Source organism: Caretta caretta, chromosome 12 (assembly GCF_965140235.1).
Source record: "Caretta caretta isolate rCarCar2 chromosome 12, rCarCar1.hap1, whole genome shotgun sequence".
Lineage (NCBI taxonomy): Eukaryota > Metazoa > Chordata > Testudines > Cheloniidae > Caretta > Caretta caretta.
In genome coordinates, this window is record NC_134217.1 from 16670054 (window position 1) to 16946361 (window position 276308).

The 276308-nt window shown below is 41.6% G+C and overlaps 4 protein-coding genes and 1 long non-coding RNA gene across 11 annotated transcripts; 2 read left to right on the top strand and 3 right to left on the bottom strand.

Annotated features, from left to right (window-relative positions):
* Nucleotides 1–8301: 8301 nt before the first annotated feature.
* BRD7 (bromodomain containing 7) lies at nt 8302–82024 on the top strand. 3 transcript variants are annotated; one of them, XM_048870752.2, is made up of 18 exons: nt 8302–8439; nt 10415–10623; nt 13770–13899; nt 14328–14385; nt 15430–15574; nt 18259–18369; nt 20754–20938; nt 22303–22426; nt 23491–23566; nt 24698–24805; nt 26046–26178; nt 28528–28639; nt 32236–32292; nt 33528–33636; nt 33830–33973; nt 35465–35608; nt 70024–70107; nt 80546–82024. In XM_048870752.2, exons 1-17 carry the CDS (start codon nt 8391–8393, stop codon nt 70056–70058), a joined length of 1929 nt encoding a protein of 642 aa, XP_048726709.1. In that variant the 5' UTR covers nt 8302–8390; the 3' UTR covers nt 70059–70107; nt 80546–82024. The 3 variants fall into 3 exon arrangements, with proteins under 3 accessions (XP_048726709.1, XP_048726707.1, XP_048726708.1); XM_048870750.2 differs by lacking the exons at nt 70024–70107; nt 80546–82024 and adding an exon at nt 65803–65888; XM_048870751.2 differs by lacking the exons at nt 70024–70107; nt 80546–82024 and adding an exon at nt 36808–37024.
* On the bottom strand, nt 38485–160119 carry ADCY7 (adenylate cyclase 7). 4 transcript variants are annotated; one of them, XM_048870748.2, is made up of 27 exons: nt 160011–160119; nt 95475–96024; nt 94097–94303; nt 91392–91556; nt 83709–83858; nt 78811–78959; nt 78185–78296; nt 75219–75346; nt 73305–73463; nt 68272–68404; nt 63287–63472; nt 62105–62148; nt 60213–60293; nt 59060–59132; nt 57468–57565; nt 55860–55944; nt 53661–53798; nt 52628–52690; nt 51585–51647; nt 49033–49205; nt 47401–47482; nt 45981–46136; nt 44884–45030; nt 44245–44352; nt 42879–42993; nt 42072–42196; nt 38485–41953 (listed from the first exon to the last, which is right to left on the bottom strand). In XM_048870748.2, exons 2-27 carry the CDS (start codon nt 95643–95645, stop codon nt 41807–41809), a joined length of 3258 nt encoding a protein of 1085 aa, XP_048726705.2. In that variant the 5' UTR covers nt 95646–96024; nt 160011–160119; the 3' UTR covers nt 38485–41806. The 4 variants fall into 4 exon arrangements, with proteins under 4 accessions (XP_048726705.2, XP_048726704.2, XP_074974469.1 ...); XM_048870747.2 differs by having other exon boundaries at nt 94097–94306; XM_075118368.1 differs by lacking the exon at nt 160011–160119 and adding an exon at nt 120892–120927 and having other exon boundaries at nt 94097–94306.
* A 15514-nt stretch (nt 160120–175633) lies between these two features.
* LOC142068674 (uncharacterized) lies at nt 175634–177143 on the bottom strand. Its single transcript, XM_075118440.1, has 2 exons — nt 176564–177143; nt 175634–176175 (listed from the first exon to the last, which is right to left on the bottom strand). Exons 1-2 carry the CDS (start codon nt 177141–177143, stop codon nt 175634–175636), a joined length of 1122 nt encoding a protein of 373 aa, XP_074974541.1.
* A 14541-nt stretch (nt 177144–191684) lies between these two features.
* TENT4B (terminal nucleotidyltransferase 4B) lies at nt 191685–244195 on the bottom strand. Of its 2 annotated transcripts, XM_048816545.2 has the most exons (12): nt 243551–244195; nt 219097–219220; nt 215831–215877; nt 211796–211916; nt 210643–210750; nt 201902–202030; nt 198402–198615; nt 197454–197580; nt 197252–197355; nt 196279–196466; nt 195528–195692; nt 191685–194283 (listed from the first exon to the last, which is right to left on the bottom strand). In XM_048816545.2, exons 1-12 carry the CDS (start codon nt 244060–244062, stop codon nt 194104–194106), a joined length of 2019 nt encoding a protein of 672 aa, XP_048672502.2. In that variant the 5' UTR covers nt 244063–244195; the 3' UTR covers nt 191685–194103. The 2 variants fall into 2 exon arrangements, with proteins under 2 accessions (XP_048672502.2, XP_074974470.1); XM_075118369.1 differs by lacking the exon at nt 195528–195692.
* Nucleotides 244196–244241: 46 nt separating this feature from the next.
* Nucleotides 244242–249600, top strand: LOC142068657 (uncharacterized). Its single transcript, XR_012664560.1, has 2 exons — nt 244242–244747; nt 248915–249600. It is a non-coding gene; the product is annotated as an uncharacterized LOC142068657 (long non-coding RNA).
* The last annotated feature ends 26708 nt before the right edge of the window (nt 249601–276308 follow it).

A 276308-nucleotide genomic window follows, 5' to 3' on the forward strand; every position in this document is an offset into this window, starting at 1 on the left:
AAGCTTGGTGTTTGCCAGTATATTGCACAAATTATATAAAAAATCTTAAAGTAATTAATAACTAATTGGTAACAGGAGATTACTAGAAGAATCCATGCCATTTGGCCAAGCAGAAATTAATGACTTAGCAAATTACAGAATGGTATTTCTACTAGTAATAGAGAAGTGGCATGAGACAATATTACAATACAGATTGATTGCACTCAATATTGATTAACGACAGTAGATTCGAAAACTTCTCAGCACTAAGTCTTACTGAATTTGGAGTCAAAGCATGCTTCTCATGAAACAGAGTTGTTTTTCACTGTTAAAAAACTGTACACTACAAATGCCCTCAGCCTCTCTCAGGTTTGTCAGTTTCAGTGCAAGTACAGATCAATAAATGTTTCTTTTTGAAAAAAAAAAAATCAATGTGCAAACTCAAACACCTTGCCTGCCAAGCAAAGTTTGCTAGGAAAAATGAAAGTCCTTCAGCACTTGAACATGGATCTGCATCTGATCAAAACCAAGATTTTGAATCAAACCCTTGCATGCTGACATAACTTAAATCGCAAAGCTAGGAGAACAAAGACTTGTGTTATGATTATCAGCAGAGATGTGCTGCAGAGATTAACACATTTTCCCTTTTGTGATTTAAGCTTTTTAACAAAAAAGATTCAGAGCAATGTGCAGGGGAGGGAATGTTTTTTTTTAAATCAAAGTTCAGTTTGGACCAATACCCCAATATTCAAACATTTTCTAAAACTTTTAAACCTGCAAGGTTAGGGCTCACTTTCTCTAGGGCACAGCCACATGACAAGGGGAGTCCAGAGGAAGACCACCACAAAAGACGATGTCAGAGGTTTTGTACCTTTGTATATTTTTAACCCATCTATTCTTGGCATGTGGGGATCTACTCAAGACCATCAAGCAAAGAATAAAAATGGAGTGCCCCATATTCTGAACCAATACAATCTTTAAATGATTTTACTAGCTGTGTGAATTTGAAGAAGCAGGATGGCGGGACACTTCAAGGACTATTGCTACATAAAGGAAATTTTTAAACATACATTGTCTGTACAGGTGGGCCCAAGTCACAAGGCGCGGATTGTGAACAGTATTACCAATCCATGTAACGAAAACTCATGAGTCAGTCCCCCCAAATCATTAGATTGGCTTAAAAAGCATGAGATTTAATAAAATAAAACCTGGATTAATTTTATTTGACATCTGAGCCTTTAGGATGCAGTTGGCTCATGTTTTCAAGCTTTCCCCCACAACTATAAGGACTACACACATTTTTGTTTGTTTGTTTGTTCTTTAAATGAAAACTGAAATTCCTATGCAATCACATGAATGCAGCTGGGGCTTTAAGAAAAAATACCAGATAATGTGTTGGCATCCTTTCATCTGCAAGAGACTGTGGGAATTGCAGCCTATGATGTAGATGGTTGGCAATGTCTCATGTGACTGAAGAGGCCAATCTGAGATTTACATGCTCTTTGGCAGTTATTGCAAATGTCTGTGTCTTGGTTGCTTCCTACGGGCTCTTTTCTCCTCAAGCTGTAGGAGCCAGCTCCTGTCATGGACTTTGATACCCTGATGGAGACGATAGCACCACTTGTTACAGTCACTTGCCAAGATTTCCCATTGATCAGGATCAATTCCAAATTCCTTCATATCTCGCTTGCACGTGTCTTTATAGCAAAGCTTGGGACGTCCTGTTGTTCTTGTTCCCTCCGATAGCTCCCCGTATAGCATGTCCTTGGGTATGGGTCCGTCTTCCAACTCACACAGACAGCCCAGCCAGCGCAGTCACCTTTGCTTGAGCAGGGCTATCATAGTTGGTAAATTTTCCCTTTGAAGAACTTCTGTGTTGGTGACTTTATCTTGCCATTTGGTGCTGAGTATGTGGTGTAAACAACGTAGGTGGAAACTGTTCAACCTTTTCTCCGGATGAGCATAAGTTGTCCATGTTTCCCCACCATACGTGAGAGTGCTGAGGACACAAGCTTGGTACACTAGCATTCTGGTGTTGATGGTAAGCTTAGAGTTGTTCCATGCTCTTTTAGTTAGTCTGCTAAAGGTGGTGGCAGCCTTTCCAATGTGAACATTTAGTTCTTCATCCAGTGAGAGGCTGATGGTCACTGTAGAACCTAAATAGCTGAACTTCTGGACTACTTCTAGCTGATTTGCATTTAAGGTAATTTAAGGATCTTGTAGAACCCCCTGGCCTAATATAACCGTTTCCTTGATGCTGATGGTGAGAGCAAATACCTGACAGGTACTTGAAAGGCAGTCCATGAGTTCTTGTAATAGATCGTCATTGTGGGCTATGAGGGCAGCATCATCAGCAAATAGAAGTTCCCTGATTAGCACCTTTTTGACTTTGGTCTTTGACTTAAATCGGGTCAGGTTGAAGAGTTTGCCATCTGATCTTGTGTGGAGATATACTCCATCTTTCATGTCCTTAAACGCACAGTTCAAGAGTACTCAGAAGAAGATTTCAAAGAGTGTATGGGCAAGAACACATCCTTGCTTCACTCTGCTTTTCATCTCAAAGCTGACTGAAGTGGACCCATCAAACTGGACAGTTGCTCTCATGTTGTTGTGGAATGAACGTATAAGACTTAAAAGGGTTGTTGGACATCCTATCTTTTCTAGTATCTGCTGACTGTGTTGAATGCTTTGGTTAGGTCCACAAATGTGATGTAAAATGGTCGGTTTTGCTCTCTGCACTTTTCTTGGAGTTGACGCAGAGAAAATATCATGTTTATAGTTGATCTTCCAGCCCTGAATCTGCACTGTGATTCAGGGTAGATATGATTCGCCAGCTGTTGTAGGGGCACTAAGATGACTTTTGCGAAAGCTTTTCCTGCTACACTTAGTAGCAAGATACCCTTGTAGTTGTTGCAGTCGCTCTTTTTGCCTTTATTTTTATACAAAGTGATGATGTTTGTGTCACGTATCTCTTGTGGTACCCCACCATCTTTCCAGCATTTAAGTAGCAGCTGATGAAGATATGGCAACAGGCTGCCTTTCCCACACTTGAGGATTTCCACTGGGATGCCATCTTTTCCAGGAGCCTGGCCACTTGATAGCAAATCAATGGCCTTGCTTCGCTCTTCTACAGTGGGCTCCACATCTAGCTCTGGCATGACCTGTAGAGTTGGTATTTGGTCCAGTGATTCGCTGGTGACGTTTCTTTCTTGTGTGTATAGCTCTGAATAGCGGTCAACCCAACAAGACAACTGCTTGCTTTTATCTGTAATGATTTCACCACTGTGCGATTTGAGAGGGGCAACAGCAGGATCTAGAGCTTTCTTCAGGACATCATACATGACTTTGAGGTTTCCTGTGTCTGAGGCTGTCTGGATCTCTTCACAGAGATTGATCCAGTAATGATTTGCACAGCGTCTGCTTGCTTGCTGTATCTCGGTTTTTGTATGTCAAAGTCTTACTTTGCTACTCTCTGTTGGCTTCTTGTTGCATTCCAGATAGGCTGTGTTCTTAATGTTGATGAGAGGTAAAAATCCCACTTCATTTTCAGTCCTTTTTTGATGGTCTCTTTCCCCCAAATATAACTAAAGTTGTTTCATGGATTATTGTTCTTAAATCTTCCCAAAATTCCTCTGCCTTCTCTGGTAATGACTTCCCATGCATGCTAAGTCCAAAAGCCTGCACAAACTCCTGGCATTTCCTCTGTTTTTTTGTGTTAATAGCATTGATTTTGGACTTGCTCCTAGGTTTTGCTCTATGTAGTTTCTTGGCTGGAATTTTCACTTTACTAATAATCAAGAAGTGGTCAGTGTCACAATCAGTGCTGTGGAACATGTTAGTGTTCTGCACTAAGGTTAGGTCTTTCCTCCTGATGATAACAAGGTCTAATTGGTGCCAGTGGCCTGATCGTGGATGTTGCCATGACACGTTGTGACGATCTTTTCCTGTAAAATATTAATTGGTAATGCACATTTGGTTTTAGGCACAGAATTCAAGAAGTCGTTGGCCGTTCTCATTCATCTTGCCAATGCCAAAATGTCCTAGGCAATCTAGCCATGAGTTGTTGTCTGCACCAACTCTTGCATTAAAGTCACCAAGGAGGAAAAGTAGCTCAGTTGATGGTATTCTTTTGATGACTTGGTGCAAAGAGTTGTAAAATGTATCTTTTTCCGCAGGGCTAGATTTGAGTGTTGATGCATAGGCACTAATGATGTTCACAGAGCCGATGGTCGTCTGAAGTTTAAGTGAGATGTTTTTCTGTGACTTCCCAATGGATATTTATAGGAGCTTTACCCACTTGTTTCTCACAGCAAAACCGAAACCGTGCAGACAATTTTCTTCACTGCTTCACAAAAGAAGGTGTAATTAGCCTCTTGGATAGAACCAACATCTGCAAGTCTTGTTTCCTGAAGTGCTGCAATGTCAACATTGAGTTTGTACACCTCACAGTCTATCAAAGCTGACTTCTGTATGCTGCTTGTGGACTGTAGATCGTCATCGTCTGTCAATCCCGGACACATGGTCTTGACATTCCAGCTGCCAAGCCAGAAAGTTCTTGGTTTCTTATTTTTACCAGGTGCAAGGTTTCCATCTGCCATTCAACTTTTAGTCTAGCCCCATGCACCCCATGAGGCAGGCAGACTGTGACGGGTCAGGACCTACCGTCCGGGGGCTGCCTGGCTTTGTGGCGGGTGGTAGCTGACCAATGGAACACAGTGATTCCTCCCACCGTCAAAGGTGACCTATGGTGCCCTCCTCTCTGCCAATCAAGTGAGAGCTTATAATCCATAACTGCCACCTTCTGTGTTGTGTCCATGTTGCCAGCAAGGATGGAGTGTCCTCTCCATGTGATGTGGCTGCAATAGCCTGGGAAGTTGATATGGAGGCGCTGCTTTGCCCATGTGTTAGCGTCCCCTTCTTGACATCACTGGTTTGGACCAAAGAAAAGATGGGAGTTAATACATTTGGAACCAGCTATGCTGCAGGAGTTGCCAGAGCAGCAGACATCTTCCATCTGCCTGCCTTTCATGGTTCCACTCCTAGACTGGTTATCAGCCACAGCTGGAAGACCCAATTTGTCCTGCGTGGATGTCGTTGTGAAAAACACTGAGTGAATTTGCTCATCTGCCTTTTGATGGCATTTCCTTCATCAAGGGTTCCACTATCCTCCTCAGGTGCTCATCAGCCCAAAGCTGTTGGCACTTCCTGAGGTTTCTGCGTTAATTAACCACTGCCGAGCACCCAGATAATGTGAGACTTGCAATAAAACTGCAAGAGCTAGCAAAACTGTGAATACTCCAGAGTTTTAAATAGTGCTGAGTTTAGGCCTGACTCTCCATTACCCAGCATCTTATGTAGTCACTTACACCTGTGTAAGGTGCATGTAACACTATCAAAACAGAACTTAGCATTGTGTACCCACTTTGCACTGGTGTGGTGGATACATAAGGAGCAGGTCAACAGAAAAGCAGACTCCCAGAGTTTTGGATCTGTCTAGTATAAAGATAGAAATCCAGATCTGAATTTCCTATATGGACTCTTAACACACCCAGAGTTTGGGGGATTCAGATCCAGAGTTTTTATTTGGGGACCAATCCTAATCACCTAATTCAGTGCGTTATGCTGGGCTATTAAACCTTGCCGTCAATTTCAAAAGATCCTTTCAGATTTGTAGAAATCATTCCTCAAGTTGCTGCTCCATTTGTCCAACAAAACCACCACAAAGAGTATTCTAAGAAAGCTATATCAGAACGCAGGCAACTGTCCTGTAATGTCATGGCTTTTCAAAGGACGAGATGTTGAAGATTGAGTCGAAGAAAACATGTCCCTTGAGGCCCATTGATATAACAACCGTACTACTATGAGGGACTTTCCAATGAAACCCAAGGCTACATTTACCCTTTCCTGTCCCCAAAACAAGAAGTAATATAGATCCCTTCATTCTTTTAAGTGTAAGAGATCTTTAGTCAGTCTCCTAACCATCTCCAACTGTCAAGTTGACCACCTAGCCTTCATTTCTCATTAGGGAAACCAAACATACTTTTACCAATTATGTGATGGAACTGGAGTTGCTCAGCATCTTACAGCTTTGGGCATTTAATCTGACAAGACTTCGGTTGGACAGAGTCTATATTCAGCAGGATAGATGCCAATTCAATGAGAAAAGGCACATAACATGAATCTCTTGTGTGGACTTGAAGTGTTCAGGTAGTGCCCTACTTCTCAAATACTTATAATGCCACCCTCTTAGCATTTTGTTGAATGCTTTGTTCCAGATCATGCCCAGCCTCTGTGCTGGCATGCAGGGGTCACGGATCCTCTCCCCTTTCTCTCTGCAACAAAACATACCAGCCAAGCACAACCATTCTCAGCAGAAGGCAAAGACGGCAAAGACTACTCTCTAGCTAGCACTGCTAGCATTACTAGCCACCTGAAAAGGCATAGTGTGTGGGAAGGATGCTGGACCATAACTCCTTTCCTTCACTCCCCACTGCTTCCACACAACAAACACGCAGTGAGTTATGAAGGGGAGCACATTCTGCTTCCTGTAAATGGTTGGCACAAGGGATTTCTGACACACACGCTCCATCCTGGAGCTCTTCCACATCCCCCCAAAGTGGGACTGTGCTTTAAAGGCACCACTGAGCTCTCAGTGTTTTGGAGAGGAAAGGGAATGTTACGCTGAGAGTGTGAAGGAGACCTGGAGATAAAGGGAAGCAAAGGTTTATTCGGGCTGTGAGTGTCTGTGCCAACAGATAAAATTTCTACTTGTAAGATGCAGGATGTGGCAATAAAACTGACAACTAAAAGGGTATATTGCACTCTCAAAGGCTGGCAACAAGTCAGACTTACTTGGCTATGCTATAATTCTCTCAAATTTCAGTAGATTCAGGACAGGGTTAGTCAGTAAAATTCAGAAGAACAATTGTACAAATGTTCTTGCCATGTAACATGAAAAAAACTTTGGAAAGTTTACCAGTCCCCTAGGGGGAACAGAGGATACAGACACATTTTTGTTTGCATTTTATGAAACATGTCCTTTAAACATTTACTAGACTTGTATTTTTACATATGGCCTTATACCCAGACAAAAACTCTCTGCCTCCCACAGAAATATACTTAGGAACATATTGTTGTGTTTGTAATAAGAGTATTAAAAAGTCCAGATGTGAATTAGAAAAACAACTGCCTTTATTGGAGCTAAATTTCAAACTACTGGAATAAGATCAAGCAGGGAAGTTGTGGTTTATTCCAGGCCCCCACCCACACAATTCTCCTGGTAGAATATTGAATAACAACAAATTTAGCCAGTGAAACACAAAAGTATCACATCATCCAACCAAATTCTCATTGCCTCTGGCCAGGATTGTTACCTTATAACTCCTCAGAGCTGCAGGCTTTAAAAATTAACCATTTGCTGGTGCTCTGTCACCCACCCACAGATGTCTAATTAAAATCAAAATAAATAATCCTTTCGTCTATAAAACGTGGTATATGATCTAACAAATCTGACGAGCATTAATAGGACCAGTTTGTAATGTTCAGAATGAAAGGTTTTTCCTGGTGGAACAGAATCGATTTCTTAGCAACACCTTTATGATCACCTCCCTGTAGCTTGCCTAACTCAAATTCCAGGTGGCACTGGAGAGTAGATCCAGCAACACAGCTATGGTGGCAGCATGTGCGGGATCAATGAGAGGGTGAAATGCCAACAGCAATAAAAGCAAGTACTGTAGAAGGGAAAAGCACAGAATAGAACCTTATAATATTTTGGGGGAGAGGAATAGCAAAAAGCGAAAAAAAAAATTAGCAAAAAAAAAAATTAGGAATCACTGAAGACATAGACACTGTTGAACTCCGATGGGCAGCAAGACCTGTCTGCTGATGGCCTGGAGCTCACTGGGAATACTCACCTGTGTAATTTCAGCACATAGATAAATGTTGACAGGAGCCAAGCCACATTTCGGGCTTGTTTACTACAGTGGCGCAGCTGCAGTGTAGACGGCACCAGTGCCAACAGCAGGGGTTCTCTCCCCTCGGCAGCGGTCCCTGGGGTGCAGGGCCTGGGCCATTAGAAATTTGGCACCTATCTGCGAATAGTACCATCTACTCTAGGGGTACTCAGCCGACGCCAGGGCCCGCCTACTACCCCAAGGGGAGTGCACCCCGCAGCCGGCGGGATCCGCTGCCTCGCACCCACGGCAGCCGCTGGGCCGGCGGAGCATACAGAGCACGGGGAGGGCGCTGCGCCCTGCGGACGCCAGGGGGCGCCGCTCACGGTTGCTCTCCGCTGCCGGCTACCCTCTTGCCGCGCGCGCGGGTGGGCGGATGGGCGGGCGCGCTCGGCGGCGTCCCCGGGGTGACGGAGGGAGCTGGCTGGGGAGCGGGCGCTGGGCCGGCCGCGGGGCGCCATGGGCAAGAAGCACAAGAAGCACAAGTCCGACAAGCACCCGTATGAAGGTGACGCGCCGCCTGGGGCCGGGGAGCGAGACCGGCGGCGTCTAAGGGAGACGGGAGCGTTCCGGGTGGGGACGGGGACACGGGTGGGGGACTGTTTGGGGGAGTAGTGGGGGATGGAAACGAGGGGAGGGATAGAAAGACATGGGGAAGGGAAATAAGGAGTGTGTTTGGGGGGGAGATGGTGAAATTGGGGGGGTAGTAAGTGGAGGGGAAGGGGGAGTGTGTGGGGGGGGTAGTAAGTGGGGGTGGGGAAATGGGGAGTGTGTTTGGGGGAAAATTGGTCGGAGTAGTAAGAGGGGAGGTGGGGGAGTGTGTTTGTCAAGGGGGAAGTGGGGAGTAGGGGTGGGGTAGTAAGGGGGGGAATGGGGAGTGTGGGGGTGGGGGGAGTAAGGGGGGAAGTGGGGAGTAGGGGTGGGGGGGTGAAATTGGTGGGGGTAGTAAGAGGGGAGGTGGGGGAGTGTGTTTGTGATGGGGGGAGATACTGGGGTGGCTGGTCTGTTCTCTATGGTTCGTGGATTCATTCAGACTCCACGTTGCAGATACATGTAATATCCTGGGTTCAGCGCATCTTCCCTCGGGAGCTCTGGGTGCCTGGGCTGGGTTGAAAAGGTCTGGATTTCTGTTAAAAAGCCTTGAAGAAATACCACAGGGAACAGATTTTCCATGTGTTGTGTATTAGGTTAGACAGCTCAAAAATGTAGATGTCCTGGTTTTGTTACAGAGCAGCCTGTTTATGCCACCAACTTGTTCTGAGACATAGGAAGTTAGTTACCTGCTCAGGTTGATAGCAAGTACATCGTAACCTTTTTGGAGGGTCGCAAACAGTGGGCATTGAATAGGGACAATACAAACATTTTCTTCCATTGATCTAGCTAGTGCTGCTTGGGGAGGTGGATTACATACACCAGTGAGAGAACCCTCTACCTCCCCCCCTCCATACCCCATTGGTGTAGGCAGTGTCTGTGCCGAAGCGCTACAGTGGTAGGTAATGTCTCTGCTGAAGCAGCTGCACCACTGTAGCATTGTAAGGCTACACCTACACCACACTTTCATCAGTAAAATTTTTGTCAGTCAGGGATATGAAAAAACCCACCCCCGACCAACGAAAGTTTTACCAATGAAAAGACGCTCTCCCGCCGACAAAGGTACTAACCCTTGTTGCGGGTGGTTTATTTTGTTGTCAGGAGAGCTCTCTTCTGCTGACAAAGAGCGGCTACAATGCGTACCTTAGAGCAGTACTGCTGTAGCGGCACAGCTATGCCGCTGTAGGGTATGCAGTGTAGACATAACTGTAGTTGTAAAGACTCTCACTGAAGAGATAGAAAAGAGAGGGGGGAAAAAAACCACTTGGAAATAAGGTGTGAGAGGTGCCTGACTACTTTTGATCTGGGCCTGTGTACCTTCACTCCAGTTGAATTTGATGGGAGGTCTGCCCTTGGACTTCAGTGGACTTAGACTCAGGAAAAATGCATTTTTGTTTTGGAATGTGTTATCTGAAAATGATTCTACTGTAAAACACTCTAGTAAGTTTTATCTGGAACTATTTTTGGTTTGGCCTAATATGTATGAAATGTAACAATTTTAATAAAGACCGATAGGAGTGCCAGTTTTACCAAACTGTTCTCCGGGATCTAGTTTGCCTTTGTCAGTAGCCAACGCCTTGTGAGTATGAGAAAAGGGAAAACATCCACAATGTGAGACAACTGTGCAATACTTGGCAGGAGGAGCGGGTCATTCCTGGTGTAAACTGATTCTCATAGAAGCCATTGGACATGAGCTTTGATTAGCCTTGGTCCATATACTGAATTTGACAGATTCTAATTGTAATTTCCTGTTGATTAATTATAGACCTGTTCAGGAGTAGTTTTGTAATGTCAGAAATAAATATTGGAACACTATCCAAATTGACTAAATAAGAGTATGTTCTCTGTTTTCTATGCTTTAATCATATTTCTCATTTCATTGATGCTTTAAGAATATGTAGAAAAACCCTTAAAGCTGGTACTAAAAGTGGGTGGAAATGAAGTCACTGAACTCTCTACTGGAAGCTCAGGACATGATTCAAGCCTCTATGAAGACAAAACTGAACATGAAAAACACAAAGACAGGAAAAGGAAAAAGAGAAAGAAAGGAGAAAAACAGGTTCCTGGAGAGGAAAAAGAAAAAAGAAAGAGAAAAGTAAAGGTAGCTAATGTTACATTATGTACTTTAGTGCTAAAAGCTTCACCTTGCCCAAATATCTAAGTCAGTAAGGTGTAAGAACAGTTAAATCATGAAATGACTTGCCACTTTTGGGAGATTTTTAGGATCAGGGCCTCTAGATTATTAGTAATTTGGACAAAGGTGGATGCCATGTGTGCTTCAATCTGAGTAATTTAAATTTCAAAACATGAACGTTTTGCTGATTTGTCCTCCAATTCCCAAACTAATTAGATCAGAAGAATATGGGTCTTGGATATATGAAATTATTTTTCTCATCTGCATTAAAATATTGTCCGGCATAACAATGAAACAAAGCATGATTTCTTGTTCATTTTCATTTAATGAGTAAATCCAAAGCAATATAAAGACCTTATTAAACTATACATTTAGTAAACAAGGGAAAATACCATCTGCTCTAGGGGTACTCAGCCTGAAAGGTCATGTCTTTACACCTTTCATTTAAAAAAATTTTTTAGCCCTTATAGTTGTGGACAATATAGAAAATATGAACAGTGTGTAAACTGATGAATTTATGCCTGTCTGAATCTGCTGACAGCCTGAAACAGTCACTCTAAGGGCAGGTCTTCACTACCTGCCGGCTTGGCGGGTAGTGATCAATCTATCGGGGATCAATTTATTGCGTCTTGTCTAGATGCGATAAATCAATCCCTGAACACGCTCCCCATCGACTCCGGAACTCCAGCTCGTAAGATGCAGAAGCGGAGTTGACGGGGGAGTGGCAGCGGTCAACTCGCTACTGTCCTCATGGCCAGGTAAGTCGACCTAAGATACATCGACTTCAACTACGCTATTCACGTAGCTAAAGTTGCGTATCTTAGGTCGAGACACCCACCCCCCCACCCCCGTGTAGACCAGGGCCAGGAGAAGTGAACTGCATCATTCATCTTAATCAACACCCTGTCAACTGCAGTTCTGTGGCCACAGAATTTGCCATTTTGTTGCAGCCAGGGACACAATATTTTGTTTTGTCTCATTGCTCTGCTGGGATCTCTTTATACTTTCCTCTTGCTCTCTAGCTTCCCACTACAGGGGTCAGCTGCCCTATCTGTCATGGTATAGGGCAAGCTGCAATGCTATCCCCTCTCTGGGTCAGTGGTCCATCACAGGTGACATGCCTCAAGTTTGCATCTCTCTTGGGGTGAAATCATGAGATTCCCCCATTCTTGGATCTGAATTCTAGACCTCTGCATATTAACCATGATTACCTCAGCAGGCCCAGCTTAGGTTCAGGACCTGCAGTTCTGCCCTCCAGGGCCTGTGGTCAGTGGTTTTTACAGAGTGACCATACAGCCTTTTCAAAACACAGTATTATTTAATCTTCCCAGTAGGATCATTTCACAGTATAAGAGAACAAGGATTTTAAAACAATAAAATAATCTATATACAAGTCTCTATACCTAGAGTTTAACATCCCCCGATGTTAGCCACATAGATCCAACTTCTTCATACTCCCTCTGCATCTTCTCTTTGTGTCCCTGTTGACATCCCCGGACAACTTACCCCCTCCCTGTCTAGAGAACTTTTTAGCTGTTTGGTGTCCTTTTGATCTTAGTCTCCCACCCTGGCAAAATAAACCTTTTAATCTTGTGGGAGCCAGCTAGGCAATTAATAGTCAATTCATAGTCCAGCCTTTGTTGCCTTGAGGACCTTTAGGTAGGTTTCCTCTTAGGTTTCTTTTCTTTAGTCACTGGTTCATTTCCTGCTTGTTTTTCCTACTAACCCCTTTTTTTTACTTAACTCCTTAGACCAAAAAAACAACTCCCTTACAGCAATCTGGCAGTCATGTAGCATAGCATATTTAGTGTTCATAAATTAATACAGAGCCCCACATCCTCTGTGTTGTCAAGCATCCTGCCATGCCCTTTTTGTTAAGTTGGTGGGAGGGATCCTGGTTATAAGGGCAAGGGGCAGTCCACATCTTAGCCCTATTGTTTTGGGTACCAGTAGAGAAACACTTGAGACCCACTGATCTACCTAAATTCTTGAATTATAGAACTTGAGATCAAAATCATTTCAACAGAATGAGCTGCAGATACTGATGAACTAATATAAATTGAAGGTACTTTGCCTCACTGAAGTCCATTTCTTTGGCATGATGCAAAGGTGTTCCTTGGTCCGTCATATTAGAGCCCTGTGGGTGGACTATTCTTTTAATCCTACTCCTGTCCTACCCTGCAATACCCACTCCCACATTGTTTCTTGCATTTTTATTCCACTCCCACCCACAAAAATCTTAGATCCCACAAAAGAGAGAAATTTCCCCTATGCTACTAAAAAAATAAAAAGCCTATGGTTTAATATAAACAGAATTCAAACACAATTTTTATGTGGTAAACTGATGAGAGATTTATGGTTTTCTCTCAAATTACCGCAATCTGTGGGTTTTGTTTTGTGTTTTTCCCCCACCCCATTCCACCCGCAACAAATTACGTTTTACCCACTCATGCTATTATGGCAGCAAGTCCTATGGAACCCACGGAATCCCAGTACGGCTGAAGGGCTCTACTCCATATCCAAAAGTTACTCCAGTTTCACTTTACCCTTACCTTGCACAAGTGATCAGAGGAATGGATTCATAGTATTATAAAATGTTTGTTGCCAGACTGTGGAATTCAAATAGACAAGTAACTTTACATCCCAGATATGCATGATTGCACAGGTGATATTGAAACGGAAGCAGATTTAAGGTTGCCGGGGGATTTGAGTATAACTAATACTCAATTTTCTGGCTTTCTAATGGCTTGTAATAAACTAGTGTGTTCTTTCCCAAAAGTTTCTGTATTCTTAACATTAATCTTAGCTTTAAAGGTTTGGTTGTTTTTTTGTGAGGGGGGAGAGGGGGACATTTTGATGAGGGTACCCTGGGGAGAATTCTCTGTGTAGGAAGTTGCTCCTGTCACTCAGTAAAAAGACTCTTTAAATGACAGAGTAATTCAGATAGCAGAATAACTATCTTCCAGCAGGTGGAGACAGTGCCTTTAGAAATGTGAAGTCTTGGCATTCCTGTCCTTTGTTTCCTGTCTTAAGTAATCTGAACAAAGCATTAGTCAGTCAACAATAATGCAGTTTCTACAGCATCACTGAAATTGCTTACTTTCTCTTTTTAGGAAGATAAAAAGAAGCGAGATCGGGAACATGCTGAAAGCGAGGGAGAAAGAGAACTGAAATGTCAGACTCCTGTGAGACTGGAATTGCCACCAGAGAAACCACTGGCGAGTAGTTTAGCAAAACAAGAAGGTAGAAATCATTAAGAATTAATTGGTTTTGTTGAGATGCTTTAAAAGCTGAAATTGGTTCGTTAAATACAATGTCCTGTAAATGGTGGCTAGTATTCAGCTTTAGTAAAGTCTAATTTTCTTGAATTTTTTACTTGTTCTCATCTTCATATCAAATGATTTGACCTTTGAAATACTGCTACTGTGTTGGCACTTTCAAAAAGAGGCTCGTTGCTTGTATACAGGCATCACTATAATGCTTAATAAAAGCTAATTAGAAAGGTAACCCCTACTCTGTTTGCTGCAGTGCATTTAGGGTAGTAAAGTTAATATTTGACAGAATGCTCTAATGTACAGCAGTTTTGTAAAATCAGATCTTGGGGTGTGGGGGTTTCAGTTTTTTTTTGTAGTTGTTTCCTTTTTTCCCCATCTTACTTTTTTTCCCCCCAGAAGTGGAACAGTCACCACTTCAAGAAGCTTTGAATCAACTCGTTAGACAGTTGCAGAGGTGAGTACTTGCTCTAGCAGGACTGTGAAAAGGAAATTGATAACATTAGTTACTAAAGGGTATAGCAGTAGCTTTGAACATTTTTAAGCTATGTGGCCTGTTAACAAGCTTGGTCAATTTTAAAGTGCTTGATAAATATTTTGCCTGGCAGCAGCAGAACTACAAACTATCAAGCATTCAAATGTCAGCATTTTATTTGGTTTCGCTGGCAATTTGAAGGATATTTTATAAAGATGACATAAATTGACAGTGAACCTCTTTTTGTTGGTAATATTACTTATGCATTCTAGGGTTACAGCTGCATACAAATAATCAAAAGTGAGGGGAATTTTCAGGGCTATTTTATAAACTTAACTACCAATAGCAGAATGTCACAGTGCTTGGTAATTTCTCCTCAGACTTACACTTCCTTTTAATACCTCCAATTATTAAGTTTTAAAGACTATTAAAAAGGAAACAGCATGGCAAATATACTGAACTCAACACAAATGTGTCTTTTGTATGTCATAAAATATTTGCTTTCGGAGAAATGCAACAATTTTTAATTAGCATTCTGTCAAATTTGCAACCTCATTTAACCGAATATGAATTTGTGTAGTCTCTCTTAATCTTTAAAGTAAAAAGGTAAATGCACATACAAAGTAATTACTTTCTAAAGCATACAGTGAGCATCTTTTGAATAAGAAATTCAGATTTCCAGATGACAGTGGGTTTGGGGGTTTTTTTTGGTTACAGTTTTGCAGGAAGGACCAAATCAAGCATAAATCATCTTAATTTAAGCCTTCTCCATCTAACTCTGAATTTGGGAGAGAGGTTCACTGTCTGCCTGGCATACAAATAGCAGATGATGGGGAATCAGGTTAAGAGAGAGCTTTGTTAACCACCCTAAATTCTCAGGTTTTCTCCCACTCTTCCAAACTCAGATTTAGATATGCAGTATATCTAATTTAGTCTTCTCTCTTCTATTTAATTCTAAGCTCTATGTTCTATGTTCTTTGTTATAAATATAAAATATAAAGAGTGCATCTTTTCATATCTTAACAGAAAGGATCCAAATGCTTTCTTTTCATTTCCTGTGACTGACTTTATTGCTCCTGGCTACTCCATGATCATTAAACACCCAATGGATTTTAGTACCATGAAAGAGAAGATCAAGAACAATGGTTACCAGTCCATAGAAGAATTAAAGGTGCTTATAAATTATATTTTTGCTACAGAGAGGGATTAAATGATGACACTTGGAGGAACGAGCAATTGCATTGTACAGGGTTATTCCCTCTTTTATTCAGTTTTCCTTAAATGTTCATATTCTATGAATATATGAAATTGGCAGAAATCACCACATGCGCCTTTAGCAATATTTTCTGTTGAGCAAACAAGTTCTGAAAATAAAAAATAAATTACTTCCTGTTTTCAAAAAATAATCTGGATGACAAAAACAAATATGTATAGTATTGGTTAGAATACAATATAGAAACAAGTTATATGTATTTTAATATGGTATAACTGGAATCCAGTTTCATGAATGATTGCCCATTGGTCTGAGTGGACTTTTTTTCCCTTTCTGATGTTTACTGCTTGCTTGTAGGGTGTAACCCAATGAATTTTCAGAATTGTACTAATTGGGTTAAATATTTACAGCTCCTCTAGAACCCAAAATATGTAATGTAGTTATAGCCATGTTCGTCCCAGGATATTAGAGAGAGGATGTGGGTGAGGTAATATCTTTTATTGGGAAAGGTACTTCGAGTATCAAAACTGAAGAACTCTGTGTGGCTCAAGTTTTTTTCTCTCTCTCTCTCTCTCCAACAGAAGTTGCTCCAATAAAAGATATTAAATCACCCACCTTGTCTCAGCCCAAAATATAGTCCTATAAACAAAAAATGTGCAAGTCAGAAGAAAACCATTCCATTTGACGTCTTTATTTCAGAATAAAACTGCAACATTTACAATGGACTGAATAGAAACAGAAAATGTAACGATTGAGATGAATGAACTTGTCATCCTTGCCTACCTGTTACTACTCCATCAGATTTCCCACTCCCCTCCCCACCCCCCGAAATGGCAAGTCTTTAAAAGAAAAACATAATACACATATGGCCCTTTTACTGCTGTTTTCTGTCTGACAAGTATAACCGTGTGATCTCCAGGGAAAGCTGTCTATGCCTGGCATTGCCTTTACCTTTCCATTAATATTAAAGAGGTAGTCAAATGTCTGTCAAAGTGCTTTGGCCTCAAGAGCAAACCTGTCATCTCAAGAAGAGATGAGCTCCAATCTGCAGGTCTTGGTGTCTTTGAAGTTATCTAGTGAGTTAGGGAAGAACCTGCCCTTTTACTGGTATATCTGGGGAACTCTCGTGCTCAGTGGAATTCACAATTATCAAGAAATTGGTTAAAGATGCTACTTCTGATAGTCCATGTTAAATTCAGGGGCCTCATTGACATACTGATATTTCATGGCTTCTCAGAGTAAATATGGCGTTCGTAAATGTCCCAGAATAATTGCTTGTGGGACATAGGATCACCCCCAAAGAATATCAGTGATCCAAAACACCTGGGACAGATAGCCATAAATCTGACATAACTGGGGTGAGCAAAGTTGAACCCACCTCTAGAGAAGGGGTTATAGTGCTATGATGTCTCTTCAGGTCTCCTGTTACTGCCAAAGAGGATTTCCTCTGAGGAATTGTAATTAGTTTCCAGGAGCCAGCAGTCACTGAAGCTAAATTTGACAAAATTGAGCCCTCAGGGCATGATTGTGTATTCCGTGCACACCAAAACTCCCAGCAGTTTAGGGCAAATGAGGAATGCCAGTTTGGGTTCCAAAACTCTAAGCTACGTATCACCTTTAAGATCTGCTAACTTTCCAGTTTGTGCCCCTTTCCTGGAAAATTTTGAGGATATAAAACATCTTTTATTCATCAAGATGTGAAAACAATATAGGCAAAATCAGAGTTTTTTTGCTCATTGGTAAGAAGAAATACTCTGTAGCCCTTCACCTGCCTGATTGGGTTTAAATGCAGCCCTCAGTTGCAATTTCTGGCTATAACATGTTTGCAATTTGTGCAGCTAATATCTGGATTACTGTTAACTTTTAATTTTTTTTCCAAATATATGTTCTCACTCAGAGCTTTGAAGCTGAAGAAAACATTCCTTTGTTGTTTCAGCTGCTTCAGATTAGTCTGGCACACAGATCTACAGAATCTATTTCTCCCTGCCTTTTTGGGTTCTTCGCCTTTCACACATAACTGCACTGATTAATAGTGGAAGATATTTTGTGCCAAAACTTCAGTTTTCATTTCAGCTTTGACATTCTGTGTAGATGGTTGAATGGGAGGTCTAGCACATCTATGTAGAGAAAGTCTGACATAGTTCATCCTTTCTGTTAAACAGTCTTTGGGATACCCTTTCCTAAGTTTAGGATTCTGTAGTTCTTTTTCTCATTGAAATACTAAGACACAACTGACACCTCAATGACTAAGTGCAATTCAGTTGAGTATTTATATATTTTAAAAGTTTGTTTTAAGGATTTGAACCAAGATTTTTAAAAATGGAGACCTACATCAGTAAGTAAGTACTTAAATAAATGGCCTGATTTTTTCTGAGAAGTCCTGAGCACCCAACAAATCTCATATCAGACTGCTTATGTGGGTGCCAACATATGGATCTAGACCATTTATCCATATGTTCTGAAAAGTTTGACCTTAATATTTAATTACTTAAACATCTTTGAAATTGCTACAGGCTTTTTTTGAAGCTGTTCGTTACCTTCAGCTCAAGACACCACTTGTATTACAGCCAGTTATTTTAATATAGCATCCTGTATGGTCTAACTTAACTCTCATTCAAAATTCATTAATTTTTTTTGTACAGGATAACTTCAGATTGATGTGCACTAATGCCATGATCTACAACAAACCAGAGACTATTTATTACAAAGCTGCAAAGAAACTATTGCACTCAGGGATGAAAATACTTAGCCAGGTAATGAAAAATTTAAATACATTTTGTTTGGCCTGGGTTTTTTTGGCTTTAATTGGGAAACAGAACAGGTTACACTCCATCTGATTTATTTGGTTTTTGGAACAGTAAACATGGTAACATTAAGGAGTAGTGGATAGGGCTCTGGACTTGTACTTAAAACCTGGGTTCTATTTCTGGTTTATTACTGTTCTGTCTTCACATATGTAAAGTGGTGAAACTATTCTTACCATCTTTTGTAAAGCACATTGAGATATATGGATGTTAAGTGTATTGAAAGAGTAAAGTTTTTTTTTGTACTTTAATAATTGCATGAAGATCCTCAAACTTTCTTTTCAAGATGGACAGGAATAATATTGTAAAAGGGTGTAAGATTTGTCATTTGGGGCCTGATACAGTGAGGAAGGAACCATAGTATTTCTTTGACATAATTTCTCCGTTATTACTTTTTGGTGAAAAGGCACTCTCATAAGGCACTCCAATTGTAGGGAATTTGTATATGGAACACAAATACTAAATCCTGGATAAATGTTGGTTTCAGTGGTCAGAACTTAGTGAGAAGTCTTGCTTTTGCTGTGAAATATGTGGGATCCATTTTTTTTTTTTAAATATGGGATCCATTTTCTTAGAGTTTAAGGTCTATATCATTTAATCTGATCTTCTGTATATCACAGGCCATTACATTTCACCTGGTTATCCCTGTATTGAGCCCAATAACTTATGTTTGACTGAAGCATAACTTCCAGAAAGGCATCCAATCTTGATTTGAAGACTCAAAGAGGTGGAGAATCCACCACTTTCCTGGGTAGTTTGTTCCAGTAGTCAATCACCCTCACTATTAAAAAAAAAATATATATATATATATATATAAATTGTGCCTTATTTCCAATTTAAATTTGTCTGGCTTCAGCTTCCTACCACTGGCTTTTGTTGTGCTTTCTCCACTAGACTATTGAGCCCTTAGTACTCAGTGTTTTCTCCCTGGGAAAGTGCTTATACACTATAATCAAGTCACACACACACACCCCTTTTTTTTTAATAAGGTAAACAGATTGAGCTTTTCAGGTCTCACCATTAGACATTTTCTCCAGCTCTAGAATCATTTTTGTGGCTCTCTTCTTTACCTTCTCCATTTTTTTCAACATTCTTTTAAAAATGGGGAAACCAGAAGTGTATAGTATTTTAGTATCAATCTCAGCAGTACCAATACAGAGGTAAAGTTACCTCCCGACTCCCCTATTTGTACTTCTGTATTTCATATAATAAAGGACAAAGTGCATTGCATATAGAATAGTTAGGAAAAGCTATTTTGCTTTGTATCTACTTCACTTTTATATTTAGAAGAATACAAAGTTCCCAAAGCCACCAAAAGCTATTTACCACTGTAAAAGATGGATGAAAAATTTTAAACACTCTGAAACCATTTGTGCTGAAATAGTGCTTGTCCGTTTTAATTTACAACAGGCATTAATTTGACAAGTACAGTATCTTTCATACAAAAAAATCAATCCATTCACTTGAACTTGATACATGTTAAAGGAGAGAATTCCTTATTTACAGCAGGGGGCACTCTACATGTATTTGATTTTAACTATTGATAATATCTCATACTCAGTTTTCTAGAGTGTACATGAGATCTTGCAGTTACTCTAGCTACAGTGTTGCCCCTCCTCCCTCAGATCTCATGTGAGCGTTCAAAATAGCACTTTGGTACATTTGCTGTTTACATATAAAGGTGACCACAAAAGGAAATCCGTTAGAATCATGCAGGTTTTCCTCTGTAGCCTTTCAACGTAAAATGCTATTTGCTCCTTTCAAAAAAAGGAGGAATAAAGAGCAAAAGTGAGATAAGACAGGAACACGACTTAACAAGCAGCATGAAAGGAGAGAAATTCAGACACTACTGGGTAGGATATGGAAGGGAGGAAAGGATGTCAAACAGTGTCATTAGTGATGGTAACACATATCCCTTTTAATCAATAATTTTGTGGAAGACAAGATGAGAGAGCTAGAAGTAATGTTTTTCACAGGATCCAGTGAAACAATTTGATATCTCTGCAGATTGCTCTAAAGCAGGGGTCCTCAAACTTCATTGCACTGCGACCTTCTTCTGACAACAAAAATTACTACATGACCCCGGGAGAGAGGACCGAAGCCTGACCCTGCCTGAGTCTCACTCCATTATTTTAAGTGTCATGCTTCAGTATTGGTGCCAGATCACCTCTTAAACACAGTGTCCATATTAAACTATTAACCATCTAATGATCCAAGTTGTCCTTTCTAGTTGATAGTGTTGAAAGAAAAGCATTTAACTTAAATCTTTGTGAACAAGTTATGAAAGGGTTAATTGGAGATGTGAAATGAAAACATGCCTTGTATATTTTTAGGAGAGAATACAGAGCCTAAAACAGAGTATAGATTTCATGGCAGACCTGCAGCAGAGCAGAAAGCAAAAAGATAAGATGGAATTACAGCCAAATGGGGAGGATGACAATGTTCTCGGGAAAGACAAAGAAGAATCTATGGAAGCTGACATCAAAGCATTCAAAACCCCCAACAAGGAACATAAAAAGTAAAGTATTGTTTAAGTAATGATTTAAAGTTACCCACTCTAATTCCATTGAAAGAAAGTGCTTTTAGACATCCGTAGACATGGCCTGTTGCATTTCTGGCACTGTTTATGCACCAAGAAACTCTGATTCCTAGACTCCTGGAAATTACTTTTGCTTTTTAACTCCATTCCTTTTTCTTCTAGCCCTTTCCTTTGGCCAGAATAATCATGAATATGTTTTTTTCTTTTTATAGAAGGTCTTCATTTTGCATTATCAAGGTAATTCTGCACCAAGACTAACTTATTTCAAGATTTTGTGGGCTTTCTTGTGTCTAATTGTTCTCACTCAAGTAATGCCAGTTTGGTGCAAGCTGGCAAGCATGACTTTTCAACGTTTTGATGCACTTAACAATATGTAGTCTATTGAGAATTTCAGCTGGCAACTACTAGCTATTTTTGCTGTCAGATAGGTCTTAAATGCTGCAGAGAGTGCGTGTAACAGCAGCAGTTCTGCTACATTGAAATATCTTCAAATACTTCAAAATATTTGCCAATCAGCGGCTTCATTCTTATGAATGTTGGTACTCAAGATATGACAACATAGCTCCAGGAAATCAGAGTTTAGACTGTTGTAATAAATGTACCAAAACGATTCTTTTTAGTTTATGGGAATGCAGCTGCAAAGCATGGCAGTGCTCCAAACTGGCAAATCTCTAACTGGAGAAACCCATGTGTGAAGACAGCTGTAGAGAGACTAGCACACAGAGAACCAAATTATTTGTATAAGTCCACTCTGGCCTATAGATCGAGCAGGCGGGAAAAAGTATTCCCATCCAGCAAGAATTTGAGGTTTCAAACATTTTCCGTCCTGGATCATGACAAAGTTAATTTCAACATTTTTTTACAATCCAACAACCTGAAAAAAATTCCATTTTGGATCAATCAGAACATTTTGTTTCAATTCTGACTTTTAACTTTTTTAGTATAAATTCAATCCAAACCAAACTCCTAAGATTTCTTGTTTTGAAAATGTCAAAATGGGCCCCTTTGACAATTTTGAAACTTTTTTCAACTTTTTCGAGTCGGAAAATGTGTCAAAATGGACCCTTTCCCGCAAATAGTTTATTTTGATGTACTGGCATTTTTCAGTGAAAAAACATTTTGGCGAAAAGTTACCAACCAGCTTTATAGATAGCTTTCTAATGCATATTTTCTCCTGTTTAAACCTGCTCATACTGAATTCCTTTGTATGTACCAGGTACTTGACATTCTACTGTAATAGTCTGACGCAGACTGTTTCTCCATTGAACCTTTGCCAATACTTGTGATTCAGTGACTTCACTCGTTTTGAGGCAGATAATGTGAGGAACTGTATTTATTTGCAGGAAAGACAAAGATCTACTCGAAGAAAAATTAAGGAATAATAACTTAGAAAGGGAGCAGGAGCAGATTGATCGTATCGTTAGAGAATCTGGAGGAAAGTTAACAAGAAGACTTGCGAACAGTCAGGTGAATAGTTCGGTGGATTTCGAAACCAATTTGTTTACTCTTTGGGAAATGCCCATTTAACATTGTGTAGCATTTGAAATTCTGGGTATAACAATGCTATAATTTACATTGAGTTTTACTCATGTCTAATCTTGATTTAAATCTAACATTTTAAACACAGGAAGTTTAAAAAAAAGTACTTTTTAGCTGAACATTTCCTGAACTTGTTGAACTAAATAAGATCTCTACTGTGGGCCATTACACTTCTTGACTTCAGTTGAAATAAAATTTTGAATGAATTTTAGAGCTCAGTCATGCAAGACTGCTAGAAACAGTTTTAATCAAAGATTAAACTTTGAGTCACTTGATGTTTATAGTAAATGATACAGTGCAGAACCACTAAACATTTTAACCCTAGCGTGCAAAAACCATTGTTTCAGAATAGTCCATTCTAAGCAAAGACTGCTAACTGCATCCAATGATACAGGGATCTTGTGCTGAAGACTGGTGTTAAAGACACTAGACTAACACAAACAGCCCATTTCATTTGTGACCAAATATTTGAATGCAGCCTCGTAGATATATTATTCCCTTGTACCTTGTTGATGAAGGAGAAAAACATTTGAGCCATACAGAGCTCTTTTTCAAGTGAATATTAGTCATATCTAACGCAATAAATCTGTTCAGTCTTTCACAACAATAATTTCTATTTGCCCTATTAATAATGAAATTAGAAATTTTCACAAATTGGTAACTGGAGGAGTTACAAATTGTAGACAATTTTTTTTAAAAAAAAGCCTGAATTTTGACATTTACCATTTAAATGATTGAATACCCTGGGTTTAGGCCATCTGTGAAGGTATGAACTGAGGAGTAAGTGTAAGCATAGCAAAGCTACTGTAACATTTAAGTTTGTGGGTCAAATCTGATCTCTTAATACTCCTCACTACAAATATGCATCACTGAAATTTTTCTCTATAATACCATCTAAAACTCTTAAAAGCTCAGTTCCTATCAGTTCAAATATTATGAATCCAAAGTTGTTTGTAAAATCAAATATTTTTAATAATTTAATTTGATTTCAGTGTGAGTTTGAAAGAAGAAAACCAGATGGTACAACAACACTGGGACTTCTTAATCCATTTGACCCTAATGCAGGAGGTATGTTTGTCTGTTGAGCATGTTAATTATCAATGGCTAGACCTAGTCTTGGTGTGTGCTTCAGTTACCACCAATTTTATATGTCTCCATTGGTGTAGAGGAGCTGCAAACCTGCTGGAACAAGCCATTAGGGAATCCTTAGATAACTTAGGCTGTGTCTACACTAACGTGGTAAGTCGACCTATACTACGCAACTCCAACTACGTGAATAACATAGCTGGAGTCGATGTACCTTAGGTCGAGTTACTGTGGGTTCTATACCACGGAGTGTTTCCTGTCCACTTAGCTTACTCTTCTCGTCAGGGTAGAGTACAGGGATTGACTGGAGAGCGATCTGCAGTCGATTGGGCAGGTCTTTACTAGACCTGCTTAGTTGACCATCGTGGATTGATCTCAGAGTGTCAGTCCCCGCTATAGTGTAGATCTGCGCTTAGATGGGCAGTGCCATTTCCCTCCCTGCCATGTGGTTTAGGGAACATTTCCAGCTAAAAGGGGGCATGGCAAGAGTTTTTGGCTATTTCTATCTTGTGCCAGTGCTGCACTAGTCCCCAACTACCCCAGAATGGGAGGAAGTATAAAGGTGACACAACGCTGTCCCTTCCCCTCCCCGGTTTCTGCACCAAGCAGAACTTGGCAAGGATGAAGAATTGGGATCCAAGTTATGTTACATTCTATGTGAATTCTTTTTTTATGCTATCTCAGATAGTGTAGCATGGGGAGGAGGGAAAGAACTTTATATTAGCAGCGAATTTTCTATGGAAGGTGGTGGTAATTGTTTACCCAGCAACTCTTTCTAGTATTACTTGTAAATATATAAATGTTTGTTTAAACATATTTAACGTTAAATACATAATCAGAGACGTATTATTTGGGTCTGTCGTACTTAAATTTTTGCAGATGTGCATCTGTTCACAATGGCCTCACTCAAACAGGGAGTTAATGCAATTTTGAGAACACCTGATTTTTTTTTTATTTTTTTGGTATCTGTATAGTTTGATCTTAAATCTTTGGAAATTGCAGACTGACAGAATTTGTGCTCTGAACTCCCATATTAAGTTGGACATTTTGCATCTGTTTAATGTTGTTAACTATTCCTTGGCCACTTCTGTTTTGTGATGTGCTGTATTGTAGAACCAGGTTACAGCCCTGTGAAGTTAGGTATGACAGCTGGAAGACTACAGTCAGGAGTTAATACATTACAGGGGTTCAAAGAAGACAAAAGGAACAAAGTTACTCCAGGTGAATGCTACATATTTTCTTTAAACCTTTATTCTCTTAACAGCAGTAGCTCATCTAAGCTAGGTATTTAAACTTCACGACAGCCAGCCAAACAGCTTGGAACTGGGTTTTATGCAGCTGTTAAAGCAAAATCGTAGTATTCTCAATTGTTCTTTGAAGCAGAATATTACATATCCTCTTTATATATTATCTATCAAACAACTACTTAAGCAGATCTAAAATATTTTCAAAACTGCACGTGCAAAAATGTACATACTTACATGCACAGATGCAAATGATTAGGTCGGCACAGTTGTTCCTTTTCATGTGTACTGGGTGTATTGGTTGATCACGGGACTATGAGCTGGAATGTGATGTGGCCGTGAAAAAAGTCTAATGCAGTCCTACCATGCATCAGGCAAGGTATTTCCCATTAGAGATAGAAAAGTGTTAGGGCTCTGAGTTACAACAACAAATTCTTTCCCAGGTGTCTGGCTGGTGGGTTTTGCCCACATGCTCAGAGTCTAACTGATCACCATATTTGAGGATTGGAAGAGACCCTGAGGTCTCTGGATCAGATTGGAAGAGACCCTGGGGTTTTTCATCTTCCTCTGCAGCATGGGGCATGCATCACTTGCGAGTGTAAATGGTAGATTCTCTTTAACTTGAAGTCTTTAAACCATGATTTGAGGACTTCAGTAACTCAGCCAGATGTTACGGGTCTATTACTGGAGTGGGTGGGAGAGGTTCTGTGGTCTCCAGTGTACACAAGGACAGACTAGATGCTCATGATGGTCCCTTCTGGCCTTAAAGTCTATGTGGAAATACAGATTTGTACATACTCAGTGATGGCATGCATTTTTTACATCATGCTTTTTAGAAAATCATGCCCTTAATGTTTGGAGAATTCAGCTTTATGTAGGGACTGTATCACGTAGAAGCCAAATAACTTCTACACAATGAAGAAATGGGATGGAAAATCCCTTTTAAGTCATTTGGTCTGTATACCTGCCAGTGCAGGACTGTACTTCTGTATGTATTCTAGTGCTTTAACCAGATATAGTTGATAAAATGTTTGTATGTAAGAAACTCTTGGAATTAAATTGATGCAACAAATTAGTAAAAACTTGTAAGAAATGCATTGCTTAAAGGTTCCCTGTTTGGGACAACTTTAGAACACTGAATGTTACTCCTAATGTTAGAATCTGATATTGTGCACATGTAAGATAAGACTAATTAGTGATATTGTATTATTCAACAGTGGTATACTTGAATTATGGGCCCTACAGTTCCTATGCTCCAGCCTATGACTCCACATTTGCAAACATCAGCAAGGATGATTCTGACTTAATCTATTCAACGTACGGGGAAGATTCTAATCCAGAATGTTTCAGGTAAGTAAGAAAGATCTGTATTCCAGTTTGACAATTACTGAAGTTATCTTGAGAGTAAGTAGAGTTTGTACAGACTTCGTTAAATATTGTTTATCGTAACCTATGCATATCTAGGAAAAAGTAAATATACCTGTTTCCAGGGGTGAAAGTAATAATAAATTCTTACCGGTTCTGGGGGCCGGTGCCTCAGGCGAGGCTGAGGGGTCAGTCTCCCCCAGCCAGCCCATCCGTGCTGCCTGGCCCCTGTCGCCCAGGGCTCCAGCAGCGCTTTAAAAGGGCCCGAGGCTCCAACAGCTGCCCTTTTGGCCCCCTGCATCTGTGGCCCGGGGGGTGGAGGGGACAAAAGGGGCAATGATGTTAAAACACTGCAGCAGTGCTTTAATGTTCCTGCCTTCCCTGTGGGCGACCCTGCTGCTACAGACCCCCCCAGATGCTGTCGGGGGAGGTGAAAGGCAGCGCTTTAACGTGGGCTGCATATGGGCTGGTACTGGCTCAGTTTCACCCCTGCCTGTTTCCCTATCAGTAGCAGTTACAGCATCTAATTCTCCTTTGTGATGAAGAGATCCCATTTCATCTAGTATGCTTACCTTTAGCAGTAAAACAAACTAATCTTAAGTTAAAGTTTCTGAAGTAATTTCAATAAAACAGTTGTGGTTGTCAAATATTGATGGTTAAGGCTGTGTCTTGCATATTGAATGCAACCAAACAAGATTCTGGTACTTACTCATAATTCACCTACTCTACCTTTTAAAATTGGTGCTATTTTAACACACAGCTCCTTTAATAACAATGCACCTGTGACATTAGCAAGGGAAGAGCAATCTTAGGGAGTTTGATACTCTTGATCCATGAAGTGCATGAAATCAAAAACTCCATTGCAAAGATAACACTGACTGATACTGGAAAACTGTATTTTTCAGGCTCTTAATGACTGCCATAAATTATGATAGGTTTTCACATGTTTTAACCAGTTTGATTGCTCTGTGCAAATAAATGAGTCATCTTTGTACTGACTTGCTTAGTTGCCGTTGCCATAATCCAACACTGTGTAATTCCACAACTGCTTTAAAATAAGACTGCAAGTGTGGTTTACTGGGGAAAAAAAATTTCTTTTCTAAGAGCTAATCTTTAAAGCTATCTATCCAAAGTATATGAATATGCAGAAGATCTGAGGGGGATCTGCATGTTTAATTTTAAAATACTACTTAATTTCACACACACACAATTGTATATATAAAATAGTTAATGAGTGACTTCAAAAATAATCTGGGTTTCACTTTCATCAGAACTTAATAGCTTTCTTTCAGTTAACTATAGAATCATAGAATATCAGGGTTGGAAGGGACCCCAGAAGGTCATCTAGTCCAACCCCCTGCTCAAAGCAGGACCAATTCCCAGTTAAATCATCTATATTTCTGTATGCTTATATTGTTAAATACTTAAAGGTATTTTTGCACTCAGATGCAATGGTGATATGCTTAGTCCCTAGATAGTTGCTTAGTGTACAAAGATGTTCATAAAAAATGAAAATACACTCCCCTGCAGTTATTTCCCTGGTGAAACCATTGCGTTTTTGAAATCTTAGAAAGTGTGCCATCCTGCTTTAATACAGTTCAGAAACTGAAGACTAGTGTTGATGGCTAGGGATGTTTAGATAGAGTACTTTTTAGTACTTCTAAGGAACCTGATTTTATTGTGTTAGACATGAGGCACCTTTACTACTGGTGTCAAATGTCAGTTCATGAACCATGGTGGTAGCTATGGGACATCTCAGTGCTACACAAACTTCAGTTTCAAATATAATGTATAGTGCTTGAAATGATGATCAGATTTATTATACTGAGCAAAATTACTGTAATTGTCTCACGTCTTTTATAACCACCCTCGATTCTAATGCCTCTACTCCATGAGCATTTATTTGATACAGTTATGAATACACCTTTGTCTTGATGTGCTTTAGAAGCATCTCCTGAAAGAAAATTAGAAAACTTTCTAGTGTTGTTAATACTCCATGTTATAGCTCATTTCAAATACCTGAATTGTTTAAACAAGAGCAACAGCAATAATGAATATCAAACATGCAAAACTAATTGCAGTTTGAGAACTTGCTGCTTAAAGCACTATTCAGTTGCATTGTAGGCTACATTGGGACTCTAAGTTAGTCCACAGGCCACAAAAGCCTTGGCTATTTAAACAAAAAGTAAACCTATTAGACTGAATCCCTTGCCAATCTTCTAATATCAGCATTTTCAAAGTTCAATATGTTGGTTTGACATACTAACCATTTACAGGGTTTTTTCTGTCATCCATGCTTGATGTGAAATTGATTTCTTTGTAATTATCTTTCAGTATTCAGAATTTTTTGGCAAAGTCTCAAGACTACCCATGTGTAATGGCTGATGGTTTGCTGGATGTTTTAACTAAAGGGGGATATTCTAGATCTCTGAAAGAACTAGAAACGGTAAGAATTGTGATTTGGGAACTTTCTGGTGCTTGGTTTATCTCTAGAAGAGAACGAAAATTAAAAGTTCTGAAGCCAGTTGGGCTGATGTGATTTAGAAACTGGCATTTCTAACTCTTAGCTAATATGTTTTTGAACATGACCCATTTTCCTAGTCTAGCTAGATCCTATCACGTTTTAATTAACATGCGTCCACCCTCAAGTCGATGATTGACAAATGAATGGGTTTTGAAATGTGTTAAACCCTGTATGTCCTAACTGTTAAAACATGTTTGTTAACCCATTGTTAAATATGATCTATTGTCCTAGGCTAGATAAGGCCTTAAAGTAGTTCTGCCAGGATATGGTGCAGATTTTTTTTGCGGTTGGATGTTGCTGTTGCAATTGTCAAACTGTTTGATTTAAGGATTAAATAAAGGACTTCACCTCGAGTAGCTTCAAGTTTTCTGCCTTTCAAGCTCAAAAAGGATATTTTCTCATACATTCATACACAAGTCCTTGGAATAAAACTCTACATATTCAGGACTTGGGAGTTTCCCATTGGTCCCCACAACACATCCCATTATAGGCAATGAGTTACAATTATTAAAAGATTTAATCTTTTCAAAAACAATTCATAGACTGAATGAAATGTTTTAATCTGGTTTTCATTCTCCACTGAAAGTGAAGCCGAGAATATAATTTGATGTAAGAAATTCACTTTCAGATCATTTCATATACCTCTAGTTATGCTTTTGCATTTTTAAACTCTTTGTTATAGAGAATACTGGGAGGGAAAAACAGTCAACGTGTAATAGTTGGGGGTATTGTCCAGCAAAGTCACTTAAGTAGATTGAAGCAGAAAGTTGACTGACTGTGCAATTAGACTCATGTTCTGAAGCAAATCTCATAAATTTGACAACTGGTATGGTTTTCCAGAAGATAGTTGTAGCAAAAAAAGCTGGAAAGAGATAGTAGCAAACACTGACTGCTTTCCAAAGGCAAAAATGCAGTTATGCCAGCTTGATTTGCAAAAATTGATTCAGCTTTATGTATTGTTGTACGCAGTAACTTTTATAACCTTATAGTATGTAACTATTACCCAACTTTATATAAAACCACATGATGGACTCCTAAAACATGGCTTCATAGCATAAATTGACACAAGACTTGTCAATTACTTTTTTAAATAAATAATTCCACAGTGAACAGTTGAAACTCTGCAGGTGAGCATTTTCAAACTTAATTTTTATAAGTAGTAGTAACTTACCATAAGCAGAATAGTTCCTGAGTGCAGAAGATGGGCACCAAGCAGAGGTGTAGTCTGTTCTGTATGCATAACAACTTTTGAAGAACTGAGCCTGCTAGCTGATGATTAAATATACAATATGGTTCTCGTCTCTTCCCATGATGTTTAGAACTTTAAAATTTGATCATTAGGACATATAGAAAAGGCATTAGAGGAGTTCTAGATGCTTTGACAACTTACCGGTTCTAGTTTTATTCGTCCCTCTGTCTGTGTGGTTCAATTCATGATACTAAGGTGAACCTGGCTTTACAGAGAGAAAGTACAAAAAGCCAATGATTTAAACTAAACTTGCTCTTCTGTGAACTATAGCACAAGCAAAACACACTGTGTATTTTGCCACTTGTATGCAGTCATTCCAAACACAATTTTTATACAACAAGATCTAATGCAGCATTAAGTCAGACAGTTAAAATAAAAGCCAGGAAATGCAGAAGGGAAGGCTCCTGTAACAATGTTAACTTAGGCCATGTTTGAAATAGTACAGATGTGCAACTGTTGCTTTGCAAATGGGCAGTTGAATGTATTTAATGTATGTCATAACATGCAGGAAGTGCATTCTCGTTTTGTAACTTTGAGCCCTAATGTTGCATTGATGTAACTATTAATGAATTTAAATTCTACTTTTCTAAAGAAAAAGATTGTCCTTTCCTTATAATATTTAAATAGTCACAGTTAAGCACAAACCTCTGAGATGAATGGGAGGGGAGGATTCTTGCCTTTGCTGTTGGTGAATGGCTGGAAACAGTTTTTTGCAGGGTTTAACTAGCCATTATCACAGCTTTATATTATGACAACTTTGTCTTTAGAATAGGAAAATATAGGACTAAATCACTGTCACTTCCATTTCCATAAGCAGGATAATGGATCTGATTGTGGTGCATCCCCAGATCTAGTGAAGCTCTTCTGGGGGTATTCAGCTCTGCAGACAGGAAAGACTCTGAGACTGCTGTTCATTCTGGCATTGTGCCCTAGAACCAATGATATTAGCAGAGTCAGGAATTGACCCCACTGATAGGTTCACCTTCTCTTGATAAAAGGTTGAGGTGGAAATTGAGTGGCATGTCTTTTGTTCCTTGTGCTTTTTTTTCTTCTTCTTTCCAACCTAGGAGACAATCTGGCCCTCAAGTTCTGTAACAAAGTGAAAACTTGCAAAATGAACCATGTCCTTGCCCCCTCCTTACTGTAATGGTCTCTGTAGAGTCGGCCCACAATTTTCTTTTGTTTTTACTGGTAAGGGAGTAAAGTTTTTCATTTTTGGGAGCAGGAGGTTTTTGCTCAATTTTCATTAAAAGTTTAGTGTACCCTTAGCAGCAGCCCATCTGATTAGCCTAGGAGAATGAGTCTTTCCTGAGGTAGGGTAGGGTATTATTATTCTGCTAATTAAATACTTAATTATTTACCCATCTAATCCTCCTTGATCCCTGTGAAGTTTTAGCAAGTGCTCATGCTGAATGTTCTCACCAAGCAGAAGGGCTGATTTGGCAGGAAGGAAGTGTGGTAACAAAATGCTGCCCACAGTCCCAGAGTGAGCTTAAAGCCATTTTAAATAAAATAAAAAAATTGGTCTAGTTAACTATGTTCCCATTTTTAAAGTATTAGGTTTTAGAGTTTCACACCATTGAAAGGAATGGGGAGTTCATGGCTCTGAGATATTAACAAATTGATCAACATTTGAAAAATTGTTGGCTGCCCTTATAACTGAAGATAATTTTTGGCTGCAAATTAGTCAGTTTCATACTCATGGACACTGGGCAGTGAACCTCTGCCCAGAAGTACTATTTATTTAGTTTTAATTTTTTCTTTAACCCCAGAGACATTATCTTAAGACCACTTACAGGATTCAGTCACTTTTGCTTTAGACTTAAAGAAAAATATGATTAGAACATGTGTTTCAGTCTCTAACTTAGAAAGGAATTTTCCACAAAAAACCCCCCAAAACAAAAAACTTTCATGCATGCAAAGAAAATTTGAAAATTTTGGTTCAAAAAGGAAACATTTGCAAAAAGGATAATGGAAGGCATTTTGCAATATTTACTGAAGTGATTGTCATTATGGTGATTACACTAGCCTGCTCCAAACAACTTAATAGAAGGAAAACCCCTTACTGCTAATTTCTTGTACAAGACAAATAAGGAATGTTCTCTCCGTTAAAAACTGCTGTGTAGTTTTTGTTACCAATGAAAACCCATAACACTGTTTTGTCTCCCTCCATTTATGAATATCCCACTGTAAGGTTCTGGTTTTGCTTTGTACTTTAAAATAGGAACTCATTTTAAATGTCATACTAAATACTTTCTCATAATTTCAGCCAATGGTGGATGCAGAAGGTCAGCATGGGAGAAGCGATGCAACAAAAGATGTGGAGGTGATATTTTCTCTCTTTTTCCAAGCAGCTACTCCAAAAGGCATTTTTAACCCCTAACCCCTGTTCCCTCTAAGCTGTGCGTGTGAACCTAAACCCTGCGTACACAAAAATTTGCTCCGAAGAAATTTTTTGCGCACACAGCCTGTCAAAAATTAGAGGGAACATTGCTCCTAACTGCAAAATAGCTTAAAGCTGGAGAAATGTGTGCAGTTATATAAACAGATGTTGTGTACCACCATTCAAAACTGCATGCTTTTTTTGTAACTGTTTTGTATTTCAAGTTGTGAGGATAAAGTCCAAAAGGTAAATCTCACATCAGAATGTAGATCTGATTGGTTTTGATATCAATCTGTGTGACAGAAAAACCTGAAGCATTTATTCTTAAGTAAAATCTTCCACGTTTACAATGCACAGAATGAGACATGTACAAGTTTATATTTGTTACTGTGTGTCATTCAGAACTTTGATTACAGGAGTCAATATTTTCTGGTACCTGCAACATACTACAGTAATTTTGTACAACGTGTGTCATTTAAGATACAGATTTTAAACCTCCAGTGCCCCAAATTGCTTAGGGCCTGGTTATCTCAAATTGCCTGTTGTCTTGCATTACTGAACCAATTAACTCAACACCCGATGTTCAGTTGGGAGGGGGCTGGAGCCAGTATTTTCAGCGAATGGACTGTACTTTGGAATTTCATCATCTGTTGGTGCTCCAGAGCCCAAATTGTTTGATCTTCAGCTTATTTGCTTAATGGCTTTTGGGGGGGAATGCGGGTTGTGGGAGAGTCCTGGTTTGAGATGGGTTCAGGAGGAGTTTATATTTGGAGGCTGGTCATAATTTGTATGTTTGTTACATTACTTTTATTTGTGTGCCCAGAGCTCTGGATACTTGCAACTCTGAAAATACATAAATGGGATGGAATAGTTAACTATAGAACAGTAAAAGATTATTGTTGCTTTGAAGTGAAGAACAAATGAGGTAAATCTAAATTAGTCAGTCCCCCAATATCTGACAGTTTTCTAATTTACACACTGCAAAAGCGGTGGCATGCATCAGCGTTTGCGTTGCACTCCCAGTCAGTACCCAGCCCAATCCAGGAAAGCTACTGATACAACCAGCAGACCAAATTAGGTGATGAATCCTGGTCACGTGCCAACTGAGGCACTTGTGCATACACGAAGACGACTGCAAAAGCATTTTTTAAAATCTTCATTTAAACACTTATTTGCAGATTATAGAAACAGATGCGGCCAACAAGTTGGACTCTAGTAATGATAGGCTTACAGCACTGAAAGCAGTAACAAATTTTGGAATTCATGTAGAGGAATTTGACTCTGAAGGTGAGTAATCTATTGCAATTAGGAATGCAAGTGCTATTTTTGGGCACATTGTATTTTGTATTATCCTGTAATTGGTTTGCTGTAGCATGTGAATGAGTGTGTGTGTGTCTCTCTCTCTCTCTCTATGTGTGTATATATATATATATATATAAAATCTCCTCCTTTCACTGACACGGGCTTTTCTATCAATCAGAGGCTGAAATCTTCCAGAAGAAACTTGATGAAACCACAAAGTTACTCAGAGAGCTCCAAGATGCTCAAAATGAACGACTGAGTACAAAACCACCTCCCAATATGATTTGTCTTTTGGGTCCATCTTACAAAGAAATGCATCTGGGTGAGTATAACATTTAATTGATGTTTAGAAAACAATTAGGTCAGTTGGAATTTGTATAAAGTTATTACTGGTTAAGAACTTCCTAGTAAATTTGTACATTGGGTGAAGGTTGTTAAAGAGTGACTTTTTGGTTAAACTGTTATCTTTAGTGTGAAACTGGAGGTGAATTTGTTGAGTGTTGTGTTAAAATAGGACAGTCAGAACACCTGGAGGGCCCACTTGTCAATTCTGGCCAAGGAGCACATGAATCAGGTGGCTTCTGTTTGATTTTCTTTCTGAATAACTGTCTCAGACAGTGGCATTCCAGCTCCTTCAGCTGAGATAGTAATTGATATGCAGTGCACCACCTTGGATTGTTGGATGTTAACAAGTTATGATAGAACTAACTTTTAGTTGCTTATGGTGACTATTAAAGACTTGTACATCTGAGGATTGAGTTATTTTAGTATGAAATTCTCAGTGTGCTATAAGCACAAAATAGAGGGCCTGGGTACTAATCCAAACTCTGATATTGCCTTAAAGCAAGCTTTCTCTCTGCTTCATTTCCCTATTTGGAAATTACTAATCTGTAAAAGTAACTCCCTTCTTGAGTGATTGTGTGCGATGTATCTAAACAGTTGAACAATGTGAAGCGTTCTGTTTGTCAGCTAAGGTCAAGTAAATATTTGAGAATTATAGCTTAATTCTAAAACGTCATGTCAGTTTGAGAGGCTTTTAGCTCTTGTACATTCTCGTAGTGCATTTCCTCTTCCATTAGCCACATACATCTTACCAATTCCATGCAAGTCTAAAGTAGACCAAATCCTCCCTTTCCTGAGGGGGAAAAAATAGCTGATGTGATGTACTTTACAGCTGTGGGATCTGAGAACTACTGCATTTAAAGTGAAAAGGGGCAATAGCTATGGCCTCTTGTTCACATGCAGGATTGAGAACCAAAGGCAAAATACTCAAACCCAAAGATCAGTGCCCTGAGCGCCACATGGTCATTCGTCATTGGTTTTCCACCAGCTGTTTACATTGTGACCCTTATGATATGGAGCAAGTTAATGATGCTTGCAGCAGCATTACCGTATGCTTTAAATCTGTCTAGCTTCTGTTGCTTCTCAAAGGGGTCTTAGTAAGGAGCTGTTTCATCTCCTCCTCCTTTCTCCAGCTCACCCCACTCTCTGCTGGTAAGTAACAGTTTTGGAATGTGCAAGGAAAATGCTGCATTTTCTCTCCCTCTGGTTCCTAGTGCCTTTACTGTGTGATTAATGCCCATCTGCTCCCCTGCAATGCCAAGTGCAACACAGGAGAAGCAAAGAGCCACTAGATTTAACTGTCTGAGTGACAGTAAGATGTCTCTGCTATTATAGGAGCTTATTTAGTTTTTATATAACTACAAATTCACCAAAGCTAAATATTATTTACAGCTGTGCTGAAAGTCAGACTTCAACTCTTCTGGGCAATTTGTAAAAACACAAATTAATTTACAGTATTCTAACTTTCTAGCGGAGAGAGTGACCAATAATTTAAAAGAACTTGCGCAACAAGTGACTCCAGGCGACATTGTAAGCACGTATGGAATCCGAAAAGCAATGGGAATTTCAGTTCCTGTACCTGACACTGAAGCCAGCTTTGTGGATTTAACAGATGGTGAGTATAGAGTGTATTTAGCATTGCAGTAGAGCAAAACTACATCTGCAAGTCATCGTAGTATTGTTGGTAGCAACTGCAGAAGTTAAGGTGGAGTCCCAACTGCTGGTCTCTCTCCCTTTTTTAAATACTTTTTGGGTGGAAATTTGACATGGTTATTCTCAGCCCAAAGGTAACTTTGTTGTTTAGAGAAGTGTGTAGAATTGGTACAACCACTTAAATTAGTAGAGTAAAAAAAAGTTTTCCCTGTCTGTGTATGTTGTAATTTTTGCATTTGCACATCTGACTGAAGATGAAAACAACACATGTAGAAAAAAATGCATTGACTCTCTTAAGCATTTTTAATATTAATTTGGCATCTATGCATTAGAATTTTTCCTTTTTTAAGCTTTCCATTTAAGGGTGCTCAGTTATGAAGCCGCCACATATTGAAAATAGTGAAAAGAACGGGAATTAAGGATTTAAGCCTCAGTAATGTCATTTTATGGTTGGCAAGTCAGTCATGAAATGACTAAGTTTTCTACTGCAATGTTTATATTTATACTATTTTTCATTTGTTTGCCTTAAATACATACCTCCCTTTTTATGGCCTAGGCTATACAAGGTAACATGGATATTGACACTGCAACAGAAACTGACTCTTTTGAATTAGCAGATGTTTCAACATGAACACTGCATTAAATGCTAGCTTTTCAATTTCATTTAGTATTTTTAGGTCAGTCTTGTTTAAAAAACAGTGACTAGCATAAAGTATTATAGCGTACAATACCGTACACGCCATCCCTCTCGTTTGTAACAGGTTTTAGTTAAGCTGTGCTACTGACAGAGTAAAACCATTTCTTGATAGTTTTTATTCTGAAGCAAACTTTTCAAGCAGTTTTGCATATTTCTTAAATGAAAAACTGACATCAATTAATCATACTACTGAGATCAGTACATTTATAAAAGATATTTATGGTGATGTACACTGCAAGAGTAATGCCCTATCTGGTTAATTAACAGAAATAGAGCAAGAAATATGTCCTAGTATAATTACTAGCTCCTTAATACAAGTGGATTCACTGCATAAATTGATTCATGCTGACATAGGAAATTGACTTCAGGAGTAGTAAGGGAATTAAATTGTATATATATTACTTTAAGGGAAGTTGAATGGGATAACTGGACTGACCAATCTGTGTGGAATAACTTTTTTTCAGATGGTCAAGAATCTAAAAAGGCTGCCATGTTCAGTGGAAATGAATCTGGTCCAATTGGAATTTGAAACTTCAGTTTTAAGTTATATATTTGTATTTGGTCCTATTAAAGAACTAGATTTAAATTTTGTTCAGGATGTATTCACTGAACATCTGTACATTGTGAGTTAGAGGAAATATTTTGTCTATTAAATTTTGGAACTTGTTAAACTAAATCAAAGGTCATGATGGTTTCATGTTAGAGGTCAGTTACTTCTAATGCATACACATCTAATCGTGAATTTGGATGGACTAACTCATCATTTTCAAGGGATATGTCAGGCTATCTACAGCCTCAGGCCCAACATAATTGTGGCTACATAATCTGTCTGTACCGCTATTTATCCAGCAGTATTCCAAAGCCATTTACTAACTTTCAGATCTGGTGCACTTGAATGCATGCAGACTTTCTTTTAAATAAGTATATAGCCTTTATGGATGCAAAGGAAAAACAGCTTTCTAAATAGAAGCCGATAAAATTTGATAAATTAGTGGAAGATGCTATATTGAGGCTGTATAAATGTAGCCTAGGCTTCTTTCATGACCTTGCTCTGTTTATCACTTTCAACCAACTAGAGTTTTTATAATGTTGCTGCTAATTATTGCAGCTATCAGGACAATTGGTTAAGAATGCCTAGCCAAGATGCATTACTCTTCTGAGTAAGGTAATTAAACAGTGACATTAACAAATCTCTTGCCTAAAGGTTCCATAAACCTTTAAGAGGGCTTGACCACTCGAAGTTTCAAACTCCCCGACTGTGGACCCAGCTCAGATAGTCACCTAGGAAATACCTGCTAATTAAGCTGGAGAGCTTTAACTCAGTTGGAATAGCTGAGCTGGTGTAGGAGAGACAAGAAAAGTACTGTTTTAATGGCTGCCATTCTCTACTGATCCTTAGTCTACTTTGCTTCTGTCTTTGGTGACTAAGTTGAGGATGAGTGAGACCTGCAAGCCCCCCAGCATCACTTTGATTAAGCATGTCCCATTTCCTTTCCCAAGGTAGGTTTGCACTGTCACCACATATCATGGACCTACTCCTTCTCACAGCCACCAGATTTTTTCCCAAGCCCCTTTCTTCCATAGCTTCTCTTGAATGTAACGAGGCTCGTTTCTCTTATTTCCACTATCCACTCCCCTTTACTTTGGGAATACAATTTGTCCTCTCAGATTCCCAGCAGCCCCTACCATGTTGACAAGGAAATGCTTGAACTGCACCTAATCAGCAATTATGCAGTTAGTGGAGATGGGCTGCATATGGTTGAAGTTAAGTGGTTGTGTGAATTTACTTTGGTATGTTCAAGTGCTCTACTCTGACAGCTCTACCAGAAATGCTGTATGGCTAGACATGCAGTTACTACATGTTCTATTGCACTATGCAAATACTCTAAATTAGGAGATGATAGAGGCATCAGCCCATTCTGGATAAATTAGAGAAATTACTCTCCAGTTCTCAAAAGATCAACCATGATTACATACTTTCAAGTGAAGATTTCTATCTTGAACTCTGTGCATTTAAGAGAAGAGTCTAGTTGTAATTAGGCTTAAGTTGCATAACAGTTTAATGAAATATGGAAGGAAGAAATGAAGGCTTATGTACAAATCTGCTTTAGATGTTATATTCTAAATAATTACAAAGCAAGTTTCAGAAAAGTCTTTATTTTAAAGTAAAAAAAGTTTTGTTTCTGTGCAGTAGATAACTTACTCCATCATTAAAAGTTACAGTATATAATCAATTGTAAATTAGATAAATTGACATTTTGTATTTAAAGACTTGACTGTTTGTTTTTAAAGTCCTAATAGGTAAGTTTCACAGTTCTGGTAAAAGCATTCTGTATGGCTAAGGCTCCATTTAAGACTTTAGCCAAAGAAATGACCCTTCGTGCACGCAATCTAATCATTTAAAAAAGTATTTAAGTCGCTCAAGGTGTCGCACGCCCCCCCGCCAATATTCATGGCCTTACACTCACTTTTCAATGTTTCTGTGGGTGAGTCTTTCATATAACAAGGTGAACTGAGGATACAAAGTGCTGTTAAATACTCTACAAAATTTCAAAGAGTTTAAACTGATAATGTCCCTTTAAGATCATATAGCAAATACAACTGGTAGCAGAAAGACAACCCTACTTCATCCAGCCCAAGAGCTACAAGCTACTGAAAAATACTTTACACCACTTCCATAATTGAGACCAAGCAGCATATTAGCTTTAATGGCAATACAAAGCAGTTCAGAATGTTGTTAGATATGGTTTAGTTCCACAATCCTAATTACATCTAAATCTCTAGCACTATTGTGGACAGTGCCATAATTTCAGAACTGGCTCTGTCCATAAGCAAACTTCATGATTCAAAATACTGAGGCAGTATGGTCTGTCAAACTGAAGTACTGTAGCAAAGGCCACTGAATGAAGCCTTCTATTCAGAAGAATTCAAGCTTCTTATAAAAACAAAATAAATTAACATCTCAAAACTCATGCTTGTTAAATGTCTCCTATCACAAACAATATAAAAGCGATAGGGAACTGAAAACTATTTGACAGAAATATACAAAAGGATACTAAATTACACTGACCTTTTTTTATTAGCACAAAGTTTAAGTATTAAATATATTATGAATCTGTTGACAGAAAGGAAACAGCCAACCTCAAACTAAAGTTGTCTAATATACTATTTTTTGTAGGAGACTGCAGCAAAAGCAGTTTTGACCAACCACCCTCAGTAAGGCTTTAAAAATTAAGTTTTTAATCCACAGTAGGACATTACTCAGATTTGTTCCTGTCATGAAGCACAGGCACTTTCCAAGAAATTACACAGTAATTAGAAAACAGCAGTGGTGCAGGCAACAACGATTGTTAAAGAGACAATTTGGAGTCATATACCCTCATACTAAAATTGAAATATTAGCAAATGCTGCTTTGTGTGTGGTGTAATAAATTATCTGAACATAGCACTTTATACTGAACAAAATAAATACTTGAATTTATTTTAACCACTTCACTTTCTAGTCACAATATATACAGGGAATGGAGGAAAAAAAGCCTTTCCTGATAAATGTTTATACTTGAACACCAGGTGATATCCTTCTGAGACACTATCTTCCTCATAACCAAAATTTTGTAGTAGTTTGTCTTGACATGATTATGTATGGTAGAAAGTTGTTAGTTAAAATTTAAAGCTAATTACACTCACCTGAATAAACTTTAAAGGAAACATTTGAACATTGATAACATTGACAAACTTCTGAAAATATCAGACATGTCAAATGTTTAGAAACATGCACAGCTCTGAGAACACAGGCATAGGTGATTCGTTCGGAAGGGTTGTCAAAGGGGGAAGTGCCACCTAGGTTCAAGTTTGCCTCAGGTCACAAATTCGGGGGGTGGGGAGAGAATTGGTCTTGTATTTGCCTTTATCACAGAAACACTACACAATTTGAGTGGCTGTTTCTTGTCAAGAGAAGGTCTGAGCAGGAGAATAGCTGGCAGGCCAGAATTAAGGTGCATTGAAAGATCTGTTAAGGGAAGTTTGCATATCAGCCGTTGGTATCCTGCCTGACTGGCTAATGCTTATGCACCTTCATAAGCACCAGATCCTGACTAATATATTAAATGCAAATGTTGTTAATGACAAGAAGAAAGTTGGGATAGCAATTCTGTATGCCTCAGAAACAAGTCAGCAGTTTGAGGGACTGGCCTCATCCAGGCAATGGAAACCAAATGAGAGAACCGCAAGTACTCCTTTTCTTTTTGCGAATACAGACTAACACGGCTGCTACTCAGAAACGAGTCATCGCAAAACACAGTATAAATATACACAGTCAAAGGGCATGATTGCAGTGAATGCAATACTCACATTTACTGCCTCACTGCTACATGCACATCCCTAAATGGGCTTTCACTCTCTGGAAATAGTCTGGATTTCTTCAAAGTCAAAAGACTAATTCTGAAGGTCAAAGTGGCTTACTTCCAGTACATACTAAAACAGTTGTTTTCATCTCATCTAAGAAATGAAATATGGTTTGTCCCTTGGTATAGTGAAAAGCAGGGTAAAGAGAACAACATGGGTTGTATCCATAATAGCAGTATTTTGAACCAACTTCAGACAAAAATCATTGCCTGTACAACTGCTGATCAAGAAAGGCTTTACATAATGTAGGGGGAGGCATGAGTTTGTGGAAAAGTCATCAAGGGACAGGGGAATGTGAATTATTGCACAGTTACTCTTTCCAAAAGGAGCTAGAGTATAATCACCATATATTAAACCGTAGTTTGCTTGTCTCTCTCCCCCCCCGCCCCTTATTCAGCGGTCTTTTGTCATGAAAACAGCTTTGCACTGAAGACCATGTATATATCAATGTTCCAAATGTACTGTCACTTTTTCTTAAGGTCTCTGACAAGTGCAACACTGCTAGCAGATCTAACAAAGAATGAGGCAGTGGAATCATAAGTATAGGATTGGAAGAGACCTCAAGAGGTCATCCAGTCTAATCCCCTGCACTCAAGGCAGGACCACATAATAACTAGCCCATTCCTGACAGGTGTTTGTCTAACCTGTTCTTAACCTCCAATGACGGAGATTCCACAACCTTCCTAGGCAATTTATTCCAATGCTTCGCTACCCTGACAGTCAGGAAGTTTTTCCTAATGTCTGTTCTAACTGGGAAATTAGTTCAGCAGTGCATCTGCATGTGCTATTAAGACCTTTAATCTCCCTGAATGTAGGCAAGGAAATACTAGGAAATGCTGCAAGACAGTTCCAGAAAAATCCTGAAATTATCCCAGAAACAGGCAGTCCACAATTGCTTCTAGGCATTTTCAGGTCACTCTCCTACCTTGAGATGCAGAGATACCATTAGTAGTACACATACATTTGGAATAATCTCCTTTACATAAGGAAGGAAATTTTAAGACTTCACAGAAGGGAAGTGGTGGCTCAAAATACATTTTGACAAACTTCGTTACAGACTCAGTTCAGTCCAATACCTTGGGATTTGGCTGTATCTGTACACACAAAGTAAGTCCTTAGTTCTCCCTTTCCTTTGACATTAATGAGTCCCCTACATTCACAGGAATATCCCAGTTCCTGTAATATTTTGCTCGTCTCTTCTGTAACCTGAGTGAAACAGAAATAGTGAAATTCTTGTAAAACACCACGGAAATTAACTTTGAGCATTAATCAATAAAAATGTAAAAGTAGTTTTCTACAAACATCTGAATGCCCGTCTTTGTACCTGGATTTTTCCAAGTTCACCAGTACTCTCCATCCTGCTAGCGACATTGACAGTGTTGCCCCAGATATCATACTGGGGTTTACGAGCACCAATCACACCTGCTATTACAGGCCCATGGTTTATCCCTACAGAAATAAAAGTACATGCCTTTAGAGTTAATATAATTTTGCACTTTAGTGATATATAACCAGCAATGAATATAGCCTCACTGCACCCTTTGGGGATAAGGAAGCACAGAGAGGAAGTGACTTGCCTAGGGTAACAGGAAGTTTGTGGCAGAGTTGGCATGTCGTCCAGATCTCCTATCTCACCGACCTGTGCTTTAAGCAAAAGTCCACCCTTCCTGCACTTCGTGTAGAACATTAACAGTCTAACAACAATCTTAGAATTGCCATGTAACGAGCCAACAGCAGCACACTATCCAGCTCTCTCATCACCCTCATATCCAACCAGCATACATACCATACTCTCCCTCTCCTCCCTGTTTGCAGCTGCAGCATTATTTCCCCTTTTCCCACACCCAGCACCAGAAACATCCCTGAATATTGCAGGAATATCAGGATGATGAGACTACAGCCACAGTCCAAGGTTAGATGTGGAACCTCACGGCTTGGCGCATTTAAAAGCTAGACCAGACAGTGTTCTGTCTCTTAGTATTTATATTATGCTTATTACCATAATATTCATAATGTTCAGTGTCAAGAATAATTCAGCACTGACTGGTGGCTTGACCATCTAATAATCCTTTTGCAGCTCTAGTTTTTGCAAAGCTTGTGGCATTCACATCCTGTATGAAACTGAACTTACCAACCCGTAGGCGGAAATTGTTAAAGGAATGTCTGTTGATGCCATCTAGTTTACTCATCAAGGCAATTCCATACTCCACCATGATCCCAATTTGAGCATGCTGTCTCTCCTGGTCCTAGGTAATTTATAATGGATATTAATGCCTTAATATGTAAGACCATGTCAAGTTCTCAGTGTAATGAATGGCAACTGTCCGTCTCAAAGAACAATGATGTAAGCACCAAAGCAGTTCAGTTATTGTGTGTTGTTCTACTGCAGCATGAGTGGTCACTGTAATGCTGCTTTCTGATGAAGTCCAGTACTATCAATTAATTACATATCCATTTATAAAGACTGGAGGCCAAATCCATGTCAAGCCCCAGGTGAAATAAGATACCATGGCACAATCACAGCTCAGTTCAGATGTACATGCACAATAATTAAAATGATTATTAAAGTAAATTGGGTCTGGCTGGCAAAAGGAGAGCCTGCTCTGCTTAGTATTCATAAACCTGGCTCTTTACATCTCTTTCCAGACTTTAGTGCAGATTTAAAATTAAGTGCCCTGTACGTACAGCACATGTATTCTCACTCCTCACACCAAAACCTCCTGGTGATGGGCCTGAACCAAAAGCCTGGGTTTAAACAGCTCTTAGCTAGAGAGTGTTTGAAATTTAGATCTGATTTTTGCTACCTGAGTTTGTTATATCATGTTCTCTACATAGATAACAATTATATTAGTCAATTTGCCATCAAATCCTGAATCCAAATCAGACATGGCTGAGGTTGTTAGTTCTTTGGTATCAATAGCCCCTCGATACTCCCACCATTCAAGCTATTCTGTTGCGTCCCCAGGAATGTTCAAGTGCAAAGATTCTTGAGAATTTAAAGAAAAACTATGTTTGTTTTGGATTTAATATCTGCTGTCTAGGACCAGAACCACAGATAAATGAAAGTTAGTCAAAATAACAAGTTTCCCAGTGCTTTGAATCACAGACTAATGTAGAAGCAGTTGTAAACAAGAAAACAGCAAATTGATTTTAAAGGAAATAAGCTGACACCAGCTTCACTGGTCTGGCATTAAGGGCTGTAATTCCATCACATATGACATCTTGGTGACATTTTAAATCACAGTATTTGTTCTCGACACCAGAACCCAAATATTGGAATTATAGCCTTAATTTTGGAACATTTTAGAAATATTATTTATAATGTGATACAAAATAAATACAGCCTCAGAATATATTTCCCATCCTCCTCTTCCATACCTGAGATTATGACTGCTGATAACTTTCATCTTCCTTTCCATCCCACTACACTCTGTCCCCTACATAGATATGGACAATTAGAATTCTAAATGTGTTTATATTTCCAAAGGGTATCATACCTGGTTGTTCTCTTGGCCTGGTACAACACTAAGGCCTGCTGCTGCCATGTAAGTGCTTCCAATTGTTTTGATTTTTTCAACACCACTAAATTTAGGTTTTAACAATAGCTGTTTGGAAGAAAGAAACTAAATTATAATTTGAGACCTTAATGCCTTATATCCCCATGTGTTCTCACCAGCGATCTTGTGTTCCCTACCACATTCATAAGATTTATCTCTGGATACACTATGTCACTATTGCAGAAAACATACTTTTTAAATAACAAAGCGTGGAAGATTTCTTTTACTGCTGTTTCCCTCCACCCATCCCCTTTTTTGGGCATACATTATAGAAATGTAGTAAATCCTGCAAACCAGTAATAAAATCTGTGACAGATCGGTATTTGCATCATGAGGAAAAACACTAAGTCTTGTTTATACTGTACTATTAAAGGGTTAGATGGTCTAACTACATGAGTACATCAGATGCAAATGATTAGAATTTCACTCTCCAAGACTAAGGCTGAACTGAGAATCCTGGTTCATCTTACTAAATTTTTTTCACTTTTCATGGTTCCTACATTGAAACACCGCTCTAGAAAGACATTGTATATTGTAATCATGTAAATCCAAGCTAGGTTTGCCTGAAACTTGAAATACCTCATCAAAATCAGCAATGATTTCGTTCAGCAGCCGCAAGCACTCCAGTCCCTCTTTATTGACATCACATTCGGTATAAAACACCTTAAAATCAGGTACTGATGCAAACATGACACACACACAGTCATAAGACTGATGGTACCAATCCTGTTGGAAAGCAATAGTAATTTCACAGGTTTCAGAGTAGCAGCCATGTTAGTCTATATCCACAAAAAGAAAAGGAGGACTTGTGGCACCTTAGAGACTAAAATTTATTTGAGCATAAGCTTTTGTGAGCTACAGCTCACGTCATCAGATGCAGCTGTAGCTCACGAAGTTTATGCTCAAATAAATTTGTTAGTCTCTAAGGTGTCACAAGTAATTTCACAGTTACCCTGTAACCCCACAGTGTGTAACCAAAATTGCATTCAGATTTTAGTACCTTTAAATACAACTATGACTAGAAATGAACCAAGCTAAGCCACTGGAACTCAGCAAAATTAACAGGAGGACCATATTTTCCTATTTTTAGAAAAATCAGAATTTTAAGTGCTGAGAATTGAAATCCAGTCAGATACCCCCAACTGCATTCTGCACAGTGATTGCCCTCTCTGCTACAATAGCCCCCATCCTGCCAGCTCAGTCAATCCAGTGACTCACTATGGAGGTGTTGGCAGCGTGAGGTGCAGGGTCTAAGAAGCGTCGCTATCATTTGCCATCAGGGTGCTGCCAAGTGGATACTGTCTGCCCCTCAGCTAGCTCCTTATAGGAATTAAATGAATCAGCTCTGTCAAATGGGGTCTTTGGGAGTCCTAACGTCACTTCTGAACCAATTATCAGTGCCAAAGCCAATGATAATTTCTGATGTGGATTTCCATGCCCCACTCCTGCCAGTGCTAAAAGCAAAGCATTCATTTAAACTGAAGTCCTCTTAATGCCATGGGGGTAGCAGCTCCTTGGGCTTGGGAAGGCCATGGGATTCTCGTATTGTGAGCCAAGAGGAGGGAGGAACAGAGGAAGCAAGCAGTAGCTTGTAACCCATTCATGGGCGGTGAGGTGCCATTCTCACAGGAGTCTCATTTATCATCCTTCCTACGAGTACAGTAGATTAAATATACCTCATTTAATTTGTCACCAATGAAATGAGCAGCAACATGTGCCGGAAGAACATTTTCCAGCAAGAGCCTGTTTACGTTCTCCATGGTTTCAAATTGTTCATGTTCTTTTTTAAATTTATTCTTCCACAAGCAATCTAGTCGACAGCAATACTCAATCTGCAAACAAGAATTTATACAGTAAAATAAACCCGCAGAGCTCTGAGGTAAGAGTTTACAGGTTTCAAATCAAGTGCAAAAGTGACAGCCAAGTTTTGTCAGGACACTTCGGACCCAAATGGCCACTGAAATTGTCACTAAAACCTGCACAAGCAGCTGTTTGTGAAAACAGAAGTCACATCTTCACAAGCCAACAGCCATTTGTGCATGCAACTCAACTGGCATCAGATGTACACTAGTCCAATTTGCACATAGAATCAGAGGACTGGAAGGGACCTCGAGAGGTCACCTAGTCCAGTCCCCTGTGCTCATGGCAGGATTAAATCTTATCTAGACCATCCCTGACAGGTGTTTGTCCAACCTGCACTTAAAAATCTCCAATGATGGAGATTCCATAACTTCCCTAAGCAATTTATTCTAGTGCTTTACCACCAGATGGGAAGATTTTCCTAATGTTCAACCTAAACCTCCCTTGCTGCAATTTAAGCCCACTGCTTCTTGTCCTTGTGACGTTACACTCAATAGCCTTTACGCAAATATCCTTATGATACATCTCCGTTATGTCATATCTGTATTTTATGCAAGATGACTCATGTAAGATATCATTGGAAAGGTTATGATTTACTGAATGGGATTATCCAATTTGTATGCATGTACCATTTCTGTATCTAAAGTTAGGAATATGGACTAGGTAACAATTACAACTGGGTGTGTATTTGGAAGACACCACCAGATGATGGGCCACCAGATTTGATGGGCCATTAGGAAGGAACAACAAGACTTTGAAGATACTAATCTCTCCCCCTCCTGGGAGGCATCCTGGGACATAACTGTGACACTACTAGGTCAGGTGGTCTTGTCACCTGATACTAAACATTATCTAAATCATTGTAAAGCACATCTGAATTTTTTTCATTATAATTCAATTTAATAATTATAGTTTAATTAGTTTAAGAAATATATTTATTTTGAATATTGCAGAGTCCCAAACCACCCTGCCAGAAGGGTGGAAGATGATTTATAAATACAATTAAAAGTGACTAGACAATGTGCCACTTTTAAAAGTTTGTCTCTTCAGAGTTAGAATCCAAAATATTGAAAAATGTGTAAAAATCTTTCCCTCCTTTCCCAAACACTATAAAAATGATTTTTTGGTGTCTATAACTAACTACAGAGATAGAAAAGAGATGTCTTTTATTTAACTCAATTATCATTGAGTGAAAAGGACTGTGGGGTTTTTGTTTTGTTTTTTTTTTATCCATACCTGTCTTGAAAATAGGATCAGAGTTATGTAAAACAGAGCCAGGTATAAGTTAGTCATCAGTATTGGATTTTTCATGAAAAGCCTGGAATACAGAAAAGCAACATACAATTGGCGTTTTGAGTATTTTGGAATCTCTGGATGTTTCGAAACAGAACCCCCTTGTGTTCCAAAGTACTCTTGTACAACACAAGTGACAGTCCCCCAATTTTAACATAGCCCCTCTGCTTATGGGTCCTGTCTACATAGCTATTCGCCTGCATCTTAATGGGGCTTTTCAATCATATTGAGCTAACACATTTGAAAATCACACCCGTTTTTCCCAGCAAGACCTAACCACAGAGGCTTAAAGTAGGAAACAGCTTCCTTGCTTGTGATGGGCAAAGAGACTAAGAGCTTGTCTACAAGAAAACTGGAACTGAAATCAATCAATCAATCAATCAATCTGCTGTAGTTCACACCTTTAGATATTTCAGTGCAGGTCTGAGTGGACACACTTATTTTGGAATAAGAGTATTCCATGTCACACTTCCCATCCACTCACAGATTCTCACTGAAATAACTAAGTGTGAATTCGCAAAAAGAAAAGGAGTACTTGTGGCACCTTAGAGACTAACCAATTTATTTGAGCATGAGCTTTCGTGAGCTACAGCTCACTTCATCGGATGTGAATTACAAGTGGTTTAGTTATTTTGGTTCCAGTTTGTGTGTTAGACCAGCCTGAAGTCTCAGCACACTCAAGCTATCTTTTGGCTTGATCCCACAGCTCAGATAACTGCCACGCTATGAAACAACTGTGAGATTGTACCCAGAAGATTTGCAAATGAGCACACCAGTGGTACCCACAATTTATGATACACGCAATTCATTTTATGGCTTTGCCCTGTTCAGTTAGACTGGAGGAGTTAAATGTTTGGTTTTTAAAAGTATTTGGAATCAGGAAAGTAATTTAACAACAGTTAACTGATAAAAGTGGTACGATTAGCGTTGCTTTGGCAAACGCACGTTCTCCACAAATACTCATTCCCCATCAGCTCCGGACGAATGTTGAATATTCCGTGAATATAAATGTCCTACCATTTTCATGTACAATGTAGACAAAGTGCCCTAGACTTTGCCACGCCATTCTTTCCCTATGGAAAGTGGAGTACAAAGTAACACACATCTTAGGATTATTACATTGTGAAGTTTATTTTTAAAGACTATTTTAAAATGTGTGAAATGAGCAGCTATAGTAAGCTCACTTAAAAACCAGCTAAAGCAGATCTATTGGCTGAATAACTCAGTATTATGGAGAATACCGCAGTTTTATGGAGGAGAACAGTCTTCTTCATAGTTATAGGTTGAGGCCAGCTTCCCTTTATAAGCTCAGTTTTCAAACTCCCCTCTAAAATCTCCAAAATGAAACCAGTCTCCCAGAGATTTCACGTCCCACATCTCAACTCATGCATGGTACAATTTGTATGGGAAGTCTGGTAAAATAATTTTTTTCTAAGATTATGATGTATAAAAAAATGTCCTAATGGCTTCTGGCTCAAAGTGTTGCAGTACCTCAAAATTCCAATGAAAGTGAAGAAATCTACCAACCCTTTTCCCAGAGATTTATTGTCCATTACTGGGGACTTCGGAGTATACCTTTGAGTGGGATCGCTGTAATTGGAGGAGCCTGCACTCAAGCTGTGATGGGTATTAAAGATGATGATGTACACAGTAACAGCGATGGACAGAAGGAGAACTTTGAGTTCGAAGCTCATCCGAAGGAATACAGAGCAAGCAATAAACCCTAATATGCAGCAATAAGTATAATACTGTAACAGAAGAAGTTAATGAGATGCTGAATAATTCACACTCTTAGGACAAAGTATATTTTACTGCTTGTAAGGCTAGGAATTTCATGGCTATCATAATTTAGATCAAGTAAAGAATTAAAGCAGTTGTCAGATATAATCTGTTTTTTAGAAAAATCTACTAAAACACAGAATTTAGGCTTTTATCAATTTACCCTTTGATTTATCCAACATAAAACATCATTATATAAAAACCAGTTAAGCAATACCTGGTACAAATGAAAACGAAGTGCTTTTGACAAGAGGCTTTGTTTTCTATAACTTATTAGTTTTAAAAATGGATTTCTATTAATGTTTTGAATATCAAGACTAATTTAGACAGACAATGTAGTCTAGTGACTTAAGCACAAGGCTGGGAACCAGGAACTTCAGGATACAACTACACTATAAAAAACACCCCACAGCAGTGAGTCTCAGAGCCTGGGTCAACTGACTCTATCTTGTGCTTTGGAGCTAAAAGTAGCATTTTAGACATTGCCATTTGGGCAGAAGCCTGGGCTCCAAAACTGAGCAAGGCGTTGGGTGTCAGAGCACAGGCTCCAGCCTGAGCAAGTACATCTCCACTGCTATTGCTAGCCCCATAGCAGGAGCCTCACAAACCTGATTCAGCTGACCCAGGTTCTGAGACTCACTGCGGTGTGGGTTTTGTGCAATGCAGATGTACTCTCAGCGCTCTAATCTGATTTTTGACAGTGACTCCCTTTGCTACCTTGGGCAAGTCACAGTCTCTCAGTGTCTCAGTTTCCTCATCTGTGAAATAAAGATACTACCTCTACTTATTTACCTACTTGCTGGGTGGCTTAATTAACGTTCTAAAGAATTTTGATGACTTGATCCAAAACCCAGTGAAGTCAATAGAAAAACTCCCATTCACTGCAGTGGGCCTTAGATCAGACTTTAGGCAAATCCTAAGTATTCTTTCACTTTCAAAATATTTACCAGTTTTACAATCACATTCTTTGTTTCTTTTGAGTATAAAAGAAAAAAATATGTACAAGGCACTGAACAAATTACTAAGAGCTTTGTACCGTAACGGTGATAACAGTGCAGGTATAATAAAGATACAGGGGCAGATCAATAGAGCTATCACAATTTACACCAACTGAGGATCTGCTCACTAGCATGTGATTACTGATTGGGCCAAACGTGTCCCCTTAAAAGACCTTGGGCCTGATTTTCGTAGATTCAGAAGCCAGAAGGGACCATTGTGATCATCTTGTCTGACCGTCTGTATAACACAGGCCACGGAACTAACTCAAAATAATTCCTAAAGCAGATCGTTTTTAGAGCAACATCCCATCTTGATTTTAAAACGGTCAGTGATAGAGAATCCACCACAATGCTTGGTAAATTGTTACAGTGGAGAATTACCCTAACTGACAATAATGTACACCTTATTTCCAGTCTGGATTTGTCCAGCTTCAATTTCCAGCCTTTGGACTGTGTTATACCTTTCTCTCCTAGATTGAAGACCATTCGTAAATTCCCCGGGTAGATACTTACAGACTTTAATCAAGTCACCTTTCTTTTTGTTCAGCTAAACAGATTGAGCTCTTTGAGAATACCGCGTTCCAGCAGCATTCGCATCAGTGCCAATACAGAAGTAAAATAACCTTTCTACTCCTACTTGAGATTCCCCTGTTTATGCATCCCAAGATCACATTTTCAAAGGTGCTGAGCGCTCAAAGTTTCCATTAGGCCTTTAAGAGTGAAATTCACTATAGGTATGTCAACATGGCAGCACGGAAAGTACTTCTCCGTGCAGGAAGACAGACACATGCCAGCTCTGCTTGAGCCAGCATGCGAAGAGTAGCAGCGTAGCTGGGGGTAAGCTAGGTGCCCAGTATGTACCAGGGGCTCTTGACGGGTTTGTACTCTGGCTGCACCTTCCCAGCTGCAGTGTAGACACACCATATATGCAAGAGGTCAGTGCATATCCATGTACCATTTAAACCCTTTCCCAGGATGCTACCAGGATACCCAAATACACTTTGCAGTGCAATAAATGAGCCTAAATCAATATTTCAGTCATACCCACCATTTGTGTTCTTACTACTTTTCTCAAATGCCAGCTTTGCTTTTCTAAAGTCTGAAATTTCCAGAAAGAGAAGCTATAAAAGCATCTTCTTTAGATTCTACCTAATGCAGGCAAAAAGTATGATCGATCATAGACAGGACAGCTGGATTTGCAGAGGTGAAGCTTTGTACACTCAATAATTAAAAAGCTATATTCTTAAAGAGCAAGGGGAAGATACCAAGCACCTGCTAGCTGTCAATATTAAACCCAGCATTTGAGAGGTGTGTGTTTTAATCTTGGAAGAAAACAGGTGTTCTACTCACCGGCAAGGTGACATTCGTAATACAGGATCCAGTAGAGTTCACAGTTGTACTTTTTTCAGTAGCCTGATTCACAGGCAAGAAAGAATGGAAAAGTTGATAAGCAGCAGAATGGGATGTGCCCCGTACACAAACAGCACATCATTAGAGCGATGAGGGCTTGCACAAAAAGGTCATGTCAGAACTTGCAGCATATGTTTCAAAAATGGACCTAGCTCAGAGCTGGGCCACCAAATGATAAAACTTATTCATGACCATTTTGGTGACTCTTCAATAGACTTTCATTTCTGAACAATAAGTGCCAAAAGCTGAATACAATGCCCCTGAAATCAATAAACAGACTCCGTTTGGAGGTCAATGGGAATTGGGTCAGTTCTTAAGTAAGTGCTAACTATTCTTTAAAATATTTCCCACCTTTAAAGCACATTCTTGTCTGTTTGGACTATAAATTGAAAAAATCTACAAGACTAAACAAAAGTCCCTCGGGGGGAGGGATAGTTCAGTAGGTTGTGAGTTCGATCCTTGAGGGGGCCATTTAGGGATCTGGGGCAAAAATTTGGGATTGGTCCTGCTTCGAGCAGGGGGTTGGACTAGATGACCTCCTGAGGTCCCTTCCAACCCTGATATTCTCTGATTCTGTGAAAAAACTAAATTGCCCAATAGGATTCTATGTAAAGTTTAACAGATAGTAATAGTACACTCTGTTGTACTGTATCAAACTGGTCCCCTAAGAACACCTGAATTTCAAAAGGTGGTGAATGCCCACAACTAACGACTTCAACTGGCGTCAGGAGTACTCTACACTTCTGGTAGTTCCAGAAAGATGAACTACAAAACCGTCCCTTGTAATGCAGGGAATTACATCTGTCAGAGCGAGCAGCTAGAAATGCTTACTGACAGGAGTTAACCTTTGTGTTGTCAATCATTAAAAGCTCTATTTTCATAAAGGGAAGGGAAGTTACAGAGAACCTGCTAGCTGTCAATATTACACAGAGCATTCCAGGTCTCTGTTTTTATCTAGGAAATGGAAGTGGTGCTCTACTCACCATGAAGGTGACAACCTCATCACTTGATCCAGTTGCGTTTATGGATCTACTTTTTTCAGCAGGCTGATTCATTGCCAAGAAAGAATATAAAAGCTGATTAGTGGGCGGAGGCGGGAAAGTGGGGAGACGGTCATTTGTTACAAATAATAGCACCAGCACCCCGGGGCCCTGGTCTGATTGCCCTCTGGGCCCTACTGTACCATAAATGTTACATATCAAATATCAATGAGGATGGCCTGTACACACGTGGCACACCGTCAAAGTGATCTGGGGTTGCAAGAAAAGGTCATGTCAAAACTTGACACATATTTTTCAAAAGTGAACCTGTTTTCAGAGCTGGGTGACCAAGCGAGAAAAGTTATTAATGAATATTTTGGTGACTTCTAAACAGGTTTTTGCTTTTCAGTTTTATGGGCCGAAAGTCCAATTCAACGTGTGCACTGAAGTCAATAAAAAGACTCGCTTCGGATTTCAATGAGAATTGAATCAGACCCTAAATCCTGTAGTCCTTACTTAAGCTGAACTCCCACAATGGGAGTAACGACTGAGTAAACACTCCTGAATAGGACCATCAGTATACCATAATGGCTTTTTTTAAAACAGGCTCCAATTCATATGTTCCTTGAGTTTCCCCCTCAATGACCTTAGCTAGTAAAATGAAGATGTGCTGTATTGCCTCTACTTCATAAAACCACTACCCACTCATGCCAAATAATTTAGTGTTATAAAAAAGCTGCAGTTCTCTTACAACAATAGTAATTATAACCAGCCGATACTATAAACTGGCAGCCTGAAACAAAGAGAATGTGATGTGATATATGGATTTCTGGTTCTACAAATTGTTTGGGTGTCTTTCCTCAGCATGCTGCTCTGCTCAACATACATCAGTTCAATGTTAAAAGCAAGTAGTGAAGAGTTAAACATCAGAAAACAGGGCCGAGAACATGGTAGATAGGAGAGGTGGGGTGGTCAAGTCTGCAAAGGTTATAAAAGGAAAGAAATGCATAGAATGAAGAAAAATGCAAGTACTTACCAAATTAAAAATGGCTATCATCAGCAACGCACCTATAGTGATGACTGCTAAAGGGAGTCTCACTAGAGGCATTGTTTCTACCTTATCCGAAATAGCACAAAGGTGGCGCATAGAAGGCCATTGTTCTGAGCAGCATTTCTGTAAAGGAAACAAGTTTGTTTTAACAAGATGCATTACATATAGGCTTTAGTGTGCCAAGAGTCGTAATTCTAGATACAAGAAAAAACATTTTGTCCATTGCACACACAAAAGTCTCATTACAGTATTAAACAATCACCAGAGCACAACAAGAAAATATTATCTCTGTTTTAAACAGAGAAGTGTTGTTCTCTAATGGTTAGAGCAAGAGACAGAGAGCCAAGACACTAGGGTTGTATTCCCAGCTCTAGAACTGACTCTGAAAGACACTGGACAAAAATCACCACTGTGCCTCAGTTTCCCCATTAATAAAATGGAGATAAATACTTCCTTATTCCACTTTGGATGTTTTCTGTGACTCAGTTAATTTATGTTTTCAAAACAGTCTGATGTCACCTAATGAAACATGCTAGAGAAATTATTATTAAAATGTTTACACTAAAATTTGCTAGTTTTAAGTATAAAAGAAAAATTAACAAAGGAGACCAAATAAAATAAACCAATCATACACCAAACACACCCCAAACCGGCACTTCCTATCATGGAAAAAAAATCTCTTTGCTAACACATACATCTATGCAGAATGCAAACATTATGCCAATGTAGCAAAAGCTTCTTATTCTGGGATACTGAATCCAAACTGTCCTTTTGTAGTACTCGGCTGCCAAAATCAAGCTTAATGCAATGTTGGTTATGGATTTCTTCCTTTTTCTTCCCTTCTGTGGCTCAGCAGAATATATAATACATGTGCAATTCAAGAAGGGTCTGCTACTTAATCCTGTAACAAAATTACCATTCATGTATCAGGGTGCAGTGAATGCAGTATTTTGGCCTAAGGGTTTGTCTACACTGAAATTAGACACTCGTGGCTGGCCTGTGCTAGCTGACTGGGGCTCGCAGGGCTCAGCTAAGTGGCTGATTAACTGTGATGCAGACGTTCAGGCTCAGGCAGCAGTCCAAGCTCTGGGACTCTCCCACATCGCAGGGTCCTAGATCCCAGACTCCAGCCTGAGCTCAAAGGTCTATACACTGTAATTAAGCAGCCCTATAGCCCAAGCCCTGCAAACCTGAGTCAACTGGGACTGGCCAGCCACAGGTTTTAGTTGCAGTGTAGACATACCCTAACTGGCTTAGGCCCTGGGTACCTAAGAGACCCATCTCTTTCCACATCTGTTTTCATGGTAGCTGAGATCTGCTATGCTGGGAGTGGCTGATGGCAGGAAATTCTCAACAAAGTTTTAAAAATTCACTCCCTCCTTGGTCCACCACAGCCAAGTTTAGTGACCTTATGGACACACAGTAATGCTCCCCTGTTCTCCCAGGCATTTCCAAATCAGAGGGCTGATTTGGGGGTGGGTGATGGGGAGGCTGGACTGGAGGATGTTGTCTCTTTTTGTACATCATAGGACTTGCACTCTGTTTTTGTGCAGCCAGTTTTAATTTTATTAAAAACACTGTTTGCATACATTTGGTAATGTACCTGTGCACCACAACACAGTCAATTCAAATACTAGTCATTTTACTTTCTAGAATTCTTGGTTTACTTAGGTCCAACTTTAAGAGCGTTACCCTTCAGCCAGCTATGGAATCACCACCTTTACAACATGCATGAATTTGCATTTTTCTTATTTGCTTATGAATTCTTATAGTCAATCAAGTCCTAAAATCAATATGCACTCAAAACTCCCTTTCACTTGAATGTCAGTTTCAGCACAGAAAACTACAGGATCCATACCCAGGATTACCACTACATAGGGTAAAAACCCCAGAAAATATGACTGCAAGAACAGAAAGGACTTTTTAAAAATCCAGTTAAAAGTGTGTTTACAGCTGTATAACAGCATGTAAGAATTATGATCAGAATTTTCAAATGCGGGTGCTGGACATTGAGTCCCTAAATCTATATTTTAGGCACCTAATATGAATGTCCTCACTGTGGGAAGTGCTGAGTATCTGTAACCCTTACGAAAGTTCAGCACCTCTGAAAAACAGGTAATTTATATTTAGATGCCAAACTTTAGCCATCCACTTTTGAAAATGTTGGCTTATGTTTTTACTTACCAGGCATTTATCAGCAAAACACACACACAAAATAAGCACAATTATGACTGCTACAACTCCAAATGAAAGTCCTAGTTTTGCGGTTCTAAAACAGAGAGAGGAGAACAAAGTTAAACGGAAGTGTTATGCATATTGTCATAGTCAAATTGCAACTAACCAAGCAACACTCACTAATGCAGTTTCCCATAACTAAAATAAATATCGTTGCTGTTCTTTTGGCATTACATGATCATGAGAAAGGGCCTTCCGTGGACGTTTATTGCCCTCTCTTGGCAAAGATTCACTTTCAGGTGTTCCACTCTCTCATTCAAATCATGTGCTATTACCCCATGGATAAACCACACCACCATCATTAGTGTCACAGCAGAGAAAAACAGATACTGCAGAAAATTTAAAATACCAGGGAAAGTCAGCTGTCTCCAAGCTGTGACAAAGAGCCATTTAACAAATCTCTGGCCTTAGAATCAGATTAAGCAACTATATTATAATGGTATCCACGATCGGATAGGAATACTAGAGCTAATATTACTAACCTAATTCATAATCCTGACATTATCATTACAAGAAATATTTGTGGTGAGAGTTTCCTTAGTGCTCCACAGCCAATTACACGTGTCTTGCCCTTCTCCCCCATCATCCAGACTCTCACCAAATCTGGTCTTCCTCCTCCAGGCATCTCTGAAGGTGTCTCCATCCTGACTGCTTAAATCTTTGTCAAAATTTGGGCCATCTCTACTGATCTATTGCGTCTTCTCTAGCCTCTGCAAATCTTATCACCAGTCTACACAAGATGCCACTGCTACAACTAATTTCTTCTAATGAATACAACAATAAGAACGTCTAGTAGTTTCCCAGTGTGAATGTACAGTAGTCCCCGAAGATTACACTGTATCATTGAGCTAGTCACTTACATAATCAAACGCCTTCATTGATTTTCTCTTTCCTTCCACATCAGATTCAGGCTTCAAACCCTCCTAAACTGCCTAACCCTACTCTCCTTTGTTCATCTTCAGTCATTAAGGTGATGATCAGAAAAACAATCTAAAATGCACTTCCTTACTTAATAGATCTTCTCCCTCTGTATACTGAGCACAGCTAAAACACACTGCTAAGGAAACACTGTGCACTTAGGTTAATGCAGCTGTCCTGGCTCAGGTGCAAAACTACCTATGAATGCACTATACTAACAAAGAGCATGTCACAATTAAGAATGAATATGTATTTGTGTATGTAACTTATTAGGCCAAGTCTACACTAAAAAGTTAGATCAACCCAGCCACGTCATGCAGGGATATGAGAAATCCACATCCTGAGAGACGTACGTAAACCTATCAAACCCGCGGCATAGACAGCTCCAGGTTTATGGAAGAATTCTTTCATTGACCTAGCTCAGGGAGGCAGATTAACTACAGTAACAGTAGAACCCCTCCCGTCACAGTAGTGCATGTCTACACTGAAGCACTACTATAGCGGTTTAAGTGCAGACAGCCTTAGCTTCAGCCCTTCAGGATGATCTGTAAGAGCTAAAGGTGTTGCTCACATGCAAGCAATGTTTTATCCAGAAAATCCATTTAAAATGTAAAGAAATGCAAAACACCACACACTTACGTTGGCATGACAAACATCTGTATCACAAATATACAGAGCAACACAATACCGGCACAGACAAAGTAACTCCTCAGTCTGGGGATGGGGATGGTGCGATACTGAAACAAAGATTGTAATCATTTAATAAGGATAATTCTAGAGTTAGTTTTTGTAATCTACTACTTGTATTTTTTAATTCTACCACAAAAGTATCTTTGCACCATACTATTAAGCCAAGAATGTGAAGAGAAACCAATCAACCAGATAAAACGTACAGTTAGGCATCACTGAAGAAAAAGACCCCAGTCCAAAAGAATCAGTTTCTAACCAGCTGGGGACACCTAACAAGGTGCAGTAACTGCACAACGGATCTGTACACAACATGTAAGTCAGCACAGCTTCCAAACTAACACTTACTATAAGAGTTGATTATATGACTATTTATATTATCATAGTGATTGGGGGCCCCGTCCTATGTGAGTAGATTAATACACACACAGTGAAATCTGTTTTGAACTACCACACAAGATACCAGAATAAAAACTTTTAGGAGAAGTTCATTTAACTGAATGTTACCCAAAACTGAACTGAAACCTTGAGGACACTGACAGCAGCCTCAAACTGAGAAGGCTCTTGATGCAAGTTTTACTATATATACACATATGCCTCATGAATGTGTCCATATGCGTGAATCACTCTGGGTTTAACCAGGGCTCTCCTCGGACTGGAGTGGTTCAGTGAAGGCTCTTCTTTTTCGGGGGGTACGGGGATGGGTTGTGGGTCCCCCTGAGTTTGGGAAAGGGCGAGGACTAGAATGGTAAAATACCGTATACATAAGGGTATTTGAAATTTAATCCTGCCTCCATTTAAGCTATGACTCAGGATGTTTTAAGGATCAAGGATAATGTTACCATTCATATAGGGTATATACGGTACCTACCAAATATCATACTGATGCATAAAGAAATGATCATGGAAAGCAGAGTCCTATTTGCTACAATGTATGTAAAGACACTTTTTAAATACCTCATTGCTTTTTTATAATGAAGATGTTCAGACTAATGCTGGACCCACTGCCAAAACGTCCATTGACTTTAAAGGGCCAAGGTTTAACCCTAGATTATTTACTAATTCATTTAGTCCATATTAACAACATTACCAAGAAGGAGGGAATAAGCCAAGTGAACCAAGAGATCTCCATTACATCACGTCACCTAAGATGTATTTGGGGCTGCAGTCACCTCAGGAATCCCAATATAGGAACGAACATACTTTCAGTTTCAATTGTCCTTTCATGTTTCTATGAAGGTACGTCTACACTGCAGCTCCCAGTCCCCGCAGATAGACACGCGTGTGATAAAAATAGCCATGTGGACATGGCAGCCCAGGCTAGCTACCCAAGTTCAGACCCAGAGCTTGGGCTCGGACATGAGTAGCTAGCCCAATCCAGCACCTGTGCCCCAACATCCACACTGCTATTTTTAGCACACTCAAGCAGAGCTAGTGCATGTCTGTCTGCCCAGACTGGGAAGCATGCTCCCAGCTCCTATGTAGGCATAGTTCTTTAATGGTAACTTAGGATAACAAAAAAGATTACTTAATCTCTTACGAACCTCTTTTTCCAATCCAGATTCTACAAAAAACAGTGAGAATCCACAGAAGTCATCTGAGTTAGTACACCATGGTCTGCATTAAAATAGAAATAGGTTTTACAAAATGTATGCAATAAACTAACATAACAGAATGCAAAAATCGTATGTTTCAGGTTGGATTCCATTGTTCACATAGCTAATGACTTGTTTAGCATGGCATAATGTTTTTCTGAACAGCTGGCAAAGCACTCTTAAGAGCCTTTACATTTCGACTAATAGTGGTTTTGCACTAGTGGTTTTGCACCAGTTTAGTTATCTCATGGTTGCAGCTCATGGATTTGCACCAGTTTAGTTATCCCTTTGGTAGTATAGTCATCAGTACAAAAGGAATCCAGTCTGAAACCTTCTTGGCTGGGTACCCTGTCATAAATACGACAGGGTAAAGAGAGGTGTTAGAGATGGATTAGAGATACTCGGTCACCCATGCCTTCACCCTGCAAATACCTGCCATTTATTGGGGATGGTTTGAGTACAAGTATATCAGCCTTGCCATAACCCAGAGGAAGGGATGGATGGCTCCCTCCCAATTGAAATCATTCTATGTTTGTATAGCTCATAGGGATTTCTATGCTAAAATTCATTTTAAAAGATATAAAATGCAGCCCTCATATGCTTTTTACAGATATATTGTGCCAACTGCTGGGCCTGCTATTAGCACTGATACTCCATGTACCCTCAGTGAGCCAGCCATGGGAGTCATATCTGCAGTGCTCCCAGCAGTTACCCATGTGCTCCTGACCTCTGCCTACATGTGTGCCCCAGCTGCCTCACCCCTCTGACCTTCCCACATTTCCTGTGACCTGTATTCAGCCCACTATTGTGTAATGTGCTGGGACAGTTAAAATGTTACAATTTCTTGTTTTCTCACAAACGAACATTTTTCTGTAACCTGGCTGAGAATTTCACAATGGAACTATATTATTAAGCTGTACTTTAATGCAAAAGAATTCCCACTGTACTCAAGTTAAAAACAAGCAAACGGCACACAAGCAAACAAAAAAAATTTTGAAAGGTGATGTTTACATGTAGCTTTAAAATTGGCAATGCAGGTTCTCTCTGGAGAAAAGGAGAGCTGCTTTTAAAACCTAGAAAAACAATTTTAAAAAGTACATACTTAGTCGAACTGAGACCCTCAATGGTCGACATCATTTCATCATAAATATCTTCTTCCATCCTTCCCTTCTGGGACGTATTTCTAAATAGAGAGAGAGAGAGAGAGAGAGACAGAAGATATTAAGCATCAAATCAATTTCTGGCTTATGAATGTGATGTATCTTTACTCAGACTTCCAAAACATGCTGTAGAATATATGCACAGTGTAGCTGTCACATACTGCAAAGGTTATTCATCATTGTCACTTAATTACAAATATCCTCAAAAATATATCAGAACAACAACATGATCTCCAAAATAAACCCAAGAAACTATTAAAACAAATATAAATAATTCCAATACTTTATTACACACTGAAGCCAAACTCAGGGCTTATCAAAGCAAAAATACAATTACCATATGTCAATTTTCTGAAAATTTTCAAACAAAACTTCTTAAAAACTACTGGGAATATTCTCAATTACTGTGAATACGAAAATCAAAAAGGAACGGCACACAAAAGTATAAATTTCTCTAAAGTTACCCTCCCTCCTTACACAAACAGCATCTCACTTACTTTCCTGTAAAAAGAAGGATATGGAGTCAGTGAGGAAATATGGGCATCCAGAGTGACAGAACAAGTACAGAAGTAAAAGGAGAAAGAAGGAACTCACTTATAGTTTACAAGTGAAGAGGTACATAACTGTTCTTGTCTAGATCCATGCAGACTAACACAGAGAGTAACACACATAATGTAATACAACAGCTCTAGCAGATTAACAATAATCAAATTAATCATTCAAGACAAAAATTATTTTGAAGGCAGCCTTTTGTCAAGGTGAAAAATCTCTTCCTAAAGAAGTTTTCATGAGAAGTCTCAAAGGCCAAATTTGGTGTGGTTGGTTATTCATGAGAGACATTAGCTGCAATATCCATCATTCAAAAAGAGTCAGCTCTAACCTAATAAAGCATAAGTGCAGCTAAGAAGCATCTTGTGATTAAATGCAACATTTAAAAATTGTACTTTATGAATTGTTCTACTAAAGATGAATATGCGGCCTGTATATGCAACCATGAGATATTTTAAATGTCTCAGACACCAGTTCATCTTGATATGATGTACCCTGCAAGCTGGATAACCATACAATAACTTCATCTAACAGAGTATGTATAAAGAAATGGCCAAAGCTTGCTATTGTGAATGAGAATGAAGAGGGGTATAGAATGACTGCCTGGAAAAATTCTGTCACTGACAAGTTTGTGGGATGACTAGGTCACACCAGAACACAAGTAGGGCAACCAGTCGGGAACAAGTAAACCATGCAGAGCTCAAAACTAGTTTTAGGATTTTCAGGCTCATATAACCACTGTATTAGAGGGAGGATAGTCCAGCGGTTAGATATTTAGCCTAGGACCTGAGTTCAGTTCCCAGAGACCCCCTCCCGTGTCACTTTTGGGGGGAGGGATAGATCAGCGGTTTGAGCATTGGCCTGCTAAACCCAGAGTTGTGAGTTCAATCCTTGAGGGGGCCACTGAGGAATCTGGGGCAAAAATTGGGGATTGGTCTTGCTTTGAACAGGGGGTTGGACAAGATGATCTCCTGAGGTCCCTTCCAACCCTGATATTCCATGATTCTATGATTAAACACGTCTAATTTACAACCAAGTTATTCTTCAACCAAGATCCAATATTCTTCTTGCTAAACAGAAGCAGGTGCAGTGTATCTGAAATTGATCTAGAGTGAAAGAGTGGGGCAGGTACTGTTTTATTACTTCTTTGTACAGTGCCTACCACAATAGGTCTTCCTGCCAATCTAGGGTTTTTTGGTTTTTTTTGTTTTAATAAAGTCACATAATTACAGTATGTCAAATTGTAATGGGACCACACAGTACATAATAACAGTGCTGGACTTACCTATCTGAAGTCTTTTGACGACCTGTAGAATGCAAAGGTATCTCCTAAACAAGAGGATTTGTGAGTGAGTTATACATTTCATAAACTGGAAAAAATATTTTACATGGCTGATAAGAGAAAGCTAGTTTGACACAGTGATACAGCACAAGTGGGAGGAACTCAACTGACAACTCATACTGCAGCACTTTGTTCCCCAGAAGGCAAGCAGACACAGAGGAGCTGCAGAGGTGTTGTGTACAACATTACATGGTATTTGATTAGCATATAAGTATGGGTTAGCTGAGAGCAAGATGCATCTCTTTCATTTACTTTTCAGCACCAGAAGACCAAAGATTCAAACACCATACCGTAACTTGGTGTTATGTAAGCAGTGAGGGGGAAAGGAGATGCTGCAGAGTTAGAGATGCTATCCTTCAGAGGAGACATTAAAGTGAGATCTCTTTTGGGTCTAGTGGGTCCTCAGGTGAAAGTTAAGATACAAAAAGGACAGAGGATAACTGTGATGCACTGGAGACAATATCACCTCTCTCAGTAAGATGAGCTTAATGATTGGTTGATTTATTTACTTACAGTCATTGCACTCCCATGGCCCGGATTCAGCAAAGCACTTAATTAAAATAAAGCCGGACATCAATAGAATTTACATGTGCACTAAAGTTAAGCATGGGCTTAATTACTTGGCAGAATCAGGGCCTAAATTGCTACCTTTAAAATCCTCTCTGAAATTCCAGGAGTATGAAAAGGAGAATAAATCCTGTTTTATTCTTTCACGTTAGCACTGTCAAGATAATTAAGGTTCCCATTGGGAAAAGCAGTCGTGGCCCCCTCCAGACTGGGGCTACGCTTTAAACTGATCCAGAAACTGAAGCTGGTGCAGGATGCAGCAATCCTCTTGTTACATGAATAACCGTTCCATTCATCCTGTGCTCAGTTATCTGCACTGGCCCATTCATTTCTGGGTTGATTCCACGGTGTGGTTATATGATCACATGTGTGTGTGTATGTTGCCTTCCTGCTTCCTACTCCCTATCCCTGTTTTGTTTTCTGGTGCCCTCTCCCTGAACTCAGTGTTTCTATTCCTGCTTAAGGCTGTGGGTGTGTATGCATTGCACTGGGCGTCACACGCCCCTCCCACCCACCCACCCACCCACCCACACCATGCAGTGCCAATCCAACCATCACCTTTCTTCGTCTCCCACTTGGAGCTGAGGAGTCACTGCTGACACTTTCTCTGTGGTTCAGGTGGGCAAAGGGCCTGGCTGCTCCCCAGGACTCCAAATAACGTGTCATACGGACAGAGGCGCGCATCTTCAGCCCATCGTTCACTCGTGTTTTAGGGAGATGATTATTCAACGTCTGCTGTTTTGACTAAAAGTAAGAGACACACACATTTACATACCAAAAAAAAAGTACACAGCACTCTGAAACTCTGTTGGATTGTACCTGAGAGCCACACAACTACGTAGGACCTTGGTTTCCAGGGACATGGCACTACATACATCAGCCAGAGTGCCATCCTTGATTCCCCATCCCCGGTCTCGTTTAACTCTAGTTTAAGCAAATCATAACAAACTGAATTGCCTGATTTCAGAGTAACAGCCGTGTTAGTCTGTATTCGCAAAAAGAAAAGGAATACTTGTGGCACCTTAGAGACTAACCAATTTATTTGAGCATAAGCTTTCGTGAGCTGAAGTGAGCTGTAGCTCACGAAAGCTTATGCTCAAATAAATTGGTTAGTCTCTGAATTGCCTGAGGTTCCCTGCTTTGAAAACTGCTCTGATTCAACCTTCTCGCTTTCTGGACCATGTGTAGCATCATCAGAGATCACAGAGCCTTGCAGACAGATGAAGGGGTTTCCTCACTGTCAGAGGAAAGTCAAGGTAGAATGAGACCATAAGCACGAAGTCTTGGGTACATGACACAGAGGGACCCACACAATGGTTGGGAGGAAGCTGGACAGAGTTCTATGAAGCTCAGCCCTGGATTGCAACAGAGATTATGTCCTTCTGCCATGGATGTGTAGCAAAGGAACATATAAAGCCTCATAACGTCCTTTCATGTGACCAAAAGCAGCTAACACATTAGGAATAACTGGTGTAATAACAGCATCAGATCTCAGATAGTGCACTGATGAATAAGCATATCCTCACATTTTAGGCATCTCCAGGAGTGCAAGACCCATTTTAATGGAGGTATATCAGATCCCGCTGAGTATACACACAGCATAGTGTGCCAGTAAAAATCTAATCACAGAATAGCGTAAAGCACCCGATCACCTGCATGTCTTTGTAGTATCCAGTCTGTAATTTAAAATAGCTAAAGAAGATCATTTGATTTGTTTTCTGCTAATTCTTTTTCTTTCCAATCTTTGGATACTTGGATTTAAAGGGAATTACGTGGCCCCATAGTTACTAATTACAGGGAGATAAAAATTTGCATACTGCTTCAAGCTATTATTAATCAATGAGATTGTACAGGGATCACTTGATGATTGCCCTGTTCTGTTCATTCGCTTTGAAGCATCTGGCATTGGCCACTGTCGGAAGACAGGATACTAGACTAGATGGACCTTTGGTCTGACCCAGTGTGGCCATTCTTATGTGATTATCTTGTGATTATTTGGAAGTTGTAAAATAAGTACCACACAAACAACTTCACCTCCCCATAAAGCTGGGGGGGGGGTGGCGGGGGGGAAGAGAAAGAGATTACATTACCTTAGAAATGTTATGTACCTTTTAAAAAAATAGCACATCTGACAACTGCATTGTATTTGTATACAACATGTCTGTCGGGAGGTGTATCTAGGTATGGTAATAAGTACTAGACACCAAGCATGCAAGAGAAAAAGCAGGTTGTTATTTATTCAACATTTCATAGAATTTCGAACTCTCAATTGTTCGCTGAACACACACTGATATTTTGGTCTCCGTAAAAAAGCATGATTATGGTCAGAAATGTGATCTGTGAAAAAGGCACCTTTCTTACCCAATAGAGCAGTCATCCAGCTCTGTATATTCACAGTCCTATCTGTTTGCCTTACTGACCAAGATAAAATTCTGCTCTCAGTACCACCTTCAGAGAAATTAATGGCACTTAAACAAGCAGAACTAAGGATATAATTTAGAGCTATGGAAGAGGGAGTTCAATTCTATTCTGGCTGAGGTATTAACTGTAAACTAAATTTTAACTACAGACTCTTTACTACTGATGACGCATAAGGGTGAAAGGACCCAGCTTGGTTTTAGATCTCAAGTGGATTTTTCAGGACTAGCAGTTTAGGGACAAAAAACAAAAATATACTTTCACTTGGGGCTTGTCTAGACTGAGAAAATTTAACCTGGAACATTCTATGGTGCGTTTTTATTTTCCCCCAAAACGCTTTTCAGAATACCAGTTTAACTGCACGGTGGGTGGCAAAGATCATATTCTTTAAATTACAAACAGTTTGAATGGCCTGTTCTGGCAGTATCGCTGAAGAGACAAATTTGAAAAATGGCCCGTGACAGTTCATATCCCCACATTCACCATTTTTACAAAACTCTTTTGTAAAATGATTTTGTACAAAATGCCTTATGAGAGATCATTTGAAAACTCAATCTGTTGATTATTGTCCTGGTAAAATGTGTATGACAATGTTGTATGTAAAATTGCATGTCTACTGTATGACATTCCTGAGACACGTTCCCATTTCAAGAAAGCAGGCACAAACCAGTTCCTCAGAGACAAAAGGCAAACTGACGCCTCAGCCAACAAAATGTCAACAAAATGAAATGGACTATCATCCAGCTAAGCAGCCATTCTTTGGCAGGAAAAAGGGTGTGAGCAAGAAATATACAACTTGGCAAAGGAACAGCTGGAAGTTCCCGTGCAATCAGACTTTGTCTCCTGAGCCGCAGCTGGAGAGGATTTTCAGAGAAGAGAATTGCTATAAGAAAGGGGAGCAAACTCCCCAGATCTCTCTCTTCATTTCTACTCACAGCATCGACGACAACACTTGAAAGATAAAGGAAACATCATCGGACTGGGGAGAGATCCTGGCTGAAAGATGCAGCCAGTAAGACTGATAGAACATACGGTGAGAGAGCTCCACCAGACCCACCCTTCCCACACTCTCTGCAAACACATTCTGCAGTAAGAGGAGCTCCTTAAAGCTGCCCACATTCCCTCCCTGCTCCAGTAGTAATGCCTAATGTAGCTAGCCACAGTCGTAGCTCATGGGACCTGGCTGGGGACTCGGGCAGCTGCTTCACTCACCAGCATAAATTTCTTGCTCCCAAGGTACTCAGCTCAACCACAAGATACACCAAGTGGTAACTCCACCCCAAGGTGCATGTAGATTTCAGCTGAGTTAGAGGAATGAGGGGGAGAAAAGAGGGGAAGTAACCAGAGCAGGAGGACCTAAAAACAAACAACAGCTGGGGGAAGGGCAGGGGAGGGGGGTGGAGGGGAGAAAGGTGGCTCCTAGCAGATTTAGAAAGTTTCTGACGGATGCTCTAAGTGTCTGCATGCTCTGGTCTGGCTATTCATTTTTCTTACTTCTATCTGTTAAATGGGAATTTAATAGCAAACTGCAGCACTTCAGTATGATCAGTGTTTAAAGAATGGCTTCCAGGGCTATTGACCCAGAATACAGAAATGAGTGAGTTACTCATGGAGGTTATATAAAAGCATCCTAGATAGAAAGCCTAATCAAAACAACAAAGATAACAAAATCTTCTTCAGAGTCTCTACTACCTGAGCCACAGAACTCCTATCGGGGGAACATAAGAACAGCAAGAGCTGGGTTTCAACAGGAACAAAACTTTTATATTTCCGAGGGCATAACAAAGAAGGATCAGTAGTACCAGTCAACAGGGTCTGTGTACAAGGAAAAGCTACAGAAGCCAAGCTCTAGGCATATTACTTCCATAAGCAAAATGGCAAATGTTCACTCACAGTCATCCAGTTAATTAACAGTTTTGCTATCAACAGTTAATTAACGTTTTGCTACTCTAGATGGATGTCTGTTCTGTCTGCAGTGCTGAGCCAGCCCCGACTGCACTAGCATACTCAGGGAAGCTCAGGATTGACTGCAAGGGCACGTAATCCACGCTCGGGGATCCCAATGAAATACAGGAACTGTTGGGTTTCATTGCAATAAACTTCACAAGCCAAGCTCTGGATGTGACATAGCAGAGCCCAGTCTCAGCTGGTATTACAGGAGTGCCCCAGATTCTCTTCTTTTGATTCTTTATTCGCTTTTCATCATAAAACTCTCAAAACTGTTAAATACCCAAGTGGCTTATTTTGCTTGTTTACAGATAGCCAGAGAAAAGCATGAACTATAGGAGGAGAATTAGATGCATCCTTTTGTCTCATTTGTAACGCTAGCACTTCATCCGGCAATGGAGTGTATTGGGGTAATAATGAAAGATAGTGAATAGCGTGAACTATTGAGGAAGGGCTAATGGTGATGAAGCCCCAGCTTGGCACTAATTCAGAGATCAATCACACTAGAGAACCCTTGTAGATATGGATTATTTTCCACTTCTGGCACACAAGAGGAGGACTGAGGAAGGCTTTAAGGAACAAAGAGGATCTCTGTTGGGCAGACAGTCTCAGTAGTTAACAAGTATTCATGTGTGACCATCACCCTTGAACATCCCTTTCTGGGGACAGCAGTAATAAATGAATGGTTAACATTTGGCTACTGAGACATCTATGGTGAAGCTACTTGTATGTCCTACACTGAACGCTATTTAAAACAAGCTTTCCTTCAAAGAGAACAGGCAGATCAATTTCATAATTATTTGCTTTCGGAGCTTCAGACATTTTTGAGATGGACTTTATGGCAGAGTTTTTCCTTTGAAATTCAGGATTATTATATAGTTTAGCCTTATGCAAAGCCTTTATCCTGAAACTGCTTTGCATGACACACACACATCAAATAATAGATACGCATGCATTTTTGTCCCTCTCTAGTAGCTGGCCCACGTAAGACATTTGTAAGTCAGCTATTGCCTTCAAGCTACTGGACCTTTAACTCAAACAGTACAGGTACATGCTTTTAGATCCAGAGGTCCTACATTCAAACCACACAGATGACCCATATTCTCTCTCTCACACACACACACAAATAATATTCCTGAACTAAAACACACACACATATTTTAAATGTAGACACATACCCTTGGGTCAATCACCAAGTAGGTTTTGATGTTCATTGCTTTAAGGTATGGGTCTCTCAGGTGTCCATTCCCTTCTTCCACTTCGTAAGCTTTGCCTAGGTGATTTAGCGTTGCTTCAGTGATGTGTACACGACTAGAGTGGGGAAAAAGAACAAAAGGCCTAAACATTCACGGAAAGGTCAGTTTAAGCAACTCATTTACATTTCAACAGCTTTGGCAGATGACTCCAGGATCCTGACAGCAGTTCAAACAGTATTGCTTATTTATGATCCTTCATGGTACATTATACAATGCAACTTTATTTGTGTTGCGTCTTTCATACCATGTGTATCCCAAAACACGTCCTGGTACTAAGTAATACATGAAAGTAAATAGCAGAGGGATAGAGAAATTAAGAGGTGCAGGCAAGGTAGAAGAAATATCATCAATGAAGATTTGATGACTGACAAGGCAAAGAGACAAAGGAAGGTTGTTCCAGATGACAGGAGCTTCAGAGAATGCGCTCTCTCTCTCTCTCTCTCTCTCTCTCTCTCTCACACACACACAAAACAATAGTTAAAACTGTGTGGAGGGATGAGTCCTGTGCTAGACAGGCAGAAGGAATATCAGCAAAGTGGACTGAAGTAAATCCATGGAAGGTTTAACAACAAGGAGGGCAATTCTGAACATGTATTTTTTTCCTGGAGAGAGAAATCAGAAGCACAGCAGCAACAGTGCAGGTCTCTGAACAGGATCTGCTAATACTCCCATGCATTCATTCTGATCACAGGAGCCTTGTCTTGAATATTTCGTTGCACCAGGTAATCACATGGAATCAGGTGTTTGTGCAACCCCCTTCTATAGAATTGCACAATAAAAGACATTCCAAATAATTAAATGTATTAATATAATAAAATAACAATTATGATCCTTTCACTTATATGCTTCTCCGTAGCTACAGATTTACCCTATTTTATAGATGGAGTAATTTAGGCAGAGAGAGGTTAAATAGTCTGTCCAAGGTCACACAATGAATCAAATACAGAGCTGGGAAGAGAACCCAGTCACTGACTTTAAAATGGAGTTTGTGAGAGGGTTCTGATGGCTTACCCAATTACAGCAAGGAGGAGGTTAAGGGCAGTTCCCCACTCCCTTTCCCTGCACATGTGCTCAATGGAAGGGTTGGAGACTGCTGACCAATCAGATTTCCCAGGAGGAAAGGTAGCTCTTTGGGAGTCAATAGGTGAGAATGCCTTGGAGCAGGGAGGGCTAAACCCAGTCCTGACTGCACCTAGGGTGACCAGATGTCCCAATTTTATAGGGACAGTCCCAGTTTTGGGGTCTTTTTCTTATATAGGCTCTTATTACGCCCCACCCCCGTCCCGATTTTTCACATTTGCTGTCTGGTCACCCTAACTGCACCTGACCCCACAGCGACTAGAGATGTTTCTGTTTTATTTACTGGTAACTGGCCTATGAGACTATTTTGCTGCAATTCTTACCTCAGCTTTAACCAGCCTAAGAGGACTTTCTAAAATGAAATTTTATAAGATGCCCTAAATCATTATGTGTGTCCAGTAGCAATTGTAAAATGCTAGGTGACACCCCAAAATTAACCAGGGCTTATTTAGATTCAGTCTCCCATTCAGCAAATTCTTTAGGGATTTCCAATAGATTGGAAGCATTCAAATGCAACATCTGTTAGACAGTATCTTGACTGAAGAGTTTGCTCAGCTGCATATGACGATTAACAACATCAGATGTTTTTTTAAGCCTACAGAATAAATGCAGCACACTTCAGACCTTGATGCAAGCATGTCTTCTGTCCTTCACTTAAACTCCCATTGTAAAGTAAAGGTCAGTATCATACGGACTATATTGTTTATAAGATTACAATCATCAGGTCACAACAAGAGCTGGTCATAAAAGTTTTTCTATATATTTAGAAACAAGAAAGGAAATATTTAGACAATTTCTGAAATGATTAAGGGAGCTTTATTTGCTCATGGACATTACTTGAGCCTCACTGAAAAAGGGACAGGCATATAATGCCAACTGCAGCCTCAATGCCGTTTTTGGTCACTTCCACAAAAGGGTAAATATACTCTCCCCTCCTCACCCAGCCTTGAAGACAAAGAGGCTACTCGCAGTAAGGATTGCAGGGCTGGGCCTAAACTAGTCAATGTTTTTTAAGTCAGCCTGGTCTTCAGATGAACAAAAAAAGCTATTAAGCTAAATTACAACAAGAGTGACGTTTCAAAGGTTACGGTAAAACACGTTCTGATCTTTCAGACACCTGCAGAAATGGCCATCAGTAACCAGCTCAGCAACACCAAAAGCTTTCAAAAAATCATTCAGAAGCACAGAAAAGAAATGAGGTCACATTACTATGATACAAATAACTCTGCTCTAGGTCAGAAGCTCATGTTTCCATAGAAAAATGGCTATTTGGGTACACCTCAAAGTATTTTTGGCTGCATTTGTACAGGGACACTGAAAATTGAGAACTTTAAAAAAAAAAAATTCACCAGTAAACTAATAACCAAATACACCTGCAGATCATTTGCAATAGCTATTACATTGTACAGAGAAAAAAATCAGATAGCCAAACAAAAAAGAAACTCCACACCCTACAGTAAAATGAACAAACATAGTCAATTTGGCATATAATTCTGTTATAGTGTGGGGTTTTCCATAGTGCTCAGTGTCTGCCTAGCTACTCCCCATGAAATAAAACTTCCATTGACTGCAGTGACAGCAAACTTAGCCAACACTGTGTGCTTATGGGAATCTCACTCACGCTGTATTTTCTTCACAGGAGCTGTGTAACAAGCAGCCTCCCTGTGAGGCTACGCCATAACCCCTGTGACACAAAATGTCCCCTTTTGTCAAGTAGTGTAAATTTTGAACCCCATGACGACCCAGTGCTACGCACACGTAGAAAGTGCAGTATTACACGGTGCTATTTCAGCACCAGCGGGCCAACCCAAACCAGTCGTAATATTAAACAGAGAATTAAACATACGCTTGTAGAAGGGAACAGAGCCATCAAAGCTTTATGATGTGGTTATGGTCCTAAAATGGACTGTAAAAATGCACCTTCTGACTCCCTCACTGTATTTGGAGTCATGCTAGCTTGCTTTACAGGCAAAAAAAAAAAATCTTTACAATTCTGTACTCCTGTTAGCATTGCAGAGTCAACAGAGCACACAAGCAGTGTGCTCGATTCTACTGCGGCTGGCACATCACAGCCACAACTGGTAACTAAGCAATTACTTTACATTCTGGCTCAGCCACCTTCACCAGTAGACAACTCAACTTTCAGATTCCCTGTTGAGTCTGCAGGGCTCTTTCTCCATTAGTAAACCCATTTTACTACTCTAAGCTGAGCAATCTGTAGTCACTCAGGCAGGTGGTAACAAGGAACCACCCCTCAAGACTGAGCTATGCTTTAAGGGTTTTTTAATGGCAATCGTAGATTTATATAATTGTCATTCCACAAAACATTGATAGATTTGCACAGGCTATGAAAGCCCCCAGAAAATTACAGAATCATTTGGGGTGGAAGAGGGAAGGGACAGAATCAACTTCCTTGGTCCTGTACAGGCTGGAGAAAAAAAACAGAAAAAAAAAAAAAACAGGTTTCTTTGATAAATCCTGTCCATAGTGCATGCTCTATCTCTCACTCTCTCTTGAAAGCAGCAGCTATAAAGTATCATCTTGTCAGATAATGCTGTAAATTACAAAACTAAAACCCCATAAGTGTATCTCTAGATTACACAAGCATCTGACTCAAGGTAATAAAATTGCTTTTCTAATCCATTTTAGACAGAAGTAGCATGGTTCAATGGCTAGGACGCTGGCTGAGGGCCAGGAGACTGGGCTTTCATTTCTAGCCCTCCCACACACCTGCTGTGTAGTTTGGACAGCTCACTGCACTTCCTCATGCCTTTGTTCCCTCTTCAATATTGGTTTCTCTTGTCTGTTTAGACTTTAAACTCTTTTGGGCAGGGCATGTCTCTTACTACATGTACGTACAGAGCCCAGCACAAAGGGGCCCAGCCCTCAGTTGGGGCATTTAGGTCCTACTGTAATTCAAACAGTTAATAATACGAGCGTGTGCAAGCCCAGGACATCTTTATTTGTTTTGTTTTTTAAAAACAGAATTTGGGGTATTTTATAATCACAATTTCAAATATTACATACACTGCAACACAGAAAAACACTAAGTTGGTATTCTTTCTGAATAAGGGAAATACTAAATGGTTGTGTTTTAAAGAATATTTACATTTCATGTTATTTTTAGTAAGTATCTCAGATAGGCAGCTTGAACTAATTGATAGACCACTGCACTGGGAGTCTGGAGACTTACGTTCTATTCCCAAATTCCACACTGCCGAGCTGGGTGATGTCAGGCAGGTCACTTTACACCTCTGCCTCAGTTCCCCCAACTATAAAAATATATAAACATGCTTACTACCTTCTTTTGTAAAGTGCTTTGTGATCTATAGATCAAAAGTGCTATTAATTATTATTAATTATTATAGACAAACAACACACAAACCTACTGTTTATACATCATGAGGCTGCATTATCATCTCGGTTTTCTGGATCTCTCTCTAGATAAATGTATCACTCACACTTGATTTAAATCATCAGTAGAAACACTAAGTAAATATACAGCCTTGTATTGCCTACAGAAGCTGTGTATGTGTTTTCATCTCAATTCACAAATACAGATATAATATATCTTAATGTACAACTTGAATCAGGTCAGTTAGCATATAATAAAACACAGTTTCAGGGATTCAAGAAAGGTCAAGAGCTATATAAGAGCATTATATCTCACATAAGATCAGAGTTCTATGGATTAGGTGAGAAATTATTTAGAGACAAACATTTTTCACAGTAGAACTGGACAGACATTTTTGCCGATTTCAAACCTTCATTATTTAAAATAAGTGTAGCAGCCCAACACAATATAATGAAATATTGAAATAATATAAAAATGATCACTGTAGAACTGAAGAAACAGCCAAAACAAATATTCTTACCCAGGTATTCCTGAGGATTCCATACGATTAGCTAAGGAAACATCGTGAGACCACACATCATACTGCCATTTCCGGAGTCCAATCACGCCACAAAGCACATTCCCAGAATGGATACCAACTCTCATACTGATGTCCACTCCAGTGGCTTCTTTCACTTGTCTTGGGGGAAAGGGGCAGAGGGGAGAAAAATCAGAATATAAGCTATCTGCCCCACGTATATACATTACTTACTCGGGTTTGATTTCCTCCACTCACTAAAAAGCAGGTGTGAAACTTAGAATTGCTGAAGACAGGAGGGGGGGAAAATGTGGTGATTTATTAAAAGTATCCAAAGATTTTATGGAGACTTCCTCTGATTTGTGCATCTGAAGCTTTTCTAATTTTATTGTATAGAATAATACCATTACTATGGTCTCCCGAATACAGGGTAGACAAATAGATTGATTCTCAGCTCACAGCACAGCGATTCAGAACAGCAATTAAGATTAGAATACACACAAGGCTCATTTTCATAATGAAAAGAAACATGCACTTAGGATGGGATTGTCAAAGCCCTAGGAAGTGGTCTAACTCTGCTCCTACTGAAGTCAATGGGTACAAAGTTAAGCCAACTTTTGGCTACCCCTTGGCACTGTCACAGCTAAAATATACAAGAAAGGAGAATTAAATCCTAGGAACTTAAATGTAATTTACACCCAAAAAAACCATTTTGTGTTATGTGGATGTTAGGCTGCTGCTAGAGTTTAAATGTTGTGAAGTGTTCTTAAACACATGTCCTTTCTATTCATGCTGGGGTTAATAGAGGTTGTAGGTGGTCTCATGGCAGTATTTGAAAGAGTTGGCAGTAACTTCAGTTGTCCTAGCCAACTTTCTTCTCTTTAATATAAGCAACAACATAGTTTAATTACCTTCACCGCTGAAATTTAAGCCTGAACATAAGATGGTGCTGGAACGTAATAACTAGTCAATCCATTCTCACTGTGTAACCTTAGAATGAAACGTTACAGAATCCCACATTATTGTGGGAAGGGAACCATACCTTTGCATTACCACCTTGACACCTGACCTTGCACTCTTTGTACATCCAAATCTGCATTCCTTCTGCACACAAGGAATGCAAGACCAGGCCTGGTACACTACCCTTTTCTCCTCCTCAATACATTTTATGTGCTAAGCAATAGAAATAATAAAAGGTATGGTGACTGCTCTAGATATGTGGAAACAACTATTTTTAAACCAAAAATAAAGGGGGCTTGTCTATATAGCACTGTCAAAGTGCATTAGACGAGTGTGATTTGTAGAGCACAACACATCAGAGTGCTTTAACTGCACTGCATAGATCCTGCTGGCATGCTCTAAAAGGTGTCTAGTTCATGCTAATGTAGACCCTCCAGCAGGGTCTACATGGGGCAGTTTAAGCACCACACGTCAAAGTGCTTTATAAATTACACCCCTCTGATTGCACCAGGCAGGCAAGCCCAAAGGAATACTATCATCATCAAGCAGACTTTGCTATTTTTGGTCTTATGGATTTATGATAAATCATGTATAACTAAAAATAATAAATTGGCCTTAAAGTATTTCATTCAGCATTTTATTCTCTTCTGATTTCATCTCCTTCCTATATAAGCCATGGAGACCCATGATGTTCTTCTCTCATAATACATACTTTGTTTATAGAAAAGAGGCTGGAGCCATTCGAACTTGACACATGCAAAATGAAATAGCGTAAGTGATACAATAGTTAGTGAATCCACTCTAGACTGTCCACACAAAAGACTAAGAACGATCTTACCCAATGGCTTCATGACCTTTTTTTAAAAAAAAAAAAAAATCCCAGCCCTACATTTCTAAGGTGCTTGTCTATTTTCTGAGTGTCTATAGGTTAAAAAGTCCTTTTTACAGAATACATACTTTATAGCTTCACACATGTCGAGTCCCATTTTCACACAGTTCCGGGCATGAACTGGTAAGGACACAGGTAGGCCTGAGACACAGTAATAACAGTCTCCCAGAATTTTTATTCTCATGCATTCATTTTCCTGAAAAATAAGGAGAAAGAAACATAACAGGAAAAAAGCACTGCTTATATGCATCAGTACATACCCAGAGTACGTAACAGGAGACATCACTTGTTAATGTCACTTTGAGAAAAGTTAGGCAGGAGATGGTAATAGCTCATCTTAATTAATTAGCCTCTTACAGTTTGTATGGCAACTTCCACCTTCTCTGTGTGTATGTATAAATATATCTTCTTACTATATGTTCCATTCTATGCAGCCGATGAAGTGGGCTGTAGCCCACAAAAGGTTATGCTCAAATAAATTGGTTAGTCTCTAAGGTGCCACAAGTCCTCCTGTTCTTTTTGCGGAGACAGACTAACACAGCTACTACTCTGAAACCTGTCTTTATGAAATTAAAATCACTCCTATTTTCCTGACATTTCTGCACCATTTTGTAAGAAAATAGGTTTTGCTTCAAAAATTGATTTGGGAATGTTTATGCATCCATATTACTGCTCTCACAAAATATCACAAAAACTTCAGGCAATGTTTGAATGCAATCAGGCAAAACAACACTGGAGAAAGTTTAATTGAAACATTTCCACAATTTTGTGAAGTCCAAAATACATATGTATTCAGCTGAGCCTTCATATCAACAGATGCGAATCACAGGACATAAGGTAACCTATAAAATATATTAATAAATCAGCTGTAGAGTATTTTGAGATGTTTATCAACTATTATACAAAAATAAATTATTCTGTTTTATAAAGGCAATTCAGCTGTTACTTTTTCTGAACCTAAAGAACCATTACAAACAATGCCCATAGTTATCCTTTCAATTCATTTTAATTTTTAAAAAAATCTATGCTTATTTTACTGATTTTATATATTTTTATCCTGTGGCATAAAAAACCCACGCAACTGAAGTAACAGTTGTATCAAGCCATGTGTTCATAAGGGTTGTCATACAAAAATATAGCTCTAATAAGAAGGTTAGTATTCTCCAGAGCTTGCAAAGCTGTAATTACAACTCAACTCCTGGAAATACTATATGAAAAATTAGAAGTGTGGGGAAAAGATCATTTATTGTTTACAAGGCTCTAATGTGTGCTATTTTAGCACAAGGGATACAGTACATTCAACAATCTAATTTACCCACATCCATCAAGATTTAATTTAATTACTTTGTTAAGGATTCTTCTCTTTCAATTATTTATAGCATAATTACACAATACTTTAACATCAGCATAATCCCCTATTCTAGAATTTACAGCTTCTCCTGTTTACTTCCTGGAAAGCTTTAGAACTTTACAAACTAAATGAGGTTTTTCCAACCCCATTAAATTCTTCTAACTATGCTTCAGTTTGTTACATATACCCAAATATGCTCAGTTTGTAAATCAAACCACAATCTTTAAAAAAATCAAGGATTGGAAGTTCTAAAAGCCAGGCTTTGGTCTTTCCTTATTCTTCATCAAAAATAAATTTCTAACACCCGTGGCTGGCATTTACTTCTTGTACATTACAGGACAAAATAAAATGCAGCTTTACTCTTTTGAAGCTATATTAGCTCCATAACACGGACAGTTGGAAAATCATTAGATAGGACTCTCAACAGCCTTCCACCCAGTCCAGGACAAGGAGATGCAAGTGGAACAGTTTTAAAGGAGTAGCCGAGTTAGCTGAATAGCAAACCAGGGAGATGCCAGAGCTAGCCAGGAACATAGCAGTTCCTAAACATGTAAAGCTCATTCTATGCTACAGTCTTAAGTTCTGGTCATCAGGACGTTTGAGATCACGTCTGTATATAAAGAGTTGTTTATCAACTATGCAAGTTAGGGCAAGAAGTCATTTGCATACATTCTCCAGATTTCTGAGCCTTCAGTTTTAATAGGCATGTTCTTGCTGGACACTGCAATCCACATTTTATAATTTGTTCCATATTTATCATAGGTACAGACAAAAGTAATTCTGAGAACATTGGCAAACAGCCCATGCCATCACAAGCAGTATTTTTACCAACATAGTTTCCCCTTTAGCTATATTAATTTGACGTTTTTGGCACAATAGTCAAAGGTAGATTGGTCTGAAATTCTTTACCCATTTGCTTCATAAAAGTATATCAAAAGCAGATGTTAAAATGATTCATTCTGCCAGCCTAAGGTCAAATAGTATATACGCAAATGACTAATTACAGGGAAAACAGGACAAAATATTCTATAATGTGACTCAATCACTACATTATACTGCAAATATAATTCCACTCTAAAAAAAAATTAATCAAATAGCACAAACCCCTTTTTCATGCTACATGGTCTCTGACATTGTTTTATATTGTACAGTTCCCAATGTTCAAATTTTATTACTATATTACATAACTAAAATATCCCAATATTTGCACTTCATACAGTGCTCTTTAGAGGACTTCAAAGCATTTTAGAAATGTGAAGGAATTCAGCATTGCAACCCCCTGTGAGGTTTTGCAGATAAGTATTACTGTTCCCATTTTCCCGGTGGGTAAACCAAAACACGAAGAGTTAGGGAACTCACCCAGAAATCCACAGTGATTCAGCAGAAGAGCTGAAAAGTAGAATCCCAGAGAACTATCCTGGTTTCATACCACAAACCCTCCTCCTGGCACTCAAATAGCTTTCCTGGTTCTTTTAGAGATTTTTAAATCAATTTTGCCTTTTGCTGGGATTTTTATTAGCTTGAAAGTCAGGCCAAGCAGAATCTCCAGCGAATACTTCCTATCCTGTGTTTTGCATCACCCAGACTTCCCAGCGCAGGAGGACTCACTCCCAGGAGCTTGGAACTAGTAGTTTTCTAAGAGTAGCATTTACCCCCATTCACATAATGAAGAGCAACACTTACCTTTGCAATTTGATCAAACTTCCCAAAGAGCTCATTCAGCATCACTACCAGCTCCTTTGGAGAGCAGTCGCTAGCCAGACGAGTGAATCCCACAATGTCTGCATACAGGATGCTGGACAAGGACACACTATTTAGTCACATTTTAATGATCTTTGTTTTCTCATAATAATATGGAGATTTAATTGCACTGTGGTTCAATACTCAAGATCTCTAACAGAGCACCTCTCTCTCTGGCTTTGTTTTTATTTAAGTTTAAAATACAGCATGCTAGTCTAGGGCCCACAGTCTTCAAACAAGCTCACTTTGGCATGAAAACACATTAAAAAAAAAAACACCTGACTTTACCCAGTCCAGGATGTGGATTTGGACAACTAAAGAGGGTAGGTAATTGGGGTTTTTTTACCATTACAATGAAAAAAAGAAATCCCAAATCTGGCAAAATAACTTCAAACCAGTTCTCTTCCCTCCTCTCACCTTGGCAGATGTGTTCAGAGCATCTGAACATAAACTCTTCATTCAGCCTGTCTGATCCCAACCATGACACTCCTCACCATCAGTAAATAGACCAAGTATTAAAAAGCAGAAGCATGTCTTAATGCAGCCATTTGTCAAGTTTCTTTACTTACCTAACATTCTGATGCCTTTTCACATACAGACTATGGAAGTTGTTATCATGCATTTGCCTATCATCATTGGTTTCCTTCAGTCGCTCTATGATGGCTAGTTTCATTCCCATTGAGATATGAGCTGGCAGTATAGATAAAAGCAAGCTTTCCTGAGAAGAAAAAAGATTTAATAATGTAAAGTTATTTGAAATGCCATGTTAGGAATCTCAGTGTGTTAGAAAATTATTGGGGGAAGATTAAAAAAGAAGTCTCCTTAATTTAGCAGTTTCTGAGTGTTGCAGCTCAGGCTTTCAATAAAGGATTCTTTTTTCTGCTCTCGAGAGGTATGAGTGTATGCATTTTTTTTTTAAATATTACATGCACCTCAGTTTACCCGTTTGACATTATCCTGCCTGAAGGCAACAGAGGCGGCTGTACGGGGGAAGCAAACAGCAACTGAAACAATGACAAAGGGAACAACGTGGGCAGCTATTAATTGGAGAATGCCCCTGCTTGGCTCCCTCCAGGTTAGCAAAAGTTTACTCTTCCACCAACGAGTATACTAAACCCTTAAAGATGATGGCCTACGCAGAAAGGGGGTTTCAGTGAGCCGTCAACATACTGACAGAGACCCATACTGACAGAAAGAGACACAAACAGCATCAAGCTGTCTGTTTTTCCAGACTTGGAGATGGAGGTAACTGGGCTGAGTGGAGCCTACCAAAGCTTGCAAGGAAAAATTCAGGGTAAGTAAGGGGATATGCATGTATAGGCCTTTTTTGTTTTAGACATTTGTTTTGTTTTATACATTTGCTCTGTGTGCTTTGTACCTTTGGGTGAACAAATGCTTTGTTTGAGGAAGCTGCTTCTGTGTCACTGCAACGTTATTTCAGAGTAACAGCCGTGTTAGTCTGTATTCGCAAAAAGAAAAGGAGGACTTGTGGCACCTTAGAGACTAACCAATTTATTTGAGCATAAGCTTTCATGAGCTACAGCTCACTTCATCGGATGCAGCTGTAGCTCACGAAAGCTTATGCTCAAATAAATTGGTTAGTCTCTAAGGTGCCACAAGTCCTCCTTTTCTTTTTGCAACCGTATTCTGTCACAGGCTTCTGGAGGGAAATTTCTTACAGATACCGCTCACAGTTGGGCTTGTTTGGTGGCTGGCCCAGTAGTGTCCACTGGGCCAGGGTTGAAGGCAAGCTAGTTACCAAGCTGAGTCAGGTACTAAGGTCAAGCTGGGCCAGGGTAAAAGGCAGGAGTTGGGAGCACAATCAGGCAAAAAGGAGAGATCTTTAGCAGTAGGAAGCCAGAGTCTGCATTGTTGCTCAGATGGTTCCCTAGGGCAGATTTCTTGTTTAAATAGTTGGTGTTGACCAATCAGGCAGCTGCAGGGTTCTGTCGCTCATCTCTTCAGGCAGAGCTTCCTGCTGTGCCTAACCTTGCAGTAATTTTGGGATGCTGCTCTGCCTGGCTCTCCAGTAGAGTCATCAGTTGCCCAGGACCCCACAAACCTGGAGTCTAGACTCGCAAATCCTTATACTGTTAGCTTAATACAGTTGGGAAGTGGGGGCATAGGGGCTGCAGTCCAGAGATCCAGTCCCAGAGTGGTTGAACCACATGGCTCCGCCCAGAGTGAGATGCAGGAAGCCAGACCTATCACCTGAGGTATGCACTCAAGACGGACTAAACAGGGTCTCTAGCACAGCTTGCCCAGTCAGTGTGAAACAAACATTCTTCTCTCAATTTTTTGCAGTCTCCCTCTCCTCAGCAGGCTTCCAGCATCTTTCGATAGACGTTCGGACTCAAAATCTCACTCTGTAGAAGTAAGACTATAAAATATTCAAACCATCAAATTCTTCACATCATGTGCTAAGAGTTCAAACTGCCTTCCTTGCTGGAGGAAGCACCTGATTAATTCAAATCCTGGATAGGAGACTTTAAATAGAAAAGTCTACTGCCAAAATGCTAACACAACTGAGTTACTCAAGGCTATTGAGGTAGAGCCTTTTAATGGAATCCTTTCCTCAGAAATTACTAATGTTGCTCAGCTAATCGGAGATCAATAAAGCTTTGTCCCATGTGCCCAAACAAACACACGTTAATGAAATTACACCTCTGACCGGGGAACAAGTGTCAGTGGACAAGAATAAAAGAAAAGCAGGTGTATCACTGCTTTCAAGTCATCTGCTGCTCCCTGCAGAGGAATGAAACCAACAATACTCTGAAGAGCTTACCTGGAATAAAAAGGATCATAAGATCCTTCAAAGAATGAGCACACTCAGAACTGATCCAACATTCTTCTCCACAGACTGCAGAAATCCCTTTGCTGAAGCAATTAAAGGGTGGATTTAAGTTAGCCTCCTTGGCCTGGTAGACCAAGGTCGATGACCAGGAATTCTTACTGCACCCCATCACTTTGAAAATATAGTCGAATTTCACTAAAATATTGTTTTCATTTTTAAAATGAGAAAATACAGCAGAAGATGGAAAGCCACAGCAGTGGGAGTTTAGGAGGCTGACAAATGGTTCTGGGTACCAATCTGTAGCCTGTGCAGGGAGAAGGATTCTCTCTCACGTACAACACTGCATAAATAGTTATGTGTATGTGATGAATATGGGTGGTGGGGAAAATGTCACCTTATTTCTGAAGCATCAAGAACTCCTCTTCCTTCTGCTGTGCAGAAGGATTAAACAGAAATATAGTTTGATCTTGTTACGGAGAAACCTACATTCCACTGCCTCCCCAAGGAAAAAGAAGCCCAAGTCTCCCTTCCCTGGTATTTTGGGAGACTTGAGGTTAGTGAACAATTAGGGTGACAACAGAACCATACTGAACATGACAGAACAGTTCTTTAATGTGAGATAATGTTACTTTACCGGTCGATGTCATTTGTTCAGAAATTAAATTGCCCTTCTCACATCTTCCTGGTTGGTGGGGCAAGGAAAATGGAAAGTGGGGAATCTGACAAACAATGTAGGTGGCAAGGAAAACTACATGTAGGCTGCAAAACCACAAGTAGGGCACCAGGACAAAAAAAAGAAAAGAAAAGGGCAAGTTACCACAGCAGGTTCAGTCAAGTGGGTTACAGAAAGCTTGATACTAGTGCAAGCTGATTAGATGCTTCCCTAGCTATCTGTGAAAAAAAATTAGCATTTATAGCGAGATTTTTTTTTTTTAGGGCTTTGTCATCTCATCTGGTAAGATAGGCAATAAAGGGCAGACTGGACATTAGTAATGTGGTGTCTTCTTTCCAATTCAGCCAACCCTGTCTTTTCAGCCTTCTCCTTTTAGCTCACAGTTTATGAGCTGAGATCACCATACACATGCAGCACTCTAGATCAGTGGTCTCCAAACTTTTTGGCTCGCGCTCCCCTGGGGTGAAGACCGGAAGACCTGCTGCAGGCGCGCCGCTGATGGAAGAAGACCGGAAGACCTGCCCCAGGCACGCTGCCAGAGGGGAACACCAGCCGTGGACGTGCAGAGCTGCCGCCGAAGAAAAAGAACGGCAGAGTGCCGTCCAGTGGCACTCCTGCTGCCGCGCACCCCGGTTTGGAGACCACTGCTCTAGATCAGCAGTTCTCAACCTTTTCCATACTGGGACCTTTCCTTCCACTTAGCAATATGGGAAAGGCAGGATAGTTGTGACCTCAAGATAACGGTTGCAACCCCCAAGGGGAAAACCCGTGTTTCTAGATCATTTGTTCCCACACACATTTAAAGAAACACCCCAACAATCCAACCATTGCTATAAAATTTCAAAAGGTTTTCTTCTTCTTTCCCCATCTGCAATTTCGAAACCCTCATTTTATCCTGAAACACTGTTTGCAAAAAAAACCACTTGGGTGTGTTTGTTAAAAACGAGTCAGCAGTGAGCCCTCCTTGGATCAATGTTTTCAGGATTGGCCTCACTGTATATGCAACAAACACAAAAACATTGTTAAGCAGCCTACAAGAGGGGAAAAGAAAGCGTGCTGTGTATAAGACTAACGGTCTGGCAATAATGGTCTTTGCTTGGTGAAGTAGCCAGAGGAGACTGCAACAGCTGAGTCTGGGTAAGTAAAATGGGCACACAGAGGTAGGAACGAAAGAGCCTTTAGAGCAGCTGATCAAGGTAGAAAAACACCAAACCCAGATAGAAAAAAAAATTCTCTGCCTATCATAAGGGGTTGCTCCTGCTGTTAGAGCTTTACAGTAACTAGCCATCAATGCTAGTTTACGACTGAATTATACAAAATTACATCTTACATCAGTATGAATGTCAAAGTTTCATAGTGTTTAATGTTATTCACTTCTATCAATGCAAAGCAAGTAATTATTTGGCACTCACAAGATGTTTTCAGTGTATTTATTTTACATAATACTGCAAAATTTTTGTTTACTTGGTTGGCTACTTTAAAAATAGATTTCTATCGTCTCTGCATTAGCAGAAGAAGAAGAAGATCTTCAAGTGCTCTTCCAAGAAAGAATAAGACTACAGAATTTCAAACATCCAACATCTGCATAAAGAAGGCAGGATCGTTGCTGAATTTAATTAAAAAGGTTTCTCTTCAATACAAATCTGAAGACTAAGAATTACTTTTCTTCTGAATTGTCTGAGATTATTTTACATTTTATTATTTTAGGAAAATAGGTAAATGATTGATAATCAACTTCTGGTTTCAAATACTACATCTAGTATGTACAGATTTGTCATTTTTTCTACGTTTTTGGACTAAGACAAACCACACACAAAGCAGCTTTCTCCCTTTAATTTCCCCCTCTCTATTGTCAGTGGCATGGTTGTTTTTGACATTAGGTGGTTTTCATAGAGATTGGACCACGCCTTTCAGTATGCATCAGTCACAAACTTAGAAAAAAAAGACACACATCACCCAAAAGAAAACACATAACTCGTGTCATAGAGGCTTTTACTCACTTGTTGCCTCTTTTCAATCTTCAGTTTCATTCGGACTTGAATGCACTTTAAAGTGTATCTGTACAAATCCCATGAAGCATCTTGCATCCGATGCTTGTGAAATGCACCCATCAGGTTACCACAAAGAAAAATTACAGCATTGGCAAGTAACTGCAAGAGAAGAAAAGTGCCGCAGAAGAATTTGATTCGTATTCTATACTGAAGAAACTTAAAATGTTTTTGTCCAGAACATAAGAAAAAGCTCAAGTTTTTCCCATCCTTTCACACAAGCTTTTTCAAACCACCACCAAACTTTGTGTTAGCCAACTTGCGTGTGTTAAATACACGCTAACTCAATAACATGAGTACTTCTATTTAACTCATTCATGTTAGTCCGTTAAAACACAAGAGGGATTCAGTCACATAAGTTAAGGCCCATGTTTGCAGACATGTGCCTGCCACTGGGGCATGTGTTCCCAATATGATGCAGCTGTGAAAAAGGCATCTCTGATCCTAGGATGTATCAGGCGAGGCATTTCCAGTAGAGAGAGCGGTATTAATGCCATTGTACGAGGCACTGATAAGACTTCATTTAGAATACTAGAATGTGTACAATTCTGGTCACCCATGTAAAAGGCTGGACAAATGCAGAGAAGAGCTCCTAGGATGGTCAGGGGAATGGAGGGCCTATTTTATGAGAGGAGACTGAAAGAGTATATCTTCTTTAACCTCACAAAAAGATGGCTGACACGGGGATGTGATTACTCTCTCTAAGTACATCACAGGGGTAAACACCAGGGAGGGTGAAGAGCTATTTAAGCCAAAGGGCAAAGTTAGCAGAGAAGCAAACTAGTATGAACAAATTCAGGCTGGAAATTAGAAGAAGGTTTCTAATCATCAGAGGTCAGAGGTTCTGGAACAGCTTGGGGGCTAACTTCATTAGTTGTAAGAGAGCTGGACAAATTTATGAGTTCAATTGTATGACAAGGTTGCTCAGAATAGTAGGGGGCAGGCAGCCCTAGGGATCACTTCCAGTTTATATCTTATATTCCTAAAAGCTCATGCTTCAAGTTTTCAGCTAACTACTGCAAGGATCAGGCAGGGATTTCCCTATACCCACAATGCACTTGGTGGGGGGGCGGGAGGGTGGTCTCTTTCTTCTAAAGCATCAACAATGGCCCTGACTGGGGATGGGATATCAGGCAGAATGAGCCCGGGCTCCAAGGTGGCACCAAGCATTCTCTCTCTTGGCTGCATGGCCGGCTCTTGCTCACACGCTCAGGTTCTTGCTCACATGCTCAGGGTTTAACTGTTCCCCATATGTGGGGTTGGGAAGGAATTTACCCGAGATCAGACGGGCAGTAGTAACCTTGCAGTGTCTTGGTCTTCCCTTTGTATGTGGGTGCAGGTCACTTGCCAGCATGATCTGGGTGTATCTCAATCATTTTCGTGACATTGCAGCGGCCTCAGCACATCTCAGTCACTCCTATTCTCTCCCTGTGGCACATACTAGCCTAGTCTCCTGCGGGCTGTAATACTTTGGTCTCATTTCCGTTGCTGGGTTTAGCGTGCAAGTGCTGGGTAGTGCTTTGACCTGTGATATATAGGAGGTCAGACTAGATGATCTGATGGTCCCTTCTGGCTGTCAACTATGACTCTGTTTTAGGCACAGCAAACTCCATGGGCACATACCTCTGCCAAAAGTACATGCATGTATGCACATGCAAGTTACCATCCTGATGTGTGTGTTCATCAGACATGGACACACCAGAAACTGTTCAGACTAGCTGCGTTCTTCTGTGAATGCACCCTGGTAAGCATTCAAACAAGGAGAGACTAATGCTGCTGACTCCTTGTAACAGCCGTGGCTCATTAACTCCAGCGTGGATTGATGAGAAGTGGAAGTCGCCCTTTTGAGAGATGAATCTAGGGTCTGGGTCTGAAAGGAACCCTTGGAACAACAGCCAAGTCTGGGGGCAGGGATTGGGCTACAGTTTGTTTTTATATTTTGAGTTACCCCAGGAGTGGCGTCAGCCACTTCCCGGTGGGGGGGTGGCGCTCAGGTGGATCAGAAAATTGAGTGGTCTGCTCCCCCCTTGCCATGAGGCCCCTCCCTTCTCCATGGCTCTGCCCCCTCTGTGGTCCCACCCCATGGCCATGGCCGAGCAGTGTGGGGCACTGGCTGCTCGCAGCCAGCAAGAGCCACCCAGGCAGGGGGACCCAGTTCTGGGGCCACAGAGCCCTCAGGGAGCAGCGACCGCTGGGGGCAGGGCCCAGGAGTCCGAGCTGGAGCAGGTCAGTCTGGGCCATTGTGGGGAACACTAGACCCTCCGCCTGCCCAGTGGACAGAGACATGGGCCGGGGGTGCTTTCAGGCATCCCAGCCTCCCGCCCAGGCTTTCTTCTCCTCTGCTGCTGGAGCTGGGCGCCAGGCCAGCAGCCACCTCTCTCTGCTCTGCCTTCAGAGATGGGCAGCGGGAGAGCGGCAGCTGCTACAGGGTGGCTACAGAAGATCTAAGGGACATTTTGAGGTGACTATAGCCCTCACAACACCCCCCAAAACCCCCGGAGCTACCTGGTTAATAAAGCCAAACGTCAGGAAGCAGGCAAGTTTTGATCCAACACAGCATGTTTGTTCATGGTGTTTAGGAGGGAGAGATATGGGGGGAAGGGCACAAAGGTGCTACTGGCTCTCTGTCCAGTCATACACTTAGGTGTACAAGTCTGAAAATGCGTGCCTTGATTTCTTCATCTCAAATGAATCAGTCTCACAATACGAGAATATGCCTTCACCTAGGTCTACACTCCAACTTATGTCAGCATAATTTATGTCGCTATGGGGGGAGAATAAATCACCCCCCTGAGCGACATAAGTTACGACGACATCAGCACTGGTGTGGACAGCACTATGCCAGCAGGAGAGCTTCTCCCACCAGCAGCTACTGGCGCTTGTGGGGGCTGGAGTAGCTAAGCCGACGGGAAAGCTCTCTCCTGTCAGTTTAGAGCAGCTACATCAGAGAGCTTACAGCAGCACAGCTGCATCGGTAAACTCTCTAGTGTAACTGTGCCCTAAGTAACCAAAGCTCATGTGACAGCTTATAGCAGGTTTAATCCTTTCAGTATATGTACTTATCTAATTTTGTATCCTATTCCAATCTATAAACTAAGAACTCTTCACGGTCTCCCAGCATGGACTTTATTTGCATGTGAACAAGCCCTTTCTGGGACAGGTGTTACCTGAACTCATTTAGCAATACCAGAGCAGTAGTAATTTAAAATTACGTGTTTACCTGAACAGAAGGTACCAGGAAAAAATAAAGGAAATCATAGGTAAGTTTATTTTGGCAAAATATCTGAAGGTCAAGAGACCCTGTTTGACAGGGGCATGATTTAATAACTAATAAAAGAAAATTAACCATGTCAAGAGGATGCATTTTGATGAAGAATTAATAGGTATCATGACTCAAGAAAAAGGCAATTACACTTTTAATTGTAACATCTAAAGATCAAAGAGCAACTGGCCTATCTAGGAGGATACTGAACCAACAATAGGAGCTAACAGACAAATCCTCTTGATGGCAAGCTATAAGGTTGAAACTGGACCACACTTGCCTCTTGGACAGGTACAATCCAACCGATTGGACTTGAAAAAAATCCATTAACCAATGACAAGTGGGAAACGTTCCCCCCAAACTCCATGCTTGCAACAGAAGCATAGGGCTAAACCAATAATTTTTGCAGAGCGCAAGCATCTTGGTTTGTTTTTTTTAAATTGTCTAGCCTTTAAGGGTTGTGAAATTAACAAAAGTTTGGTAAATTTTCACTGCTGCTATTCAGAAAAGTGTGGGCAGAAGCCACAGGATCAATCATGTCTATTTTATTTTGCTACAACATGGGAAAGCTACAAGGCTTGCAGCAGATGCTGGCCAGGGAATTATTCAAGGGTGAGATCCTCTCTCTCCCTATGAACATTGCCACAGTTGCAGTTTGCAGGGCCACTAAACTCCCCTTGAAATAATAGAGAAGAGGCAGCTGGCAGGCTGAGTTCTGGGCCTCTCCAATGCCCTTCGATCCTTGCTCTGAAATAGCCTGGATTTACGGAGTTCCAGGAAGCACTGCAGTGATGCTGCAGCATTTCAAGTGTAGACAGGGCCTGAGCCACCTGAAATCACTACCACTTCTGAAAACATATGCCAAGTACAGTTAGTGAAGTCATTTAGATTAGACTCTGATTCCATTACTGTGGGAGCTTTTAATACACAGGGGCTGCTCTGGACTGTGATTAGTGTATTGAAAACAGATCTGCTGCTAACAATGGAATGAGTATCAAATGTTAGAAAGAGCAGTGACCTCACTCTACCACAAGCATTTGTCCAGGAAGGAAATAAGGTTGTCATGAGTTACCTCATTTACTGAGACATGACATGCATGTATAAAATATTCAGAGAGCCTGAATCACAGCGCTTGCCCTCCTTATTCTCGCTATTTATCTTTTTTTCAAAGTGGAAGGATAGATTGGAGGTGGCGCCTGCCAAATGATTGTGGAAACTCACCGACAAGGTGGGGCTGGTACATACCATATGCTGTTAGGAACTGTCAGATTGTTACCTCTTCCACCCCACCAACCCAGCAGTTTAGGGAACACACATCTTTTCCCTCACTTTCCAAAACAGACACATGCACACACCCACTTTTATTCTGGCACTTAATCAAAAATACACTATAAAAGATTTCTGCTCCTCCTGGCGAGGGAAAGGAGCGGTGCTAAGCGCTGGCTTGTTTCTGAGTATGTTGAAACAAATTCAGGTTTGTGTTTTACATTCTCTTTAATTACAGTAGAGTGATCATGTGCAGCTGCAGGGCTGCATTTCAGTACCTTTGTTCCAAAACTGTGACAGGACAGTAGATTCCTGGCTTTGGAATAGAAAGAAAGTGGCCGGGAAGGAGTGCACTAATAGGGGTTTTCACTGTTTGATAAGGGTGCCCCCAAATTAGTTATATTCACTTCAAGTCCTTGAATGAAGGCCACTAGTATTACTGACATAGTGATTTAACTGTATAAAGTACAAATGGAAAGAAATATATTTTTAATAATCAATTCAGTTTAACAATATGTGACGCATGTTCTTGTAAACAAGCCTGATATCTAAAGCACACGTCATCCACAAGGCAAATAAATTGAAGGAAACTGTAGTAAGTGTTTTCCCATATAGTTCCCTAAGACATGTAAAATGACTGTTGGCTCTAAGCGAAAAGAGCTTGTCAATTTCCAAAATGCCTTTTTGTCTGAACTACACTCCCCCTCACTCGTGCAAAATCCCCACCAGGCTCACGTGTTTCATGAATGGGGGGGACGGGGGAAATACAATAAATACCAATCAAAAAACTTTTCCTTTAGAAGGAACAGACCATCCCTTCCCTTAGTAACTGAAAATATCCTAAATGGCAGCCCCGTAAAGACTTAATTTATCTTTCAATAGAGGATGACTGTGCTAAACTCAAATGGTATGTCCCCCTGACAATGAAATAGCCAAAAGGTTACAGCAGTAGGACATTCTGCCAATAATTAATGTTTCCCCCTGCTGTGAGAGGCAATAGAAAATCTAATTATTTTTAAATGCAATAATGAAACAAGGATGATGTGCTTAGAATCCTAACAAAGCTGCTAGCATTGGACTGTGCTAATCAAGTTTAAATTAAATTAAAAGGGGCAAAAAGGAAAATATGCATAAAGTAGCAATGGAGGTGGGGGGGAGGGACTATAACAATGTTTGTTTGTGAAAATTAAAACATAATCAAAACACAGGATGCATGAAAACATATTGCAGCTGTAAGAGATAAGATCACAGGGAAAAACTGATAAGCATAGCCAAGGCAGACTGCAAACAAAAAGATTGTTCTTAAAAGAAGATCTACAAAAGGACAGCTGCAAATCACAGATGTCCATGTTATAACTACATTAGATTACTTGAGGATAATCTGATATCTTGTTTATATTTACTACTACATACTTATTTCATCTGCTAATATACTGCTTCTCATATTAATTTGTTATATGGGTTAGCTCTCTCATGGAAAATATCTCGGGAAATTCTAGAATTTCACGAGTTATCTTTATAAAAAACACAAAAAGTAATTTGCAGAATGAAACTTACCAAAATTTTCTTCAGTTTTTGACATCACAGTTCTGCCTAGTACAGGTCTATCTTGTGTCTTTTAGTCAAATGGTGCCACTTACTATACTATTGTATTCTATACTATACAGCCAATCACATGTAGTATTGAGTGCTAATATTCTATTCTACTGTTCTTATACTGTGTTCATCACCATGGTATCAGAGTGACTTCCAGTAGTATATTAAGCAATGTGACTAATATATGTCACACGTTTATTCAACAAATTGCTATTTCCTTTTGGAGAAGTGTGCAACATGAGGACATGAATACAGTGATTCTAGAACTCCACATTTTTTCAGAGTGATCTAGATCGGGGGTTCTCAAACTTCATTGCTCCACGACCCCCTTCTGACAACAAAAATTACTACATGACCCCAGGAGTGGCCTGCCACCCAGGGAACAGCGCCAAAGCCCAAGCCCCACCACCTCGGGCATGGGGGACAAAGCCAACACCCAAGAGCTTCAGTCCCAGGTAACCTGTAACCTGGGCTTCAGCCCTAAGCAGTGGGGCTCAGGCTTCAGCTTCCGACCCAGCAAGTCTAAAGCCACCCCGGCAACCCCATTAAAACAGGGTTGTGACCCACTTTGGGGTCCTGACCCACAGTTTGAGAACCACTGATCTAGATACAATTTTATCACAAAAAAGGTACAGCATTCAGTTTTAGGGGACGCCAGTGCATTTGTTCCAGTCACTAATAAAAATATTTCATTCATTCAAAAAGGGATTTCATTTGATAGACTTGATCTGCTACTAAATACACTCAAGTACCTTGAGTGATTTTTTTTTCAAATGTAAAATCCTCCCTGAAGGCTGCAGCATACTTTCTAAAACCATGGAATGAAAGCAACTAAACTACACGTAAAGTTGTACTTTTCCTATCTCCCGAGGGTCTATGATCAAAGACACCTTAAACATGATGCTGTTTCATAATAGTCTGGAAATCATAATGCTAACAGAAATACCTTTCATTATTTTTTAAAATGTTGTTCTTAATGTTGTCCCAAGATTATTTTTTAAAATTGGTCATCCTTTTCGTTTTCTGTCTCCTCATTTGTGTTGAAAAAATAGATATGCATAGTACATAAAAAGTAAGTATTTACCAATGGGTATCATTTGCCATTTCTTTTAGTGAAGCGTGCAAAGGAAGGCATGTCTACATTCAAAATGATACAGCGCCGCTGCTGTACCACTTCAGTGTAGACACTACCTACGTCAACGGGCGGGCTTCTCCCAGTGCCGTAGATGATTCACCGCCCTGACAGGTGATAGCTAGGTAATGGAAGAATTCTTCTGTCAACCTAGCGCTGTCTACGCCGGGGCTTACATCAGTATAGCTATGGCTCTGAGGGGTGTGGATTTTTTCACGTAGCTATACCGAAGTTAAGTTTTCCTTGTGTACGAGGTGGACCCAAACCCTTGAACTAAGTAGAAGCTTGCAACCATAGCTGAACTTTGCGGTTTGTGCCCAGTTCTACTGGAAATGCTGCCTATGACATTTGAATATTCTAACAAATAGCATTTCCTTACCTGAAATGTAATGGGTTGTTGGCCTGAGTCAGGATTTCGTGTCACTGTAATGCTTAGGGCTACAATATGGGACACTGCAGAAAGGATGCTGATGATGACAGCATCTCTCATCCCAAAGGGTAACATGGTGTAAACTGTGAAGATTATGAACAGGAAGAATGGCACCTTTAAAGAGAAAAAGGGCAAATCTGTTATTAGGTGCCAGAGCAAGGGGGAAAACATAAGCATTCTGACTTTTCTTCAGGCTGCATCCTCTAGCACTGGCATTTCAATGGAACAGTTAAAATCACAAGGAATGTAGTGTTCATAAAAGCTTTGAGAAAACTGGATAAAGTTATAATACAAATGTAGCCAAACCAGTTGCTTAAAGAGGACACTTGACCCTTAATTTGTCTTATTCTCCTTTGGTAAAGCTGCAGATATACTGCAGACATCATATGACATAACTTACATCTGAATTATATATCAAGAACAGTACAAAGCAAGGATGGAGCCACCTCCTTCAATTTCAAACTTCCCAAGTGCTTTAAGTTCTTATTATAATGTTAATACCAAAACAGCTTGCGTGTGTTTATTTGCTTGATATTTTATTGACCCGAAAATCAAATAATCCTTCATGGAGCTGATACAACAGAGTAATCACTACTGCATATAAACATACATTTGAAGGCACAGTTAAAGAGTTTACAAATGTCCATTGGCCTGCTAAAGCATAATGGCTCAGAAGGCACTATTAAAGTCTATCATTATATCCATATTTATGGATTTCTGTTGTAGCCTGTGGTACCTATATATGGGGCCTCATAATACTTGAGTCAAGTACTGTGACAGACACACTGCAAGACTACCCACTCAGCTCTCCTGCTTCACTTCAACCCCAGCTTCCTGTGGTTTCCAGACATCAGCCTCCTTTGGGGAGATTCTCACTCATGGCAAATTCTAAATACCATATGATGGTTTTGTAACATGGACAAACGAAGACCAGATAAGGAAACACACAAGCTTCACTTGTGACCAAAGATACTACTTAAAGTCACATCGGAAGGTGAAAGGCAGAAAATTCCTGTTCCAGCTGACCTCTTATAATATGGTCTTCACATTGAAAAAAGAAAAAAAAAAAGTCAAAGATATCAACCCACATTATGTCTTGCAGCATTTAAAGAAGCAAAGCCAGACCCTTTTTTAGTTACAGGAGCAAAAAAACCCAACAACCCTGAACAATTAAAATAATTTCCCCCATGTCTAAGATGAGATTGCCCCTCCCCCCACAAATTTTGTATTAAAATTTCACTACTAAGTAGAATGATTTTGAAGGCCAAGTCTCACCAGAGGCAATTTAAGCAATAAACCTGAGGATCTACGGCTTTATAGTATACATCAGAGGTGGGCAAACTACGGCCCGCAGGCCACATCCAGCCCGCCGGACTGTCCTGCCCGGCCCCGAGCTCCCAGCTGGGGAGGCTACCCCTGGCCCCTCCCCTGCTGTTCCCCCCTCCACCACAGCATCACCACACCTCGCCACACCGCCAGAGCTCTAGCTCGCCGGTCCTGGATAGGGGTCAGGGCAGTCAGGGGACTGGGAGCAGGGGGATTGGATAGGGGGTAGGGTCCCGGGAGGGGGCGGTCAGGAGACAAGGAGTGGGAGCGTGGGGGGTTGGATGGGTCGGGGGTCCTGAGGGGGGCAGTCAGGAGGCGGGAAGTGGGAGGGGGCGGATAGGGGGTGGGGTCCAGGCTGTTTGGGGGGCACAGCCTTCCCTACCCGACCTTCCGTAAAGTTTTGCAACCCCGACATGGCCCTCAGGCCAAAAAGTTTGCCCACCCCTGGTATACATGCTGCTACCTTTAACTCTTGTACAGCTGCAGTAGCTGAAGTCTGCAGTCAACATATCATTGGGCTGGACATCAGTCATAATGGAAATCACATTCTGATGGTCTAGTAGATCATTTCTACTATTCAGAAAAGGACGGGCAGGTGGGAAGGGTCAGTATCATTAGATAAAAAGTCATTTTTCATTTCTTAAAAAAAAAAAACCTGCTCTGCTTATGTTATCAGAGCTTAGGAGGAGTTTCCTACAGGTTATGACTTTTTGGCTTCATAAAATTGTCAGTTTTCTGGTCGCAGACACCAAGTCATCAACTCCAGCCGCACCCCGCAATGCCCGGATGGGTCATTAGTTCTTATTGTTCACTTCACCCTCTCTACTGGATTTTAAAACACTTTCATTCAGCACACCCAGCTAGAAAGGGGTTGTTTTTTTTTAAATTACTTGAACACCACTTTGTAGTCAGGACCCCAATCAGCACCCTGAGAATCAAAACACTGAGAATTATGGAAGAAATAATTTACTTTTAAGGTACATTCATGACAAGTAAAACATTTTTATTTGGGTAATTTAAATTAAAAGCATAAGGCCAAGAGCTTACAAAGACTTCAGCATATGCTTAATTTTACACACACTGTGTGAAGTAGTCCCAGTGAAGCCAATGTGAATACACATAAGTCTTTGCAGGATCAGGGACTTTAGCAAAAAGACTTTAGCATCAGACTTTAACAAAAAGTGTTATCCTGTAATCCAATATAACTGGTTTGGGGAAGAAGTAAACTTAAAACGAATTGAATAAATATTATAGAATTGCAATTTTAAGAACAAATATATACTGATTACCACTTCTAAATGTAAGTGCATCAAACTGGAAGTACATACCTGTTCCCATGCATAGACTGAAGAGCTATCTCCCCTTCCAAAAACTGACACATATCCTATGGTCAGGAAGCAGATCCAAATCAAAATCCCAAATAATTTCAGCCATCTCCGAAATAAGGATTCAATGCATACAAGCAAGTACATGACTGCAAATATTACAAGAGCAGTACATACTGTAATAATGAAAGCAAGATGATGACGTGGGCCCTGCTAAAAGCAGAACAAAAGTGTTATATTAGTACTGTACTTTCCTTTTAATAAGTGCAAAACCGAATTGTGTGTCTAATGTCACCCATGCCACTATGATGTCACCATATTACATTAGAGATGAAAAGCTATTCCTACAGCAATGTTTATGCAGATGTCCTTTCTGTCATGTTATATGTGGGACCATGCAGGTTTTCAAATCCTAGGAACAGAAAAATCCCTATTAAAACTAAAGGAAAAAACACCCCAATTTATTTCTGTACTTTCACCTGCTAATATTGGGGAATGCCATCCATTACACCAACATTTTTTATTAATATCTAATACTTACAGAGCATAGTTTTTCTATTAAATTATGTTAAAATTAAAGAAAATTGTTAAGTCATTACTACTGTTATTTGTAAGAACAAGAAGGGAGGGAGAGTATGATTGGAAAAATTCAACAAACTTCCCTCTAGAAGAACAACAAATCATGGGTACGCTGTCTAGGTCCTCAGTTCTGAAGACCTGATTCAACCTGCACTTGAAGAGGAGTGTTAAAAAGTGACAGGGAGATTTACCAGCCCTTTTATCACCCATCTTTTCCTTTTTACTACCTGTGAATTTGACTCTTTGGTTCTATTTAAGAAAAGCAGACACTCTTTCCAAACCCTACATCTATTTAGTTAATTAGCCAGCAAATGATTCTGGTAGCCTGTTCACATATAGATTTTGGCACAATGTATTTTTCCTAACCCCCCACAAGCAGTAATTCCATAAACTTGGATCTATCACATAGCAAAGTGATCTCACTCCCAGCTAACTTAACAATTTTACTGTTTCCATCCCAAAAGAATTTCCATAATAGTTTTTTTCCAAACAATTAAACTCTAAAAACTGCCACCTACAAAATCAATCACTAGAAATCATAACCAGGGAACCCATCTGTTATTTCACATTTTAGTTTGCTGTACTTTTAAAAACATTCATATTCTTGAATCTGAAGTTAGAATTTACACACACACAAAATGCTGGTACTCCCATGGACACAGCTACCACTAACCTGAAGTAAGGGTTACACTATTCTAGCCCAATGAAACATGTGCCCAGTGAGTTTCTGTGAAGTTTGATACAAGTTCCTTCTGACCTCACACAATGTACAGTACAAACTAAGAACCCTGGTTATACTCACATGAATGACAAAGAATATTATAATTAGCGTAATACAGAAAGTAATTGCAATGAAGAGCAGCAGGAGAAGAATCGGATGCTGCTGGCTCGTGTAGCGATACTTCTCATAAAGTGGATCTGTTATCTTGCAGTCTTCATTTTCATTAAAGTAGTATTTGCCCTTAGCTGGCATTTTATTCCAGTTTGGCTTTGACTTCTCTCTCAGTTCCCAGTGATGACAACAAAGCAAAGATAGATCTATCCTTCTTTCAAGAGCACTTCTGTATTCTAAGGTAGCCCTTGGTTCTGACTTGCTTGACCACACTGAGTGACTCACATTCTGCACTTGCGCGTCTCCTCATGAGCATAAAGTTCAGATCTCAATATAAACAAAAGGGAAGAGTCCTCCTCTGCAGAGCCACATCCTACTCTTCAACAGCTCCATGCAAGTTTTTCTAGCTAGATTGATACTTGTGCTGCTGCTGTCGAGGTTTTATTTTGCTACAATCACTGTAACTCCCTTCCACAAGCTGTCAGCAATTCCCTTCGGGTGCTTTTTCATGGGATAAACTCTGTGGAGAGAAAGCATGATTAAAAATAAGGCTTCAGTTAAGTGGATGGATTTTTTTTCTGAGAAAGCCTCACTGTAAATGACCTTTAACAAGGGGATAAAAAATATTCCTTGGCCATGAGAATTAGGCATAACAGTCCTGCAACATTTATTACTTTCTATTTAACATAACATACAAACTCTAAAGCAGTGGGTCTCAAACGATCCATGGAGCACTTGCTAAAGCTGGACATATGGTGCTGGCTCACCTTTTTCTAGCCATTGAAACACTTAAAAGAAGCTAAAAATATATTTAATACTTTTCTAATGTTACATTCCCACATGAGCAATTGCTGCAGATTCCACAGGCACATTATGCAATTGCGAATGGTAGGGGAAGATGGTCCAAGCAATCAAAAATGGCAAGAGAAGTGACCAACGCTATGTAGAAGTTTGCTCCCCCCGCCCCGCCCACCTCTAATAAAAGCTTAATTTTGAAACTGACTGCACATACAGACATGCAGAATTCTTCTGAGATTGAAATAGGCAGAATAAATTGAACAGTGCAGTAGAATACTACTCTTGCATATTTAATATTTGATAGGCTAATATATTTGACTTTGATATTCAGTTACAAAAGGATATTAACTATATAACAGAATCATGTATTGGTCATACTAAAAAATGAGGAACATAATCTATTCATGTTTAAAAACTGGCTGTTTAAAGCCAAAACAATGTCTGAAATTCGCCTCTGTACCCCAAATTATTTCTTCCCACACAAAACTAACAAAATGGGTCTTTCCAAGGATCAGATTACTTACTTTCCAAAACACTACCATGATTTCTTTGCAGAGAGTTTCCCCATTTTACAAGTCTGCATAACATGGATTTAAAGATGTGTGCATAAATCACAGTACCTTCACTTAAATAGCAGAAAGAGCACAAATAAGTAAAACGCACAGTCCCTTTGGGCTGGATTTTGCCACGCTTACAAGTGATATCTTACTCCTCTCGCAGTCCCATTAGAATAGATTTAACAGCTCGTAGAGGAAGCAACTACTCAATATAAGAGTGGTGGTCATTTGAAATCAGTACTTTAAAATATTCCTGATCAGTGCTAAGAACTGATTTCAGTTCTTGCTAATTGAAGGACCCAATCCTGCATTCCTATTCAGGAAAAATTCCCTGGAACCTTAAATATGTAATAGTTTACTCAGACTGAAGCAGCTTTGTTTCTTCTTGTTAAAAGCTACAGGACATACTAGATTATCAGTTTTTAAGGAGAGCTCCCTGAATCAATGGAAATTTCTGCCTAAAACTGACAGTATGATATGGCCCAACACGTACAGACAATTTCACTTTTATTCACACTATCTTGTTGGTAACCCATTGATTTTTGCAACCTAATAAAAAAACCCTAACTTAAATTTTCTTTAAATTAAATTTACCTCCTTAAAAATATGAAACAAAAAATAAAATAGGAACAAAGTATAGCTGTCAAAACCAAAACCTACTACACTAATATTTAAAGCACAGATTTGTTTAAAAACAGAAACCAAAAAAAAGGTCTTTCACATCTAATTTATACTATTTCTATGGCAACAGCCATGTTAAGGTAACAATGAACATTAAGGGATAAGTTACACTGTTAACTAGTAATGACTGATGATTTTCAAATAGCTGCTTGAATATAGTTCATTCTATGACAGGGAAGACTTTTTTAAAAAGAGCCAGTGAAGTGTGAGAAACAGGATTTCAAAAAATGTTTTATTAGGACTTGATAAAATAATTACAGCTTTCTTACTGTTAGATTACCATCACCCTGGTGTTCTAATCTTGGCTTTTCTCCCAAAAGGTATGGCCTGATGCAAGAAAACTTGCTGAAAAGCCAACTTAACTCAGTTACTTTCAAGTGACAAACTGTTTAACCACACGCAGACCCAGTGGACACATTACAACTGGAGATGGTGCTGGGGCTTTTTTCTATTTTTAAACCATACCAAAAGATTTAGACTACACCAATATAACGAAATTCTAGAACGTTCCCCATTAACAAGTGAATTTTCCAGACATTAGCCTCAGGTGAAAGCAGAAGGCTCAATCCTGCAACTGTAGCAAGTATGAAACTCCCATTGGCAAACACGTTGAGCACTTGCCCACAATGTTCTGTAAATCTGCATTACTTACAAAACAAGAGGACAAGGTAGAAGAACAGAATATATTGGATTGTGAATGGTTGTGAATAATAAAAAAAGTGATTCCTATCAAACATCATAAAACAACAACATTTATACACACACTTTGCAAATGAAAGGAAGTCATTTTACGAAAAAACAAATTACATTTATTAACTGTAATTGTCAAAACCTGGTTTACTATAAGGGACAAGTTTTAAAAAGCCTCTAAATTAGTAAGCTCACAGATACCTATTTGCATATACACATTGGTCCATTTGCAAATTCTGTGGATGTAGTTTTGAAGGCATCTTTCAAAATCAAACTGAAGGGGGGCAGGGAAGTGATTTTTTTATATATGCACACGATGCCACATTTCACTCTCTCACAGTCGTAATCTATAAATATAAATCTGTAAATGCACATCTACTTTTTCTTGAGCTACCAAATAAATAATGACAGCACAACTGGTTTTGAGAATAAACTGATAATGGGTAATTCAGCCCTGAGTCTTGTGCCTTGCCCCTGCCCTCCTTTGGTATTGTCAAAGAACGACAATTTATCAGGCCAAATATTTTGAAATATGGTAACAGATTTTTCTCAACACAAGAGAGTAGATAAGTGCATTTGTGAGTCTCGCAATTGTTAGAAGAGATGCAATATACAATTACTCCAATATGCCTTCTCCAACTATAGCTTATACTGTATTTCTCAGTGAAGGTGACAATTCCTATAATGGAACTGACAGAAATTTCCCACACAATGTGTTCTGAACTGCTAGTGATCAGTTTATGATCTGAAGCTTGAGTACAGATAGCCCTGGTTGTTTTTAATGCCTGCTAGCATACAGCAGATACTATTTTTATTCATGTGCATCGAAACCCCACCCTACCCCCTTTTTAAAAAAAATTCTGTTAGGTTACATGCTTTGATAAAATGTGCTCTGTAACAGCAAACGTGACAGAGATTGTACACACTGTGAAAAAGTTCTATCATTTTTACATTTTTCTCTCTCTCTCTGCTAATGGTAAGCAGCTTATGTCAACTTTTCTACAAACAGAGATCTGTTAAAATTTCCAGTATAAGTTTGATGATTCAGAACACTATAGCTGGCATGGAATGAATAACATTATTAATACACACTCGCTACAGGTACAGGTGATTGTCAAGGTTCCTCCCCCACTCTGAACTCTAGGGTACAGATGTGGGGACCTGCATGAAAAACCTCCTAAGCTTATCTTTACCAGCTTAGGTCAAACTTCCCCAAGGTACAAAATATTACACCCGTTATCCTTGGAATGGCCGCTACCACCACCAAACTAATACTGGTTACTGGGGAAGAGCTGTTTGGACGCGTCTTTCCCCCCAAAATACTTCCCAAAACCTTGCACCCCACTTCCTGGACAAGGTTTGGTAAAAAGCCTCACCAATTTGCCTAGGTGACTACAGACCCAGACCCTTGGATCTTAAGAACAATGAACAATCCTCCCAACACTTGCACCCCCCCCTCTCCTGGGAAATGTTGGATAAAAAGCCTCACCAATTTGCATAGGTGACCACAGACCCAAACCCTTGGATCTGAGAACAATGAAAAAGCATTCAGTTTTTTACAAGAAGACTTTTAATAAAAAATAGCAGTAAATAGAAATAAAGAAATCCCCCCTGTAAAATCAGGATGGTAGATATCTTACAGGGTAATTAGATTCAAAAACATAGAGAACCCTTCTAGGCAAAACCTTAAGTTACAAAAAAGATATACAGACAGAAATAGTTATTCTATTCAGCACAATTCTTTTCTCAGCCATTTAAAGAAATCATAATCTAACACATACCTAGCTAGATTACTTACTAAAAGTTCTAAGACTCCATTCCTGTTCTGTCCCTGGCAAGAGCAGCATACAGAGAGACCCAGACCCTTTGTTCCTCTCCCTCCTCCCAGCTTTTGAAAGTATCTTGTCTCCTCATTGGTCATTTTGGTCAGGTGCCAGCGAGGTTACCTTTAGCTTCTTAACCCTTTACAGGTGAGAGGAGCTTTCCCCTGGCCAGGAGGGATTTCAAAGGGGTTTACCCTTCCCTTTATATTTATGACAGTGATAAATTAGTTTTACTGAACAGCCAGATTGTGGAATGAGGCTGTAAAGCACTATCAAAATAAACAGGTTTATTGTACAATAATTTCAGTAATTACTCTAGTGTCTGAGGAAATACAACACAAACTCTGCTGTAATGACTCATACATAATCCTTTATAGGTACCACTCTAGTTAGAGTGGTTTGTATTTCACACTAAATTTTGAGGGAGGTTTCTCCCATTCAGAAATATGGAATTTGCGCAGATAATTACAGTAAACACTAGATTCCACTCAACAAAATTAAAAGTAATGAGTTGTTGACCTAGCATTATTCATCCCAATTTCAGCCCTGACACTAGGAAATTACCTATATATCATGTCATGGCTACTTACAATAATCCCTCTTAAAGCCCAATGGAAAGTATTAAAAAAATCCACCTGGATGCTCCACATTTTCAAAGTTCTGGTTATGTTTCTTTGCTGGGCAATTCATCAGTCCTCCTATATTTTCAGTTTATGATTCTTTTCTCGAACTTACTGAACCAGGAAATAACAAACAAACAAACAGCTTTTCCCACTCAATGGGACTTCAGCATAAGCTTGAAATTAAGCAGATGCTTAAGTGCTTTGCTGATCAAAGGCCTAATTGCCTCCTTTGCGCATCCTCCTATCACATATGCACATATACACACACAGTTGTCTAGTAAATTACACCTATAGTTTCATAGACTTTAAAGGACAGAAGGGACCATAAGATCATCTCGTCTGACCTCCTGTATATCACAGGTCATTAAATCTCACCCCATTACCACTCTATTGAGCCCAATAACTAGGGTTTGGCTAAAGTATAACTTCTAGAAATGCATCCGGTCTCTATTTGAAAGCATCCAGGTCAATTATCCAACACTTCCCTGGATAGTTTGTTCCAATGGTTCAACACCTTCACTATTAAAAATCTGTGCCTTACTTATTTCCCTGGCTTCAGCTTCCAGCTAGTCATTCTTGTTCGGTCTTTCTCCACTAGTTTAAAGAGCCATATAGTACCCGGAATTTTCTCCCTGTGAAAGTTCTTATACACGGTCATCAAGTCACCTCTCGATCTGCTGTTTGATAACCTAAACTGTTTGAACTCTTTAAGCCCCACACCGTAAGGCATTTTCTCCAGTCCTTGAATCATTTTTGAGGCTCTTTTCTTTATCCTCTCCAGTTTTTCAACACCTTTTTAAAAACTGTGCATGCAGTATTCCTTTATTGGTCTCACCAATGGCACACGAAAAGGTAAAATCACCTCCCCACACCCACTCACTACACCCTTGTTTATACATCCAAGGATGTTTGTATATCAGCATCAATTTGAGAGCTCATGTTACAAACTTTCGTTTTTCCAGCCATGGTTCTGCAGACTTGAACCTGGGACCTGTGTCACAGTAAAATATTCACAAATAACCAACCTCCCAGCAGCACCACTGGCTGTTTGATGGTAAATCAAACCCAAGCTCCACTGCAGCTGACGTGCCAAATCCTGACCACCAGGCCACTGAGAAGAAGCCACGTTGCTGAGCGTGTCCCATTCCTCCATCACAAGAGTAGCAGCTGATAGAAAAGCTGTATTTAAATGGGTTGGACTGGAGCAGGAATAATTTGTTACTAACCTCTAGGTTAATACATATGTATAAAAAAAACAAAACAGTAGGGAGGGTTAGGAGTCACACCACAGAACAGTGCAAGAGAGTCTTTACAGTACCAGTGACAGCGACTTGGCCAAGACCTGTGTGTGCTCTATAGTCAGCTGTATACACCAGTTAGTGTGGTGATAATTTAGGCCAAGTAAAGAAACTAGGCCACTGAGATTATAGCACATAATGGATGCACAGATAATGAAAGGAAAAGAAAGACTCCCTTTACAAGGCTACAAGATTCTTTCCAATCCAGAACAGAAGAGTAAAGCTTGCTACATCCATAGAACCTGCTCCCTAAGTTAGTGGGGGAAGGATTAATAGAATCATAGACTTTAAGGTCAGAAGGGACCATTATGAGCATCTAGTCTGACCTCCTGCACAATGCAGGCCACAGAATCTCACCCACCCACTCCTGTAACAAACCCGTAACCTATGTCTGAGCTACTGAAGTCCTTAAATAGTGGTTTAAAGACTTCAAGGTGCAGAGAATCCTCCAGCAAGTGACTAGTGCCCCACGCTGCAGAGGAAGGTGAAAAAAACCCAGGGCCTCTGCCAATCTGCCCTGGAGAAAAATTCCTTCCCAACCCCAAATATGGTGATCAGCTAAACTCTGAGCATGTGGGCAAGACTCACCAGCCAGACACCCAGGAAAGAATTCTCTGTAGTAACTCAGATCCCACCCCATCTAACATCCCATCACAGGCCATTGGGCCTATTTACCACTCATAGTCAAAGATCAATTAATTGTCAAAATTAGGCTATCCCATCATACCACCCCTCCATAAATTTATCAAGCTTAGTCTTGAAGCCAGATATGTCTTTTGCCCCCACTGTTCCCCTTGGAAGGCTGTTCCAGAACTTCACTCCTCTGATGGTGAGAAACCTTCGTCTAATTTCAAGTCTAAACTTCCTGATGGAACTTCCATTTGTTCTTGTGTCTACATTGGTACTGAGCGTAAATAATTCCCCTCCCTCCCTGGTATTTATCCCTCTGGTATATTCATAGAGAGCAATCATGTCTCCCCTCAGCCTTCTTTTGGTTAGGCTAAACAAGCCAAGCTCTTTGAGTCTCCTTTCATAAGACAGGTATTCCATTCCTCAGATCATCCTAGTAGCCCTTCTCTGTACCTGTTCTAGTTTGAATTCATCCTTCTTAAACATGGGAGACTAGAATTGCACACAGTATTCCAGATGAGGTCTCACCGGTGCCTTGTACAACGGTACTAACACCTCCTTAGCTCTACTGGAAATACCTCGCCTGATGAATCCCAAGACCGTATTCGCTTTTTTCACGGCCACATCACATTGGCGGCTCCGAGTCTACAATGGGAACCAATACAAGTAGCATCAGACTAAATTTTTAATGGAAACCAGTTTGCTTCAACTAGAGCCATACTACAGAGTCAAGGGAGATGAGGTTATATCTTTTATTAGACCAACTTCTGATGGTGAGAGAGACAAGTTTTCGAGCCATACAGAACTCTTCTTTGAGTCTGGGAAAGGTACTCCGGGAGTCACAGCCAACATGCAAAATAGAACGATTGTTTAGCGTAAGTAGGCAGCACATAGTCTAAGGGTTCTGTGCGGCTCAAAAGCTTGTCTCTCTCACCAACAGAAGTGTGTCCAATAAAAGAGGTCACCTCACCCACCTTGTCTCTCTAATATCCTGGGATTGACACAGCAACAAGTACACTAAATAGAGCCACAGTAAACACATGCAGGAGGAACCTTGTGTGTGTGTAGTTCTCCTGATTTTTTTAAGGTTCCATTTGTAGGATGCTCACCTAAGTTCTTAAAAGGAAATTCTTTTAGTCTCTTTTCATATTTTAAAACATCAGTCTCGGTAATCTGCAATCTTTGTATCTCACTCAGTATGGAGGTTTGATTATTCCTGACTGGCCTACATTTTCACTCACAGGGCAGGTCTACACTATCACGTTGATCTAACTTACGTCATTCAGGGTGGGAAAAGCCACCTCCATGAGCAAGGCAAGTGGCAGCAACCTAAGAACTGTCCACACCAGCGCTACATCGGTGGGAGACGCTTTCCCACCAACATCACTTGGACAGGTGGAGTAATTATCCCGCTCTCCCATCAGCATAGAGCGTCTTCACCAGATGCACTATAGCTGCGCCACTGTAACACTTCTAGCGTAGGCAAAGTCCGAATAGCCAACGCTGAAACTCTGGAGCGTCTCCACGTTACAAAGACGGAGGGGTCTGTTGCAACAAATGGAAAGGTAAAACTATAATCAGGCTGCTGGGTACAGATTCAATCCCATTTGTTCTCAGACTTATTAAAACCATCTATAGTGCTTCATGTCACCACAAAATTTTTCTTAAGACTGGGCCTGGACTCACCAGTCACAGAATAGACTGACTACACTGCAGAGCATGGGTAGCAAAAGTTATGGACAGACCAACAGAAACGTGAAATTGAGGACAATACTCAGCAAGTCATTTTCTGAAATGAAAAGAGGCCTCTTTACTCATCTTAAATGAGCTGCAAGAAATATAGGAAAATGTGAGCCACTTCACAGGGAAAATTGGTATGGAACACATACCATGCAGATCAATTCGTTTATCAATGCAAAAGCAGAAAGTTTGGCTGAGACAATTTATGGTGTGATAACATGATTCAGGAGTTTAACTGATGTTCCTCCAAAGCAGCAAGAATTCTTACCCCTTGTCTCTCTTCAGCCTTGTGAAAATCAAAAGTGAACAAAATGCTCAGTATATAACCAATTAACAGCTAACAATTTTCAGAGTAACAGCCGTGTTAGCTAACAATTTATTACTGAACGATACTTATATTGCAGGTAGCAGCCACCTTTCATAATATTGCTGAGCTACTGAACAGAGTGCTTCTTCCCCCCTGAAGCCTTATTTTCCAAGACAGTCTAATATTTCATTAAGTGGATCCATACAGCGTTTCAGATAGATTCAGATGTGTGCTGATCAATTTGTTGCACCAAATTTTGCACACCAAACATTCTTCCCAGCTAGCGTGACTAACCTTGAAAGGACTCATGTGGCTCTTGACCCTCTCTGCCCCCTTATTCATTTCTAGCAAGAAAACGTTTGGGGGGACGGGGGGTGGGTTCAGCCACCTCCAACTATGAAATGCACTGCCTTGCGTGTATATAATATGGCCGGCATAAATGAAGCAGTCTATACAAAGTGGATGTAATCCTGGCCTTACTGAAATCAATGAGATTAGAATTATATTCAGTGCCTTAAAATATCAATTTGTGTGTCTGGTCAGCCATCCTGAGCTATCTCTAGTTTCCTTTGACCCTGGAATTATTACCTCCCTCACACAACGTCAAGGGTGAACTCCCTGGGATTTGAGGTTTCTCAAGCAGCCTCTCATGATATTGTTTTGAAACTAACAAAGATGAGTTCACATTTTGTGCAAGCCAGTATTCTAAAACAATAATTGAATAGGCTCCATCCAAGTCCCCTAGCTATTTCCACAAGGGGACAGGTGAGGATGTCCATCCACCAATTTCCCCTTCATCCTTTTCTGCTCCCTAGATGCCTTCCAGACCCCAAAAGGGCTTGGGCTCCCCACCTTATCGGACATATCTGAGGTCAAAAGCAGTGGCTGGTGGTCTACTCTCACCAGCCTCCATTATCTTCTGGGGGCAGGCAAGCTACCCACTTCTCACTCACATCTTGTTTGGGAGTGAGTGGGAGGCCCACCATTCCCCCACACACACACCCTTCCCCCCAAATCCAGCAACAGAAGGCCCATTGAAAACCTTCTTCCCAGTCTCCCTGCACTGTCACTTTAAGCACTATATACATATACACTCCACACGGCACTGTGCTAAGGGAAAACTCCAGAATCTCTGCCTTCACATAGTGCCCAAAAAGGAACAGCAGGAATGGAAGGAGTATTTAAGGTGCTGTCACACCAGGAGATGGGTGGCTGCCTACCCCAGAAGAGCCTACTCTTGGATTGTGGCAGCAATGAGGATCCTCACAAGCTTCTCCCAAAACAAAACATGCAGGGCAAGGCAAGACAGAGAGCGAGGGTTGGTGGGGTGGAAAATCAGAGTAAGATCAGGCAAGAGCAGAATGCTCTTAGGGACAGGGTCTCTGACTTCCTTCCTTGTGTCTGTAGAGCATGTGGCATTTTCCAGGTGCTACCTCCAACTCCATAATAAAGGATAGTGAAGAGACCTGGTGGTCAGGGGCACCACCACATTACCTCTGCTCCCCTGGCGATGAAGCACAACGTGCAGGTGGGTCAAGAATCCCATCCGCCCCTTCTGAGAGGAGCTGGGCATGAGGTGGTATTTCTTCTCTCCCTCCCTGAGGCAGTTCTCTGCAGACAAGGGGAGGGCTAAGAGCTCCCTACCTGAGCTATACACACAGGACAGGTACTGGCCAAACTAACTCTCTTCAGAATGGGAGCCTGAAAAGGCTTCAGTTTGGTTCTTTGTTTTGAAGTCACTGAACGGTTTGTGTGCATACTCACAGTAACTGCCTGGGTAATCACACATGTACTTCTGTGCACACATTGTTTCATCTGGGTCTGGGCCTTTACCCGCTGAGAATTTGTTCCCACTCACCCAAAACTATTCTGTTTGTGTTCTAAAAGCTAATCTGTGAAATCTCATCTTTGAAAGATGAAAACAAGAACCAAAGTAAAGCAGGATTTGCTGACCTATTTTTTTCAATAGCTACAACACAAAAGAAAGCAGAACCAGTTTGTCCATTTTTAGCTGCCATAGTTTCAAAAGGTAGACAGTATGGTTTTAAATTTCCATTCCTCCTTTCTTTTGTTTTGTCCAAATGTAATGACTACAGTGTTTCTGAAACGTCTTTAGTAATTTCTATTTATTTCCATAATAAAGATTATCTACTATAATTACTCACAAGCAGATGTTAAAGCAAAAGAAATCCAGGAACCCATACAGGCAGTAATAAAATTAATTGAAAAGGAACATCAATACATGAACTGTGAACCTCAGGAAAAAGTAACCATCTACAAGCTATTAAAACCCACAACTGAATCAGTTTATGAAAATTTATTTTTGCAATACAGAATTTGTTTTAGTAGCAGCTCATCACAGAAAGCAACAATTGTGTTAAAAAGACTTCACAACAGGCTGTGCTCCTCCTTTTAGAGTTATCATTTGCACCTCAACCCTAAGTAATCATATCCGAAATTGCGTAGTGAGGAATACCTATTTTGTATTTAGTGGCTACCTGCTATCAGTAGTGCAGACAAGAAGCTTTGTTAAAAAAAGTTAACCTGTTTCATTCCTTCAGAATGGCTACCTACGTGACACTTCACAATCACATATGAAGCAAACCTAATTACTCATTAAAGAAGGCATTCCTAGGGAACTCAAAAACAACGAGGAGTCCTTGTGGCACTTTAGAGACTAACAAATTTATTTGGGCATAAGCTTTCATGGGCACACACTTCATCAGGTGGGGGTTTTAGCCCACGAAAGCTTATGCCCAAATAAATTTGTTAGTCTCTGAAGTGCCACAAGGACTCCTCATTGTTTTTGCTGATACAGACTAACACAGCTACCACTCTGAAACCTAGGGAACTCAGTATTTATTTCTATTTTCCTACACATTAAGAGCATATTCATCTCCTCGTACCACCTTTTAAAACAAATACCTTTCAAAAGTCCAAGTACTACAAAATATTTGTGTCTCTTATAATTAAACTTAATATTTCACAAGTAGGCAGAAGTGTAGACAAAACAAGTGTAGTTGAGACCACCATTGCCTGTGAACTCAAGGACAGGATGAAACATCATGGGACATTTTCAAGATTCTTAGGATATGTGTTTAAATTTTAAGAACCACAACTGTGAGACTACTAAACGCGTTACAAGGAAACATTCACATGTAATATAACTTGGTTTTGTGGATATTCACAGTTGTAATTCGAAAAAATTGTTTAACTCGAGACCCTTGTCACCATATACCTCTTAAAATCGGAAGTATTCAAATTATATATAGTTTTAATTGAAAATTGCTCCATTAGCAACTAGCAGAAGCAGATGACTACAGGCTTGTAGAAATAAAATTAAAAATACCTAAGAAAAAAAAGACTGTACTCTGTCCTATGCAGTTTTTGTAAGCATTCACACAGCAAATCTAAAGCATTCATGAGTTTGTAGTACTCAAATAGATAAAAGATATTTGTTTTTATTCTCTTCCTTACCGTGTTAGGTGCTATTAACATCTATTGTTTTACATACCAGAGTGATAATGAGTGAAATGATTTTTTTGTATTCTTACGTACAGTAGTTTATACAAAACGTTCTGATCATTCCAGATGACAGTAGTTACATAAATATATATTATGGTCATTAACCCAAAAATGGTCAGTTTCTCTATTGCATATGATCTTTACTTAAAAACCACTTCCTAATTTTTGTATTTACCATCATAGGCTTTAAGTAAACTGATAATTATGAATAAGGGACAAAAATAGAGTATGGGGGTTCCTCGGTGGAAGTAGATATAAATTATTATCAGACAGGCGAAAGGGAAGAGATTTCTAGGAAGCAACCACAATATTGAAGTCAATGGACTTTTCACCCCTGAGCAACGTAGTTATACCAACGTAAGTTGCTAGTGTAAACCAAGCTAATAAGACCCACTGCTCTGACTCAGTTTTTACACAGTGATCCTGGGAAATGTTACATCCAATGCCTCACAAGGATTTTCCAGGACATCACAAATCCAAGTTTGTGTGTTCTAGTGTTCCCCTCCTCACACCCACAAAGGGGAAGGGGAGGAGAAGGGACTATGCGCCTGTACTGGACCTACACTTGATCATCTGCTTAGGGTCAGCAGTGGAGGCAGGGGGGTGGGGGGGACAGGAAGGGGGGAGAAACAGTGCCTTTATGTGGCAAATGTTTTCCAATGAGAGAAGAAAAATAGGGACATTTTAGTTAAGGAAAGCAGAACTCAATCTCAATTTCAACAGGAATCTGCCACCAAGGGCCTCAGTCGCAATTCCCTCATTACTACCATGTTGGGGAAAGCTTCTTAAGAAATATAGAGGGGAACCATGGCACAGCTTCATTACAGACAAAGCTGGTGATGTGCTTGGGTGGGAGGTGAACCAAACAGTCATGAGAACGCTTCTAAAGTGTAAGCAGGACGGAATACTAGTTAGACGGTGGGTCAGGAAACTGCCAAGAAAACCTGTAATCTACAACTAGTTTACAAACCGAACTGGAATGGATTACTGGAAGAATCCATGTAATATAAAGCAAGTTGTTGGGCATAAACTTCACAATTCAAATGATAAAGTCTGTTCAGCCTTACAATTAACTTCAATTTTTATCCCAGCAGAAAAATACCCGTTTCATAATACTGATTTTGATAAGAAGCAAACTCTAGGCTGCCATGAAACTTCATACCAAAGGGGAAATTCAGCTATGCTTTTTGTCTTTCAAAGCCCAAGGGGTGAGATTATTTCATGATTACCAGACTTCCCATCATGCCTTATGGATAGATTTTTCTGTCCACAGCCAGTTTGAAACTGATCTTACCACTGTACAAATCAATATCCCATTTATTCTTTTAAGCTTTCAGTGACCTATTTAAAATTCTCTTCTTCAAACACAGTGTCCTGAATAGTTAGCCAACTTTTCATTGTATAGATTTTTCCAAATCTAGTCATAGTTTAATTTATCCCAAGCAGAATGCCTGAGAGAGAATTGCTGGATTTGTTTGACTAGCTGGGAGTAAAGAGAGCAATTAAGGAAGATAAGGATATCACAGAGAAGGCAAACGAGTTTTTACATCAGTTCACACAACAGAGGATGTTGGGGAAATATCCACCTCAGTTCCATTTTTTTCAGGTAATGAAGATGAGATGCTGTCAGAAACTGAGGTCAACTCACAAAGCCCCTTCCTGCTTACTCTCCCATTGGTCCAATATTCCAGAATGCTTGGGCCCAAAGACGCAAGTCGAACACTGTGCCCTCAATCACTGCCTATAAAAGTTAATAGTTACTGCTGTCAGAGACTCTCTTCACAAGTTTGCTTGCTGGTTTTAATGCCACTTTGGCCAATTACAGTGATCAACCAGTCTAATAAAAAAAACAATTACTCCCTTCATTGAACTCTGAAATACAGAACTCACTGAAGTGGAAAGATGTGAGAAAAAAATCTCTTACTTCCGCGGGGGGGGGGGGGAGAGAAATGTGCACTGTGGCGCCAAGATTCAATTAGAAAATTCTTGGTTTAAAAAAAAAAAAAACCACCACCACCTACCACCTGATAATCCCCGATATGAAAAACTGCATTTATTAGGAGAGAACTGACATAATTTCCCCCTAAATTAGAAACATTAATTAGTAAAAATTACTTTGGGACAGGAATATTCAACAAGACAAAAAAATGGTGGTTTTGCACATTGTACACTTAGGGTTTGTCTATATTTAGAAGGTACAGCTGCACTTCAGTGAAGATGCTACCTATGCCGACAGAGGGGCTTCTGCCATCCGCGTAGGCACTCCACCTCCCCGAAGGCAGTCGTTAGGTTGGGGGAGAAGCCCTCCTGTCAACGTAGCACTCTCTACACTGGGAGTTAGGTCCAAATAACTGCATTGCTCCGGATGACATAGTTATACTGACATAAGTTGCTAGCATAGACCAAGCCTTAGGCTATGTCTACACCGCACTTTCGTCAGTAAAACTTTTGTCGCTCAAGGGTGTGAAAAAACACTCCCCTGACCAACAAAAGTTTTACTAATGAAAAGCACTGGTGTGGACAGCGCTATGTCGGCGGGAGACGCTCTCCCGCCGACAAAGGTACCACCCCACATCGGGGGTGGTTTTATTTTGCCAGCGGCAGCTCTCTCCGGCCGACAAAGAGCAGCTATACTGCGTGCCTTACAGTGGCAAGGCTTTAGAGGCACAGCTGTGTACACACAGCCTGAGTGTTAGGGGTACAGCAAACCAGAAAATTATTAAGACTAATGTAATACAATGTCCCAAAATGCATCTGGAATAAATCTCTCTCTCTTTCTCTCTCATGTGATACTGCTCCAGTAAATCCCAACCCCATCCTGATTTCTAAGCAGGCTTTAGGATTCCCTCTCTCAGCAATGAAAACAGGAAGCACAACCTTCTACCTCAGAGGTCCCCAATCTGTGGGGCGCACCCCCCTAGGGGGGCACGGAGGAAGGTTGTGGGGGGCAGGGAGGGAACGCCTCCCAGCTCCGCTACTGGCCTGGGTCCTGGCTGCCGGCTCCACACCTGGGACCCCACCCCCAGCTACGGCCCATGCCTCAGCCCCCTTACCCCTGTCCACATTCCCCCCTCCCAGAGCCATGGCCCCCGGTCCTGGCTAGGTTTGCCAATTTGGGTTGGCTGTATTCCTGGAGGTTTCATCACATTATATAATCTTTAATTAAATATTACTCTTTAATTCCTGGAGACTCCAGGACAATCCTGGAGGGTTGGCAACCCTACTACTGGCCCTGGCTTCTGGGGGCAAGGGGGGGGAGCGGACAGGAGTCGGGGGGACATGAGAAAAGGTTTGGGGACCACTGTTCTACCATAAGAGACCCGGACAAACTGGAAATAACCTGACTCTTCCTCCTGTGACGAGAGGATGAGAGCATGGCTGAGAAGTTAAAAGTCTCCATGAGCCAGAGTGCAGCGCATACCACACACAACTCTCTCATTACATTTCAGCTATTTTTGGAGAACCACTGCAGCTTCAGGTGGGACTAGGTATTTACTAGGTATTTAGTCAGTGAAGTGTGGTTGTAATGTGGGAGAGGAATAGGGGTACATACAGCGGAGTGAGAAGATAAATCTTATCCTGAGGCAAATTAGAGATCATTTATTGTTGGCCTGATTGAAAAGAGCAAGAGAACAGGGAAGTGCTCCAATGCAAAACCTCCTCTCTCTGTCTACAATACCTCCAGGCTATCAAAATAAATAGCAATATAGTCCACAACTGACCACCCACATCTCACAATGACTTCGGAGGGCAGTTGCTTGGCACCTCAACATCTGTCCCCAAATTTCCGCAGGTGGACTTTCATTATTATTAACGACCAAGTTTATTAGAGGAGAAATACCGTAGCATTGGCCTAAGGACCAACCAAAAATGGGGCCCCATTGTGCTAGACATGATACAAACACAGAGTAGTTGATAGTCCCTGCCCTGAATAACTTACAAGTGAAAACAGACAAGACAGACAGAGAGCAGAGGTAGAACACACAGGCCCAGCGAACAATGGGATGGAAGCAAACGTCGTGTTAGTGCCACGTTTCTTTTTTAAAAGGTGGCTTTAGTTAGGAGGGGATAAGACAGAGGTGAAAAGAAGCTGGTATGGTCCGGTACAGCGTGCCGGTAAGAGCCAGTACGCTGTGCCGGACCGGACCGGCTTCCCCAGGCTGGTGCTTTAAAGGGCCCCGGGCTCCATGCAGCGGCCGGAACCCTGGGCCCTTTAAAGCACCCCCCGAGCCCTGCTGCTGGAGCCCCAGGGTAGCGGCAGCAGGGCTCCAGCGCTGATTTAAAGGGCCAGGGGCTCTGGCCACTGCGAGAAGCCCTGCGCCCTTTAAAGCACCCCCCGAACCTCTGGGGCTCCCCACAGTGGCCAGAGCCCCCAGGCCCTTGAAAGCACCCCCTGAGCCCCGCTGCTGGAGCCCCAGGGTAGCGGTAGCAGGGTTCCAGTGCTGATTTAAAGGGCCAGGGGCTCCGGCCGCTGCAGGGAGCCCTGCACCCTTTAAAGCACCCCCCGAACCCCTGGGACTCCCCGCAGGGGCAAGAGCCCCCGAGTCCTTTAAAGCACCACCCGAGCCCCGCTGCTGGAGCCCCGGGGTAGCGGCGGCAGGGCTCCAGCGATAATGTAAAGGGCCCGGAGCTCCGCTGTGGTAGCGGCGGCCAGAGCCCGGGGCCCTTTAAATCACCCCTGAGCCCCGAGGCTCCGAGCTGCCTCTGCAGCTGGTAGCTCTGGGCGTGATTTAAAGGTCCCAGGGCTCCCAGCCACAGCCGGAGTCCTGGGGCCTTTAAATCTAGATTTAAAGGACCAGGATTGTTAAAGGCCACACCCCTTCCGGTCGAGGCCACGCCCCCTGCCCAGGACTCTGGAATACCGGTAAGTCCTTTAAGTTACTTTCACCCCTGGGATAAGATAATTGGAAAGCAAAATGAAGGGAGAAGGCACACTGAAAGGAAGGAGACTCAGGGGAAGGGGAGGTGATACAGACATTGAAAAGCAGGCGTTTGATCACTGAGGCTGCAATACAAAGGGCATGTTAACATGGGGATGCTCAGGAAAGTTAAGGTGAATCAACTAAAGATGTGAAGTCAATGCACCACCTCCCTGCCCACATGGACCCTCTCATTCAGGAGTAAAGTGGCCTAATCTGGCCACTACTCCAGGGTGTAAAACAGCAACATATCTCATCTCTGTAGCTGCACCAACTGCTACAGCAGAACCAAGCATTTTTAAAAGTCATTTTTCAGGCACAATAAATTAAATTTAACGAGCAAAACAAAACAGAACGAAGCTGAACAATAAGCCATAATGCAATAGCAACAGCGTTCAAGCCTACTGCCAAAGGCAAAAATTGTTCTTTCCATTTAAATGTCTGTTTAGGCTACACTATCACCGTATCTGTACTACAGCAAAGCACCCTCTTTCACCAGCCGCTGAGCTAGAGGAACCTGATGAGACAAGTTATGCTGGCAGTTTCACGAATGGAAATCAGCCATAGCCAAGAGTCAATACAGTAGACAACAGAAAAGGGACAGTCATTTGCTGCTGCAATGTCTACATGAGCTATTTTTTACCCAAGAGAGCCAATTTCTGGGTTGTCCAGATCCTGGCCTCTTGTACTGAAAAACTGTTGCCAATTCTCACTCTTTAATCACAAGTATCATGATATTTGGTGTTTTTCATAAAGCCTCAGCTCCCGGACCAATGTGAATGCATGACAACCTTTTTTTCAAATGAAAAATAAGGTGAATTTCATGGTTGCAAAGAAAATCATGACCACGTGCACCCTGAAGTTTCAAAAACGAGTAGATAAATAAAAAGAACCCAAAATGTATTTATTTTTTAAATTCCATGGTTTTCCTATTTGTGGAGGCCTGACCCCACAATTTGATTTTTGAGTGTTTTTATGTAGCACGAATCGTGAGTCAGCCGTGAGATGAATCAACAACTCCCATAAACTATAAAGGGTATGTCCTGCACTGAAGCGGAGAGCAAGTCTCCCAGGGCAGGTAGACAGATTCGCATTAGCAGGACTCAAGCTAGTGCACTAAAAATAGCAGTGTGGACATTGAAGCTTGAGCGGAGGATCAGGCTGTCAAGTCCATCCAACCCCATAGCTTGAGAGCCCAAGCTCCAGCCCCAACCGGAACAGCCACATTGCTATTTTTAACATGCTAGCTCCAGCCCCACGGGCGCTATTCTGTTTACCGGGGCTGGGAGGCTTGCTCCCTGCTGCAGTGAAGACATCCCCAAAAGAGAGACATCATGGTAAATCAATATAACATGGTTTTACTGTGTCTGCAAGGAAGTGCCACTTTGCTGAGAAAGGAGACTGACTGGGATTACTTCTCATCTTTAAAAGTAGTTTTGAATTATCTGAAGCCACCACATTGTGTAGTGAATAACCATAAGCACATCAGCAGCATCCTACTTCCAGTCACACTCACTTGCTGCATCCAGGCCCTCTCAGCGGTCCAGAGAGGCCAGAGCCTCTTCCAGCTTTTGAGGCCCCTAGCCATAATAAAAATAAAAAATGACGACACATGAAAATAAAATAAGGCACCAAAAAAAGAGTGAGACATAATTTGAATATTTTTTTGTTTAACAAATGCTTTTCTGGTCCAATAGGGATGCGCATAAAAACAAGTTGCAAAGCTTATCAAATACCAAAAGATTAACGAGTGTCTAAATTTGAAGCCCCCTTTGAGCTTGAGGCCCAGGCCAAATGGCCCTCCTGCCGCCCCTCCTCTCCACCACCACCACCCCCACCTCCTCAATTGGCCCTAGTTGCATCTTATCTCAAATCAGATTGTAAGCTTTTGCAGGCAGGGACCCAAAAGCTTCCTAGCATAAGGAAGCCCTCAGATACATATTTTGTATCATCAAGGTATTAAATACCTTCCAATTCCAGATAGAAAAAGCCTGCTCACTGTTTATACAGTCCTAAAACAAGAAAGAAAATGATACTCCAATATACTAAAAGAATCCTTCCATCAGCATGGAACACATTCACCTCTGAGGTGAACTGTTACAAAGGCCAAAAAATGAAGTAAATGTTTTTCAAGTGTGGTTTTAACATGCTTTGTAATGGAGTAGCGTTTATTTAGAGGGACATTTTAATTTTTCCCCCCTCAAGCTCCTTTGTCAAAGCACAACCATGCAATATATGTTACACCACAACATCTGTACTCTATAGTCAAAACTAAAGTAAAAGTAAAACTACAACCTCCGCTTAAGCAAGTATTTCTCTCTCTTCTGAGGTGAAAAATCAAGTGGCACAAGAGCGCGCTTTCCTGCATGAGCCATTCTGCTAAGGAGCAGAAGTTTTGCAGTTAGACATGATTTCACAGCATAACACAACAGACAAACCAGCATGATCGATTTTAAAATTTTACAACATGTGATTTTGGAGGGCTATTTTCCCCACAATAGGTGAAACAGGACACAAAGCTCTGTGCACTTCCTATTTTCTCAGGAAAACTTAATAGCTGTGAAGATTTACAGTAAAACGTTAACTTTAGTGTTATTTCAAAATACTTCCTCACTTTACAAACTAATGTTAATTTGGGAACTGGAAGAACTTTCTATTGACAACACTTAGTCTTTCTGGCAACAACACTATTCTCGCTGAAGGATTAGATTCCCAAGTTTAGTTACTCTGAAGGTAGTAGAAATATAGCGTGTAAGTCTTCAAAAGTATTTACCAACAGTTACCAGGAGGGGTATCTAAGAGACTACATTTCCTATACTTAAAGAAAGAAAGAAACAAACAGTGGTATCTCACTGTAGCCAAGCACTAGCTTTGTATATGACTTATTTTCTGGTCATATCGCTATTTTTACATGGCGGCACATCACTAGTGTTAGTTTAATGCAGAGGTGTACATAAGTGCCAGTTAAAGTGAGAAATGCTAGAATTAGCAACAAAGAGACATTAAAAGTACATATAATTGCTAAGGGTGGGTATTCACACATCCACCACAACATAATCCATGCGCCTGCTCTCTTCTTTTCTAATTCTAGCTTTTCTTCATTTTAAATGACATTGTTTCAACGAGACACCGAGTGTTATAACTTGCCCTGCACCCATCCCAATTCCACAATAACTGAATACACTCTCTCTTTGGCATCATTCTTTTAATGGCACTGTTGTTTTAGGCTCAGTGGCCATAACAAAACTACCTTCTGCCTCTCCTTGCTCCTTCTTCCTGTAACTGTGTAGTAAACCCAGTATATGGCCACCTCTCCTTGCATAGTGGAGAGGTGCACTCTCCTTTACTGTATGCAAAATGATGAGGTGTCCTTACATCTTTTAGATTTATTTAAACATCCAGGCAGCTCAAGAATCTCTGGAGCCCTCACTGTATCCATTGGGTTGGGCCAGTCACTACGAGATCTGGATTTAATATACAATTTGCTTTGCCCCACTGCAGCTACAAACTCCTATGCCAGCTGGGCAAGCACAACTGAAGAGGCAACAAAGAACGTGCCTAGAACTGGCAGGTATATTTACAAAGAGAGCTAGTGAAACTGAAGATGGAGCCCCAGTTTCTTCTTCAATAGGAGAGAGACAGCAACATGCTCAGGCAAGGCCAAGATTAAGGTGGAGAGATCCTCACCGAGAAGTTGTCAGTCCCCAGTTCCAGAGCAGCGTCTCACCCTAAACTCCACGTAGCACTGGAACACATGCACCACATAGGACACCAACATTTCCGTTTCCCCTTTTGGGTTGTGGTCCCCGTGGCCCCTCCAGCTACAGTTTAGTAGGATCAGTCAAGGCAATGCTGCCAAACATCGTCCCTGCAATTTTACACTTAACACTGAACAAGTTAGACAGACCCTTCTACCAAACACTAACTCTCACCATTCCCCACTTCTGGCTTTTTCCCATAGGGATTTATTCTAAATCTCAAAATACTGTGCTGCTAAGCTACTTGATAGTGTGTAAAAGCCAATTCCATCTATGCAGCCAAAGAACGCAAATGCTAATTATACCCATAGACTAGATCCTTGGCTCTCAGACTTCGATTAGCTATTCAGACACTTTGAATATGCATCTGAATGGTAACTATTGTTGTATGCAGTGTTGTTGCAGCTGTTTGGTTTCCAAGATATTAGAGCGACAAGGCGGATGAGGTAAAACTTTTACTGGACCAATTTCTGTGGGTGGGAGAGAAGCTTTCAAGTTTACACCTGTGTAAACTCAAAAAGTTTCTGTCTCCCACCCACAGAAGTTGGCCCAATAAAAGATATTACTTCAACCCCCCCTTGTCTCTCTAACAACTATTGTGGCTCCCCCATGTTTCCAGTAACTCATAATATCGAGTCCCATGATACACAAAAGCACGGTGCTCTGCCAGCAAAGCACGGATCAGCTGATAAGCATAATGGAGCGCCAAGCTGACTCGATCCAGGCACTTGTAGCCAGGCACTACCGCCTCCGACCCCACCCTGCAGCCCTTGTCCCAAAACTCTTTCCCTTGTGCCCCCATGTCGCCTCCAACCCACTTTCTCCAACATTCAGAGGCAGCTGGTGGCAGTAAGAACCCAACACCTGTAGCTTCACCACCCAGCTCTGAAAACTACGAACCTTACCCTCTGCCCTCAACCCCCATCACCATGCAGTGTAGCCATCCTGAAGTGCAGCACTCATTGCACAGCACTCCAGACAGGAAGGCTGAGTACGATAACAGGACATACACAAATCCGTTCCCCACCCCCTTGCCCTTTCTGTTTCCCAAGCAGATGTGTTTCTTTTCAATAAATGAATTTCCTTTTCAATAAATGGATTTTTTGGCTTTGAAAACATTCTTTATTATTGCATAAAGTAAAAGATACCTTAGCCCAGGAAAGAAACAGGCAATGCAAGTCAGCGTAGCAAAAACAGATTCCTACTAACATTGGAACCACTGCACTTCACTCCTGTGCAGGGCACCAGACATTACTGGTGGCTTTCAGCCTCAAATTGCTCCCTCAAGGCATCCCTAATCCTTGTGGCCCCACGCTAGGCCCCTCTAACAGCCCTGCTCTCTGGCTGTTCAAATTCAGCCTCCAGGTGTTGAACCTCCAAGTTCCATGCCTGAGTGAATCGTTCACCCTTCCTTTCACAAACGCTATGGAGGGTAGAGCAAGCGGATATAACTGTGGGGATGCTGTCATCGTCCAGGTCAAGCTTCCCATACAGAGAGCGCCAGTGGCCCTTTAAACGGCCAAAAGCACACTCCAGTCATTCTGCACTTGCTCAGCCTGTTGTTGAACCATTCCTTGCTGTGGTCAAGGCTCCCTGTGTAGGGTTTCATGAGCCATGGCATTAAAGGGTAAGTGGGGTCTCCAAGGATCACAATGGGCATTTCGACTTCCCCTATGGCGATCTTCTGGTCTGGGAAAAAAGTCCCGGCTTGCAGCTTCCTGAACAGGCCAGTGTTCCAAAAGATGCGTGCGTCATGCACCTTTCCGGGCCAGCCTGCGTTAATGTCAATGAAACCCCCATGGTGATCCACAAGCACCTGGAGAACCATAGAGAAATACCCCTTCCGATTAATGTACTCGGAGGCTAGGTGGGCTGGTGCCAGAATTGGAATATGCATGCCATCTATCGTCCCTCCGCAGTTAGGGAAACCCACTTGTGCAAAGCCATCCACAATGTCATGCACGTTACCCGGAATCACAGTTCTTCTGAGCATGATGCGATTAATGGCCCCACAAACTTGCATCAACACGATTCCAGCAGTCAACTTCCCCACTCCAAACCGGTTAGCGACCGATCGGTAGGTGTCTGGAGTTGCCAGCTTCCAGATTGCAATAGCCACCCGCTTCTCCACAGTCAGGGCAGCTCTCAATCTCATGTCCTCGCGCAGCAGGGCGGGGGTGAGCTCCTCACACAGTCCCATGAAAGTGGCTTTTCTCATCCGAAAGTTCTGCAACCGCTGCTCGTCATCCCAGGTTTGCAGGACGATGTGATCCCTCCACTCAGTGCTGGTTTCCTGAGCCCAAAAGCGGCGTTCCACGGTGGTGAGCATGTCCATGAATGCCACAAGCAATCTCGTTCATATGCATTACTTGAGTCGATATCATCATCGGAGCCCTCACTGTCACTTTGGATAAGGAATAACTCGACTGCCAAACGTGACGTGCTGGCAAGACTTGTCAGCATACTCCTCAGCAGTTCGAGATCCATTCCCGCAGACTGAAAGGGAAGACAGAGCGCACAGTACAAAAATCGTTGAAAGATGGCGCCAAATATGGACGGAAGCACAGGGATTGCTGGGATGCAAGCCGATGCATCACGGGGCATTAGGACAGGACCCAGAATGCCCCCCGCCCCCTTCCCACAAGCCACAGCGCCAGAATGGGAAGAGGTGCTCTGTGGGATAGCTGCCCATAATGCACCGCTCCCAATGCTGCTTCAAGTGCCACAAACGTGGCCACGCCAGTGCGCTTGCAGCTGTCAGCGTGGACAGAGTGCGGCGCTTTCCCTACTGCGCTCTCCAAAGGCGGGTTTAACTCACAGCGCTCTACATCTGCAAGGGTAGCCATGCCCTCAGAGTGTCACAATGACATACAAGGTAGAACAGATTGTTTAGCATAAGTAGTTAACACACATTTCAACTGACCATTCAAGGTGAAGTGGCCATTATTTGGCTGACCACATTTCAGGCATTTTGTTAAAGCTTCAGTGATAGATTTCTCGGTCATTCCAGGAACAAGAAATCTTTCCAAATCAATGTAACACTTCAGTGTGGGCTCTCCAAAACATCCTAAAAGAGCTGGGTGTCTAAGGATTTGTCTATGCTTACAGCGCCCCAGCTTGGAGCAGCTGCGCTGCTGCAGCACTTAGCGAAGATGCTATTTGCACCAACGGGAGAGGTTCTCCCATCAGCACTCCCGTTGACAGAGCGCTGTCTACACCAGGGGTTAGGTCGGTATAACTACATCACTCGGGGTGGGGATTTTCCACACCTCTGAGCAACGTAGTTATACCAACGTAACATACATTGGTAGTGTAGACCAAGCCCGAGGTTGAGACATTCAAAGTTTCCTAAGGGAGCTAATGCAGCAACCTCTACTTGTAACATTAAATTACCTCTAGGAAAAGGATATTATTGGGTGAAACCCTGGTACCATTAAAATAAGTGGCAAAACTCTCAGTGATAGTAGGGCCAAGATTCCACCCAGTCTCATTACAGTACATGGAATTTTTATGATGAACTGAAAGTACAACGTTCACTAGCTCCCCTGCTCTAGCAAACACTTATGCATGTGAACAACTTTATGTTCAAATGGGGAAGTTGCTCATGTGCAAAAAAGTGTTTGCAGGATCAGACCCAACAAGTATTTAACAGCAAATAAAGACACTGAAAAGAAAAAAGTAGCAAGTGTGAGAAATATACAAAATATTTTAGTTTACAGGACAGAACAAAAAAAAAGGTTTTATGTATGTTTGTGAAGAACAGCTTTCAAGAGACAAAGGAACATTAGCATTCTGTGTCTTGCTGCTCATCAAGAGAGGTGAGTTTCAGGAAATAAAGCGACATGCAGCCTGTGTACTTTAAACCACTTTCTGATCTGCAAGTCAGACAAACCACTCTGCATTCAGCACTAACCACAGACACCTATTTCCCTAGCAACAGTTTGCAGGCCAATTTCACTTTGACTGAAGAAGATTTAACAAGTTACATAAGGAGCACTGCACGTTGGTGCTGTAACAGCAGCTGGTTTTCACACTTACCCAAATGTTATTTACGTAGTATTGAATGGGCCAATACTTTGCTGCAATTACAGAACCTAAGACAAAAAATTAGAAATAGAAGTGACTAATCCATATTAAACAGTAACGTTAAAAAACACAAACTTTGTTTAGCCAAGTTTTAATATAAAGCAGATTTCTCTTTATTCTTCAACAGCACATTTAGTCTGTTATTTTATTAGAGCAAACCTTTCCTTTGTCCAACGAGATTTGAGAATTGGATTAGATAGCAAAAGAACAAGACAACACAGCAATTAAGTGTTAACTTTAGGGATATTTTACTAGCTACAGAAATTAACAAATTTTATATAACCATTAATATCCCAAATCTATAGAAATCCCAAACTGTGTAGATGACCTAAAGAAGAGCTCTGTGTAAACTCAAAAGCTCATCTCTTTCACCAACAGAAGTTGGTCCAATAAAAGATATTACCTCGCCCATTTTGTCTCTCTAATATCCTGGGACCAACACAACTACAATACTGAATACAGGATAGATAGTGTCTGTATTAATAAACCCTAGGCTTATACTGGACCAATTGTAACATCTGTCTGATTCACAATACACATTTCCAAACTTATTTGATCCTTACCAGATCTAATCAAGACATCGGGTCATTGACTGAACTTTCACTGGCATGGTATTAACTACATTTTGGAAACACAAATTTAATTACATGGTATTTATGTCAATAGTGTTAACAATACATTGGAGGGAAGAAAAAGGGAATAGGAAATGACAAAAAGGAAAAAGTCAAGTCAAACAAAACCAGTTATGAGATGTATTTGCTATCCTGACCTGTAAGTTTATTTTTTATTCAAAACATGAATGATACTTTAAAGATACTTGCTGTAATAACTGTTTAAAAATATTTAAAAAAATACAAAGAGAATTACTCAAGCACTGCATGGTTACCAGCTGTGGAATCTTCCAATTAGTTCAAAGCATACCCCTGTCAAGGTTCCTTCCCCACTCTGAACTCTAGGGCACAGATGTGGGGACCTGCATGAAAACCCCCCTAAGCTTATTTTTACCAGCTTAGGTTAAAACTTCCCCAAGGTACAAACTATTTTACCTTTTGCCCCCGGACTTTATTGCTGCCACCACCAAGCGTCTAACAAATATATAACAGGGAAAGAGCCCGCTTGGAAACGTCTTTCCCCGCAAAATCCTCCCAAACCCTACACCCCCTTTCCTGGGGAAGGCTTGATAAAAATCCTCACCAATTTGCATAGGTGAACAAAGACCCAAACCCTTGGATCTTAAGAACAATGAAAAAGCAATCAGGTTCTTAAAAGAAGAATTTTAATTGAAGAGAAAAAGTAAAAGAATCACCTCTGTAAAATCAGGATGGTAAATACCTTACAGGGTAATCCGATTCAAAACATAGAGAATCCCTCTAGGCAAAACCTTAAGTTACAAAAAGACACAAAAACAAGAATATACATTCCATTCAGCACAGCTTATTTTCTCAGCCATTTAAACAAAGCAGAATCTAACACATATCTAGCTAGATTACTTACTAAGTTCTAAGACTCCATTCCTTTTCTGTTCCTGGCAAAAACAACACACGGACAAAGAGAACCTTTGTTTCTCCCCCCCTCCAGCTTTCAAAGTATCTTGTCTCCTCATTGGTCATTTTGGTCAGGTGCCAGCAAGGTTATCCTAGCTTCTTAACCCTTTACAGGTGAAAGGGTTTTTCCTCTGGCCAGGAGTGATTTTAAAGATGTTTACCCTTCCCTTTATATTTATGACAGCTCCCCACAAGCCTACTTCAGAACTGATCTCAGTTCTACGAGTTTTTGTGTTTTTTAAACCAGTCTATACAAAAGTTGGGATGGAGTCATGAAGAAAGTATGTATGGGCAGTTTACATAGGACTGGCATAGTACGATAACATGACTCCCGTACTGAATACTATCTTCAGTATTATGGAGAGGCAGCTGCCTCTGTATAATTGTAGTTTCAGCCAACTTCTGTGATAAATCCCTATTTTAGCACCCCCATAACTTTGGCTTGAGACTTGTTACGTTTACACCAAGTTCAATGATTTTCTTTAGTCTTTGAAGAAACAGTCACTTTTAAACTAGAGCTCATTAAAAATGACTCTGAATAGAAATGTTGATATTTACCTTATGTCTGTCTCTACGTGCTAAAACGTGGTTTTTCATTTGGTTTATCGGGAACAGCGCTGGGCATAGTGTTCTTATCAAGTGTAAATGTTGTGTGTGCGCACATGTGTAGATGTAGTATATTTTACCATAACAAGCTTAATGCTGAACAAAAATAAATGCTATTCTTTCAGCAGTATTTTCAAAATATATACACACCACAAAACATTTTGGAAAATAAAAAAAATTAAATATGCACATTAATGACACATCATTGGTCAACATCCAAAGCAGGTCCTCAAACACATATACTTTTTCCATATCCTGATAAAGTTATACACTTTCCCACTCAACTGTCGATACAAAATTATTCTCAGCAACAGTAATTGTAAATACTTTACAAAAGAATTCTCCATGAAACAAAAGGAACCAAACTTCAGACTGCCACGCTGGAGCATAGCTTCGCAGGAATATGATATGGAGATCAATCATACTGAGGGTTGGAGAACAAGCTACCCGACACCCTGTCCAGAAAAGAGGGGACAGAGGTGAAGTTTACGTCATGGCCAATGAACAAAACTCCACCAACAAACTCACAAGAGGAGGTGTGACAGTCAAGGTCCAGCCACCCCAATGGGAAAAAAGGGTGGTCTGAACCCTAAAAATAAGCAATTGAGTCAACCGATTGTAGACAATGTTATGGTGTATAAACATATGCCAAGTAAGATCTTTTATGAAAGCTTGTAATGCCCTGAACTTGAGATCATTAAGAGAGATGTATACAGGTTATGGCCACGAATGTATGCATGTATATAGATGCAGAAAATTGTAATTTTAACTATAGTGCAACTGCATCATCACCTCACAGCAGTGTGGTGAGGCAATCAGGCAGGGAAGGCACCTCCCAGGCCAGGTGTTTACATAAAACCAGCTCCAAGAACTTAGCATTGTCCAGCCAGATACAGACAATGGTGGAACATTAAAGGTAATGGGAAAACACTGAAACAACTTGAAACTGAAAAGAAAAACCCAGGGCTTGTCTACACTGGCACTTTACAGCGCTGAAACTTGCAGCGCTGGGGGGGTGAGGGCTCTGGCTAGGGGTGCAGGCTCTGGGGTGGGGCTGGGAATGAGGGGTTTGGAGTGCAGGAGGTGGCTCAAGGCTGGGGCAGAGCGCTTTGGGGTGGGGCCAGGGATGAGGGGTTCAGGGTGCAGGAGGAGGCTCTGACTGGGATGAGGGGTTCAGTGTGTGGGAGGGGGCTCAGGACTGGGGCAGAGGGTGGGGGGGTGAGGTCTTTGGGGTGGGGCCGGGGATGACGGGCTTGGGGTGCAGCAGCTCTCTCGACGCCATATGCACACGAGAGAGAACAAGAGAAGTTAAAGGACCATCACATTCTATAATTTAAGCTATTTTAAAAAGAACCAAAGCACAGCATTATGGAGCAATCCAGCTCCTGCTTCTTGTAACTCATTGAGCTTCAATATCTTCCTTGCTTCATTTCAATTTTTTGTTCCATTTGAACTCCTTGAGCTATTCAGCTTCCTGCCCACAAATGTAATATATTATACGCTCATCTCCTAGATACATCTGCATTACCTGACTCCCTGAACAGAGTACAGATCACTTGGGAGCAATATTTTGTCAATCCAGTCTCTTAAACAGAGGAAGTTTAAATTTGAATGTGCGTTTTTTCCTTTACAGTCAACCTCAGTGTGACACCAGAAACACTCCGTGATTTTCTCGTATTATCTCTAGTGCACTGATAGGTTTCAACGTATCCAGCATTGCTGACATGCTTTTAAATCTCAGTGTCTACTGCTTTTCCACATGGCACAAGAACTGAAATCAGAGCCTTGTTTACACTCAACCTACTGTTTGCAATTTCATGTCGAAGGTTAGATACTGGAGAGTTCATTTTTAATCCTTTAGTGAGCAAAACTTAGCTCACATTCCAAAGGTTATGAACTGCTATGATTTTATTTAAGAAACACCAACAATTAAGCAACACTGTCAGTCTAGGCTATTTTAAAGAATACACACACGATTTACCCTCACAGATTTCATGGAAGCATTTTGTATAAATTTAGCGTGAGAATTACTGAAGCCCAAACCTCCCTCACCTAACATGCTGTTGTTGTTAATTATTTGTATTACAGTAAGGCACAGAGATTCGACAGTGGCCAATGCCAGGTTCCCCAGAGGGAATGAACAGAACAGGTAATCATCAAGTGATCCATCCCGTCGCCCATTCCCAGCTCCTGGCAAAGAGAGGCTAGGGACACCAAACCTGCCCATCCTAGCTAACAGTCATTGATGGATCTGTCCTCCATGAATTTACCTAGTACTTTTTTGAACCGTTATAGCCTTGGCCTTCACAACATCCTCTTGCAAGGAGTTCCACAGGTTGACTGTGCATTGTATGAAAAAATACTTCCGTTTGTTTTAAATCTGCTGCCTATTAATTTCATTTGGTGGCCCCTAGTTCTTGTGTTAGGAGAAGGAGTAAATAACACTTCCTTAATTACTTTCTCCACATCACTCATGATTTTATAGACCTTTATCATATCCCCCCTTAGTCATATCTTTTCCAAGCTGAAAAGCCCGTCTTATTCATCTCTCCTCATACGGCAGCCATTCCATACCCCTAATCATTTTTGTTGCCCTTTCCTGAATCTTTTCCAAGTCCAATATATCTTTTTTGAGATGGGGCAACCATTCTGCATGCAGCATTCAAGATGTGGGCATAGCATGGATTTATATAGAGGCAATATGGTATTTTCTGTCTTATTATCTACCCCTTTCTTAATGATTCCCAACATTCTTTTTTGCTTTTTTGACTGCCACTGCACACTGAGTGGGTGTTTTCAGAGAACTAGCCACAATGACTCCAAGATCTCTTTCTTGAGTGATAACAGCTAATTTTGACCCCATCATTTTATATATGTAGTTGGGATTATGTTTTCCAATGTGCATTACTTTGCATTTATCAACATTGAATTTCATCTGCCATTTTGCACAAAGAAAAGGAGTACTTGTGGCACCTTAGAGACTAACCAATTTATTTGAGCATAAGCTTTCATGTGCTGTTGCCCAGTCACCCAGTTTTGAGAGATCCTTTTGTAGCTCTTTGCAGTCTGTCTGGGATTTAACTATCTTGATTAGTTTTGAATCATCTGCAAATTTTGCCACCTCACTGTTTATCCCTTTTTCCTGATCATTTATGAATATGTTAAATAGAACTGGGTTCAGTAAAGACCCCTGGGGGACACCACTATTTACCTCTCTCCAGTCTGAAGACGGACCATTTATTCCTACCCTTTGTTTCCTATCTTTTAACCAGTTACCAATCTGTGAGAGAACCTTCCCTCTTATCCCATGACTGCTTACTTTGCTTAAGAGCTTTTGGTGAGTGACCTTGTCAAAGGCTTTTTGAAAACCTAAATACACTATATCCACTGGATTCCCCTGGTCCACATGCTTGTTGACCCCCCTCAAAGAATGCTAGTAGATTGTAAAGGAAATCATGCCTCACCAAAAACCATGTTGACTATTCCCCAACAATTTATGTTCATCTATGTGTCTGACAATTTTGCTCTTTACTCTTGTTTCAACCAGTTTGCCCAATATCAAGAGGTACCACAACATCTCAATATCAAAGGTGGTACAAAAACATTCCCCAAGGATAACAGGAACACACTGACCCCCTCCTAAAGGATAAAGTCAGGATGACAGTACGTAATAAAAATGTTTTTATTGAACCAACATGTACAAGGTGATGGGTGATAACCAGCCACATCGGGGGGCAGTAACTACGGCAAAGGCAGTACGTAATTTTTTTGTATCAGGCCAGTGTATAAAGATTTATCTCAGAGGGACTATCTTTGTCCAGCTGACATGGGAACGGAAAGTCCCACCATTCACCGAGCTGCATCCATTGTCACGGCATAGAGGTCTTAATATCCTTGTAGAGTCTGCCAGGTGCTATTACCATGCTTCGCCGACAATAAACCTAGCCTGGTGCCTTCGTACCTTAACGGATCTTGTGGTCATTGGGCAGTTCGCTCGAGGTCTGCTGTGCTGGCTGTCTGCACTGAGCTGGAGCAGCACACAGGGAAAATACACACAAGCAACCAAATATCTAACAACAATACCCACCCTGGACCTGATCTTTTCCAGAAATAAAGATGAGGTATCATCAGAGATTGAGCTATCAGAAGAAGAATCACTGGAACAAACTGAAAATTTAAAAAGCAATAAGTCACTTGAGCCAAATGGTATACATCTAAGAATTCTGAAAGACTTCAGGTATGAAGTAGGACAGGTAGATACGCTGGAGGGTAGGGATAGGGTACAGAGGGACCTAGACAAATTGGAGAATTGGGCCAAAAGAAATCTGATGAGGTTCAACAAGGGCAAGTGCAGAGTCCTGCACTTAGGAGGGAAGAATCCCATGCACCACTACAGACTAGGGACCAAATGGCTTGGCAGCAGTTCTGCAGAAAAGGACCTAAGGGTTACAGTGGACAAGAAGCTGGATATGAGTCAACCATGTGCCCTTGTTGCCAAGAAGGCCAATGGCATTTTGGGATGTATAAGTAGGGGCATTGCCAGCAGATTGAGGGACGTGATCGTTCCCCTCTATTCGACATTGGTGAGGCCTCATCTGGAGTACTGTGTCCAGTTTTGGGCCCTGCACTACAAGAAGGATGTGGATAAATTGGAGAGAGTCCAGCGGAGGGCAACAAAAATGATTGGGGGACTGGAACACATGACTTATGAGGAGAGGCTGAGGGAACTGGGATTGTTTAGTCTGCAGAAGAGAAGAATGAGGGGGGTTTGATAGCTGCTTTCAACTACCTGAAAGGGGGTTCCAAAGAGGATGGCTCTAGACTGTTCTCCGTGGTAGCAGATGACAGAACAAGGAGTAATGGTCTCAAGTTGCAGTGGGGGAGATTTAGGTTGGATATTAGGGAAAACTTTTTCACTAGGATAGTGGTGAAGCACTGGAATGGGTTACCTAGGGAGGTGGTGGAATCTCCTTCCTTAGAAGTTTTTAAGGTCAGGCTTGACAAAGCCCTGGCTGGGATGATTTAATTGGGGATCGGTCCTGCTTTGAGCAGGGGGTTGGACTAGATGACCTCCTGAGGTCCCTTCCAACCCTGATATTCTATGATTCTATTTGAGCTGCTAACAATATAGCCTCTCATTAAAATCACCTGCTATTCCACAGGATTGGAAGGTTGAAAATGCTGTCCCTAAAATTTAAAAGAAGACACAAGGGGTGACCCAGGGAATTACAGACTAGCCAGCTTTACATCTGTACCTGACAAACTGGTTGAAATAATAATTAAAAATAGAATAATGAAGCACCTGGAAGATTATGATAAGATCTAACCAGCATGGCTTCTGCAAATAAAAAAATTTCACTAATCTATTAGAGTTGTTTTGAATACATCAATAGACTAGTGGATAAAAACTTGTTGACATAATTTATTTAGACTTTCAAAAGGCCTTTGATAAGGTCTCTCACATGACGCTAATAAAGAAACTAAGCAGTCATGGGGTGAGAGGCTAAGTATTGTCATGGATCAAAAACCACCTCGAAGATAAAATAAAGAGTACGATTAAATGGTCAATTTTCACCATGGCAAAAGGCTACCAGTAGGGTACCTCAAAGTTCCATATCAAGTCCGATGTTGTTTAATATGTTTATTAGTAATTTAGAAATGGGAGTGAGTAATGAGTTAGCAAAATCTGGAGAGGATACAGACTTATTTATGTTGTCCAAAATCAGAGAGGACTGTAAAGAACTTCAGAGACCTAACCAAGCTAGGTCACTGGGTAATATGGTGGCAAATGAAGTTAAATGTTGATATATGAAAAGTAATACACACCAGAAGGAAAAATTAAAGTAGTCATACTCCTTACAAAACTCTAAATTAACAGTATTATAATACCATAATATAAACCAATGCTCTCCCCTCATTTTGAGTACTGTGTAATGTACTCCCTATCCCCACCATCTCAAAAAGGATACTGCAGAATCAGATGGAGAAGAGCAACAAGAATTATTAGAACTAAGGAAAAAAATCTATCATCTGAAAATTAGAAAGATCAGGATTGTTTACCAAAACAACAGTGGTCCTTATTACAGAATTTAAAATAAGAAGGGTATAACAGAAGGCAGATAAGGAGTTTTGGCCTCCTGTCTCACAACACAAGAACAAGGGAACATTCAATTAAATTAAAAGATGGCAAATTCAAAATTTATAAAAGGAAACACTTTATCACATGGTATGAAATTAAACTCTGGGACTCAATGCCATAGGAAGTAGTTAAGACTTCATAGTACATTCTCAGCAAGTTTCAAAAACAGATTGGACATTTTTGTGGATAACAAGAATACTAAATTCTGGTCTACACTATGAGTTTATGTCGGATTTAGCAGCGTTAAATCCAAATTAACCCTGCACCCATCACACAATGAAGCCATTTTTTCAACATAAAGGGCTTTTAAAACAGATTTCTGTACTCCTCCCCAACGAGGGGATTAGCGCTGAAATCGACATTGCCATTTTGAATTAGGATTAGTGTGGACGCAATTCGAAGGTATTGGCCTCCGGGAACTATCCCGCAGTGCACCATTGTGACCTCTCTGGACAGCACTCTGAACTCAGATGCACTGGCCAGGTGTACAGGAAAAGCCCTGGGGAACTTTTGAATCTCATTTCCTGTTTGACCAGGCGAGCTCATCAGCACAGGTGACCATGCAGTCCCAGAATCAAAAAAGAGCTCCAGCATGGACCGAATGGGAGGTACTGGATCTGATTGCTGTATGGGGGAGTTGCAGTGGGGGAGGTTTAGATTGGATATTAGGAAAAACTTTTTCACTAAGAGGGTGGTGAAACACTGGAATGCGTTACCTAGGGAGGTGGTAGAATCTCCTTCCTTAGAGGTTTTTAAGGTCAGGCTTGACAAAGCCCTGGCTGGGATGATTTAACTGGGAATTGGTCCTGCTTCGAGCAGGGGGTTGGACTAGATGACCTTCAGGGGTCCCTTCCAACCCTGATATTCTATGATTCTATGGGGAGAGGAATCCATGCTATCAGAACTACGTTCCAAAAGATGAAATGCCAAAACATTTCAAAATATCTCAGAGGCCATGAGGGACAGAGGCTAGAACAGGGACGCAACACACATGCCACGTGAAACTTAAGGAGCTCAGACAAGCTTACCAGAAAACCAAAGAATCAAATGGACACTCCAGGACAGAGCCCCAGAAATGCCACTTCTACGCTGAGCTGCATGCAATTCTGGGGGGGGGGGGCCGCCACCACTATCCCACCCCTGTCCGTGGACTCCAATGATGGGGTACTCTCTGCCATGGCTGAGGATTTTGCAAATGGGGAAGATGAGGAGGAGGACGACGAGCATGGAGAGAGCAAACCGTTCTCCCCGACAGTGAGGATCTTTTTATCACCCTGACTGAAATACCCAACCAACCGAACGAAGCCAGAGAAGGGACCTCAGGTAAGTGTACCTTTTAAAATATAATACATGTTATAAAAGCAAGCGTTTTTTAATGATTAAGTAGCCCTGAGGACTTGGGATGCATTTGTGGCCAATACTGCTACTGGAAAAGTCTGTTAACGTGTCTGGGGATGGAGCGGAAATCCTCCAAGGACATCCCCATGAAGCTCTCCTGGAGGTACTCTAAAAGCCTTTGCAGAAGGTTTCTGGGGAGATCAGCCTTATTCCGTCCTCCATGGTAGGACACTATCACGCCATGCTAGTAGCAAGTAATCTGGTATCATTGCATGACAAAGCCTGGCAGTGTATGGTCCCGGCGTTTGCTGGCATTCAAGCAACATCCGTTCTTTATCTCTCTGTGTTATCCTCGGGAGAGTGATATCGTTCATGGTAACCTGGTTGAAATAGGGGAATTTGATTCAGGGGACATTCAGAGGTGCTCGTTCCTACTGCGCTGTTTGCCTGTGGCTGAAAAGAAATCCTCCCCGCAGTTAGCAACGCGGTGGGAGGGGGGGCCATTGGCGCTGAGCTGTTCGCATTTGGCTAGCAGGGATCTTCTCTGATACTGGCCACGTGGTGGGGGGAGGGGAAAAGCGATCATCCCAGAGAATTGGATGGGGGAGGGGGTTAGTTTGGTTTCTGCTGCTGCACGTTAACAGGAAAACTGCAGCACTAAATGGCCAACTCAACAGGCTTTGATTGGTATGGGAAAGGAGGGCACTGCTGTTATGAAGGTTGCAGAAGCCGAAAGACTATGGCTTACCATGGCCACCTGCAAGCCAAATTCTGTTGCTCGGCCCTGCGTGTGTGATCTCTAACACCAAAGCCGCAGGCACTCAATATAAGACGCAAAATGTGACCTTGTACCAAAATCACATGTGCTATGTAATGTGAATACCCACAGTCTTGTTCACTGTGAAAGAGTATAGCCATTGTTCTGTAAAATGTATGTTTTTAAATACTTCACTCCCTCTTTTTTCCTCCAGCAGCTGCAAATGTTTCAAGCCTCCCTCCTCCGTCCCAAAGGCTATCTCAGATAAGGCAGTGAAAAAAAACGCACAGGCGATGAAATGTTCTCTGAGCTCATGCAGTCGTCCGGCACTGATAAGAGCTGTGTGAAGGGACACAATAGCAGAGTACAGGACGGTGGCTGATTAACATGAGGAGACATGGCGGCAGGAAGATCAGAGGCAGCATGAAGAAACGCTGGGGCTACTGCGGGATCAAATGGACATGCTCCGGCGTCTGGTGGAGGTTCATGAACGGCAGCAGGATCACAGACTGCCACTGCAGCCCCTGTTTAACCGCCCTCCCTCCTCCCCAAGTTCCATAGCCTCCTCACCCAGATTCCCAAGAACGCGAGGGAGGCGGGGGGGGGGGGGGGGGGGGAGGCTCCGGGCACCTAACCACTCCACCCCAGTGGACAGTCCAAGCAACAGAAGGTTGTCATTCAAGAAGTTTTAAAGTGGCCTTTTCCTTCCCTCCCCTACACCCCACCCGGGCTACCTTGTGAGTTATCTCCCTATTTTTATAATCAATTAATAAAGCATACATGTTTTTTTAAAGGATAGTCACTATTTCCTTTGCAAGCAAGCTGTGATCGAAGGCAGTAGGGCGGGTGACTTACAGGGAATTAGAGTCATCCAAGGGGGCTGGTTTTCATCAAGGAGAAACAAACAGAAGTGTCACACAGTACCCTGGCCAGTCATGAAACTGGTTTTCAAAGCTTCTCTGATGCGCAGCGCTTCCTGCTGTGCTCTTCTAACTGCCCTGGTGTCTGGCTGCGCATATTCAGCAGCCAGGCGATTTGCATCAACCTCCTACCCCACCATAAACATCTCCCCCTTACTCTCACGGAGATTGTGGAGCACACAGCAAGCAGCAATAACAATGGGAATACTGGTTTCGCTGAGGTCTGAGTGAGTCAGTAAACTGAGCCAGCGCACCTTTAAATGTCCAAATACACACTCTACCACCATTCTGCACTTGCTCAGCCAATATTGAACAGCTCCTTACTACTGTCCAGGGTGCCTGTATACAGCTTCATGAGCCAGGGCATTAAGGGGTAGGCTGGGTCCCCAAGGATAACTATAGGCATTTCAACATTCCCAACAGTTATTTTCTGGTCTGGGAAGTAAATCCCTTCCTGCAGCCATTTAAATAGACCAGAGTTCCTGAAGACGCGAGCGTCATGAACCTTTCCTGGCCATCCCACGTTGATGTTGGTGAAATGTCCCTTGTGATCCACCAGTGCTTGCAGCACCATTGAAAAGTACCCTTTGCGGTTTACGTACTGGCTGCCCTGGCGGTCCGCTCCCAAGATAGGGATATGGGTTCCGTCTATAGCCCCACCACAGTTAGGAATCCCATTGCAGCAAAGCCATCTAGTATGACCTGCAAATTTTCCAGAGTCACTACCTTTGATAGCAGCAGCTCAATGATTGTGTTGGCTACTTGCATCACAGCAACCCCCACAGTAGATTTGCCCACTCCAAATTGATTACAGACTGACTGGTAGCTGTCTGGCGTTGCAAGCTTCCACAGGGCTATTGCCACTCGCTTGTGAGCCACTCGCTCCCATCTTGGTATTCTTGCGCTTCAAGGCAGGGGAAAGCAAGTCACAAAGTTCCATGAAAGTGCCCTTACGCATGTGAAAGTTTCAGAGCCACTGGGAATCATCCTAGACCTGCAACACTATGCGGTCCCACCACTCTGTGCTTGTTTCCCGGGCCCAGAATCAGCGTTCCACAGCATGAGCCTGCCCCATTAACACCATGATCTCCAAATTGCGGGGGAGCGCGGTTTTAGAGAAATCTGTGTTCATGTCCTCATCACCGTGCTGCCGTCGCCTCCTCGCCTGGTTTTTCAGGTGCTGGTTCTGCATACACTGCACGATAATGCGCGAGGTGTTTACCTAACTGCTGTGGTGAGCTGAACGGGCTCCATGCTTGCTGTGCTATGGTGTCTGCTACTGCAATCCAGGGAAAAGGGTGCGAAACGATTGTTTGCCCTTGCTCTGGCGGAGGGAGGGGCGACTGACAACGTGGCTTACAGGGTTGGCTTACAGGGAAATAAAATCAACAAAGGGGGTGGCTTTGCGAGAAACAGGATGGCCCCCTCAAAGATAGAACTCAAAACCTCAAGGATAGAACTCAAAACTGGGTTTAGCAGGCCACTGATTTCACGGAGGGAGGGAAAAGAAAATGAATACAAAACAAATCTGGTCTATTTCTTGTTTTGAGCCACTTCATCTATCTTTATACATCTTGCCGGCAGCAAACTGTGCAGTACGACCGCTAGCCATCGTCATCTCCTGGGTGCTCGGCAGAAGACGGTGCAGTATGACTGCTGGCCATCATCTTCTGCTGGCTGCAGATTGAAAGACAGTGCACTGCCGGTAGGACTGAATCGCCATGAGATGAAACTTAAAAGGGAAATGACCTGGCTGAGTCACTCCCATGTTTGCCCAGGCGCCCAGTTAAAAGAGCACCCTGGACTACGTTGACGACAGCTACCAGTCATACTGCACTGTCTGCTGCCAAAAGGCAATAAACTGCTGCTGTGTAGTAATGCAGTACTGCACCTGCCAGCACCCAGGAGACATACAGTGACGGTGAGCTGAGCGGGCTCCATGCTTGCCGTGGTATGGCGTCTGCACAGGTAACTCAGGAAAAAAGGCGCGAAACGATTGTCTGCCCTTCCTTTCACGTAGGGAGGGAGGGAAGGGGGGCCTGATGATATGTACCCAGAACCACCCACAACAATGTTTTAGCCCCATCAGGCACTGGGATTTCTATCCAGAATTCAAATGGGCGGCGGAGACTGCGGGAACTGTGGGATAGCTACCCACAGTGCAATGCTCCGGAAGTCAATGGTTGCCTCGGTACTGTGGACACACTCCGCCGACTACATGCACTTAGAGCATTTGTGTGGGGGATTTTATACACAATCAACTGTATAAAAACGCTTTCTACAAAACCGACTTCTATAAATTCAACCTAATTTCGTAGTGTAGACAAGGCCTCAGAGTTATAGTTATTACTTGACAAACATTCTGGAAGGGATATTAAACCTCAAACTTCAGGCTTAAATCACTCTCTTATCATTAAAAGATTAGGATGTGGCCTAACGTAGATGGCAGATTATTCCACATCTGACTACTGCAAGATTCTTATTGCTTTTTCTGAAGTGTCTGTCAGAAACAGGATACTGGACTGCATGGACCTCAGATCTGATCCAGTGTGGTAATTCCTATGTTCCTAAAAGACAAGCTGTGACCCAAAGATTTTACAGTCTAAACTGACAACACAAAGAGCGGGGTAACAGAGGCACAGAGAGTCAGTCATACATAAGATCAGTTGCAGAGCTAGGAACATAACCCACTCTCAAAACTCCTAGTCCATTGCCTTATCCACTACACCTTACAGCCTCTCATGAAAGGGGCCACTGTTTAAGTACATAATTTAATGTCCCACTTGAAACTGCTCAGTACCATGCAGGATCAAATCCTAAACCACCACCCTTCCCAAAAACAAGCGCGCACACACACACGCACACCTCAAGGAATTATTAAACAACTACATCCTGTGGTTAGAGTGTAACTGATTCCCAAATGAACTTCTTGGTAATCCAATCTCTCCATTCTGGGCACACACATGAGGTCTAACAACCTCAGAAGCCACCAGACCATATGGAGCAGGAATGGTCCATGTGGTTAAAGCAAAGGACTCAGGAGAGCTGTGTTCTAATTCCTGCCAGTGCCACAGACTTCAAGTGTGGCCTTGGGCATGTTCCAGCTTCAGTATTCCTTTTCCCCCAGCTGTAAAATGGGGATAACACCACTTTTTCCAAAATGGTGTTGACAGGTGAGCTTAATATTCATAAGTCACTTCTGAGGGGTATAGAAGTTTGAATAATTACCTATTATGCACAGATAATTTAGACTGTTCTTAACACAACAGTAAACATCATTTTTGGCATTTTCATAATTCCATTGGACTGCATTTCAATTGGTCTTACTTTGGCTCACAAATTATCCCTTGAGGAAAATTTATGAAAAAACAATTCTGGCCTTTAAAATACCATGTGAAATAACAATTAAAACATTCCACACCTAGGCTGTGACTGATATTCTGCTATCCCTACTGTGCATGCAGCTCTCCTGTTGACATCAAGAGCTGGGGAGTTTACGTATGGAACAGCAGCATATCAGAGCCTACATCAAAAATGCTATTACAGGACAGACCAGTTCTTTCATTTGGGGTTTGTTACATAGTGCTTTGGAAAAGAAAGTTTGGTTTTGCAACAGTAAACCAAATCAGTACAACTTAATAGGATGTGTAGCTTGGGGTGAGGGATACAATTAGGACTTTCCTTCCAACCTTATGACAAGGGAGCCACAACTTCTTTAGATACCAGGCCTGCCAAAGGGGGGGGGGGCGTGCAAAGGGGGCAAGTGCCCAGGGGCACCCGGCTGCCTCTGGCAGCACAATGGGACTAAGGAAGGCTTCCTGCTCGCCCTCGCTCTGCACCGCTCCCGGAAGCGTCAGGCCTGTCCCCGCGACCCCTGGGGAGGGGATCTCCACGCGTTGCCCCCACTCCGAGCACGTCTCTGCAGCTCCCATTGCTTGCTTTCGGGAGCCGCCCGAGGTAAGCACTGACCCCCCCGTCCCCTTCTGCACCCCAACTCCCTGCCCCAACCTACAGCCTGCTCCCTCACCCCCTCCCAGTGCCCACACCCCGCATCCCTCACCCCCTCCCAGAGCCTGCACCCCGCACCGCCTCCTGCACTGCAGCCCCCTGCCTGGTGAAAGTGAGTGAGGGTAGGGGAGAGTGAGATGGACTGAGCAGGGCCTCGGAGAAGGGGTAGGACAGGGCATGGTATCAGGGAAGGGATGGGGCGGGGGCGGGGCAAGGGTCTTTGGGTTTGTGCAATTAGACAGTTGCCAACCCTATCGGGCGGGCATGTGGAAGCCCTGGCCATGCCAGAACAGTGCGCCCAGCACCTCGCTGGGCACCAGCCAGCGCAGACGCAGCACTGCCCAAATGTCAGGTGGACCGCATCCGCAGCCTGTGCATGCATGGGGACCCATTGACTGTTCTGCCCTGGGGCCCAGAATTGCTTTCAGCAGGCCTGCTAGGTACAAGTCTGGCCACCACATGAATCATCATCAAGAATTCATCCCTTTATAAAGGGCAATTACACTGCTCAAATATACACTAAAAGCAACATTCTGGCAAAGTGAGAGACAGTTTCATTTGTATGGACATTCAATTCAAAAGTAGTATTCAAACTGTGGCGAATGCATGGTGATTCAGTGATTAAGGTGGGAAATAAATTAAAAAGTTCAAATCACCAAGCTTCAACAGAAATCTAAAGAGGAAACCCTTGTAACCTCCCCCTCAGTTGATTTTCTCCCGGAAAATCTGTCTACCAGTTCCTCAGATCTTGTTTACCCTATGAGACCAGATACCATTCAAAAAGCTGCTGGACAAAGACCAGCAACAAGGACCAGCCCCCCCAAGAAAACTCCAGTATTATGGATTTGCCAAGCATGCAGTCAGGGTAGTTCTGCAATTCCCTATTTTAACTCAGAACATAAATGGTTACTCAATGACTCAGACAGAGTCGACCGCTCTGCCAAAGAAAGGAAAAGAAAAAATAACTTAAATGACGAGAGATGATGGAAAAGGGATGGGGAAAAAAACAGTCAGAGATGAGCAGAGTCAAATGAAAAGTCCCTGCATACAGCCTTGAAAACAAGCTAGCATCTGACGGATATACGCAGCACAGAAAGGGGAGTGAACAGAGGGAGCTCCTGAATGGAGAATAGCTTGTCCTCAGTTTGTGAATGCTGGGGCAGTGAATTAGAATAATCCACAGTCTGGGAGGCAGAATCAGAATTAGGTCATCTTTCTACACTGAGCGGTCTCCGTGATTCTGGAAGTAGCTCTCTTCCTTCTGAATGGGTACTGAATCAGTGCCTTAGAGTGGAGGCACTGTGCTGCTGTAGGTGGTGACTTTCACATGGCACATAAAGCTGAGACTTCACCTAACCACTTGTGCTTATTTTAAAAACCCACATTACTTTTCATAAAGAATAAGGACACGATGCCAGTATCCTGGACAAATTCCACCTCTGGCAAATTATAATATTTTCATTTCTATAACACTTTCTGTCTCCATCCAGGGATCCCAAAGATCAGCAAATAAAGAATTACTGTCCCCATTTTTTATATAAGGAAACATGGGCACAAAGAGGCTGAGTTGCCTTAAGTCACACCAGGAACAGAATATAAGTCTCCTGACTGCCAGGTTTATGCTTTCACCTCTACATAATGTTTTCTCTCTTCTGCCTACCTGAAATTACACTTGCAATTCCAAGTGGAGAGTGTTCTTCACTTCCAGGCCTAAACTGCAGTATGACGGTATGACCTGTTAAATTGTCCATGTGTTGCATCCCAGAAGTATCTGCATTTCAGTGCAGGGAGGGAAGTGGGAGGGAGACAGAGATCCCTGTTTAGTTTGTAAAATTTCTTTGGGATTCTTTGAGCTAAACAGTGCTACTCAACTCATGGGTTCTCAGGACAAATGTTTTGGAGGCCTCAGAGTGTGGCCATCAACTCTTGCTGGTCAACGCTCTTAAAATTTTTCCTAAAATACTTAATAAAATTTTGGAAAAACAAATAAATGTGCCCATAAACATGTCCAAATCATTCTAATTTATTTATTGTTAGCTAGTAAATCAGTTATGAAAAGTGAATTACCAAACATACAAGTATCACTTTTCACAGCAGACTTACTCAGCCCTTGCAAGCCTGGAGACAAATTAAGCCCTGGATGGGGGGTTGGGGAAAGCAACGGAGGCTAGGGGCAATGGGGAAGCGGGAGGCAAAGGGAGGCACCAGGGGGCTGGAGCCCGAAGCCCTGCAGCTGGGGATGGGGCCAGGAACGGACCATGGAGCTGCACGGCCAGGGCCTGGAGCCTAAACCCCAGCTACCCCGGGACTGGAGTCCAAAGCCTGGGTCTCAACATTCCTGGGAAGGTGGGGAACTAACCAACTGCCTGCTCCTCCAGCATTGTGCCCCAGGTGTCTCCAGAGGGGGGCAGAGCCACCTTGCTGGCAGCCCCAGCAACCAACACAAGGCGATGCATCCAGAAACAACAGGGAAGAGGGTGCCCACTACTTTGCCCCTCACCCTCTATCAGAGCCCATGAGGTTGTGGCCACAAGAAAAGCTCCTGGTAGTCGCATGCAGCCACGGTGGCCACATTTGAGAAATGCTGGTCTACGTCATTCTCTTATTTAAGTTAATGGAAGTTTTGCCCACAAACAAAGTGGAAGTTATCAACAGTTTTTAACATGATTTCAAAACTTATAGCATTTATTTTGCATATAGCATCCCTAGGTAAGCATCAAGTTACAAGAATTTTACATGTACTTCACAGCCTAGCATGAGATGTCATTTATAGTTCCATCAAATTGAAATGCCATTTGTTTTGAACTCACACACACACGAATGTAAAAGATTTCAGGGGAAAATGTAATAGTCAAATTGATGGTGTCCCTTGAACGTTTTCCTCGTCTAAAGTTAGACAATTTAATCATAACCTATGACAAAGCTACATTAGGAAATTCAGTAGTACCCAAAAGGAAAGTGAATACTCAAAGGCAAAAATTTACAATTCCGGCAGAAACCACTGTATTCAGTATGACAAATCCTATGCTCATAGGTGTATCAGACCATCCTGCTTCTGCCAGAAGCCAAATACCCAGTGCGCTAGAGGAAGGACAAAAGTAATCCATATGCAATCCTCAATTACCTAATTCATTACATAAAACAGGTAAAAACTACCTTCTTAACTATACATACTAAAAAAAACTGTAAACACTTAAAAGAATGTCTCAGGAGTTTGGTAATGGGACACTGATCCTTTTATTTCTTGAACACCATTTTAAAACCAGCCTACCTCAGCATAGCATAAAGCAGATCAGAAAACGGGGGGAAAACCCCCCATAAACAACTAGGGACATTTTCATTTCCATTGTTTGTTATTTTGTCAACAATTTCTGACCAGCTCTTCAAGTGACTGAAAGTGGGTTGCCATTTGCTATACGTACATAGACACACAAATGCATACACACATGCCGCTACTACCTCATGAAGGTTTGTTTAAGAATCCATTTAAGCTTTTTGAGGCACAAGAAACATTTGAAAAAAATAAATGGATATTAAATCCAACTGGACTTTCAAAACCTGTTTTACTATATAAAAATTACAAAGAACTCAATGCTTTTAAGACTAGGTGTTAATTTTAAAGCAAAACACTAAAATGTCTGAATGTGCTCAATGACAACCAAAGATTGATATTTTATTTCACACAAGACTGTCAGATGGAGATGGAAGCCAAAAATGAGATGCAGAAGATCTGAAAGAATTACTCTACTGAAAGCAATGGCAATATTACTGAAACCAGTAGAGTAAACTTGGGATGTTGGAAGGAGAAAAACTCTCTACTACATCAGCACAGGATATTAAATGCAAAGGAAGCCATTTGAAGTAAAAACTTAATTTTTATACAACCAATAATAGTACCATATTTTTATTTATATATGGTATCATTATTGGTTGTATAAAAATTAAGTTTATATATATAAATAAGCTAAATAAGTTTTTATATATATAACTAAAATCAAACTGGGATCTCCACTCCAAAAATAGATATATGCAACCCTACTTACGAGATAGCATGATAGTAAAAGCTGTGTTGCAACCTCCCATCTCCAAGCACAAAAGATAAAGGTAAATTTCCACACAGATATTTGCATGGATTGTGGACACTAGATAATGATGACACACGACAGTTGTCATGGTTAAAAATTAATCATGCTGTATCACAATGAATACAAATCAACATCTTTAATGATCCAGACCAAATACAGAATTACTGAAGATTTACAGACATAACCTTTACAGTAGCAAATGTTATAGTTAAGGGAGCAAATTAACTTTCATCTTAATTTTTGTTTGCTCATTTGTTTGTGTTTTTTTGTTTTCTTTATTAAAGAAAAAAACCCTCTCCTTTTGTGTTGGTGTTTCCATGCTTGATCTCAGCCCACAGGAAAATATTTTTGAAAATACAAGAAATCTGTTCTCTGAGTGAGGTGAGCAGAAAACAATAATATAAATGATATATCATTTATTATTAAATACAATATATATACACAGACTTTTTTTAAAAAAAAAGGCATTTGTGCTCACAGCTACAAACACCTGTAGATAACTGTAAACTCCAGTCTCTGCATGTGGTTTGTGCCATGAGGAATGGACATTTAGGCTCTGATCTTGCAACTGTTACTACTGAACCCCTCCAGAGTCCCACTGACTTCAACAGGGCTCCTCATAGTATGAGTAACATCCAACCTCACACTATCCAGTGCAAGTTCCAGGCCCTAGGTTCTGATCCTCCTAGCTTTATGCAGAACCTTGCTCCATGACCAGCCCCACTGAAAACAATGGAACTAGTTCCCATTTTACCTTTTCATTATCCCTCTGTGTGGGCCTCTGGGTTTTGGAGTAGGCCTGATCTACCACAGTACAAACTGAAAGGACTTCTGCAGTTGTCTTTGGTACAAGCACAGTGAGGCTGGGGAGGATTCAGTAGAAGCCATATTAAAGAAAACAGAGTGCATGGAAATCTTTTTGAGCCCAGAATAACTTCACTGTTTCAGGCTGGTAAATCCAGAATAAAAGAATAGCACTACGCTGGCAGGAACTACTGCAAAATGCTAGATATGAAATGCGCTGACACAAACAGATGTTTGTTTCTGCACCACAACCCATGACCAGCCACAGCCCCAGTTCCTGTTCAGAGCTCAGATACACTCAAACCACTCCCACTATGCGCTACGTTACGAGTACAAAAGAGTAGCAGTATCCATACAAAGACATCTCACATGCTACAGTACATGGCCCTTGCCAAATGTTTCTGTTTCATGCACCACTCAAGTTGTATACATTTGCATAGATATTTTCATAGGCTGGAAGATGGAGCAGCGTTGTGTCACATCAACACGTCCTGCAAATCAGTTGACTTCCCTGTGGAGAAAGGAAAGAGCCAACACAAACTCATCAACATCGTTCACAAGGGCAGTGCTGGAGACGCCAACGGCTTTAGAGTGCGTCTCGCAATATGTGGTAGTTTTCTTACAGCACCAGCTCCTGGAGTGATTATTTAAAGATGACATTTTTACTTAAGAAAAAAAAAGGGGGGGGGGGTAAGTTTCTAGGTCTCAGAGGGGTGGAGAAAACCTTGAGCGAGTCTATATAAAGGCTCAAAAAATGAGAAGGTAAATAAGTACCAACATTATTTTTTCTAAAATCTTGTGGATTTTAAGACACTCATGATTTTGGGGTCTTGACTCATGATTTTTTCAACACAGTAATTAAAACTCTCTCTCCTCCCAGGTCACTGCTTTGTAAAAAGTTTCCCCCATTATAGAAAAACATATAAATAACCAATACTAAATTACTGTTGTCTAATTTTCTGCCCTGAAATCTGCAAGGCTATATTTTCACAGTACAGGGACTTTGCAGTAGCTACTCATCTATACAAAACTAGGGGAGCACAATGAAATATCCCTGGCACCTTGGAACAACACGACTCCAAAAACATAATCTGGTTCCAAAAATTTAGTTTTACATACAGGGGGACTGGCACGATTTCAAGCTAGAAGGACATGTACAAGAGCAATATGTTAGATGCACAAAGGAACCAGTCCAAGATATCCAGATGTTAGAGTTATTTTTTAAGAATATCACTGGATAGAGAACATAGGTTAAAGCCTGAATGAGTTATCTGTCCAATTATTGTGTCAATATTACTATTTCCTTAATTGTCTAATTATTCTGCTATTCTAATTGTTCTAAGCACACTTGGTTACGGTTAGACATTATTTAATAACCAGTTTATAAAATGGTTTGGCCAGGCTGTGTGGATGGAGACCAAAATAGGTTAATCCCATGTTCAAAAACAGTATTTAGGGCTAGTCTGAGAAAACAGTTTGGCTGCAACCACATTTGAACTCTGGCTGGATATGGTTTGTAAACGCTCATAGCAAGTGAAGCCAAGGCCAGTGCAAATCAATCCACAATGTGTTTTAAATCTACCAAGAGCTTTGCAACACTAACATGAAGAAAAACAAGATTTCCCCAATCATCCTTTTCAGTACAGTAGAACCTCAGAGTTACTGTCACCAGAGTTAGGAACTGACCAGTCAACCACACACCTCATTTGGAAACCGAAGTACACAATCAAGCAGCAGCAGGGACACACACACAAAAAAGCAAATACAGTATAGTACTGTGTTAAATGAAAACTACAAAAAAAGGGGTGGGGGGAAGCAGCATTTTTCTTCTACATAATAAAGTTTCAAAACTGTATAAAGTCAATGTTCAGTTGTAAACTTTTGAAAGAACCACCATAATATTTTGTTCAGAGTTACGAACAACCTCCATTCCCAAGCTGTTCATAACTATGAGGTTCTACTGTACATTATCTGTGAATTCCACTGTAAGCCAATTTATATACCACCATGGAAACTATCTCACTGGTCATCATCATACCAGAATCATCCAGCTAATCCCCTCAACCAGTGCTGTTGGAGGAATCTACCCATACTGCCACAGGGTGTTCTAAAACGGTAAGTGAGTTCTGAATATATACGTAATTTAACAACGTGTAAGCTCTCTGGCGAATGGACCTTTTGTCTGTCCAGCACTATGCACGTTTGTTGGACTATAAATACAAATATTCCATTGAATCTCATTTTGATTTTTCAGATAGTTGCATTGTTTTCCACTTCCCTTAGAAGCTGAAGCTAAAAAAATATATTTTTTTTTAAATCACAATCTCAGAGTAACTCCTAAATTTAATTACTTTACAAAATGTAGAAATCTCAAACGCATGCAGGCAAAGAACACTGAAAAACTGAATGTTACATCCAAACACAATGCATTTCATTAACCTGCAGCACAATTATGAATCAACACATTTGTCACTGCAGTGGGACAAAGAGGGGGGTTTTTTTGTTTGTAATATCCTAAGGGGTGGGAGGGTTAGGGATTTTTTTGGCAGTTGTTACTATGCACATGCTAAGCGGAGCACAGTCTAAAAATAAAAATGACTAAATCTGAAACAGGATGCTCATCAGGAACTTGTCAAAAAAAATACAGATCAGTTTAAAAAAGCTACACTGAAATATTTTTTACATTTAGTTTCCTGCTGTACAGGCAGAGTTAAATACACAAACCCTTTCATCTGTGAAAAGAATTGGAATTTTGCTGACAATTCTGTTGATGATACTTGAACCGGAATACAATCCGGTTCACTTCCACTTGCTCAGAGTGGCATTTCTGCAGCGCCAGCAGACATCAAACCTCATTTGGTTGTGCCTCTGAATACAAACCCGGAGTAAAAAAGGTGCCATTTTACAGAGCCACTTCTCACAGCAAAACCACATTTATGCTTCTAGGCTATTCCAAAGAGAACCAGTTCTGCCCTTTCATACATATGCATGACTCCTGTTGACTTCAGCGAGACTGAGGCCATGTCTACAACTAGCGAGCTTACAGCAGCACAGCTGTGCCGATACACTGCTGTAAGATTGCTCACATAGCCACTCTATGTCAGAAGGAGAGAGCTCGCCCGTCGACATAATAAAGCCACTGCCATAAGCAGCGGTAGCTATTCCACACCGGCGCTTCTGTCTGTGTAACTTATGTCTCTCAGGGGCGTGGTTTTTTTCACACCTCTGAGAGAGAAATTGTACTGACAAAGGTGGTAGTGTGGACATGGCTTGACATCAGATGTATAAAAGAGCAGACTTGGGCCCCAAGAGGCCAAACTTAAACAAGTTCATGAACATCTGAAATTACTTTTAGATCGTGCTGATTTAGGGGAAAAACTGAATTTCTTCACATTCAGGTTCCACTTTCAGAGAGGAAGAGATACTGTGCTCAGAAATAGCCTCAATTCAGCCATCAGTGGGGGTAGCTGTACCGGTGTTGATCCCAAGATGTAGACAAAAATGAGATGGGCTTTGCTCAGTTCAACTAACTCAGTCTTACTGCTGCTTCTAACAGGCCTCTTTGGACCAGCATCCTCAGTCCTCTAGAACCCCTCTGTGAGTAAGGGGGAACATACCACAGAGCTGCTGTCCTCCCACATACTGACCCCACAACCCCATGTATGCCTGACATAGTCCTCTTTCATAGGCAGCATCAGGAGGGAAAAGGGGAAGGAGATTAGAGCCAACATTTTAATTTACTGTAAAATTAACTGTTTGAAATCATTTTCTCATGAACTCATTTTCCCCCATTGAGAGCCAGATTGTCAGAGGTGCTCGTATTCCCAGCAGGTACCAAGTGCACACTCTATCTATACACACTGACCTCTCGTCCAGATGTCTAACTAAAATGAGTCATGCCAGTAACCTATAACACCTTATTCCACAGAAATAGTCTATCTCAAATGTCAATCCATTAAATTGATTACCCGGTTGGAAACTGCACGGGTCATGTCTGATGACTACCTATGAAAATACTCCATTTTTCGCCTATAGTTAATATAACAAGATGCTAAGCATTTACATAGATTAAAATAAAAAGTACCTGAATCAATCCATCTGATTTTCCTCTTTTAAAGCTGTTTTAAAGAAGGGCTTTCACCCTGGAACAAAACTTTCAAATCTATCAACATTTAAACAAATATATGCACCCATCACATGTTTTTCAACATTTCTCTTTGCATATTTGCTAAATACTAACGCTGTTGCAATAGACTGAAGCCATTATAAAATAGGGCTAAAGTGCAAAACCAGGCAGGCAGCTTATTAGGCTAGAAACAGGCTTGTAAACCAAATCCCAGATTCAAACTCCCACTCAACCTGAGGAAATTCAAGCTGGATCTGTGCTAGGACATATTTTTGCTGCTAGGACATATTTCTTATTAAACCCCATCTAACTTCAACTGCAGGTAGGGTGACCAGATGAAACTGAGAAAATATCGGGACACATGGGGGAAGCAAAAAAAAAAAGCAGCAACCGGAGTTGCCGAAGCAAAAAAAAAAAAGAAAAAGAAAACGCCAGAGCAGCCAAAGCTGCAATATCGGGACAAATACCGTGCATCAGTCGGGACGCGGGACAAAGACCTAAAAATTGGGACGTCTGGTCACCCTAACTACAGCAGTGGTTGATGGGAGACACACTTACACACAACTCACCAACTATTCTCTCTGTATAAATGTTTTTCTCCTCTCACTGCCTCCAACTCAAGTTTGCTTCAGCATTAAAGTCCTCCATCCTGTGAGCTGTTAGGCTCACTCTGTACAAGGTGCTGAGTGCCCTCCACTCCAATTGATGCTGAAGGAGTTAACCGTGTTTGGCACCTTGCATGAAGCACTCAACACCTTGAAGAATCAGGACCATAAGGCCTGACCAGAGCCAACTGAAGTCAATGGAAAGGCTCTCGTTGACTTCAGTGGGCTTTGGATCCAGCCCTCCGACTTCTGCCTACCTGTATCCAATCTTCTGTGGTTTACCTTGCCATTTTATTGGAATTATTTTTTTTCTTCATCATGCAGGTTATATGGATGGAAAACTGTATGTCTGAGTTAAAGTGACTCATCACTAGGTGGGGTCTGATCATTCACCAAAGTTCTTTGAAAATAAGCCTCCAGCATAACAAAAATAAATTCTATATAAAAGCACAATATATATAAATTAACAATAATTTGGACACAAACTCCCAGCATCCAGCAAATACAGTGCAAATGAAGACCATGAGCTGCTAAATACCATTACAATAAACCCTTGAACTGGTTAAAAAAGAGAGATTAAAATCACGACCAGTATAATCATCCGTCACATGTAGTCTCAAATTTATCAGCCTATCTTAGGCATTTATGATAAGGCTGCTCCTGATACAAGACATGTACTCTAAGACCTCCCAGCTTAATCAAAGTCACTTTTACAAAATACTCTTTACATTACTTCTATTGCTATTAGATCCAAAGCCCTTGGCTCTGAACACCAGCCTTTTACAAAGGGAGTATTATAAACAGGAATGTATTACTTTATTAACTAAGTGTCTCAGAGAAATACAGAATGTTTTGTGGGGCATTGGATGATTCCTTCACTCTTGGTAAATTCTTGACAGTCCCATGGTGATTCACACACCTGCAAAAGGCTGTTGATACATGTCTGACTCAGTAGCACTTTCTGCTATTCCAATGATGCCACAACGTATTGCCAAGAGGCAACTGGCAAGTTTCCTGACAATACAATGTCGCTGAGGAAACGCTAACAACGTGCCTCGTTTAGTCAACCGCCTTTCAGTTTATTTACACTTCCAATGAGTGGAAAAAAGTCCAACGTTTGGTGTGCATGAAAGTGTTCTTGTTCTTACATGGCTGCTGATTGAGTTTGCTATGCTGTTTGACCCTTTGTACTCTTTCATACACTCAAGCCCTGTTTCTGACCCCAACACACAGACTACTTTTGGCCTGTCATAGGTCCCAGGAGACGTTTTCTGTAAAGTCTTAAGAAATTTAGGCAAGCCATTTTAGGGGATATTTTTTCAGTAAATTTATAACAAGTATACTGGATGGTAGATATTTCAAACCACTTCCCAGCGGGACCAGGCTTTCCACTGGTGTTCTGCACAGCAGCATGAAAAAATCCTTCTTTAACCCACCACTTTGGCTGAGGAGCAGCAGAGGAAGTACTTTAAAACCCCCTGCTGTTGGTATGCTCCCACTCCACAGGAGTAACTATCCAGTGGATTCATGACAGAATAGATCCATCAATGCAGCTGTCCCTACACACCACCACCACCAGATACCCTTAATTTCCAGGCACACCTCTGCCAGCTCTGCCCACACGGGTTTGGCTGGGCTATACAGCAGGGTAACAAGACTAGGTGTCTTGACGTGTTCAATATATCTAGATGCATAGGAAAAGATTCAATGTTGTCCTGTTCAATTACTGACAAAGCCATGACGTGATTCCCTTGCAGAAAGTGTTATAACAATCTTGCAAATTAGAAAACTCTGACTTGTACAAGTCACATGCTAAACGGCAGTTATCTACATTGCTCTTGTAAGAGAAAATGATACAAGGGACTGTATTACTTTTTAGCAAAAAGTAATACATAACACATAGGTTAGTGAGCATTTGAATACATAGCAAGGTCATCTTCGAATTCAGCTTCAGCAACTTGTTAGTAGAAGGGTACAGAAAGCTGCTTAAGTATGACCAGCAAATATACCCTATAAACCTCCAGCATATGGAAACTTCAGTGCAACATTGATTCTTCATTGCCAGGAGTATGTTCAGTCAGGTTCACAGGAACAAGAAGTTCCTATCTGTTATTTAACTGTTTCATTATAATTTTGGTGGCCTTTGTCATTTTTATTTTTACCCAGAATCTGCCATTTATTCACATAAGAAAAGAAAGTGGGCCATATAAAACACAGTCTTTGATCCTCATTTCTAGTTACAGAATAATAATTACATGCATCCTGAAATGCCTTACAGCTACTCATACGTACACGTAGTAGCAATGAAACACAGCCCTCTCTTGACTCAGGGGACAGCAGCCAGTGCACAGTAGTATGGGGAGGGAAGAGTTTTTGCCATTGATCCTGAAGGAAACAGTACCTTGAATCAGGTTGCTTTTTGTTTGTTTGAAATCACTGAAAAACCCATGCACAATAAACTATTAGGATTCCAATATAACCCAGTGATAGCCTATGACAATTGGATTGCAGTAACTATTATAGAAGAGAATGTTTGGTTTGTATTAAAACAAAGGAGGTTTCTGTTTGAAGGATACCCTGCAACATAAACACACATATCTTAACTCCATTACCAAGCTATGAGACAGAGCAATCCTGTGGATAGGGCAAGAACTGAGGGCTGGGAGACCCAAGTTCTAATCCTGACTTTGCCATTCATAATTGCATGACTGTGGGCAAGTTACTTAACTTTTTATGCCTGAAATGGAGAGGATACTTGCCTTGGTAATCATCGACACATGAAAAGTGTTAGAAGTATTATTGAACAAAACAATTATACCAGTCACACAGCTGTGTGTTCATCAGGCACATTAGTATATATTCAATGTGCCTATAGCATCATCGCCCAGAGGTCCAAATCAGTGCTCTTACAACCACATAATTAGAGCCCGACCAAATTCACGGTCCATTTTGGTCAATTTCATGGTCATCCGATTTTGAAAATCGTAAATTTCATTATTTCAGCTATTTAAACCTGAAATTTCGCAGTGTTTTAATTTTTGGGATCTGACCCATAGAGGAATTCTAGACCATCTCTGAAGGTAGCACAGAAGTAAGGGTGGAAATACTGTGACTCCCCTAAACTAACCTTGCGACACCTCCCCCCGCCCACAACTCCCTTTTGGGTCAGGGCCCCCAATTTGAGAAACACTGGTCTCTCCCATGAAATCTGTATAGTTTAGAGTAAAAGCACACAAAAGACCAGATTTCATGGTCTGTGACCCGTTTTCATGTCCGTGAATTTGGTAGGGCCCTACACACGAGAGAGAGTCTATATTCTGAAGAGCGTTCTGTCCAATTTAAGGCAATGCAACAGGTGGGCTTAGTAAGGCCAGGTCTACACAGCAAACTTATCTCAGTATAACTACGTCGTTCAGGCATGTGAAAAATCCATGCCTCGGAGCGATGCAGTTATATCAGCACAACTCCTAGTGCAGACAGAAGCCCTCCCGCTGGCATAGCAGAATCTTTACTAACGCATGACAGAGGTGAAGCTGCAGCTTTTTAAGTATATTCCCGCGCAAAAAGAAGGGAGCTAGAAGAAAAGCCACAGCAATAGGAACCTGTGGCTATGTACACAAGTTAACTGCACAGTTTGCAGTTTTGAGTTAATTTTTTTTAAAGGTGTAAACAAACAAAAATATTAATCCTAACAGTAATACTGACTTGCCACATGTATCTAACCAGTACCAGTTGTTTATTGTCTATAATTCTACTGTGATACATATGGTAACACCGCTATTATTTTCCATTTACACTCCATATGTTCCAAAAACATAGGAAACATGCCCCTCTCCAAATGTTTTGGGAAGTACCTCTTTTGGAACTCTTCAATGACAGAAAAGTACAAGTTCGCATATGGAACTTTAACAATGAACTTCCAAACTGATCAAGAAATTAACCACAATGACCCAGTAAGCATGGGGGGAAGCTCTTTTCTTTTAGCTAAGGCAACAAGAGACTGAAAATTAACTAAGAACTGCCGCAAGTGCTAAACCAGATCACAAAGACCTTCACAGCATTTTATCAATCAAAAGAGAGTCTATTTTTGTATTTTATTTACAGATAAAAGGCCCTGATCCTGTAATATACTCCCCAGTGATTTCAGTGGGTCTCTGCATAAGCAGAGGTTTCTGTCTATGCACAGCTCACTGCAGAATCAGGGCCACAGTTTCATATTTTCATTTATACCTCAGGTATGTTAAACCACTTACATTTTAAATTTCAATAAAGGAAGTTTACTGCTCAAATTCAACAAAACAACTGATAACTATATAGGCAACCCAAATAAAATTTCAATCAAAAAGCCACTCACCTGAATTATAAGGTTCAACAGCTCAGCCTTTTATGTTACGTAACAGAAAATGTGTCCAATATTTTGAAATATCAGTTTTAGTGTACGCGGCACAGTCAAGTTTAAGTTGTGCCACTTTTTTTAAAAAAAATTGAATACTTAGGATACTACTAAAAAAATGTGAAACTCACCATGAACTTTCACTAGCTTGTGACTGAAAATTTGTTTTTTTAAACAATTTAACTTTGAAGTTAAATTCCATCTGAATACAGTCCACCAACATAAGTCGTAACTTGCACAGGCAGCTGCCTGGATCTGCAAAACATTGCGTAAAGGATTCTTACATTCAATAGATGAGTGCTTGTAATGTCTTTACATCAATTCCCCACATATTTCAAAGTCAGCGTACAGCAAATTGTTCACCTACTTAAAGCTCCATTCTTCGCAGTTAGAAAGAAGATAAGCAATATAGCTGAAGATGGAGTTCAAAATACAGATATATTCCTAATAAATCCCCAATCACACAGAGACTTGCATGCGTACTTAGTTTGGCCACATCAAGTCAATGAGCGCAAAGTTAAGCAGTTCATAAGTCTTCACAGGATTGGATCTAAAACCTACAAAAATATCCAAACTTGATACAGATTTTAACACTTTCCTGAAAAAAAAGATTCCTACAATATGGTTACTAAGCAGTAAGATCAATAAATTCAAGTATGATAAAGATTTAGTATCTTCAGTATCACTTGTATGCACAGGAAAAGCTACAATGGTGAATTTTTAAACGTATGTTGCTACATATCTCCCATTAAGAACCCTACTGAATAGTTTTGAAATACTCAAAATGTTTCCTCTTTTTTCCCCATTTCGAACAGTAAAATGTATGCATCAGTGAACACTAGATTTCAGGGTTTCATGGAGGTATTACTTACAAATTACTCTATTTTTGAAAATATATTAAGCTGAGGATGAATGTGCACTTCCTGATTTTAATAGATTATGATCCGATTTGACTAACAGGCAAAAATACAAGCTTATCAGCTGTAATATCCTGTCAACCTACCAAATAATCATCTTGAATCTTTGCAGCTTTTATCTTTTTTAAAAAACAGATCCTTTGTTTCTTTCATTAATACTTACTGTCCACCACTTATAATCCCTAGAAGAAATACTCAGTTTTTGAAACCATACTACAGTTGAGATGTTTAAAGAACTTTTCTGAAGAACTTTAGTAATGACTGGGCACCTTCTCAAGGAAAGTGGGGAGGATAGTAAAGCTAGTTTAGATCAACGAGAGTCCAGTCCTCATGTGACTTCAAATGGGACTAGTCACTAAGGGTCAGATTCTAATATCTTAACCCATGTTAAAAAGTGTACCACACTGAAGTCAATGGAACAATTCATGAAGTAAGGTGCAACTGAGTGAGAGTACAGGTATCAAAATCTTGTTCTAAATAATAGTAGCAGTATTAAGCATTATGCGCGGAAGTAAAGGTGTGCTCAATCAGACCCATAAACTGGGATTTTCAGAAGAAGCCTCAAGGAATTGCACCTACCACCTAAAATCTCCTCTGAAAATCCTAACCATTGCATCTCTACTCATGTTCTCTCCCTTGGATCCACATCCCCATGTGGATAGAAAAATAACCCACCTTTGGAAAACCTTGCTCCTTGTCAACCCAGAATGAAGCATCAGGGTTGTGTCAGGTGTTACGTCTCCACAATAACCAAACCATTTTCAATACTAGTTAAGGAGAGCCAGAAAATACCCACCGCTGGTATGCGGTACTTCTCATTCATAGGGCCCTTCATTTTCAGTTTTAATGTTATTTAATTTTTCCCAGGGATTTATCAGTGTTTATTACCACCACAACAAAAACATGTAAAAAATCAGTGCAAAAAACTATTAATAATTTTTCTGGGTCAATATCAGGATTTATTTTGGTGGACGGAAAGATGCAGGGGAAGGGGAGTATTCAGTAGATTAATGCTCTGAATTCTGTTCATCAATGTGGCTTGTGGCAGAACTAAATCAGAACTCAAAACACAATGCCACCTCTGAGTTTAATAAAACAATATCTCTCTAATCCCAAATAAAACTTTTCATTTGACCAAACAGTTTAATGTTGCAGACATCGAACTATTAGCCTATAAATATTTACATGTAATAATTGGGTCACACCATTTGTAGCGCATACACTCAACTTCATCCTTTTCTCCTTTTTTTTTTTTAAACTTTTGAATACTTTCTTGTGTTCTGAAACGTATTCTGACATAGATTTTCATTTTCTTCCCATTTTAGTATGTCAAATCTTTAAACTGTTATCTGCTTACAGCTTGAAAAGTGTACGTGGTGGGCGTGAGATTCATCAGTATGTTCAGATGCACACACGCTTCAGAGCTTGCGTGCGTGCCCGTTTGTTTATTGTGTGAATCTTCTAGACCAGAGGTGAGCAAACTACGGCCCGCGGGACCATCCTGCCCGGCCCCTGAGTCCTGGCCCAAGAGTCTTGCCCCTGGCCCCTCCCCTGCTGTTCCCCCTCCCACGTAGCCACGCAGCCACATGAGCAGCGGGGCTGTGAGCTCCTGCTGCTCTGAGCGGCATGGTAAGGGGGCAGCAGCGGCGCACGCAGCGGTGGGGTGGGGGGGTTGGGTAGGAGGTCCCGGGGGGGGGCAGTCAGGGGACAGGGAGCAGGGGCGGTTAGGGGTGGGGTGGTCCCAGGGGGCAGTCAGGCGACAGGGAGCGGTTGGATGGGGCAGAGGTTTTGGGGCAGTCAGGGGTCGGGGAACAGGAGGGGTTGGATAGGGGGTGGGAATCTTGGGGGGAGGCGGTTTGGGGCAGGGGTTCTGAGGGAGACAGACAGTCAAGGTGCAGGAAGTGGGAGGGGCGAATGGGGGGGGCAGGCTGTTTTGGGAGGCACAGCCTTCCCTACCCGGCCCTCCATACAGTTTCGCACCCGATGCGGCCTTCTGGACAAAAAGTTAGCCCATCCCTGTTCTAGATTAATACATAGCCTTACTTCAACAGGCAGCTTTGCATATACACACAGACTAATGTGTTATCATAATACATATATCTCAGGCCTTACCAAATGCATGATCCATTTTGGTCAATTTCACAGTCCTAGAACTTTAAAAATTGTAAATTTCATGATTTTAGCTCTTTAAAACTGAAGTTTCACAGTGTTGTAATTGTAGGGGTCCTGACCCATAAAGGAGTGGTGGGGGAGGGCGGGGGTCACAAGGTTATTGTCGGGGGGATTGCGGTCCGGCTACCCTTACTTCTGAGCAGCTGCTGGCGGCGCCGCTGCCTTCAGAGCTGGAGAGCGGCAGCTGCTGACCAAGAGCCCAGCTCTGAAGGCAGAGCCGCCAACAGCAGCGCAGAAGTAAGGCTGGCCTGGTGTGGAGTTGCCACCCTTACTTCTGTGCTGCTGCCTGCAGAACTGGGCTCTCAGTCAGCAGCCACCGCTCTCGGGCCACCCAGCTCTGAAGGCAGCAGCGCAGAAGTAAGGGTGGCAATACTGAACCCCCCCCTAAAATAACCTTGTGACCCCCTGCAACTCCCTTTTGGGTCAGGAGCCCCAATTTGAGAAATACTGATCTCCCTCGTGAAATCTGTATAGCATAGGGTAAAAGCACACAAAAGACCAGATTTCATGGGCGGGGGGGGGGGGGGGAAGAACGACACAGATTTCACAGTCCGTGATGCATTTTTCGATGGCCGTGAATTTGGTAAGGCCCTACACTATCTCATGCAATGTATTGTGATTTCCTAATAAAACAAGTATTTTTATATATTTGAATGATACAAAAGTAGAGTGAAAAACAAAACCCAGGAATTTTTATTTTAAAAAATTGGTTTAATCTGCAAACGCAGGGGCTTACTTATATACTACTGTCACTTCTTAATCAGTCTACGTGCTTGTGCAGCACAGACAGCCCTTGATATTCTGAAGAGCAAATGACAAGAAAAGAAACCTGTTTCTCCAGTATCGGTTTATTTATAATTTTATATCCCTCCCCAGCGACAGGTACCTGGACACCTATAATCAATAAAACAATCTTTTTAAAAATAAAATCAGAGTAAAAACACAAGCATTTAATCTAAAACCACCACAACAGACTTTCAACATAAAAGTTCCCTAGGTGCTTAGTGAAGTCTCACATTCATTATATATTTATATATATTATATACATTATATATAAATCCAAAACCCCAAAGCAAGCAAACAAAATAAACATTCCCAACTACAAAATGGACTGGATAGCTTTCTAAAAGAAATGTTGCAGTTCAGCCAGGAGTATGCAACTGACAAAGGAATCACTGAGTGATATTCCATGGCCTGTGTTATACAGGTCAGACTAGATGACCATAATAGTCCTTTCTGGCCTTAAAATCTATTATATTATTCCTAAATCAAAGATATAACTCAAGAAATAAATCTGTAGCCAGGCAGAGTGGGAAGCCCCAAGATTTTCTGTAATTCCCAAAGATATAGTGTCTTTTTTGAGGAATGTATAACTCCCAGTCACACAAACATATGTATTAAATGGAGACACTGCTATCTGTTTTCTATTTAGGCTAGCATCTAAATTAATTATCTCCAAATTATCACCTGGTCTTTCACTTAGCACATGCCATATGGGTATCAATATGTCCATAATTCAGTCCCTAAGTATCTTTCTTGTTTTCTATTAATCCCATTGTCATTAGCTTCACTAGAAACTAGGGCTGTCAAGTGATTAAAAAAACTCAATCATGCGATTAATTGTGCAATTAAAAAATTGTGCACTTAATCATGCTGTTAAACAATAATAGAATACCATTTATATAAATATTTTTAGATGTTCTCCACATTTTCAAATATCTTGATTTAATTACAACACAGAATACAAAGCGTACAGTGCTCTCTATTTGTTATTACAAATACTTGCATTGTAAAAAAGAAACAGTATTTCAATTCACTTAATACAAGTACTGTAGTGCAATCTCTATCATGAAAGTTGAACTTACAAATGTAGAATTATGTACAACAAATAACTGCATTCAAAAATAAAACAATGTAAAACTTTAGAGCCTACAAGTCCTCTCAGCCCTATTTCATGTTCAGCCAATCGCTCAGACAAACAAGTTTGTTTACATTTGCAGGAAATAATGCTGCCCACTTCTTGTTTACAATGTCACCTGAAAGTGAGAACAGGTGTTCACATGGCACCGTTTTTACTGGCGTTGCAAGATATTTATGTGCCAGATGTGCTAAAGATTCATATGTCCAGTCATGCTTCAACCACCATTCCAGACGACATTCGTCCATGCTGATGATAGGGTCTGCTCGATGACGATCCAAAGCAGTGCGACCGATACATCTCCATTTTCATCATCTGAGTCAGCTGCCACCAGCAGAAGGTTGATTTTCTTTTTTGGTGGTTCGGTTTTCATCTTTCCCGCATCGGAGTGTTGCTCTTTTAAGACTTCCGAAAGCATGCTCGACACCTCATCCATCTCAGATTTGGAAGGCACTTCAGATTCTTAAACCTTCGTTCGAGTGCTGTAGCTATCTTTAGAAATCTCACATTGGTACCTTTTTTGCATTTTGTCAAATCTGCAGTGAAAGCGTTCTTAAAACGAACAACATGCTGGGTCACCATCTGAGACCGCTATAACATGAAATATATGGCAGAATGCGAGTAAAACAGAGCAGGAGATATACAATTCTCCCCCAAGGAGTTCAGTAACAATTTAATTAACGCTTTTTTTTTTTTAATGATCATCATCAGCATGGAAGCATGTCCTCTGGAATGGTGGCCAAAACATGAAGGGGCATATGAATGTTTATCATATCTGGCACTTACATACCTTGCAATGCTGGATAAAAAAGTGCCATGCAAATGTCTGTTCTCACTGTCAGGTGACAATGTAAATAAGATGAAGGCAGCATTATCTCCTGTAAATGTAACCAGACTTGTTTGTCTTAGCAATTGGCTGCACAGGAAGTAGGACTGAGTGGACTTGTAGGCTCTGAAGTTTTACATTGTTTTGTTTTTGAGTGCAGTTATGTAAAAAAAAAAATCTACATTTGTAAGTTGCGCTTTCATAGCAAAGAAATTGCACTACAGTACTTGTATGAGATGAACTGAAAAATACTATTTCTTTTGATCTTCATCTGATGAAGTGAGCTGTAGCTCACGAAAGCTCATGCTCAAATAAATTGGTTAGTCTCTAAGGTGCCACAAGTACTCCTTTTCTTTTTGCGAATACAGACTAACACGGCTGTTACTCTGAAACTATTTCTTTTGTTTATCATTTTACAGTGCAAATATTTGTAATAAGAATATAAAGTGAGCACTGTACACTTTGTATTCTGCATTGTAATTGAAATCAATGTATTTGAAAATGTTGTAAAACATCCAAAATATTTAATAAATGTCAATTGGTATTCTATTGTTTAATAGTGCAATTAAAACTGGAAATAAACATGATTACTTTTTTTGGTTAATCGCGTGAGTTAACTGCGATTAATAAACAGCCCTATTAGGAACGATTTTAAAAATGCAATGGCTGTTTTACAAGAATGCCCACAGATCCTCATTTCTGTTCTCAGTAGCCTCTGGCATGCTACATGACATACAGTGGAAGTCAACATGAACCTACTATGCCCAGACAGTGGCATTCTGGATATCACTGTTATTTTCCATTCTGAGTACAATGGAAAATTGCAGTATCACACATGGTGATTGTTGGCCCCTGTTGACTTTAATGGCAACCATTGCAAAGTAAATATCTTCAAAACCTAACCATTTGTGTCACCACACACACAAAGTGTAATCCATCATGGGTTTTAACAGCAGACATTATACCAATCTAATCTTATGATTAAAGGAGATGGAAAGAGCAAATAAAAAGTTCATAAGCCAATACTCTTAAATAAATAAAAAGTTCATAAGCCAATACTCTTAAATAAATAAAAAGTTCATAAGCCAATACTCTTAGACCAGGATGCCTTAAATAAAAGGCATTTTGATTTAGGTCATAATTTAAGCCTCTTAGAAAGTTTCTTTTCTCTTTCTCAGTATTTGTTATTAAAACATAAATAAGAATATTACGATATTGTCAGTGTCTACCTATCTTCAAAAGATATTTTATCATAATAGCTGTAGGTCTTCTAAATTTGTATTTTGGTGCTGGCCTTAAGTGCATATCCCCTCTTTAGAGTATACTTCAGTATTTTGAACTACAGAACAGGGTATTAAGACTGCTAGTCTGTGTGTGTACACACAATAAAACCTTTGGTTATTTCTCTTTCTAATCAATTATCTTGAAAATGCTTGCTCATCTTCCCGTGTCCCTGTTACAGGAAAAAACAGTGTTTTGTCTTGTCGCAAATCATAATCAGAAAACACTGTCTAAATGTTTTTAGTATTTACATCTCACTGAAAAACAGCAGATTTTTCCTTACTGAGCCAAATTCAAATACCGTAGTTAGTATTTATTTTAAAACAGTTCAAAATTTCTTTCAAATGTATTTTCCAATTGTCAGCACTCCTGTTGACCAAGTCCTGGCTTCTTCAATAGATTCTAAATTACTTCCAAAGACCATAAAGTTGTAAAGAGACCTACTTATGAAATAAGCATTAGGCTTCATAGATTTTGGAGAGATCCCTATCTTCAGTATTAACTATATGACAATATGACATTACAAAATGTTGTACTTGATTTATCTCAAACAAATAAAAAGTACCAATAATAGAGTCTGATTGCCCTGGTAAACATTTTGGAATGTTTTTAGCCAGTTATTAAGCTGAAGTCACATAAGTCTCCTTAGTGTAAAACTTTCCCACTGAAATTAGAAGTGAATCACAGATGTATGATTCTTTTGGCCTACCAAACATTGACCAATCTCTTGAGAAACGTTTGCAAGTTTTCTCTCTGATTTCCTAATACCCCTTTCAGTGATGTGTCAGGCCACATTATGTGGAAATATTAGAAAAAGGCACCCAAACACTCCACTACTGTTAAGACAGCTTCCTGGCTTCATGTTGTTCTGCTGTGCAAAACACAAGGCCAGTAAGTTATGTTTTCAATCATCTGGCCCATGTAATCAAGGAACAATCATCAACCCCTGAGTTTACCAGATTTCCTCACATCTACAAAAGCAGGGCATTTTTATTATCAGAAGCTGCTATAGCTTGTAAAAATGTAATTAGTGGTATCTCCCCTCAAGACAACTGCTTTTAATGGAAAATCATTTATACCTTAAATGAGTCAACATTAACTAAGGCCCTGATCCTGTCAAGATTTACACAGCTGTTTAGCTTCACACACTGCAAGCAGTTTCAATAGAACTACTCACAATACAATCAAGTTAAGCACACGTGTAAGTCTTTGCAGAAAGTAGTCTGTAGAACTTCCTGCCATAGATTTCAATATCTCCATTCGGTTAACATAAACCTCTTACAAACACACATTGATCAGGACCAAAAGGTTCTGTATCTTCAGTGTTTTATTAGAACTTCCTGACCCAAGTAAGATTTACCAGCTAAACCATAACTTCCACTCTCAGATGCTGAGATAATATTGTTTGTCTGCTGCTGTCCTCTTCTACAGAGAAAGGCCCATCCATCACTGATTATGGATTGAGAATTTCTAACACAAAAAATATTTAAACACACAGGACAACTTCTGCTCCCCAGTATGCACATAAAACTCTCACTGACTTCAATGGGAGTTGTGCATGCATATTGGAACGTATGATCTGGCTCACTCCATTTTTCTGTTCTCAATCATGCTTCGCCACATATTTTTGTCACAATTGGTTTTACTATAATTTGCTAACATCAAGTGCACCAACTTCAGAAACAGGTTCTGGCAAGTCTTACATCATCTCTATTCAGATTCCTTGGGTGCAGTTTGTCTGCTATTTGTCATATGGTGAGACATCCTGACTCACTAACTTCCATGTGTGCCGGGGTTACTGTAAAGCTATAAGTTGTTTTAAAATATTTTATATTTCGGTCATTACCACTTTTAGAACTTTGTATGAAATTCAAAGGGATTCTGACCTAGGTCAGCTCAAAGTCTCATTTCTAAAGCCTTGATCCTACAAACACTTGCACACTTGCTTACCTTTACTCCCACTGAGGGACTACTCAGCATAGTAAAATTAAGCCTGGGTGTGTTTGGAGAACCCGGGTCCAGAACTGGAGGACTTGTGTTCAACTCTTGGGGAACAGGAGAATGGAAGAGACTAGAGGGATACACACACAACTGTCGCAAACTGAACTTGCTTTAGGAAGAGGCTAACTTTCAGTCCAGTTAGCAACTCGCTCTATTACCCAAAAGTAACTTCTATTCCCCAGGATGAGTTTTAGAGAAGATATTGCACCAGGGAGGGGGGCAGGTAAAGCGGAGGAAACACACAGCTCCGAGCGCCGCTTAGCTGGCAGAGGATAAAAAAGACCCTTTCGCCTTCCCTTTCAGCGGCTCCAGCCGGCGGTGCTACAAACCCCTTCCCAGGGGCTGGCCCAACGGAGCGATCAGTGGCCAGGAGCCGGCTTGTGGACCAGCAGCGGGGTGCTGTGAAAGGGCAGGTCCCCCGGGGCAGCTCCAGGGGCTCGGGTCAGGGGCCGGCTGCCCGCGGCGGCGCGGAGCCAGGCGCTTGAGGACGCGAGAGTCGCTGGCTGTTCCGGAGCCTGCCCTTCGCTCCCTTGCCCGCGCCCACGAAAGCTGCGGGGCGCTGCCGCCCGGCGAGCCCGCGGCGGGCTGCGCTGCCTGGGGACCCGGGGGCCCCTTCCCGCCGGCCACTCACCTGCAGCGGGTCGCGCCTCCCGTCTGGCTCCTGGGCGAGCCGGGGCGGAAAGGCGCCGCGCGCTCCCTGCCCCCTAGCGGCGCCGCCGCCAGCCAGGTGAGCGCGGCGCGGGCCGGGCCGGGCCGGGCGGAGGGGCTCGGCCCCGGGGCGGGGCCGGAGGGGGCCGCTGGGAGGCGGACGCCCGGTGCCGTGCGAAGAGCAGCGGGCGTCCCGGGGGCTGGAGGGGCGGGGGGAACGGGTGGAGCCGGCAGGCGTGCGGGGCACGGCGGCAGCCCCAGGGGCGGGCTGGGGGCCTGCTAAGGGGGGAGACTGAAGTCCCTGGAGCCGCCTCCTTCGAGGCATCGCTCCTAGCAACCTCGGGCTCACCGCCCGGGCTCAGATCCCGGGGCCGGCTTGTCCCGTGCCCCCGGGCCGGCACCAGATGCTTCAGCCAGTGCCAGTTGCAGGGAAGCCAGCAGCGCGACGTTGACAAATGGCCTGCCCGCCGCGGGGGTGCCCGCCCGGCCCCAGCAGGCTGCGGGAGACGCTGGTTTGTGGGTAGAGATTTCTCTGGCTCACCCTGGCTGTGCACCGCCGGGCTCTCTCCCCCTCCCCCGCATTGCCTTGTTCTCCCTGCCAGTGGCCTGCCCTGGAAGCCGGCTACATTCTTGGTCTGAGGCGGCGATGCCGGGTTGCCAGGCATTCCGCAGGCTGGCTGTGAAAGAGCCATTCCTTCTTCGGCTCCGTGCGGCTTTGCAGTTACACCCGCTGACCTTTGTTCACGGGGGATGGAGCGAACAGGGCCACCCAATTCATCGCCTCCATGCCATTCTTTTTCCCGTATGCCTTTATCGTATCTTCCTTTTATTAGCTGCCTTCTGCACCTAAACAATCCCATGCCTTTTCACCTGTCGTTTTTCCAGGCTTCGAATCGCGTCTGTGGCTCGTCTTTGAATCCCCTCTGGTTCTGCTGTATCCTTTTTGACATAGGGTTACCAGAATTGAGCACAGTGTTCCCTGGATTTATATGGGGTATTCTATTTCAGCATTATTTACTGTCCTATTCCTTATGCATCCGAACGCTTTGTTTTCTGTTTTGATTTGCTTCACTTCTAAAAACACATAAAAGGAGAAGTGCCTTCATGCTGTTTTGTGTCCCCCCCCGCTAGAGTGTATTAAACACAGGCTCCTTTATCTACAGACCTTTGCAACCTGCTCTCACTCTCCTGTTTCTGCAAACTCTTCTACTGGGGCTGATAAGATATATAATTTCATCAACCTGGGCTTCTCAAAAACTCCTTTGTTATTACAGAAGTCAGCTGGCTCAGGAAACATGCCCAAAGTCACAGAAAGTAGAGGTGGAAACAGTAACACGGCCCCTTTCTAGTGATATCCAGCTGAGGGTCTCAAGGCATTTTACCAATAAATTAGATGACACCCTTGGGAAAACACTGAATATTTTGTTCTCCCCTTTTACAGCTGGGAAAACAAAGGGCTGTCCAGGGCTGGGCACATTCACTCCCACTGAATACAGGATCACACCCTGAAAGCACAGAGACTTTACAGCCAATGTTTTCAAAACTGGCCACTGATTGTGCATGCCCAGACTCCATGGTGCTTACTTTTTCAGCAGTGCTAAGCACCCACAGCTCCCATTGGTTTCAGCTGGAGGAAGATGCACAGTGACTTTGAAATAAGCTCAGGTAGAATAATTAACTTTAGAGAGGAGTGAAAATGCTGCCCTCAGAGATTTGCTCAAGTCCACACAGTGAGTCTGTGTGGGAGCGGGGAACAGAACCCTGAAAAAGGACATATTCATTTGATCCCTTACCAATTTAATGTTGCTCCACAAACTGTAAATGTTTCTGCATTTCTTTTAAATTAACACACTCCCTGCACCTGGACATCATAGCAGTCCAGGGAAGATTCCCAAAGGAAAGGTATGTATTTTACCGTGAAAATAAAAAAGGGGACTGGGCCCCAGGAAGTGCCGTGTGATTGCAAAATAACAAATGTGACTCTTTATATACCACCTTCCTCTGTATAGTCTGGGGGTATTGGGCTTGCAAAAGTGACAGGAAGGTTACTGTTCATGTTAGCCTCTGGGGCCCTTGTGCAGGGTGATCAGATGTCCTGATATTAAGGGGCTTTGTCTTAGAAAGGCAACTATAACCCACCAAAAAAAAAAAATGTGTCCAGATTTTTCATACTTGCTATCTGGTCACCCTACCCTTGTGCAACACAATGCTTCCTGACTTTTGAAGGATCATAGAAATAAACCTTTCTAAATTGGGCTTTTTATTTCTTTTCATGATTTTTTTTCCCATTTGTTTGAAACAATATTGATTTACAGGCACTCTTCATTTTGTCTTGCATAGGGCTAATCATGTTGCCTGTGCTTTACGAGTAATAAAATAATAGTTATACTGTGTTGTTAATTTCCAGTATAAGGCCTGATCCAAAGCCCATTGAAATCAATGGGCCACCTCCCTGGAAACCAACAGGCAGCCAGTGCAAACCATTGATGCGCTGACATGTGCTCTGTAAAATATACCTCCTGTCAAGTGACTGCCACATTCTGCAGCAGCTTTGAATTGATTTAAGGAGTAGCCCTGTTTGGAGCATATTGTAGCAACCTAAACTTGAAGTGACAGAGCATGAATGGCTCTAGTGAGGTCAGCATTGGAGAGAAAGGGTTACAACACCTGATTAGATGCAGAAGGAAAAAAGCAGCTCTAGTAACTACTGCTATGCAATAGACTCCAATCTGCTATTAGACAAACTCGGTGCCTAAAATGCAAACTCAACTGACTAATTGTGGGCAGACATTCTTGCTAAGAGAGAGTGACAATCTTTGCCACGTCCCCTATTTGCTTCTCTTAATCTACCTCAGTCTTTGGACTGAGCCTCAGCCAGTATGGTCTTGCCAGTCCCCAGTTTCCTCCAGACATTTGAGAATGGTGTTCAAATGCACTCTTTGAATCAGACAAAATGAAGAAATAGAGCAAGTATAATCAGTATATTGAAAGCACTTTAAACCATGCCTCCTCACTAACCATTCTAGTAGTTCCATATATAAACTTTGACGAGGAGGCGTGAAAGGTGGAACCCTTCATAAGACTCTCATGATGAGAGCTATCCATGTGGAATAGCAATTTAGCTAAACCTATCCTCTGGGATCTCTCTGAGAGATTAGAACAAGTCACCAGGGTGGGTTGTGATGAAATCAGAGCCTGCTTTTCTATTTTAGTGGCCAGAGGAGTGCTTGTTCATTCACAAGGCTCTTATGCAAGTGTCCAGTCAGTGGGCAGTATTTTGGTGTTCCCGTGGATTTTGCAGCCCTAATTAGCTAGACTTTGGACATCTGGTAACTGACTCAGAGCAAGGCTGGCTCTGCCATACTGGGAGTCTTTCCACTGATTTTGCTGGGCATTGGATCAGACCCTTAAGGGGCATACAGAGTAGCAAAATATTAGCTATCTCAAAATGTTTACGAGTCAGGAGTGATTGCTCTCAGACTGTGAAAAGTGGATACTTGTGAGTTTGCCTAAGGCTGCAGAAAAGGTATAGACAACGCCCCCCCCCCCCACCAGAGATAAGAAGAAAACCACAAAACACAGTGGGACTTGTTAAACCATAAAAACAACAAGGAGTCTGGTGGCACCTTAAAGACTAACAGATTTATTTGAGCATAAGCTTTTGTGGGTTAAAACTCCACTTCTTCAGAAGTTTTTACCCACGAAAGCTTATTCTCAAATAAATCTGTTAGTCTGCAAGGTGCCACCGGACTCCTTGTTGTTTTTGTGGATACAAAGTAACACGGCTACCCCCTGATACTTGCAAAACTATGTTAATAAGGTAAAACTGTACTTTTGGTGCATAAGGTATCTTCTGTTTATGCTTCCCACGCTGCAGAAGTTGGGCTTCTCAGTAGTGCATTCTTGAAAAGTACACTTAATGTTAGCCAGCAGATAAAAGTACTGTAGGCCAGTATCATGTATCTGAGCTTATCATCAAAAGTATGAATCTGCTAATACAGAACTCACATACCACACACACAACATTTTGGCTGAATTCTCCGAGTCTCATTGAAGAGTTGGTGGGCAAATAAAGAGCCAGGGATTTTCTGAGGCTGCCCAATGATTAAAACATTTCTGGAGTTAAATTAGTCTTGGAAAGAGATTATGATCCACTTTTACCTATTTAGGGGAATATTAAAAAGGATATAGAGGAGAAAGAGTGATTGTGTGGCGTAAGCACAGGAGTGGGCATTAATAAGCTTGGTTATATTCCCAGCTCTTCTACAGTTTTCATATGCAAGCTGAAGTAAGTCACTTAACCTTGCTGTATCTTGCTTCCCCATTTTTAAAATGAGATTAATTATACTTCCATACATCATGTCGAAAAAGCATTAGAAAAAGATTAAAACCTTCAGCCAGAAGGAGCTATATAAGTGCACAGTATTATTCAATAACAACGAAAAATATCCATTTTATAGTCTCCTGGTCACTGCAAGGGAAAAATAAAATCTCACAGTGAAGACGTTGTTAAAAAGAACTCCTTTCTTTTACTGAAACTTGGATTAGATTACAAGATTAAAGAAATGCAGGAAATGGAAAGTATACTGCTGTGCTGAGATCATAAGTGGCCTTATTTCAGAACAGATGGACTTCATTTACCACTTTAACAAAATTCTGAGGCGCTTGAGAGTGGACAGACTATTCAGTGCCATATATACATATATATAAATACTGTCTTCATACACCATCGTAAACTCAGCTCTAAATGCCAATGCAATCAATATAGTGTTGTCTTTGGGTAGTTCTATCATTGGTACTAAACCATTCTACAAACAAAAACTATATATACACATAACTGTTGAGTGTGGCTATTACTAGTTTCCATAAGAAAGTGTGCTAGCCAGACAGATCTGACAAATATAAAAGAGGAAATGCTAAACATGGAGTCATGCTAGTTAATATGCAAATGCCATTTCATTGTAGATGTTACTCTGAGATTGTCCCCTCATGCATTTTTTTCTACTTGTTTATTGTTGCTGACTTATCTTCCAGGCAAAGGTCACTATACTTGACATACATTTAGGGCTTGATTTTCAAATGGCAACATTCTGCCAATTTTAGTGGTTGGCACCTCATGCGATGAGTAGTGTTACCAGATTTGCTCATTACTTTGGGGTACGCTCATGTCAAGGTTCCTCCCCCACTCTGAACTCTAGGTACAGAGTGGTGACCTGCATGAAAACCTCCTAAGCTTACTTTTACCAGCTTAGGTTAAAACTTCCCCAAGGTACAAATTAATTTTATCCTTTGTCCTTGGAATATCCACTGCCACCACCAAACTCTAACTGGGTTTACTGGGAAATGTAGTTTGGACACGTCTTTCCCCCCAAAATCCTCCCAACCCTTGCACTCCACTTCCTGGGAAAGGTTTGGTAAAAATCCTCACCAATTTGCATAGGTGACCACAGACCCAAACCCTTGGATCTTAGAACAATGAAAAAGCATTCAGTTTTCTTACAAGAAGACTTTTAATAGAAATAGAAGTAAAGGAATCACCTCTGTAAAATCAGGATGGTAGATACCTTACAGGGTAATTAGATTCAAAACATAGAGAATCCCTCTAGGCAAAACCTTAAGTTACAAAAAAGACACACAGACAGAAATAATAATTCTATTCAGCACAGTTCTTTTCTCAGCCATTTAAAGAAATCATAATCTAACGCATACCTAGCTAGATTACTTACTAAAAGTTCTAAGACTCCATTCTTGGTCTCTCTCTGGCAAAAGCAGCGTACCGACAGACACAGACCCTTTGTTTTTCTCCCTCCTCCCAGCTTTTGAAAGTATCTTGTCTCCTCATTGGTCATTTTGGTCAGGTGCCAGCGAAGTTACCTTTAGCTTCTTAACCCTTTACAGGTGAGAGGATTTTTCCTCTGGCCAGGAGGGATTTTAAAGGGGTTTACCCTTCTCTTTATATTTATGACAGCTCATTTAGTAGGGTTACTCTTTGGGGGGGGGTATCTGTAATTCTATCAGTCAGTATACTGCTTGTGTCACTTGTGTTTTCATACTGAGTTCTACTTCTCCCTTCTGCAAGGTCCCTCCCAATGGAGCTCTCCTGCAGGATTTAGGTTCCCCAGGGCTGGAGTCCTCCAGCCCCAGAATCAGATGAACACACACACACACACCAGGGGTGAAAGTAACTCCGAAGACTTACCAGTACAGGCCCGGCTCCAGCCCTGGGAAGTGTCGGGGCCTTGGGCAGAAGGGGCAGGGCTGCGGGGAGTGAGCGACCCCCAGCCAGCCCTTCCACGCTGCCTGGCCTGCGCCGCCCGGGGCTCCAGCAGCGATTTAAAGGTCTGGGGCTCCAGCCACTGCCTCAGTAGCAACAGCGGTGTCCAGAGCCCTGGGCCCTTTTAAATCGCTGGCCCCCGGGGAAGCTGCTCCCTTTGCCCCTCCCCTCCCCCCGGCCACCAACGGCGCAAAAGGACCCTGCTTTAAGGAGCCTGCTTAAAGCGCTGCCATGGCAGCACTTTAACGTTGCTGCCCCTTTTGCCTCCCCCATTGGCGGCCCTGCCAGTAGGGTCTGTACCTGCGGGGCCACCAACGGGTGGGGCAGGGGACAGCACTTTAATGTGGGTTGCGTACGGTCCGTACCGGCTCACTTTCACCCCTGACACACACACATATTAACAGAGCATGTCTGAGCAGACCGGGTCAATCAGCACTTTCAAGCTGCCACCCTTACATGCCCCTGGACTCAGCAGGCTGGGTCGAGCAGCATTTCCAAGCTGCCACCCTCCTATGCCACAAGCTCAGCATGTCCCTGTCCCCACTTTCACCGTACATTTGTTCTGGTAGTAACCCACTGCATGAGCAAACCCCACAGGATTTTTGGCTGCTACAGGGATCTTTAGCTTAGGTAAGAGGAGCATTGCTGCAGAGCAAATGGGGAAGCCAGAGAGAGGGAGGGAGAGAAGCAACCAGCTTAACCATAAAAATTATTTATTGCCAGGTGTGACGTTATTGACATGAACCGTATAGATCATTGTTGCAACCAAGGTCCTGTAGTGGCACCAAATCTGGTATAAAGGGGTCAGATTAGGTGTCTAAGACAAGGTTATGGTTTGCTGGTTATGATTATGCTATCTGTATGCATGTATCATTTTTGTATTTAAAGTTGTAGGTATTGGCTCTGTACTGTCTGTATTTCAAACTTGTGCTATGCTTCTGGGTGACACCCCAGACAATTTGGTATCAGCACTGCCTAGCCTGCTTGATGGCCCATTCAGGACCATCAGCTATACAACTGACCCATTGAGAGAAGGCAGATACACCTTGTAACTCAGCAAGGCATGCAGGGACATGCTTATGGACAAAACTCTAAGGTTTTTCTGTGCCATGTGCTGGATAGCTTGTCTTTGGGACAAAGAAAGCAGAGGCCACATGGCAAGAGACTATAAAAGGCTGCTGCATCTCATCCATCTTGTCTTCAGTCCTGCTTCTGACCTCTAAAGGAACCTTGCTACAAAGTGAAGCTCTGAACAAAAAATGGAATGACCCATCCCAGCTGTGGATGTACTCCAGAGACTTGATTTGAACCTGCAGTTTATTCCATCACTGCTACAAGCGTGAACCAAGAACTTTGCCATTACTGTATGTAATTGATTCTATTTAACCAATTCTAGCTCTCATCTAATCCTTTCTCTTTTATGAATAAACCTTTAGATTTTAAAGGATTGGCAACAGCGTGATTTGTGGGTAAGATCTGACTTGTATATTGGCCTAGGTCTGGGGCTTGGTCCTTTGGGATCGGAAGAACCTTTTTTCTTTTACTGGGGTATTGGTTTTCATAACCATTCATCTCCATAACAAGTCGCACTGGTGATGATACTGGGAAACTAGAGTGTCTAAGGAAGTACTTGTATGACTTATGGTTAGCCGGTAGGCTAAAACCAAAGTCCCCTCTGTCTGGCTGGTTTGGTGTGCCTTAGAAGTGGAGAAACCCCAGCCTTGGGCTGTAACTGCCCTGCTCTAAGCAATTTGTCCGGATACTCTCAGAAGCGTCCCACCAAAGGCAGCATCGTTACACCAGGTAATAGCCATACAAGGAGAGCCAAACAAACAAAACAATTACAATATTAAATCTAGCTTAAATTTGATTACAAAAGTCAGGTTTAGAAAACTACACCTGATCACAGAAGTCAAGGTTAGAAAGCTATACCTAGAGTAGGAAAAAAAACAGAGTTGGGTTCTCACCACTATAGCGGAGGGTCTGGCATGCTGGAGACAGGCAGAGCCCCCAGCACCATCAGTCAGGAGAAGATGAAGTCCCAATCGAATTGATGCAGATTTTGGATCCAGGCATCAGAACACTTAGTTGAGTTTGGGTAGGGTAGGGAAACAACAGTGATTCAAGAGAGAACACTAGATGTGTTTATGGGTAAATTGATGTCTCAAGGAAGTATACCAAAGTTGTTTTGTTCAGACTAGACTAAAGGAACTGATCATTCCTGGCTACGGGCAGTCTTCATTTGAGGGAGCTCACAATACAATTAGGCAGCTTCAGTATTTTGAATACCAATAAAGGATTTATTACTAGAATTGGTCTGAAAACTACTGAGCTGGAGCAAAGATCCCCCATCATGCAGTGCTTCCCTGCTTTTCTGGTCCCAGAGTTCCGTGTGGTTCTTGCCTTGGAATCTCTGTTCTCCGTTCTGTATGCTAATAGAGATGCCTCCCTCTCCCATTTTCAATGCAAATGAGGCTAGGGGAGCTGTCTTAATCCTGTCACCCTTATCCGGAGGGGTTTAGGTGCGTCTCCCACTGCCTTTTCATTGCTTTTTGTAAGTCTTTCTTCTGATCGGTTTTAGTCCAAGCAGAGGTGGAGGGGCCTTCGTGAGTCAGACATGCTGGATACTGCACCCTGGTTCCCCAAGAACACAGAGCTGACAGGTAACAGTAGTCCTGTTGAACTCAGCATAAGGGACTACCCCACATGAATCAGAGTGGCGAAATCTAGCCTTTAGTTTGCAAAGGAAAAGCATTCCACCCCCAACAGCCGTATAAATGTGTAACTGTATTTCAGTGTGCAAAGTGCAGTTGTTGGCCCTAGGTGTTTATTTTAAAAACCAGGCCCTTAGTCACCAGAACTCATTGGAAATTACATGGGCCAAATTTTGGATAGAGTGGTGTGTGTGTGTTTTTAATTTGCCTCTGTGAACAAAGTTTTTAATTTGCCTCTGTGAACAAAGTTATTATTGGCAAGGTTTGTTTCTCTAAGCAAGTATCTTAAAAATTTACAACTTTACAATAATTAAATCAGAGTGCATATGGAAGAGATAAACAAATTTAATGTTCATGTTTTCAGAGTTCATTAAAAGCAACTGTAACTAACTTATGATTTTTAAAATTAGAATTCCTTTAAAAATGCTTTTTGAAATTGCTACATTTAATGTAATACACTAATAAAATAAAATTATCAAACACCAGCAAGTTTTACTTTTTAAAATTCAGACTAGGTTTCTTGTGATGCTGTTTTATTCCAAATGCAAATTATGTCACTTAAAAAATATAAGAATGAAAAAAATACAGAAAGTCTCAGTTTTACAGACATTTCTGTTCAAATTTAAACTGCCAGAATGCCAAACACCAAAGATTAAAACATGAAAGAGACAAAGGTCCATAATTTAAAAAGCAGCTGAAATGGAAAAATATATTAATCATCAAAAGTCAAAAGGAAACCTCTACTCCTACTAAATCACCGTGGGTTCAGTTTGCCTTCAGAACAGGCACAGCTCTGGTATTGACTTCAGTAAAAGTAATCGGTGCTTATCTGAGAGGAGAATTTGGTCCCAACAAGTCCACTTCCACATTATTTTAGTTGCACACTTGTTTGTATGCAGATTTTATTTAAAGTGCTTCCCCTAGATTATTCTGATGGCTCTACAAACAGATCTATACAGGAGTTTGAAAAGGGCTGCTGTGCAAACGAACATGGGCAATGTTCCTCGATTGCAAACTGCTCTGCTGCAGCACTTCGTTGGCACAGCAGGAACAGGGTTGCAATTTCTGAGAACATGTTTTCAGATCCAAGGAGGGGATTTGAAAATGCATTGTGCATTGAAATATTTTGCATCTGGGGGTGGTTATTATTAAATAAGTACAATAATGTGCTCTTAAATTGCACAATGCATTTTCAAGACATCTCTTTGTAGTGTTCATCTAAGTCATGCAGCATCACAGCAGAACATGCTAGGAAAGATATGTCCTACCCCACTCTTTCTTTGTAGTGCACCTAGTATCATGAAGAGTGATAGATGGGACACATGCCCCTGCTGTCCCTCACTGGCATGATGGATCTGTTCGAGGCTGCAAAGGTGCACTAATGGATTATTACAGCAAGACAACATGACACACTTATAGCGTTGATTAGAAAGAATCAGTTTTCACACCATTAAGTGGATGAGACAGTGTTGAGCATGTGGGTCATGTTTGGATCTTAATATTTTGTTCTCTAACAGTGTCCTTGACTGGGATGCTTTGTTTGACTTTCTTGGACTTAAGAACCAGAAACTCTCCCTATCTTCCCTCCTACTCATTAACATTCTTTTTCATGGACAGGCTAAAAGGTAAAACAATTGAACTAGTTCTTTGCTCTTTCATGGGCTGTACCTTGAGAGAGGCTGCCTGGCTACTTGAATAATCCCTTCTATTTTTATATGTATATGTGATTTTTGCCAGAGTAAGGACTACATAATTTGATGCAAAGTGATCCCTAATTAGTATTCGTTCTATAGAGAGACTTGCAAATAGTATGTCATCCCTTTCTGGCAGTAATTGACTACGCTAAAGCTGTTTTGACTGTATTAAAATGTAACATTTTCTTCTGAAATCCGAACATTTGTCAGCAATGCTAAATGCTGAAGAACTAGTCCTTCCCTGTCCTAAAAAAAAACAAAAAACAAAAAACAACCTTCTTATGCGGTCCTATGGAAGGATATTTTTTAGTTTCCTTAAAACAAGCCTATGTTAAACAAGAGAATCATTGACACAGACACAGGAGGAAGAAATGAGAAGAGAAAAATTAACCTTCCATTTGGCTCCGTAACACTGAGGCAAAATTTATGACAAAATGAAAGAAGTTGTGGATTTAAGCAACAGAAAGAACAGAACAGATTTCTTTATTTTCACACAGAATGACAAAATTATACTGCAAACAGTTTTTGATTTACACTTCTAAAATCTTCTTTGAGGTAGCACCTGGAAACACATCATAGAAACTAAAACAAGACACTGGCTTTTTTGCAGCTATGTAGAATAATCAGAAAGAAACAACGTGGTTATCTATATTTTTTCCAGTGGAAAATACCTTTATTTAATAATGAGTCAGATGAGCTGTAGGAACCTAGATCTAATTAGCATATTGCAGAAAACTCTTGGTGAAATCTCTCCTTACTAGATAATGTGAACTTACCAAGCTTTGATTAGTTTATTTTAAATCATTTAAAAAAAAGTGGACCAGATCTTCAGCTGGTATATCTCAACATAGCTCCATTACAAAAATCAAATGAACAGAATGACATTGATTTTATATCGGCAAGGAGTCCAACCCTGTGTGTGAATTTATAGTGCTCATGAAAGGTTCTGGCTTCTTGGAGATTCATTTAGACATTTTTGGTTTTGACATATTCAGTGAGTCTTAAATTGTCAAAGTCAGATACAAGACTCACTGAATTTGTCAGACCACTCTGTTTATTAGCAAAGCGCTTTGCCAATGCGCCCAGATATATGTGAGCCCCCTGCAAAAGCTCAGGCTAACTTAAGTGAGCTGTAGCTCACGAAAGCTCATGCTCAAATAAATTGGTTAGTCTCTAAGGGTATGTCTACACTACGGAATAAGGTCGAATTTATAGAAGTCGGTTTTTTAGAAATCGGTTTTATAAATTCGAGTGTGTGTGTCCCCACAGTAAATGCTCTAAGTGCATTAAGTGCATTAACTCGGCGGAGCGCTTCCACAGTACCGAGGCAAGCGTCGACTTCCGGAGCGTTGCACTGTGGGTAGCTATCCCACAGTTCCCGCAGTCTCCGCTGCCCATTGGAATTCTGGGTTGAGATCCCAATGCCTGATGGGGCTAAAACATTGTCGCGGGTGGTTCTGGGTACATATCGTCAGCCTCCCGTTCCCTCCCTCCCCCCGTGAAAGCAAGGGCAGACAATCATTTCGCGCCTTTTTTCCTGAGTTACCTGTGCAGACGCCATACCATGGCAAGCATGGAGCCCGCTCAGGTAACCGTCACCCTATGTCTCCTGGGTGCTGGCAGACGCGGTACGGCATTGCTACACAGTAGCAGCAACCCCTTGCCTTGTGGCAGCAGACGGTACAGTACGACTGGTAGCCGTCATCGTCATGTCTGAGGTGCTCCTGGTCGCCTCTGTGAGGTCGATCAGGAGCGCCTGGGCAGACATGGGCACAGGGACTAAATTTGGAGTGACTTGACCAGGTCATTCTCTTTAGTCCTGCAGTCAGTCCTATTGAACCGTCTTATGGTGAGCGGGCAGGCGATACGGACTGCTAGCAGTCGTGCTGTACCATCTTCTGCCGAGCAGTCATGAGATGTGGATGGCATGCAGTCCGTCTGCTGCCAGCCAAAGATGTAAAAGATAGATGGAGTGGGTCAAAACAAGAAATAGACCAGATTTGTTTTGTACTCATTTGCTTCCCCCCCCTCCCCTGTCTAGGGGACTCATTCTTCTAGATCACACTGCAGTCAAGGTGCAGCGAGGTAAATCTAGCCATGTATCAATCAGAGGCCAGGCTAACCTTCTTGCTCCAATAAGGACAATAACTTAGGTGCACCATTTCTTATTGGAACCCTCTGTGAAGTCCTGCCTGAAATACTCCTTGATGTAAAGCCACCCCCTTTGTTGATTTTAGCTCCCTGAAGCCAACCCTGTAAGCGCCCCTCCCAGCGTCAGAGCAATGGCAAACAATCGGGCATCTGAGAGTGCTGTCCAGAGCAGTCACAATGGAGCGCTCTGATGGGGCTAAAACATTGTCGCGGGTGGTTCTGGGTACGTGTCGTCAGGCCCCCGTTCCCTCCCTCCCTCCGTGAAAGCAAGGGCAGACAATCATTTCGCGCCTTTTTTCCTGAGTTACCTGTGCAGACGCCATACCACAGCAAGCATGGAGCCCGCTCAGGTAACCGTCACCCTATGTCTCCTGGGTGCTGGCAGACGCGGTACGGCTTTGCTGCACAGTAGCAGCAACCCCTTGCCTTCTGGCAGCAGACGGTGCAATACGATTGGTAGTCGTCCTCATCGTGTCCGAGGTGCTCCTGGCCGCGTCGGCTGGGAGCGCCTGGGCAGACATGGGCGCAGGGACTAAATTTGGAGTGACTTGACCAGGTCATTCTCTTTAGTCCTGCAGTCAGTCCTATTGAACCGTCTTATGGTGAGCAGGCAGGCGATACGGACTGCTAGCAGTCGTACTGTACCATCTTCTGCCAGGCAGGCAAGAGATGAGGATTGCTAGCAGTCGTATTGCACCATCTTCTGCCAGGCAGGCAAGAGATGGGGATGGCTAGCAGGCGTACTGTACCATCTTCTGCCAAGCAGCCATGAGATGTGGATGGCATGCAGTCCTTCTGCACCGTCTGCTGCCAGCCAAAGATGTAAAAGATAGATGGAGTGGGTCAAAACAAGAAATAGACCAGATTTGTTTTGTACTCATTTGCCTCCTCCCCTGTCTAGGGGACTCATTCCTCTAGGTCACACTGCAGTCACTCACAGAGAAGGTGCAGCGAGGTAAATCTAGCCATGTATCAATCAGAGGCCAGGCTAACCTCCTTGTTCCAATAACAACGATAACTTAGGTGCACCATTTCTTATTGGAACCCTCCGTGCAGTCCTGCCTGAAATACTCCTTGATGTACAGGCACCCCCTTTGTTGATTTTAGCTCCCTGAAGCCAACCCTGTAAGCCGTGTCGTCAGTCGCCCCTCCCTCCGTCAGAGCAACGGCAGACAATCGTTCCGCGCCTTTTTTCTGTGCGGACGCCATACCACGGCAAGCATGGAGCCCGCTCAGCTCACTTTGGCAATTAGGAGCACATTAACCACCACACGCATTATTCAGCAGTATATGCAGCACCAAAACATGGCAACGCGATACCGGGCGAGGAGGCGACGTCAGCGCGGTCCCGTGAGTGATCAGGACATGGACACAGATTTCTCTGAAAGCATGGGCCCTGACAATGCATGCATCATGGTGCTAATGGGGCAGGTTCATGCTGTGGAACGCCGATTCTGGGCTCGGGAAACAAGCACAGACTGGTGGGACCGCATAGTGTTGCAGGTCTGGGACGATTCCCAGTGGCTACGAAACTTTCGCATGCGTAAGGGCACTTTCATGGAACTTTGTGACTTGCTTTCCCCTGTCCTGAAGCGCATGAATACCAAGATGAGAGCAGCCCTCACAGTTGAGAAGCGAGTGGCGATAGCCCTGTGGAAGCTTGCAACGCCAGACAGCTACCGGTCAGTTGGGAATCAATTTGGAGTGGGCAAATCTACTGTGGGGGCTGCTGTGATGCAAGTAGCCCACGCAATCAAAGATCTGCTGATATCAAGGGTAGTGACCCTGGGAAATGTGCAGGTCATAGTGGATGGCTTTGCTGCAATGGGATTCCCTAACTGTGGTGGGGCTATAGATGGAACCCATATCCCTATCTTGGCACCGGAGCACCAAGCCGCCGAGTACATAAACCGCAAGGGGTACTTTTCAATAGTGCTGCAAGCTCTGGTGGATCACAAGGGACGTTTCACCAACATCAACGTGGGATGGCCGGGAAAGGTGCATGATGCTCGCATCTTCAGGAACTCTGGTCTGTTTCAAAAGCTGCAGGAAGGGACTTTATTCCCAGACCAGAAAATAACTGTTGGGGATGTTGAAATGCCTATATGTATCCTTGGGGACCCAGCCTACCCCTTAATGCCATGGCTCATGAAGCCGTACACAGGCAGCCTGGACAGTGGTCAGGAGCTGTTCAACTACAGGCTGAGCAAGTGCAGAATGGTGGTAGAATGTGCATTTGGACGTTTAAAGGCGCGCTGGCGCAGTTTATTGACTCGCTTAGACCTCAGCGAAACCAATATTCCCACTGTTATTACTGCTTGCTGTGTGCTCCACAATATCTGTGAGAGTAAGGGGGAGACGTTTATGGCGGGGTGGGAGGTTGAGGCAAATCGCCTGGCTGCTGGTTACGCGCAGCCAGACACCAGGGCGGTTAGAAGAGCACAGGAGGGCGCGGTACGCATCAGAGAAGCTTTGAAAAACAGTTTCATGACTGGCCAGGCTACGGTGTAAAAGTTCTGTTTGTTTCTCCTTGATGAACCCCCCCGCCCCTTGGTTCACTCTACTTCCCTGTAAGCTAACCACCCTCCCCTCCTCCCTTTAATCATTGCTTGCAGAGCCAATAAAGTCATTGCTGCTTCACAGTCATGCATTCGTTATTCATTCATCACACAAATAGGGGGATGACTACCAAGGTATCCCAGGAGGGGTGGTGGAGGAGGGAAGGAAAATGCCACACAGCACTTTAAGCACAGCACTTTAAAAGTTTACAACTTTAAAATTTATTGAATGACAGCCTTCTTTTTTTTGGGCAATCCTCTGTGGGGGAGTGGCTGGTTGGCCGGAGGCCTCCCCACCGTGTTCTTGGGCGTCTGGGTGTGGAGGCTATGGAACTTGGGGAGGAGGGCGGTTGGTTACAGAGGGGCTGCAGTGGCAGTCTGTGCTCCAGCTGCCTTTGCTGCAGCTCAACCATACACTGGAGCATACTGGTTTGGTCCTGCAGCAGCCTCAGCATTGAATCCTGCCTCCTCTCATCACGCTGCCGCCACCTTTGAGCTTCAGCCCTGTCTTCAGCCCGCCACTTACTCTCTTCAGCCCGCCACTTACTCTCTTCAGCCCTCCACCTCTCCTCCCGGTCATTTTGTGCTTTCCTGCACTCTGACATTATTTGCCTCCACGCATTCGTCTGTGCTCTGTCAGTGTGGGAGGACAGCATGAGCTCGGAGAACATTTCATCGCGAGTGCGTTTTTTTTTCTTTCTAAGCTTCACTAGCCTCTGGGAAGGAGAAGATCCTGTGATCATTGAAACACATGCAGCTGGTGGAGAAAAAAAAAGGGACAGCGGTATTTAAAAAGACACATTTTATAAAACAGTGGCTACACTCTTTCAGGGTAAACCTTGAAAGTTAACATTACATACATAGCACATGTGCTTTCGTTACAAGGTCGCATTTTGCCTCCTCCCACCGCGTGAACGGATTTTGGTTGAATGCCAGCAAACATACACTGCAATGCTTTGTTCTACAGTGATTCCCCAGTACGTGTTGCTGGCCTGGAGTGGTAAAGTGTCCTACCATGAAGGACGAAATAAGGCTGCCCTCCCCAGAAACCTTTTGCAAAGGCAGAACCGCAAATGCCAGGGCAAAGTAATCCTTTCACATGCTTGCTTTTAAACCATGTATAGCATTTTAAAAGGTACACTCACCAGAGGTCCCTTCTCCGCCTGCTGAGTCCAGGAGGCAGCCTTGGGTGGGTTCGGGGGGTACTGGCTCCAGGTCTAGGGTGAGAAACAGTTCCTGGCTGTCGGGAAAACCGGTTTCTCCGCTTGCTTGCTGTGAGCTATCTACAACCTCCTCCTCATCATCTTCTTCGTCCCCAAAACCTACTTCTGTATTGCCTCCATCTCCATTGAAGGAGTCAAACAACACGGCTGGGGTAGTGGTGGCTGAACCCCCTAAAATGGCATGCAGCTCATCATAGAAGCGGCATGTTTGGGGCTCTGACCCAGAGCGGCCGTTCGCCTCTCTGGTTTTCTGGTAGGCTTGCCTCAGCTCCTTCAGTTTCACGCGGCACTGCTTCGGGTCCCTGTTATGGCCTCTGTCCTTCATGCCCTGGGAGATTTTCAGAAAGGTTTTGGCATTTCGAAAACTGGAACGGAGTTCTGATAGCACGGATTCCTCTCCCCAAACAGCGATCAGATCCCGTACCTCCCGTTCAGTCCATGCTGGAGCTCTTTTGCGATTCTGGGACTCCATCATGGTCACCTCTGCTGATGAGCTCTGCATGGTCACCTGCAGCTTGCCACGCTGGCCAAACAGGAAATGAGATTCAAAAGTTCGCGGTTCTTTTCCTGTCTACCTGGCCAGTGCATCTGAGTTGAGAGCGCTGTCCAGAGCGGTCAGAATGGAGCACTCTGGGATAGCTCCCGGAGGCCAATACCATCGAATTGTGTCCACAGTACCCCAAATTCGAGCCGGCAACGTCGATTTAAGCGCTAATCCACTTGTCAGGGGTGGAGTAAGGAAATCGATTTTAAGAGCCCTTTAAGTCGAAATAAAGGGCTTCATTGTGTGGACGGGTGCAGGTTTACATCGATTTAACGCTGCTAAATTCGACCTAAAGTCCTAGTGTAGACCAGGGCTAAGGTGCCACAAGTACTCCTTTTCTTTTTGCGAATACAGACTAACACGGCTGTTCCTCTGAAACCTGTCATTATTTATACAGATAAGCTAAAGCCAATTTAACATAGGAGACAAAAGGAAGCAGAAACTGACAAATATACATACATATCTTATTTGCATACTAACGTTTACCAATCTCCTAGCTCAGTAGGAGCTCTAAGTTAATTAGTTTGAGGACCCATTGTCTCACACTCCTTAATGTTTCTCTTCCTGACAACTATATTTCAACAAACCTTTCAAGCAGCATTTCTTTAATGAATTATAATTCAATATAATTCATTCTACTTTCACAGTTTAAAAAAAAAATCCCAAAAGATAATAGTCAATACAACAAGGTGCAGGCTTGCACCTATTCTCCAACCTCTGTTGAAGCAGGGACTCTATAGCTTCTATGCCAGAGGTGGGCAAACTACGGCCCGCGGGAACCTCCTGCCCGGCCCCTGAGCTCCTGGCCCGGGAGGCTGGGCCCCAGCCCCTCCCCTGCTGCCCCCCTCCCCTGCACCTCAGCTCACTGTGCCACGAGCGCCATGCTGTGGGTTGTGGGGCTGCGAGCTCCTGGGGAAGCGCATGGCACGGCTGTAGTGCCGCCAGCCACCGGTGTTCCAAGCAGCATGGGAGGGGACGGGGGGGAGGGTTGGATAGAGGGCAGGGGAGTTCGGGGTGATGGTCAGGGGTGTGGATAGGGGTTGGGACGGTCAGAGGGCAGGGAACAGGGGGGTTGGATGGGGCAGGGGTCCTGGGGGGGCAGTCAGGAAGGGGGGTTGGATGGGGCGGCTGGGGGCAGTCAGGGGACAGGGAGAAGGGGGGATGGATGGGGCAGGAGTCCTGGGAGGGGGAGAGCGCCATCAGGAGGCGAGAAGCAGGGTGGGGGATAGGAGGCGGGGGCCGGGCCATGCCTGGCTGTTTGGGGAGGCACAACCTCCCCTAAATGGCCCTCCATATAATTTCTGAAACCCGATGCGGCCCTCAGGCAAAAAGGTTTGCCCGCCCCTGCTCTGTGCCATGTCCATCGTCAAACACACTGAAGTATCCTAGACCCAATGGAAAGACCACTTCCAAAGATAAGAGGATTGTTCAGTCTCCATTCAGCCCTTGGTCTTTTTTCTGATGCTGCCAAAAAGGAGCCAAATGAGGTGATTTTGTGATTTTTGTGGGCAAGGAGGAGATGCTGGAGGCCCAAGTATATTTTAATTTCAAAGCCAGGGAAGAGATTCAGCAGTACATGCAAGATGTGCGACAAAATCTCCTGCACTGTTTTAAAAATCTCAACAACCAAGAATAAGAGGGAATAGGATAGAGATATACAAAAAGATTAATACTATGAATGAGGTAAATCAGCCTCTTCTACTTACCCTCCTCTATAATACAAAAGCAAGGGCACATAACTGAAGGGCATAGAATTTAATACTGATAAAAAATAATGTATACAATACAGAATTAACCTGAGGAACTTAGCATCGCTAGCGTTTACTGAAGCACACTCTTTCCATCCTCTCTTCATATGGACATCTTTCTATGCCTCGGATTATTTCATTTCCTGACTCTGGTTTTGCTTCTGATCTTTTATTTGCTTTTAGACTGCTGCTTTCTGAGTTTTCACTGAACAGTCTATGACACCTCAAGTCTTCTTTCCTAAAGGGTTATGGTTCATGTAGAACCCACCAATGTGTACGAGTACTTCAAATTATTCCTCCTACTGTCCATTAAGTTGTATTTGTCAACAAATTACAAGTGTTCAAAGCACTGAAAAACAGAGATTGAAAAATTATGCCAGAAAAAAAAAACCCCAGATGAAATCATGGCTCCATAGACATCAATGGCAAACTCCTATTGACTTCAACAGAGCCAGGATTTCACACATAGTTCTTTGAGAAAGAAAAGGGCCTAGGTGTCTCTGAAATTACAGTCACAGGCATTGAGCTGATAAGAAAGGTGTTGTTGGCTCTTCGGTGTATCTTGTGTGTGCAAAGCAATTCTAAAAGAGGTGATTCACAGGCCCTGTCTACATAGGAAAGGTGTTTATATATAACCTAAGGTGTGAATTTAAAGTGATATTTTACCAATATGATCACCACCACCCTCACCCATAGACACTCTTATTCCAATATGAAAGTGTCTTTATTTGGTTTTATCTTATGTTGTGCAAAAAACGGGGCTGAGATCATCTGAAAAAAGTTATTCTTATACTGGGATAAGAGAGTATCTATGAGGGGTTATGATGATGTAACTATGTTGGTGTAACTGGTAGAACTTTCCTATTTGGACAAGGCATAAGGAGGAGGAGAAACTGGGGGTGGAACGGTCTTGCTGGAAGTAAGATCAAGGGATAAATACTTCCAGTTCATGAACAGCTGTTTAAAGATGTAGAACTTTAACAAAATGTTTTTGTTGGAATATACCTATTCATCGAAACCAAAACTTTTCACAGAAGCATTGATTTCAAATAAACTTTCTGAGGTGCAGAATGGAAGTGTGTGTGTGGGGGGGCAGGTGTGTGTGTGGGCGGGGTGTTTTCAAGTCCCTGCACTCTGCCTGACTTGGAGCAGGTACTGGAACAGCCCAGGTGAGTGCCCTAACTGCTGAAATATTGTTTATTTGGGGGGAAGGGGGTGGTCTCTTTCTCAGGTCTAGGATGTAATTTCTGGTCAAAACCAGTGAGAACTTCCAGATGAAAGTTTCGTCTAAACTGACGGAGAGGTTTTAAAAGGGGGGCCCTGCCTGATTTGGAGCAGGGATTTGAACCTGTCTCCCCACAGCCCAGGTGACTGCCCTCACCAACGTGCTACTGATCAACGTGGGGTGGGTGTTTCTCTCCTTCACCTTACCCTCCCAAAATTGAAAAGGTCTTAGGTTTGTTCCACTTTGAATTTAAAACAATTGTCTAAACCCCAAGATTTTTTGCAAAACTGAATTCTTGTTTTCCATCCAGCTGTGATGAGGTCGAAACTGCATATTCTCTGAGGCTCGAAGCACAGCCCAAGGGCCAGCTTGAACATGGGTGTGAACAATATGATTTTCTATGAAGACTTGAAGTGGGTGGGGAAGGGGAAACAATCAGGATTTCAGTACGGACAAAAAATGAAAGGAGACTCACTTTCTAATAATGGGACCATAAAATTAAACTGCAACACTATATCCTAATTAATAATTCTTCTAGTGACCACGACTGCTCTCCAAAATAGATGGTGATCATTTTTCTTCAATAAGTAACATTGCACAGACTCTTTAAAGATACAAATACTCTAATTAGTGTGGAGAACATGGGTAAAGTATTGTTTTTTCCACAGAGATTTTACTTCTAAGCGCTGATAACAAGAGAAATTAATAATGCAGGAAAAGCTATGAGACTAGTGTTATTTCAAGAATCAGTTATTTTCTATTGTTTTGTACTTCAAAAATAACCCTCAAATTGCCATTGTAGTGTAAAACATTCATTCTTTTACTCAACAGAAATAATTTTTAAATGCTATCATCGCACCAAGTTGTTGTTTTTTTAAACTTAAACTACCAGCGTGTAGTAAGATAAGCAGACGGTGACTTTTTCATGAGTAACAGGAAAAAAACCAAGTTCCTTCCCTTTTCTCTTAACTCTTCAGCTTCCATGCTCTCAACCGCTGTGGCCTGTCTGGTTAATTGTCCCCTTTCTTAGCTTAATTAACCCCTTCAGGACAAGTGTGGGGTGAACCCCTCATCACAGGGATGTTTGAATGTGCAAGGAATACAGAAGCGGGCTCTAATACACAGGGGTTCTCAAACTGGGGGTTGTGAGGGTATTATGTGAGGGTCGTGGTCAGCCCTAGGCGTGGCAGGCCTTGTGCTGTCAGTTTGGGCAGTTGGGACTTGGGCTGTCAGCCCCGCAAGGCACCCTACATTTCCCATGAAAATCCCAGTTCCTCATGGTTAAGATTGGCCGAGTGTAACAGAATATACCCCTGTATTCACACCCTACACACCATTGTAATAATCTTTTTACAAAGTATGCCTTGTAAGGTATCATGTAAAAACTCAGAAAGATGGGGTGAGTGCTGGGAGGGTGAACTGAGGGCAGTAGCAGTTGATGAGGGCTGGGCAACTGAACTGAGGAGGGGCTGGGTGGGGACAGAACCAAGGGGGGGACTGAGGTAAAGGATTAATTGCTTGGCAGGAGACGGGCAGAGTTAGGGTTGAGAGCTCCTGCAGCAGGAGCCAAAAATCACTTTATCCAGTACATGTGGGAAAAAATGGACAACACTCATTGTTCAGAAATCAAGGGACTGGCCTAAAAAAGCCCACAATATACATATTTTTAATGTCATGATTTTGGGGGGGGTCTGACTCTCAATTTTTGATCCCTTAAAACTGGCAATAGTGCTGTGTTCATGCTGTCTCCAACTCCTCTGATTTTTATCAAGAGAGTCTCATAATATTTGATGGTCTCCACAAGGCTGCAACTCCTGGAAGCATTTGGTTTGAGGAGAGACTCTCCTTTCATTAAAAGAAAGTTCTAGCCATCATGGTTACACAGCATAGCTTGAAAATATGAATGAACGTGCATCGTAAACCTCAGAAACAAGCAGAAAAGAAAAAATCCCTAAATGTGTTTCTTTTCTTGTTTGGTTTAAAAATCCTGAGATTTAAAAATCTCATGATTTGTTGGGGGCCTGACTCATGTTTGAATGCTTGCAGTTGGTAATACTGTATCATAAGATTATGCAGTAGTTTTTTTTCCTGTATCTGTATATAGGTAGCTTTTTATTGATCTAGTTTTTAATTCATTTAGAGGTGTCAGGATGCTCCAATGATGTGTATTTAGACTGATAAATAGATTCCCATGACTTTATTATACAAAACAAGGTAACATAATAAAATGATCTTAGCATGAGTTGATAACATGTAGCATAGGAAGAAAGGTCTAGTGTCAATGAAATCTTGATGGAAGAGTTATATTATAACAGAACTAATGCTAATTTATGATAATGTGTTACCAAAGGGTTTGAAAAGAAAATGCATACACAGTTACTGGTGGAGGAAAGAAATATAGTCGAGTTTTCCAGCTGCTGCTGGATTAGCCATCTATAGATTTTCTAACATGCTGTGGTCTTCTCACACCTACTGATTGCCAGGCAACCACAGTTGATTTTGATTGAAGGTCCACTCCAGTGAAGAGAAAAAATCCTAACAGTCTCCTAGATATTGTGGGATTGAACAAATACTTTGTTTGAGAATAGGCTGTTAAAGGAGAATTGCAAAGAAATGGCAGATTTGGGAAGTTATAAATGGGGGAAAGGAAATATAAACAGCAATTATTAATTCAGGTCTTTTACTTCACAATATACAATATCAAATGCAGCCATGTTCTAATCAAAAGCAAGAGGAAGTATTTGCACAGTAATCTTACACAGCAATCTCCTTTATGCAGATATCAAAAGAAATTAAAGAAAGAGAGAAGGAGCTTTTGAGTCAGAGAGGTAATTCGGGTGCTAGATTGCAAGTCTGCATAAACAATCAATCAATTTAGCAAGAATGTTTTGGCAATAGCAAGAGCTGAAAATAATCTACTACCGTGAATAAACTCTGAACCAGAGAAGAAGAGAATTGCAGTAGAGTGTTGATTATTTTAATGTAAGAATTTATCAGAACTGTTTGATTAGTTAAGCATCCATGGGGTGAAGAATCAAACCCTGTTCCATCCATAAATTTGAACAAAAAGGACATTTTCCTATCTGTAAATTGGTTTTCTACAAACAAAGCATTAACCAGTCTAGATCAATGGGTTTCCCTCTGCTGTTTGTACTTGCCAGACAGAGTGACCAACTTTTCAGATTTCCTCTACCACCCCCCAGCTGCCCCCCTTTTACAAGCTAGTTTCTGCACATTCTTCAGTTGATTTCTTCTCCTTCTGAGAAACCTCAATTAGATACAGAAACAGATCTATAGAATATAGACTGAGTTTTTCAATGTTCCTCTAAATAAGAAGTCTAACAGCTAATTAACAGCATCCAGCTATAAAGGCATGGGGAGGTTCTAGATTAAATTTAGCTTCTGTAACGAATCATTCAATATAGACTGTAAAAATAAATGAATAAATAAAAATTTTTAAAAAGTCTTCCCTTTCCAACTCCTACTCCTTTAACACCCCGGATGAACCGTACTCACTGGCTTCTCAGCTCTGGAGGCAAAGGCCTTCACAAAGCATCAGTACTCAGCACCCACTTGCCACAAGCAAGGCTGACATGCCTTATAAGATGCATAAAGTCCACAAAGTGGCAGCCTTACCTAGCTTTTCTGTGGAAGCCTTTTCTCAGGTTGTGATGCGGGCACGGCCCTATTAAAACAAACAAAATTATGTACCTTTCCGTAACTGTTGTTCAAGATGTGTTGTACATGTCCATTCCACTGTAGGTTACTCCCAAGCAGTTGCATAGGAGCTGGGATCGGAGTTCATGGATATTCTGACTGCAAAACAGCTCGACCGAATCTGCCATCGTCCCCAGATGTCGAGCGATGGCATAAGGAGCAGGGAACATATGAACTGATGATCAACTTGCTGCTCTGCAAATGTTCTGACCAGGGATCTGTGCTAGGAATGCCACTGATGATGCTTACACTCTCGTGGAGTGGGCAGTCAGGATGGCTGGTGGCGGAATACCCACCTGCTCGTAACGTGTGCGAATGCACAATGTGATCCAAGACTAAATTCTCTGAGCTGAGATGGGGAGACTTTTCATCCTGTCAGCTACCACTATGAACAATTGGGTGGATTTATGGAATGGTTTGGTTCTTTCTATACAGAACATTAGGGCACGTCCAATGCCCAGTGAATGAAGCTGCTGTTTTCCCTATTTGCATGTGGTTTCAGGTAGAAAACAAGTAGGAAGATTGCCCAATTGCTATGAAAGTGGGAAACCACCTTCTGGAGGAAGCTACCGTGCGGACGTATTTAAACCTTATCCTTAAAGACGACTGTACGGCAGTTCCAACATGAGGACACGGATTTACAAGACCCTTCTAGCTTAAGTAATGGCCACTAAGAAAGCCACCTTCCATGAAAGGTATAAGGGGCAGATTGTAAATGGCTCAAATGGGGGACCCATAAGTTTCAATAAGACCAGGTTTAGGTCCCAGAGAGGGCAGGCTCTTGCATTGGGAAGTATAATCTTTCTAGGCCCTTGAGGAAACGGATAGACACCTCATGGAAAAAAAAAAAACTGACTGGTTGTCCAGCTGAGGGTGGAAAGCCTATACTGCTGCAAGGCGAACCTTGATTGAGGAGACAGCTAAACCTTGAGGTTTCAATGTAGTAAGTACTCAAGGATGTCCTGAAGCAAGAAGACTCCACATTGGGAAGCCGAGAGAGAGAACCGCTTCCACTTGGAGAGGTAAGTAGCCCTGATGGAGAGCTTCCTGCTACCTAACAGGACTTGATGAACCTGCTCTGAGCAAACCAGCTCTCCGAGATTTAGCCATGGAGCTTCCAGCTTGTCAGGTGAAGGGATCTGAGGTTCGGGTGCAGTAGCTGACCATGGTCCTGAGAGATATTATTTCAAGAGCAGAAGTTTGTCCCTTGAGCATGCCAGTTTAAAACCCAAAATTCAAAATCTGCCTGAAAAATTCTAAGACAGAGGTGATTGGAGTTGTAGTGGGGGGAGATTTTCTATCAGAGCACAATCAAACTCTCCCTCACCCCATCCCAGACTTTTGGGAAGTGACTAGATACCTAGTCGATATGATGGTCCTGAAGTCTGGATTCTCAGTCTCCTGGCCATTAGAGAATGTTTCTCTGGCTTAGGGTGAAGGCCTTGATGCACAGTGTTAGTTAGAAGTTAGGGAGTAGGAGTTAGTTAGAAGGAAGTAGAGTAGGAAGGAAGTAGAAGTTAGTTAGAAGGAAGGGAGTAAGCCGGGCAACCTGAGGCCTTGATGCACAGTGCTGGAGGCTGTAATACCAAAGACCAGAGAGGTCATGCTGGGGCAATGAGTACTTTGACTGCCTGAGTTTATAAAGAAAAATCTTTTAAAAGGACTCTTCAGATGAGGGATTGGGGAGGGGAATCCTGATTTCAGGCTCTTTGCCAATCCTATAGAGAAGGTATTTATGGCAGGAACTTCCAGCTCCTTGAATCTGTTGCAGAATTTGGGAACTTTCCAATTGGTTTGGGAAATGAGCAGATTGATTGCTCAGAGTCCCCCGGTATGTGGTTCTTTGGCAAGTTTGCCTGGGTATAGAGTGCCCCTGCTAGTTTGAACAGCTTTGATGGCAGTTGATAAAGAAAAGTTGCCAATGATGAAGACTGGCTTCTAGGCTGAGGGTCTTTCTGCTGATCGTACTCTACTAGTTAATGTACGCTACCACAGACATCAGTTCAAATTAAAACTGATTGGGTTTAGCTCTAATGCTGGAATGCCAAGCAGTACAGCTAGCAGCTCACAGCCCCTTTTTACTGACAACCCAATTTTGATCTTCTTGGATCCACAAACATTGGGCTGAGCTGATTAGGTACAGTGGGATACAGAGTAAAGAAGGCTATTTGGATTTTAAATCCTAGCCAATTCACTCTCAATGTTTGCCTAGGTCTATATTTAAAAACCACCAAGGCACCAGAACTTTAAACTTATAGACTAAACTATGAATCAGAACCACTGAAAAATGACTCGCATGGAAATACAGTAAAAAACTCCAGTGTTTAGGTCATTGATAACTGGAAAACATTCTTGAGATACGCTATTTACGTTCTGTGGAAGCACTATTTGGCTACAAAATGAAGCTTACAGACCAAGCAAAAGGTCTGTGCACTATCAGTGCCCAGTGATGTGGCTTGAAGAAATGATGCAGCTCCAATGTTTTAGAAATTATGTTACATTCTTCATTAAGAAGTCTGCCTTCCCTATTGCTCAATGCCTCTGTACTTACCCTGAAAAACTCCCGTTTTGTTGTACTTCAGACCTTTCATATTTAAAATAGACTCAGAGAATCAACAGTAATAAAATAATGATAATCCTCAATTAAATCTAACAGATGAGGAAAGGGAGTTGCAGTATAAGACTCACACCAGTATTAAAAAAATTGACCTGCATTATATCCTTAAACAAAGATGAAGAGGGAAAATTTGGACAGCGCACCATGGGCTCAGGAGAGGGGCTACCATAAGAGCTCTTCATGTGCCATTCACCATTGTTTGAAGATCTCTGATCACTTGCCATGATCCTAAATAGCGTTGTAAAGGAATTCACTCACTGCAGGAGCATCTCCTGTTGGCCAGGTGTGGCATAGCAGCTGTCTTCAACTCAGGTGCCCCTTGGTGACAGTCACTCCTTCACTGCGATGGTCTCTCTTCAGTAACTTGGGCTACCAGCCAGGTCACAATTTAGTCCACCTCTTCTGTGGTAACAGAACACTCACACAAAAACAGTCCAATGTCCTCATCAGAGGATCTTTGACCCCAACTCTAGGTCTCTGCTCTTCAGACCCTTGCCTCGGGGCTTTCTAGTGTCCTTGTCCCTTTTTCCAGACTCATGCCACCTTGCCAGTGGCAAATAGGGGAACCCAGGCCCTCCCACTGTCGTGGGTCCCACTCCTGGCTGCAGACTCCCTGGGCTCCTTCCTACCCAGACTTTCTCAAGCCTTCTTCCCTGCAGTTTCCCTAGGTTGACACTTCTTTCAGGGCTAGGTTCCCTGAACTTATTTCTCCTCTCCTTCCCCTGGGCTTCCTCCTCCCCACCTCTCTGTTGCCAAAGAGTGACTGCAGACATTCTCCCTGCAGCTCCTTTCTGCTACAAAAACTTACTCTCTTTACAGTAACTAGCCTGCTCCTACCCAGATGGGCTTCATGCCCCAGGTGAGCATGGCTCTCCCTTCAAGTGCAGCCAGGTAACACAACTGGCCTCCAAGGTCCACATTAACCCATTCAGGGCCTCAGTGGGGTGCATACCTCATCATTGACCTGTATTCTAAATTTATGCTGGAAGTTGCCCAGAGTAATCTTTAATGAGCCAGTGCTGCATAACATACACATTCTCAGACATCCTGTAATGTAAACCACATATGTAGCACTGGGAATAGCATTCATAAACTTTGGCTCCCAAAGCACAGGCCTGTGCCATGTAACGTAGCTTCTTTAGGTTGTGACACACAAGACTTCCCTTCCAACATGCAGTGATTAAAAGCTTTGACAGCAGGATTGAAAAACAAAACTCGTGCCTTACCTGATAATTTTCTCCAAGTCTCCAACTCTGCCCAAGATGCAACAGATGTAGCCACTCTCCCCTTCACATAGATTTGGGAGCACAACCGGACAAATTTGGGGCTCAGCCATGCTTCTTTAGATTCTTTCTTGAATACACCCAGAGCTATAACAACACTAAGTAAATAAATGCTAGGTGTTTATGATTTCACAGAGCAGAGCATTTGAAGATCTATCCAGCTATTCCAACAGCAATGCAAGTTGAACAGAAAATATGCACGTGGGCCAAACCTGCACATTAGAAGAAAAATCATGAAGTAACGCAAATCTCTCCCCAGCATATGCCTGGCTGCCATTCCTACTTTGTGATTTAAAGCCATAGCTACATAGATGGAGGAGATTCTGCAGGCTGAACTCTTCCTGAGGTGCTGCTTAGGTCTCTTCACTTACTTGTGTGTCTTAGCAGCCATTTGGGAGCCTGCCAAACATATCCACGGAGGTTTCTCAGAAATGCAACACCCACACCCCATACCAAAAGATCATTTAGAAACTTAAAGTCATCCGCCCCTCTTAAGAATAAATTACAATAGCTGGACTTTGAAATACAGAAGATTTAGACCTGTCCACTCACTGCAGAAAGATATGGCAATGGTCTAAGGCGACCCAAGATTAAATGGTTGGTATGCTTCTGCCTCTCAATCTGACTAGATTCAGAGTAACCACAGTGGGGTTGGCAGACATGAGTAAGCTGTAGGAGTGGAGAGTGACGCACTAATAAGAGATGATGGGACTAAAATGGAAAAGCAGAAAATAAAGCAGTCTATGGAAAAACAAAGTGTAGCATAGAATGTCAACCAAAGATTTCAGAGTATTGTACAGATAGCACAGAACAGAGTGGAAGGGCAATGCAGAATTATCAGTTAAAGACCTTTGGCTCTAGAGTTAGTTATCCACTTTTATGCAGAAGGGTCAATCTATTGAGACTAAAGCTGGAGTCAACACACTTTATTTATGTAATGTCAATCCTCATCTTAAATTACTGGGTATTTTTATTTCCAGTTTATCACTGGGATGTGGCTCAGTAACTTCTGATCACATAATTGTGTGATCTATTTCAGGATCACAAGGAATGCCACACATACAAGTGGGAAGAGTCCATTTTTAAAATATCAGATGTAGCAAAGAACTTGACACATGGATATTTTCTAAAGTCATTTGTTTTTCTACAAATTACCTCCCACAAGGTTTAACAAAAAGAAGTGTTAGAAAAAAAATCATTAAAATAAGAAGCAAGCCTTGTAAATCCTCAGGAGCCTGCATAGAAAGTGAAGTTCGGGAAGACAGTATCTTGCACCACAGTTCCAGAGGTGGAGAGCCTGGCCCTCTCGGGTACAGCTGGGGAAGGACTGGCAGATATAGCACCTGGATACAATGTGGGCTTCTCCCAAGCAGTAGAGGCAGCATTTATGTTCACTGCTGACCGAGAAGGAACCTGGGCAGGAGGCACAGATTTTAAAGCCTGGGGTCTTCAGCATAGTCCGCATGGATGCAGGGGTTACAGGGGAAAAAAAACAAAACAAAAACCCAAACTATCTATCCTACTCAGTAAAACTACCATAAAACACTATAAATTGCAAAATTCTAAAACTAGGTACAATTTTAATTTTTTTTTTTTTAAAAGTGAGTCACAGACTAGGACATTGAAAGTTCTGATCCGAACCATGCGGTGGTGAGATGAAATTGGAGACGCAGTCGGTCCACCCTTTTATCAGCTCAGACAAAACCATGAGGCAATCCAGGGTGCATGTGCAGACCAATGGATGCTACTTTCAAGTTCTCCAGCTCAGAATACGTTGTGCACATTCATAATATCCTCAGTGGAAGACAACAAGGACCATCGCTCAATGAAATGTTGTTTACTGGCTGGTTAATTTGTTTCTTTATAAAATAAGCACTCTGTATGGAGAAGAATCAGGCTTTTTTCCTATAAACACTACAAGAGTGGTAAGAGTATGAGAACAAACAGCTTATATAAGTTCTATCCTTGTAAAAATACTCAAACTTTTTTTAAAACAACCAGTAAGGAAGTTAAACTTAAAAGGAACAATAGTCTGACATCCTATGAAAGAATATTTTTTAAATGTTTCTTATTTTTTCTTCTAAATACTTTAGCTGTTCTTGGTAGCTGAAGCAGCAAGAAAACAGAAAGAGCTTTGTTATTCTGGATTTTGAAAGGTTCATAAAAGAACAGGCATTGAAGTATCTTCAAAAAGTATGTGTCTACCTACTGGTTGGTTTTCCCCTCTTTTTGTATTTAAAATTGTAGGATCATGCATTGGTACAATACATTGATCTGTTTCAGGGCAACTGAGAGCTTCAATCAAAACTAAACTCTGATACAAGGACCATCTCTGTATTTGTATTATATCTTTGTACAACACCTAGCACAGCAGAGCACCAGTCCTGACTAGGGTCTCTTGCTGCTACTGAAATACATGGCTAATGTGATGCAGCTGTGGCACAAGTGCCAACTTCCAACTCTGACGATGAACCAGATTCATCTGACCAAGGAAGTGCAGCTCCTGTTGATGCCGCGGTCCAGAGAGGATGGCATTGGTGAAATCACTGCCGGCTTGCCTTTCAGCAACACTGTATAAGGCTACTAGAGTGCCCAGAGATGCCCATGGTACCAGGTGCTGAACTCCAGTAGTCTGCAAATCCTCGTGAATGACCATCCAAAGCAGGTTAAACAATTCTTGATTCACCAGCATTGCTGGTACTGAAACTTGGCAGATTGCATGCTATGGCATATGGCCTCGGGGTTGAATGCATTGGCATAGTCTCTTGCTGTTGCTGAGCTAACAAAGATGGCACGGCTGAGCCAAATGATTTCACCGTAGAGGTTGATCTCAACAAGACAGATACAAAGGCCAGAGTCAGCTAACCTGTCTGAGGTGCTATTGGTCAGCATCGAATGCACTCTACCCTCCTTTCCAGCATGTTCGCTGGACTTCAGTGCTGGGGACCCCAATGTTCTGGATGCCGTGTTCTTTGATGCTGTCTTCCGGTGCCTCTTCTTCGGTATTGGAAAAGATTGATGTTGAGCCTCTGCCAAGACCGGAGGAGTGCTCCTAATCAAAGCAAACATGCTCAGTGTGTGCCCCAAACAAGGAGGCTCTGAGGATGACATAGGGTTGCCTCCATCAGAAGGTGCTTCAGCATGATCTCCCTGTCCTTTTTATAGTTCTTAGTTTAAAGTTCCTGCAGATTTAGCACCTGTCCCAGATCTGAGTTTCTCCTAGGCACCTGGAGTGTCATTAACCAGCACTGGCTTCTGGCCTCCATCGCAAGGCTTGAAGTCTGGAGTCTGAGGCACCAGTACCCAAACAGCAGGAACTGAAAAGTACACAAAGTACTCCAGTAAAAGGAAACCTAATATTAAAAATATCCTCATACTCAACTATCAATTAGTAACACTAAGAACAAGGTAAAACTTGCAACAGTAAGGCAGAACGCTTCAACAACAGTCCTGGGCAGTAAACAGGAACTAAAGGGGGTTGGGCTCTGCCCTTTAAACCATCACACACAAGCATGAAGCAGCAGGGGTTGCGTGTGCCACCATCAGGTGCTGCAGATGGAAGTCTCCGATGCTAGTGCATTGGGCATGCACACACCTGAAGTGGAATGGACATATACAATCACTCAAAGAAGAAGCAGTCATACAAAGAGGAAGTACATCAGGAAAAATGAATGAGAAAAAAAATCATACTATGAACAGGAGCTTTTAAATAACCTGTTCTATCTACAATATTGCAGAAGAAAAAAAATGTGTGAACGTCAAGAATGCTGATAAACTAGAGTATTTAGATTAAACATTTATTTTTTTCATATATTCACAAAATCTTCACAAAAGTACTGAAACTCAAAAAGGAACTAGACTTGAATCAAATACAGAGATGAAATATACAAGACAAATGAGCAGGCAAACTAAAAGGTCTTGAAAGTATTTTACTTCAGATTGAAAAATGAACAGTTCAACTGTTCTGTTTAAATAAAGATTTGCAAGATATACAGTATTTTATGAATACAATGCTGGTCATTTGAGGCAATGTAAAATACACCTCAATTTTTCCTTCATGCTTCTTTTCTCTTTTAGAAAGATACTGTTTACCAAAAAGAAACTTGCAGTCCTGGAAAAGCTATTTTCCATTAAATTTATGAAAACCATAAATTGAGGCAATCCTAAGATTCCCAACGGAATCAAGATTATCTTCCCGCTACCACCACCTTAAAATTATCACATGCTTACTGGAACACTAATATCTGCACCCTAAGAGTTAATCTGCTTTCAACAATGAGGGTGATTCTTTTTAAAAACACTTCAGTGTGGTAAATGCGATACAGATCTTTGCAAGTATTAAGTGTTTGGAACAGTTTTGCTAATAGCAGCTAACAATACTGGATTAATATAATTTATAAATAATTGTTCCCTAAGCGGTGAACATAAATCTACACATTCACAATAATCTAAAACAAAATAAATACTGTGATTATGCATAATGTGGTACAACGTGTACTAGTTTCTATGAACAAAAGCGCAACATCTTGTTAATAAAAATTATCTGATCAGAATAAAAATGTGAATCTAAAATTTAAAACATTGTCAAATTAACATCACTTTTTAAGCTCTTAATGTTTGTATGAGTAAATGTTATGAATTTCCATCTTTTGGAATATATATTTTCCTTTTTGAAGTAAAACACCAATATGTTGTTGAAAATGTTTATTTCAGTGATGACATTAGTTTGGGTCTTGTTTTAGCATTATTTCATTTAAAAAGTCATTGCACTGATCACTGCCCATTAAAGGTCAGGTTGGTCTGCAATGTTTTGTATATGTATATAAAAAAAGTAGTTCTAAAAGCTAACCGTACTTTTTATAAAAACATCATCTCCAAGACAGCTGCATTAAATGCATGCAGGTATGCTGAACACAAACTCTTTCCTCTTTAAAGAAAAAAATGTTGAAGTAAATGCCACTTAACATTCTATCATTAAAGTGCCCCCAACTTCTTTTTCAAACTATACACGTGAAGGTAATCATACATTTAATTTGCTTTCATGGCATTAATTTATTGCAACCAAAATTTAAAGTGTAACTGAACCAGACAGTGTTAAAACTTTTGATTAAAGGTAACAAATTCAATGAAGTGGTACTAGGAGGCTAGGAAAGGTTTGGGTCTTTAAGGCAATACAAACTATATTTCTATTATTTGAAGACTAATTTTTATTAGTGTCAATATAAAAATGCTTAAAAGGGGAATGAGAAAAAATATTTTAATAGGAAAATGTACTTATAGCTTTAACAGTTATTCTCTCCCACATGAGTTTAGCAAAAATATATTAAAGACCAAAAAAAAATGACTTTGAGGGAAAAAAGGCACAAACAAAAGGAGTGGGATTGGAGCAGCCCAGGAATGCAAACATTTATAACAAATGGAGTTGGCTTTTTTTCTTTAAAAATGGGAGACTGCTGGCGGGGTGGTGGGAAGAGGATGACAGACAAACTGAAACCCCCCCACTGCCTAAGACGACGGAACTCTAGAAAATAAGGTGAAGGTTATTTGTCAGAGATGACCAAAAGGTCAGTGTTTACACAAAAGTACATGTACACTTTATACAAATGAGACTTCATTTGCCACCATAAACCTTTTTCTTTCTAGAGGAACAACTTCTGAAGATCATAAATGTTCTATTAAATCATTTCAATGTGAAGGAAAAGCAATTCTGAGCAATATAACTAGTAGTGTCTTTATATAGATGTTATGACGACAATTCAGATTTTCCAAACTAATCCTGAGAAAAATTCTGTTTACAATTTAAACAGTAATGTTATGTAAAAAGTATTAACAAATCCACTATTACAAATGTCAATTTTCCTATATGGTCATCTATATATACACACAATAAAATGGTATATGCAAAAATAATAAAAAATCATGCACGAATTACTTTTTCATCTTTAAAGGCTGGGTTTCCCTCAAAATACAATTTTTCACCTTTTTTTTTTTTTTTCCTTTTTTTGTGTTTTGTTTGTAATCTGCCAAACACACTGAATACTACCTCTACAGTTCAGCATGAGCTGATGGGAGATAAATTTATTTTACATTCAAGATTTTATATGCTAAATGACCCTGTTGTAGCATATGACATCAAATGATCAGCTTTTTTCCTCTTTTTGCAGTGATCAATCTTCACGATCCATTCCGTGGCGAGCTGGGAAAAAAATGCAGTTGCTAATCAATGTCTGAACAGTCTGAAGCTCCACAAGAGATCCAAGGAGTCACTATCAAACTATTCTGTAGCATGAGATCATTGCACACAGAAGAACAGTCATAAAATAGGCAACTATCTACAAAGGTCAGAAAGGGCCACGTCTCTCTTGTGTTTCCTCTTTTTGACATGGAAACACTGATGTGATTTACTGCCTTGATGCTGTTTGTTTGTCACTGAGGTACCGTGGTTTGCGTTTGTTGGACCCTGGAAGCCTTTGCTGGAGGAAGAGCGAAATAACCTTGCTGATCCATGCTGTAAAAGAAAAAGGACATGGTAAATCAACATTAGAGTAAATAGAATATGGCTGTTACAACACTTGTATTACTGGTTAATAAATAAAAACACTACAGCTTCAAGAGACAGTGCATTTGAAAAGAGCTTGACATGAAGGGAAGAATCACATCTGTGCTTAGCCTGCAGCACAGAAGTTCTCTTTCACTTCAGCAACCTCAGAAGAGACACAAACAAGATGCTGGGCTCCAGCCCTTAAATAATACAATTAAAAGAACGACAGGATTACATAACTTAATTCAAGGTACAAAGTGAAGTATTAGTCCCTGTGTTTTAAAAAGGATAAGACTGGTTTTTTCTTGTGTGCTACATGCAAGCCAGAACTGTAACAGTTGCACTATACCTTACTGAAACAGATTCAGAGTCAAGAAAATGGGAGAGATGAGGATCACCCAATGGTATTTCTTGCACAAGGAGAGGGCAACATTCACCCACATCACAATGCACAGAAAGTGCTTTATGGTTCACCCTTTGAGATACATAGGGCCTAGTTTGCAAAGTGTCTAATTTAGTATTCGCTGGAAATCTTTAATAGATGTCTGTAAAAATATTTACATCTAAATAAGTAGAAAAATAGTTCTGAAACGCTACCATTCAGGAATAAAGTTCCAGACTAATATTTAAGCTGTTCTAACTATATTCCTGTAAAAAATGACACGTCACCATAAACTGAAGCTGTGCAAATCGAACACTGCTTTGAAATCATGATTTTCCAGACTACTGTATTGTCACAGGACTACTGTTTAACAAGAGGGACTTCGCCTTTTGGTGTTTGAGATTGTCAGTCAAATTATTTTTTATCATAATTTTGGGGGGGGGGGGGAAGAGTTTGATCTTTATGCTAAACTAATTAAATATGCATTTCTCCAATAAAAAAAACAGAAACTCTTAATTTGGGAGGCAGGTCTTAAATTTGAATATAAATCCTTATAGTACAGCTAAAAGCAGGTGACAGCTAACATGTCAGGCTCATTTTCTCTGGGGGTAATCACACAAAACTCTATTTGTGCAATACCTCACGAGGAAAATAGCCCTCTTACTCTACTGTGGTTTAAAAATAGAAATGAAAGTCAGCAGGAAAAACAAGAAAGGCTCCACATTTTCACCACAAACTGTCCTTTCCATAAGGTCTTCATACTTTCAGGATAACAGATACCATTAAAGTAATTAAAACGTTTAAGATTTCTTTTAAACATTTCACAAACCTGCGATTTGTTTGTGCTGTTGGATGTATTAGCTGTTTGGCTGCTTTGCCTTTTCCCACTGGACTGGGAGGATTCCAGTGCTATTTCTTGTGACCCCACTCTGTTTGTAGTAGACTGATGGCAACTCAACTGTTTAGAGGTTTTGCATGGTGTTCCGTCAGAATCCTTCATGCAAATATAGGTATTAGTAAATTTATATTTTTTAAATAAAACTAAAGTGGACAAAATTGAGGAGATAAACATGCTGGTCCTGCTCAATATTAATCCTCTTAATCCAGGACTCTAAAAACAACCAACAAATGGGTGCTGGCTTGCAAATACATTGATGCATGACTGATTCCATGAGATCTTTAAATTAGTATATTAAACCAGATTAAAGAAATAAAAATGGAGAGTATTCAAACAAGTGTTTATCAGGTAGTTTTGGAATTTTTCCTACATTATATTTATTTCTACCTATCTCTTTTGAAACACAGGTATTTTACAGATGAAAAGGAGGCAAAGAATGTGATTGTACTCATATAAGGGAGAGCACTTTTCATACAGCTGTAGAGGTACATTATGTCAGTTATGTGTTTTCTGGCAAAACAATTTATTAGAATCAATAGGAGTTATATGAAGAGCTTCACCTTACATACATCTGAGATATGTAGGAAATGATTGGTTATGCCTATATTGTTACACTGTGTACATATACAAAAAAAGAGAAAAAAATCTAATCAAGTTTCAAACAAAAACTTTTAATACTTACTACATCACTAGAGCTGGACAAAGTAGAAGATGAGGAAGACAATGGACCTGATGAAGAGTTTGAAGAATGTTTACTGAGTGTTTCTGAAGTTTTACTTCTAGATTTTCCCAGTGCTTCATTCACTTCAGAGAGATTATTGTTACACTTGTCCAGCTGCTGAGTATCTACTATCAAAGTTACTCCATTACCTGGAAGGGTAAATGGAAGAAAGAGTATTAATTTCTGTTAAGTGCTGCATTTTGCAAATATAGCACAGCATTTCCTCAGGAGTAGTCCCAGTGAAGTCAATGAACTGCACATATGAGTAAGAGCTTCGGGACTGGACTCACACTCAAAAACCCAACTACCGTATGTGAGGAAAAACTGCCACCAACTATGCATAGTCCAACTACATGAAAGTTCGAAAGGGAAAAAGCATTTTTGGGGTCTATCAGTTAGCTCTCCTTGTCTTGGATAGGATTGTTTTGGGATAGATTTTCAAGAATGCTCAGCTATCTACGAGTCTAAATAAAATGACCCAATTTATAAAGTGCTTATCACCCAACAGCTCCCATTTTTCCCCTCAATGGGATCCCCTGGGTGCTCAACAGTCCAAAAAAATCTGGCTTCTTTATTTGGGTTCATAATGGGAATTATTGGGTGCAGAGCTCTTCTGAAAATCTCGCCCTGGGTGTTTTTGTGAAAAGTGGTAAAATAAGGAGCAAGAGTAGCGTTGAGGGAGAAGCAGTCACATCAAAACAGGGTAGACTGTGTTAAGGCAATTCTCACTATTGTATAAAACTAAACTGTTCCGGTTTCTTACATATAGACAGAAGCTGCTTCTTTAGTTAAAGAGGAGATGTAAAATGCCCTGTTCGTATTTAGACCTACGCCCTTTAACTGGTCTGGGTCAAAGGCAGCAACATTTTTTTAACATTGCTGACCATGCAAAAAGCTTGCAAAGCAAGCATCAAGCTGGGTAGCCAAATCTTACCATTGTATGAAGACTCAGTCCGACTCTGCATTCCCCAGTGCTTTGATATCCACTCTCTGTATGAGGCCACTTCTTGCGTTACTCTAATTATTCTTCCTAATATACTGTAAAGAAAACAAAAACAAAAGCAAAACCACGGATTAGTTTTAAATACACAGGAATATATGTAACTAATGGTTTGACTTGACATTTAAACTTTTACCTTTCAGTTTCATTGTTGGGATAATATTTAGCTATTGGTGATACAGCATGGCTCAAAACAACATATGCATAATCAAAGGCCTGTTTCACTTGCATGGCACCATATGAACTCCTCCCAACATCATTACCTTAAAAATAAATACATAGATAATCCATTAATTCTATGCAATGCTTACTGACTTTGAAACACTGGAGTAAGAGCTCACAGAAAAATGAGCTTTTAGAAAAAAAAAAGGATTTGCTTTCTTTGAAATCCTGACCCACCTTAAATCATTTTTTGTGTGGGATAAAATTCAAACATTAATGAACTGAGAAAAATACACAAAGGAATCTAAAACCCCAGAGGTAACTGGAATCTATGATACAAGTAGATGTCAAAATTGGAAAATCCATACACAATGTGAAAAAGAAAGCATATACTGTATAAAGAATAAATGCACCTATTTTTGTGTCATCTTCCACATGAGGTTTCAAATAAATAAGGCTTTGTAATAGCAATAATCACCCTTTAGTCACTGTCAATTATACCAAAAACTGAACCCTATTAATGGAAAATCAATGTTGTAACAACACACAGTGAAATCACTAGGTATTCAGAAAAAAGAACAGGAGTACTTGTGGCACCTTAGAGACTAACAAATCTTTTTGCGGATACAGACTAACACGGCTGCTACTCTGAAACTAGGTATTCAGGTCACTTTAACTCATGCCATAGTATCCTGTTGGTTCTATAGAGATGACAGGCTAACCCCTATTTCTGGAATGCTTTATAAATAAAATGAGCATTTTCTCTTGGAATTCATAAACACAGTCTTCAAAAACTGAATGAGGATTTTTTTTTTAAAAAAATAGTTAAAGAAATTACTTTTCCTGTTTGACTCCTTTGGGTTAAATTTTTGAGCCTACTCAGTATGCCATAGTTGACATTTTGCATATTAAACTATGATACCTGGCTGTAGTGGATCTTCAATATATAGCATTGATGGTCTATAGCCATCCAGCATACTCTTTTGCACTTCATCTTTAGCCACATATGAACCACCATCCTTTATTCGGATTCCAGTCTTCAGGTAATTGAAGTGACGTCCATATAATTCAAAAAATTCTATTAAAAGGACACCATAGTTGGCACTGTGGATACAGGCATCTTCCCTGGGATGTAGCTATTAAACAAGGAAAAATAAACTTGTTTTCTCTTGTCTTAAAGATTCCAGACTTCAAAAGTTTTTTATATTCCTTTTTATGGACCAGAAATAACCTATCTTCCTTGACTTAAGCCGTTTAAAGTATTTAATAGTTGACAGTATCAAAGCATTTTACAGCATCTTTGTGAGGCAAGCAAGCATCCCCCAAATTTTACAGATGCAGAAACTACGTGAATTTCCAAGGCAACCAGAAAAGTTTGTGTCAGAGCATGGATTACAGCTCTGGAGTTCAATTCCCAGACCTGTGTGCTTGGAACACAGGCATAATTTAGCCTGGCCAGCTGGCTAAACATGGGCCATACACTACTGTGTATGGATTCTGAAGTATGAGTAACTGGCTGAAGTTGCCTTTTAGAATATGTAAAAACTTAAGTGGATATCAATGCATTTTACTGATCACAAAAATGCCATTAGTCATCAAAAGCGAGATCTGGGTTGAGGGTAACTAAATGTTCTTAAAACGATGTATGCTTGCTCAGCTCATTTGCTTAATACCCAGAATATTCTTTTAGTTGATCACTATTTCACAGCTGCTGTGGGGTTCCAACTCTGGGAACAGACTAAAAAGCCTGATCGTCAAGCTAGTCTTCTACTATGAATGTATGAAAATATATTTACTATTAAAGCATATCATTTATTCAAAGTTAAAACATATACGGAAAAGCCAGAACGTGATATATTCCAAATTTCTGCAGTACTTCTCATGAGTACCATAATATTGCTATACAGATATTTGTGCATTATATAATTAGTGCCAAAATATTTTATTACAATTAGCTGAATCCTCTAGAAATTAATAACACAGGTGATCCCATGTAAGTGTTTGGGATAACTAACCAAAGACAAAGGAAACAAAACCATGAGTCACATACTCATAGAAAATATACAGCAAGTATAACCCAAAATGAACAGGTATTATAAAGATATCTGCAGCTAATTGTTAATCTGATAATGTATGCTGTGCTAATTAAATAAAAAAAGTGATAAAACGTATGGAGGTAAGCCTAGTTTCCCATGAATGATATATCTGATACTGATATACCAAAGTGCTTCAATCTGTGGGTGTGAAATCAAATGTTAAAAGTCTTGAAGATGTTATGCTTTAGTTTCAATCTGATTAAAAGTATTTGGGCTATAGGAAACTGAAGATACAGCATCACTGCAGTATAAGAACATATCTTCCCAGGATTGAAAAATGGGAGGAATGAATAGAAAATTAAATTGTAACAGAAGTGGGGATTTTTTTTTTTTTTAAATAAAAGAAATATAGAAGCAACTTAGAAAAGTAATACTATATTGCCATTTTGGGATTCTGGGACATTACAATACACTCCTCTACTCAAAGCATTAAAATGCCACCTGAAACCTCTTGATAACATTATGCAAGCATTAGTACACAATTATCCTAGATACCTACATATTTTACGTACAGCTGACAAATGCCCAAGTCGTGTACAGAGAAGACAAGATCGAGGAAAGGAAGAGAAGCGGACAAGAAAATTAATCCTGCCAATACCATAAGTATTTACAATTAATACTTTTATTAGATCTTGGGGGTTTTAACATGGACAAACCACTTGTGCTTTACTCATGGCTGTGATATGGTCCAAACCTCTTAATGGAATACAGCTTTAATATGCATTGTTGGTGGCTACATTAGTCTTTATTCCTTAGGAATTTTCATCTAATTTAAAGCATAAATCTGCATGAATCACAAACTGATTCCACTGGATTGATTCAGGTTCATAGTTATCAAGGATGTTAAACCACTGAAGACAATTTTTCCCCTCACCACGTAATTTGTTTTTGGGTTTTAGTGAGATATATGGTTAGCCTTTGATGGATGTTAATCACCTGTGTTAATGAAATTTATGGTTGTATTCCATACCAAAAAACCCCACCATCTGAACGGTCTCCCTTTTGCGTCTTCTTGAGAGAGAAATGAAATGGTCATGACTTAAGCTACCCTCTCACTCTTAGAGCAGCTCTATGCTGCACACTCTTTACAGCAGTGTGCAGTGTACATACACTGCATGCCTCCCTAGCATGGGTATAAACAGCAGGGTAGACAGTGAGGCACTGCTTTAGCGAGTAGCATATACACACATGCCAGAACCTTAGGGTTTATACTCCACATGGTTCTCTATATGCTCAAGCAGCAACTCTCATGGCCACACTGCTATTTTTAGCAGCACAGTGTCCCACTGTCTCCCCACTGCAGGAGTCTTTCTCCATCGCAGGGAAAGGATCTGGCAGCTCCCTACAGCAGGGACAGACTCCACCAGGATGGATCTGTCAGAGCCTTTCCCTGCTTGCAGCTAAAGACTCTAGCAGCGGAGAAAGGTTCTGGCAGGAAGGAGGCAGCAGGGAAAGGCTCTGGGAACTCACTGTGGCCGGAACCTTTCCCTACTACCTTCCAGAGCCTTTCACTGTCATGTGTAGCTATGCATATGCTAGTGGTATACAGTGTAGACATACCTCTAAGGTGGTCCCCAACAAAATAACATGATGTCTCTTGTACTACCGCTGTTCAGAATGAATCCAGAGTTTAAACAAAGAATTTCAGGCTAAAGGAATGCCAAGAAATTACCTTGAATGTGGTTCTATTCTGAAAAGTGGCTATATAATAAAAAGAGATACTCAGTCAACAGAACCATGTGCATGCACACATGCATGTGGTAGTAGCACTAAGAATCAGATCTGCCAACTTCAGATAAAAATGTTTAGACTACTTTTTATACTTGTTAAACCCTCCAAAGCAAAACACAGCTATGAATGTGAGATCTGGATTATAATCTGTCATATTTTCACCAAGTTTTTAAACTAAATTCCAATTGTAGAACCAAATTCTGTCCTCATTTACAACTGTGCAACTCAACTGTAGACAATGAGGTCTACAGGCATAGAGTGCAGAGTCTGGCCTTCACTGGTAATGTTTCTGATGTTGCATGAGCAGGAAAGAACATCTTGATTTTCAGAGCGAGGTTCAGCTGGCAGTTAAGGGGAATATTTATATTATTTTAAGATTTTTTAACTGAGCAAATTTAATCGGCAAATCACTGAGTGACAGACCTGCAATGCTATGATGCCATTTTTACAGTCACTTTTCAGAGTAGAACCATACTATAAATTTGAGGAAAAATGTAAAAACAAAAAATAATTTTAAGTTAAAATGCTTAAGTAACTTAAAACAAGAAACAAATCCTTTTTGCCCTAATGGCATCAATAATTTCATTTAACTTACCTGGAGGAAGCTGACAGCCATTAAAAAAAGACTATAAGAACCAATTCCACCTGTGAATACTTCATTAAGGTCCCTCTGTAACAGGAACTGTTTTAATACTAAAACTAGATATGGTAATACAGGATATTTCTGAAAAAGAACAACACGGATGTTAGGCTAATATTGTACATATGTACACATTTGCTGTGAAAACTACACCAAAATTGGCTGTTCATAAACATTGAGACCAAGATAAACATATAAACACTGACTCACTATATAAAATGGTAAAGTGATGGCCAAAAAAAGACATCTTTTGGCATTTTTTGGACATGTAACGGAGAAGAGGTGGACTTAACACAGCTTATGGACAAAACAGTTTTTGCATTTAAATTAATGAGGGGAAGTGGTCTTCTATTACTAATATCTATTTCAATAAATACAACAGTAGAGAGGAAATGAGCTGGTTTTGTTTGAATCAAACACACAGACATACTTCTTTTCTTACAAGATTAGACAAATATGCACTGAGAACAAAGGGAAAGTCTCTCCAATGTGCAGCAGGACACTTAACAGGTAACAAAGCTCCCCACTTCTCAGCTGATATCCAAAACAAACTGAGGTCTCGATCCTGCAGACACTTATAACTTAACACCTTTGGAGTAGCCCATTGAAGTACCTATTAAATACAAAGCCATTAAATCTACGAACTATTTCAGAAAGTACAGTCACTTACCTTACAGTGACTGGTTCTTAAGAGGTGTTTTGTCTGCAGGGATCCCAGTCTGGGTTTCTGGCTACCAGTTCTCTCTCTATGGAGCTGGGTTTCAGGGGTCTTATCTAAATAGACTGCAGGACCACCCCCCCCCCCCCCCCCAGCACACTAGGCATCAAATCTAGTACCTGGAACTAGTGAGTAGTGCTGGACAGAAGTATGTACTAAAGTTCCAAATTGCTGCCCTGCAACTTTTTGATATAAGGACATTTCTCAAGCATGCCAAGGAGATCATTTGGGTCCTAGTAGAGTGTACTTTAATATGAGAGGGTGGAGCTAATTAATTTAGTTCAGAGGAGATGTTAATGCCATCCAATACCTATTTCATGAAAGTCTTTGGGTCATAACAGTCCACCCTCCAGGCCCGTCCCCAGGTTTCTACAAATAGTCTAGGTGACTTACAGAAAGGCTTTTTTCTACGGAGGTAGTTGGAGAGGGCCCTCAAGACAGAGCATGTCTAGTTTTGGTCCTTCATGTGTTTAATGAGTTTTTGTTTTTGTAGCTGTCAAGGGAGACACATTGGAAGGTTTATGTATTGATTCAAAAGGAAGTCTGAGACCATGTTTGGTGAGGTCCAAGAGTAACCTTGTCTTTGTGAAATATAGTATAAGGAGGTTCCACTATTAACACCTGAATCTTGCTCAACCTTTGAGCAGAGGCAACAGCTACTAAAAAGGCTGTCTTCATAGAAGGGTGGCATAAAGAGTATGAAGCTAAAGGTTCAAAGGGGTGGGGGGAGATTAATTAGGTCCAGGAATACAATATTTAGGTCCCAGGAAGGGGAAAGTCCATTACTGGGGAAAGTGTGTGGATCACATCTTTTCAAGAAAGTAGACATAGATGGATGTCAGAATACACTGGAGAGTGACAAGCAGATATTGTGGCTAAATGAACCCTAACCAAACTGGCTGAATGTCCCGAATGTTTCAAGGGTAACTAGTCCATAACAGGAACAGATGTCCATGGATTGAAGATCATGCTGAACATCCCAGAGTGAAAACAGTTTCCATTTGGAAATATACATTTGTCTTGTAGAAGCCTTTATGCTTTGAATCAATATATCTTGTACCTCTATGGAGCGGCTCCTGACTATAGCACATAACCAGCTAGCATCAGATATACAGACCAGGGGTTTATGTGTATGATTGGAGTACCAGAACTGATGTACCTATGCTGGTACTATCAATATTAGCCAGCCATTGTCCCGTCTTACTCTTCTGGAGACTAATGGGATTAGCAGGAGGGCATACATCAACTGTCCGTTCCAATGGATCAGGAATGCATCCAAATGGGAGCCTGGATTCATGTGTCCTTGGGAGCAAAAATGCCAAGCATTTCTTATTCAAGTTGGTGGCAAACAGGTCTGTGGTTGGAAACCTCATTTGAGGAAGATTTGATTGAGGACCAAGTCTTTGGAAGTCTGCTCATGACTTGTAAAACACTTACTGTTGAGTTAGTCTGCCAGATTGCTCTGAGTAGCTGGTAGTGTAGAGCTATGAGACTGATTTAGTGTTGTATGCACTAGTCCTGTAGATGAAACCGCTTCTTGTCAGAGAACAGATGATGTCACTCTACCTTTTCTGTTGACATACTGTGTTACTGTAGTCCATCAGGACTTGAATGGTAGCCCCCCTGGAGAAGGGGCAGGAAAGATATGCATGCTAAATATATCACATTCCAGTCCAAGTATAGATGAGACTCTGTTGGGGATCACCAACCTTGTTTCTGAAGACTGTCTAGGACTGCCCCCAGTCTTGTTTAGAACCATCTGTTAACTGAGTTTTGGTGAGAGATGGGAACGTGAATGTGATGCCTTGGTAGGCTTTTTGCGGGTCTCTCCACCAGTGTAGAGAGGACAAGACTTCTAAGGGACCTACAACCTGCATGTTCATGCTGTAAGTGCCAGGTTGATTATAACTACCATTGAAGAGGCAGAGGGCAAAATCCGTAATACAGTATCACAAGTGTGAGGATGCCATGTGGCCCAACAACCCAAGAGTCCTTCTCTACGGTTCTCAGTTGACTGTATACATTTGAAATGAAATACACCATGGTGCAAAATCTCCCCAGCAGGAGATAAGCTCTCACTGACCTGGAGTCAAAAACTGCTCCTATGAATATCATTGTTTGAGTGGGCATGAGAACAGACTGATTGATCTTGAGGACTAATGAGAAGAGGTAGAGAACTGTTTGTACTCTCTGGTGATCTATTGTGGAGGAGTTAGCCCAAATCAGCCAATTATCGAGGTATGGATAAATGTGGAGGCTCTGTCTTCATAAATAGGCTGCCACTAGCTAGAAGCATTTGGTAACAATTGTTGGTGCTGTGGGAAGTCCAAATAATAGTATTCTGTACCTGTAGTGCCCATTTCCACCTGTGAAATAGAGGTACTTTCTGTGGGCTCATTAGACACATGGAAGTAGGCATCTTGCAGGTCAAATCTCACCCTGTCTACATCCTCAACACTGGTATGTATTATAGAAGCTAGAATGATCATCCTGAACCAAACGGATGAATATGTCATTCGCCTGAAGTCTAGAATGAGGCATCATTCTCCTTCCTTTGTCAGGATAAGGAAGTACCTTCTCCATTGCAACGATCTGTAGAAAGTAGTCCACCTTTTCTTTCAGCAGTATTTCATGAGAGGGGTCCCCAAGGAGGGACAGGGCTAGAGGATGAAAAGATGTTAAGGACTGAAACTGGAACCCATAGCTTTTGTTGATGAGTTCCAGGATCCAGCAGTCTGTAGTGATTCCATTCCAACACTCCAAAAATAAAGAAAGATGGTTGCCAAATGGGGGACAGAGAAGTATACCTCATATAGATCAGTCCAAAACTCGACCATGGTGTCAAACTTGCTGCTTCTGGTTAGATATTGTGTGGCTTGTAATAGTAGAGGAGGTCAGTAGCAAGGTCTTTTCCTGGGAGAGTCTGAAGATTGTTCCTGGTAATTGTACAAGGAGGCTGGTGTTTGCATAGGTAAGGTTTGATGTCTACCTTGTCTCCTTCTCTGAGCTGGAATCTAGAGATGGAGGGACTGAAGTGTTGTTCTAAAGTCTCTGAATGAGAGGAGTGCTTCCTCTGTCTTGACATTAAAAAGGCCATGAACTTCCAATGACAGGTCCTCAATTGTGAGGTCTCAACTTCTTTTGGTATGCAGTACCAAATGATTGCAGTCATAGCGACCTGTGCATGGTGACAGAAATAGCCACTGTCCTTGCAGCTGTGTCAAAAACATCTAGTGCTGTCTGTAATACAGACTTGGCAATCAGTTGACCCTCAGAAGATGAATTAAAGTCCACGTATACTGAATCCTGTGGAAGTCTGTCCATGAACTGGAAGATTTGTCCCAATTGAAGTAACCACGCTTGCTAACAATGCATAGTAATTTGCTTTGTAACTTGGAGGCTCGAAGAAGAGTAGATCTTTCTTCCAACCAGATCCAGTTTCTTGGATCTTCATCACTTGAATAACTTAGGACAGCCACATTTTGTTTTTCTGCAGCTATTACCAGAGATTCTGGAATAGGATGGGTGTAAAAATACTTGAATCCCTTTGAAGGGACTTGATAAAGACCATCTGTCTTTTAGAAGTGGCTGAGGCCTGCCACAGGTCCTTGGCCATTTCAAGGATGCCCTCATTCATGGGCATCACTAGTCTGCCTGGAGCCACAGAGTGCAAGATACCAAACAGTTTGTGACTTTTCTTGGACAACTTCTGAAGGGATCTCTAAGATGTCTGCCACTCACTTCAGTAGGCCTTAAAATCATCAACAGTGGATGGGACAAAGGGATCAACTGCTTTATCCAGTAAGGATGAAGAAATCACCACAGGTACAGAAGGGTTTGCCTATTCCTCTTGATGATCACCACTACTCTGAATGTCTTGCTCCAGCTTGTGAAGTTGACCCCGTTGAAGTACTTGTGTTGTTCTAGGAGGCCCAGCAAAATGAGGCAGTTTATTTCTAGGTGAAAGGGGTCTTGGTGATCGGAGTCCCAAAAATGGAGTTTGATAATTCTATGGTAGCCAATAAGGCCAGATCTGCACACCACAGTAGTATAGCATGTGAAGCCAAGGTGGAGAGATTCAGGAAGTTGAACCCCTCTTGACTCATGTCTCTTACAGTGGGTAGAAGAGTGTCCTGAAATCTCCTCCTCTGGCTCCCACTCATGAACTGATCCAGGGAAGAGAATCATAACCCTGGGAAAAGGGGTCCTGAAATATCCTGATGAAGAGGAAGCAGATGAATAGAAGGGCTAAACTCTGAAGAGAAGGATTTTGAAAAGCCTGGGATGATCTTTCATGAGATACGGTTATCTGTACCAAAAGAGGCTGATGTTCCATAATCTTCAACTTACAGCCCAGATATAGGCCTTATAGATGTTATCTGAGTCAGGTTGAGAAAAGAAAATTATAGTTAGGCCCTAATAGCCAAGTCTCTAGACATTATAAATGTACACTGTAACGAGACTGCACGCACAGAGGAAAGTGATACTGTGAAGATTGACACTGATGAGTCGTGTGCAAAAGAGCATGCATCAGGCAGTAAAGCTGATCTGCAGTGTGGATCAGGCTTTGAAGGAAGAGCAGTGGTAGAGTGACAAGTACACCTCTATGCCGATATAACGCGAACAGATAGAACACATACAACGCGGTAAAGCAGGCCTCCCCCGCACCCCAGGATCTGGGAGGCAGGAGCTGTGGGGGGGGCACTTCTGGGGCCCCTGCAGGCCCAGAGTGGCCTGGGTGATTAGTGGGGGGCTGGGAGAAGCCCGCTCTGCTTCCCTCGCCTCGGCCCCAGCCGTGTTGCTCAGGGGAGGGGGAAGAGATTCCCCTCCCCCCGCCCCCGGCACTCACCGGCAGAAGCAGAGCAGCCCAGCCCCAGCCCGCTCCACTCTGACAGCCACAGCGCTCCGCTTCCTGCCGCCGGTGAGTGCAAAGGGTGTCCTTTCCCCAACCTCTCCGCATTCACCAGTGGAGGGAAGTGGAGCGCCGCAGCTGGGAGCTGGCGGAGTGGAGGGGGGCTGGGGCCATGTTGCTCCGCTTCCCGCCACTGCTAGTGACCTGTTGGGGGCGGGGGTGTGGATAGGGGTTGGGGTCCTGGGGGTGATGTCTGGAGGAGGCGGTCAGGGACAAGGAGCAGGGGGGCCAAAGCAAGTTCGATATAAAGCGGTTTCACATATAACGCGGTAAGAGTTTTTGGCTCCCACGGATCGCGTTATATCAGAGTAGAGGTGTATGACAACTCTTTGGTCTCCTCTTTGACAGTACCAGGGAAGGTGATCTGTGGTGTGGCCTTAGAACGATGCCCCTTTCTGCCATGGTCAGCAGGAGAAACTGACTGACTCTTCAAGGCCTATACTGATTGTTTGGTACCTAGAGACAAGGCAGGAGTTCTTCTGGTAGCTGTGGAGACCCAGGTACTGGAGGTGTCACCCTGACTTCCTAGAGAACAGGTCAAATGATGTTTATGAGCAGCAGAACCACATTCTGACTCTCAGTTCTCTGAGTAAGAAGTGCCCTTCATTGATCACTCTGGTAGAAATAATTTCAGGTGAGCATCTCAGGCTTCTCATTTGAAGAAAGATCTATAGATGGAACACTTGACAGGAATGTGGACTTCTCTAAGGCAAAAAGAGGTATTTAGGATGCCCATTCATTTGGCCATAGCCAGCTCACAGGAAGGGCAGGACTTAAAGCCCAGATTTTCCTTCATCCATGAAGTCAGTGCCTCAGTACAGAGGATGCTCATATTTTCTTATTATTAAATAGTTTTTGCCAATAGGCCAAATAGTACTAAAGTAAACACACATTAATCCTAACTCTAATAGAGGAGAGCTGCAGGGTTCTAAGTGGACACAGCTAAGATCCATCATTCTTCCACAGGAGTTAAGAAGGATCTGAGAGGCAGCTGGGCCCTTGGGTGGGGTAGAGTCTGAGGATGTGTAGGGGACAGGTACAACTCCAGTTGACACAGCTGGCCAAAAGAATCCAATCTTGTGTTCCTGGGGCATATGCACCTTTAAGAGTGTGATCCATGTGGACAAATACTGTACTCAAAGAATAATTCTTCGAGTGGAAGATCATGAACAGTTTTGGAACAGGTGTTTAAATACATTTCTATGCTCTTCCCCGAGTTTAAAGACAAGGACCCTACCTTGTAACACACATGCACAACTTCAGTAACTGGAATAGTCTCGTGGAAGCCAGTGGGGCTATTCACATGCTTCAGAGTTAAGAGCATGCATAAGCATTTGTAAAATAGGAGCCTTAGCAAGCGAAAGGTAAGGTTAACATTCTCATCAGCTATTGAAACCCCATAGGTCTGAAAATTTGGCTCGCAACCTGATGTTACTGCAGCAGAACAATGCTAAAAATTGATAGTATAAAGGGTTAAATCCTGCTTGCCTTACTCATGCGAAAAGCTTTACTGAGTTGAAAGGTCTACAAATTTTGCTCTGAGGTTATAACTATTCAAATACTTAAAAGACTAGGTGGGTGAGGTAATATCTATTATTGGACCAACTTCTGTTAGCGAGTGAGATAAGCTTTCAAGCTTACACAGGAATAAGCTTGAAAGCTTGTCTTTCTCACCAACAGAAGCAGGTCCAATAAAAGATATTACCTCACCCACCATGTCTCGCTAATATCCTGGGACCAGCATGGCTACAACACTGCATACAAATACTTAAGGTCAGTCTCTGTAAAAGTATCCACTTCAACTGTTGACCATGGTTAACAAGTTTTGATTAAAGAAAGAAAATATAATAAAGCAGTTAACATTAGAGAAGGAAGAGCCAACACTCAATGAGACTGAAGTGTATCTTTCTGTGTATCTACATAGAACAGACAGGGCAAGCTAGCATATATTTTTTTGGCTTTACCAAAAGAGGCTTACCATGTATGTCTAAAGGTCTGAATAAGAGAAAGGGGAAAGGAAATAAGTTCAAAGATTTTGCACAAGGTTTTAATACACAAACCTATTAAACCTACCAGACAGTTAGACTCTGTAGACTAAGTCAAAAAACAAAAATAACTGCAATAGATTTGTTCTCATCACTTTCATGACTTAAAATGTCATTTTTCAATTAAATAATGAATGCCATATTTACTACTACTATACAAGCCTGACAATTATTTTGGCTTTCTGCACCAACCTCTGGTATTAATCATTGCAGGCAGGAATAACTAGAATAACTGAAGTAGTAAAGACAGTTAGCCAGAATACGTTTTCTTTAGGTTAAGCTACATAATTATGAACTGTATTACCAGAATGTCTTGTACTCATGCTAAGCTTTACTGTGGAAATTCACTACCAGTGAAATTGTTGTAAACTTTTTTCTTTGTACATGCAGAATCCGTCAGAAGCAAGATTTGTGCTCTGTTAAAATTGTCAAGTATGAACATTGTGCTAGGTACAGTTACTGCAAATGTCTCAATGGTCTAAGGCTACTTGTACTCTACAGTCTACTAATATCTGAAATCTGTACAAACCTAGAAAAAGAAAAGGTGTGTCCAATGTGTTGTAAACAAGGGGAAACAAATATGAGCACAGTTAAGCTCATAATTTGGAACAGAGTGAAGATGTAACTGCTGCAATTGGTAATGTATAAGCTTCTCTATATTATGCTGATCTATCTTTGATTAATAGAGCCTGGTTATCTGCTGTATGAGCAATAAAGAAACTGAACTCTCAATGAGACACAACATTTAATATTGATGCTAATGCACCTTCTCTTGCAAACATATAGTTAGAATTTCTCTGTATACTTTCCATGAATATTTAATTCCAGATTGTTTAGACAGCAACATGTTCTTCACTTTTTTTGAGCCTTAAGAGTGGCAATATTTTGGTTCCAGAATGACAAAGGATAAAGAAGTAGAGTGTTTGAATATTTGATTCTGCATTTTACTTTACCCCATTCTTATTATAAAGTGAATTATCAATGTACAACTCCATAGTGTTAGTATAAAGCATTATCTAACCTTGATAAAATCTCTGATGAGTTGGGCTGCTTTAACCCCATTCTGTACATTAAAGCTGATATCGACTTTTACTTCAGTGAAGGAATCTGTCAGTTTAATAATAGGTACCTGACAAAAGAGAAAGAGATAAAGTTAATATTTAACTATCTGAAAGGGAAAAGTAATCTACTAAATTTCCAAGATATATTTAGCTTCTTTACTAAAAGATGATGTGCAAATACCTACACTAGCAAATTTGAACTGTTTTATAGATTTGTAGAAGGAAGGGAGGAAGGAAGGGAGAGAGAAAGAGGAGAGAAAGATTGCAGGAGCACTGTGAATTTAAGATCTCAACCCTTCTTATACATTTAATTGAATTGCGAATGATTTTTACCTCATACTGAAACTATTTTCAATTTAAAAATCTGTTATGCATAACATTGTTCTGAAACATTTTAAAATGCTGTAAAGTGAACAGTTGTGAAGTCAAAACAGTACAATTTCTTGTGAAGAGCAAACACCAGAGGGAGACAAGTGCACAACAATTAAAGATCCCCGATTTCATGCAAACATTCTTAATGAGAAGAGGAAAGAGACACACAGCGTAGGTTTACACTGCACACTAATTCTGGGCTCCCACTCAGGTTTGAGCCCAAGCCCCCTTTACATCCACATAGAAATCAGTCTGTCTTGGGCCAGCAAGCACTCAGAAGCCAGGTTCTAGGACCCTGCTAAGGGGATGGGTCAGAGCCCAAGTTTTGTGGTGGTTTGGGGTCCAAGCTCTGTCGTTTTGCAGCGTGGATGCAGCTCAAGTCACAGACCGAGTCAGAAGGTCTGTATAATGAAGTATGGATGCATTAGTATGGCTATGAGACCCAAGTCTAGTAACTGTAAGCCCAGGTTTACAATGCAGCATGGAAGCTTAAGACCAGGCTCAAACATCAACTCCACACGGTTGGGTCCACAGGTTTCCAGTGCAGTTTAGACAAACCCACAAATATCACAGCAAATCTGTCCATAAATTAAACAAATTACAAGACACATTATGAGTAATAAAACTATCACTAAATAAGCAGATTTGATTCTAAACATCACAAAGCAAAATCTGAGTAAAATGATACTATTTTACAAAGTAGAAGTATACTTGAAGATATTAAATTGGCAAAAGACTTACAGTTGCTTTGTCTAGAACCTTTACTGAATCTTCATCTGCTACATTGTGCTTTCTAAGAGCCTCTTCCAGGGTCCACAGAGGCAAAGTCTCCCATTTTCCAAACACAACTAAGTCAATATCACTGAAATTACAAGAGAACATAAAAATAGTAAGTTAAAATACCTACTGATGCTAGGTTTGGAAGGTGTTTAAAAGTGTATGATTGGGAAAACGCCAATAGAAAGTAAAATAAGTAAAACAGCTCACTAAATTCTCTTAAGCAGGAGGAAAATAAGAATTAAAATACAACATCAGAGTAATTATTTTTTACATGTCTAAAATATATTAAGGGAGACAAGGTGGTAATATCTTTTACTGGACCAACTTCTGTTGGTGAAAGAAACAAGCTTTTGAGTTCCACAGAGCTATTCTTCAGGTGACCTCAGGTTTCAGATGGAACTCTTTCACCAAGAGAAGTTGGTCCAATAAAAGATATTACCTCACCCACCCTTGTGTCTCTCATAGCCTGGGACCAACACAGTTACCACACTGTAAATATAATAAAATCAGACAGCAAGCTACCATCTTGACAATTTGATAATGTGAAGTGGGACAAATGAATCTACCTTTCCATTAAGAAACAATGGAAATAGAGTTCAGAAGAACTATGAGCTGTTAATGTATGAAAACAGTTGATGTAATGACTACGTTAATAAGTGTAATTTCTAAGTATATAGAACAACTTTGAAACCTCTGGATTTTAACTGCTTTCCAGCCTCGTCTGCATCAAACTGGCTTCCTCCCCACCCCGCCCCTAAAGAACAGAGAAATATCAAAGATGGGACCCTTCACCAAGAGAGATTACATACCTATTCACTAAATAAATACTGAAGCAGAGTTTTGAAAAAGGTTAAGTAAGTATTTAATTATTTACAGTGTTTTAACTAAGTCTCAGTAGTTTTCCTTTGAATATGAAGATAGCTAGTCCTGATTAGAATTAAACTGTCAGAGCATCTTTAGCTGCAGGAGACAGAGGAGATCCACAGGAGCCCAGTTTGGGCTGTAGATGAGATTTGCAGGGGATTATTTTTCTCTGATGTGTGCATGAAAAGGAGTGGATCAAACTGATAGCACTAATTGTTAACTATCCAGTATTACACTACAAGTTTAAAAGAAAAACAATTATTTCTTTATGTGAATGAACTAGCAGTGTCCTCAGACAGAACAGATTTCAGAAATCAGTAAGGATAGCATCCAACGGTAATCACAGCCTTGATGAGCATCTAATCGAAATTTTAAAGATGTCTAGATGACAGTGTAATTTTATTAGGGTCCAAGAGAGTCATTACAATTTAAAAACAGTGAAAACTTTTTTGGAGGCTTTGAATAAGCTGAGGTTTATATTTTTCCAAACTTCTTTTTTGGTTTGTAGTTTAAGGTCTGCTTTCCAATCACTAGACCAGCCTGATTTGGGTAAAGAGGGAGGGATTTAGGCCTAGACAGATTAATCTTCACCAATAAACTGGCTTGCCAAATAAACTATGGCAGGAGGGGGAGAGAAATACTGGGAAAATCTACCTTATTTCAGAAGTTATTTTCATGCAGATTTTAGAATTTTGTACATTTACAGAAACCACATTAGGAACTTTAGAATTTGCACACAATCAGTGTTAGCAACAGACAGGTTTAACACCAGTCCAACTATATACTGTTTAACTTACCAGGAACAAGCACCATTCAGCACCTTTCAGAAAACTATGGTTAAAACCGTCTCAGAAAAAAAATACTTATTTTGTTCTGATCTACGCTTGCAGCTAAATGAGTGCTAAACTCATTGCTCATACAGACTGGAAGCAGCAAATGTTTGTAGTGTGCACCAAGCCAGAGAGAGCAATATATTAACACCCTGAGAATATATATTAACGCTCCGAGAATACATATTACCTGCAGGACAACACTACTTGACCCCCATCAGATGAACAATAATTATCTAATTAATCCTCAGCACTGAAGTAACTGGATATTCAAGGGATTCTATTTTAGAACAATAGAATCAAAAAAGGCCAGCAAAGGGTGTTTATCAGAAAAACCTCAGATCTAGACTAACTGTGTAACTAAACATGAATAAAAAAATTAAAGAAAAAAGAAAATGGTGTGCTTGTTAGAGACTAATAAAGTAGACTGAAGAGGCAAAGTATACCATGCTAGCCTAAATTCTGTTTTATTAAATCAAATACTCCAAGCATTGGAATTCTTCTGAAAAGCAAAGTAGGCAAGCTCCAGAGCAACAACAATAAACAGGGAAGAAAGGCAAGCAAGACAGAAGTGCCTCTGACCACTGCATCAACTGTTGAGAAAGATTTCAATTAAATTCTTACAATGGAGTTTTGGTAGTGAATAAAAACTAACTTTACAAATTGTAATCAAAATCTGAACCACTGAAGGGCTCAGAACAAATGCCAAGCATCAAGACTGGAACAGCAAGGGGATTAAGTCTATTAGACAAGTGAATAACGATGCATATTTTTCTTGCATTATCAGCACCTAATCTATTTTTGATTAATCCAAATAGTCTGAAGAAAGAACAAAGCCAAATTTAAGCAGGCAACATGTTTTCTTGGGGGACCTGTGCTTCTGAGAGGCCTACTTGTCAGAAATTTAACAACTCAGTTTGATTTCTTTCTTGTTGCTTCATAAGCCAAAGCCAATTAATTATATGAAGAAGTTGCTTTAATTTAGTTCCTAATTTTATTAAGCATTTTCCTCCTAACAGGAGATGAGAAACAAGAATTGTGAACAGAGAAGAATATTGTAGCAAGGTTTGGGAATCAACTAATTACTCATTCTGAAATGTTCCCTGGAAAAAAATGTTTTTAAAGGTCTTTAAAGTATAAACTACAGCCTTTGAATTGCTGATAGGACTTTATCCTGTAACCATTAGGGCTTGAAGCTTACTTATATTTTACATTTTTAATTGGCAAAATTGTTTTATATTCCTAATACAAGATCTTAATGCGATCTTCTGATGAACTTTCTGTAGATGGAAATTAGTAATGGATTTAACTAAGTCCGCAGTTAGCTACTTTAGATTTCTCAGTGATAGAAGCTTGAGTGGGACTAAATAGACACACTTCATCTTCAGCATCTGGTTAGTGTAGATGCTGATAGCTTTAAGAGTTCTTTTGGTTTAACTGGTTAGGTAAAAAATAGCCTCCTCTTTTGTTAGGCTCATTGTATACATCTTTAAAAAAAAAAAAAAAAAGCGCCTGGATTCTTAAAAAAGGCTGTATTCCCCTATCTTTATGGGCAAAGACATCTACAATCATTTACGTCAACCAAACTGACTAGGTAATAGGCTTAATTTCTTCTTCTAGAAATTGGATTCAGCTTCTCTTTTAATATGATAAATACCTTAATACTTGACCTCAAATGTCAGGTTTAAAAGGTATCACATGCTGGAAAAATCACAGTGAAGTGGGAGAAATCTAAAATTTTACTTTGATTTAATCCTGTAATTAGGCTGAATTACAAAACTAAATCTATTCTTGATAATACGATCAAAGGGGTCACATTTTATATTATTGCAAGCAGGATCTAAACAGGTGGATGTGTCCTATTTCATATAATCAATCAACCATTCTTTATATTTTTACAATGTATTTGATTGGGAGGGCTGAATAAAAGTATAATATTTTCCTTTAGGCTTGAGCAGTTTTCAGGGATGGTCAGACATTTTAAAGTATGAGGCAGTCTTTTAAAAAAGACAGTATCTTAAACGTCACTGAAACAGGTACTCTATAAAAATGCCTGTATACAAGTCAGCTTTGAATATATATATTGATACAAAATACATGATATAAGTCAGTAGTTAGGAAAACAGTAGGATGACAAGTACATATCCCACCCCAGGAACATTATTCTATCTCAGCATAGAATAATGTTCCTGGGGTGGAACAAATGCAGCATATAACAATGGGGGATAAAGGTAAACAGCAGAGGAAGAGATTTCAAAACATGCCTGAACAATGTATAAGAAGTTACTGGAAAGGTACTAACCTAGTAGGTAGATATAAACCAGTTTTAAAACTTCCAAATATCTGCACCTGTAACAGAGAAATAGGACATTAGAATGCACCTTTTACATTTCTGAACAAATTATCTAATCGAGTGACTAGTAAAGTTTGACTACTGCTACCCTCCACTGGTAGTTTTAGGTATTACTGAATGCATCCGATGAAGTGAGCTGTAGCTCACGAAAGCTTATGCTCAAATAAATTTGTTAGTCTCTAAGGTGCCACAAGTCCTCCTTTTCTTTTTGAAATATTTAACATGACCATAAAACAGAGGAGTTTGGCAAAGTCAAGTATTTACATCTTTAACTTTAAAAGAAGATTAGAAATAGAGCAATGCAGCAATAGGCCTAAAATATTCACGATAGAAGAGAGTATCAGAATAAATATTATTTCTAATTAAAGTGCTGCTTGAGACAGAGTTCTCGCTCCATCAGCTTTTCCATTACAAATCTCTCATTTTAAAATACTTAAGTGTGTAAGAAACTATTTTTAAAAATAATAATACTAGAGAAAAGCATCACTACACTGGGAATTAGGTTGGTATAACACCATTGCTGATATGACAGGATTTTCCATACCCCTGAGCAACAGTTTTACATAAGTTGCTAGCATAGACCAAGCCTTACTGACTTCTTCCTTCGGTCTTGGATTTTGCAGACATTAACACAGGGGTTCTCAAACTGAGGGTTGGGACCCCTCAGTGGGTCGCGAGGTTATTACATGGGGGGGGAGTCGCAAGCTGTCAGCCTCCACCCCAAACCCTGCTTTGCCTCCAGCATTTATAATGGTGTTAAATATATAAAAAAGTGTTTTTAATTTGGGGGGAGAGGGGGATGTCACACTCAGAAGCTTGCTATGTGAAAGGGGTCACCAGCACAAAAGTTTGAAAACCACTGCATTAACACAATGCTAATGTTTCTGAGAGAACCTTTACCATGCAATGTATCCAGAGGTATTTATTCTAACAAAAACAAATCCTGACAACACCCACAATTAATGCAAAATAGGAACCCTTTGCAAGCCAGTTTATATTCTTCTCCCCTCCCACCCCAACATTTAAAACAGTGAATCTTATGTTTGCCAATTTAAATAGACTTAAGCTTACTACTTCCCATCTTGTGTCCAACTATGGTATTGTCATAATCGTACAAGGTATGCAACGTCAACTGTTCTCTGACCAACGCAGAGGACTGTGTAATATCCAAGTACAGTTAAGGATAATGTGACAAGCTTTCCTCTGAATTTCATTGTATGACAACTTTTGTTTATACAATACTAGCAAGATTTAAATGTTCACTTTGTCAAATTATTTTATTTTAAATGCCTTCACTTAAAATCACAAAATGTTGTTCAGTTTCAGTGTAATTAAAGCCTCTCTCATGGTGGAACCCAGTTGATGCCAAGAACAAATCTCACTTATTAGGAATGTTTCCTTCTAAGCACATCCCCCTCAAATAAGAGAGCAAATGACAATTGCTGAAGTCTATAAATAAAGTTACAATTTAAGATACATAGTTTTACCCAATCAACTTTTTATCCCTTTCTTTATTGCTGTGGGGAAGCATACAATGTATGTGCCATGTCTTGTTTTAAAGTTTCATTCATGGGAACACATTTTATTTTATTGTTTGTGCTCATAAATGGTTTCAGCACATGCTTGTTCATAGTGTTTATACCTTACTGGTTATATGTTTTGGTGTCAAAGTATACAAGAACAGTTAATCTTAGTTAATTTCAAATTCAAGTTACACTGTATCTAGATTTGTCACATCTGAGACTTATAGGGTTTTAAAAACAAACCAAACAAACAAACTTACATGTGAAGTTAATGTGAATAGCACTGGCTAGAGCCATGGACAGAGACCAGGCACCACTCAAGCTTCCCCCAGTAAAACACCTACCAACTAATATCCTTGGGGCAAGTGAAACGATATTGGATTTCTAAATTACATTCTATGGAGTTAATTTATTGTAGTAATGCTTTATTTAAAATTAAATAACAGAGTCAACAGTTTAAATTTGAAAGCACACGCAAAGATTTTACAAGATGAGAACAACAACAACAACAATTTTAGTCATGAGCTACAGCATTACACTATCATCTACACCACTGTTGCTCCTGGATGCACTGCCTTAGTGCTGGCTGCTAGGGCTGCAAGTAGGGATCGGGCCCTTCCCCTTCTGGAGACAGCTGGGGCACAACGCTGGAGAAGCAGGCAGCTGGTGAGTTACTCACCTTCCCGGGGCAGTGGGACTCAGGCTTTGGGCTTCACCCCTGGGATGGTGGCGTGGCAGGCTCTGGCCATGGGGCTTCGCGCTCCAGCTTTTGGCTCTGGCTGCACAGTGGCAGGCCCCAGGATGGGGCCATGCAGTTTCGGGCTCCATCCTCCGGCCACAGGGCTTTGGGCTCTGGCTACGGAGCATCAGGCTCTGGCTCCCAACTGTCTCCCCCAACCCAATCACCCCTGGCTCCTGTTGTCTCCCCCTACCCCTGAATCCAGGGCTTAATCTGTCCCCAGGTTTGTTGGGTCTGAGTAAATACGCTATGAAAAGTGATATTTATATGTTTGTTAATATCACTTTTAACCACAGACTTACAAGCTAGCAATAAATAAATTACAATGATTTTGAACATGTATATGTGCATATTTATTTGTTTTTCCTAAAGCTAACAAGTATTTTAGGAAAAAGTGTGAGTGGCCACGAGCAAGAGTTGGTGGACACACTCTGAGGCCACCAAAAAAAACTGTCCTGAGAAACCCTAATCTAAGTCACATGTTCCTTCCTACACCATCTCTTATACCTGTATGAACATAAGCTTCTCTTTTCCAGCAGGAAAAGCCACCTCAATGCAATCGGGTAGGCCTCCCCCATCAGTCATGTTCTTCTACACTCGTCCCTTAACTTTTTTTTTTTTTTTTTAACGTTACTTAAGAGTGGGAGGCAAGAACTAATGAGATGCATAGTAACACACACCCAAATATAATTCTGGTTAGATTTCATACCCTTCCTTTGTTGCTAGTATGTCTAATTTAGCTTCCCTGACCAGGGCCTTTGTTCATATATATATCTAAAGTGCTAAGCTCAGGTATGGTGCCATAGAAATAGTGAATATCTTTTATATCACAATTTGAGCATAAAGTTATTTTTGTAATCAGGGGAAAAGTGATAGTGTAACAAATAAAAAAAAGCTGTTTACAAAGACCCAGAGCCAAAGCTTTTTGTTAGAGCATGCCAAGTCCTACTCACATCTGCATTTGGCCAGAGCTCCTTAATAACGTTTTCTATTCTGTTCACCACTTCCATTCGCATTCTTTCTTCTTCCGGTCTGGGAGACATGTACTTGAAGAAATCAATGATTTCTTCATGAAGACTGAAGAAAGAAAAAAAGATAAAAGTTAACTAAAAAAGGGAGAAAATTAAAAAGGCTGCTATTATCTCAAATGGTTTAGAAATATTTCAAGGACACTGAACATTAATTTTAAACAAAACTATTGTCTGCCTTCAACAAAAGTAAATTCAGATTTATGGAAGTTTAATTTCAAACACATTAATCTACAAAATATAGGATATGCTTATATCATGTTTCCAAAGAATATGGAAATTAATCAAAGCTGTTTTTGTTCACACTAAAAGTGAAAGAAATAGCACCACTAAATATGTTAACATCAGCGTGATATATAAAGCTTTAAATCTTCAAGAAAGTCTAATGAGGAGTTCAGAGTACGCACAGTTTCCAAATATTTAAACAAAAGCCTTTTAAGCTAACCTTTTCGGTTAGTCCCTTGTCACCACTGAGTCATCGCCTGTGTCAGCACAAGCGATTTGTTAATCCACACAAAATCAACTGAGACATTTAAACAAATGTGAACTAACAAACAGTTGTCTGTAGTTAGAGTCATCTGAGTTATACGTACCTGTTTGCCCACTGCTAAGCAGAAATGTTCACACTAAGCACTGTATTCTCCTATTACCGTTAAAAAGGAGTTGTGTACACACGTCAACAGAACACAGGATAGAATGAAGTTGGCAGTCAGCTGATCAGCTGCATTATTTTAAAATAAGTCCCCCCCCCCACATTTTGGGTGGGGTTTTAATAAATTATGCTTCGTATAGCTGTTTAAACACAAGTCTCATTACACAAGTCCAGGAAATTTGTGTATCCATTTGCACTAGCACGTAGCAACATCCTCCTGACTAACCAGAAAACTAAAGCCCATTTTTCACCATGTTTCCTCTGTCAACACCACCAAATTTAAACAGTCACTGAATTCCTGCAAGATTAAATAAATCCCTGACATAGGATTGATGAGTTTATTTCACTTGTTTCCTACAGTGACCATTATAATAGCAGCTAGATGTTTCAAAGAGAAATTTAAAAAAAAAAGTTATTTGTAAAAACAAATGCATCTTTCCTGGAAGCTCTGATGGACTGCCAAGAGGAATGATTTACAAAATTGAGGTCCTCAGATGGGAGGTGAAATGTCTTCCTAGCCTCCCCCACTGCCCCTGTCTCCCCACACACAATGGAAGCTATACCACAGGTGTCATGAAATAGATGAAGGACATCCGAAAGGGACAGAATGGTAAGTATTATGACTAGAGATACGCAACTCAAATTTCATCCGCCTGAAACATTTTAATATTCTTCTGTTACAAGTAACATCGTAGATTACTAAAACTGACAAGAGATTAGAGGATCAAATATTTTCTTTATTTTTGACTTAGTATTTATCTATGTTCTTTGTATAATTAGTTTAATTTCTTAGTCTCTTACACTAGCATGACTAGGTCATGCTTATGCATGACATTCTATTCCTCAGGTAGTGCTACAGAGTGTTTCTAACAGCAAATCTGCTCTTTCAGTGTTCACTTGGTTGTTACTATAAAACTTGTCTTCCTACTGTCTTACTCCTTCCTCCTCTCCCCACTTGCATTCTTCACTCAAAAATCTTCAACATGAGACCAAAACACACATCCTTCAATTTACTGTTTGTGATCTGCTACTTAGAGGTATTTGCTTACCTAATCATTTGGTTTTTCAAAAGGTCTCCTAGTCTACCACTAATATTTCCTCTTAGAAATCCTGATGCAATTCAGTCTGTTGGTAATATTTTACAAGTTCTTCTAGCACTATAACCTTATCATGATAATTAAGTTTCTGTGAGATGCACACACTGGGGAACTCTAGTCTGAATACTCCATGGCCAACAGAGCTTTTTAGGCAACATCTGATTTTTCAGTCATTGGGTCACATTACCACTTACTACTGAGATTCCTAGCTAATGGCCAGGAGTACAGAGATTAATGTACAGATTTACTGTTAAGTACAGCCTGCAGTGACAAAGGAAGAGGATGCTAGTTAAACAGTCAGTCTGCCAGAATTTTTAAAAAAAAGCACGATAACTTAACTCTTCCTGTTTGTAATTTAAAAAAGGGGGGAAAAAATGATAAATTGAATGTTTCCAGAGGTTATGGGAAAAAGCAGTCTATTAATGCAGTTACTTGATTAGTAAACAGTAAACTGAGTGACAAAGTTCGGTTCTCATGCTTTAAAATAAGATTACTTTGTTACAGATTTGTCTCCTATAGTTCTTAATGGACATTACATTCCTATTAACTCAAGTAGCAACAATTCTGTAAGAACACCTATATATTAAACAGAATAATATGCAGAATATCAACTGATCTATATACAACAACTGTTTGATGCATCACCTGACCCTGATCAGGGACCTTCTATAAGTAGTTGTATTTGTTTGACATTGTCATTTATCCAACCAAATTATGAAAAAATACCCACATCCCATTTTCCTCTAAAACGTTAGCATGTCTGATTTTGCTAACTGCTAATGGTGCAAGCTAAAAAGCCAAGAGACAGAAAATTAAGTAACACAAGGATACAACCATAAGTCAGAAGTGCTCTGGACTCCCGACAGGTTTCAGAGTAGCAGCTGTGTTAGTCTATATTCGCAAAAAGAAAAGGAGTACTTGTGGCACCTTAGAGACTAACCAATTTATTTGAGCATAAGCTTTCGTCAGCTACAGCTCACTTCATCAGATGCATGCAGTGGAAAATACAGTGGGGAGATTTTATATACATAGAGAACATGAAACAATGGGTGTTACTATACACACTGTAACGAGAGTGATCAGGTAAGGTGAGCTATCACCAGCAGGAGAGAAAAAAAAAGCTTTTTGTAGTGATAATCAAGGTGGGCCATTTCCAGCAGTTGACAAGAATGTGTGAGGAACAATCGGCGGGGGGTGGGGGGGAGGAATAAACATGGGGAAATAGTTTTACTTTGTGTAATGACACATCCACTCCCAGTCTTTATTCAAACTTAATGTAATGGTGTCCAGTTTGCAAATTAATTCCAATTCAGCAGTCTCTCATTGGAGTCTGTTTTTGAAGTTTTTTTTAATTGAAGAATTGCCATTTTTAGGTCTGTAATTGAGTGACCAGAGAGATTGAAGTGTTCTCCGACTGGTTTTTGAATGTTATAATTCCTGACGTCTGATTTGTGTCCATTTATTCTTTTATGTAGAGACTGTCCAGTCTGGCCAACATACATGGCAGAGGGGCATTGCTGGCACATAATGGCATATATCACATTGGTAGATGTGCAGGTGAATGAGCCTCTGATAGCGGGGCTGATGTGATTAGGCCCTGTGATGGTGTCCCCTAAATAGATATGTGAACACAGTTGGCAATGGGCTTTGTTGCAAGGATAGGTTCCTGGGTTAGTGTTTTTGTTGTGTGGTGTGTGGTTGCTGGTGAGTATTTGCTTCAGGTTGGGGGGCTGTCTGTAAGTAAGGACTGGCCTGTCTCCCAAGATTTGTGAGAGTGTTGGGTCATCCTTCAGGATAGGTTGTAGATCCCTAATAATGCGTTGGAGGGGTTTTAGTTGGGGGCTGAAGGTGACAGCTAGTGGCGTTCTGTTATTTTCTTTGTTGGGCCTGTCTGTAGTAGGTAACTTCTGGGTACTCTTCTGGCTCTGTCATTCTGTTTCTTCACTTCAGCAGGTGGGTACTGTAGTTGTAAGAATGCTTGATAGAGATCTTGTAGGTGTTTGTTTCTGTCTGAAGGGTTGGAGCAAATGCGGTTGTATCATAGAGCTTGGCTGTAGACAATGGATCGTGTGGTGTGGTCTGGATGAAAGCTGGAGGCATGCAGGTACGAATAGCGGTCAGTAGGTTTCCGGTATAGGGTGGTGTTTATGTGACCATCGCTTATTAGCGCCGTAGTGTCCAGGAAGTGGATCTCTTGTGTGGACTGATCCAGGCTCAGGTTGATGGTGGGATGGAAATTGTTGAAATCATGGTGGAATTCGTCAAGGGCTTCTTTTCCATGGGTCCAGATGATGAAGATGTCATCAATGTAGCGCAAGGGGGCATTAGGGGACGAGAGGGGCATTAGAGAGCTGAGGAAGCGTTGTTCTAAGTCAGCCATAAAAATGTTGGCGTACTGTGCGGCCATGCGGGTACCCTTAGCAGTGCCGCTGATTTGAAGATACACATTGTCCCCAAATGTGAAATAGTTATGGGTCAGGACAAAGTCACAAAGTTCAGCCACCAGGTTTGCCGTGACATTATCGGGGATAGTGTTCCTGACGGCTTGTAGTCCATCTTTGTGTGAAATGTTGGTGTAGAGGGCTTCTACATCCATAGTGGCCAGGATGGTGTTTTCAGCATGCAGTGTAGATGTACCCTAACTGGACTATTAAAGAGAATGCTGAATTTGTTTGCAAGTGTCTCAAGAGGAATTCTAAATCTTTAGCTTAAAGATGAAAAGTATCCACAAATTAGTTCTCGCAATATGACAGTATTTTCTTACTATTTAATTGCCACTTCATTCATTAAGTTACTTTGGATATAAAACAAAGCCTTGGTTGTTTTTGTTTTTAAAAGAAATTGTTACACTGCAATAATAATTGTTATACTGTCAAAACTCATTGGAAGCAAGGAGTCTTGTGCAGCAAGTCCCTTGCTAATGCAGTAATAATTAGTTGTTCAACTCAAATTCAACTCAGAAACAGATGCCTGGTCTTTTTAACCTGCACAACAAAAAAACAGTCTGTTCAGTGGTCTCACCTCACTGCTCTTCTTTTCCAGGTGACCACTCTTTCTCCAGGTGGCAGTGCTTCCAGCAGGGGACAGAGAAGGGGCAGTGCAACCAGACACATTTCTCTTCAAGGAAACGGCTATATAGCCATAATAAAACACTCTTCACAGTACTGTTTACTGTATTTTTAATTGGATTTATATTCACATATATTAGAAATTCACCTATTACTAAAATTGTACTGTAAATCCAGCACTGCGATCAGTGAAAGTTAGCACGAACATCAAGGGCTGTACTGTTTTCATGAAAAACGACTGAAGATATGGATTATAGATGGAGTATTTTTTCTTCACCAGAATCCTGGGGCTGAGCAAAAGTTCAAACCTGCCTGTTAAGAGATTAAGTTGACTTTGTAGAAAATAGCCATATCCTTATCAGTTTTCAGCTTCAAGTAGTTATGCAAATCTGGTAACCGGATTCAGATTTACTCATCTCATTCTGGACCTCAATAAGAGCAGACCAGTTGAAAGTCTCAGGGTGCAGAATAAGGAGGAAAAACAAAAACCAACCAACCAGGGGCGATGTGATATCCACAGGAGCAGAAATACCTTGTTACTGAATGCCAACCCTATATTCAATTAAAGACACAATTTAGGTTTTTAAATTTTGTTAAAATCCCTTCTTGGGACATTTATTTGTAAGCAAGGATTTTTAAAAAATTTTTATACTAGCTGTACCTTTAAGAATGATTTTACAAAAGGCTCAACTCTGTATCCACTGAAATCAAAGGAAGTTTTACTATGGATTTAAATGGGTGAAAAATCAGATGCCTCAAAAGGGAAACCCAGTTTTTAATGGGAAAGCTAGAGGCTACAATATGGTATTTTGGGGGAGAAGAGATTCACAATCCTTACAGCTCAGAATGTTATTTGATTAATAGTTCAGATGATTAAGTTTCCAGACCAAGTAGAATTTTTGGAGGTACCTAACTGATTTAGGAGCCCTTTGAAAGTTATTCCAGATAGTCAGTGAACAGATGATGAACTATTTACTATTCATGGTGTGTGACTGGTTATTCAGTATGTTTTCTGCTTTCTACTGAACATTTCTCTCTTAACTACAGAAGAGGGGGGCTGCCATTATTCACAAATTTGTAGCAGGTATGTTTTCATGTATACTGGCTGTCACATGAATATTAGTGAACAAGTAGTATGACCCCCAAAACAGCATAAAAATGAACCAGTCAATTATTCACAATTTTTTAGAACTTTTCAAATCAACTAATTAAGTGGTAGAGGAACAAAATAAGCAAAAATTCTGCTTGATGGGTATGCATTTGGCAAGTGTCAAGGAGAGACAGGATTAAAATCTGAACTAAAGTCTCATTCCTGGAGTTTTAATGAAGACTCCTGGGAAAACATGAACTGTAGGACCATTTTTATTCCGAAAAAGATATGAAGTACTGTTCAGACTATTTTAGAATCAGCTGTGCCTCAATCAGGATGAAAGTTGTCTTCATTTAGTACATTCAGGATTGTTTCAACTCAAGAATGCAGGCAAATTTCTTCAGTGAATCAAAAGCCTTATCTTTCACTGACAGGATAAGAATAAACTTATTCTAGAAAGAGTTCAGAAAAAATTTCCGAGTTGAGTTTAAAACTTAAGTCACAACTTATTTTCTTGCTTTCTTTTTGAAAAGAAGGAATTTCTATTCAATACTGAATAATCATACGTAAGGCTGCAAGACTGTCACGGAGGTCACTGATTCCGTGACATCTGTGACTTCTGCAGTTGCCGGTGCGGCTGGCCTGGGGGCTGCCTGAGCAGCTTGGGCATCCGCTAAGCCAACCACACCAGCTGCTGCTGGGCCAGTCTCAGCAGCAGGAGTTTGGGTGTGGGAGGGGGCTCAGGTCTGGGGTAGGGGCACAGGAGGAGGTGAGGGCTCAGACGGCGCTTACCTTGGGGGGCTCCCCCGTAAGTGGTGACATGTCCCTCAGCTCTGTCCTAGGCAGAGGCGTGGCCAGACAGCTCTGTGTGCTGCCTCTACACACAGGAACTGCCCCCACAGCTCCTGTTGGCCACAGTTCCTGGCCAATGGGGGCTGCAGAGCCGGCGCTCAGGGTGGGGGCAACACACGGCGTCCCCCCGGCTGTGCCTCTGCCTTGGAGCCAAGGGACATACTGCCACTCTCGGGGAGCTGTGTGGAGCCAGGTAGGGAGCTTGCCAGCCCTGCCAAGACCCTCCCCAGCACCCGTGACGCCCCCAGCCCCAGAGCACCCAAGATTTTGTCAGGAGTATATAGTACAAGTCATGGACAGATCATGGGCTGTGAATTTTTGTTTACTGCCCCTGACCTGTCCATGACTTTTACTAAAAATACCTGTGACTAAAACGTAGCCTTAAATCACAGATTTGATGGGTATAAAAACTAGTCTTGTCGCAGAAAACAATTATACAATAGTCAAATTTAAAATTTATTCTGTAGTCTGATGTTTCAAACAAAACAGATCACCAAATCTAAAAATCATTTCATCTAAACAATATCACTTCTGCTAACATTCTTTGGTAGATGATATGCAACTTCACATATCTTTAAAGCTTTCAATACAGCAGTGGAAAAATTCCATTGCTGAGTCCATAATTAGGTGTTTTTTGGTCCTTTCTTTTCTTCCTTCTTGGTCCTTCATTTTCTTCCTTCTTTCACATTTAACTCTCCAAAGCCAACAAGAAAACTGCACAGCGTTTTGATTCCAATCTGAGATACACGCCTAAACATATGGGCGTACCTCAGAGGTGGGCAAACTACAGCCCGCGGACCATATCCGGCCCGCAGGACCCTCCTGCCCAGCCCCTGAGCTCCTGGTCCAGGAGGCTAGCCGCTGGCCACTCCCCTGCTGTCCCGTCCCCTCCCCCCCCCCGCACCTCAGCTCACTGCACCCCCAGCACAATGCTCTGGGTGGTGGGGCTGCGAGCTCCTGGGCAGCGCAGCTACAGAGCCCAGCCTAACCTGGTGCTCGGTGCTGCGCAGTGGCATGGCTGGCTCCAGCCAGGCGGCGCGGCTGTAGTGCCGCCAGCCACCGGTGCTCCAGGCAGTGCTGGGGGTTGGATAGAGGCCAGGAGAGTTCGGGGTGGAGGTCAGGGGGCAGGGGTGGGGATAAGGGTCGGGGCGGTCAGAGGGCGGGGAACAGGGGCGTTAATTAATTGACATGCCTTTCTAAAAGAGATCTACCTTGATACTGAAAAATATCAACTCTCCAAATCTAGAGCTGGAACAGTTAAAAATCCTAGCTGAAGACTACCTGGTGGTTTTGCAGTTGGGCGTCATGCAGTACACACAGCTTCTGTACAAGTATAAAAACTGTCAGTTAAGATTGAGATTTTTTTTTTTTTTTTTACACCAAAATAGTTATACAATTAGAATCCAGCATGTAGACACAGCTATACTGGTAAGGAGGTGCCTTATGCCCATATTGCTCATTTCCCTTCCAGTATAAAAATAGCTATAGATATATATCAGTATACAAACCTTTATACTTCAAATTATACCAGTACAGATAAAGCAGTACTTGTGCTTACTGTGCTTATATAAGCCCAGAGAGGACTCACTATCACTCCTTGAGGCTAGAGAGGTTATGTCCACCGCAGGTCTATTATATCTTGTATGTATTGAGAATGGGATACCAAAGTGAGGAACTGCTATTGTAACATTACAACTCTCACTCAGGAAGTTATTTTTGTTGCCCCTATTTTGGAAGGTGGAATGGAACATCATATACATTTTTCTTTTAAAGAGCAAGATTGAGGATGGGGTGGGATTACTTCTGACAGCGTCCTTTAAAGAGATTCTTTTAAACCACCATCAAATTTCAAGAAAAGTTTCAGAGTAGCAGCTGTGTTAGTCTGTATTCGCAAAAAGAAAAGGAGTACTTGTGGCACCTTCGAGACTAACAAATTTATCTGAGCATAAGCTTTCGTGAGCTACAGCTCACTTCATCGATGCATCCGATGAAGTGAGCTGTAGCTCACGAAAGCTTATGCTCAGATAAATTTGTTAGTCTCGAAGGTACCGCAAGTACTCCTTTTCTTATTTCAAGAAAAAGCAACAAGAACCCTTACTAAGCTACAGATATCTGTTCTGGAGGCTCAAGAGGAAGGCACCCAATGCAGTGATCAGTTTGTCAATTACTTCAGTTTATGCTGCAACAGTTATGCCTGAACACAGACACCCTTCAAACCATTTCCAATGATCTAGCTCTGCCAGTAAATTCTAGTGGCCATTTCCACATTTATAGTGTGTGGGGGGCGGTGGTTTAAAACCATTTATCAAGCTTAGTGATAAAAAGATTCTGGATAGATGTGTTTTCATTATTGATCACAAGAGTGTACATAAAGCCTGTCTGGCATGTCTGCAAAGTCTGTCTGGCATGTATTATATCTAAACAAGAACAAATGACTGGTTTAGCTTGAGAGGTCCAGTTACCCTCAAGGAAAGGGATCTCAAATGTAGCACCAGTGAAATCTCTGCTGATAGGAATCTGTAGTAAAATTGTTCAAAAATATGCTAGTCTATTGGGATACTGGAAATGAGTAAGTGACTACAGTCTTGGGGTTAGGCTGTTCATAATTAAAATGCCAAAGCCCGTTTCCCAAAGCTATTAAAAAATGCTATTGCTTTGATGGTTACTACCATAAATTAAAGCGTGTCATACCTCAAAATATACTGTCCCATACTAACAAACAGCTTCATGTATGATTGTGTAGTAGATCTGCTTTACAGCTATAAGGACCAAAAGTTTGACGAATGCTGCTAGTCTCAACTTCACTAATGAATTCTGTTTTGAGTTGTGATTACACAACAAAAAACTAAACATCAGACGGCATTTACTTCGTGGAGCAAGTTAAACTAGACTTAAGTCTAAACTTAGACTTTGCACTAAGACTGTCACAGCAATTTTGATCCTTTTAAGCTTTAGTAAATGTAGGGCAAACTTACAAGTAATTCACATTTAATTAGCAGGAAAACAATTATTTCAGTATGACGTCCTTTTAACAGCTATTTGTACAGGTAGCCAATGAAAATTTTTCAAGTAAAATCAGATATACTGTTTTGCTACTTGGAGAACCAAGGCAATGGTCAAAGCTTTATGAAATGTTTTCTGCATTAGATTTTGAAATATTAAAGTGATCTACAGAAGAGTCCCTATAAAATCACTAATTGGATTCTCTGTATTAAAATGTTCAGTCAAAGATTTTTATAAAGGATTAAAAGCTATCACAGATGATTTTACAAGAAGTTTCAAATCTAACAAGGCACCATATGCAATTTAAGTTACAAGCAAAAGTTCTGATACCAACAAGCCCCACTGGAACTGTTTATTACACGAGAACTGCTAATCATACATATATTATTTGCATCCAGTGCTCTATTTAGACATACTTTACAATGTTAATACATAACAGGTAAAGTCAGCCGATCCTCTCTAAAATCTAATCTCAAAGCAAAGATTATTTTCCTCTTCTTAATCATTTGACAACACTTCAGTGCCACTATGCTAGCCACATTAGAAAATATATATAAAAACAGATAGCAGAGAACTGTATTTTTGCAACTTGCACCAATGCAGTTTGTCTGTATTACAGATATGCACATCATATCCACATTCAGCAACCCTGGAATCTGTAGGCAAGATCTGTGTATTTTCCCACAATAGCCTCCCTAAAGCAGACACAGCGATAAACTAAAACTTATTGCACCTGTTCACATTTATTTATTTATTCCAACAGGTGCTTCAAGATGTTCTATCCTGCAAGGGGAGAAACATACGTGCACTGAAAGGCATGGGATATACTCTCCTGCACTCTCACAGTTGCAGGTGTACAAGGAACAAGTCACACACATCTGTTCAAACTGCTGGACCACATCTGGACATGAAGATCTGGTGACCACTGCCAATACAAAGGCAACAGTGCTTTGAGAAGATAAGATGCTCCATTTCACTCATTTATTCAATAACAATTATTTTTTCTCCATTCTGGTTTTATGGTTGAACTGAAGATTGCTCTTCCCTTTCCCCTGAAGGCAGTTGGGACATGGGGAAAAAGGGGGAGATGTACTTCTTCTTGGGGATGAGTAAGATGGTAGATGAGTGCAAGCTTTGTTACTCACTGTAGTGTTAGTGATCTATTTCTACTCTTTTTCAGGTCTCAGATGCTATTGGAGGTAGTGAGTGGAAAGCTGTGGCAACCTTAATAAAATACGCACACTTTGGAAAATTTGTGCATGTCTAACCAACCAACCAACCTTTGGGTTTTTGCCCTTTTTTCCCCCCTCCAGCTGATATGCCATGAGACAAACAAGTTATCATTTTCATTCCATCCGTCCTCTGCTGCTCTGGGGGCTCAGGAGCTAGTACAGATAGCTGAGCAGAAGACAGACCAGCCAAATACCACCTCAGTTGCTCTTCAGCCTGTGTGCAGTCATCTTGACATGGGATAGAACCAGTACTCTAAGCCTCCAAATCTGTAACTGAAGGATAAGCAAGAGCGTTGAGAGATTGCACTGGATCGGGCAAGTGTACTGCTGAAGCAGTTCAACCAGCAATTACATCAACAAGTTGGCACAGTACTGGGAGATGTAACAATTTACACTTGGACTGAGCAAGTGCAACTTCAACAGCAGTGATAATGTCTGTGTGCTGCCAGTAGCAATTGTGTGGTAAACGGTGTGGACAGAGCTTCTCAGTGTGTAGACTAAGCCCATCTAGATGAGGGCACTGAGTATGCATGCTGTGGGAAAGATCTGGAAGCTGGGGGGAAACCCTAAGAGCTCCAAAATGAACACCGATATGGAGCAGGGCACCATTGTTCTGGACACATTCCCATGGCAGGTCCCTTGAAGCGTCACAGTGGGAAGAGAGAATCTGTATGGAGACCAGTGGGTCCTGCTTTGCAGTTGTGATACGTAAGATCCCACCTCTGAGTCCAACAACAAGGTTCCCCTTCCTCTGACAACAGCAGGACTGATCCAGTGAGTGCCAGGGATTGGTGCTGAGAGCCTGGCATTCAATGGAGTAATGCCACCACAAAGGCACCAAGGGCAATGTCTTGGGTGATGGGAGTGATCAGGTTTCCCTTTGATAGTACCGAGGAGCTTCCTGTCCTCCTGTGGTACAGGAGGCTGAATTGCAGGCACAAGTGGCAGCAGTCCTGAGGGACCAGACTCCTGTAAGGAAGGATACACCTGCACCAAGAGGGAGAGCAGGTTTCTTTCTGCCACAAATGCGTCCGGGGCAATTGGCACCAAGTTGGTCTCTTGCTGTGGTGCCAAAAAAGTTGACAGTGCTGCCTCCAGGACCGAGCTTGAGCCAGTGCCCCTTGCAGAACCAGAGCCAACTAGGCTTTGGCACCAATTTGGAGGAGTGGTTAGGTTTCAGGTGCACTCTTCTCAACTCCCTCAACCCTCTTACCAGACTTGGAGGGTGGAGACCTTGCCCTGGCCAGTGCCCCTCTGGAAGCTTTGTATGTCTTCCTCTCTTCAGACAAGGGAAAACAGTACTGGAATTCCACTAAAGCTGGAGATCACTTCTCACTGAAGCCACAGTACTTGGCATAGAGTCAGATCAGGATGGCTCCAAGAGTAGCTGGAGCATCACCTCCACCAGCTGGAATTTCAGCCTATCCTCTCTACCCTTCTTCGTCCAAAGCTTGAACTCCCTGCAAATATGGTACTGGTCCTTCATGTGCTTCCCCCAAGCACTTCAGGCATTTATTGTGCCTGTCGCTCGCTAGCACATGACTGAAGCAAGAAGGCTTGAAACCCAGTGACCAGGGTATACCTTGAATAGAAAACTCCAAAAGAGGAAATCAAATCCAAAAAAAATTATTTAAATTATTTTTATACAGCTAAAACTTACTATCTTAACGCTAAAGACCAGACTAACTACATACAGTTCACAAAGGTTGAGAGAAATAACTATTCTGGTATAGATGAGACAAAAATCACAGGCAGAAAGAAGGAACAGATTGGGGCTCTGCCCTTGATGACTGCATGTAGTGTCATGCAGCAGGAGCCCAAGTTGCACAACAGGTATACCAAGGGAGAAAGTTTCCCATAAGAACAGATACTGAAGTTCAAACCACAATCAAAGTAAACATCAAGCAAAGTCAATAAGAGGTTTTCTGCATAGACACCTTGAAATACATTAATTCAACAGGTTTCAGAGGAACAGCCGTGTTAGTCTGTATTCGCAAAAAGAAAAGGAGTACTTGTGGCACCTTAGAGACTAACCAATGTCTCTAAGGTGCCACAAGTACTCCTTTTCTTTTTATTAATTCAACAGTCCAACTAAAACACCTGAGAAATAATTAGAGAAAAATCCAGCTGTACATCCAGTGGTTTTAAGCCTAGCTCAAATGTTGACCCAACACTCTATCTGAGCCTTTGCAGTCACCATCATTATTCAGCTTAAGACGGTTTTCCCCATTGCATTAGGTTGAGTTCAATACTTTTGGTTAACTGAAAATGCATGAAGGTTACTAAAGTATCTGACTCTACAAGGATAAAATCAATCTACCATAAAGGTCCAAGTTCATGTGAAAACTAAACACAGTTTTCAGAGATAATTTATGTATCAATTTTAGACCAAAACCATAGAAAGAAAACAAAATTGTTGTCTCGATACACGTATACGATAATTTGTTGCACACACATCTACAGAGTTCAGAAAGATAGACTGTCTGTTTTGTTTGAAACATCCAAGAAAGCACTGGCTGCTTCTAAAGCCTCCACAAAGGATTCGAAAGCTAGTGACAAGTTTTAAAAAGTGACCTTGCCCAAGCAAGGGCTTTCCTGTACCAGAGGCATTAGGGCTCACTTGACTGCACCAAGGGAAACGTCTTGGGTGGTCAGAGTGATCAGTAAACCATGGATTAAAGATTCACTCTAATCAGGCTATGTATTTACTAACAGGATTAACATCTAGGTCACCAGAAAGCACCTTTCGGGGGCAAAGGCTCCTGCATGACCATGGCCCAGCAATATACAACATTTACGGTAACTACAGATGGTGTAAGTGCTAGTACTCCTGTACTGAACCGGAGGAATGCTACCTTAAGGAGTAGGAGTTCCTCTGCCTCAGTCCGGGTATCTACCCTGTTCTAAGGTGAGAAGAGTCATGGTATTCTTGGGAAAGATTGCTACTGGAGGTTCAAGTTTCAAGATGATTTAAGGTCTAAGTTGCTCCTCCTGTAAAATTATTTAACTTGAGAAAGGATGCCAAGGCGGCACTCCTGGTCATCAGGATATCCTCCCACCCTCCCAAGGAGAGACACATTAAACCATGCAGATTAATCAATCAGAAGAAAACCATTTTCAGGCACGACAAAATTCCCCTTCCCTGCAGCCAACTTACGTTAGACATGTATGCACTGCTGTTGTAGCCACGTAGGTCCCAGGATATTAGAGAGACTGTTCCATCCTGTATTTAGCTGTGACACTCGGAGTATGTTTCCTAGATCGGATGAAGAGCTCTGTGTAAGCTCGAAAGCTTGTCTCTCTCACCAACAGAAGTTAGTCCAACAAAAGATATTACCTCATCACCTTGTCTCTTACTTGAGACATGTCATCTAAGATTACAAGACTTTATCTAATTTAAGAACCCATCATGCATTTAAAACATGCTCTCCAACAGTTTTCACATTAAGAACAAGAAAGTGGTGTTATTATAATGCTTTTTAAATATAATAAAGGGTCTTCATTTTGTTGTCTTACAGCTAGGAGTTCTATACCATGTGCATATGTAAACAAAAGCTAACGTCAAAGCCAACTCTACAGTTTTTTGGCACACTAGTTGTTTTTGAACACATTTAACTATCCAATGTTGAAAAGTCAAGATTTATTCTCGTTCTGTTAATTAGGAGGATAAGAAGCGTTTAAAAACAAGTATGAAATATTACAAAACTGCATGTTTTGTCAGTTAAATAACAAAAAATCACATGTACATCTTCCTAAAATTTACTAGATGCCTTTAAAAAAGGCTTCAGAGTTGAACCAGTGAGTCCTGACTTTTACCTTATTATTTCTAAACTAAATAGGAGTTAAATATTACATGATTATGGGTTAAATTATTTTTCAGTGGTTTCTTTTTCTTTAAAAAAAGATCAGGTAATTTTTAATTTTTAGCAATTAGTATGCCTGTTCGTACATTTTAATTTAGCTGCCTGGGCTTGAAATTATATGACAGGCTTTGAGCTGGACTTTGTCTTAATGTGCCATATGAAAACTAGGACAAAGATACAGTCCTAACATGATAGTAAGAGAGGATTCAGGGTGAAGGGATTCAAGGAATGAAGATCCTAAAACCCCTTTCCAGACTGCTATGGAAAAAAAAAAAAAGAGTCCACACTTAGAAGTCTGAGGAATCACCAAAGTACACAAGAGCGGTGCCCTTAAAGCACTGCTTAATATGTAAAAGTTGATTTGAAAAAAGAACAAAGTAATGCCTGGTGTTTTGTTGTTCTTTTAGACTAAGACACCACTTACCTAGAACCATCCCCAGGGGATGAAATGCCTAAGTCATAAAAACAGAAATAAAAAGTAAGTACTTTTTCACAAGAACAACAACAACAACAAAAACACCATGGTTTCTTTGCATATGTAGAAACCTGCAGGGCTCTCAGAGTCCCCTTTAGTCATCCATATAAACATGTTGAACATTTTGGCACTCCAAGATTTTGCATGTCCAAAAAAAATTGTTATATAATATTTACAGTATACTTCAAAAAGGTCTCTCAAACTGCCTTTAGCATTACATTTTGAATCCTGCCCCAAAGCATAATTGTTTTATCTCATTTCTTGAAATAGAGGAACCACCACCACATGCCTCTTGAGGTTATGAGCAAAACTCTGATTTTGACTTCCTGCAAAGACAGTTAATAGACTGAGGCCAGGTCTACACTATAAAACTTACATCAGTATAACAACATCCCTAGGGGTGTGAAAAATCCACTCCCCTGAGTGACATAGTTATACCGACCTACCTGCCCCGTGGATTAACCAGGCCAAGAGGAGATGCTCTCCTGTTGGCACAGCAGTATCTTCAGTGAAGTCCTACAGCAGCACTGGTGAAGCTGTGCTGCTGCAGTGCTGTATGTGTAGGCAAGCCCTGAGACGTCTACACAGTCAAAACAAGCTATAATTCACTTTAATTCCAATAGCAGTGAAGCGACAAAATCAAAAGTGATGGTGGATCTTGTCAGATGTATAAAGGAAAAGGATTTGTGACCCAGACACATTCTTGCTCTTTTCCCTCACCATCATTTTCACGTTTTAATACATATTTGTCAGGTTACCAAAAATGGATGAGGCCTTCCTACGAAGCTCAAATTATTTCTTGTGGATTTGTTTAAACAATTTATTCTCATACATTAAAACATATGCAGTACATTCAACTGCAACTTTCATATTATCAAATCAATTTCTCCACACATTCAGCAAAACAATGCAACTGCTTTTAATTTGAGAAAAACAGTTAGTTACCTGTAAAAGTTTACAGGTTTTTAAGTTATTACAATTTTTGTTTTCTACTAAAAATGAGGGACTTCCAAACCTCTAACATGCAAGCTAATCCAACATCAAACCATGTTTAATCACCAACAACTTTTTAAGTCATCTGGTTAAAAACGTTAGCTGCACAAGATATGGAACTGTTTATGATCAATGATGCCATCATAGCCACCTACCCACTATTCAGTTTGTAAGCCTTCTGGTCACCTTTCCTAAAGAAAGGATGCACACCTACAAAAAATAAATAATAATGAACTTCCAAAGTAATCTTCTGAAATCATGGATCATAAATTATGTCACCAGATGTTCAAAATTCCTTCATCTATGGGGATTTTGGGGTATATCCTTTAGTACAGCAGTGATGGGGTTATCCAGTTATGACAGAAAGCAGGAAGGTCTGAATTCTAATCATCACTTCTTCTATGGTCTAGAGCTAAAAAAAATGCTTTTTTTGCCTCTGTCTTCACTAACAAGGACAGCTCCCAGACTGCTGCGCTGGGCATCACAACATGGGGAGTAGATGGCCAGCCCTCTGTGAAGAAAGAGGTGGTTAGGGACTATTAAGAAAAGCTGGACGTGCACAAATCCATGGGGCCGGACGAGTTGCATCCGAGAGTGCTAAAGGAATTGGTGGCTGTGATTGCAGAGCCATTGGCCATTATCTTTGAAAACTCGTGGAGAACGGGGGAAGTCCCAGATGACTGGAAAAAGGCTAATGTAGTGCCAATCTTTAAAAAAGGGAAGAAGGAGGATCCTGGGAACTACAGGCCAGTCAGCCTCCTCAGTCCCCGGAAAAATCATGGAGCAGGTCCTCAAGGAATCAATCCTGAAGCACTTACATCAGAGGAAAGTGATCAGGAACAGTCAGCATGGATTCACCAAGGGAAGGTCATGCCTGACTAATCTAATCGCCTTCTATGATGAGATTACTGGTTCTGTGGATGAAGGGAAAGCAGTGGATGTATTGTTTCTTGACTTTAGCAAAGCTTTTGACACGGTCTCCCACAGTATTCTTGTCAGCAAGTTAAAGAAGTATGGGCTGGATGAATGCACTATAAGGTGGGTAGAAAATTGGCTAGATTGTCGGGCTCAACGGGTAGTGATCAATGGCTCCATGTCTAGTTGGCAGCCGGTGTCAAGTAGAGTGCCCCAGGGGTCGGTCCTGGGGCCGGTTTTGTTCAATATCTTCATAAATGATCTGGAGGATGGTGTGGATTGCACTCTCAGCAAATTTGCGGATGATACTAAAGTGAGAGGAGTGGTTGATACGCTGGAGGGCAGGGATAGGATACAGAGGGACCTAGACAAATTGGAGGATTGGGCCAAAAGAAATCTGATGAGGTTCAATAAGGATAAGTGCAAGGTCCTGCACTTAGGACGGAAGAACCCAATGCACAGCTACAGACTAGGGACCGAATGGCTAGGCAGCAGTTCTGCGGAAAAGGACCTAGGGATGACAGTGGACAAGAAGCTGGATATGAGTCAACAGTGTGCCCTTGTTGCCAAGAAGGCCAATGGCATTTTGGGATGTATAAGTAGGGGCATAGCGAGCAGATCGAGGGACGTGATCGTTCCCCTCTATTCGACATTGGTGAGGCCTCATCTGGAGTACTGTGTCCAGTTTTGGGCCCTGCACTACAAGAAGGATGTGGATAAATTGGAGAGAGTCCAGCGAAGGGCAACAAAAATGATTAGGGGTCTGGAACACATGACTTATGAGGAGAGGCTGAGGGAACTGGGATTGTTTAGTCTGCAGAAGAGAAGAATGAGAGGGGATTTGATAGCTGCTTTCAACTACCTGAGAGGTGGTTCCAGAGAGGATGGTTCTAGACTATTCTCAGTGGTAGAAGAGGACAGGACAAGGACTAATGGTCTCAAGTTGCAGTGGGGGAGGTTTAGGTTGGATATTAGGAAAAACTTTTTCCACTAGGAGGGTGGTGAAACACTGGAATGCATTACCTAGGGAGGTGGTAGAATCTCCTTCCTTAGAAGTTTTTAAGGTCAGGCTTGACAAAGCCCTGGCTGGGATGATTTAATTGGGGATTGGTACTGCTTTGAGCAAGGGGTTGGACTAGATGACCTCCTGAGGCCCCTTCCAACCCTGATATTCTATGATTCTATTCCCTTTTAATAGTGTAACTATGCTTCACATTTTCATGTCACTCTCCATTTTACCTGACTGCATTTAACATCATTTAAATTGAAAGCCATTAACATTTCCAAACAAAGAACAAATACGCCATATAACTCACTGGCTTGTGCACCTAAGAACATTCTCCAGCAACAAAATTTCACTTCTCTTCTCTTCTCAGCTTCAGTTTTATTTGCCCAAAACAAACAATACATTCAGTATATCAAATGTGTTTTTCCCCTTGATGCAGTATCTCTTCACGGATCTACTCCCAACAGGATTACACTCTGCATGCTGTCTGCCTGGGAATGAGGACGAGCTGCTCTGTTCCCTTCTAGCCTGCTCCCTGTGGGATTACGCTCTTTAGGCCATCCACCTGAGAATCATAAACTGGGTTCTTTCCTTTGATCCTGGGACTCCTGCAGGACCCATCCTACTCCCTGCGATTTGCCACCTCAGTTTAGTTACTTGCTGGTTTTTATGAGGACTAGGTGATTTTCAAGCTAGTACCTGGTCCCTACCCTCATACCATCAGCTGAGAGACAACTGAGGAGTCATAGGTGGGGTGAGGCCTGCAACACTGCAATACACCATAAACCTCTGGTGTGTAAAAGGAAAAAGCTAACCAGTCAACTAAGCATCCAAAACTTCAGAACTGAGTGTGGAAAGCCTGGACAAAGATGTGTCTTGCAAGACATTCTCAAATGTGGCCACTCTTGGGGTTATATGCATTTAGAATAGAGTGAATTCTGAAGGCGCAGAACAGCTACTGAGGAAGTCCAAATTTGGCTCACAATCTTCAGCTTTGAGAAACATTACTGAGCAGCGTTTGTAACAGAGCACTATCTTTTTAAGTCTAAACCATACATAGAGACCAGCTACTTGTATTTCATCCAGAAGTGTATTTTCAGTCAATCTAGAGTAGAGCATAGGTATAATATGCTCTAACAGTTCTGCCCAACTCAGACGTTTACTTTCTCTGCCTTAGTTCTTATGCCATTGTATTATAACATCAGATACTGAATTAGAAGGATGAGAAGATTCATTTTGTAAACATTTTACCGGCTTCACTGAACGCCAGTGTGGTAGCAGCCTCTGAAATTCAGAATGAATTCCATGATCAGTCTAATTCCCTCCCCCCATTCTTTTGCATCTGAAATGTTGGCGGAGACATTTCAGTTATGCTAACATAGGAAAATACACTTCTCATATGTTTCAATGTGTGGTTTTTTTAAACACTTAAGACTGTATAAGCCAGAAACTCCAGATTTAGCTTGTCTTGATTAGAACTCACTGAAATCTACAAAACATATATCTAATTTTCTTCATACTTTAAAAAGATATATATCACTAAGATTACTTTAGTGCTATTTTGCCACTATAGCTCAAAACAATATACTACTCTGCTAAGGGTACTGTGGCAAAGCAAATTCATTTAAGTAGTCTTTGCCAGTATCAAGTATATGCCACTAATCTCACACATATATGGATTACAACTTTTCAATCGGGTTTTTGATTTTATTCTTTTTAACATCACCATTGGCAAAGTCTGAAAAGCAGATAAGATATGCAAGGTAAATCTTTGGTGTAAAGCAACTTGTTAATTTCACAGGTCACTTTAATGTCAAGAAATTTACAGGATCAGTTAGGAAATTGCCAAATTAAGGATTCCAGAGCATAGAAAATAGGAATAAAAGAATGTGGCCATGTGATATTTTCTATTCCCTTTATCTTTGATAAATGCAAGCTTTAATATATTATTCTTTATTAGCAACATATACCTTATACCTCAGAATGCATACTACAGCTCACTTAACTCTGCAAGAGCAGCATTAACTTTTAGAATTGACTAACTTTTGAATGCTTAATATTTAAGCCTTGATAATGCAAAAAATTGTATGAAATTATGTACACTGAAGACACACCACAATAATTTCTGAATCTTAATATTACAGGTCACAAGTGTATCATTTTAATATTCATTTAAACTCACTACATCTGTAAAACATTTTAACACAAATATTATGTTTCTCAACCCAAATCCAAGATCAAAACAGAAACACAGATATACCTGATGGAACATGATGACTGTCTAAGAGATAAACAATATGTGTACCAAAGTATTGTCAATATTTCAACATGCGTGTTTAATTTAATTTAGCCTTCTAAACTTCAGTGATCACTATTACATACTATTAAGTGTCTACCCATACTGTCCTTGAATGTAAGAACTATGGACCTGATTTTCAGAATGTTGAAACCCTAGATCCATACGTGTTTGTTTGTATTCACACTTGTGCACCCATTTTGCACAATTCACACTTGTACACCCATTGTTACACATGCAATTGTTATCACCCCATCAGGAATGTAAATATCACATTGCAACTGTGGTAACTGTGTAAATAAAGGAGTTTTGGAAATAACTCAGATCTAATCTTTCTGAAAATTATGATTATGTATTCCATAACTTCACACTAAGTAAACTAACACAAAAGTGAAAAATACACAGAAACCTTCAAATTACATATACTTTTTTAGAACATCAATGTCAGGGCTTTTCTAATTTCATGTCAATAATTTGTGTACCATAATCACAAGCAAACCCAATGGCCAGGCTTTGACTGGAGTTATCTTTGCTAAAATAAGAAGCTGTGATTTTTTTCAATCTTGGAACCCTTTTGTACAAAGAATTATTTTTAGGACAGGTTCAACATGGAGCCTGTATACCTCTGACAGCATCTTCTTAAATCCCTGACAGCAACTAAAACACCTTTGATCTAGTTAGCAATTAAATTGTAAACCAACTAACTCTCCTAATTCATATAACAAAAAGTACAATCTGCACTGAGTTGCAGTTACATTACTTCCATCTGGGGGTTCTGGTGACACTGCTCTTATGATTGATGTCACCCATGAGGCCTAAGTAATAACTTCCTTATATCTCACTGAAGCTCATCCATTGTTTTCTGGATCTTCAATAGTGGGAAAAGTTACATTGGATTTACAAGCAGAAAAATATTTTTAAAAAACCCTCCCATCTCAAACTAAACATATGACAGAGCAGAAAATAAACGCAAAGAAAGCTATTTTCCAAAATTAAGCATTTGACACGTTCTGACCAAGTAATTTAATAATAATTTTTAAAAAACTGTCCATTCCCAGCTAAAACTATCCAGCACTTAAAACTCTTCACAACGGTTATGGAAGATTTCATTCTGTAAGGACTGCAGAACTTTAAACAGGATCCCTTACAGTGTAAAATTTTAACTAAATAGCCTAAAATTAGAAGTAGAGGGCAATACAAGAATTGATAGGAGAGTAGGAAGCCTCTGGTTACACAGTTATTATTTTCTGAAGTGACCAGCAATATTAGGTGCCCAACTTGAGACACCCTGAAATTTTGAAAAGGCAAATGCTCACCACTTTCTGAAAATCAGGGTCCTTTGAGACATTTCAAGATGGGCACACAAAAATAGAGCTACCTAAAAGCACTAGTAATTTCTGAAAATATAGGCCCATCTCAATAAGCCTCTGGAAGACACCTGAGCTCAACAGCTGGCTGCTCAAAGTAAGTGCAACTTGGCCTCAGGAAAAGCCATTCACATCACATCCAGCACATGAACCATGCAACCAAACCTCACTTTGTGCAAAGAACTGAAATAGGGAAAAAGAAAAGGAGTACTTGTGGCACCTTAGAGACTAACAAATTTATTTGAGCATAAGCTTTCATGAGCTACAGCTCACTTCATCGGATGCAGCTGTAGCTCACGAAAGCTTATGCTCAAACAAATTTGTTAGTCTCTAAGGTGCCACAAGTACTCCTTTTCTTTTTGCGAATACAGACTAACACAGCTGTTACTCTGAAACCTGAAATAGGGAAATCGCTGAACTAGCCAAAGACACTCCCCAACTGACATGCTCCTATCTTGCAACTAACTACAAAGAAAATTATCCAAAGTCACATACTATATTTTGCAACATACAAGCTAAAAAGGAAAAAAAAAAAAAAAAAGAAAGAAAAAGAAGAAGAAGCCATCCATCACCATACAATCTCCATTAAGAAAGTATGTGAATGGGTGCGTGAAGTAAAAAGTGTCCAAGTGGTTCTCCCCAGATCTCTCACCCTAAACCCACACATACAACATTAGGTGGATCTATGCAAATACTGTCACCTTCATATAGAAAATGGGAATATGACAGCAGGTGATGTTTGTTCATCTACCCCACCCACCATATGTTCACCCATCACCAGATGGTGAGGGCTGTGTTAGACAAAGTACCAAGTATATATATACAGCATAGAAGGCAATTTATACAAGACATCCAGACGCACACTACAAAGAGTTAGAAGAAGTCTATATAAACCACACACGGACATTCCCCCAGATTGTGTGTTTCTGCCTCTCAGAGAGGGAAACAGTGTCAGCTGGAGAGCACTGCAGAAATGACATTCTTGTATCTGTACCATCAGACCTCAGCAAAATATACTCTCTATGTAAGTATATTCAGTGTCAGAAGGAAAGGTCTGTGAAGTACATGGACTGATGTATTAATACAACAGGACATAAAAGCAATCAGAGCAAGAGGTTGGTGCAAAATGTCTCACCAAGTGGATTTGAACACATGTTCGCATTTAGTAGAAGATATGTGAAGAGTCAGAACTCTGAGAAACATGCTCATCTCCTTGGTGCGAGTGTACATACATGCATGCAACGGCAGGCTGTTTCACAGTTTCCCCACCATGTACCATACACACAACAGGTGATGTCTAAGAAATATGCCTCACCCCTCCCATGTGTATGTGCACTCACACTGACATTAGGAAGGGCTTCTACAAATAATAAACATGTATATACTAAAGCTTCCCTTCCCCCCGCCCATCTCCAAAGTGCTTTGCAGACATTCATTAATTAAACCAAGGGTGAAACCCACAACACGAGTGCATGCAGTGACAACAAGAAGAGTCTGCAAGGTGATCCTTCTCTCCTGCATATAGGCGTGTCTGCAACATTAGTATTCATACAGACACCTCCCTGGGCATTTCCAGAACTGCATACGTTTTGCTGTAATTGAAGATTTTCTTTACATACTCTGAAATTAGATACTATCCCCTGCTAATGTCTGCAATCAAATTAGAAGGTTTCCATCCACTAGGGTCCTTAACCTCACATCTACAATATGCTTCCCAAAAGTCCTATCCTGCATATGTCTGGGAGCAGAAAAGGCAAGGACTCCTGCTCATTGGTGTATAGCATGTTGGTTGTGCAATATACCCCTCCACTTTTCCTTGTATAATTCTCTCAGATATTTCTAACAAGCCTATTGCCATGGCATGTAAGAGAAAACAAATCAAGAGGAAATGCCTTTGAAATAACTCTTCCTTCCCCCAAATGTAAGATTGCCTCTGGGCAATGACAGCAAGAGAAGATGCCAGAGTAGGTAACATGCCTCCCCTTCCTCTCCCATGTGAGCGTGCATCTGTGCAACGGCAGCAAGAAGCAATGCCTGTGAAAGATGCTCCTGATGTGTGACAGTAGAAGGTGGTTATAGAACAGTCGTGCCCCCTCCCCCCCCCAATATGGGTGTCTGTGCAATGACAGCAGGAGGGCCTGCAACAGGCCCCACCCCACCCCCACAGATGTGTGTCTGTGACAGCGGGAGATGGGGACTGAGCATGCTCTGCTCTCCCTCCCACCCCATGTGCGTCCCGTCAGGGCAAGGAGAGGCGGCGCCATGGGAGCAGATGCCCCACAGAGCCGGCCGGCTGGGCCCCACACGGGTCGCTTCTCCTCACGTGTGCGGTGTTTCCCTGGCCCTGCGGGGCCCTCCGCCCCCTTGGGATCCCCTAGGCCTCTCCCTGCCCCACCAACCCCTCCCCCACCCCAGTTGCTCCGTATCGCCCCCTGCCCCGCTCCCCTCAGGGCCCCGCTGGGGCGCTTACCCCACGACTCCCGGGCTGTAGTTCCTCCCCTTCCAAGGGGTGTCGGTGAAGAGCGGCTGGGCCTGGTCGCTGGCGGCCGGCCCGTCCCCCGGGGCGGGGGCCCCGCTCTGCTCGGGGGGCCCCAGGAGGATGGTGTAGTTGAGCCCGAAGGTGCTGGCCTTGTTGTCACGTTTCCTCTTGTTGCCGGCGGCCGAGGCCGAGGCGGCGGGCGGCTCCCCCCGTGCAGGCCGGGCCCAGGCGGTGGGCCCCGGGGGCGGCGGGGCCTGGTGGCGGCTGTGGTTGTGCTGGTTGTTGGCGTTCTCGAGCGGCAGGAAGTCGGGCTGGGGGTCGATCCGGGGGACGCGGTACATGCCGGGCGGGGAGGCCGGGCCCACCCCGGCGGGAGCGCTCTGCAGCCGCTGCTGCTGGAAGTACAGGTTGCGGACCCCCTGCGTGGTCTCCCAGATCTGCATCCACAGGCGGTTCGAGGGGCCGAGCTGCTCTGGCTGGAACCAGGCGATCCGGGGATCCATCAAACGGGGACCAACCCCGGCTGCCTCCGCTCCCGCTCCGCGCCGGCCGCCGTCGCCAAGACCCTGTCACCGGGTCCCAGCGCTAATGGCGGCTCCTATGGAAAGGCAGCTCTGCGCCTGCCTGCTGCCTGCCTGCGCTCCACACAGCCCCCGCCCCTCACGGCGAGCGAGGCGAAGCGAGGCGGGGCCCGCCTGGGCCCCAAGCCTACGGGCCGCGCGTAATAAAGGGGAGGCGGTGGCGGCCGCAAGGGGCGGGGAGCTGCGTTATTCGTGGGCCCTCTAGTACGTGAAACCCCCTTCCAGCAAGCTGGGCTGTGTCCCCCCTGCCGCCTCACTCTCCAGCCTCCCAGCCCTCGTCCCCCAACTCTCCCCTCTCCCGCCTGGTGCTCTTCGCTCTGCCCATCTTCATGCGCCTAGCCCCGTTGATTCTCCCATTCCCTCACCCCATTCTCGCAAGGCCATCGCTACCCCCGACCCCCATTCTCCCCCGACCCCGGGCCCCCTGCTCTCCCAGCCTCTCCCCCATTGCTGTGTTTTTGAGCCGCTCAATATTCAGTCATCAGACATTAAACCACTATCCTCTGACCTGACGCGAGACCCGCGAAATTGTTAGGGCGTTCAGGTGCCAAATCAGATTCCGTGAACAGGAAGCCCTCCAGGAAACGTTTCATTGCAGTGAAAACAGGTATTGTGCCTAGTCTTGCACTACTGGGATTCGCCCAAATGGTTCTTTGCACAATGGGGCTCCTTGAGCAGACGGGGCCACGTGGGCCGATCCAGTCTCAGCATCAAGATCTTGATTTGGATTTAAATATCGCCCCGCCATGTGTGCAATAGTGTCTGAAAATGAGAAAGTGAATCGGACTAAAAACAAAGAGGAATTGAAATGTAAAAAGTAAACAAACTGGATAAATAGTACAAAGAAAGTTTGATTACCTTATTAGTAAGGAGAGGTATTTTGTTGTTTTAAAGGTTTTTAATCGTTTTTAAAATATTTACTTTTACCTTCCTATTGTCCAGTCTCATTACTGAGTTATAACCCTGCTATTCTTGATAGTACAGGAAGATGTGCTTTGATAGTTATTTCATTATATTTTTCCTTTAATTGTTATAATAAATTCCATAAAATACATGCAGATTGGTGGATTTTTGAAAGCACTATGTTTCTACTTCCTAAAATACTATAACAAATCTGAACTCAGGGCCAAATGGGACTACACAGCAGCAGTGAGGGTAGAAATTGAATTATCTGGCCCTCTCATGGCATGTGAACTATAAACTTCTGAGTCCATGCAGAAGAACACATACAAATTAACCAGTTTATTAATGTTGCAGAATATTACAGTGCTAAATTGCAGGGAGGGAGCATTGCATAGGCATGTTATTATTAAATGGTCCCAACCATGCAATTAAGTTGACCCCTCACTTAAGCCTTGTAAGTATTACTTCACGGTCCAAACCATGTTCAACCGCCCTTGTTGCTGACACCTGTTAGCAATAGATTATTTTCTTAGCATAGATAAGGCCTGAGATAGAGTAGAGTTCACACCTTTGCTGTTATTTTTCATTGGAGATTATTCTTTGCAAGACTGGGTTAAAGGTGACCTGCAAAAAAGTGGGGAGGGAAATAGGGTTTTTTTTGTTTTGTTATGACATATAAAAAGGCCTGAACGTTTTTTGGAGAGGTTATTCTGGTTTATTTTTACTTTAGAAATTCAAGTTTTGTCTAACCTGTAAGATTATGGCTGTGCATAACTGAATCTGGGAAACAGAATGGGAGTAAGAACCAACTGCCCTCTAGTTTTCTAGACTACAGTTCCTATCATAGGGTCCCTAAAGCATCTACTCCAAACTGTATTGGAAAGTCTGTGCATAGTTGTGAACATGTCTAGTTTGGACATATAGTGTGCTACAGATGTTTTGGGGGGCTAAAAGATGGTTAGGATGCCAAATTTCTCTTGGCCTATAAAGACTGGAGAATTAGAGAGAAATATCACAAAGCCAAGAGAATGAAAATTGAGCAATTAGAAGGAGAAAGGGTTTTTACTTAGACTTAACTGTATGTTTTTGTTTTTTACTTAATATCTATCATAGAATTTCATACTACCATCGATCATTATAATATTTGAATACCTTCCACATAAAATCAGTAGCAGTAGCAAAGTCCTTAGTGTATTTAATGGAATTACTGGCACTTCTCCCTCAGATCTCTGCTTGGGTTAGGTTTTGGGTTTTTTTGTTTTTGGTGGGAAGGCTGTGAGAGGTCTGGGATAAAAGGGGTGTTTATATTATGGATGTCACTTACGCTGGAAAGGCTTTCTCAAAGAGGAAGGCTTTGCAACATTTCCTAAAGATGATTAGACTCTGGATTCACATGATATCCTCTAAAAGATTGTTCCATAGCTGGATCCCCTCAACAGAGAATGCTTTGTCCCCAGCTCTCATGTTTTGTCCTGGGCTTTGCAATCCACATTATTGCAGTGGAGCACAGCTACTGTGATCAATATTTTGTCTGATGTAGCTGGGGCTTGATGCATTAACTGCTTTGAAAATTAGGACCAAGGCCTTTAAACTGGCATCACAAACTGATTGGGAGCTAGTGTAGGGACTTGAGCATAGCACATCTTGGTGAAAGGAAGCCATTTTTAAATACTCAATACCCCTTTAATTAAGGTACAAGCGCTAACAATATACATTTTTGGAGACCCCCAACAAGTTCTGCAACAAAATCACAGAAGATCTGAGTTGATGTTTCTGGTATTTCAATTATTTAAAAAATTAAAAAAGAGGCAGGATTTATTTATTTATTTATTTGTTTGTTTGTTAAGTTGCTTTCTCCTTCCAGCCTCTTTACATATGATGAAGAAAAAAAGATGGGCACAAGCCATAAGAGGGCAGTAAGCAATAACAATGACAAATTGCAGCTTAGACCCCAATCTTGCAAACAGTGAAGCCAAATTGATTTAGTTTACACTCACATGTGTAAAGTTATGCATGTGCCTAAGGCCCCATCTACACTGGCAAGTTTGTGTGCAGTAAAGCAGCTCTGAGCACTGTAACTCCTGAGGTGTACACACTGCCAAGCCATTTAGTGCGCAGAAACAACGCAGATGCATCGCTCCACCCCGATGAGAGGCGTAGAGCTTTCTGCACCAGGGGTAGAGCACTGTGGTGCCAGTGTAGACACCGTGGTGATTACAGCGCTGCAGTTAGCCTCCGGGAGGTGTCCCACAATGCCTGTTCTCACCTCTCTGGCCATTGGTTTGAACTCTACTGCCCTGCCCTCAGGTCACCAACCGTCAGCCCCACCCCATACCTTCCTTTGCAAATTTGAAAGTCCCCTTCCTGTTTGCTCGGTGATGTGTGCAGTGGTCTCAGGGTATCTTTCCAGGTGGCCATGCCTGCTCCACACACCAGGCGATCCCCCACTTGAAGCAGTGCTGAGCTGCTGGTCCTCACTGGCATTTGGGGAGAGGAGGCTGTGCAGTCACAGCTGCACTTCAGCCGTCGGAATTATGATCCCTATGGACAGATTTCTAGATGCATGATAGAAAAGGGCCATGAGTGGGACACATTGCAGTGCAGGGGCAAAGTGAAGGAGCTGCGGAACGCCTACCACAAGGCACAGGAGGCAAACCGCCGCTCAGATACTGTGCCCACGAGCTGCCAGTTCTACAAAGAGCTGGATGTGATAGTCGGTGGTGACCCCACCTCCACTGTGAAGGCCCCTGTGGATACCTCATTGGCTCGTGCCAGTGGAGAGTGGACCGAGCCAGGAGGAGGCAATCTTGGATGAAGAGTGGGAGGGGTAAACCAGAGGCAGAGGATGGGAAGCCAGAGATGCATGCAGCCAGGAGCTCTTTTCTACCCCGGAGGAGCCTAGCCAGTCACAGCAGTCAGATCTTGGCAAAGCGCAAACAGGAGAGGAGGCCTCTGATAAGTGGATCTGATTTGGTGAATTGCTGAAGAGAGCTGTTGGGGGCAAGTGGGTTGCAGAAAGCAGGCTTGTCTCCCACCTCATGCCTAATTTGAGCAGCAGAACAGGCTGTTGATACACTCCCTCACTTCACGGGAATCTCCCTCAGAGAGCTCCAGGAAACTTTCTTGGAGATACTGGGCAATCCGCTGCCGCAGGTTCTTCGGCAGAGCTGCTTTGTTTCTTGCCCCATTAACGGTAACTTTCTCACACCACAGTGCTGTCGGGGGATGGGAGGGACCATTGCTGCACACAGGCTAGCTGCATAGGGGCCTGGGAGAAAACCGCAGGCTTGGAGAAGATCCTTCCTTGATTCCCTGCTCACCCTCAGCAGTGAGATATCTTCCATAATGATCACCGCCTGTGAAAAGTGTTCAGAGTAACAGCCATGTTAGTCTGTATTCGCAAAAAGAAAAGGAGTAGTTGTGGCACCTTAGAGACTAACCAATTTATTTGAGCATAAGCTTTCGTGAGCTACAGCTCACTTCCTCGGATGAGGCATCCGAGGAAGTGAGCTGTAGCTCACGAAAGCTTATGCTCAAATAAATTGGTTAGTCTCTAAGGTGCCACAAGTACTCTTCCTTTTGTGGAAAGTGTGGGGACAGAAATAATTACCAGGCTCAACCTACAGTGCTGGCTCTCCCCAAGTGCCCAAGAACCACGACCTAGTGTACAGCAGGGTCCGGGAACAGTGATTTACCCTGCCCCTGTGGTTACTCACCATTTTGGGGGTCTTGTGGCTTATGTGTACTTGCCTGGGGTCAGCCAGTTAGTGACAGGTGTGGGAGTACTGGCTGTGTTTTAAATCACTGAATCAGTGTTCTGAGTGTTGCAAACAATACTGCTTCTGTAAAATGTTGCATTTAAACTTCACAGAGATGATCTTGGGAGCACAATCTCCCTCTTTATCGGCGGCAGAATGGTTGCGAAGAATTAGGAAGCATCCAAGAAGAACTAAGGAGGACTTTATGCATGAGATTTTGATGCACTCTGCCACCGAGAAAAAGGAATTGAAGGAGTGGTGGGACAGTGAGAAGAGGGAATGAAAGGAGAACGTGGCACACCAGAAAGAAGCCACGGAGCAGCTCTTAACAGTTATGGAGCCCCAAGCAGACATGCTCCAGGCGATACTAGCTCTTCAAACCGAGCAGCTCTGCGCCCGCCCTCCCCTGCAGCCGCTGTTGCAAAACTCTTTCCCATGTGCCCTCCATACACACCGCCAACACACACTTATCAACCTCCTGGCTCCACTCTCTACCCACAGCATTCCACTCCTCCCTCCCCACAGTCCAGCAGTGTGGACTCCCACTACCCACTGCACTCAACACCCATCCCTCTGCAGTTTGGCCCTGCTGAAGTCTAGCACCTGCTGCATCGTACTCCAAAGGAGAAGGTTGGGTATGATCCCTGGACATACATAAATCTGTAGCCATCCCAGGACCCCTCCTCCTCTTGAAGTTTTCCATTACCCCCTCCCCTATTCCGCTCCCTGCTGATGATTTTTTTCATTTGACTCTCTCCTCTGGTTGTTGTCTTTCAATAAAAGAATTGTTTGTTTGAAATCAATCTTTAGTCTATTAAGTGAAAGCAAAAAGAGCGCTGCAAAGTAACATACTATTATGTTAAGGCCCCTTCTTGCATCATGTGCACCAATCACCTCCTAGCATTACGAGCACTGCAATCCTGAGCATAGCAACAAATATTAGTGGCTTTCAGCTTCAAATTGTTGCCTCAAAGCATCCCTGATCCTGATGGCCCTGCGCTGTGCCCCTTTATTAGCCCTGGTCTCTGGCTGTTCAAACTCAGCCTCCAGGCGCTGAGCCTCTGTGGTCCAGCCCTGAGTGAAGCTTTCACCTTTCCCTTCACAAATATTATGGACCATACAGCATGCGGCTTTAAGCATAGGAATAGTGCCATCGACCATGTCCAGCTTCCCATACAGGCATTGCCAGTGGGCTTTTAAATGGCCAAATGCACACTCCAGTCATTCTGCACTTGCTCAGCCTGTTGTTGAACAGAACAGAATTTGATGCTGTCAAATTGACCCGTGTATGGCTTCATAAGCCACAGCATTAAGGGATAGGCGGGGTTTCTCCGGATCACGATGGGCATTTCGACTTTCCCTATGGTGATCTTCTGGCCAGGGAAGAAAGTCCTTGCTTGCAGCTTCTTGAACAGGCCAGTGTTCCAAAAGATGCATGTGTCATGCACCTTTCCGGACCAGCCTGCGGTAATGTCTGTGAAACACCCACGGTGATCCACAAGTGCCTGAAGAACCATTGAGAAATACCCCTTGCGATTAATGTACTCGGTCACTAGGTCGTCTGGTGCCAGAATTGGAATGTGTGTGCCATCTATCGCCCCTCCGCAGTTAGGGAAGCCCATCTGGGCAAAGCCATCCACAATCTCATGCACGTTGCCCAGAGTCACGGTCTTTCGGAGCAGGATGCGATTAATGGCCTTGCACACTTCCATCAACATGACTCCAACGGTCGACTTTCCCACTCCGAACTGGTAGTGACTGATCGGTAGCAGTTTGGAGTAGCCAGCTTCCACAGTGCAATCGCCACCCGCTTCTCCATCGGCAGGGCAGCTCTCATTCTTGTATCCTGGCACCGCAGGGCTGGGGCGAGCTCATCACACAGTCCCATGAATGTGGCTTTCCTCCTGCGAAAGTTCTGCAGCCACTACTCGTCATCCCAGACACACATCACAATGTGATCCCACCACTCAGTGCTTGTTTCACAAGCCCAGGCGTTCCACTGTGGTCAGCACCTGCGTGAATGCCACAAGCGTTCTCATGCTATAGCTAGTATATGTGGCGAGATCAATGTCACACTCCTCTTGCCTTTAGAGTTTAAGGAATAACTCCACTGCCACTAGTGACATGTTGGTCAGTGCGAGTAGCATTCTGGTCAACAGCTCGGGATCCGTTCCTGCAGCCAGAAAGAGGCAGGGCAGGGTGCGCAGTACACAAACCATTGAAAGATGGCGCCAAATGCGGACGGACGCACAGGGATTTCTGGGATGCAAAGCAATGCATCACGGGGCATTGGGACAGGACCCAGGATGCCCCGCAACCCCTTCTGCCTTCCCACAAGTCTTAGCGGTAAAAGAGAAAGAAGTGCTCTGTGGGATAGCTGCCCAGAGTGTACCACTCTGAATAGCACCGCAAGTGTGAACACGCTATTGCACAGGCAGCTGTCAGTGTGAACACACAACAGCGGTTTTCCTTTGGCGCTCTCTGAGCGGCACTGTAACTTGGCAAGTGTAGATGTGCCCTAAGTCTTTGCAGGACTGGGGCATATTTGAATCTTCTGAAAAACCATGTTGTGTATGTTTAATAAAACACTTAAAATCCATCATTTGAAAGGTGTCCCAGCACTAATCCTTATGCCTGGCAAAGTGAGGCCAGGATGTCTGAAAAGTGTGATGTCACAAAGAGAGCAGACTTCATTAGGGTGTCCAAAAAAACCCATACAAAAAACCAACTGAGCGTGCTCAGAAATGACTTTTCAATCACAATTTTTATTCTCCACCTCTCCCTCAAACCTAGTAAAAGGCCAACCTGCCAACGAAGATTATTTACTTGCAAAAATAGCACGCAGAATTTGTTTTTGGATCAGCCATTTTAAGTTAACCAATTACAGCAATAATTAAATAAATAAAAATGCTGAAAGTGTTTTTCACTCTTCAATAACTCAAAAATTGCTAGTATAATTTTCTTTAAAAGTTTTTTAAAAACCCATTCATCTCAGGGATAAGCCGAAGAATGGAAAGTTTTAGTCCCAGAGGAGAATTTTTAGCAAATCAGTAGCATGAAAATGGAACTCCCACCAATGAAATCCCCATCAATCCATATAAATCTAAGTACTTATACTGCCCCCCATTACCATAGTAATTAAGTGCCTCACAAACATGCATGGATTTATCTTCACAAATGCCCCTGTGAGGTAACAAAATCCTTTTAGCAATCACAAAAGTTAAAACAGTATATAGAATACTTAAAATGGTGTCTGCTGTTTAGATGTGATGGAGATTTATTCTGGGGCATCTCAGTACTTATATCCCACAATGCAAGGAGCTCCCAAACTCCCGTTTAAATAAAATGTGGTGCACTGTATGTCATAAATAATACAGCAGTGCCAGAGTGTTGGCTACTGGATTGTATCATTTTCCTGGTACTTTTCTAAAGCAAGATGCCATTGTCTCTCTCTCCTACTGTTTCTCAAGTAGTGGACTTCCTTCCCCCAGCTCTACATCCACTCCTGCTCCAGGCCACTAGTAGCTCCTTTCCTCGATGGAAATCATAACAAACAGCTCAGATTTGCTTGCCTTATATAGAAGATGCTTCTCATACAAATTAGAAGGGTCTCTGACTCAAAGCTCTCCGGTTATACAACTTGAGTCACTGAAATACTATTAACAATGTCAAACTTTCTTTAATATTACAGGCAAAGGAACGCAGGCCAAACTTTCAAAAAGATCTGTATGTGAAAATTCCTATAATAAATATTTTTCTTGATTGATTACGTATATATTTTAGTTATCAACATAACTTCAACAAGATGTAAAAATAACAGTCTATCAGGAAACTATTTAACAGCATACAAATTAAACATATTCAAGACCCTACTTGAATCCTGAGAGGATTGTCCAAAAATTGCATCTGAGTTGCAGAAAAGCCATGGAAAATCATGGAAAAATAATAATGGACATTATTTGCGGTAATAAGGTCCATTATTACTTTTCTGCAATTTTCCACTGTGGGCCACCCAGGGCTGAGAGCAGGGGCTCCTGCTGTTAGCCAACCCCCCCTGCTCCCACTGTCAGCCCCACACATGGCAGGGCTCCCACTGTCAAAATTGCAGTGGAAGTCTAATATTGCGGGATCTACATGTGATGGGTTCCCCCTGAGGTGCCACCTGGAACTGGGGTACCACTGAGCCCTCTGATGCACCAACCTGGGCTTCCTCTCAAACTATGCTGCTGTGACATGCAGCAGACCTGCTCCCGGTTTTACACTTCCACTGGGATACACACAGATAGGGACAAACTCAGCTGCAGTTACACGCAAGCTCTCTGCCTAGCCACTGCACAAACCAAAAGTAGAAAGGCTAAAGCCAAGGTAACTCTCAGCTCCCCAGGCATGCACCCCCTCTGGAGCATAAATCCAAAATTATATTGTCTTGCGCTTCACATGGAACTGTATAATGCAAGCTCATAGAGTTCCTCCCCCCCTCAGTGTGGAGAGGAATATGCAACAACCCCTCTGAGCTAAGATTCCCACACACTTTACTCCAAACTCACTGGTTTAGATTAAAACATAAAAAATTTATTGGCTACAAAGATAGATTTTAAATGACAGACAGATCAAAGCAGATTACCTAACAAATAAACAAAAACGCTAACGAAGCTTAATATACTAGATAGATTGGATATGAATTAGCAGATTCTCACCCTACCTGATGGTACAAGCAGACTTGTAGATTTTTAAGGCACAAGCTGCATTAGCTTTACAGCTTGGGTTTCTCAGGTCTTCACACACAGGCTAGAAATCCCTTTAGCCTGGGTCCAGCACTTTCCCCAGTTCAGTCTTTGTTCCTCAGGTATTTCCAGGAGTCCTCTTGTGTGGGGAGTGAAGAACAATCAATGATGTCACTCCCTGCCTTATATAGCTTTAGCATGTGGCGGGACCCCTTTGTTTCAAAACATGGTTCCCAGACCAGTTTGTGGAAAAATATTGACATTCCAAGATGGAATCCAGAGATATGTGGTCTGGTCACATGACCTTGCATATTTTGCTGAGTTATAGCAGCCATTACTTACAGGCTGTCTTGAAAGTTCACAGGAAGGTTAAGTTCTTCCAGGGTCCATTGTCTTTGCTGATGGGCCATCAGCCCCGTCTGGCTTCTTCATTGTTGTACCTGAAAGGCTGGCTGTAGGTGTTTTCCAGAGGAAGCCCATTTGAAATACAGATCCCTAGTCTATATTCATAATTTCAGATACAAAAATGATACATGCATACAAATAGGATAATGATATTCAGCAAATCATAACTTTTCCAATGACACACAACCTGTCCTGTACAAATTGCATCATAATTATGCCTTAATTATATCATAATATCACTGTGAAGAATATGGGGTACAGTGTCACACTGCAATTTCCATATCATCATGAATTAAGTAGGGCCTTAAACATATGACATTTCATACTACCTTACCAGAAAGTAATTGATTGCTTGTCTCGTTTATTACAGGACAAAATTAAAACCAATTAGGGGAAAAGATATAGAAGCAAAATGATATTAAAGTGTAATTAGTTTTCAGAAATCACTTCTTGATTGGTGCAGAATTCAAGTGTTTGGGATGAATTTTAGGACTTCTGAAAGGAGCTCGCTTGACAGCCCTAGGGTTTCATTCAGAGAACAAAAACAGACAATAAAAGCTTTCCCACACAGCCTTATCAATGTGCCTCAGCTCTGATCCTGATGCAGAAGTCCTCTAAGAGTGAGAGAGCAGGTCAGTCCTCAATCCTTGGCCTCTGTTGAGACTGCCACAAGGGTTTCCAGTCAAGTGTCATGGTTTTTATGATGTGGACTGCTCATTTCACATATGCCAAAAAAGAGCCATCAGATAACTCAGTACTACCCTGAACTGGATTTGAATTTGCAACAACAGGTACAAGGCTCTATATTCCTTATAAATCCCCTGAGAATAGCTGTCCTGAAAATCAGTTATTGAGAGAAACTGAATTTTCAAGTACGTTTTTTTATGTAACATACCAATATTCCACAAGGTGTGCGCTTCATTTACAACTATAACAGTGAATTGCAGAATTCCATACAAATCCTGGTTTTAATGTAATAGTTTTTATAACAATATTGTGTTCTCTCACTTCACATCCCATCTTTAATTTGCTCTCACTTTTGTATCTTAAGTGAGAGAACATCACATGCTACAAACAAACAAACCAATACTGCTTAAAAGTTAGGCCTTTTGGAGCAACGGACAGTTAAACCAGTTAAAGCCTTAACTTTAATGTACATAAGTGAGGCATTTTCTGAATTTGTCAAAGCATGACATGTCAACTGTATTTTAACAAACACTTTTTTGAATGTTTCTGATTGGTGTTTATTTTTACATCTGTGAAAGAAAGCCAATAGCGACAATTATTCCTTATTTGTGAAACCTGGGATGCATCAATTCGCAGACTGAGGAAGAGGCAGAGAAGCAGCAAGTACTGCCTACCCTACTGTTACTGAGTGGGGAGTGAAGCAGGAAGTTCACTTCCCTGAATTCCTTTCCTTTGGGTAGTGGGACTACTTATTGTTAACTGGGATCCTAATTTTCTGTGATAAAAAACAAAACAAAAAATACCCCAAATCCACATTTTCCATAATTAAAATGAAACGCTGAACTTTAGTTCCCCTAGCCAACTCAACAGTTAAACATAATGCTGTATTGATATATTTACAATTTTTAAGCTGACAACCTGAGCCCCACCATTTCTCCTGGATTAGCCAAATGTTTGATTATCTGATCTGACCCCAATCCTAATTAGATCAGATAATTGGGGTTCTACTGTATATGTTTTTATTTTTTTCCCCAAAATGTAAAAACTAAAGATTCTCTGTAAAAATGCAAATTCCATGTTTTACCGTGCTAAGCAGATTTCTAGGATCCCTGATTATTAAACACATACGGCCATACTGGGTCAGACCAATGGTCCATCTAGCCCAGTATCCTGTCTTCCAACAGTGGCCGATGTCAAATGCTTCAGAGGGAATGAAGAGAACAAGGAAACATATTGGGTGATCCCTCCTCCTCTGTCATCTAGTCCCAGCTATTGGAAGTCAGAGGTTTAGGATCTCCCAGAGCATGGGGTTGTATCCCTGACCATCTTGTCTAATTACCATGGATGAACCCATCCTCCATGAACTTATCTAATGCTTTTTTGAACCCAGTTATACTTTGGCCTTCAAACTATCCCATGGCAATGAGCTACACAGATGGACCATGCATTGTGTTGAAGAAGCCATCAAGAACACACATTGTGGGAGTGCCCAAAGGTCTCAGGTGGGATTAAAGTTGCATTATGCTGAGTGTTGTACAAACACAGATAAAAAGACAACCCCCAGGCTGCAGGGTTTACAATCTAAAATGACAGACTGGGGTTGGTGACAGGCATAAACTGACAAGCAAATGAATATGGTATCAGAGTAGGCATCTGAAATATATCTACTCTGTGTGACTGTATGACTTGATACAGGATGTTAGACCACAATAGTCTCTGCCCTCTCTCTGGATCCTCACTGCAGGCCATATCCAAATCATTCCACTTTTTCCTTCATAACATCTCTAAGATCTGGCTTTGTCTGTATCCAGATTACCAAAGTTCTTATCTACATCCTCTTCATCTCCTGTCTGGACTAGTGCAACCCTGTCCTCCTTAGCCTGGACTACTGTAATCTTGCCCCCACTTTAAATCAATTTAAAAGGTTACTTTCAAAAATTATCTCCCTAGCCCATCAGTTCAGTTGTGCCATTCCCTCTTTTAAACCAACTCCTAATCCGTATTTTATCTTTACAAATTAGCTCCTCCTTACTTTTCCAGTCTCTTATCTCACTAGGTCACTCCATCAGGAATGAGCAGCCTCTTCGCTGACGTGTGAGTGGGAAAAGCGTACATTTTTTTCCACCCTGACCTGTATGCATGTTATACACTCCCCTAATTAAATTACACTGTCACTAACACATTCTCCCCCATGACCTCTCTCTTCTATGAGGTCAAAAGTGCAGCAGCCAGTGGGGGTGGTCAGGTAGGTGATATATTAAGCTCTCTTATTCGCTTTGTTTATTTAAAAAAAAATATGAACTCTCCAAACTGTACACTTGGCTAGTTATTTATATTACAGTAGTGCCTTGGAATTTCAATAAAGGTCAGAGCCGCATTCTGCTAGGCGTTGTACAGAGAAGTAACAAAAGCAACAGGCCATGTCACAGAGATTTTACAAACTAGGTATGAGGGCATAATAGGTGGATGGAACAGATTAACAGGGAGGGGTAACAATAAAAACAGAGTTTAGCATAAAAGCTGAAGTCTGTGCTCACTACTTGCCTAATCAATGACAGAGGGTGAGGATCTAGGAGGGGTAGTAGGGTCATCTTGCCAGGTCCTATATAAATCAGAATGGATTACAGTCCAGGCCATGGACTGTAATAGAAGGTGCTGAGTACTACTGGTGAGAAGGAATTAACAAAACTTGTTATGGAATGGGTAGGTTTCACCAGGTATCCCTCCAATTTCATCCTGAGTTCACAATGACCTCATGGAAATCAAAAATGGCTTTTTTCACTTAACTCTATTACACTCACTATGAGCTTCCATAAGACCCTAAGAGCCCCTAAACGCCCATGGGCAGAGGGTCCATTATACTGTAACTCATATCAGACCTAATACAATCACTATCTCCAACACACAGTTGTCACAATATGTATCCAAAACATACCTTTTAAGATATCATAAGTATCTGGTGACATGCTGGTCAGGCATATCTTTGAGTGATGTATGTATGGATTATTTGTAAATAATTCTGTATGTGTGCTGGAAATATATTTATAAAACGTGTTTTGGAAGTGGTGCATAAATTAAGCCTGCCCTAGACAAAGGAATGTGAATTGACCAGTCTGATGACTAGCTTGACTGCAAGAGGAGGACAATGAAAGTACAATTATATATAGATAAACAAAGCAATCAAACAAACAAGTGATGGAGGACGGTTTAGTGAAAACACTGGAGGACAGAGTCTGCACCCCCAGAAAGTCTTCCTGGCCCTTGAGGCAGAGACAATGGACTTTGGGAAACATAAGGGGAACCAAAAGGCATTCTAGTTGTCCATCACTTAGCAAACAACGGGAACTGTGAAAGTCGGAGCCCCTGGCCTTGGAGGGCTAGAGCTGCTGGTAATTTGATGTGAAAAAACTGCTTAAATAAAGATTGTAACATGCTAAAAAGAAAGTGAATCTTGTTTTGTTTGTAATCATACCTGCCTGTTTTTTCTTGCTGAGTATCATGTAAAGCTCTTTTTTATGAATAAATTTGTGATTAGTTTTTACTGTAAACCATCTCAGTATGGATAACCTTACAAATAAGACCTTTAACCTCAGCTAAACAAACAGGATGGTATGTGTGCTGTGTATCTTTAGAGGCTGCAAACTTAACAAATTCTGTGAGTGGCCAGTGAGAGGGACTGGACACTAGAGACAGACGTCTCTGGGGAACTCAGGAATGGGGGGTTCATGTATTGTTACTTGCAAGACAAAGGAAAGGCTTTACATGGTAGAGTCGTGAGCTTGCAGACTACACTCTTGCTGAAGCCGAGAGCTAACACAGTGGCTTACAGTTCTGGGTTCCATGAACACAGCGTCACATTCCCCACACCTAACAGCTCTGCCAGGGAGCAATAGTCAGTGCTGCTGTGCAGCTTCTCATCTACTAATGCAATTCATAGTAGCAGGGATACTGTTTCACAGGAGTGGTTTGATGCTCTAAATGTTACCAGAGTTGAAAGTGAACTTTGTCATTCTCAGGTTTCTTGGCCACTACTGGGGGTAAAGCTGTGTCTGCTCAGCCCAGAAACTGGCTTTTCTGTGGTTTGCTTCTGTAGTATAATTGGACAAATACCTCTTGAAATGTAGCTCCCTTGTCACTGATTTCTTGGTCTTCTATAAGCATTTCTGACCTGCTTTGCTTTTAAGCAGAAAACTCCCAAAGCGGACAGACTCAGTAATCTGAAGTGTAAACCTGATATCTGTGAGAAGGGAAGATTATGGGGATTATATAATCAGTCCCAGAATCTGAATAGGAGAAGTGGGGGGCAAGAGGAAACATCATGGAATGAACACCCATAATCTTCTCTAATAGCAGCAGCAGCTGAGGCACTATGGGAGAGTTGTCCAGGTTTTCCCCAACGCACTCATACAAATAGTGCTCAGTAGCATGGGAGCTGTGGAAAACCCAGTGCAGTTGACACTTGGTTGTATTATGATAAAAGCTGCTGTGTGGACACAATTTTGTTGTAACTACATGAAATGAGTATATCATGACCTGGTTACAAAATTGTGATTGTATTTGTAGACTGCAGAGGGCTTTGGAGAAAACAGGAAAACTTGGCTTATAGCAGTAGAAATATACTATATTACAGACCACCTGCCCAGGATGGTGATTGTGATATGCTCTGGGAAAGCTATGTTGATTTTGTACGGCTAAGCATTCTAACTGTTCAGGGTCAGATTCTGGAGTAACGTACTATAGGGGAATAAGGATAGCATGGCCCACTTCAGGCATTGCTTCTAAGCAGTGTTGTGGAAAGTGCTAACTGTATTTCAAAATTTAAGTAGTACAGTTTTAATCTCAGTATTTATGAGGTGATTACTATGGAAGGTCACCTTCCTGAAATGTTAAATCATTTCTGACAGAAGCAACATATGGGGAGCTCAGCAGGCAAAGTCATTAACAGAGTTCTGCTTTGCAGTTTAAAAGAATCTTGCAAACAGGTCCCACTACTGAACTTCTAACTATGAGTATACTGCAGGTACTAGGCCAATGTGCTCAAACACATCTGTCCAGAGAGAAACAGGAACCCACTTATCTATTCATGGGGATTTCTCAGTGTTTCTCTCTGTGCTCTTTCTCCAAGCCTCTTTCTTTCCTCACTTCACAATGTCAATTATTATGACATGAGAGGTTTCAGAGTAGCAGCCGTGTTAGTCTGTATTCGCAAAAAGAAAAGGAGTACTTGTGGCACCTTCGAGACTAACAAATTTATCTGAGCATAAGCTTTCGTGAGCTACAGCTCACTTCATCGGATGCTTATGCTCAAATAAATTGGTTAGTCTCTAAGGTGCCACAAGTACTCTTCTTTTTATGACATGAGGAGCACTTCAAGATACTTTACAACACATACTCTCTATATGCTAGGTGCTATAGATAGGGAGAGTGACGAACAGAGGGTGCTGAGTGACTTGCCCAAGGTCACACAGCAGCAAGATTGTCCAAATTGGGAGTGGAACACAAACTCCTCCCATCCACTCCTGTGCCTTAGCCCTGGTCTACACTAGGACTTTAGGTCGAATTTAGCAGCATTAAATCGATGTAAACCTGCACCCGTCCACACGATGAAGCCCTTTATTTTGACTTAAAGAACTCTTAAAATTGATTTCCTTACTCCACCCCTGACAAGTGGATTAGCTCTTAAATCGGCCTTGCCGGCTCGAATTTGGGGTACTGTGGACACAATTCGATGGTATTGGCCTCCGGGAGCTATCCCAGAGTGGTCCATTGTGACCGCTCTGGACAGCACTCTCAACTCAGATGCACTGGCCAGGTAGACAGGAAAAGAACCGCGAACTTTCGAATCTCATTTCCTGTTTCGCCAGTGTGGCAAGCTGCAGGTGACCATGCAGAGCTCATCAGCACAGGTGACCATGATGGAGTCCCAGAATCGCAAAAGAGCTCCAGCATGGACCGAACGGGAGGTACGGGATCTGATCGCTGTTTGGGGAGAGGAATCCGTGCTATCAGAACTCCGTTCCAGTTTTCGAAATGCCAAAACCTTTGTGAAAATCTCCCAGGGCATGAAGGACAGAGGCCATAACAGGGACCCGAAGCAGTGCCGCGTGAAACTGAAGGAGCTGAGGCAAGCCTACCAGAAAACCAGAGAGGCGAACGGCCGCTCCGGGTCAGAGTCCCAAACATGCCGCTTCTATGATGAGCTGCATGCCATTTTAGGGGGTTCAGCCACGACTACCGCAGCCGTGTTGTTTGACTCCTTCAATGGAGATGGAGGCAATACGGAAGCAGGTTTTGGGGACGAAGAAGATGATGATAATGATGAGGTTGTAGATAGTTCACAGCAAGCAAGCGGAGAAACCGGTTTTCCCGACAGCCAGGAACTGTTTCTCACCCTGGACCTGGAGCCAGTACCCCCCGAACCCACCCAAGGCTGCCTCCTGGACCCAGCAGGCGGAGAAGGGACCTCCGGTGAGTGTACCTTTTAAAATACTATACATGGTTTAAAAGCAAGCATGTGAAAGGATTACTTTGCCCTGGCATTCACGGCTCTCCTGGATGTACTCCCAAAGCCTTTGCAAAAGGTTTCTGAGGAGGGCAGCCTTATTGCGTCCTTCATGGTAGGACACTTTACCACTCCAGGCCAGTAACACGTACTCGGGAATCATTGTACAACAAAGCATTGCAGTGTATGTTTGCTGGTGTTCAAACAACATCCGTTCTTTATCTCTCTGTGTTATCCTCAGGAGAGTGAGAGATAATTCATGGTCACCTGGTTGAAATAGAGTGCTTTTTTTCAGGGGACACTCAGAGGAGCCCATTCCTGCTGGGCTGTTTGCCTGTGGCTAAACAGAAATGTTCCCCGCTGTTAGCCACAGTGAGGGGGGAGGGGGTAGCCACGTGGTGGGGAGAGGCAAAATGCGACCTTGTAATGAAAGCACATGTGCTATGTATGTAATGTTAACAGCAAGGTTTACCCTGAAAGAGTGTAGCCACTGTTTTATAAAATGTGTCTTTTTAAATACCGCTGTCCCTTTTTTTTTCTCCACCAGCTGCATGTGTTTCAATGATCACAGGATCTTCTCCTTCCCAGAGGCTAGTGAAGCTTAGAAAGAAAAAAAAAAAACGCACTCGAGATTAAATGTTCTCCGAGCTCATGCTGTCCTCCCACGCTGACAGAGCACAGACGAATGCGTGGAGGCAAATAATGTCAGAGTGCAGGAAAGCACAAAATGACCGGGAGGAGAGGTGGTGGGCTGAAGAGAGGGCTGAAGCTCAAATGTGGTGGCAGTGTGATGAGAGGAGGCAGGATTCAATGCTTAGGCTGCTGGAGGACCAAACCAGTATGCTCCAGTGTATGGTTGAGCTACAGCAAAGGCAGCTGGAGCACAGACTGCCACTACAGCCCCTGTGTAACCAACCACCCTCCTCCCCAAGTTCCATAGCCACCACACCCAGACGCCCAAGAACGTGGTGGGCGGGCGACCGGCCAACCAGCCACTCTGCCACAGAGGATTGCCCAAAAAAAAGAAGGCTGGCATTCAATAAATTTTAAAGTTGTAAACTGTTAAAGTGCTGTGTGGCATTTTCCTTCCCTCCTCTACCACCCCTCCTGGGCTACCTTGGTAGTCATCCCCCTATTTGTGTGATGAATGAATAAAGAATGCATGAATGTGAAGCAACAATGACTTTATTGCCTCTGCAAGCGGTGATTGAAGGGAGGAGGGGAGGGTGGTTAGCTTACAGGGAAGTAGAGTGAACCAAGGGGTGGGGGGTTTCATCAAGGAGAAACAAACAGAACTTTCACACCGTAGCCTGGCCAGTCATGAAACTGGTTTTCAAAGCTTCTCTTATGCGTACCGCGCCCTCCTGTGCTCTTCTAACCGCCCTGGTGTCTGGCTGCGCATAACCAGCATCCAGGCGATTTGCCTCAACCTCCCACCCCGCCATAAACGTCTCCCCCTTACTCTCACAGAGATTGTGGAGCACACAGCAAGCAGTAATAACAGTGGGAATATTGGTTTCGCTGAGGTCTAAGCGAGTCAGTAAACTGCGCCAGCGCGCCTTTAAACGTCCAAATGCACATTCTACCACCATTCTGCACTTGCTCAGCCTGTAGTTGAACAGCTCCTGACTACTGTCCAGGCTGCCTGTGTACGGCTTCATGAGCCATGGCATTAAGGGGTAGGCTGGGTCCCCAAGGATACATATAGGCATTTCAACATCCCCAACAGCTATTTTCTGGTCTGGGAATAAAGTCCCTTCCTGCAGCTTTTGAAACAGACCAGAGTTCCTGAAGATGCAAGCGTCATGTACCTTTCCCGGCCATCCCACGTTGATGTTGGTGAAACGTCCCTTGTGATTCACCAGAGCTTGCAGCACTATCGAAAAGTACCCCTTGCAGTTTATGTACTCGGCGGCTTGGTGCTCCGATGCCAAGATAGGGATATGGGTTCCGTCTATGGCCCCACCACAGTTAGGGAATCCCATTGCAGCAAAGCCATCCACTATGACCTGCACATTTCCCAGGGTCACTACCCTTGATATCAGCAGATCTTTGATTGTGTGGGCTACTTGCATCACAGCAGCTCCAACAGTAGATTTGCCCACTCCAAATTGATTCCCAACTGACCGGTAGCTGTCTGGCGTTGTAAGCTTCCACAGGGCTATCACCACTCGCTTCTCAACTGTGAGGGCTGCTCTCATCTTGGTATTCATGCACCTCAGGGCAGGGGAAAGCAAGTCACAAAGTTCCATGAAAGTGCCCTTACGCATGCGAAAGTTTCGCAGCCACTGGGAATCGTCCCAGACCTGCAACACTATGTGGTCCCACGAGCCTGTGCTTGTTTCCCGAGCCCAGAATTGGCTTTCCACAGCATGAACCAGCCCCATTAGCACCATGATGCATGCATTGGCAGGGCCCATGCTTTCAGAGAAATCTGTGTCCATGTCCTGATCACTCACGTGACCGCGCTGACGTCGCCTCCTCGCCCGGTATCGCTTTGCCAGGTTCTGGTGCTGCATATACTGCTGGATAATGCGTGTGGTGTTTAATGTGCTCCTAATTGCCAAAGTGAGCTGAGCGGCCTCCATGCTTGCCTTGGTATGGCGTCCGCACAGAAAAAAGGCGCAGAACGATTGTCTGCCGTTGCTCTGACGGAGGGAGGGGCGACTGACGACACGGCTTACAGGGTTGGCTTCAGGGAGCTAAAATCAACAAAGGGGGTGGCTTTACATCAAGGAGTATTTCAGGCAGGACTTCACGGAGGGTTCCAATAAGAAATGGTGCACCTAAGTTATTGTTCTTATTGGAACAAGGAGGTTAGCCTGGCCTCTGATTGATACATGGCTAGATTTACCTCGCTGCACCTTCTCTGTGAGTGACTGCAGTGTGACCTAGAGGAATGAGTCCCCTAGACAGTGGTGGGGGGGAAGCAAATGAGTACAAAACAAATCTGGTCTATTTCTTGTTTTGATCCACTCCATCTATCTTTTACGTCTTTGGCTGGCAGCAGACGGTGCAGAAGGACTGCATGCCATCCACATCTCATGGCTGCTCAGCAGAAGATGGTGCAGTAGGACTGCTAGCCATCCTCATCTCTTGCCTGCCCGGCAGAAGATGATGCAATAGGACTGCTAGCAATCCGTATCGCCTGCCTGCTCACCATAAGACGGTTCAATAGGACTGACTGCAGGACTAAAGAGAATGACCTGGTCAAGTCACTCCAAATTTAGTCCCTGTGCCCATGTCTGCCCAGGCGCTCCCAGCCGACGTGGCCAGGAGCACCTCGGACATGACGAGGACAGCTACCAGTCGTACTGTACCGTCTGCTGCCAGAAGGCAATGGGTTGCTGCTACTGTGTAGCAATGCCGTATGGCGTCTGCCAGCACCTAGGAGACATACGGTGACGGTTACCTGAGCGGGCTCCATGCTTGCCGTGGTATGGCGTCTGCACAGGTAACTCAGGAAAAAAGGCACGAAACGATTGTCTGCCCTTGCTTCCACGGAGGGAGGGAGGGAGGGAACGGGGGCCTGACGATATGTACCCAGAACCACCCGCAACAATGTTTTAGCCCCATCAGGCATTGGGATCTCAACCCAAAATTCCAATGGGCAGCGGAGACTGCGGGAACTGTGGGATAGCTACCCACAGTGCAACGCTCTGGAAGTCGACTCTAGCCTCGGTACTGTGGAAGCACTCCGCCGAGTTAATGAACTTAATGCACTTAGAGCATTTTCTGTGGGGACACACACACTCGAATATATAAAACCGATTTCTAAAAAACCGACTTCTATAAATTCGACCTTATTCCGTAGTGTAGACATACCCTTAAACACAAGTCCACCCTTTCCTCCATTTTCCACATTTACACAATCTATGCTACTTCCCATTGTTTTCTCCCTGCCTCACAGGATCTTTCCTCAGTCAATTACACTTCCTTCAGACCCCTCCTACTTCAAACTGCCACTCTTAACTGCCATGGAACCTTCTCATTCCCTCCTTTTTCCCCACTCGTGGGGCATCCCAAAGCACATTTTACCTACTCTCTGAATAGTAGTAGGAAGGAAAGGAATTTAATTGTAATCAGCTCCATTGGATTAAATTCACTTTCTCCTCCACCCCACTCACTTGGCAAAGTATTTAAAAAAAAATCACAAAATTTGTATATATTTTGAAACTATTTAGTCAGCTCTTTAACCTGCCTTCCACCCCAACAATAACTGAATTGGAATGAAGGGCACTATCTAAATATAAAACACCTTGATCTTTCCCAGGGGGTCCTTTAATTTGCTGGATCCCACAAATCCACTTGTGAGTTTTCTATTGCCTTCTATATAGTAGCCAGTTATCGTCTTGGTACACAGGTCATGCTAACAGACAAGGGAACAAATAATAAAGCATATAGCATTTTTCATATAGATTATTTTGTTTTCTTTCTGCTATGTTGCCAGTAGAATTTAAAAAGAAAAGTCAATCAAAAGAAGGTACCCACACTTTCTAACATCCAACCTTTAATATTAGAACAAAAACAACACAACACAAATTTAGTATTTGATTAAATAAAACATTTCTGGTTCAGTGAAGCATCAAAAACAAGGCTCAGGGTTACCGATTATAAAAATCTTAACTTGCAGTGGAAGGACAGGGCACGCTGTTCAGGTAGTCCGCAGGTGATGATGGGAACATATGAAGGATCTAAAAGTGACAGTAATGGGGATGTATAGGACACACATTGAAAAGCATAGATAATCTTTACAAGGAAGATTTGGAAGAGGGCAGCAGGGTCTTCCACAGGGGAGTGAGAAGAAGGGCTACAGTTTGAAGATGAAAGATCGGCAGAAATCAAATGCAAAAGCTGCTGCCTCTGCAATCTGTCTTCCTCATTTGTGCCTTTAACATAGATTTGGGCCCTGGCCCACAGAGATATGGATGCAAATGTCATAGAGCGGTCTGATTGTACAAATAATTATTTTAATAGTACAGGGAAAATATGATCCTCTCTTTTGTATTGGTTGCCTCATGATTGTGACATACTAAAGATCTGCAGACTCAGGCCATTGTAGGGTTGCCAATGCAATTCACAAGGTAGCTCTTTTAGCTTGTATTGGGGCTCAAAGCTTACAAGTAGTAGTAATTTACAACTTGGATTAGAATGGCAGTCCAAGGGATCATGAAGGATCATTTTCACTCAGCAAAAGTGCTTTTTGGAAGGAAAAATTCAAGCAGCTCAAGTCTTGCAAGGACAAAGGGGAAATTTTACCAGATATTAGAGCAGGAGGGAAAGACTGAGGAAGGTAAAGGCTGGAGGGAGCAGACTACACTGCAGAACACACTATTGTGAAAGTAGTACATTCATTTATTTTTTTTTAGTGGTAACAGTAGTTGGTTTCATAGTAGCTCCTTGTCATGTTCTGGAACAGTGTTTCTTCTTCTGCGCTATCTAAATTAGGATACCTTTTCTTCTGTCTTCATACCTCAAAACCATGCTACTGTTCCACACACAAAACAGACAGATAAGGATGTTTCCACACAAATTACCAGTACGCAGGGGCAGCACTATTAAAACGGACTATTAAAAAACTCTCTTAAGTTTACTGTTACGGACCAATTCTGTGCTGAACTACACACCCATTCAAGTGATATTACTTCTGATTGAAACACCATTTATGATCAAACTTCTAAGACATAAGATAGAGTTCAGCATCTTTAACATCTGAATCGTGGGCACTTCTAGGAAATATTTGCATTGCTAAAGCAGGTCTCTCTAAACAACTGCTGAGGCCAAAGTGAGAACAGGGGTGCCACAACTTAAAATCCAAACTCCAGGCTCAGAAAACTCACACGCCTTGCTGCTCTTTAACCCCAAATGAACACAAGCTCACCTCAGAAAGGAGCACACTTTCATAGGGGTGATGGCGGCTCTTAAGAATTTAAAAACATGGTTCAGCCATAGCTACACAGGAATGAATACATTTGATAAGTAAAATGAAAGCTTATGCGCTAATAAATGTGTTAGTCTCTAATGTGCCACACGTACTCCTGTTCTTCTTACTTTGGTTGATGTTCCTCCACCAACTAAGTGAAGAAGTATCTGAAAAGTAAATACCAAGCAGTGACAATTATGTGAATCAGAGAGAGAAAGAGAGAAGGGTGGGTGAATAAATGCAGAGATAAAAGAGGTTAGAAGCAAGACATACATAACACAATCTCAGGGACACAGACTCCAAACTCCTACCTCCGAAGTTAAAAAACATCTTTTTCAAGTGGTTAAAGCTTAACTTTGAGGCAAAGGAAGGGTTAAAGAGGCTGTAAATAATGCATTTAATACTAATTTCTTATAACAGTATATCTGAACAGAGCCTTATGGGATGAGGAACAGAAATTGCATGCACATTAATTAACCCCATATAGTAAAAGGCTTTAAACTTTTCAGTGCAATTCTGCCATGAGCTGTGACACAGACTAATCAAAACAAGGGAGTAACAATTCTAGATATTTTTCTTTCAGATATTATCCAAGCCAAACTGATTAAATATCAATCTGAAATTAACTGACGTATGGATGTAACTACAAAACTGTTTTAACATTTAGTCCTGATAATGCAGTCATGTACAATATGGAAGATTGCTCACTGACTAAATGCCATGCTCAGAGAAGAAATAAACATAAACCCAAGTTAAACTGAGATGATAGGTACCCCAACTAACAATTTTCAATTATTAGAAGCGGCAAAGAGTCCTGTGGCACCTTATAGACTAACAGACATATTGGAGCATAAGCTTTCGTGGGTGAATACCCACTTCGTCGGAGGCATGAGAGTTTCATTAGCGTTTCCTTTTTCCACTCAGATAAATTGGAAACATTATCTAATTTCCTTATTTTATCACAAGTCCAATCAATCAGTGGATTTTCAGTCTGGATATTTAATAGTAAGATTACCTCTGAAAAGGCTGTCATTAAAGTTCACCAAGTGAACACTTGGCCTTCTTATATTTTATCATCTTTACAGTATTTCTAACATCAGTGACATTAGATATTCATCCAGCACCTCCCCTGCCTATTATTGTAAAATTAAATCAAACAGAACTAGATACATTTTACTTCTTTTTATTTGTGTCTAATGCTGTTAAATGACAGAAACCATCTTCAGCAGTCTGAAGAGGAAGTTACACACCAAATAACTGAAGTTCACCTATGAGATGGGCTTCTCTCTGGTCGTGAGCCCAGAACAATTGCTAACAGTTACTGTTGGTGCATGAAACCCCACCTGCATGGAAACCTCTGGGAGGCTAGGAAGGGGAATGGCTTCCAACTGCCTCAGCTCCTTTCCAACTAGTCTGTAAATTATATTCTAACAGAGAAAGGAGGAGGTGCAGATCAGTGGGAGCAACAGACACAGGAACATCACTTAGTAGTAATCTTTCAAAGAATTGCCTTCCCAGAGCCCCACCTTTGGGAGATTAGCAAAGAGTGCTAAATTTGAAGGTGAGTCAATGAGTAAACAATATAAAACTGCCCTTCCGACCTGAACACCAGACTTTGATGCCAAGACAAGGAGGGAGTGTTTTGTAAAATCTGAAAACAACAACATGGAGCTGATCTACATGTTATTATACATGGAATGTGATTTTTGATTAATTAATTAATTTTAACAGCTGGCCACGGAGACCTGCCATTAGCTGAATATGCCTGGAATCCTGATGCTGCAGCCACACCACCTAACCCATAACACTTCTGGATACTATCATGTTACAAACAATCTAGGAGTTTCTGAGTTCCTGAGGAATTCACTCCCACCTAATAGCTTCTCTCTACTTACCAGGGGATCTAAGCGCAGCAATCAGTCCCGCAGGGGTCAATTTAGCAGGTCTAGTGAAGACCCGCTAAATCAATGACTGATCACTCTCCTGTTGACTTCAGTACTCCATCGGAACGAGAAGCAGAAGGTAAGTCGATGGGAGAGTCTCCCATTGACCCAGAGTGGTGCAGACACCGCAATTAGTCGACCTACGGTACATCGACTCCAGCTATGTTATTCACGTAGCTGGAGATGTGTAACTTAGGTCGACTTAGGGCAGGTCTACACTACAGGGCTAAGAAAGAGCTAAGCACCTTGTTCACATCTGAGGTGTGTAACCTGACCTCCCCAGATGACCATGGGGTTTTGGGAATAATACTGGTAGGTTGTTTTGGCTCTAAAGGGAATGTTCATGGACCACAGGCAATTAACTTTTTGCTATCCTAGGGTCTGTAAGGGCCATGTAATTTTCCATGTCTAAGGGCTTTTACACAGTATGGACAGTTACCAAGGCTGATTTAGCATCCTACAGTTTAAGCCTATCAGATCTTACTTGTCAATGCCCTAAATATCCAGGGTACCAGCTCCTGAAGACAAAGCCTCTTAAGTTTGAAATGACCCTTTCTATCTTCACAGACTGTAGAAGACAGGACAGCGCAGGCCAGGCAAGAACTCAGTAACACTCTTCCCTCATGAATTCTTCAGGCTCAGCCATAATCAAGCCTTGAAAAGGCCACAACAGGCTGCTAGGCTTAAATGACAGAAAGATGCTGAAAAAACAAAAACCTGAAAACCCAGTAACAGTTAAGCTAAGAACTGCAAAACCAAAACCTAGCACCAAGGGTAGGGACAAAAATTAGGCAAGAATTTGCTGTCCGTGCTATTGCAGCCAGCTGACCGTGGAAGAAACCGAGGCAGTTGGGCACCATGTAACCTGATGGGGTTTCTGTATGCATGGAGCTCATCAACCAAAGTCCCTGGCAGAAAATGGGTCTGGGCTTGTGGCCAAAGTTGCATTATCTTAAAGGCTGGGGCCTATAAACAGATTTATAGATAAGGCTAGACGGGGCCACTGTGATGATCTCGAAAGTAAGATTTCTTACTCAATTTCCTTTCTGCTAGCAACATCTCCCATAATTCTGATACATATTGGCTATTTCCCTATCTGCGGGTTCTGGAGGCAGTTCAAACCTATAGCACAGCCAATGCTAGCCAAGCCCCTCTTCTCTGGCCTGCTGCCACATGATTCATTACAAAACTGTGTAAAAAGTCATACAATGTGATTAGTAACAATAACTTCAATGCCAAGTAATAAATTATGTACAGTAGGCTATGGCCTACAAGTGTAACTACCAAATTAAATACTGTTCCTTGGCTATTAAGCCATCCAGAGAGGGTAGAATTGTGGAAGATACTTCCAGCAGGAAGGAAATTATCTGGTAAGAAATTTACCATTTTGCAAGCTCAGCATCTCCCACTATTATGATAGTTATGGGAAGCAGCAAGCACTGAACAGAAGTAGGGATGGATAAGAAAAACAGAATGAGATAGGGAAGAGCCCTGTGATGTTTCTCAGGGCACCCAAAGCTGATGTTTCTCAGGGTACCTTGTTGCCACTGTCCTGTAGCCTGAGGGAATCTTGTCTGTGCCAGCTGAATGTTAGCTCCCTAACACAACCAGCCTGTCAACCATTCAAGCACTCTCTTCTGAGCTATACCAGTCTTGACTGTTGACAAGAGATGCACCCTAGCTACAGAGTCCCTTCAAAGTGTCCCTTTGGTGTGTCCAGGCCCTGTTCTTTCCAGAAGTCCCAGATCTTCTATTCTCAAAGGAACAATTCACTCCAGTTAGCCAGTTTTACCTTAGACCACTCCTGCATCACACACAACACCTGAGTTCAACCATAATAAAACAAAAGGAAATGTATTTTAAGAATAGAGATTCAAATAGATTCTCACCCCAAACTTCACTAGTGTTTGCTGGCCCCAAGGAGCCAGGGCAGTCTTTCATGAAGCACCCCACTGTTTCAAGGTGCCTAATCAGCAAATGGCTCGAGTGTCTTTTTCCACCCCATGATATACTGACTCAGCCTTTTGTCCTTACTCACAGACAGGGCGATCCCCTCACTGTCATACTGTTCTTCTTCACTTCCAAGTGGTTTCCATGGGTATAGTATATCTCTGATGTTTTTCCATTGACTCTACTGTGTTGTTGCAACAGTAGGCAATTAAACAATACATTATATAATCCCCTCCTGCTTGAACAGACCATCACCAAGACATACAACTCCCTGGTGACTCACTTGCACTCCAAGACCATGCAGGCATAATTGTCAAAATAGTTACATTATTCCTTAAATATTACCCATACACACATCTTGCAATGATTATGGGTATCAATAAGTTACAAGCTTTCAGCAGACCTCACATACTACCCTTCATGGATAAATACCATGAAAGTGGTGTAACAGGTGCAGTGAGTTTGTCAGGTCTGAGACAGGAGCTGCTTGCAAAGAACAGTGAGCCTTCTGCCAGTTAGCACCAATGGGCCTCTGTGTCACAAGCCCCTAGAGTTAATTGCCCCAAATGGAAGTGCTATTACTAGATCACTGCCTGCAGCACCTTCTGCTAAACGAGGTTTCTGCACAGGACAGAAAGGCCATTTTATAGTATCTAATAAAGGTGTTAACCGATCACCATGTTGCTGATCCACAGACTTCTGTGGTGGAACCGCAAGCTCTTTCTGCCCACAAGGTCGCCATAGATTTTGTGGTGTGTGCCTTGATGCCACCTAGTAGAGAAGCACCTAATGCTTTATAAGCCCCACAATGTATAGCTTGATCTATCTATCTAGTGAGAGCTTGGATACCCTGAGCCCGTGGCACTTTGAATGAAAGGAAACAAACAAGGAGCCTGGTCATTTTGTTGGTGTGCTTGACAGCTCTTCAGTGCTCTTCAAACATCTAAAATGTGCTACAGCTTTTCTGTTGGGGCTGTTGCTTTGGACAGAATGGAGGATGATCTCCTGTGAGGCATGGAAAAATTAATTCCCTGTGGGCAAGATCGATTCTGGGATTTTTAGCACCACCGTGTCATGGAACACACAGAGGGATTCCTGCATAGATAAGCTGCCAGTTCAGAGATTCGTGTAGCAGACGTGATGGCGACCAGAAAAATGGTTTTTTTAGGATAGGTAGACTGAAGATGTGTCAGTGACTCAAAAGGGTAAGTTGTTAGGGCTTTTAACACCAGTGGTAGGTCACACTAGGAAAGTTTGGTCTAATCACAGGTTTAGCCAGCCTGACTGCTCTAAGAAATCTGGATACCTGAGGGTTCTCTGTCAAGGAACCGGAGGTCTTATAAATAGGACGCTACTTACAGATGACATCTGATATGCTACGGAGCTGGGCTGAAATCCCTTGTCTATGGCTTCCTGAAGAAAAATCCAGGATAACTGGGATAGCAGGATCCATGGGATTTTGGGTGTTCTCAACACCATAAGCTAAACCTAGTCCAGATGGAGAAGTAGGCTGTTAGTGTAGAAGTTCGCCTGCAGGAGAGTAAAGTTCCAATCACTTTGGAAGACAGTCCGAGCTAACGCTTCCCTTTCAATAGCCAGGCTATTGGTTGTAGCCAGTCTTTGGATGGGTCTGGATGGAGGAACGGGCCTGGGTAAAAGATGTCTGGTCTCAACGGCAGCTGCAATGATAGTTCCAACGTCAGTTCAGAGAACCATGGTATCCTTAGCCAGTGCGGAACTCACACTATCGCCTTTGCTTCTTCTCACTTTATCCTCTGGATCACCCACCTTCCCCAGAAGGGGAACGGGCAGGCCTTGTGACCATCTGTGTGAAGAGGATCCCTTTCCAGGGATTTGGGGTCTGCTTCCACAGTGAAGTTCTTTACCCAGTTTTTCTTCTTATGATTGGCAACCTGGTCAGCTGCTGGAAGACTGCACTCCTATGAAATCAGAGTGAAGACCCCCTGAATCAGACATCATTCGAGTTGTTGACTGCACCACCTGAGCCAGTCTGCCTTTTGTTTCAGCTCTCCTTTCATTTGTATTACTCTCATGGAAGGGAGAGTCCTCTCTGCCCATTCCATTATCTCCATCACTTGTGTGTGTAGAGTTACACTCCTTGTTCTCCCTTTGGTTGTTGATATACACCACAGTGATCCTGCTGCTGGATTGGACCAGAACACATTCACCCTTTAGGTAGTTCTGGAACATCTGTAGGGCTAGTTTGACAGCTCTGAGCTCCAACAAGATGCTGCTATGGTAACTTTCCCTGGGTTTCCAGGCACCTTGCACAGTTCCTGTGCCCCAGGTGCACTCCCCTTCCTGTCAGGCTGGCACTGATTGTACATCCTGGTCTGGAAGGCCTATAGGAAGACCCTTGCAGATGTGCTGTGTGATTGTCCACTACTACAGAGAGATCAGCACCTAGTTCGCAACCATTACCATGCTTTCCAGTGACCAGTTCCATAGTCTCAGGAGAAAGGCCTAAATGCACCTGATATGGGAACTTGCTCATGAGGTGATTCCTGAACACAAACACAAGAGGCCAAGTAGCTGCAGACAATGAGCTACAGTCAGCCTTGTACACTTTACCAACATGGATATCAGGTTCCGGATCTTGTGGAATCGACCAGTGATGGGTACACCTTTACCACAAAAGTGTCTATTTCCACTCCCATATGAGCTATTTTTGAGGAGTGAGTCAAGCAGCAATTCCTGGTGTTTATCACAAATCCATGTGCTTGAAGCAAATCTAGCATCTTGATTTTGGCACTGTGCAATATTACTTGGGTTGGAGCTCTGATCAGGATGTCATCTAGGAAGGGATACAAGTGACTACTGTGAAATCTGAGCCTGCCTATCTTGGCAAAGACCCTGGAGGATGAAAATGCAAAATAGGAGCATTTAGTATTGGTAGTGAACTGTGCCATATGCAAATCTAAGCTGTCTGTGGTGGCATGATTTTATGGGAATGTGGAGATATGTATCTGCTAAGTCCACAGAAATGAGGAAGTCCCTTGGGACAGGGATGCTAGTCTCTCCATCCCATTTTCTTCATCTAGTTGTTGAGCCATTTGAGATCCAGGAAGGCTCTGATACCCATCACCCCCTATTTGCTTCTGGACAATGAAGAAAATGAAGCAGTCCTAAGAATCTTTCTTCTGAGGGAATCCTTACTATTGCTCCTATGTTCAGGAGATAAGAACAGAAGAACGGCCATACTGGGTCAGACCAAAGGTCCATCTAGCCCAGTATCCTGTGTCCCGACAGTGGCCAATGCCAGGTGCCCCAGAGGGAATGAACAGAGCAGGTATCATGAAGTGATCCATCATCCATTCCCAGCTTCTGGCAAACAGAGGCTAGGGACACCATCTCTGCCCATCCTAATAGCCATTGATGGACCTATCCTCCATGAACTTACCTAGTTCTTTTTGAACGCTGTTATAGTCTTGGCCTTTACAACATCCCCTGGCAAGGAGTTCCGCAGGTTGACTGTGTGTTGTGTGAAAAAATACTTCCTTTGTTTTAAACCTGCTGCATATTAATTTCATTTGGTGACCTCTAGTTCTTGTGTTATGAAAAGGATGCGAGATTTTGTTTAACACCAACTCACATTGAATGGGGTCACTCAAGAAAGGGGATTGGATGAAAAAGAAATAGCACAGGGCCCTGAGTTCAAGGGAGTATTTACAACTCACTACCTCTCTCAGCCACCTGTCTCTGGTTGACTGAGACCATTCTCCTCACGGCAGGTCTATGCTACCACTTAAGTCAATCTAACTTATGTCGCTCAGGGGTCTGAAAAAGACATCCACCTGAGCGATCCAAGTTAAAGCGACCTAAGTGCTGTCCACACTGGCACTATGCTGGCAGGAGACACTCTCCTGCTGACATAGCTTCTGCCTCTTGTGGAGGTGGAGTATTTATGCTGACGGGAAAGTGCTCTCCCGTCAGCATAGAGTGTCTTCACCAGATGTGCTTCAGCGGTGCAGCTGCACCAATGTAGCGCTGCTAGTGTAGACCTGCCCTGAGAAGTGGGAAATTCCACCTCCTAGATTCAGGCCTGGGAGGAGGCATGATCGTTTGTTGTCATAGTGGGCTCTTAAGAGACGGTGGATCCACTCTGGATTTTTCACTTGATCCCCAGTTCCAGGGATTTCCCCAGTATACCTGCTCTCTTTCCTCTGGTACATTTGTGAGGCAGACGGAAGGAGCATCTTTGTCTGTTGCTGGGTTTGTCGTCCCTTCTCAAAGTAGTGAGTGGGAAGGGGAGGGGAACGACTGTGTCAGTTTAGCAGCTCTTTCTGCCACGATTTTGTCTAGTTTTTACCCAAAGAGGAGAAAGCCTGTGAATTTAGATGATCACAGAATTTGTTGGAGCAAACATCAACCTTCCAGGAGCAAAGCCAGATGTTGCATTTGGTTGATGAGTTGTATCCATGGCTCTGGATGAAAAATCACATTGCATGCATTGTGGCATCTGCCTCTAAAAGCTGTTGCTAGAGAAATTTTCTTAAGTGTAGACAGAAAATCAGGATAGTCTCTGTCCTTCATGGCTTTAGGGGTATCAAGTCAGGACACTGGCTTTTGCAAAGAACGTAGCCATCAGGGATGCTCTATGGATGGCCAAAGAAGCTGAAAAGACCATTCTGACAGTGTCTTCCACATTTCTATCAGTTGGATTTTTGGGAAAGAATCCCTTTCAAATGGGATTACCCTATATTTTGCTAGAGATACCACTACAGCATTGACCTTTGGCATGCTTATAATGGCATTTTTTTGCTATTGCAACTTGTAATATCTAAGTGCATGCCTGCTTATGCATTTACCCTTATCTGGGTTTCCCATTCCTCTCTGATTACATCCACAAAAGGATGGGTGCAGCAGGATTTCTGTCTCAAGCAAGGATTTACAAGGTAGGTATCTGCCTTTGGGCTTGTCCTCTAGTGCCTGCTCAGGCTGGATCTACACTGTGGATGCACGTGGTTTCAAACAGGAAGGTTAGACTAGATGACATTTGCAGTCCCTTCTATCCCTAGGATTCTATGATCTCAAGGGGGAAAAAAACTTTCGTTGCATCTTTTGAATGTCCTACTCAGAATCTGAACCCAAGAGCTCCCCTTCCTCAGTAGGGGATAAGGTGTCAGAGTCAGAGGAAAAATATCTTTTAGTTTTTATTATTATATCTTTTCTTTTCCTTTTTGTTCTGCTCAAAGTCTCCAGATTGGGCTTTTCTGTGCTGAAGTCATGGCTTCTTGAGTGGAGGGTGGGGGGGGAAGACAATACCCAACATGCCTACCCAATTCAGTGCAAGTGTCAACTGGCTGAGAACAGGCAGGGCATAATTAGTTTTCCAAAGAGCCTTTAAAAGCT

Excerpts from the sequence above, each read along its gene's own strand:
- BRD7 (XM_048870750.2), top strand. The coding sequence starts at position 8,391 with ATGGGCAAGAAGCACAAGAAGCACAAGTCCGACAAGCACCCGTATGAA. Across the intron at positions 24,806-26,045 it reads AAGGAACAAAGTTACTCCAG|TGGTATACTTGAATTATGGG; the intron begins GTGAATGCTACA and ends ATTATTCAACAG. Across the intron at positions 26,179-28,527 it reads TCTAATCCAGAATGTTTCAG|TATTCAGAATTTTTTGGCAA; the intron begins GTAAGTAAGAAA and ends ATTATCTTTCAG.
- ADCY7 (XM_048870747.2), bottom strand. The coding sequence starts at position 95,645 with ATGCCAGCTAAGGGCAAATACTACTTTAATGAAAATGAAGACTGCAAG. Across the intron at positions 94,307-95,474 it reads TAATATTCTTTGTCATTCAT|CAGGGCCCACGTCATCATCT; the intron begins GTGAGTATAACC and ends TTCTGCTTTTAG. Across the intron at positions 73,464-75,218 it reads GACATGTGTGAAGCTATAAA|ACAAGTGAAAGAAGCCACTG; the intron begins GTATGTATTCTG and ends CTTTCCCCCAAG.
- LOC142068674 (XM_075118440.1), bottom strand. The coding sequence starts at position 177,143 with ATGCAGAGCTCATCAGCAGAGGTGACCATGATGGAGTCCCAGAATCGC. Across the intron at positions 176,176-176,563 it reads AGGCGGAGAAGGGACCTCTG|CTGCATGTGTTTCAATGATC; the intron begins GTGAGTGTACCT and ends TTTCTCCACCAG.
- TENT4B (XM_048816545.2), bottom strand. The coding sequence starts at position 244,062 with ATGGATCCCCGGATCGCCTGGTTCCAGCCAGAGCAGCTCGGCCCCTCG. Across the intron at positions 198,616-201,901 it reads TGGCTGTCAGCTTCCTCCAG|CTACATCCCAGGGAAGATGC; the intron begins GTAAGTTAAATG and ends CTTGTTTAATAG. Across the intron at positions 195,693-196,278 it reads TGTCCAGCTCTAGTGATGTA|GATTCTGACGGAACACCATG; the intron begins GTAAGTATTAAA and ends ATTTGCATGAAG.